Source organism: Lithobates pipiens, unplaced genomic scaffold, assembly GCF_037356315.1.
Source record: "Lithobates pipiens isolate NorthernLeopardFrog02 unplaced genomic scaffold, aLitPip1_a1.2 Scaffold_23, whole genome shotgun sequence".
Classification (NCBI taxonomy): domain Eukaryota; kingdom Metazoa; phylum Chordata; class Amphibia; order Anura; family Ranidae; genus Lithobates; species Lithobates pipiens.
This window is the reverse complement of record NW_027507785.1, coordinates 287,031,355-287,319,712: the sequence shown is the minus strand read 5'-3', so window position 1 is coordinate 287,319,712 and position 288,358 is coordinate 287,031,355. Positions and strand designations below refer to the sequence as shown.

Below are 288,358 nucleotides of genomic sequence, written 5' to 3'. Positions count from 1 at the left end.
AATCTGCTAGCCAACATTTGTCCGTGGAAAATCCGAAAATAATTGCCTGATGGAGCGTACAAACAGTCGGATATTCGGCCAACAGCCTGTCATCACACATTTGCCGTTGGAAAATCCGATTGCGTGTACGAGGCTTTACACTTTACAACCAAACATGTGTACTGTGCAGACCCCCAAATTTTTGAATTTATGTGTTTCCAGTAAAGACTAATGGTAATGCTACAGCATACAAAGACTATGTGCACATCCAACATTGTAGTAACAATTTGAGGACAATCATTTTCTGTTCCAGCATGACTGTGCTCCTGTGCACAAATCCGTGCCATGTCTATAAGGAGCTGGCTTTGTGCACTGGAGCACAGTCATGGAATTGTTGTTTAAATGTTTATATATATATATATATATATATATATATATATATATATATATATATATATTTATTTTTCTCGTCATAAAAAACAAACACACAGTATTTTCACATTTTTTTAGTGCTGCATTGCTTTAGTTTTATGTTGTTTATATTGGGTAACATAGTTTAAATGCTAAATAGTTGCATATTTACATATCTGGTAAATATTTGGAGGATGTGTAACTCCCTTCAACAAGCAGTGGTGTCAGCGGGGAGTGCCAATAGTTTAAAACAACTATTAGATGGGCATCTTAATGATCGCAACATACAGGGATATGTGAATTATCATTGACATAAACTCACACCTACACCCATTAACCGTTTGCCTACTGGACACTTCCATTAGTAAAACCACCTCCCCCACTACACTGAAACACCAGCTAGGCACACAAACCTTTCATCGCCACTAATGTTAACCCCTTTCACAGCCAATGTCATTATTACAGTGACAGTGCATAAGTGTCACTGGTTTCCAAAAAAGTGTCAAAAGTGTCCTATTTGTCCGCCGCAAAGTAGCAGTCCCGCTATAAGTCGTTACCTTACACTGCCATTACAAGTAAAAATAAATAAATAAATAAAAATTCCCGTGTCTATATATAACAGGTTGTTGACGCTATAACTTTTGTGCAAACCAATCAATACGCTTATTGGGGGTTTTTTGTTTTGTTTTTTTTATAAAAATATGTAGCAGAATACATGTTGGCCTAAATTGATGAAGACATTTTATGCATTTTTTTTATTGGATATGCCTTAGAGCAGAAAGTAAAAAAAAATGTTTTTGTTTTGTTTTTCAAAATTGTTAGTTGTTTTTTATGTTTATAGCACAAAAAATAAAAATGCAGAGCTGATCAAATACCATCAAAAGAAAGCTTTATTTGTAGGGGAAAAAAAATACATACATTTTATTTGGGTACAGCGCCGCATGACCACGCCATTGTCAGTTAAGTTACACAGTGCCGTAATGCAAAAAATGGCCTGGTCATGAAGAGGGGTAAATCTTCCAGAGCTGAAGTGGATAATCACATGATCACGCTCATTGAAATTATATGAAACATTGCACTTCCAATATACCTGTGGACATGCTGTAGTCTTTGCAAATATCTGAAAATTAAATCCCCAGTGCAGTAAACCTGGGGGCATTGCTGGGAATGCAATATTGGTTACAAGAAATCGTCTGTAATTTGACTTCAAGATTTTTGCAGACTGCAGACTTCTAACAGAAGAAATGATTCAAAACAGGAGCAGGAGGGAAATCATTCTGGATCTTCCTATCTGCAAGCCGAGTATATTTGCCACAGTTGTAATAAATATATAAATACAAATAGGTGGGCATAGAAAAAAAAAAACACTTTTTTTCTTCCTATTTGATGAGTTTTAGTTTTAAAAAAAGTGTTGCTGGAAATAAAAAATAAAAAGTTATACTATAATTTGTCTTGTTTAAAATGATGCTAAAATTGCTGACTAGTATAAAGCATTGCAAAGTTATTTTCAATTACAGGGGGTCCCCGACTTACGAACACCCAACCTACGAACATCTCCTACTTACGAACCGGGCGCTGCAGGGACCCTCTGCCATTTTGCAGGACATCGGGCGGATATATCGGCCGTTCTGCGCATGCACGGCCAGACGGAGCCTCGAAAAATGACGGAAAACATTGGAAATGTCCGTAATTTGCCGCGCATGCACAGAACGGCATTCGACGGGACATCAGAAATGTCCGTAATTGTAGTTCTGCGCATGCGTGGCCGACTTACGAACATTTCCGAATTACAAACAGGAGGACAGTCCCTAACAGGTTTGCAATTTTTCAATTTTGTGCTTCTTTTAATTCCACATTCAAGTGGTAATAGTTAGAAATATGGAAATAAAATAAATTATCAGGAAAATAATAGTTAAAGTGGATGTAAAACTCAGACATGAAATATGAAAAAAGAATATCCTTCTATGCTGTGTACTTGTCTCTCTCCAAAGCCAAGAGTGTAAGGGGTTAAGGTGTCCTTTCCCTCCAATCAGGGCTCAGAGCTCCCAGATGAGAGAATTTAGGAGAAATCCTTTTTTCTGTGTGTTTTCAGAATGATCTACAGAAGAAATGGCTGAAGATACACAGATAAAACGTATGTAGCAGGATTTGTATCATTTCTGTGTATCACTTAATTCTATACCTCCCAACTTTTTGAGATGGGAATGCGGGACACCTATCAGCAAAAGTATGCAGGATTAGGACACACCCCTTGCCACACCCCCTTAAAGGAGAATTGTAAAAAAAAAAAACAGATTGGTTAAACCCACAAATGCTTTTTTTTACCACTACTATTCCTTTATATTGGCATTTGGAATTTACAAATACAGCAATTTAGAAATCAGATGAAAGGTTTAGCGCTGGAAAACACTTTTTGATAGATAAAAAGTGCATTTTATATACATCTATATGGATCAGACCAAAATGAGGGACAAATGAGGGGGAATGAGGGACAGAGGGACATTGCTCAAAATCAGGGACAGTCCCTCGAAATCAGGGACAGTTGGGAGCTATGCTAATTCTAGTCACTTCATTGGGTATATGTAAGGCCCCTTTCACACGAGGCAGATTCTGTTCCAATCGGCAGGGGCTCAGTGAGCTGATCAGCACAGAGCGGGTGGATGACACATCCATGGCTGCTCAGTTTCTCCAGAGCAAGCATGTACAAGGCCAACTCTTCCGTATGGGCAGTCGGGAAAAACGATCAGCTCCGTCAAAATGGTAAAAGATGGAGACCTCTTCCTTTAACGGGCATTATTGGACCTAGAGGTAGGCAGGTGTAATGGGCACAAGTCAGTTTACACTCTCCTGTCCATAGGTGTCACGTACCTTGTGGCAGAGCCTGATGTGTAGAGGGAGGCCTCTTGTACAGCCCCAGCTCTCAGACCAGTGACCAGCAGAGTGTGGGAGGTATGAGTGCCTGTAAGATGTCCCGTCAGCCGCAGCAGCAGGAAGAGGTGCATCTCCAGGATCAGGTCAGATCCCTGGCAGCAGACCCCAGACTAGGCAAACAGCATGCAGCAGATGCTTGATGTGCAGCTAACAGGTGGCTGATGTGACAGGATTAGTAACACTCAGCAGGTGACAGTGTTGCCAACCTACCAGTTTGAAATGTACTGACACGGCACCCAAAATTCACTGGCACAGCCACGTTTTTACTGGCATTTCCAAAAGTTAGAAAATTATAGTTTTATGTTAAAATTTCAGTCTTTAGGCTACAAACAAGTATAATATGCATTTAGAAATGTGATTTAAAGTAGATATTAGGGCAAAAAACATATTTTATTATTTTATTTTCAATATAGTAAGTGAAGTAGCTCAGGGACAGGACTCAGGAGGGCAAGAAATTAGAATGGGTAGGCACACGCACATGAAAATGACTTTCGCAGTGAGCAGTTCGCAGTGAGCAGAAGAACAGATGATGATGATACCTCAGCGACACGACACGTCCCCTCCTGAGTCACAGTGACAGTTTTCAATGCCAGGTGGTCCCTTCAGTCCACTTCAGTTCAATCAGCACCCATCCCGCAGAGCCGCACACAAGGCTCTAACCACTTAGCTCGGCTCCCTTGCACCATAACATCACACGACATGCATAGGGCACTGCCTCTACCAGACCCACCCAAACACACTGTAGCAGGCACTTGGATGGTCTCTGCCAGCTCCAAACTGGAGCTGTGCATGTGCAGTTCCGTGCTGAGCGTGTCGGCCTTATTTTTTGCTTGCAACCTTTTCCTGTCACTGGCAGGAAAAAAGTGCCTGTTTTTTACTGGCTGCCAGTAAAAATACTGGCGGTTGGCAACACTGACAGGTGAAGAACCAACAGGGACCAGGTAGCATGCAGAGCAGAGCAGGAGAATAAATGGATGCAAGGTCAGACAAGCCAGGTCAGCAACAGACGGTCAGATACAGGCATAGATGGCAGGCAGAGAATGGTCAATGTAGAATCAGGAGACAGATGAAGAGGAGACAAAGCAAATTCAGGGACAGGCTAAGGTCAGGAAAGGAAGCGTTCAAGCAAGGTCAAGGCAAGCCAGGACAATAACAGGAATCAATACAGGAACGAATACAGGAACACAGGTAATAGCTGCAGATCAGACAGCGCTGGCTGATAGCATTGCTGCAGTTTAAAGTGCAATTGGCGCCAACATTAGTTAAGCCCCGTACACCCGATCCGAAAATTGTATGAAAAATGCCGCTTTCGAATCGATTGTACGATAATCGGATCGTTAGTACAGAGCTTTCGAGAGCCAATCAGGACAGTTCATCCGATATTATTCTATTGGACATGAACAGAATTTTTTTTCGTACGATGCCAGATCGTACGGTTTTCCTTTAATCAGTACAGCTGTCGTTCGAAAATGCAATACGAAAGCATTACAACACATGACACCACTTCCGATTTTTTATTCTGTCGTATGAGAATTTTCGTGACTTTAGTAAACTCATCAGATTCGACGTGAGATTAGCATGCAAAAAAAACAGACGATCATTCGTCCGATAATCGGATCGTGTGTACCAGGCATTATGCACAGAAAACGGGCACCTGCACATCTGCACACCTGTGGACCTCTAGAGTCTTCAGCTTTACTAGTGCTAGTGAATTCCTGAAAATAGAGATGCAAGGACCTTCCAACCAGGTCCACCTGAAAAACTGACAGGAGGACCTGATTGGAACACCTGTTTGAAGGAGGCCAAAGAGTTTACAACCACCTTAGGGGAAGAAGGAGAATAAGGAGTTAAATAAGGCTGATTAGAATAAACTAAGGTTTAATTTAGGGTTAATAATAAGATTTTTTTTTTATTTGTCAGGCTGCTTTAACCAATTGCCAACCACTCGCCGCAGTTGTATTGCGGCAAGGTGGCACGGCTGTGCGATCCGTGCAATAGCCACTGGGTGGCGTACATGCCCATGGTCACAAGGGGAGCCTGTTTTTCTCTTCTTTCCACAGGGGGAGCCAATCAATAGGTCCAGCGGACATGATATCTGCCGTAACCCGCTGATTGTTCCCCAGAGAGATAGAACGGCTGATGTAAACATGGCAGACCACCATTCTGTCAGGCATTTACACTGTGATCTTATGTTCCTGCTACTCGGGAACACAGATCACTGTATTAATGCAGTGAGCACCCCCCCCCCCCCCACGGTAAGAAAGCACAAACAGGGAACACATTTAACCCTTTGATTGCCCCTGATGTTAACCCCTTCCCTGTCAGTGTCATTTAAACAGTGTCGTACATACTTTTAGCACTGATCACTGTAATAATGTCACTGGTTCCCAAAAAAGTGTGAAAAGTGTCAGTTAGGCATCTGATCTGTCCGCCGCAATGTCCCAGTCCCACTAAAGATCGCTGACATTACTAGTAAAAATACAGTAAATAAAATAATAAAAATGCCATAAATCTATCCCCTATTTTGTAGACACTATAATTTTTGCACAAACCAATCAATATACGCTTATTGTGATTTTTTTACCAAAATTATGTAGCAGAATACATATTGGCCTAAACTGAGAAACAAAATTTAAATTGTTTTCATTGCATATGTTTTATAGCAGAAATTAAAAAATATTGTTTTTTGTCTTTTTTTGTTTCTAGGGCAAAAATAAAAATCACAGAGGTGTTCAAACACCAGAAAAATCTATTTGTGAGGGGAAAAAAAATGACATCAATTTTATTTAGGTACAGCGTTGCAATTGTCAGTTAAATTAACGCAGTGCCGTATCGCAAAAATGGCCTGGTCATTAAGGGGGTTAAACCAACCGGTCCTTAAGTAGTTAACTGATATCGTTTATGGGTGAAAGCTTATTTGATGTGAATATGAATGAACCTGAATACATATAAAAGTAATAACGTTACTTTGCGTATCTCTATCTCGCACCAGAACAGCGTATGAAAACATGGTGTCAAGTTGTGTTTTTTGACAGCAACAGCTACTACAGCTGCTGTATTTACACAGCCATTCCCGACTATCATTCTGGAAGCCAGGAATTGCCAGTAAGTGTGAGTGTTGCGCAGCAGCAGGGAAGAAGGGCTGGGCATACTACACCCAGTGTACTTCGATTAGGGTTTTTTTGGGGTGTGTTAAGACACTCAATGATAGAGGTGATTTATTCTTTTAAAGCAAATACCCTTTCCTGACTAGTAATCAATCATTTCTTCCTAATTTTTGGCTTCCACATGCAGCTAATGTGACCCCACTAATGAAAGACAGGGGCGGGGGGGTCAAATAAAGATTATGAGTAGGTGCCTTATGTTCTCCTTATTAACCACTTGCCGACCGCTGCACAGCAATCTACGTCGGCACAATGGCAGCGGTGGGCAAATGGGTGTACCTGTACTCAGGGCAGGACTTACCATTGGGCTTGACTGGGATCAAGCCCATGGGCCCGCCAAGATACATAGCCGAGTGTACTTGGCTTGGCTTGGCTCACAGTCACGCCCAGTCCCTCCCTATGATGGACATAACACAGGGACTGGGCGTTACTGTGAGCCAAGCCGAGTACACTTGGCTACTCTCAGCTCCGCTCGGGACTGCGAGAGGACCCAAGAGCCGCTGAGAGGACCCGAGAGCCGCCTAGAGAACCTGAGAGCCGACGAGAGGACCAGAAAGCTCCTGAAAGGACCTGAGAGCCGCTGAGATACAGAGGACTATGTATCTCGGCAGCGCCATTTTTAAACTTCAAGACTGCAATGACAAGGCTGCAAATGATAAGGCTGCAAATGACACTGGACAAGGCTGCAGATGGATGGGCAAGGCTGCAGATGGTCACTGATAAGGCTGCATTGATGGGCATTTAAATGTAAGTTTTTTTCCTTAAAACTCCCTCCTAAACTTGGGGTGCGTGTTATACGCCAGCACGTGTTATACGCTGATAAATACGATAATGTATAGAAGGTAGGGCCCAAAAGTGACTCAAGCCCAGGGGCCCCCACCACCCTAAGTCCTGCCCTGCATGTACGTCCCCTTTAATTGGCTGGGCTAGCGGGCGTGTAGGTCCGCCACATACAGCGTGATCGTGCCCGCGGCACCCAGAGATCGTATCACGGAGCGGAAGAACAGGGAGACGCCTATGTAAACAAGCCATTTCCTCATTCTACCTTTTGACATGACAGAGAACTACTGCTCCCTGTCATCGGGAGCAGTGATCACTGCATGTGAGTTGAAGACCATCCCCCCTACAGTTAGAATCACTCCCTAGGGCACACTTAACCCCTTGATCGCCCCCTAGTATTTAACCCCTTCCTTGCCAGTGTCATTTATACAGTAATCAGTGCATTTTTATAGCACCGATCACTGTATAAATGACAATGGTCCCAAAATAGTGCCAAAAGTGTCAACCATAATGTCGCAGTGACGATTAAAAATCTCAGATCGCCTCCATTTATAATAAACAAAAAAAAAGAATAATAAAAATACTATAAAACTATCCCCTACTTTGTATACGCTATAACTTTTGCGCAAACCAATCAATATACGCTTATTGCAAATTTTTTTTACCAAAAATACGTAGAAGAATACATAGTGGCCTTAGCTGAGGGAAAAATCGTTTTTTTTATATATTTTTGGGGGATATTTATTATAGCAAAAAGTTAAAAATATTGCTTTTATTTTCAAAATTGTTGCTCTTTTTTTTTGTTTATAGCTCAAAAAATAAAAACCGCAGAGGTGACCAAATACCACCAAAAGAAAGCTCCATTTGTGGGAAAAAAAAGGCCGACAATTTTGTTTGGGTGCAATGGCGTACGACTGCGCAATTGTCAGTTAAAGTGACGCAGTGCCGAATCGCAAAAAGTGCTCTGGTCAGGAAGGGGGTAAAATCTTCCGGGGCTCCAGCGGTTAATTAATGATGATTGCACAATGAAGACCTGTGGCATTGTGTAACAAAAAAGCAGGCTTGATTCACCTTATACACATTTTTTGGGCAATTTGGGGCAATTTTTAGGAAATTTGTCAAGGCACCCCTGAAGAACCCAGACGGCACCCTGGTTGATGAAAGCTGCCCTAGACATAGTACTCACCCATCTGCATCTCTTGCAGAAACAACAGTCTAATCCATGGATGTCTATCAAAGGTCTATTGTAAAACCAGTAGGATCAGGGTTGGGTGAAATATTCGAACAGCAGTACCTGTCCTCAAAGTGACAATACCGTGGATGGCGCTCAGACTTCTTTACTTTACAGCAGACATAAATAGCATCCAATACAACAGATGTTCCAGTGTTTTCTCTGTACCAAGTAGCGGTTGCAGCATCATACCAGTGGGGTTGTTCAAGTATTTTTCAAGTATGTTTCAAGTATTTTTTCAAGTATCATTTTAAGTATTTTTCAAGTATTTTTCAAATATTGTTCAAGTATGTTTCAAGTATTTTTTCAAGTATCATTTCAAGTATTTTTCAAGTATTGTTCCATTGTCCCCTGCGATATTTCTTCAGCATTTGGATCAAAATGGGTGAGGTCCCTAGACCACAAGAGTAGGGTTGTCATCTGTCCAGGATTCACCCGGACAGTCCGTGTTTCGATTCACATGTCTGGGTTTTAGTCCACCTGAAACCCGGACATTCCGACAGGAATGGGGCTTGGAACAGTGTCTGACAGCAGGCTGAGGAAGACAAGGAGAGGGGTGCCTCTGAAGTATGTATCAAAAATATTTTAATATAAAAACAATATCCACTCACTTGGAAGATAGTAGAGTTGAGTGCCTCTCTGGGCTGAGCAGATGGAACTACAAATCACAGAGAGTCGGCTTCTTGCTGGCAAAGTGCAGCCCATCAGGTCCCAGGAAGGAAAAGGTACAGGAGGGTGAGGGAGCACTATGTGTGCCGCACAACAATTCTCTTTGGAGTGCCCAAAGGTGTCCCAGATCTGTTATCCTAAAAAAAAAATGTTTTTGCTATGCGCCGTGTTCGGGTTTGGCTTGAAAAAAAAGTGGCAACCCTACACTGGAGGTCCCCAATGGTATCCTTTTAGTTTTCACGCCTGGGCTCCAGCCTAGAAGTCAGGCTCAGACAACATCCTTTAGGCAAAGACCCCTCCAGAAGACTGCTTATGATTTTTGTTAAAGCTACACCCAACCCACCAATGAAAAGCTCATCGGTGATTGGCTAGTCAACAAACATGCAAGACCAGTCCATGTTACATCACCCTTCTGGATCTCTCAAAAGAGTCTGACAGATGACAAATAATAGGAAGCCCTGTGAGCACGCCCTAGTGCAGAAATCCCTGCACTAAAAAAATAAGATTTAAGCAGGAAAACACTTTATACTATAAAAACTGACACTTAATGTGGCTTGTCAATCTCCAGGCTAAGTGATCAGGTGTATTACCACGAAGAGTCCTTACAAATCAGCTCCTTAGCAAATGCTAATTAAATGTGAATGCTGCAAACAGATCCACTCGGTGTACACCAAGAGAGGCGGCAGCGGCACATGATCTGTTGAGACAAGAATGTCCATCAATGGAATACATTGCATGTAATGCCCTTTACAGCTCAGACACAAGCGGCTGGGAAATGCCAGTACATCACTTTGTCCCATGCAGCTCTCCCCTCAAGACTGTACTTAGCATTAATCAGCAACCTGAACAACATTAGTCACTAAATCCTCCGCAGAAGGGATGGGGGGCACAAAACTAGGTCTGTCTCCAGAGCCAAGTAATCATGGCAATCACCCCCAATTATCTTATACCTAAGGTGCACATGGGGCAGTTCACAAAACAATGCAATACAAAACATGCCCCAGTATACATATACCAGCTAGTCAAGGCAAAAACAAAGTATAAACTTTGGGGTGATTTACTGAAGGCAAATATCATAGCTCCCAACTGTCCCCGATTTCGAGGGACTGTCCCCAATATGGAGCAATGCCCCATATGCCCCATCATTCCTCCTCATTTTCCCTCATTTTGGTCTGATCTATATAGATGTATATATAATGCACTTTTTATCTATCAAAAAGTGTTTTCCAGCGCTAAACCTTTCATTTCATTTCTAAATTTCTGCATTTGTAAATTTCAAAAGCCAATATAAAGGATTATTAGTGGTAAAAAAAAGCACTTGTGGGTTGAACCAATCTTTTATTTTTTGTACAATTCTCCTTTAATGCCCCATACACACGGCCAGACATTCCGACCACAAAATCCGTCAGATTTTTTCATACAGATTTTGGCCGAAACTTGTCTTGCATACACACGGTCGCACAAAGTTGTCGGAAAATCCGATCGTTCTGAACGAGGTGACGTCAAACACGTACGTCGGGAGTATAAACGGGCCTGTAGCCAATAGCTTTTGTCTCTTAGTTTATTCTGAGCATGTGTGGCACTTTGTCCTTCGGAATTTTATTAAATTGCAAGGGAATTTGCCCCAGAGCTTAGCGATTGTGTTGAAGTTTTACTTTGCAAAGAATACTCAATCAAGGAAAATAGACAACAGCATTTTTACTGGCACATTATTGGATGAAAGAGTCAACAGAACTTCACCTCATTCACTAATCTAAATTTCCTTTGTAAAGTGAACAGTCTATTTGCCTTTAGTAAAACAACCCCACTGCATTTAAACAGAGTCATATGTTGCATACATTTGCAAATATGGTTTGAAACATTGTGACAAAAATTGAGACATTGGCATACCTGGGAATTTAAGGCCCCTTTCACACATGCTGTCCGATCAGGTCTGCCTGTCCGTGTTCACCTCTATGGATCAACGGATATCAGTGGTGACATGTCCGCTGACACCCACTGCTATCCGATCCGGTCTGCCAAATCCAGACAGATGGAAGCCCTATTTTCCATACGCCTGGTGGATCGGATGGAATCGGATCAAAACGGGCGGATCCGTTTTCATCCGATCTCCCATAGAGGAGAGCGGGACTCTGACAGGTCTGTCTCAGCACAGTGAGAGGAGACAGACCTGTCATCCTACTGCTCAGCGGAGTTCAACGGATCGATCCCCCCCCCCACGCGCTGATCGTCACAACGAACAGCTCTCTGTGAAAGGGGCCTAAATGTAATCAATATGAAGGTTGCCGACTTCTACCTATATTTTATCACAATAAGTGATAAAGGGCTGCTGACCCTTGTATAGTGGGGAAAAAAAACACTACACAATAAACAAATTGAGGCAAAGTAAGGCACTGCCTTATTTACCCAACCAAAAATGTGTAAAATACCATATAGTGCACCGATTGAAATTATGAAATAAATATGCACTCACATATTCACAAAGCAAAACAAACATCCAACATCGGAAGAGATGAGGGGTGACTCTTGAAATGGCATATGGCTCGTACCTCAATGCATTTCACGCATGCGCACGTCCTCAGCAATTCAAAATCCATGGGAACATGCCTTCATTGGACTGGTAATACCGGAATTTAGATACAATTGCCAAAATTAATGAAATCTCCAGAAGAGTCGGAGGGTGTCAATTTTGTTCTAGACAACTGTCAAGTCAGCAGTCTTCCCCATGATTGTGGAACCTACTGAACCAGATTGAGAGACCATTTAAAGGCTCAGGAAACCATTACAGGCGTTTTGAATTAATTAGCAGATTAGAGTATGACACCGACACCATAGGGGGAGATTTACTAAAACTGGTTCACACAACATCTGGTTCAGCTCCACATAGCAACCAATCAGCTCCCAGGTTTTAGGGTCCTTTCACACGGGGCGGATCAGTGCTGATCCGCGTTGTGAATATCCGCTTGCTCGGCGATCCCCGCTGAGCAGGAAGATGACAGGTCTGTCTCTGCACAGTGCGCAGGGAAGGACCTGTCACAGCGCCGCTCTCCCCTATCCGATCCAATGACTGATGGAAAAATAGCTTTTTCCTCCATCACACTTTTTCGGATCGGAGCCGGTCGGATGTCAGTGGACATGTCACCGCTGACATCTGACGCTCCATAGACCTCTATGGAGCATCCATTCAGGTCCGCCTGAAAAACTGACAGGCGGACCTGAACGGATTGTCCGCGTGAAAGGGGCCTAAGTGTCAAAGCTTAATTGAACATGCTGAAGTTAGAAGCTGATTGGCCACCATACACAGCTGCACCAGATGTTGCACTCTCCAGATTTAGTAAATTAACCCCCATGAGTCTACAATATTGAATATTCTCATTTTCTGAGATACTGAATTATGGATTTTCACTAGCTGTAAACCATGATTATCAAAATTAAAATAAAGAAATGCTTGAAATATATCACTCTGTGTGTAATGAATCTAAATAATATAAGAGTTTGAATTGAATTACTGAAACAAATGAACTTTTTGATAATATCAAAATTTTTTGAGATGCATATATATATATATATATATATATATATATATATATATATATATATATATATATATATATATATATATATATATATATTATCAATCAACTGTGTTTACTTTTTTTAAATCATAATGACAACAGAAACTACCCAAATGACCCTGATCAAAAGTTTACACACCCTGGTGATTTTGGCCTGATAACATGCACACAAGTTTACACAAAGGGGTTTGAACGGCTATTAACCACTTCAGCCCCGGTAGATTTGGCTGCTCAATGACCAGGCCATTTTTTGAGATGCGGCATTGCGATGTTTTAACTGACAATTGTGCGTTCTTGCGACGCTGTACCCAAACAAAATTGACATCCTTTTTTTCCCACAAATAGAGCTTTCTTTTGATGCTATTTTTTTTGCACTATAAACAAAAGAAGCGCAACAATTTTGAAAAAAAAAAAAATACAATGGGTGTTATTCCACTTCCACTTTGTACTACAAGTGCAAAGTGCACTTGAAATTGCACTGAAAGTGCACTTGCACTTGGAAGTAAAGTTGCTGTAAATCGGAAGGAGACATGCAAGAAAAAGAAAAAACAGCATTTTAGCTTAACATGATTGGATGATAAAATCAGCAGAGCTTTCCCTCATTTCAGATCTACCCCTCAGATTTACAGCGACGGCACTTCTAAGTGCACTTTCAGTGCAATTTCAAGTGCACTTTGCACTTGTAGTTTGCACTTGTAGATTTGCCTTTACTAAATAACCCCCACTATCTTTTACTTTTTGTTATAATAAATACCCCACATTTAAAAAAAAAAAAAATTCCTCAGTTTAGGCCAATATGTATTCTCCTACATATTTTTGGTAAACAAAATATCGCAATAAGCCTATATTGATTGGTTTGCACAAAAGTTATAGCGTCTACAAAATAGGGGATAGAATTATGCCATTTTTTTTTTAACGGTTTTTATTGTAGTTTTACAGAATAACAATAAGTATTGAACGGTGTCATACATCAGTAGATTGAAAATCGGTTACCGATACATACTTGTTATCAGAATACAAACAGTTGCGAACTATTTCAACAGTGAAGCACAGTATAATTGCTGGGAGGAAGGCTGAGAACGGTGTCATGCCACTCCAGACACCCCATCTGGGAACTAACTGTGTCTGGAGGCGGCAGACAGCCCCTTCCCGAGTGTGCATTATAAGTCGATGCAGGAAAAACCTAGAACTTAACTGAAAGAAGGGGAGAAATAATAATAATAAAAAAAAAAAAGAAACAGTAACCAACATAGGTCCCTAGTTTATAGTGTCCACAGTACATCACAGTTGATTACATAAGAACTAGAACCCGATGTTGGGTGCTTCCGCACAGTTGTGTGCAGGTAATTTGAAATACAATTCTGCCAATACATGGGGGTGCAATGGGTTACAGTAGGAGGTGCAGGAATCCTACGTGTTATGTGACCGAGAAGTCATTCCAGCTCTATGCTTCTGGGATCCTTGACCCAGGACTCCCAGCTTTTGTAAAATTTTCCTGTAGTCATGTGAGCCTTGGCGAAGCTGTATTCCAATTTAAAATTATCATTTAGAATTGTGATCACTTCCTGAATGGAGGGGGGACATGGTTTCTTCCACTTTCTAGCAAGTGCCAATCTTGCGGCTATGAGTATATGGGTGGCTATGGTTTGGGTTTTTCTGGGCCATGTGGGGACCATCAGGCCCAGGAGGAGATCAAGAGCAGATAGGTTCCTTGTCGCGGGGAAGCTGACTTGGAGCAGTTTTGTTATCTGTTCCCAATAATGCGTGATGGAGGGGCATTCCCACCAAGTGTGAAGAAGAGTTCCTGGCAATCCGCAATTCCTCCAGCAAAGGTTAGATTCCGAGGGGTAAATTTTGGCAAGTCTGCTTGGAGTGAAGTACCAGTGCTGGAACAGTTTTTGTAGAGACTCCCAATGCGATGTGCAGCGAGAAAGTTTTGAAGGCAACGACAGTGCCTGATACCATTGAGATGTTGGTGAAGCGGTTGGGTAGAGTTTGTCCCACTGTAGAATTTGAGCTTGTGTGTGTTTCTCCGCTTCCCGTGATAGTAGGCCATAAAAGAATGAAATGGCCTTGGAGTTGTTGTTCTTGACAATGAAAAATTGCAATGTTTGTGATAACATCTTGTCCTTTTTAGTCCAAGTTACTTTGTTGAGAAGAGATCTGATCCTGAGGTACATGAAGAAAGTTCTTGGTGAGATACCAAATTTGGATTTCAGCTTTTCAATGACAAGAGGCTGGACATATTAAAGAGGTTTCCTATAGTTTGAATGCCTGCATCTGTCCATGCGCTCAACTGGAGATCCGGAATTACAATTGAGATAGCCTGTATTGGTATATGTTGTAGTATAGCGTGTGGGATCCCTTTTGAGATTTGTGGGAGGGCCGACCATACTCTTAAAGATGCCGTGATTGAGTCCAATTGGGAATGTTTGGGCAAGGGAGCAAGTAGTGAGGCACAGAGATAGAGTTTTAAATCTTTGTCCAATGCCGTTGCTTCTATTTGGGACCAGTTGTGGGGAGTTTCCGAATCCCACCATTGTTTCATTTGGGCCAGAGTGACTGCTTTATAATAAAGACTGATATTGGGTGTTCCCATTCCCCCCATTTTCGTAGGAGTCATTAGGTTTTGCTTGTTTATTCTGGGCCTTTTCTGTTGCCATATGAAGGAATTGAGCAAGGCTTGGAGTGACTTGAGCTGTGATGAGAGGAATGGTACTGATATTGTGCGAAATAAATATAAAATGTGTGGGAGTAGAAACATTTTTGTCAATGCAATTCTACCGGCCAGAATTATGCCATTTTTATTTTTTTATTTTTTTTTACTAGTATCAGGACTGCGATATTGCGGCGGAGAAATTGGACACTTTTGACACATTTTTGGGACCATTGAAAATTATACAATGACCAGTGCTATATATGTGTGAGCGAGCTGTCCTCCGCTCGATTCACATAGTGCCCGAGTGCCGCCGAGCTCCGTTCCCTGCGATGTTACGGCGCACAGGAGCAGAGATTGGCGCCAAATTCAAAAAAGTAAAAACACACAATACACATACAGAACTGTAATCTTACAGATTACAGTACTGTATAAAAAAATTACACACCCCTTTGTCCCTAGTGGTCTGTGCTGTGCCCTGCATGCACTTTTATATTATAAATACTGTTTTTTTCTGCCTGGAATTTGGAGATTGCCCATAGCAACCAAAAACTGTCCCTTTATGTCAAAAGTGATTTTAGACCAACTAGAAAACAGTGATAATAATTTAGAATCACTTGCAGAATTGAGCGATAGCGATTTGTGGGGAAATCCATCATCAAACACTGAAAGTAATGACAGTGACAATTCTGCAACTGAGCAAATTTCAGTGTTTTTGGATTTGATTACATTATTGAATAATTTTTATTATTATTTATTATCATTATTTATTATATTATAAATTTTATCATCACTCTGGTTTGAACAGATTTAAGAGAGTTATTCCTAAGAATTGCAGGCCTACAATATAAAACGCCAAATTTCCATGCAAAATAATTGTACCTAAAATCAGAACTAATCATACCGCCAGGGAGGTTAATAGTGTTTTAGTCTCATTATTTTGATGGAGCTCAGTTAATTTCTCTCAAGTCTTGAGAAAGATGGAATGAGCTCCATCAAAACATTGACAATAAAACCCAATTGTTTAGATTTACCTCCACTTCAAGACCCGGGAGTGCCTCTGTACCTGTTTTGGAATTGTATGGATGTTTTGTGGGTGAGCACCCGGGCATTTACCTCACACAGAGTATGGTGGCTACCCTTAGGACCCTATAAGGAAATATTCATGGTTTACATCAAAGTGATAAATTGCATGGAAACAGTAAAAGTTCTCTTTAAAGAGATAATGCTGAGCTTTGAGGACATGATGTTAATGGGAAAATATGCAAGGGTTACCTACAATTTCTCTACCTAGTAGGGGATTCGAAAATGTACAACATGGTGGTAGGTTAACTGGATCCTGTCTAAATTGGCCCAAGTTTGTGTATGTAGGCATGTGAGGTCCCAGCCTTAGATTGTAAGCTCATTGAGGGGTGGAACTGATATTAATGTACAGTATGTAAAGCACTGCATAGATTGTTGGCGCTATATAAATACCTGTAATAATAAACACAACATAAAAACCGTACGGAATAGCAGAAGATTCAAAGCTGTATCCGAATACAATATTGATAATGGCTATATTTATTCAGAATCCAGAGATAGGATATTATCAATAGCAGGTTTCCTTTGCCGGCACAGGGCCCAACATTTCTAGAACATTAAATGTTTTTTTAAACAGAAATACAAAAAAAAAACCTCAAGAAAACACTTTTTTTTTAGTTTCGCTTGATGTTCTCAAGGTTTTATAGCTCAGCGCAACAGGGTTAAACATTAAATTGGTGTAAAAGATGCATAGAAATAGGTAAAACAAGATGCTTCCTGCACTCTAACAATGATGTGTTTTAAGTGTTATGAGCATTATAACAATACAAAAAAAATAAAAAATCGTACATGACCAATTTTTAAATGAAGTCATCCATTCCACGGATATGCCAATACAGCCGAAGCTTCTTCCTTCATCTCCGGCACTTTATTCTATGTTCAAGGTTATACGGCGGCGGCGGCGGCGTGGCCATTAAGCGTTCACATTCTGATGACCACTCAATCAAGAAAATAATGTGAAATTCTTTATATTAAAACCCACTTAAGGAACCGTGAAAGAATACCACCCACAATGGGAGTCACACCCTCCCGAGTATTAGGGGTGACTCATTATCAAATTCTGCCGCTAATGTGCCATCCCCAATTCCATTAAAATTCCAGAAATGCATGTCTTTGTTGATGATGATGGCATCCACTCATTGGTGACCTGTGAAAATTCAGTTGAAGGTCTTCAAAAGTCACCCCATATATGGCTGTACAAAGTAAGTTACATATTTACTATACTTAGGTGTCTTAGGGACAAGCACTCTAGGCCCCAGTGAATTACTTGCACATTCATTAAGGTGGCTTTTAAAATTGAAACAAGTCAATAAACACCTGCGGAGATGGAGAAAAAAAAATAAAAATTCCTTTTTGGTTGGCATTCCTTTCTTTTTTTTTTTCTTAGGCTATAATCTTTTATTAAATTGGCTGACAATGGCCCGAATTGAATAAACTAAAAGTAAGAAGGAAACTATTTAAAGGCAAGGCTATTTGATTGGATTTATTTCTTGCTGTATCCAAGCTTTGCCCAAAGCAAGTTAACAAGCAATCCTAACCAAGGACATTTTACTATCAGTTGAGAATCCACCACAATATTCTGCATAAAGGAATATGAAACTTCTATTCACCATAGAATGTAACAAATTATTTCTAAAGGGCATGTAATAACGCGACTCGTGATAAAGCTGTCTGAACCGAATTTGAACGGTGTCTTACAAAAATGATTGTATTGTACTGCTGTGGTTGCGGGCTGAGCGCCTATACCCAGGACTCTCTCCAAGACCTTTCTAATTTTTCTAATTCTCCCCCCCAAGTGCTTATACAGTAATCGTGGCTTCGACTCAAGTTTTAAATGTTCTCTTTGGTCACACTAGATACTTAGACCTTTGTACAGAAGAGAACAAATCAGTTTTAGCAATAAAGATTATTTACATAGCTCACGGCATGGCCTTACAACGGCACCATTTGCTGAAGGATAAGGAAACATTGAAACATAAAAGAGTGAAGGCAGAAAAAAGGTCATGTGGTCCATCAAGTCAAACCCATTTTTTTATATTTATACATGTTTTTTTAAAATAAAATTTGGAGGTTATTTTTTGTTTTGTTTTTATTTAAAGTGATATTAAAGTCTTGTGTTTTTTTATATTTAAAAATAACAAACATGTTATATTTACTTTCTATGTGAAGTGCTTTTGCATAGAGCAGTCTAGATCCTCCTCTTCTAGGGCCCCTCACTGGCACTTCTGGCCACTTCCTCCTGCCGAGTACCCCCACAGCAAGCCAGGTTTCCATTCAGAGCCTCTTCTCTCTCCTCATTGGCTCACTGACTTTGATTTGCGCCCTGCTGCTGTCCCAGCCAATGAGGAGAGAGAGGCGGGACTCTCGTGCAATTTTGCTGGATCAAGATGAAGCCCAGGTAAGTATTAGGAGGGCTGAGGAAGCAGTTTTTTTATCTTAATACATAGAATGCATCAAGATAAAAAAAACTTCTGACTTTAGAGCCACTTTCTTATAACAACTTTGTCTGATTATAGATCTATGTATAACCCAAGTATGTTTGAATCCATTTACTGTTGATGGACTGTTGATGGACTCAATACCTCTGCTGGAAGTCTATTCCAAGTATTTTTCTTTTTCTCTCAATAAAATTTTTATTGAAATACAATGAAGCATTACAGTAGCATAAAAAGTCTTAATGATACATTGCATGTTGAATTACATAACAATTCGTGAGAGTTTAATATGTAATGCCCTACTAACAATCTAAAACATTTATGCATTAACACTTAGGCCGCGTACACACGCGGGGACTGTTCGCCCAACTTTGTCCGCTGAACAGTGTTTTGGCAAACAGTCCGCTCGTGTGTGGGCTTTCAGCGGACAGTTTCAGCGAACAGTCCGCTGAACAAGGTTTTTCGGAAATTCCGAAAAACTGTCCGCTGAAACTTTGTTTCAGCGAACAGTCCCCTCGTGTGTAGGCTTGTTCGTCAAACTAAGTTCCGCGCATGCTCAGAAAGGATTTACACGCCGAAAGTTATAATGCAGTGTATAGGACGTCGTATTTTTCGTCCCGTCGTACGTGCCGTTCACGTCATCGCGCACGGTTTCAGCAAACTGTTCGTTCGTCGTGTGTGGGCAAGTCCGTCCATGCTAATTTTGAGCGGACTGTTTGCCGAAACTGTTTGACGGACAAAGTTGGGCGAACAGTCCCCGCGTGTGTACGCGGCCTAGGTGATTAAAGATTGTGACCTTGTTGGTTTTCCCAGTCATGACCGGGAGCCCAGCACAGGCCTACTTCTATTCCAAACATTGACTACTTCTTCAGTATTTAAAGAATTTAATCATGTATCCCTTTTCCCTTATCTCCTCCAGACTATACATATTAAGTTCCTGAAATCTCTCCTGACATGTTTTATCCCCCAGACCTTTCACCATTTTTGTTGTCTGCCTCTATTTTAAAGACTTCAATATACAGTAATACCCTGGATTACGAGCATAATTTGTACCAGAAGAATGCTTGTAATCCAAAGCACTCGCAAGATTCCCCATAGGAAATATTGGAAACTTAGATAATCCATTCAACTGCTACTGCTTATCTATGCAGTACTGCATGTGGCCAGAGGTGTGGGGGGCACCGGAGACACTCAGAAACACTTGGAGACGCTCATGGCCCACTTGGAGATGCTCTGAGTCGCTCAGGAACGGAGTTTACGAGTGTCTCTGCTGTTGGCATCCTCTTTGGAGAGATGTTCTCTCTCCTCCTGATCTGGAGCTATTGAGGCATTTCTGGGAGCTGACCAACAACTTTAGTAAATCAGCCTCTAATTATTCAATGGGCCAAAACAAGTAAGAGACTCACCAAAAGGTGAGCAATATGCTCAACAAAAGATAAACAATGGGGTTGATTTACTAAATCAAAATAGACCGTGCACTGTGCAAATGTAGTTGCTACAGAGCTTATTAAATGAGGATAAGCTCCACTTTGCAAAGAAAACCCGATCACATGCCATGAACAAAAACAAAAAACAGTTGGCTAGTCAGCTGCCCCTGTCATACTCAACATGCCAAGTTAAAGGTGTTATGACCATGATGTAAAGCAATGTAGTCATGGTATATGCATGAAGACCTTTGGCTGCCATGTTAGGATTTAAGTGGGCAGTCGAATGGGCAGTAAAAACACAGGTCAACCAACAGTTTTTACTGGCCCGTTACCACTTGTGTGTAGTGGGCCTAACTGCTGGATATTCATTGTGGATACATTGTTAATCTTTTGGTGAGTGTATTTTTCATCTTTTATTGAGTGTAGGAGTGTCATACTTGTTGTGGTCTAAAGTTGGCCATGGATTGAAATTCATCTGGTTCAGGAGTGATCCATCTATGGGCAGGCTAATTGCACTCAAGTTGATCCATCGTTTTTTTAGATGCGATTATTGCCACCATCTATAACAGTAACCATTTTGTTCTGCCAGCTGGAAAGGTTCCTCGTGATCCCCCCCTCTGGCAGAACACAATAGCGCTGTGGGAGGCATTCCCCAATCAACTGTTGATGGAGGAATTGAGCAATTTTCTTCCCTGCAGTCCGCAGTTGCAGGAAAGAAACACCCTTCATCTATGGCCTGCCTAAAAGTGGAGATAATGTCTTTTAAAAGACCTACCCATAAGTGTGTTCCCACCACCACACCAGGCCTCAAGAGAGCACAGGTCACCTGTGAAAGTGCACACACAGAGGCATTTAGACTGGCAGGAATATTCTTAATGCTCGTACACACAATCAGATTGTTGGCCAACAAAACCGTGTAATTTTGTCCGCCTTTGTGTGTCTTGCCTACACACGGCCACACAATCGTTGATCAACAATTACGAACATAGTGATGTACTACGTGGTTTTTAAGCTCTTTAGCACCACCCTTCGGGCTCCTTCTGCTAATTTCGTGTTAGTACAAGTTTGGTGAGTGTTGATTCACGATTTTCATTTTGCGCTTTTCAGTTCGTGCTTCTCAGTTTGTTTCTGAACGGCCGTTCATCAACCAGCTATGTTGCGGAATCGGAGGAGATAATGTGTTATTTAACATTGGTCTTGGAGTTATTGCTTTGACCCAAGTCCAGTCCAGGAACAAGAGGAGGAGGATTTCTTGGGCCAAAAATTTGAGTTGCTCTATTAATCGTGACCAATTATGTCATATGCCTTTGCTGCGGGAGCTCCAGGAATTATCTCTGGATGACGGACCCCTGCTTTCACCAACTCTTGGCATTGTTGACCCCCTATATTAAGAAGCAGGACACATACATTAAGCTTTTAAATAAATTATTGGTTGAAGAATAATGATTTGATTTGGTATATTTTCTATATTTTTGGATGCATAGAATGCAATTTTTGGTTAAGCTCTATTGGCAGATAGCATGTCTATTTTTTATTTTATTTTATTTTTTAAATGCACAATAAATAAATTATTTAGAATAATACCTGGCTATGTGTTTTACTTCAAATGACAGTTTGGGAGTAGGCAGATACATTTAAAAAATACAATGTAAAATTAACAAGGGACACCAACATAGTTGTATCTTTGATCTTAAAAACTATGGGAATAGTAGTGTTGTGGTAACTTGCACCAAAAAAAATAAATAAATAACAAGCATAATAATATTATTCTTGATATCACTAGAAAATAAAAGCCTTTGAAAATTCTTTTGCAATAACTCCATCAGTATCACCAGAAAAGCAGCTTTATTATTATCCCATTAAAGAAGGAGAGAATTGTGCTCTGCATTTCGAGATTTAAAAATTTGCTGCGTGATGAATGTTAATTCTCCATTACGAACACTAGTTTACAAGACCGACCGCTTCTTGCTCACCCTTGCTTCCAAGCATGTGTGTTTGTACTTTGGACTTTTGTCCGACGGACTTGTGTACACACGCTCGGAAAATCACACATTTGTCCGCGGACAATTTGAAAACCTGCCATCCAACATTTGTTGGTGGAAAGTCTGGCAACAATTGTCCGATGGAGCATACACATGGTCAGATTTACCGCCAACAGCCTGACATCCAACATTTCCCATCGGAAATTCCGATCTTGTGTACGAGGTTTAAGACACAAGCACAAATGTGAAATTGAGGAAATTACCGGTGGTAGATAATTCCTTATACTTTATACTTAGTTCTGTCCTCTTCTAGTGGTGTAAAAAAGACAGGGAACAGCCAAAACAGACCAGTCACCACAACCCATCTATTATTGTCCTAGAGAGATAGTAATTAAAGTGATGCTAAAGTATGCATTCCTCACTAGAAAAAAAAAGTCTCTTCTATTGCTTTCAGCCTCCTCCACATTTTCAGATACCTTTTTTTCTGCTGTGATTGGGCTTTACATTAGAGGGTGGCTACATTTGTTCTCTGTGGTCCCTCTGTATGTAGGAAAGTAGCTTTCCTCTCTTGCTCACTCCAGAGATGGACTATGGGATTTGTAGTGTGCACAGAGCAGTGCACATAACCGTAACCAAATGTGTCCTGCTTGTTCCAAACAAATGGAAGTGATAGGAAAAGGAGAGGTTCAGGAGCTCACAGTGGAGGTTACAAAGAGGCAAAAAACACTGAAAGAAACAAATCATGAAAAATAGATTACAGGGCCATTAAGTAGTGGATGCGTATGGATTATTTGTGGAGAATAAGGATGTCATTCAGTATCACTTTAACAACTTGCCAACTGTGCATTGTAGTTTTATTGCTACAGTGCGGGAACTGCCTGCCCAGAATCATATATATATATATATATATATATATATATAATTCTGCATTTCTGGGTAGCTGTGCGTGCCCGCCCAGCTGTGCTGTCACTGGCTCTAGCACATGCCAATCAGAGTTCCTGGCCAATGATTTATGTTCAGGACCCACCGATCGTCGTGATGGGAGAGAGCTTTGTGCATGCAAATAACATCTCTTCTAACAGCGGCAATCTGACGGTTCATGTTTCTCTGCAAAGCAGGGAATAAAAACCTGCACATTGCTAAGTAAAATTAGCACACATTACACCAGGGGTTGTCAACCCCCAAGCTGCGGCCCACTACCAGATTGTGGCCTTTCTGCAGCCGGGCCACGGGTGCCTCTGTGCTAAATGGACCAGTGCTGCCACCAATGCAGTGGTGACAGGCAGTGTGGCAAGTTGCATTCCACATCAGGTGACAGGCAAGATGGCAGGTGGCGTGAGAAGTGATAATCCACATCTGGTGGCAGGCAGCATGGTAGGTAATGTGGCAAGTGACAATCCACATCTTGTAGCAGGCAGCATCACAGGTGGTGTGGCAAGTGACATTCCTCATCTGGTGGCAGGCGACAGTGGCAAGTGACACGTTCAGGGCTCCCACTGATTCTGCATTATGGTGAGTTGAACTATTTAATTTATCACTACAATGTGATAATAGAAATAATACGCTTCAATTACCCTGACACCATATCAAGTATGGTCCTGTGATGATTGAAGTGCTAACACCAGCCGTTGCCAGCGAAAAATCCTTTAACCCCGCGTGACAGGTGGACCCGATCGGAAAGTCAGTGTTAAAGGGGCCTAATAGTGTCACTGGAGATTTCAGTGGCAGTTGGCCAGTTCCCACAAAAATTCAGTTAGTATCAGATTGCCCGCCGTCCCACTAAAAGTCGCTGATCACCCCCATTACTAGTATAAAAAATAAATAAAAATTCTAGTATGTATAGTTTGTAAATGATATAACTTTCACACAAACCAATCAATATACACTAATGCTGGGGGGCGTGGCCTGGTGATGTGCTAGAGCAGACGTGTGCTCTGTGAGCTCCGAGGCCGACACCGAGAAATATACATAAAATCATCCAAAAACTCATATTTTTCCTACCTGAGTGATGGGCCGGCGGACGGGCAAGTCTCTGCCCAAGAAAGGAGCCTCGACGGGGTCGATTAAGCGATTCCTTTCCGTGGAACCGGACGAGGTGGAAGAGCAGGACGACCTAGGCCGCAAGCCGCGGAGTAGAGTGGATTCCGCATCCCGCGATGGGACGGACCGGAGGTCGCGCTCGCCCGAGTCCTCGGCGGGCTCGGAGGCCGAGGGTGAGTCACATCCTTCCGCCGGAGCGGCGCCGAGAGTGAGCGATCTCCCTACCACCTCCGATCTCGCCGCCATGCTTCTGAACCTCGAGCGGGTCATCAGGAAGGAGGTCGCCGCAGTTCGTTCGGATCTCTCGCAAGTATTGGTTCGTGTTGAAGAGTCGGAGCAACGTCTCGATCGCCACGCGAACGCTATTCGATCCCTCCAGGCGACTACACGTCAACTTGCCATTTCGCAGCGTACGATCGTTTACAAGATCGAAGATCAAGAGAATCGTAACAGACGTAATAACGTTCGGATTCGGGGACTTCCCGAAGCGACTGGAGACGACGATCTGTTACCATCCGTTCGGGGCATTTTTAATAGCCTTCTGGGACGAGCACCTGACGCCCCTTTGAAGATTGACCGGGTGCACAGGGCACTCCGCCCACGCAATCTTGCTACAGACGTCCCACGGGACATTATTTGCCGGGTCCACCATTATCCTGAAAAGGAACTGATTATGCAGAAAGCTAAGGGAGCTAATCCGTTTGATTTTCATGGGGCGATGCTATCCTTTTTCCCGGATCTCGCTAAAGAAACCTTGGATCGACGCAGGGCCTTAAGACCCCTCACGGAACTGCTCCGGGCGGCGTCCATTAAATATAGGTGGGGCTTCCCTGCGGCCTTGATCGCATCTAGAGATGGCAAAACTGCAATACTTCGATTTCCGGAGGAGCTGTCCAAATTCTGCACGGATATGTCCGTTCCTACCCCAGAACTACCTGGATGGCATGAAGGCATCCCGCCCCTGCCCGCTGGGACCGACCAGGGCTGGCAGAGAGTGAGCCGTGCCCGCCGTACTTCTGCACCTGATGGCCGCCCTTGAGAGGGCATCCTGCCCACCAACTTGTTCAGCTTGGTTACCTGTTCAGGACGTCTACTTGCATCTGTGGGGCATACCGCCTGAATGTTTCCTTTACTAAGTTTGTGCGGGGAAGCTGACCGCCTCTGGCGACAACGTGTTTTTGCAGGCCAGGGCTGAGCACCCCTAGGGGGCCCTCAGTCTGGATATGAACATCGCTGCACTTTTGCCCTTTGTCTTTTTATTGGCGTGACATTTCTTCATCTTCCTCGCTGGGCCTCTGGAGCGTATCTGACTCATGGTTCCCCTCTCCCCCCCCCCATTGGGTACCCTACCGCCTCAGTTTTATACTAATATTGTTCTGTACAGGCGCTTTAGGTTTTGGATGATGTTATTCATAGATTTTTCTGCCTGGGTGTCGGCACCGGACCGCGGGGCGCTGCCTTGGACCTCTATGGTGTGGTTTGCGCCCGGCTGCCTGCGTCCCGCCTCCCCCTTTTTGAGCGGGGGCTGCCCGGCGCGGGGCCTCGGCGTCCGTTCCCCCGTTGGGGTGGCGGGCGTGGGGGCCCTGTGGCGGTCATGCAGCCCGCTCTTGCACGGCATAGTAATGCGTGCACTAATAGCTGTTTCTCGACAGCACCTTTTTTGGTTCAATTTGTTTTTCCCACTAAGGTGGGGCCTTGTATTTTTTTGTTGCCTTTCTCTCTCCTGTCCTCTTCTCTTTCACCTTTTCTGTCTACTGCCTCCACCTCCTCTGTTCCCCTCCCCCCTCTCTGGCGGCAGACCGCCTTGGTATTGTATTGATAATGTTGTGGTGATCGCGGTTCCTCCTCCTGAGACCCCATGGCTACTGTGAAAATTGTATCTTTTAATGTACGGGGCCTATACGCCCCAGGGAAGAGACACAATTTATATAGGGAACTGGACCATTTGCGGGGGGACGTGGTCTTCCTCCAGGAGACCCACCTCACGCAGACGACTCGAGTTAGGTTACACTCACCACAGTACCCTACGTGGTACTACAGCCTCTCGGACATCTCTAAAGCCAAGGGTGTGGCCATTGGGCTTCGTAGGGGAACCGCGTTCACGTTTGAGGAAATGTTATGTGATCCTGCGGGACGTTTTCTGTTTCTGCGGGGCACCTTGGGCAGCATGCAGTGTACTTTGGCCACCTTATACTCCCCTAACAAAAACCAGGTGCGTTTCTTGGCTTCCACACTTAGCTCCCTGCGGAACTTTGCACGTGGATGCATTCTCCTAGCAGGCGATTTTAATGTTCCCTTGGAACCTACTCTGGACACCTCTAGAGGTGGTTCCTCGCTTTCCGGCAGAGGAATAAGGTATATACGTTCTCGACTCCATGACCTACAACTGATGGATGTCTGGAGAGTTGCTCACCCACGGGAAAGGGACTTTACCTACTTTTCCCCGGTGCACCAAACCTACTCTAGAATAGATTTATGCTTCATTGACCACCAACATCTTCCGCTCGTAGTGAAGTCAAGCATTGACTCCTCCCCCATTTCGGACCATGCTCCGATATCCTTAATCATTAGCGTGGCGTCCATACCCCTGAAGGCCACTAATTGGAAATTGAACGAGGACCTTATAGCCGAAGAAGCGGATAAAAAGGTGATGGGTGATAGTTTGGAGTTTTATTTTAAGACTAATGTCAGTCCTGAAGTTTCACCGGGAGTGCTTTGGGAGGCCCACAAGGTGTATATTAGGGGAAAGTTCATAGAATTGGGTTCTAGGAAAAAGAGGGAGCGCTTAACTCAACAGGCCAACTTGTTGCGGGACATTACTGACTTAGAACGCCGACATAAGTTGAACCAGACTCCAGCCCTTTTCCACGCCTTAACGGAAAAACGGGAGACCCTGAAGTCTCTCCTTCATTTAGACCACAAACGTCGCGCGCGGTTGGTAGCTCACCGTTTTTACGAGTGGGGCGATAGGCCCAGTAGACTGCTGGCTAATTCGGTGCGACAGCGGAAGAATGCAGCGTTTATTGCCAAAGTTAAGACCCCCTCGGGAGACTTGGTGTTCGAGACACCCCGTATAGCCAAGACATTCCGGGACTTTTACCAGCGCCTGTATCGGGTGCACCAGGGGGACCATGATAGAGAGGCTCGGAGACGCCTTATTGGGGACTATCTGGCCCGCGCCGCTCTCCCGAAACTCTCCGAGGAGGTTTTGGCTTCCTTGGAGGGGGAGTTGACGACTGCGGAGCTTCTGGGCGCCATGAAAGCTATGGCGCGCGGTAAGGCACCGGGTCCAGACGGCCTCACGGTATCGTATTATAGAGCGTACGCTGATATACTGATGCCGTACTTGACCAGATATGCTAACGTGACCTCGGACGGCGGGGACCTTCGCCCGGAGACCACCCATGCACATATCACGGTATTACCCAAGGAGGGCAAGGACCCTAGTGACTGCGCGAGCTACCGCCCTATCTCGCTCTTGAATATAGATGCGAAGATTTATGCTAAAGCTATAGCGAATAGGCTGCTCCCCCTGGTGCCACAATGGATTTCACGGGATCAGACAGGATTCATCCCCGGGAGGGAAGCGCGGGATAACTCTCTCCGCACACTCTCCTTGATGGCATATGTGCGGCGGACTGCCCAGCCCACCCTGTTACTCTCCACGGATGCTGAGAAGGCGTTTGACAGGGTGGACTGGGACTTCCTTATGGCTACGCTGGAGCACCTGGGCATAGGTCCCACTCTGCGCTCCCAAATAGCGGCGTTGTACCACTGCCCCACAGCTCAGATACGGATTAACGGAACCCTTAGTGACCCCTTTACCCTATACAACGGCACTCGTCAGGGGTGCCCGCTCTCGCCGATTTTATTCGCGATATCCCTAGAACCATTTTTATCCCTTGTTAGACAAAATCCGAATATACGTGGTGTTACCATTGGTACGACGGAACACAAATACGCGGCTTACGCGGACGATATTTTGTTCTACGTGCAACAGCCTCTGATCACCCTTCCAAATCTTATGTCCGAGTTCTCGGCCTACGGCGCGGTGTCAAACTTTAAAATCAATATGTCCAAATCGGAAATGTTAAACATCTCTGTACCCGCCAAACAAGTATCCCACCTGAAAAAGAACTATCCCTTTAACTGGCAGCTGAGCTCCATGAAATATTTGGGCATTTACCTAACGCCCTCATTATCGTCCCTTTTCCGCGCTAACTTTCTGCCTTTACTCAACACTCTTAGATCCGATATCCAAAAGTGGTCCCAGCTACGACATTCTTGGCTGGGAAGAATAGGCCTGGTTAAGATGAACTTGCTGCCCAGGGTGCTCTTTATGTTGCAGATGGTCCCGTTTGGAATACCGGTGGGGTTTTTTACAATTTTGACATCTATGGTATACCGGTACATATGGAATAGGAGAAGGCCCAGGCTGAATAGAACACTCCTCATCCGCCCTAAGTGTAGCGGGGGTTTAGCTGTACCAGATTTCAAACTCTACTATAGGGCCGTTGTGCTGACCAGACTCTCTGACTTAAAGTATTGCAAGGGCACGAAACTCTGGGTAAATGTGGAAACAGACCTTTGTGGAGCTGAACCTTCCACGCTGATGTGGATACCGAGGAAGTTCCGAACCCTTTTGCCTACCACGTCCCCACTTACACACTCCTCCTTGATGGTATGGGACTCTATCTGTAAGAGAAATGGCTGGCTGCATAACTCCACCCTGATGCCCTTGGTGGGTCACAACTTTTTCCCACCGGGTAACATGGACCCTCAGATTCACCCGTGGCGGCTGGGCACTAACACCTATCTCCATCAGTTCACCGGCCCATCCGGGGTGCTACCTCTTGCTTCCATCATGGGTGACTCCTCCATTTCCTACATGGACCGCTGGAAACATCATCAACTGTTGAACTTTGTCCGCATGCTCCCAAAACCCCTGCGCACCCTGGCGGAGCTTACACCTGTGGAAACCGCATTTGCTGAACCTGACCCGATTGAGCGGCCAGTTTCGTACTTCTATCAGGCCTTGCTGTCCCTCACCTCTACGGGTACCCCCTCCTTTCTACGGTACTGGGAAAGGGAACTACAAATGGAGCTGTCTCCGGCCCAGCAGTCACAAATTCTAACACTGGCTCATGCCTCCTCGGGATCCTCTAAGACGTCAGAAATGGCGTATAAACTTTTGACCAGATGGCACTACACACCGGTTGTCTTACATAGGTTCTCTCCCCAGTCCTCCCCACTCTGTTGGCGGGAGTGCGGGGAGGTAGCCACTCATGCCCATATATGGTGGTACTGCCCGAGGATCCGCCCATTCTGGCTGGCGATCATATACACAATTAAAGAAATCCAGGGATGGGAGGTACCTAATGACCCGTGGTATGTCCTGTTCCATTGCACGGGAAGGCCGACAGGCTCCTACAAGAGGTCGATTACACCACATCTCTTAAACGCTGCTAAAACCCTCATTCCTCAGTTTTGGAAGCTGAAGACGATCCCCACCCTCCGGCGTTGGTTACTCACTGTGGATACCACATATTACATGGAGGATATGACCCTTTCCCTCCGGGGTAAATCTGAGTTGTCAACAAAGATCTGGGCCTGTTGGGTTGCCTTCAAATATTCCTCGAGTTATGCAGCCATAATGTCTCAACCAGAGTGAAGTGAACATGACGCTTGTTTTTACTACATCTACTGTTATTTTGCAATAGGTTGTCTGACGGTGGTCTGCCCCCTCCCCGCCACCCCCCCCCCCCCCCCTTTCCCTTCTTTTTCTTTCTCTCTCTCTTTCTGTTTATTTTCCTTTTCCTTTACTCCCCTTCTAATTCTGTCTACTATATTTCCTCTTTTATGATAGAAGAGGTGGGTGTATATTTATGTGCCCATGTAACTAACGTTATAATGTTGTAGATCTTGCTATTGGTTTCTATACTGATTGTTATGCTCTGTACACGCCTCTCTTCTTTAATAAACATTAATTAAAAAAAAAAAAAAAATATACACTAATGCTGCGTACACACAATCAGACTTTGCGGCAGACTTGGTCCGGCGGCCCGGAATCCGGTGGACAATTCGATCGTGTGTGGGCTCCAGCAAACTTTTTTTTCCCAAAAGTCTGACGGACCTAGAAATAAAACATGTTTCAAATCTATCCGATTGACTAAAAATCAGGAAAAACCGTTTGTCTGTGTGATAGTTGGATAGACCAAATACGACGCAAGGGCAGCTATTGGCTACTGGCTATTGAACTTCCTTGTTTGGTCCCGTCTTACGTCATCACGTTCAAGATGAACGGAATTTCGAACGTACTTAGTCCAGTCGTGTGTGGCCAAGTTTGTTCATTCAGAATGTCTGTAGGACCTCCACCGATAGTCCGTTGGGAAGACCGTCGGACCTAGTCTGTCAAAAAGTCAGGTCGTGTGTACGCGGCATTATTGGGATTTTTTTTATACCAAAGACATGTAGCAGAATACACTTTGGCCTAAGACCCCTTTCACACTGCCACGCCCATAGCGTCAGTGGTAAAATGCCGCTATTTTTAGCGGCGTTTTACCATCGGATTTGCAGCGCATTTCAGCCACTAGCGGGGTGCTTTTACCCCTGCTAGCGGCTGAGAAAGGGTTAAAACTGCCCTCAATACACCACAATAGCGGCGTTTTGCCGGCGGTATTGCAGCGCTGCCCCATTGATTTCAATGGGGAGCAGCGGTGGAGAAGCGGTAAACACACCGCTCCTTCACTGCTCCAAAGAAGCTGCTGGCAGGACTTTTCCTGGCATCCTCGGGCTTTCACACTGGAGACTAGGGATGAGCTTCGTGTTCAAGTCGAACATATGTTCGACTTGAACATCGGCTGTTCGCCCGTTTGGCGAATTCCGAACGTTATGGGCCGTTCGCGCCAAATTCGTGTGGCGCTCACGGCCCACAATGCACTGCGTCATCGCAGTGCATTGCTGGCTCATGATTGGCCAAGCATGCACTGTGACCCCGCATGCTTGGCCAATCACAGCGCCAGCAGTGAGGAGAGCCATGATTGGCCACAGGCAGGATGCCTGTGGCCAATCATAGCTCAGGCTGTGTAGTACACGCCCCACACTATATAAGGCCGCCAGCGCGGCGGCCTAGTGTAGTGTGTTGGCGTCTGAAGCAGTTAGTGGGTGTTCTGTGTACCTTCAACACAGTACACACCGATCGTTTTCGGCCGATTTTCGATCTTGCTGTTGTGTAGTGGTTGTTGTCTGTGTGCCCTGACCGCAGTATACACCGCTATATTCACCTCACCTATATAGCTAGTGATCTATCTTTTATAATAGAGCTTGCAGTCAGTAGTGTTAGGACTAGGAGCTTGTGCGTGCTGTCTGCGTGCTCTGTACCCAGTACACACCGCTATATCCACCTACATAGCTCTTATCTATTTGAGCCCACTTGCCATCTGCAGGAGTTATTGGAAGTTGTGTGTGCCTCCAGCACAGCACAGTATACATCTGTATATACCCCTTTATCTCTGGTGTTCTATAAAAAAGGCATCTGCAGGAGTTAGTGGGTTTTTTGTGCCTCCAGCACAATATACACCTGTATCTACCCTTTATTGCTGTTCTCTAATAGAGCCATCTGCAGGGCTTAGTGGGTGTTGTGTGACTCAATTACAGTATACCCCTTTATCTCTGGTGTTCTATAATAAAGGCATCTGCAGGAGTTAGTGGGTGTTGTGTGACTCCAGCACAATATACACCTGTATCTACCGTTTATTGCTGTTCTCTAATAGAGCCATCTGCAGGGCTTAGTGGGTGTTGTGTGACTCCATTACACTGCTGTTTTACCCAACTCCCTTCAGGCCATTACCATGTCTGGAAGGCCAGCAAGGAGAGGCAGACAGGCGCGAGCCGATAAAAGAGGGCAAGCAGGCTCTGTGTCTAGAGACAACAGTGCTGGTCGTGGACGCGGTGCATTGTCATCAGCACGTGGCCATGGGACACGCTTGTCCTTCTTTTCGGCAGCTGGACATGTTGAACCGCAACATGCCAACGACTTGGTAGAGTGGATGACCAAGCCCTCTTTATCCTCCTCATCCTCTCTCACCCAGTCTCAGGGTACTAGCAAAGCAGCTGCCAACGCATCGTCTTCCCTCCTCTCAATGTCATCATCAGTGACTCCTTCCCTAGACCCACCACGTCCTCCTGAGGAGTCTCCTGAACTCTTTGAGCACAGTGTTGGGTACATGCTCCAGGAGGATGCCCAGTGTTTTGTGGGCTCTGATGATGACACTCAGCTAGAGGAAGGCAGTAGCGTGAGCGCAGAGAGAGGGGATGCTCAAGAAGGACAGCAATCTGACAGTCATGTTCCACAAGCTGCAGCATACTGCCAGGTTTGCTACAGCGATGAAGAGGGAGGGGATGATGAGGGCACTGACTCCACGTGGGTGCCTGGAAGGAGAGAGGAGGAGGAGTAGGCACATGTCCAACGAGGCAGGATGCCCTCCGGGGGCCAGCTTAGGGGCAGCACACCGACTGAATCACACCGCAGAGCTCCGCCTGTGCAGGGCGCTGCCTCTGCGCGTTATTCTAAAAGTTCTTTGGTGTGAGCCTTTTTTGAGACGAGTGCATCAGATCACACCGCTGCTATTTGCAACATATGTCTCAAGCGTATCTCACGTGGCCAAAACATCAGCCGCTTGGGCACCACATGCTTGACCAGACATATGTTGACCTGCCATGCAGCTCGTTGGCAAGCGTACCTCAAAGACCCACACCAAAGAACAAAGTGGACCTCTCCTTGCTCCTCATCAGCTGGCATCTCCAACCCCACTAGACCTTCAGTCCTCTCTGAAACCTGCTCTGAGAGGAATGAAGGTGTAGAATTAGGTGTGTCACAGCCAAGTGCTTCCGGGAACTCTGCTAGCGGTACACCCACGTCCGATTATAGCAGGCAAATGTCCCTGCCCCAGCTGCTGGACCGGCGAAAGAAGTTCACTCCCAGCCATCCACATGCCCAGCGGTTGAATGCTAGCTTGGCTAAATTGCTAGCACTTCAACTGCTGCCTTTTCAGTTGGTAGACTCGGCCCCCTTCCGTGAGTTTGTACAATGTGCGGTTCCTCAGTGGCAGGTCCCCAAACGCCACTTTTTCTCACGGAAGGCGATTCCGGCTCTCTACCGGCATGTGGAAGGCAATGTCCTTGCCTCGCTGGACAGGGCGGTCAGCGGTAAGGTGCATATTACCGCTGACTCATGGTCCAGCAGGCATGGACAGGGACGTTACCTGTCTTTCACGGCCCATTGGGTCACTCTTCTGGCAGCTGGGAAGGATGCAGGACAAGGTGCAGTAGTGTTGGAGGTTGTTCCGCCACCACGCCTCCAAAATGCTACTATTGGTTGTGACACACCTCTCTCCTCCACCCCCTCCTCTTCTTCTTCCTCCATGGCCTCTTCCAGTGCTCTGTCCTCAGAACCAGCGGTGCTTCGTAGGCGTTCCAGGGGCTACGCAAGTACGCAGGCAAAACGATGCCATGCCGTGCTTGCGCTGGTTTGTTTGGGGGACAGGAGCCACACTGGGGCGGATGTTTTGTCAGCTCTGCAGGGGCAGGCCGAGAGGTGGTTGACGCCACGCCAGCTTAAGCCAGGAATGGTGGTTTGTGACAATGGCACCAACCTCCTCTCCGCCCTCCGACAGGGACAACTGACCCATGTGCCCTGTGTAGCTCACGTCCTTAACCTGGTGGTGCAGCGGTTCTTGGGCAGGTACCCCGGCTTACAGGATGTCCTGAAGCAGGCCAGGAAAGTCTGTGTGCATTTCCGCCTATCATTTAATGCCTGTGCTCAGCTGGCTGAGCTCCAAAAGGAGTTGAACCTGCCCAAGAACCGCCTTATATGTGACATGCCCACCAGGTGGAACTCAACGTTGGCCATGCTGCAGCGGCTGCACACGCAGCAGAGGGCCATCAATGAGTACCTGTGCGACTACGGCACCAGGACAGGGTCAGGGGAGCTCGGTTTTTTCTCACCACGCCAGTGGGGCATGATCAGGGATGCATGCACTGTCCTGTCACCGTTTGAGGAGGCCACAAGGATGGTGAGCAGTGACAGTGCATGCATCAGTGACACTGTACCTCTTGTCCACCTCTTGGAGCATACGCTGCGTGGAATAATGGACAGGGCACTTGAGGCAGAACAGAGGCAGGAAGAGGAGGACTTCCTTGCCTCTCAAGGCCCCCTTTATCCAGACAGTGTTCCTGCTGTGCCACCCATCACACAGGAAGAGGATGAGGAGGAGGAAGAGGAGGAGGAGGAGGAAGATGATTGTGTCAGCATGGAGGTGGAGGCTGGCACTCAGCATCAGCAGCAGCAGCAGCAGTCTTGTAGGGATGATTTACAGTCCCAAGAAACACGTGGACTTGTACGTGGCTGGGAGGAGGTAGCTGCGGATCATGTTGTCCTTAGTGACCCAGAGGACTCCGGACCGAATGCCTCAGCTAACCTACGCTGCATGGCCTCCCTGATCCTGCAAAGCCTGCGGAAGGATCCTCGTATTCTTCGGATCAAGGAGAGGGACCATTACTGGCTGGCCACTCTCCTTGATCCACGGTACAAGGGTAAGGTTGCCGACCTTATCTTGCCATCGCAGAGGGAGCAGAGGATGAGACATCTCTGGGAGGCCTTGCAGAAAGGTCTGTGCAACGCGTTCCCAGAGACTGGGAGGTTACAAACTCCTGGTCCTGGACAACGTGTTGCTGAGGCATCAGTCAGAAGGAGCGGTGGAGAAGGTGGCCATCTGACTGATGCTTTCAGACAATTTTTTAGTCCGCAGCCCCAAGGTATTATCGGTTCCAGCACCCATCGCCAGCGTCTGATTTACATGGTGCAGGAATACCTAGGGGCAAGGTCAGACTTGGACACCTTTCCCACCGAAAATCCTCTGGCTTACTGGGTCTTGAGGATGGATCACTGGCCAGAGCTTGCACAGTATGCAATTGAGCTACTGGCCTGTCCTGCATCCAGCGTTCTTTCGGAACGCACCTTCAGTGCTGCTGGTGGCTTTGTTACCAATCACAGGGTGCGCCTGTCCACCGAATCAGTTGATCGACTGACCTTCATCAAGATGAATCAGTCTTGGATCACCCACAGCTACCAAGCACCTGAAGCTGATGTAACAGAATAATTTTTTTTGAAATATCACATCCCTTCAAGACTGCCTATGCTGATGCTGAGTGACTGTCCTGTTATGTTGATTGTCTATCCTCTTTCTCCTCCGCTGATATGTTGGAAGAACATTTCTGGTTCTGGGTGATGCCTAAGGCCCAATTTTTCTGCCCCTGTTTAACAGGGGCGTTTAAGTACAATTTTTGATGCAATGCTTTGCAGCAGGGCTAATTCCTGCAATCAAACAAGAGTATATGGGAGAGGTTGCAGTGTGGTGGCACCAGCACCAGTGCCTAAGGCCCAATTTTTCTGCCCCTGTTTAACAGGGGCGTTTAATTACAATTTTTGATGCAATGCTTTGCAGCAGGGCTTATTCCTGCAATAAAACAAGAGTATATGGCAGAGGTTGCAGTGTGGTAGCACCAGCACCAGTGCCTAAGGCCCAATTTTTCTGCCCCTGTTTGACAGGGGCGTTTAATTACAATTTTTGATGCAATGCTTTGCAGCAGGGCTAATTCCTGCAATAAAACTAGAGTATATGGAAGAGGTTGCAGTGTGGTGGCACCAACACCAGTGCCTAAGGCCCAATTTTTATGCCCCTGTTTAAAAGGGGCGTTTAATTACAATTTTTGATGCAATGCTTTGCAGCAGGGCTAATTCCTGCAATAAAACTAGAGTATATGGCAGAGGTTGCAGTGTGGTGGCACCAGCACCAGTGCCTAAGGCCCAATTTTTATGCCCCTGTTTAACAGGGCGTTTAATTACAATTTTTGATGCAATGCTTTGCAGCAGGGCTAATTCCTGCAATAAAACTAGAGTATATGGCAGAGGTTGCAGTGTGGTGGCACCAGCACCAGTGCCTAAGGCCCAATTTTTCTGCCCCTGTTTAACAGGGGCGTTTAAGTACAATTTTTGATGCAATGCTTTGCAGCAGGGCTAATTCCTGCAATAAAACTAGAGTATATGGCAGAGGTTGCAGTGTGGTGGCACCAGCAGCAGTGCCTAAGGCCAAATTTTTCTGCCCCTGTTTAACAGGGACATGTAATTACAATTCTTGATATAATATTTCACAGGAGGGCCCCTTCCTGTGCCCACCCAGAGTAACGGTGAGGACTTATAGTGTTGTGGCACCAGCACCACAACCACCAAAGGTCAATTTTTCTACCACTGTTCAACAATGGCATGTAATTACAATTCTTGATATAATCGTTCACAGCAGGGCGCTCCAGCGCCCACCAAGAGTCACTTTGAGGGCTTACAATGTTGTGGCAAAACCAACACCTTGTTCCGCCATTTCTGCAGAGCATATAGGGCACTTTCAAACATCCAATTTACAAACATCTCCTACTTGCAAACGGAAGGAGACAACAGCAAGTGAGATGAAAAAAGATGGACGACAAAACAAATTATACAGGGGTGATAACCCTTCCCTATGTTTTCCAAAAAGCTTAAAAATAGTTTTTTTGACTGGAGCTACACTTTAAAAATGTACCAGTTGAAAATTACAAACAGATTCAACTTAACACAACAAACCTACACAGTCCCTGTCTTGTTTGCACCGCCTGTATACTGCTGTTCTGAGTATATAGGGCCTGGGGGCCACACGCATTTCCTTTTTTTAATATGGGTACAGGGTTCCCCTTAATATGCGTACAAGACCCAAATAGGCTGGTAATGGGCAGGGAGGGCTACCCATGCCATTTTTCTCAATGATTTTCAACCATATTGCAGGAACCAGATATAACATTAAAACCGCAAGCAGTTTTAAATGGTGTTATTTCCGTTTAATGTCATTTTGTGCAGGGACTGTTCTAAACACGGGAAACACATGGCACTTCACAGGCATACTACAGACACCCCCCAGGCACCATATTTAAAGGAATATTTCACTTTTTTTTTCACTTTAATCGTCATTAAAATCAGTGCTCCCGCCAAAACGGCCATTTTTAAAAACATTTTATGCATTGACCCATGTCCCCTGGGGCAGGAGCCAGGTCCCCAAACCCTTTTTAGGACAGTATCTTGCATATTAGCCGTTAAAATTAGCACTTTTAATTTCGAACGTTCGAGTCCCATAGACTTCAATGGGGTTCTAAAGTTCATTCGAATTTGGGGTCCGTTCGAAAGTTCTGGTGCGAACCGAACCGGGGGGTGTTCGGCTCATCCCTACTGGAGACAATGGTGCAGCAGTTTGAGGGCGGATTGCAGGCGCTATTTCTAACGCTATAGCTCCTGAAAAACGCCCTCGGTGTTAAAGGGGTCTAAAAGTATGAAGAAATTCGATTTTACAATGTTTTCATTGGATATGTCTTATAACATAAAGTAAAAAAAAAATTTTAAAAAAATATTTTTTTCTTTTTTTCAAAATATATGCTTAATTAAGTTTATAGCACAAAAATAAAAATGATCAAATACCACCAAAAGAAAGCTCTATTTATGTGAAAAAAATATCTAAATTATGTTTGTGTACAGCATTGCATGACTGCACAATCGGTAGTTAAAGTAGTAAAGTGCCCAATAGCAAAAAATGGCTCGGTCATGAAGGGGTAAGATTTTCCAGACCTGAAGTGGTTAAACACAAGCTTGTCCTGGAGGAGGAGACAGGTTAAGATTTACCTTGGCATCATTCTCTAACTTTTCTGGAACCAAAACCTTCTACGGGTCCTACAGATACAAAGTACTACTAATAAATATACAGCATTGAGCTTAGCATTTCGCCGTATTCATGAATTCCTTAGGATAATGGTTCTCACTCATCTCTATAAACCACCAAGGAACTTGCCATAACAAACATTCATGTTGAGTATTTGCATATGAGCGTTGCCACTGAGTGACAATCTGTTCTCTTGGCAAGATTTAAGCTTAGCTGTGAGGTTAGTGTTAAATAAAGTCCAGTACAAGTTCTATATCAGGATGTTCTATTTTAGTTCAATGTCTGTCAGCTGGAAAAAAAACTCCCACGAATGCTGAAAGTTGAAAAATCCAAATTGGATAACAGTAACTTGTTAACACCAAATCTCTTAAGTGTGAGGATCCATTTCATCGTTTGTTTTGTAATTCTCCCTGCAAGAAGTCATGTTGAATAATGATTCATCCTGGGAACCTAATTTTCATTGTCTGAGGTTACATAAGTGGGGCTGTCATTGATCATCTGCTAAAAATGTTATCACCTGTCATGTTGATCCTCAGCTTCAATAGTTTTTGAGTCAATGATCCAGAAAAGATTATATCAAGTCCTATGCCATGTACACACGATCGGACTTTCCGCCAACAAAACCATGGATTTTTGTTCGAAAGGTGTTGGCTCAAACTTGTCTTGCATACACACGGTCACACAAATGTTGGCCAACAATTCCGAACCTGGGAACCTCAGTGACGTACAAGACGTACGACGAGCCGAGAAAAACGAAGTTCAATAGCCAGTGTGGCTCCTTCTGCTTGAATCCGAGCATGCGTGGACTTTTATGTGACGGACCTGTGTACACACGATCTGACTTTCCGACAATAAAGTTTTGTTGGCGGAACATTTGAGAACCTGATAGCCAACATTTGTTGGTGGAAAGTCAGACAGCAAATATTCGATGGAGCGTACACACAGTTGGACTTTCCGACAACAAGTACACGTCCAACATTTTCCGTCGGAAAATCCAACCGTGTATACAGGGCATAACTTCACAAGAGAGAGGAAGGGGACTGCTGAAGGAACCACAGAGCACAGCGCAGGGGGGGGGCATCTAAACGTGTGTTGGATTCTGAAGATGTTTCAGCAAGCATGGCTTTTGAAGGCAACATTGCCAACTTTTGGTGGGAGAGATAAGTATAAAACCCTTTTCCTTGCAGGGATATCTTTGATTATTCGATTAAAAATGTTCCTAAACTCAAAAATAAAAGCTGTATTATGTTGCATTTTAGAAGGGAGAGAAAAGGAAGCGCCAACTAAGTGTAGATGTTAAAAAATCATTTATTCCACAAGGATAAAAAAAAAACACAAGATGTAAGCTGGTATCAACCTCAACAAAGCAGAAGAAGAGGGGAATGCCCTGGTCCATCCTTTGGGTATCATGCCGTCCACGGGGTTGTAGAGACCAGGTGTAGGTCCTCTGGGCGTCCCAGGACACAAACCAGTGTGAAACACAGGCAGAAATGATGTCACCGGATGGACGAGAACGGCCGGTGAGACAGGCATAAATTATCTTTTAACCTCTACACTTAGGTGGGGCTTCTTTTTCTCTCCCTTCTTGCTTTTACTACAGAGCTGGCTATACTCTGAGGACAGCTGCTGCCTTTATTTTCATGAACTTTACTATAAACTGATGGACTGATGTATAGTTTGCACATGAACTATATACTATCATTGCTGTTGATTATGGGACTGTAATTATCATGCTTACTCAGAAATTGACCTTGCTCCAGGAAAACTGTCTTTTTTCTCATTTTATTGCAGTTTATCTGTCCCTAGATGTGCTGGCTGCATTTGCTTCCTTTTTACTTTAAAGCTGAATTGCAGATACAGTAATACTTTGGATTACGAGCATAATTAATTCCAGAAGAATGCTTGTAATCTAAAGCACTCATATATCAAAGTGAGTTTCCTCATAGGAAAAAATGGAAACTCAGATAATCCGTTCCACAGCCACTGCTTGTCTATGCAGTACCACATGTGGCCGGAGGTGAGGGGGTGCCAGAGACACTCGGAAACACTCAGAGATGCTCGGAGACACTCGGGAATACTGTGTTTATGAGTGTCTCCAGCATCTCCGAGTGTCACCGACGCCACCACACTTCTGGCCAAATACGCTACTGTACACCCCAGCAGTTTGAATCCTGCTCGTCTTGAGAGGCAACTCTCGCAAAGCGAGTCAGGATTTAAAAAAAAAAAATAGCTCGTATTGCAAAACGCTCGGAAACCACGTTACTCGCAATCTGAGGTTCCATTGTATAGCAATTTTTACATAATTATATTGCTCCAGCTTGGACCGCTGTAGGTACGAATAGGCCATACTTGTGGGACCCCCATGGAAGGTAGAAATTACTGCTATACAGTGATTCCCCCTTGCTTCTGGGTCTTGTGCCAAGAAGATGGCCTGCTGCATTATGAAAACAGGAGGTCACTTGCTTGGCATGGGCACCATTAAGGGAACGTTTAACATTCTCTCAATGTAGGTGGTGTCACTATGTCCATCTTGTTCAAGGGATGTCACATGGCCTAGGACTTGAAGAAGAACTACTGTATGTGTCTCTTTTCTTAAATTAGATGAGCACCACAGCAACCCCTCCTGTATAGCTTTGTGGCACTCTACAAAAAAAAGGAGACAGAACAGTTGCTCATGGAACTTACAATCTAAAAGGCAGGGGGGAGTAGTACAAAAAGTAATAGCTGTGAGGGATGAGCTGATGGAGAATGTCAAAGTACAGTTTTAGGTGGAAGAAGGATAGGCCTACAGGAAGAGATGAGCTTTCAGGGATCACCAAAAGATGGACAGAGGAGAAGATAACCAGATAGATTGGGGTAGAGATATTTAGAAAATGGGAGAAACTCTGGAGAAGTTCTGATGGATAGCATGCGAGGTGGGGACAAGGGAGCTAAAGAGCAAGAGATGTCAATGGAAGGGAACCCACAATGTACCACAAAGGGAAAGACAAGAATGTGCAAAGCTAAAAAAAATACGTGTCTGAAGTTTAAACCTGATAAAACTCAGAGCTAGTGGGGGTTGAGGAAAGTGATCATCCTACTGGTGGTGTGAGTATAGCATGTCATGCACCTGGTGACCTGGGCTCCCATGTTTCATGGGCCTCTGGCTTTTGGTTAGATTATGGAGCCCTAACCTACAACCACAGAAATTTGCAAGGTCTTTCTCAAGAGTGAGCTCAAGGCACCTAAGGAGTTGCACAGTTTAGAGGATGGAGAGAACATGGTTTATGGCAGGGGTCTCCAAACTTTCTAAACAAAGGGCCAATTTACTTCAAATTATAGGGGAGCTGAACTTTGACCAGTTGGAGAAGAAAGTGCCCTGGTGTAAGTGGGAATAAATAATGCCCCATCATTGGTAATAGGCATAGTAATAGTCTCCCATCATTGGATCATTGGTGTCAGTGGGAGGAATAGTGTCCCATTGTTGGTGTCGGGGGGGAGGGGGGAATTGAACCCCATCATTGTTGTCAGTGGGAGGAATAGTGCCCCACTGTTGATGTCAGTGGAAGGAATAGTGCCCCATTATTGGTGTCAGTAGGAGGAATAGTGCCCCAGCATTGGTATTAGTGAGAGAAATAGTGCATCATCGATGGTATTAGTGGGAGGCATAGTGCGCCATTGTTGGTGTCAGTGGAAGGGATAGTGCTCCATCATTGGTATCAATGGGAGGAATAGTGTACCATCATTGGTGTTAGAGAAAGAACTAGTGCCTCATTGTCGGTGTCAGTGGCAGGAACTATGCCCCACTGTTGCTGACAGTGGGGGGAATAATGTTCCAAGGGCCAGCTAAAAGCAAGCAAAGGGGCACAGTTTGGAGACCATTGTTCTATGGCACTCTATTGTACGCAGGGAGAGCAGCTTTTGGTGAACATCTGGGACAGAACAGTTATGTCTTTCTTTGGGTGTCTTGGTTAACTTTAAAGCCCCAGCTGTATGGTAGGGCCATGAACAGCAGCTAAAGGGAGCTTACAGATTTGTGAAATAAAAAAGTGAAAAAGAACGAATAGGAAACTATCTTTACTGAATACATTTGCTAGAATATAATAATTACTCTTAAACCGTAGAATACATTTCTGCTTTATAACTAACTTCTCCACAAAGCTACATGATGTCAAACTTGAGAAGGCCACTTTAACTTCATATTTTCATTCAGTTGTCAACTTAAATGAGTAATATTTGAAGTGTGAGCTCTGCAGCCCAGGAATTCCCTTGCTATATTTATTTAACTGTCTTCCATTACTAGTACTTGTAATGATATTGTATCCTAGTTTGAGCTGCATGGTATATTTACACTGCAGACAGAACCTGTTGTATATTTTGATTGTAATACTGAGCCTGGGCTACCTATGCCATATAACAATAAATAGGAGCCGCTTTGGAGTTCAGTCATTTCCTAGTGAAAAACCTTTTGTAACAGCTATAGGATCTTATTAGAAGCGTGTGTCGGATCAGGGCCCCCTCCTACTATATCCATCATAATAGCCATGTAAGGGGAGAAGCTGGACCTTTCTGTCTCAGAAAAATTCCCAAAATAAATGGTGTTCACAAAGGAAAAAGTACTTATCACTTTCCAGACAAATGTGTACAGATTTCACCATGTAGCCAACCTTAAAGGTCAAAGCACGTTTGCGTTGCGGGACATTAACACACTTTGCATGTGTTAGGACAATGCAGAGTCATTCTTTTTGAATGGCAAACCCAATGCAATGCCAGTGCACATGCCTTGTATTGCACCACAATGCATTATAACACCCAAACCTGTGTTGGGGTGTGTTGCATCAGGAAAAAATGCTGCATATATGATTTTTGTCGATTCCAATGCTTTGGAAGACCAAAATGAATGAGCTGCCCTAGGCAAAGTGTGAATGAATCCTAAAACATACATGTACATTGGCCATGGAGGGAAAAAGAACACATTTCCCTCCTCAACTCTCTAGCATCATAGTGTTCCCTCACTACATCACCGCTTTGTAGAGCTGTAGCAGGTTGTTCAGCCACTTTCCACACCAGGGCGAGATACAGGAGAAGTCTACTTGTATATTCCTAGATGGTGGGCCAGTGACCCAAATTGCCATCTCTGCTCACTTCCCCACCACTCTGTACAGCTGCCTGTGGGTGGTTGTTCAACCAGTTCCCACACCAGGGCCAAAGGAGAAGCCTAGTTGTTTATTCCAAGATGGCGGGCCAGTGACGCCAATTGGAATCTCTGCTCAGCGTAGGTTCTTGTTCAGTCTGGCTCAAGGCCATGCCAGGAGTCACATGAAATCACGCCTTGCTCTGATTTCAGCAGTTGCAGGCTAGATGTGTGGGGGTCCCAACAAAACCCAAGGGACATGCAACACAGGGGCCAAGGTCACCAGTTGTGTGACACCAAGGAACCAGTTATTTTACCACCAGGCTGGTGGACCTTTCCCCATCAAACCACCCCTCATTCCCGAGGTGAACCAGATCTCCTTTCACATCTCCTAAGTATAGTCTGTTTCATATTTAGTGGTCTTGTTTGTGTTTATTAGTCTGCCTCAGGCCTTCTAACATTGTATTATTTGTTGTCATGCTGATATTTTCCACAAGAGGCATATTTGGTTTAAAACATTTACTGCCTTCCTCAACCACCACTGTCTTCAACCACATAACATAGGACATACATAACAGTCTATTGTTCCAATACATGGTTCCATATATATGGTGTGTGTTTTCAAAATGATGGTACAGTTCAATTGGCTTTTTAGTTGCATAGGTCCCATTGGTGGGTGCCACTCAAAGGGTGTTGTGGTACTTGCAAGCAAAAAACATATATAGGTAACAAATGACACATATATTTATTAAAAAAATAATTCTTTTTAAAAACTACAACACAGGGAGCAAACCAGCAATAAAAAATTTTAGCGCCTAAACACATTGTTGATCTGTCAATGCATTTTGCAGTGATTGCTTCATCAGGACAAGGGTGCAAATTTTCAGAGTGTTGAAATAAAACTCTACAAATGGAACAACAATTATAAAAATCAAAAAAGCATATGTTCTAAAAATGCAACATAATATCCAATAAGAATAAAAACACATAATATACAAAAATCAACAATAATATAATATACTACAATTCCTCTGAGAAAAAAGGCTATCTATACTGAGCAGTATAGACATCCCTTTTTCTTTGATAAACTGTATTATATTATTGTTTTCTGTATATTATATGTTTTTTGTTATTTCATTATGTTATTATGCAGCATGTTTTGGGACATGATTTTTTTTATTTTTTATGATTGTTTGTTCCATTTGTACAGTTATATTTCAATACTCTGAAGATCAGCACCCTGTCCTGATGAAGTACGAAATGGGTTGACAGTTAAAAAATATGTTTAGGTGCTAAAAGAGTTGTGCTTTTATCAAAAAAACTTATTGTTATATTACTCCCTGTGTTGAGACTCCTAACAAATAGCCATGTTTTTATGACAATATGTGTAATTTGGTCTCCTGAAGGCTATATATATATATCGTTGTCATGGTAGCAGGTTCTCCGGTAGGTTCGGTGTTACGGCACCTCCCTAGGAGCCAATTTTCATTGGAGGGTTATGGCCTGATCACTAGGTATAGAGGAACAAGAGTTAAGTGAGCACGTATGAGGTCCACACTATGTGCTAGGCGGAACCCCATTCTGTTACTGGGATGGAGGTAGCAGAGGTACGCTGACTGGTGGAGTGTGCATAGGCTCTGCATATCCCTCCTAATGCAACACAAGCACCTGTTCAAGTGTGTAGGATACGGGACACTATTATTGGAGGAACTGCACGCATTGCACACAAGGGGCTCATCTCTGAACTAGGAGACTGCCTTAACCCCCCGGTGGTATTCCCGGGTCTGGCTCGGGGTGAAAATGTAGTACTATTAGCAGTAACCACGAGCCAGACTCGGGACCGCATCGCTGGATCCAGGAAGAGGTTTCTTACCTTGTCCCCTGGATCCATCGATGTCCCCCGCAGTGCGAGTGAGCTGTCCTCTGTTCGATCTATCACATCGCCGGGCTCCGATCCTTGTGAGCGTTGCGACGCACGGGGATGGAGAACGGCGCCAAATTCAAAAAGTAAAACATACACATTACATACAGTATAATGTAATCTTACAGATTACATTGTTGTATGTAATTATTTCACATCCCCTTTGTCCCTAGTGTTTTCTCCAGTGTCCTGCATGCAGTTTTATATTATAAAAACTGTTCTTTCTGCCTGGAAACTAGAGATTGTCCATAGCAACCAAAACTGTCCCTTTACATCAAAAGTGATTTTAGACCAGCTAGAAAACAGCGATAATAAATTGTAATCACTCGCAATATTGAGCGATAGTAATTTGTGCGGAGATCCGTCATCAAATACTGAAAAGTAATGACAGTGACAATTCTGCAACTGAGCAACTTTCACTGTTTTTGATTTGATTACATTATTGAATAATTTTTATTATTGTTATATTATTATTTGGTACAATTATTTATAGTTATTTATTATATTATAATTTATGATTTCATTTTTCAAATGTTATCATACCCGGGATGTTTACTAGACTCGGGTTTGGACAGATTTAAGTGAGTTATTCATAAGAATTACAGGACTACAATATAAACCACAAAATTTTCATGCAAAATAATTGTACCGCTTTTAGCACCTAAAATCTGAAATAATCATACCGCCAGGGAGGTTAATGACTAACTTTGGCATGACCACGTTATGGCATTGACGAGCAGGCTTTTGGGGCAAATTGTAACCCCTGTGCTAAAATGTATGGCCCTGCTTGCTGCCTGGCATAGCCCAGAAGAACTCACTCTGGGGTAGGCCTCCTGTGTGACCCAAACATGTTGCCCGACAAGTTAATTGGGAACATATGGAGACTATTTCACCTGGCTATCACAACATGCACCCTACCCTTACAATACCTTTAGGATACTTGCCGTAAATTTTGGTTTTAAATTCCACCCTGCACAGCAGTACTTTTTGAGATATTGAACTAAACTGAACTCACTGAACTAACGGAAACCCACCTGTCATTGTCTCCCATCTCTTTTGCTAGAGGTCCAATGCCTTCCACTTTTTCCCTGAAGGGGAAAAGACTGCGTGCACTACATGGCCACTACAAGGTGCAAGTGCTGCTCTTCCACTCTCAACATTCTCTTCTACAGCCTCACCTAACCTTATAATAGCAGGCACCATCCATCCAACAATTCAGGAGCCTATCACTAAATAGGGAAACCCTAACCTAGGGCAGCAGGAAACACCTGGTACTTCTAAGTATGGAGAGGCACTTACACCCTTTACTCTCAGAAATTGTGTTTGGTAATTAGCCCAACACTCTCAGATAGAGATGGGTAGAGTTCCCAGTCTTGTGTAAGCTCTCAATAGAGCAAATCTGAGCCTACACAAAGGTGTCTTTCATCACTCTCTGCAGCCAAATGAAAAGACAAGGAAGCAAACAAAAATAATTATCTGCTACAGAGGAATGCAGGAATAAAAGTAAATATGTGCTTGCCCATGCAGCCATCTTATGACTGAAAATAAAGAAGATTATTGCAGATAACATGCATTCCACCTTAGTGAATTGAGCCTAAGGCCTAAGAAAGAAAAAAAAAACTCAATCCCATGGCAACCTTGAACACTTCATAGTCTCCTTTCCCTGCTCAATCCAAATCTAAAAATGGTCCTGAGTTACACTTTAAATTAATTAAGAACATGAAATGTATGTATGAAGGAACAATATTACTGCAAGGGAACCAACCCCAACACTAAACACAGCCCTGCCACCTAGTGGACATTTAAAAAAATGCATCATCTGTTAAACCTGGACTGTTGCTGAAAACTGGTAATTTGCAGAACTTCAAAAGACTATGGGGGTTATTTACTAAAGGCAAATCCACTTTGCATTGCAAGTGCACTTGGAATTTCAGTTGCTCTAAATCTAAGGGGTAGATCTGAAATGAGGGGAAGCTGTGCTGATTTTATCATCCAAAATCCCCCTCGGATCTAGAGAAACTTTACTTCCAAGTGCACTTTCATTGCAAAGTGGATTTGCCTTTCGTAAAATTCCCGCTATATGTTTTATTAAATAACAGACATTTATAGCTTATCTGCCCCTTTTTATATGCCTGAAAATATCAATATTCTATGTTAGATCTGGTCTTGTAATTTTTGCACAAGCCTAGGTAGGTATATATAGAACATAATTAATTTGTAAGCAACTAATTTATTATTGAATCAATATCTTCCTAATATTTATATCTCCTGGGAAGATTAATACACTTCCTTCCAGAGAGATGCTTTTTATTATACAAATGTATAGGTTCTTTATGAGTGTTACCTGCTGTGAAGTTCATAATACCAGGGAGAGACCACTCATACTAGGCTATGCTAATTGTTTCATATTTCATTTTGTCACCTTTCCTTCCTTAGATATTTCTTCTGACATACATTTGAAACTCTGGAAGATTATGTTAAGTTATACATAAACCCAATCACTAAAATCACATATAGGATTTAACCTCATATTATTTTAAAAGTTAAATAAAAAGTAATGTGTGTGTCTTATGGACACACAGAGCTGTCTCAGGAGTGAGCCTGTGCAAGTGCCCCCATAGCGAGTGTTTAGCTATGGTGGGCACTCGGCAGAGGGAGGAGCCAAGAGTGCCCCATCGGGGGACCCAAGAAGAGGTGGATCCAGGCTGCTCTGTGCAAAACCAGGTGCACAGAGCAGGTAAGTATACCATGATCCAGCGGTGGGCTCACCCAACCATTCTCCCCTCCTGCGGTCCGTATCCATAGTGCTGGCATGTTCACTTTGGGCACCCAGCTGTGACAGCTAGTAGCTTCACAGCCGGGTGCCCACTGTGCATGTGCGAGTGGTGCTGAGCCTTGTGAATGGTCCCGTTTTCTTCTGGACCTGTGATGTGTCCCAGAAGACTGTGGGGAGGGTGGGGGGAGAAGAACAAAGTGGGAGCTGAGTACCTGTCAAAATCAGGTACCCACTCCCCCTTTGCTTCTCAAAAGTGCAATTTCTTTACCAGAAGAGGGGGAGGAGGCCTTAAAGCAGAACTTTCCCTTTTGAGTGGAGCTATGCTTTAAGTTGGTCCAAGCTGGACCAATGTAACTAAGTCTTAGATATCCATACCTGGAATTCTTCTTTAAAAAATACATCATGTTAAATTAAACCTACTGTATAGTCTAAAATCTAATTTAATCAAATGTATTTACTTGCTGCACTGCATCAATAAATAGTGACTAAACGTACTATATATTTATTTCTCTAAATCCCAGTCAAGTGGCCAATGCCAACGCATTGGTTATGGATTGTCTCCCTAAGCAGTATGAGGGCGTGTTACTTAGTCAACATCAGCCAATCAGTGTGAAAAAAAATACAATTTTATTTTTTTAAATCCACATTATCTTTCATCCAGCGAATTTGCATATATATTCATTCTGTGTAAATTGAGCAAAACATTTTTTTAGAAATGTCTTTCTTTTGAATGAATGTTGTTTTTTATGGACAGTAGTAAAATACTACATTTTGGCCACTAGGTGGCCCTGAGGAGCATAGGGAATGCATATAGCTTTCTAAAAAGAGATACAATGTAACAATTTTAGAGAGAGCCTAGAGAAAATCAGGAAATAATTTAAATGAATATACGTTCAGATTTGTTTAACAAGTGGCTGTTTATTTTATTTTTTTTAAAACAGACCCCTAAAAGTTTAGGAATATTTATTAATAAAAGTGCTATCCTTTTTGGACTCTAAGCAATCATATACCATGGGCCCATGGACTAGGGTCAGGAATCCCACGGAATCCTTTTACTAGTTTACTTTATACTATACCAAATGTGAATATCAGCCCAGTAAAGGAAGTATTCTCTAATATATTCTGGTTCCAGCAAATTTGCCAAAAATTACTCATCACATTATTTTCTCAATTATTATTTTTACCATTTATCTAATTTCTTACCTATATAAGTCTGCAAAGATAAAGTAGAAAGCAGTTAAGTTGTAAGACTAAAACATAGGTGCATAGCATTAGATAGACATTCATAAGCACTCCAGGAACCGCAAACCTTAGGGAACCCAAGTATGCATGTATATGCCAAGAACTGGACCATCCATTTTTGCCCCTGAAACCTGCTATTGGTCAACAGGTTGGTCCATAAGAGTAACACTTTGCATCTTAGTGCAGCCTAGGATTTAGGACTTCTGTAATCTATTCCCACAAACAAGTTAAAATGTTTGAAGGGCATCCCTAATCTTAGTGAAATTGTCCTTTAAATATTCTCCCATTCCCCTAAATGGCAACAATCTATTGAAATATGAAGCTTCAACACACTTTGAGGCTCTGGCTGGCACTGCACAGCTAGGCAAAAAGTCATGCTCACCTCTCAGGCTATTCATTAGTATGGCTGGTCTGTTCTTATGACAACCCCTAATTATCTAGAGGAGTAACGCTCCAGCCATACAAATTAATGGGGCATGTGGCCCATATGCAGTAGAAGCTAGACACAACCAGGGTTGCACAGTGAAGAACTCAGGAGCAGAGCTGATGGTAATTATTTAGGTAGGTGGCTGCCACTTAGGTGGTTGAATGGAATGTTTAAATGAGAACTTCACTAAAAGTGAGGCAAAGGGACCCCTGAAGGAGCTGCTGAGTGTTAATGAGCTCCATTCTTGCCCAAAAACATGTGTGGGAAGGTGCATGTTAGTGGGACGGCAGTAAACACCTAGAGTCCAGTTGCAGAAAACAGAACTTGTATTAAAGTTAGAATTCACAATTCCCAACAAAACCAGCGGGACACTCACAACGCTCACAGGATGTGTTGACAATCTGTCTTGAGGGGCGGAGTATGGCCTCGCCAGTCCATGCCCGAACGGGGAGGCTTCCAGGAAGGATGGAGTGTTCATATCCTTTCCCTACTTATCTGGAACTTCTCTCTACCACTGTTCACTGTCCCTGCAAGACGGGCAACCTGTCCCTTCACTACCCACATGCTAAATGCTCACCAAGCCTGGAAGCCAGGACCTTAAAAAGGTTCTGCCTCACCCAAGATGGCCACTTGGGTCACATGGGGCAGCAGCATCCAATCGGATAGCTCCCCCAGTTACCCAGGAAACCATATAGGAACCATGTTACTCTTGACTTCCCCTTCATCTGCAATGCCACTGCAGTCAAGTGCCACCTGCAGTGGAGAAAATAGACTGCACCTGCCTACACTCATACCGATAAATAGGCCTCCACTCCATCTGGGGGAGTGAGGGTTAGGGTGCATGGAATACTCAGTAGATTTAGAAGATTCCTTCCTCACCAGAGAATATAAGGAGGCAAAATAACAATACAATTAAAATACAACCTTGTAATACTAAATGTTGAGTAAAGGATCTCCTACATATGGCAAGGGTGCTACAGTGTAGCTGTCCTTTGAATGACTGACAAATGATTTTTTAACAATGTGACCCCAAAATATCTGTGGTCAAGGCAGTGGTAAAGTAAGAGTGCCTATTGTGGTCTGCCATTAGTCACTAGGAAGAACACTAGGAAGATCATATATCCTTTGACTTCTTTAAGATGGCTATAGATTGTGAATAATTTCAGAGTCAGGTTATATGGAAAGAACATAGCTATGTTTACATGAGGGGGGATTCCTCTAAGTTAGCATATGGAGGGTCACGAGCAAGGCCAACATTTTCCATTATCTGAGAAAACCCCTTTAAGCGAGCCCATTCCAATTTTCCAAAACACAGTTCAATTTGTCCATCCACGCCCCTTCTGAATTAGCTTCCCAAGTTCCTATTATGTAAAGAAATCAGCGTGAAGTGTAAAATATTCCCCTTGGCTGTAGCTTCATGTGTGTTACATTATCTGCAACATGACGAGGGGCGATTGATGTAATCTGATGTTCACTAGAAGGACTAAAAGTCTGGCAGGCAGCTTCGAGCTTTGTTTAGCCTGATGGTTTCTTCTCCGCTGACTGCTGTTTGCGTGTAATATTTTCCATCAGGAAGACATTATGTGAACTCCGGCAAAATCTATTTTTCTTTTTATGTTTTAATGTGAAACAACTTTATCCGCAACGGGGAATGAAACTCCTGTTCTGTGCCGTCTTTTGGCAGCTTGTATTTCATGGCACACTTATTTGGAGAGAATGTTAACCCTGAGGAGCCCTCTTCTCATTAGATGACAGCAACAAGAAGATTTAACAAACCATTACATTGAGCTCTGGATATTGCTGTCAGTGGGATGTGATTTCCATTCAAAGGAAAAATGCGTGCATAGCCAAAACATGTTTTTCTAGTTTTGAATTGAGGAGGGAAGGGTTAGAACCTCTATTATTGCTGTTTGTGCCCCCAATGGGCTGATTTACTCTCGCTATTTATCCTAGTACCCATTGTCGTCAAGACAGAAAAAAGGAAGTTATTTTACAGTTGTCACCACAAAGGATTAGGGGGATTTTGGGGTATCTTCCAATGGGGACATCTGTTCAGGTAACATCAGTCTAACAAAAAACAAAAAAAATCACTTAATGTAGTGTCCGCAGCAGCAGGACAGGAAATCAAATCTTTATAGTGGGATGCAGATAGCTAAAAATAAAGTGATAGAGGTTTAAATCTTCTCTACAATATCCAAAATGAAAAAGTAGCTATACATACATGTAACCTTTTGGCTCTGCTTGCTGGTGCCAAAATGTCCTTAGTATAGGTGGAGCTGGACTGGGATTTCTGGAGACCATAGGACAGCAGAACTGGGACGGGTTGCCTTCCTGAGGCTGGACTTTAGCTCACTGGTGCGGAGAAGAGCCCATGCTGGGGAAAAGTGAGCTCAGAGCAGGGCAGACTGTGCTGTGTAGTAGGCAGTGGTAGACTGTGAAAGTAGTAGATAGTAGACTACGTAGATAGTAGGTAGTAGACTGTGAAAGCTACAAGTGGCTTCTGTGAAGATGATTGCTGTCCATAAGAGAAAGCTACGAGTGGCTTCTGTGAAGATGATTGCTGTCCATGAGGGAAAGCTGCAATGTGCGGAGAGAATGCAATAAGTTTGCTGTGCACAGAGCCTGGAGAAACTGTGCTGCATCCTGCAGAGAGGAGAGAACTTCAAAAGACCTGCTCAAACATGAGCTGAGAACCTCCTAGGGGGAGAAAGAATAGGCTTGACGAGGGAGCCCCTTAGGGTAGTGAGACCTCTCATTCCTGACCATTATGGGAAGGCGTGTAGTCTGACTGTTGATCGGAGAACACTTATCCATCACCAGTGGCGATAGGGCTCTGGACTCACTTACAAACACCCCTCTTGTTGGCATTGTAAAGATTTTCTATAGTCACTCCATGTCGAAAACCATGAACCAGACCGAGACAGATGTACAATTAAATCAAACTTGTTTATTAATAAAAAATAAAAACGTAAATAGAGTAAGCATAGTCAAAGCACAGCCAGAGTCCAGTAACCGGACTGAGTAGTCAGTCAGGCCAGAGTTCAGTAACCAGATCAGGTAATCAGCCAGGCCAGAAGTCAGGGATCCAAGTAGAGGAACAGCAAGCAGGATAAGGAGCCAGAAGGGATATCAGCAAGCCAGTCTTTAAACAGGGATGCAGGAGATTGTTTCTTGAGATGTGACCAAGGCGAAGGCAGAGATGAAGTGAGCTGGACAGATTTAAGTAGGCATGTCAGACAAGCATGATCAGGAACAGCTGAGTAACTGTGGAGAGAGATGAGAGCTAGCAATTAGCCGACAGCTGAGCAGCCAGCCCAGAGAAGGAAAGGCTAAGCCAGCCCTGACACTCCATTATTGTCTGTTACATATATACTTTGCCACTTCGCTGATCCAAGGTACAGCAACAAAATGTCTTACTAGTCCACCCCTGGACCTACATACAATTGCATTCCCCATGTTTCCCCATTGCTCCATTCCTCCAGGAGTTGGAGCTCCATTTCAGAAATCTCCAAGCTTTTACAAGGTTGAGGACAAACAGAATGCTTCTGTGGGTAAAAAATTAAGTCTGTCTCTTTTTTCCAGGCAGTGGTTCTCTCTCTGTAGTATATTGTTTCTCATTTAGGGACAATCTTTAAGCACTTTAGTACAATGTCTTCCTCTGTTTCACTCCTGTCTAGTCTCCCTAGGGCCCTGCCTCTCTCCCAAGGGCAATGCTTCCCTTTGAACGAATGTGGAGAATGGGTTGGTCTATGATTTGTAAGATTTCTGGAGCAACAAGCTATTGCCACCAGTGGCAGTCCCTACCCAACTCATTCCCAAAGAGCCACATACATTGTCGGTAACACAGTCCCTATGATGAGTGTGTGAGCAGAGCCACAAAAAGTGAAAACAAGTGAAAACATTTGGAGATGCACAAACTTAGCAGGCCATAACTTGGGCAATAAGTATTTACTATATGAGCAAGTACTCCAATGTCCAATATGAGGAAGCCTGAGTCTCACAAAGGTGCGGTGTTTGAATGCTACTGGGCAAACTTTATAACCACAACATGAACAAAAATTGCCTGTTGATTTTTCAAAAAGTCTGCAATTCGTTGAGCAGTGATTGATTGTTAATGTGATTGATGGTAGAGAAATAATCTTTTGGGCAAAGTTACAAAATTTTGCAGTACAGACCCCACTGTGAACCTTATTGCATGCTCTCTGTACACTGCAGCTTTCCCTCATGGACAGCAATCACCTTCACAGAAGCCACTCGTAGCTTTCCCCCTGTGCTCTACACACTTCCTGGCTATGCCTAATACTGGAGTCTGAAGGATCTCCAGTTCACATATTTTCAAGATAAATTGCATTCATGAAAACCCAGTACAACCTGAAAATAAAACATAACACAACACTAGTGCACCCCACTATTGTACACATTTTACTTCGCCATAAGTTTGATGCAAATAATTCTAGAAAACAGTTTAGAGGCCACCCATGAAAAATGTAAACTGCAATGTACAGTGCTTGAGAGTGTTGAGCTGGCCATAAATGGCTCTCACTGAATTGGACAAAATTTGGGCCATGGGTGTCCCTGTTGGCAGTGCCCAGGTCGACAAAACTGAAAAATCGAAGGAGCCAGATGCAAAATTGATGGCAACCTATCAAATGCAGTCACGGTTTAAGTATTCAAACCGCCGCTAGTCTCTCGGAATACCATAGCCAGCAAAGGTGATTTCTTCCATCCACGCTGTTTAGTTTGATGGAAAAATGCATCTGATTTATTTTTTTCAGCCCAGGGGAGAAATCTATGTGTGTATGGCTAGCTTTACTCCTGAGCAGTTAAGCAAAATGTATGCTGGGAGTCATCATTTAAAAAAAAAAGGAGATAAAAGTGTTACCTTGTTGAAGTTCTGGTGAACAGAGATGAGTAGACTGCACAGAAAAGTTGAGCTGCTTATGAAATGCTTCCATACATACAGCACATACACAGCTGTGTAGAATTTACAAGCGTGGCATCTGGAATGTTCCAAAAAATGTATGTTTCCAGTATTACTAACTCTATCATAAAGATTCCGTATGTTCGATTTAATATTCATATATTTTTTTTAACATAGCAGTGGTTGAAATCCTTCAAAAGAGTAAATGTCCCAGTGTAATGTGTTGAGAATATAGATATTTGTGCACCTTTGCAGGGCCGATTTAAGAAACCCCATGACCTAAGACAAATATCTCATGGGTTCCCTCCCCAATCCGAAATTGACCACCAGACCCCACAGCAGTTCTAGATTTTGGCAACATAGCCTGCATAAGTGCCACTGGCCTTCACATTGAAATAAAGGATACCACTTCAATCACAGCAATGACAGGCAGCACGACTAAGCTGGCTGTGCTTCTGGAATCTGGCATCTGTTGGAGGATCTGATAGTGGGCCCCCCCAACTTAGTGGTTCCCGGGACAACTGCCCATTTATGGTTAAAGTGACTCTGTTCCTCTGAGATCTTATTGTGCAAGTTTTTAAATGCAGTTTCAGCAGAGGGGTGCCCTTAGAACAGGGGTGTCAAGCTCAATTTCTTTGTGGGCACATCAGCATTATAGTTGCACTCAAAGGGCCGGTTGTATCTCTGAGCCCTTGTACACACAGTCGGACATTCCAACAACAAAATCCGTCTGATTTTTTCAGATGGATTTTGTCCGAAACTGGTGTTGCATACACACGGTAGGACAAAGTTGTTGGAAAATCCAATCGTTCAGAACGTGATGACGTTCATTCGTTACGACGGGACTACATTCAGGCTAGTAGCCAATAGCTTTGGTCTCGTAATTTGATCTGGGCATGCGTGGCACTTTGTCCGATCGGAATTCTCTACAAATGATCTGACAAGGTCCGATCGAATCATATTGTCGGAAAATTTTATGGCCAAGCTCTCCAACTTTGTCCTTCGGATATTCCGACGGAAACAGTCCAATGGAGCCCACACACTGTCGGATTATCCGACAACACGGTCCGAACAGACATTTTCCATCGGATTTTCCAACCGTGTGTACAAGGGCTAAGACTAGATGTCCAGAACAACCCACCCCTCCTTACATCAGATGTCAAGAATCCCCCACCATCAGAAGTCTAGAGTCCCCCACACTCCCTTACATCACAGTGCACCCCCTTTACCATGTGCTGCTGGTGGGAAGCAGCTGGAGGTGGAGATGGGAAGTAGAAAGTGCAGGGTCTGGAGGAGGACCAGAGGAGTCAGCTGCTGAATGCTGTAAGCAGAAGTGCAGGATCTGGTCGAGGAGTTCTGTCCTCCCCTTTGCTGCCAACTGCTGAGACAAAGTGGGGTCAGAGATGAGGGGGGTGCCACAGCTGCAGGAGAGGTGTGAGGGCCACATGACATGGCCTGGAGGGCTGGATTCAGCCTGATGGCCTTATGTTTAATATTTGTGTCTTAAAAGATTTTTAATTAGCATACGTTACCAGTGATTCTATTACTTGTACCCTGGGATATATTGATTTCTGCATTCTTGACACCCTACTGTAGTTGTGGTGTCTACATATTTCATTTTTATTCATAACCAGGAAATTGATAGCCAGAAGGTGGAATTTCCACACCCACCAATGCATGCACACTGGTTAAAGAAAATGTTATTGACACTATCGTATAATATGAGCTGTGGATCTCCACACCAATTGTATGCCATCTATATGCTGGACAGATCATTTTTGGGAGTAGTTATATGCTTGCAACATTGCTACTTAGTCATGGGGTTTAGTTCCGAGGGTCACTTACTGAAAGAGTTGATTATGTGCCCGGACCCTCAATATAGCATATGTGTCAGGACTGGGGAAGGAGGACTTTGTTAGGGATAGTGGCTCTCGTCCTTATGGTTCACATTAGTTGTAGTAGACCTGACACAGATTGAGAAATATTAAAACAATAGTGGATATCTCTCCCTCAGCGCTCACGGCAAAGATACAATTATGGAAAGCTGCTACTACAAAAAAAGATAATATATCAAAAATATGTCTAAATAAATATTTAAACATTAATAGCGCTGATATGGTTAGAAAGTCTTTTGAATTGATACACAGTCCACGTTGACAGTGAAAGTAACAAAAATGTTGAATAAAAGATGGTCTGCTCAAGCAGAAAGGAATACAAATTCGTTGCAGTTTATTGATCCAGACAAATCCCCATCACCACAATGATTGCATAATAATCCCCCAAAGGAAATCCACTTACCAGATATTACTGGATTTGATGCATATCTGCAGCCCTCTTTCGAGAAAAGGGAGAGAGGTGCAAGAGTGTGTGATTCAACAATATACAGATGGAGGGATGCAGCGATTACTGATTACAGCCACCTAACACCCACACACTAACCTAACAATATTGGATGAAGACACACAGTGTTCTGCTGCCTAGAGATATGCCTCAAATCCAGTAATGTGGGGGAAAATCTGCAACAGGAAAACAGACAACAATAAAAAGTTGACAGGGGTTCTAGAATTCTGCTACTTAATGGAAAAAAAGTTCCTATTACGTCCGTCTGTGTTGCTGTTGGAGAGTTTAACACACTAACTGTTTGGTGAAAAGGTTTTCCCAAGACAGTAGGGAAATCTGTGAAGGGAAATCTCTCTCACCGAGAACTTGACAGTAAAACCCAAACAGGCATTATAATATTTCCCCACTCTGAATGAATGAATGAATGAATGAAATACTTATATAGCGCACAATGCGAACTGAATCGCCTCTAGGCGCTGTGGCGAGCTTTGAGCATCTGCTAAAAGAGGAAAATAAATAAAAACATTTTTATCTACTTCAATATGTAGCACCATCTAGTGTGTTCTAGAAATATTGTAGGTTGTGTTAAGCCGCGTCCACACAAGTGGAATGTCAGACAGAAAAAGTCAGACAGAAGCTTTTCATTGTATATTCCGATCATGTGTATGCCTCATCTGACTTTTTTTTTTTTATGTAAATTCTGACGGACCTAGAAATAGAACATGTTTTAAATATTTCCGGCGGAACCATTGCCTATGCGGGCTTTCTTGTGCATCATCTTTAGAAGAGGCTTTCTTCTAGAACGACAGCCATGCAGACCAATTTGATGCAGTGTGCGGCGTATGGTCTGAGAACTGACAGGCTGACCCCCCCCATCCCTTCAACCTCTGCAGCAATGCTGGCAGCACTCATACATCTATTTCCCAAAGACAACCTCTGGATATGACACTGAGCATGTGCACTCAACTTCTTTGGTCAACCATGGTGAGGCCTGTTCTGAGTGGAACCTGTCCTGTTAAACCGCTGTATGGTTTTGGCCACTGTGCTGCAGCTCAGTTTCAGGGTCTTGGCAACCTTCTTATAACCTAGGCCATCTTTATGTAGAGCAATAATTATTTTTTTTAGCTCCTCAGAGAGTTCTTTGCTATGAGGTGCCACATTGAACTTCCAGTGACCAGCATGAGAGAATGAGAGTGATCAAACCAAATTTAACACACCTGCTCCCCATTCACACCTGAGACCTTGTAACACCAATGAGTCACATGACACTGGGTAGGGAAAATGGCTAATTGGGCCTAATTTGTACATGTTCACTTGTTATTTTGAGGAGACAGCTGATTTACACTGTTATACAAGCTGTACACTCACTACTTTACATTGTAGCAAAGTTTAATTTCTTCAGTGTTGTCACATGAAAAGATATAATAAAATATTTACAAATATGTGAGGGGTGTACTCACTTTTGTGAGATACTGTAAAACATAAAAACAAAGCCATGGACTGTTCCCTTTCTCTGGGGTGCTTGTAAAGATTCGGTGTGCCTGGCTGTGCAGGTGTGGGGGATCACTTCTATCTGCAGCTCCTACATGGGGGTGTGCTACAAAATAAAAAAAAAACAAAAAAAACATTTTACTGTAGTTTGTGTTGCTGTTGGATAGTTTCTGTCTCAGAGCTAAAAAAAAATGTTTGAGCTATAAATACACTTTAACATGATTACTTACTGCTATGATATTTAAAGCTATAATCCAGGATATATTCTTGTAGTGCACCCTCTAGGGAGCCACTGGTGAATTTGGTCCTATTTCCCCCTTAGAGCACCCATAGCCAGGCACACAGCATTTTTGCCATTCTTTCTCTGGCTCATAAAATCAGTGTAAGTGTTTCTTTTTGTGTTTGTATTGGGGAACAATGCACTTAGATGGGGATAGGGAGCATGGGGACTGTAAAACTGTACAACTTGAGGAACGCTTAACCTCCAGCTGCTCTGCACATCTCCCAGCTAGCTGTGTTGCACAACTGCTGGCCGTACTGCACAAAGTAATGTCCTACAGGATCTCTAAGCTGTCTTTGACTTGTACTCCTCCCAGGGTCTCCAAGCACCACACTGGCACACTTGCAGCTCTGGGGTCTTTTACTAACTTAGCCACTGCATCATCGACTGTCTCCTGCCAATATCCACCAAGCTCTACCTAGTGAGGGAGATATAGACTCACATCGCCTATTGACAACTTGGGTTCCCTCCCACCGCTTCCTCCCGGCTCTCTCCTATGAGATCTCTTGTGACCCAGCTAGATCCTTGGGCTGGATTTGTGAATAGCCCTCCAGCTAAGCCTAGCTAGGGCTCCGTTGTCTTCAGGCTGGCTTCCTCCAATGTTTCTGCCCTAGAGGGCAACGCCCCTCAACAGGGATCACTTTCTGCAGAACTGGACCCAGGCACTCTCTCTCTCTCTCTCTCTCTGCTGCTCAGACCTCAGAGTATTTACTGTATGAGCTCTTCCCTACCTTCTGGGTATAACTTCCCAGGGATTGGCTGGAGTGGCAAAAATATTCAGGCTGCAGACTGTCAGGGCTGGACTGATGAGCAGCTCTTTTTTTAGTGCTCAGAAGCTTCTCAGCTGTCAATTACCAGTCACTCGTTGTTACCGCGGTGGCTTATTAGTCCAGCCTACAGCCAGCCTCTTTTTTTGCTATTTAAGCAGCCTAGCTCATTTCCTCCTTGCCCTTGCATGGTCTATGATCTGTAAGTGAATTCCTTCCTGTGCTTCTGTGTATGACTTGGCCTGGTTGACTTCCCTTCTGATTTCTGTTCTTGATTTTTGCTTCTGACTTCTTGTTTCCTGACTCTGGCTCGTCTGATTACCCACATCGAAACCCTGGCTTCTGTTTTTATACTACGTTTCTGAACTGTGTTATTATTATATAAATATTTAAATATTCTCAAGTCATGTATAGTGTTACTTAAATTTTGGTGTGCTTTGGGTATTTTTTCCAGATATGTGCATCCAATGTGAAATATTACCTCTGTGCAGGTAATTGCTTACTGTAATAAAGATCGGTCCCTACTGCTCTCTCTCCTTGTGTAGTGTATTTGGTCTTGTCTCTGCCCCCTCCTGCATTTTTCTGTGGTCAGCCTGTAGTGGGTGGGTCTGCCAGGTCCCTCCAACAGCTTTACTATATGCACAGGTTAAATAGAGCACAGTGACAATGTCACTGCTAATTTTACTAGGAAATACCTAGGTTTGCAAAGGAATATGGACAGTGGTGGCTTATGCTCAATAATTGGGGGGGGGGCAGACCAGTAGATGGACATGAAGGCAGGAGAACACCAGAAACAACCTTCCCTCCCGCGAACAGAGACAGTTAGACATCATTACCTTACGGGATAACACTCTGATCTCCCCTGTCCGAGCCGGGAGTGCTGGAAGCAGTGGTGGCTGGTGGGTTGTTCTTCCCCTCATGAAGTGATGTCCCATGTTTCGGACTCTACGCTGCCCCAGGAGGCTCGAAGGGGCGAGGATCGCTCAGTGGCTCCAGGATCTCCAAGAAGGACCCGGACGGCAGGACCATGGATGAGAGGTTGCCCACCTGTATCCGGGAGCAGCGGTGGCTGGTGGGTCACGCTTCTCCTGTGTCTCCTCTGGCCATGCGCCTCCTCCCTCCTCCTCACTCTAGGCTAATAGAATCGCTTCTCCTTTCGGCCAATCAGGAAAGGGTCACACAACTCGCTTCCTGATCGGCCGAGAGGAGAATCAGTGTGAGAATAGTAAATATTCATTTACTATTCTCACACAACTGGGAGGGCTGGAGCCCGCCTTTTTTGAAGCCTATTAGAGCTTCTGCCTCTAATCACATGCATAAAAAGGACACATGGATGGGGGCACCCGTGCAACCCCTAATGGACGAATATGCCACTGAATATGCACCACACAAAGTGGATTTATAGCCTTTGGAGCTATTGAGGAAACAGTGTAAATAAAAGTTTGTGTGCCCAGAGTTCAACTTTAAGTGTATAAAAGATGTTTTTACAAAACAATAGTATAAGTCACCAATATGAATACAAAAGTGCAAAAGTATGTCCTAGAGCATTTAATAGCAGAAATCAATGTCTTTATGTGATCATAACTCTCAGGGTTCAAATTTTTCTCTTTCTTTTGACCATGACATCTGATGTATGGTAACAGCAGTTAGAGTCTTATTTTTTTCTTTGTTATGTATCTTTTTCTTTGTTATATAATGTACAATTTATTTTTATTTAAAACCTGCAAAAAAATCTGAAAACGAAAAGAAAAAAAAAAAAGGTAAGCAACTAGTGTTGAGCGTTGAGGTCAAGTGCCTATTCATGAATGCAGCTTTGGTATCTGCAGTAGTATCTCCTTGTACTGTGTTAGCCACCAGTAAAGGCGGAAAGCTTGGAAGTTTAACCATTTATGTTCCCAGTGCCATTTTTGTTGTAAAATAGCACCAGGTAATAGCAGCTCCTGAAGTCCTGGCAGGGTTTCAGACTGGAATTGCCAGCTTTCTATGACCAGTGGTGGCCCGTCCATTAGGGGCGCAGGCGCTGCCCCCCTACCCATGCGTCCAGCCCCCTAATCTACATTTTGGGCACAGGATCCATGGATATCAATGATGGGGGGGGGGGGGGGGGGGCGGGTTGAAGCACATGATTAAAGCCAGAGGCTTCAATAGTCTTCAAAAAACAGTGGGCTCGGGGTACAAATAGCAAATAACAATAGCAAATAGCAAATGAATATTTTAGGATATATATATATATATATATATATATATATATATATAGATAGAGCGATAGAAAGAGCGATAGAAAGAGCGATAGATAGAGCGATAGATAGAGCGATAGATAGAGCAATAGATAGATAGAGCGATAGAAAGAGCGATAGATAGAGCGATAGATAGATAGATAGATAGATAGATAGATAGATAGATAGATAGATAGATAGATAGATAGATAGAGCGATAGATAGAGCGATAGATAGATAGATAGAGCGATAGATAGATAGATAGAGCGATAGATAGAGCGATAGATAGAGCGATAGATAGATAGATAGATAGATAGATAGATAGATAGATAGATAGATAGATAGATAGATAGATAGATAGATAGATAGAGCGATAGATAGATAGATAGATAGATAGATAGATAGATAGATAGATAGATAGATAGATAGATAGATAGATAGATAGATAGATAGATAGAGCGATAGATAGATAGATAGATAGAGCGATAGATAGAGCGATAGATAGAGCGATAGATAGATAGATAGATAGATAGATAGATAGATAGATAGATAGATAGATAGATAGATAGATAGATAGATAGATAGATAGATAGATAGAGCGATAGATAGAGCGATAGATAGAGCGATAGATAGATAGATAGATAGATAGATAGATAGATAGATAGATAGATAGATAGATAGATAGATAGATAGATAGATAGAGTCCCAAAAATAATCGCAACATCGCACAATGATGTTGGATAACATGGATGACATTTGCGTTCACCATTCACTGCTTAAGTATGACATTCCCATGTAAGTGATTGCAATGCCATTCAAATTTGTAGTGATCATAAACCTGGAAAAAAAGTCATGCTAATTTGTGCTCTCGTTAACCCGATTTCATCTTATCTTAATTATATGCTAACCATTTACACATACCTTTTTTTCCCCCCTGCATGTGTGGAAATGTAGTATCTAAAGGGGAATAAAGCGCTCCTAAAATTAAAATTCATATGTTCATTTTGAGCTTTACAATATGCTACAAAAAAGATAGAATTTTAATCAGCTGATTTTTTTTGTATTATATTCTACAATAAATATATGGGAGTGCACAAATTACATTTGAAAAAAAAAAAAAAAAAAAAAACACTACAGGGGAAGACATTTGTTCTAAAATGTTACTATTTATTCCCAATAAAAAAAAAAGCAATGTATATAATGTTAGGGTAGACTACAAAAGCTAAAAAGGTACTGTGTAATGTGTTGATCCCAGACACTGACGAAATAAGAAAAAAAAATGCCCTGAAGGTTTTTTTAGGGTGAAAAAAAACTGAGAACTGGTTAAAGTAGTATGAAAGCCTTTTTTCATAAAAATCAATGCACAATAGCTTAGTATTGTATATTAAACTATTCATTCCCACACAGTTAGTAAGGACTTTGTTATTGTTGTACACTCCCATTGTTCTGTTTACTGTGTGCCATTTTCCCCAACTCTCTGTTGAGGAGAGCATACACAATACGTCACTACTATACTTCTGATTCATTCAAGGGGCTACAGGTCCGTCCCGCCATGCCTTGCACCAGCTCTCATGCACGATCATTGTTTTTTTTGTAATTATCCCAGATCTGTCTGTGCATGTTGGCGTGGGCAGTATTGGCACGTACCTCCTGTAGCTCCATTCACAGGAGCGCACATGAAAGGGTAGCTCAATAGACCCCTGAAAGGGAAAGGAACCACTCTAAGTCTGATAGAGGGGTCTTAACCATTTCAGCTCTGGAGGATTCACCCCCCTTCATGACTAGGCCATTTTTTGCAATATGGCACAGCGCTACTTTAACCACTTAAGGACCGAGCTTCTTTTTGAGATTTGTTATTTACAAGTTAAAAAGATTTTTTTGCTAGAAAATTACTTAGAACCCCCAAACATTATACCATTTTTTCCCTCTAACACCCTAGAGAATAAAATGGCGGTCGTTGCAATACTTTCTGTCACACCATATTTGCACAGCGGTTTTACAGGCACACTTTTTTTTTTAAAAATACACTTTTTTTAATTAAAAAATAAGACAACAGTAAAGTTGGCCCAATTTTATTTTGTGAAAGATAATATTACACCGAGTAAATTGATACCCAACATTTCATGCTTCAAAATTGTGCCCGCTCGTGGAATGGCGACAAACTTTTACCCTTAAAAATCTAAATTGGTGACATTTAAACAATTCTACAGGTTGCATGATTTCAGTTAAAGAGGAGCTCTAAGGCTAGCATTATTGCTCTCAATCTACCCATCACGGCTATACCTCACATGTGTGGTTTCATATGCGGAAACTACTCACGTATGCGTTTGCTTCTGCACCTGAGCTTGGCGTTTTTTTTTCTTATTTATTTTACATTTTGTTTTCTATTTTTTACACTGTTCTTTAAAAAAAAAAAAAGTGTCACTTTGACAGGACCTCTTAAATATGAGATCTGGGGTCAAAAAGACCTCAGATCTCATATTTACACTAAAATGTCGATGGCATCGGAGCGAGGCAGAGGGCACCAGAGCACGGCGGGAAGGGGGTGCCCCTCTCCCGCTGCTGATAAAAGTGATCTTGCGGTCAATCCGCCACAGAGACCACTATTATAGGAAACCAGACCGCCGGCTGAAGAAGAAGATACCGGGCTTATGGCAATTAGCTGCTGCCATAAAAGCGATATTCCTCTTCAAAGTTTGGATGTATATCGGCACCTGGAAGTGGTTTTTAACTGCCAAGTGTGCGTTCATGGGACGCTGTTCCCAAATAACCTTTATGTCCCTTTTTTCCCGCAAACATAGTTTTCTTTTGGTGGTATTTGATCACCTCTGCATTTTTATCTTTTTTTTGCGCTATAAGCAAAAAAAGACTGACAATTTTGAAAAAAAAAAAAACAACAATATTTTTTACTTTCTGCTATAAAACATATCCAATTAATAAAAAGGAAAAAAATTGAATTTCTTCATCAACGTAGGCCAATATGTATTCTGCTACATTTTTTTGCAAAAGACGTATATTGATTTGTTTGCGCAAAAGTTATGCCATCTACAAACTTTGAGATATATTTATGGAATTTTTATTTATTTAATTTTTTTTTTACTAGTAAAGGTGGCGATCAGCGACTTATAGCAGGACTTCAACATTGCGGCAGACAAATCGGACACTAACTGACACTTTTTGGGACCAGTGACAGTACAGTGATCAGTACTAACAAATATGCACTGCCACTATACTAATGAAACAGGCTGGAAAAGCGTTGACATTATAGGCAATCAAAGGGTTAACTGTTTGCCTAGCCAGTGCTTGTGTACTGTGTGGGAGGTGCTTTTACAAGGGGAAGGCATTGATCCATGGAACACAGGAACACAGGATCCATGTCTTCCTTACTGACAGAACAGTTATCTGCCTTGTTTACATATACCATTCTGGCCCTCTGTCTAATAATTGGCGAGTGTCGGTGGACATTGAGTCCACGGTATCCACAGATTGGCTTCCACTGAGTATAATAGGGTGCAAAATCAGGTCGCCAGCGGCGTGCATGCGATCCCAAGACCTAGACGTGCAGGACCATGTACTAGGCAGAGTTGCCTTGCCAACCTATACTGTATGTAAGTTATACGGTCGTGGTAAGAGCCTAACTTACATATATTAGCCATAGCAACCCATCACCCTCTAACTAATTGTTGGTAAGAAAAAAAACATATCTATTTGCCCATTTTACTTGTATGAAGCCAAAGTCACATGATGATCCTTCACTCTTTCTCCTGGAGCCCCTCTTCAGGTGTCCATTTCAGTGGTGGAGGCAACACTTTCAGTGGCCGGGTCCTCTCTCGTGGTCTCCAGAAGCAGGAGAACTCACAGGGCCAATGAGAAGACCAATGCCCAGGGGGATAATGAGCATGCACACATGCCTGGTCCCCCAGGCAAGAAACTAGCTTGGCTCATAGATAAAACTGCGACTTTGATCGAATAAAAACAAGGAAAGGGGCACATCTGAGTATATATCAACAATAATTTATTAGGAAAAGCAATATCTGCTCACATGTAGAACTGTAATGTAGAGTTCAGCTACATCTCTGGGCTGAAGAGAGGGTGAAGGACTACAGGTCACAGCGAGTCCTTGAAGTGCTGGCACCACATCAGATACGGGTGAGGATAGGGTGGGATAGTTGAGCATAGCAAGCTCTCCTTCAGATATCCAGATAGCACACCGGGACAGGATGGAATCAAAGATGAAGCCGTCAGGACCAAGTGTGGGTTCCAGGAGTAAATATGAGAGGATGCCAGAGCCAATCGCTGGCCGTGCTGGGGTGTCCACCGGGCTCGTATGCCATCCGTATGATGGAAATAACACAGCCATGTGGTCGGAGCCAGAACGATGATTGGGAAGCAAACACAGTGTGGTGAATGGCTAGAACGTCACAAAAATGAGACGCGTTTCCGAGTATGCTCGCCATTGGTGGTAGGAATAGCTGCACTCCTTTCTCAAGCAGGAGTAAGTAGTTCCTACCACCAATAGAGAGCATACTCAGAGGCGCCCCTTTCCTTGTTTTTCTTCTTGCGTATTGGACCTTGCTTCTGGTCTTTTCGGTGGCAGGCCTGACAGACTCCTCTACATAAATATTATATATATATTTCTAGCTCTGCCTTTGGACTATTATGGAACAGTTTATCGAGGTATTCATGCACTACGCCTTCTGTACTTGTTAAAGACTTTGATCGAATATACTGCAGGATGTTTTAGGAAGAGGTGTTTGGAGTCAAGACTGAGGAGTCAGGTCATTGATGCCTAATGCACTATTTAAACGTAACTGTTTCCAGGAGTTGGGCTTTAAATATGATCCTCTATTATATTATATATAATAAAGATTATCACCTAAACTCAAAATTGTTTTCTTTGATATTTGCAGAAGCCATTCAATCAAAACGCTTAATTATTATTATTTTTTTAGCAAGTGATAGAGCAGAGTAAAATTAAAAATTCAATTTCGCTTAAAAAATTCAAGTTGTGGTTAATGTATCCAAAAAGCTTACAGTATGCTGTATCTTTAGCTAAAAAAAAAATTACACTGAAGGCCTTCACATTGGGAGGTAAGCAAATGACATTTTTGTGGCTCTGGTATCAGACCCTAAGTACCCCTCTCACTTCCACTGTATAATTTCACTGACCAAAAACCAACTTGGCTAAGCAGCTTGTGGATTTGAAAGAAACACATAATATAGAGCTTGATGACAAAATATGACCAGAAATTCTGTCTCTTCTCAGCTATTCCTAAATAGAATCTGTCACCAGCTTACATATTAATCTCTCTACTTCCTTAGGCCGTTTTGTACACTCCATGTCAAGGAAGCTGGAGTAGAAGAGATGGAACATGACCTGATATGACTAGTGTTGGCCTGTCTAATTTTTCAAAGATCTTGTGTGCATACCTCCCAACTTTCTGAGATGGGAATGAGGGACACCCATTAGCAAAAGTATGCAGGCATAAGGCACACCCCTTGACACGCCTCCTTAAAGGAGAATTGTACAAAAAACAATTATTGGTTTAATAAAAAAAGGAGAAGAAGTTGGGACTTTATATGAGGCCATAACCATCCGGTACACGGGTCTCCATCCCTATTGATATGGAAACATTAAAGGGAAAAGGGGGGAAATATAAGGGACATTGGGACTTTATATGAAGCACACCACTCAGGGGGGATGAGACATACGATAAATATTATATATATTATTAAATAAGTGGCAATAATGGGTGTATTACAGTAATTGGTAAACAATTTTAATTGGATCAATAATTTGATATAATGCACATAAAGCATGATTATTCCATCATAACATAATGTACAATTCATAACATAGTAAGCAATGTAACATAGTAAAATAAGTATCAATAATATACCCAAAATAGGCACAAATATATAGTAATAAAAACTTATCTAAGAACAACAATTGAATGACTCAGCCAAATAAAACCCATAGTGTACACATGGATACCGTGCTTACTATGTTATGAATTGTACATTATGTTATGATGGAATAATCATGCTTTATGTGCATTGTATCAAATTATTTATCCAATTAAAAATGTTTACCAATTACTGTAATGCGCCCATTATTGCCACTTATTTAATAATATATATATAATATTTATCTTATGTCTCATCCCCCCTGAGTGGTGTGCTTCATATAAAGTCCCAATGTCCCTTATATTTCCCCCCTTTTCCCTTTAATGTTTCCATATCAATAGGGATGGAGACCTGTGTACCGTATGGTCATGGCCTCATATAAAGTCCCAACTTCTTCTCCTTTTTTTATTAAACCAATAATTGTTTTTTGTACAATTCTCCTTTAAGGAGGCGTGGCAAGGGGTGTGTCCTACGGTTCAGGGGGGGGCTGCTCTCTCGTCCCCCCTCTTTCCTGCGGCCTGCCAGGTTAGGTGCTCGGATAAAGGGTCTGGTATTGATTTTTAGGGGGACCCTCATGTCAATTTTTTTTTTAATTTCATGCGGGGTTCCCCTTAATATTAATACCAGACCTGAAGGGCCTGGTAAATGAGTTTAGGAGAACCCAAAGCTTTTTTTTTTTTTTTTTTTAATCAATGAATGAATTGTCGGCTCCCGTAATACAGAGAACACTCATTGAGTGTTCTCTGTAATACACCGCAAGTGATTTTAAAAGACTTTTTTTCCTGCAGAAATTACACTTTGTGCAGGGACAGTTCTAAGCACGGGAAACATGCGCCCCTTCACAGGCATACTATAGACACCCCCCAGGTACGAAATTTAAAGGAATATTACACTTTTATTGTTTCACTTTAATCATTATTAAAATCACTGCTCCTGAAAAAACGGATGTTTTTTAAAACTTTTTTTTGCATTGATCCATGTCCCCTGGGGCAGGATTCAGGTCCCCAAACACTTTTTAGGACAGTAACTTGCATATTAGCCCTTAAAATTAGCACTTTAGATTTTGAACGTTCGAGTCCCATAGACTTTAATAGGGTTCTAAAGTTCACACAAAGTTTAGGTCTGTTTGCAGGTTCTGGTGCGAACCGAACAGGGGGGGTGTTCGGCTCATCCTTATTGTACAATACGAGCTGTTATTTTTTGAAAAATCCTGACTCGGTTTGCAAGTGTTGTTTCGCAAGACAAGCAGGATTTAAGCCAATGGGGTGTGCGGTACCACATTTGGCCAGAGGTGCAGGGGTGCCTGCGACACTCGGAGCCGCTCACTCAGAGACACTGGTAAAACACTTGGAAACAGCCTCTCCAACTGTCTCCAAGTCATTTGAGTGGCACCGAGTGGCACTGAGTGGTCTCCGAGTGTTTCCGGCCTCCCCCCACCTCTGGCCACATGTGGTACTGCATACAATAGCAGTGGCTGTGGAACGGATTATCTGAATTTCCATTATTTCCTGTGGGAAAACTCACTTTGATATACAGGTGCTTTGGATTACAAGCATTCTTCTGGAACAAATTATGCTTAAAAAGCTTAAAAATTAAGGTGCCACTGTATTTCTTTCAGATAAAAAACTGCTTCAAAATGAATCTGTTATGGCAGAAGTTTAGGAGCCACCTTTGGTGACATTTTCCAGAGCTGTCATCCTCAGCCTATCACACTACGAAATAGGATCCTCACTGCCTACATATATATGAACTGTATCAATGGCTGGGTAATAAAGCAAAAATGAAGATAAAAAACCCTAAGTTTGAACCTGCAAAAACAAGTTAGAAGTGTCAGCACTCATTTTTTTCTGACCGGTTCGCTTTAACATATCTCAGGAATGATATGCCCTCCTTATAATAGCCACCTCCTTGGCTCCTTCCATTCCCTCCCTAATAATATATTTCAGCACACTTTGCCAGTTCATTGTGTTCCAGGCTTTTGAAGGCTGTCCTGATTTTCATTTCATATCTGCGATTTCCGCCTGCAGTATCTAAGACGGAAAATGGCAGCTTCGCTAGTTGCTGTCCATAATCAGCCCTTGAGCCTTAGAACAGACTCGGGGCACCTTTCCAAGACACATGGAAGCAATCAATAAAGCGTACAATGATCACGGAAAGTGCGGAAAGTAAAAGTAGCAGGTTTGATATAACCATCGCTTTTAAATCAAACATTTTAATCATCATGTTTGTTGTTTTAGCTGTTGGAATGGAAGTCGAGTGACAAGTGAGTTCAGAATGCTGAGATAGGGGGAACGTGGTAAGAAGATATGGTATCAATTCTTTGGGGGCTTTGTTTGCATATTCTTTTATGTGTAACTTGTGATATCCTGATGCTTGAAATCATACACCATGCTTAAGGCTCTCTTAAATGCTAAGTCTACCCAACAATAATATTTCCACACTGGGTGGATTCTGGAGTATTACAACCCATATCAGACTTGTATCTTTCTAGGGCTCTGCAACAGTGCTTATAGATTCTTGATACATTGCCATGATCCCAGTCATTCCTGTTTACTTGACTTTTAAAGAATATAAATGTACTTTAGTACAGCTATCCTTTAACTGACCCCCTCTTCCCAACATTCCATAAGACTTACCTTTTCCTTCTACTTCCAGATACTTGAATATGTCTTCAAAGTATGTCCTACATGGTAACTTGAACACTTTCCATTGGTTCCGTTGACAGGGTCCTCACATGGTTCTAAAGACTCCAGTGGCAGTGTTGTGATGCCATGAGAAGAGATGGCAACAAGTTCAGTTGGCAGCAAGCCCTGAACTTAAGCAGTGGATCACCAGTCTCTACTGATGGAAGAGTCAGATTTATGTTGATAAAACGGGCTCAAGCTAATATGGCGGAAGAACATACGCCTGTTTTCCATGTGTTGTTGTCTCACTGAATGAAGCACCACGCCCTGAAAAAGCTGAAAGATGCCATTAAGATGGCAATGCTTAGCTCATCCTGCTGCTTGAAGTTTAAAAATTTTGGGGGGCCAAAAGTCTGTGCAGCTTTATAGGGGACATTAAAAAATGAGCCATCATCAGAAAAGGCATTGCTGTGAAGATGGGACTGCCATAGAAACACCATCCAACCATTAGGGGACCTAACTGTTCAGATGAAGCATGAGCAGATCAATTGGTGGTGATGTGGTCACAGGAATGGGCTTAGAGTCGCATGCAGGAAAATGGGTAAATACACTGATGGCTGAAATACATATACGTTTACTGTTTTGCCCACCAAAGCACTTGTCATTTTGCCCATCCATTCGTTGAAAACTCACACTATCTTCATTCGGCTCCATCTACAATTAGAGTCAAGGTAAGCCAACGGGGTGACAAAGCCCAAACATTTCATGTATGTTCAGGAAAAAGAGTGTGGAATATGCATGTTATTTCCTAAAAGATAGAAAGGATGCACAAGGGTAGTTAAGGTAGTTTTTGTTAATATTACATATTTCGTATTTTAAATGCTCCTTTTACTGCAGAGTGAATATTTTTTAAAATTGGAATGCCAGAGGTTGTACCTTTCTTACCCACTTTATGATTTACGGTCTTTGGAAGGCATCAGAAATATCAGAAAGTGCTTAATTTTGCATTCTGTAGACTCCATTTCCAGTCCCATTCTCCCCTCTATCCCCCTACCGTACTTCCCCTTCACCCCAACATGCTATTTTTAAGTTCAATGCAAAACTGGACAGGTTTGTCTTCAGGACCAGGGATCCTTAGAAATTTGCGGTGGATGCTCTGGTGACAACCGTGGGATGCGGTCTCCCCTATTTTTGCCTTCCCTCCTCTACAGCTCCTTCTGCATCTACTCCACAGGATTCAAGTAGAGGGAATACCACTGATTTTGATTGCCCGGTTTGGTTCAGGAGAACGTGGGATTCTTTTTTTTCTGCATTCTTGTATTTAAGAAATTAAAGTATTACAATGTAAAGTAAACATTTGAAAATCACTCACTACAAACATCACTAATATATAAACGAATATGGAATACCGTATATACTCGAGTATAAGCCGAGATTTTCAGCCTCTTTTTTGAGGCTGAAAGTGCCCCCCTCGGCTTATACTCGAGTCATCGCCGTCTGTCTGCCCGAACAGCGTGTCGAGCAGACAGACAGCGGCCATTCTAACTTTCAAAAGCCGCGCCTCCCTGTCTGTGATAGGCGGAACACAATTTCCCAGCAGTCTGTGTTCCGCCTATCACGGACATCCGCTCATCATCATACTACGGACGAGGATAAGAGGATGTCCGTGATAGGCGGAACACAGACTGCTGGGAAATTGTGTTCCGCCTATCACAGACAGGGAGGCGCGGCATTTGAACAGGGGAATGGGCGCCGACGAAGAGCGGTGATCCTGGGACGGGACCGGACGGAGGCTCGGCTCGGGACGGGACGGGACCGGACGGAGTCTCGGGACGGGACGGGACCGGACGGAGTCTCGGGACGGGACGGGACCGGACGGAGGCTCGGGACCGGACGGAGGCTCGGGACACAGGTAGGCTGGACACACAAGGCCACACACACACATTATGTGCCATCTGCATACTTTGATCACTACCACACCTGTTTGGCAAGTGCTGCTGACATTCCTACTTCCTCCAGTTCCACAGTCCACTGCCTTAATGTCCCAGGAACTCTCAACTTCATGCATCCTCCCCCTATGCAATGCTTTATTTGCATGTTCTCTCTTTTAGGGAATGTAGAAAATGTACACACACACACACACACACACACACACACACACACACACACACACACACACATGGATGGACACACACACACACAGGGATGGATGGATGGACACACACACAGGGATGGATGGATGGATGGACACACACACACACAGGGATGGATGGATGGATGGACACACACACACACAGGGATGGATGGACACACACACACACAGGGATGGATGGATGGATGGACACACACACACAGGGATGGACAGGCATATCTCACCCTCGGCTTATACACGAGTCAATAGGTTTCCCAGTTTTTTGGGGGTAAATTGGGGGCCTCGGCTTATACTCGGGTCGGCCTATACTCGAGTATATACGGTACTAAAAAATGTATATGCACAACAAAATATGAGTAAATGCAATGCTAAAAATATATATTATATGACATGAGATAACACAATGAATGATGAGCTAATAGACTGTATTTGAGGAGAATAATAAATAATAAAAAAAAATGTAAAAGTTAAATAAATAAAATTTATATACAATATAAAATAAAATATCAAGTAAGATAGTGATGAGGTGGAGGGTGGAGAGGGGGCAGTATTAGGTATCACCCCAACTGGGAAGAATATTTATATATAAAATCGAACCCTTGCTGGCTCCCATAGAAAAGGGGGAAGAGTTGGACAGGATATGGATGTACTCTTCAGAACGGGAGAAGTCTTTCCATGGGGACCATATATTGCTAAATTTAATTGTTGTACCTTTAAGAAAACTGGTAAGATTTTCCATATGTTCTATATCATGAATTTTACAGAACCATTGCAGAACAGGGTATTCTGACATCTTATGGCCATTTATATGATATCCCAGGGTTCTCAATTTTGTTCTTTAGGAACACTGGGGAAATGGAAGGGCACTGTTCCAAGGAAACTTATCTTAATGGGATGGAAATCCGCATGGCGACCCACTAGCGCCTCCTGGATAACTGACATGGGAAATACCCTTATTATGGAAAAATACATTTACCAACACAAGGGATGTCCGAGCAGGTTCAAACGTATATGGTCATGCTGGTTAGGTACGCTAGGTCTAAGCCCTAATGAACTTGTGATGTATTGGCTTTTCCAGGGTCCCTAGGGGGAAAGATATATCTTAAATAAACCATGCAGGCTATGGGCTGTGTCAGTAGAGGGATGGAGTGGTGGAAGACGAGTGCTAGGAGTACTTTGATGTGTAGTAATGATATGCTTGTGTATAAGTTACTACTCACAGATTTCATTATGTACATGTACATTGGATGATGATGTATCTTGACAAGTTCAATAACAAACCTTTCTGATTTAAAAAAAACATTGGGGAAAGGGGGACCTCAATGTTGAAGAGAGTGGGGCTGACATAACTACTGCAGCAGTTCTCTTCAGCATTGAACTGAGCCTGGTGAAACCTTATTTTGCAAACCCCCCGAAGGAGGAAGAGGGGGAGTCTGTTATACCTTAGGCTCACTGAAAGTCGCTTGACTGATACTGGGCATCATTTGACCAGAAAGAGGAAAGGTGTTGGAGAATCGCTGGTGAATTTTATTTTAAAATATGCTAGGCAACCATTGAAAATTACCTTTATGCTCTGGGATACAATAGAAAGAATACTGTTATTAAAGGTTTATTTTATTTATTACTAAAATCATAGTGTATATATGGGCATATCTTTTCTGCAGTGGTTACTGGGTTGCTTTCAAATTGATCCGCAGGTGCAGAGCAATTTACCTGCGGGTTACCATAGACTTCTATTTTTACCTGCGAGTTTGGTGAGCTTTCTGAAAGTGCACCAAACCTGCAGAATATAATAGAAGTCTATTGCAAACTGCAGGAAAGCCAAAGGTACACTGCTTTGCACACGTGGTGTGGGTAAACCACAGCGCAGCCGTGTGAAAGCAGCGCTGGACCACTTTCACACAGTCAGTCTCAGAGTACCACCAATTGGACCCTCCATTCACCTCTAAGTAGTGGCAGACATAAACCGACTTGTGTTCTACCTCCAATACGAACCGCTAAAAAGTATCGTGGGCTGTGTCCGTGTCCACTCTCCACGGACATGCCAACCACCCACTCCGCTCATTGTGGCCCATGACCGGTTACCAAGTCGCTTAAGTGGTCCTCGCCCTTGAAAAGGTTGGGCACCCCTGCCTTAGACAGTGCAAAAAATGAACCTGATGACTGCACATTGCCTCATCATAAGACTGCATGCCTGCTACTGATCGAGGTAAACATTCGGTTGAATGAAGTATTGCTGTGAAATCAGGTAGACTGCCCTCTAAGAACACAGGTCTATTTTCAGAAATCCTTGCCATTACCTGCTGTGAATCTTCATGTTGATGTAGTGTGAAGGCAGCCTGGGGAATAGAAGCCACGTTTACTTTACCCCTTCTATCCAACCTGGTTTTAAATGTGAGATATACCACTGCCAGCTCCCCTTCACTACAGCTGTCATCAATACCTCGCTTCTCTCCTTTCTCTGCACTTTGTCAAGGCCTGCAAGAACAATCCGGCTTTCATGAAATCCCTGTCTGCTTTTGTTAATGCAGTACGGATCCATGCGCCATTTGGCTTAGGGTTATTGGATACCACTCTGTAAGCTAAAGTGGAATAAGTACCTGCGGTTTGGAGGAGAAGCTTGGAAAAAAAGCAAAAAAAAAAAAAAAAGAAGAAAGTTGCTACTCCAGCTTCATGTTCTGTATAATTGTGATTTCCCAAATTGAACACAAAAATGATTCATAACTTTAAAATAATATTTGCAGGACCACCAGTATGTTTGTGGTCAGAACAGCAATGATGCATACATTGGCTATCTCTAAAGAGATATTATCCAGACAATAGGACTGATTGGAGTTCTTAAAGTGGTTGTAAACCCTTACAGACCACTTTGTGCTACAGGTAAGCCTATAATAAGGCTTACCTGTAGCTACCCAGGATATATGTTAAAAAAGCATGGTTTAGGAGATATCCCCTGTATTTGCATGTGCCTGGAAGTAACCCCCGGGAGTGATGTCGGCCATCAGAGTGGTGTATGGGCACCGGATCAAGGGCTTCAAGGTGAGTATTACATAATGAGCTTATTTTTTTTTTTTTTTTTAAGTGGGTTTACCTACTTTAAAGGGATAATGTGAGAAGCTTGTCTCAGGTGGACACCTCTAGAAACAGCAGGAAATAAGATTCTCCTCTAATATTGGCCTCTTGGATGCCTCCTACTGATATTTATTTACATTGAGAAAGGGCACATAATTACACAGATTTCATCACCACACTACTTCTTGAGAGTTTCTTATGTTGGTCATTCACAAGGCACCCTACCACCAGTAAATAAAAGTCCCAATCCTCCTCTTCTCAAGTCCCCAGATGGCCCTCTGGGCTCCGACCCTGTCTTCCCCCCATCGAGTGCCCCCATAGCAAGCTGTCCGCAATAGGGGCACTCGTGCATGCTTGCTCCCACTTGGCTAGGCCCCGCTCCTGCTTCCTCCTCATTGGCTGTGATTGTCAGCAGTGGGAGGCAATAGAATACATGAAGGTAAAAAAAAAACTTCAGACTTTAGAACCACTTTAAAGCCTTTTCTAAGAACATACTTTAGCATCATCCTCCATCCCAACCCCCTTCCACTCAATCACACATTTCAACAGCCTTATTAACTTATCTTATGCTTAGTCATATGCCTCTCATGAGTGATCATAAGTGATCCAGTGCTTGAGCCCTGACTCCCCATCAATTGGCCTTGTTACTGACCCATTTTGACAGCCAATGGGAAGGGTCCACATTACCCAGTAACATGGGCAATCAAAGAAGAATCCTTTCCCTCCACAGTGAAGAAGGCAGATGTCTCATATTCTAGTATAATCACACGGATTTAGCTATGAGGGGCTTTTCTAGGGCGTGAGGGTAAAGGTGAGAGTTTAGAAAACGTATGTCAAGGGAGCTCAGAATGTCAGGACCAGGCAGATAGTGTCTTTATTGGACGGATGAAGTGGTCTTCAAACACTTAGGGCTACACTCAAAGAGGGGAGCAATCTCTAATAGAAAACAGGTGAAAGAGAAAAAAAAAAGGCGCCTCTAAGTGCAGAATTAAAACTTTTAATATCCCCAAAGAAGATTAAAAACACTTACAGAATCAAGGATAAGAAGAGGCATAACATGGATGTATGAAGCATCACCTGCTTCATATATCCATGTCCTGCCTCTTCTTATCCTTGATTCTGTAAGTGTTTTTAATCTTCTTTGGGGATATTAAAAGTTTTAATTCTGCACTTAGAGGCGCCTTTTTTTCTTTCATCTAAAGGTGAGAGGTTAGCATTCATAAAGCAAACTTAAGAGCTTTTGCATTTTTCAAAGTTAAAGTTATGCCTAAACTTCAGTTTGGTTTGGGTACAATTGTTTAAATTCAGACTTCAGCATCAGTCTGACTGGACTGTGAGATGTTCAGCCTGGCCACAGGGGGCACTGTCTCTTCTGGCAGGCATGGAACTATGGTCTGGTTAGGTGCTTAAGTTACTCTCTCTCGGAGCTCGCCCAGTGGGAGTGGCGCTCTTGCTGTGCTTTCTGGGAGAGGGTACTTAAGATGCGGATGTCACGTGGTTCGGGGTTCCGGTCCAGAATGATGTACTAACTTCATGGTCCTGGTCCTCCTGACCAGCCCTAAGGAAGGCTATGGCCTGGGGTGCGGATCCACCCGATTTTGATGTCTCTGGGCTGGCTAGCCTGAGGCAAGGAAACTAGAGAAGGATTCTGAGGTGGTTGGGTGCCGTCTTTGGTTTGGGAGAGACCCAGTGACTTTAAGTATTCCAGGGAGCACTCTTCAGAAGAACAACACGTACAGGTTGGCTTATTAGTAAGAGCCTGGAAGGCCTGAAGTACCCAAGAGAATCCGGTCTTGTGGATTTCGCCAAGCTGGCTAAAAGATCCAGGTATCCTACAAGTGTTTTCAAGCTTAGTTTCCTTACATGTTCCACAACAACGTCTGTGGCAGAGAAATTATCTTGTACATTCTACAACAACGTCTGTGGCAGAGACTTGTTCCTGAGTAAGCACCTTGTTGGCTGCTAGGCCTTGTGAGAGAGGGACTGTCCAACCTGAGTGATTATCCAGTTGCGAATGGCTATTCTCTGGATGCAGTCAAAGTAAGCAAGTTCTTCAACATTTTGACTTTGACCCTAATGCCGTGTACACACGATCGGACTATTCGGCGGACAAACCGCCGGACTTTGCAGCGGAGGTCTGCCGGACTTTCCGAACGAGCAGACCTGCCCACACACGACCGGACTATGGCGGGAGTCCGCTAGACTTTTGAAATTAACAGACTTGCCCACACACAGAGAAAAGTCCGTTCATTTTGAACGCGGCTCCAGGTAGACGGGACTAGCGAAGGAAGTCAATGTCGCTGCCTCCATCAGCAAGATTGACACCTCGCTGGCCCCGTAACCTGGTATGGACTTAAAGGGGAAGCCCTACACCAAAAAAAGCTGCGGGGTCCCCCCACAGTCCATATCAGACCCTAATCCGAGCACGCAGCCAGGCCGGTCAGGAAAGGGGATGGGGATGAGCGAGCACCCCCCTCCTGAGCCGTACCAGGAAGCGTGCCCTCAACATAGGGGGGGTGCTTTGGGCAAGGGGGGAGCTGCGGCCCCCCCACCCCAAAGCATCTTGTCCCCATGTTGATGAGGACAAGGGCCTCTTCCCGACAACCCTGGCTGTTGGTTGTCGGGGTCTGCGGGCAGGGGGCTTATCGGAAACCCGGGAGCCCCCTTTAATAAGGGGGCCCCCAGATATCGGCCCCCACCCTATGTGAATGAGTATTGGGGTACCATGTACCCCTACCCATTCACCTGGTGAAAAAAGGGTAAAGAAAAAACACAACACATGTTTTTAAAATAATTTATTGCACAGCTCTGGTGATCTTCCGTCTTGGGGGGTCTTCTCGCCAGACTCCTCCGCTATCTTCTGCTAGCTCTTTTACTTCTTTTACTTCAGGGGTCTTTTCCCCCTGTTTGGTTCTTCTTGCCGGGCCTCCGCTTTCTTCTTCCAGCTCTTTTACTAGCAGTGGCATGGTCTTCTGTAGCCCCCGCCTCTTCTTCCGACTTTGGGGGTCTTGTCCCCCTCTTCGGTTTTTCTTGCCGGGCCTCCGCTTTCTTCTTCTAGCTCTTTTACTAGCGGTGGTCCGGTCTTCTGTCGCTGCTGTCCCCGCCTTCTCTTCTCTTCTTCTCTTCTTTTTCCTTGAGATGTTCACTCGACGCTCTCTCTGGCCGCAATGACAGGGACGCGCTGTGCGTCAACTTATTTAGGGACAAGGGGCGGGGCCACCGGGTGATGTCACCCCCCTAGACGTGCCAAGAGGAAAACAGAAGGTAACGCTAAGTCCAAATCTAACCAGCAGCTTCTTCTGGGGTTAGTGCTACATATGCTTTGTCTATTCAAAGGTTTGCTTTAATCCCCCAATGACCAGCAGCATATAAAGATCCTTCAATCACTACACTACAACTTTATCCATCACTGTTATCCAAAAGATATATTCAGTAGTTCTGTATATAGAGGAGCATGTGACTTACTCCAAGTGACAGCGCTGTCACATAGGAAGCCCATAGTCCTATGTAAGCTCTGGCTCCAGTTATTCATAGCTTACACATTTTAGGCAGCTAGATAAAGTAAATTCCGCTGTGGAGGACTGCATTAAACCATATCTAAATCTAAAAAGAAAGTGTGATATATTGTAACTTACCAGGCCTTAGATGTGGTGGCTGCATTTGTTTTCTTTATAAGCTTTTTTTTCTGGTAATTCTGCTATTAACACTCTTCGGTCCTAGTATACCAATGCTATTTCACATTTCAGGTCAAAAGAAACAGGATCGGGCTACAGGACTCCATCCCTCTCCTGCATAGTCAACAAGTACACCCATTAAACAGATATAACAAAACACTTTCAATGGTATATTTAACAAAAGGGAAATATGAGAACTTTATAATTAAGGTTTACAAACATGTTTAAGTTGATTCTACTGTAGTAGGCAATGGGAATATACTGATCGACTACTAGAGGAAGTCTAATCTTTCCCCATACCATAAAAAATGGTGTATGGATCTGCTGCCCTCTACTGTTAGCTGCTAATATTAAAGTGGTATGTATGATTACTGTATGTATTAGCACTTCCTGTCTCTTTTGGGATGGCTTAAAAACCCCAAAAGGAGGAAGTGGAGAGTGTGAGAGGAGCTGCCACCACATGTCCACATACAGCACAGGAGCTGAATTACTACACTACTGTATTTATTTCCAGACCAGAAGCAGAGTCTATTCGGTAATTGTTGATATGTTCTAGCGGTTTAACTGTAGTTTTTAATAATTTCTTGATCTGAATCCTAGTGACAGACAGGTTTTTGTTCTATTCTTATTATATTACATGCAAAGTGCCAGATAGCTAGGTCTATGTCCTGTATATATTTAGTAGTCGTCTTCCAATATATTAGTAGGTGAACCTGTTTATTGCAATAGAGTTGATATGCAGCTGTTACTATAATTATATGCAGCTCCTGTTATTTCAGTTAGCCCTGTCCCTTCTGATCTAGGATTTTATAGCTATTTTTAGCTCGATAATCAGCATAGGCTAGGACCATTTTAGGTATCCGATGGCCGCTTCTGGTAGTTAGAGATCTGATTGCATGTCAGATTACAACCTACTAGGAAGGGGCTAAAGCACAGAGTAGATAGGCTGACTCTGAATTCCAGTGCCACACCATAGTTTTTGAAAAGTAGTGTTCCAGGCTAGTGGGATAACAGTTGGAGGACCTCTCTATCACTGCTGATCTTGCCTTCTGGTCTTCAAGACAAAGGCAGATGTTGCATCTTGATCATCTTCAGGAGTACCTACAACTGAACTTTGATGCAACATTCATCTGGAGGTATCTCTATTAATATATATATATATATATATATATATATATATATATACGCAGTACCTTGGTATATGTGCACAATTTAACTGGGACACCCATTTGGCTCTTTGCCGATAGAATATGTTTGTACTTCTTCTCTCTTCTTCTACTACTCTTCATATAAAAAAGCTTGTATTATTTCCATTCTGGTGTGCATCTACAGTATATACTTGTGGTTAATGTTACATTCTAGTTGTAGTAGTTCCCCTGCTCCCAATTACTTTGATTAGATTAATGGTCAATTTCTCAGGAGTGAAATCCCCTCTGTTCACCGAGGCCCTGCCCAGGGTGAAGATACTGCCAACTTTATGATCATAGCCACTCTTCCACTTAGCTAAGGTTCAGGTTCTCCTATTTACCTACAGGTAGACATGTGCTCTGCCGAAAATTGTTTGGTCTTTTTTTTTTTTTTCATTTTTGGGTCATTCATTAAAAATGGGAAGAGGTTAAGAGATAGCTGCTTTAATAAAGCCACATCCTTCATGTATAAGTGGAAAGAAAACTTCCCCCCAAAAATTGGGCGGGACTTTATAGGCTCGAAGAGTGTACAAACACATGTAAAATAGCAATTCAATTATAAGTATTTTATTAGTATCAAAATGTAAAAATAGAAAATATGAAAAATATGAAAAAGTACAATAAATACAATATATTTGCATAAAACCAGAGAGAAAAAGGCCACAAGGAGCAAATGCAATAGGTCACTATGCAATGATGAGACACCAACATGTGCATAGGATGCAATAAGGTGAAAAAAACACGAGGGTTTACAACCCTTTAATTTGTTATGTTCCATTCCTTCAAATGTGGCATTCGTTTGTAGCACTGACCCCTGAAGGAGCTGCTGGTGTTGATTGGGCCTGCACTCTACCTAGAAACCCCACTGACTTGAATCAATCCCCTTGGAACAGCTGTGGTGCAATGTAACACAATACAATATACAACAATGCAAAGTACCTGTATTGTACCGTTAGGATCCACTGGCTCCACCTGGTGGGGAAAAGCAATACACCACACAACTGGATACTTAACCAGAAATATTGTTTACTGTAAAATAATTCAGTATGTGGTTACAGTAATTGTGCTGTCATCTCAACATAGGACGACAGCACAATATATTTCAATATAACAGTATATAACAGATGTATACAAATGTATTTATATGAACCTGGGAGCTCCCCTTGCTTTAAAGGCTATATGTGAGGCCTCACTTAAAAGTACTTTAATCTGGGGTTTTCTTTTCTTCGCTAGCTCAAGTCAACTCCTTGGTGTTTGTAATCCAAAGTAAGGTGGACGATTAAAGCGGGATTCCGCTGCTTTTTTTTCCTTACCTGTGTCACTGGTGGGCGATTGCTACCGTCGGTTAGCATTCACGATCGGCGTGTTTTTGACCCCCGGCGTGACGTTTCTTTTGCTTCGGATAACTTTTAAAAAAGTAGTCAGGCGTTTTCCATTTTAAGTGTGGGCGTCTGAAGCCCACAGGCATTTACTTCCTCTATTCTATGACGCTCGGCTCCCAGCATGCTCCGGTGGTAATGGCAGATACAGCTGCCTGCCCACTTTAAAAATGGCAATTTCGGACACGCCCTCATCACGTGACCGGCGTCCTCCCGAAATCTCACGAGATTTCGCAATTTCATTGTCCCCCATGGATTCTTGGGAAATAGCTTAGAAATTTCCCAGGGACCATTGCGAGGATGATAACCATGCCTACTCCCACGGGAGGACAGCCCGGAAGTCAGCACAAACATCTGAAATATAAGGTAAGTACTGAATATTTTTTTTTTCAGGGTTCATTTAGGTAAGTATGCTATCATGTGCTTTTAATAACAAGAAGTTACATTTTTAGGTACAAAACCGCTTTAAGTTGAAATGCTCTTGATGTAATTCCAGCAACTTATTTACATGTGCTGAGGTGCCAGAGTAAATAGGCCTCAATCCTGCTCAATGTCAGTGGCTCTACTACGCCTCCATGGAACTGCAGATTCCAGGGAGGCCTGAAAGGGAGTCTAACTGCATGCAAAAGTTAACAAACGATGGGCCACAGCCTGCTCACCAACTGGATCAGAGTTCCGCGTGATCACTTTGGTCTGGTGCCTGTAGCTTGTCCTTCCGTCAGCTAGGCCAGATGCTCTGTACCGCTCTGCTGAATCGATCCAATTCTCAGATTCTCCGCCGAGTGTCTTTGGACTTTTTCAATCCGGCTACCGTCTTTCAGGCTCCGTCAGGTCACCTCACAAACACGAACAGTCTGGCGCTCCACAATAACTGTTAGCTGCTGCCTCTTGGGACACCCCTCCAAGCAGGCAGGTAACGTGGTCCCAAGAGGCCCAAGATGACCGCTCCGGTCCCTTTTATTCCCTACCCAGCATGCATTGCATAAGAGTGTTCATGGGTAGGTCACACACAGGCTCCTGGGTAACAAGGTCAACCTTCAGAATCCAAACAGTCACTTCCTGTACAAGCCTTTAGGTTGTTCTTAGGTGTGATAAACAGGTGTGTTACCCATATTTGGACACTAGATGGCTCTAGTACGAAACCACAGTAATGTCCATATACCTCATACTAAAGTATGCAAAATCACATCAGTAAGCAAGGATGTCAGCGCTACACATTATTTTTGATAAATTCATATTCTTTACATTCACTAACAGCCAAATTTGAAAGGAAATTCCAATACCTATAATTAAATAGTTAGTAATAGTTATTATTATTAGTTAGTTAGTATTTTGGATTTTCAAATTTCCCAATTTTAGAATTTCCCAATTTTTGAATATTCTTTGTCGAAAAAAAATAGTTAAATAAGTATTTGTTAATTCGAATATTTCCGAATTAACAAATTTTTACAAATTTTGTTGAAAAACGAATTTGGAGCGAAACGAATTGCACATGATGTCTACCTACAGGTTTACCGCACCTTCCTGTTGGTGGGGGGGGTTGTCATTTCTCATAACCCCCCAAAATAGGGCTAAACTAGTAAAAAAACAAAGGGTTGCATGGGGTTACACTTTACCCCCTTGACCGCTGGAAGATTTAACTCTCTTCCTGACTAGGCCATTTTTTGCCATACGACACTGCATTATTTTAACTGACAATTGCATGGTCATGCGGCACTGTACGTGGTCGGCAAATGGTAAGGAGGTGTACTTCTAAAATGTTTGAAGAGACATTTGTCTTGTAAAACTGCAAGTACATTTGCTCTATGTGAATGGGGCAAAATTGAATGTTATTAGGCTATTATCACTCCAGATTGAATGTTCTTCATAAAGCGACTTAAGAAAATACTACATTATGATCACTAGATGAAGCTGACAATCATAGTATATACTGTAAGTATTTTCTATGATCACCATCACCAGCACCATCTAGTGGCCCCTAAAGTAGTAATTTACTGATTCAATCTATTCTATGACTGAAGAACATTCAACCTGGAGAGGAAATAGCCTAATAACATTTGAATTTGCCCCATCTGCAAGACTTACTGTACATGCAGTTTCACGCGACGAATAGCTCTACATTTTTTTATATATATATATATATATATATATATAAATATATATATATATATATATATATATATATATATATATATACATATATATAAATACTCCCCTCGGTGTAAAATTTCACGTTAAGTGTGAATGATACAAACTACAAACCATGGCATTTAGTCTGTTCAGCCAAGTAAAATCCCTGGATACAGGAAAAAATATTTGTATTTTTGCAGCAAAGTACAAAGCCACAATGGTCTGGGTGAGCAATATAAAATATATGTATAAAAAAACACAGTGCTATAAAAATGTCTATGTTGATGTTAAAGCTTTTGAACTAAGTCCCGTGACTCGGGAAATCAGCAAGTCACCACAGCCTGAAACGTTTTCATACAGAAAAAAAAATGTCTGTTATTATAAGTATTAACAGAGCGCTGGACCTATCAGACTGGATCTGGCATGGCAGAATAGTCAAAGACTTGTCATCATTGCCAGTAAGGCAGACAGAGATTCTTTGGGCAAAGAGTGCTTCATTCCACGTCAACTTTAGGAATGCAAACAGTACATTTTAGGCTCAGAAAGGTGCCACAAAATATTTACTCATCAGTAAAATAAGAAACCAGCAACCACAAAGTAAAATAAAACTCAAACAAACATGCCAGATTATACTTGAGGAGAAGTTTTAGTTAACAGATCTTCAGAAACATAACTCGTTATGTTTTTAGGTCTGTGTGTTTATGGAAAAGGGAAGCCGAGCCAGACCTGAAGGTAAAACAACTTTACCAGCGTGGGTTGAATTTAAAGATAATTTTAAACAATACGTAATAACAAACATAAAACTTAATAAATGACTTCACCAAAAAAAAATATAAATGTACCCAAATTAATTTTTTGTCCTTTTTTCATACAAATAGAGCTTTCTTTTGGTGGTATTTGATCACCTCTAGGTTTTTTATTTTTTGGGCTATAAATGAAAAAAGATCGAAAATTTTGAAAAAAAATAAATTTTTCTTTGTTTCTGTGATACAATTTTGCAAATTAATAATTTTTCTTCATAAATTTTGGCCACAATTTATACTGCTACATCTTTGGTAAAAAAAATAACCCAAATTAGTGGATATTATTTGGTCTTTGTGAAAGTTATAGATTCTAAAAGCTGTGGTGCAAATCATAAAAAAATGATCACACCTGATGTACTGGTGGCCTATCTCATTTCAAGTACAAATAACCCCCAAATTACCCCTTTTTTGAAAGTATATATCCAAAGGTATTTAGTAAGATGCATGGTGAGGTTTTTGATGTTGTCATTTTTTTCCCACAATTCTTTGCAAAATGAAGATTTTTTTCTTTTCCACAAAATTGTCATTGTAATATGTTATTTCTCTCACATGGCATGTGTATACCACAAATGACACCCCAAAATACATTCTGCTACTCGTGTGTGATTTGGCTTGTTGAGCATTTTAGAGCTACAAGCTGAAAATCGCTCAAGTGTGAAAGGGGCCTTAAGCTGACCCGGCAGCACTGTAAGCACATTCCCAAATTTCAATGTGTCCTCCATGCCCTTCTGAAAGACCAGCCTTCTTCCTGGCTGTCTCCAGGAGGGGCCTCCCCTGAGTCTCTTCCTTGGTACACCTCCCTCCAGACCAGGCAGTTTAGCTTCAGGACCACTTCAGCACACATTAGACCCAGAAACAGGCAATAGGGCCTAACAGCAGAGCTACATCCAGGAGCACCTTCCTAGGCCTCAGCCCAGGGGAATAGAGAAAGCACATGGCCTGTTGCAAATATTTATATGCTTCCTCAACATGCACCAGTGGCCTAAACCTCCTACTGGATTGGCTGAAAAAATATATAAATATTCATAACATAGTTTTGTTTGTGAAATCTCATATTCTGACCAGTGACACCTACTGGCAACAGTGAGAAATCACAAAACAACTTAATCTAAAAGTGGTAGTAAACCCTCTATGTCTATTTTTGCCAACAGGTAAACCTATAATAAAGCTTACCTGTAGGTAAAATGAGTATCTCCTAAACTTGCACCATTTAGGAGATAGTCTAGTGAGCAGCAGTGGTTGATGTCACCAGATCATGCGCTCTGAAGTAACGGCATACCCATTCCAATCCCTGAGAGCTCAATGCCAGAGTTGGGCCTTCTGTGTGCATGCATGGGAGTGACGTCATCACATCTCAGCCAATCAAGCATTCCCCACTTATGAGCCTTGAAGGAATACCTTGTAAAGATGGAAGCTTCTGCAGCGGTGACATGGTGCCGCTGAAGAGCTCTGTTTCAAGGTAAGTTTTTCATAATGTGCTAGTATGCGATGCCTTTACCTTGCAGAGAGTTTTTTTTTTTGTGCACGTTTACTACCACTTTAAGATTTTAAGGAAAAAGCAGGTGAAAAACCATACAATCAGTCTGAGCTAACTACAGCCCAGCCAAAAACAAAATTGACCTGTTTAAGACACTAGGGCTACACTCAGGATCTGGTTGACAGAAAGATCCTGCTGATAACACGTTTCGCTAAATTGTAAAATCCCTCCATAATTTCCTTGAGACTTACATGCAACTACCTAGTGTAATGTCACGTACACACAATAGGAATTCTCATCGGAAAAAGCTGTGATGGTTTTCCCGAGGGAATTCCGACGGAATTCGGCTCAAGCTTTCTTGCCTACACACGGTCACATCAAATGCCGTTCATTTATAATGCGGTGACGTACAACACGTACAACGGGACTAGAAAAAGGAAGTTCAATAGCCAGTAGCCAATAGCTTCCGTCTCGTAGTTGAATCTGAACATGCGTGATTTTTGGTGTGTTGGAATTGCATACACACGATCGGAATTACCCATAGAAAGTTTTTCCGTCGGGAAAATTGAGAACATGCTATCAATTTTTGGCTGGCGGAAATTCGGACAGCTAAATTCCGATGGAGCATACACGCAGTCGCATTTTCCGATGAAAAGCTCTCATCGGTCTTTTTCTGGCCGGAATTCTGATTGCGTGTACGCGGCTACCTAAATTGTATACATTGTAATGTGTACGATCAACTTAAGACCCATCTAGGGTTTCCAGCTATCTGATATTGAGAGTCGTTTTCTATAACTGTTGTCTGGTTCTTTAATTGCTATACAAAATGCCTCCCCCACCAACCTTTGAGTTTTTTCCATGAAAAGATGGCAACTCCAGACCCATGGCAATATCAGGTATGTGTTAAATGGCAGAACTGTTATGGGTAGTAGAAGTTCAGCCTAGGCCCAGGATCCAAGGGGATCCTAGCAGACAGAGGAATTGATTGAAAGACTTAAGGCTCATATAGGAGGGCTTTGCCTTCCTGCGTTTGATGTGCATTTGGAATGCACCTCAATTGCAAGTCAGCTAAATTCTATTGACTTTAAACTACATGGTAGTTCAGAGGCTGCATTTGACCTTCTTTGTGTTGCGTTTCATTGAGTGCAGCACATTCGATCAAGGTGCATTTGGCCTGCGGGTAAAGCAGGTCATATGCGGCTTTGTCTTATCAAACACTTCCATTCTAATGCAGATACATGTAATTAAATGGAAAATGCAACTTTTGACTAGAAAGCTTGTCAACATGAACACAAATATAGTTAGTAGTATTGTTGTGCTCTTCAAAACGCTTGTTATTACTGCATGCATGAAATAATCTGACCACCATCCTATGCCTATGGCTATTTTTATTTTATACATTTGGGTGGTAATGCCAGGGGGCTGTGAAGTGTGTGTGTCCACTGACAGTTGTAGCTCTAGAAGAGGTCCCTCTTTCCTATAACAGAAAATTAAAGTGGACATAAACGAATCAATGGTATGCCGTGAATGATAACTGTAAGCCCTTGTACACACACGGTCGGACATCCTGACAACGAAATCCGTTGGATTTTGTCCGATGGATTTTGTCCGATGGATTTTGTCCGAAACTGTTGCATACACACGGTTGGACAAAGTTGTTGGAAAATCCGATTGTACATAACGTGATGACGTTATTTTGTTACGACGGGACTACGTTCAGGCTAGTAGCCAATAGCTTTGGTCTAGGAATTTGATCTGAGCATGCGTGGCACTTTGTCCGTCGGAGTAGGCTACACATGATCGGAGTATGTCCGATCGGAGCATTTTGTCAGAAAATTTTACAGACAAGTTGGAAAACTTGGTCTGTCAGATACTCAGACGGAAACAGTCCGATGGAGACCACACACAGTCGGATTATCTGACAAAGCGGTCCGATAGGACACATTCCGTTGGAATCTCCCACCGTGTGTACAAGGGCTCACAGCTGGTTGTGCTTTCAACCGAAATGCAGCATCATGGCAACTTCAGATCAGAGGCAACAATGGAAGCTTCCTTGGCTGTAAGGAATAGGAGGGATTATTTCCACTTTCAGAAGTATGGGTATCATCTCACTTATAACTAAATTATATGTTTTGCCAGTAACTCTCTTATGAAATGTGCTAAAAAACAGATTTCCTTCTTGGAAAGTTCTTGTTGGACAGATTTGTTTTTCCAGCCAACCATAAATCACAGCCTCCATGAAAGAAATGGCCTGAAATGAATATGCCCTTATCAGCTTGACAGTGTTTAGTTTATTAACTTTTAATATCAGCACCTGAAGTTTATTTTACACAGCAACAAAGCGCATGTTGGACTGAAAATCTTTCTCATTTCATCTCTTTCCTTGCAGGATCTGTGGGGTGAAGTTCAGCCCAAGAGTAATCACGGGACACAGGCCAGTTCTTGGGAAAGAGTAAACATAGAAGAAGCCATGAAAGACTCATCGAAGGCAATAACCCTTCGCCTGCCCCCTTATGAACAAAAGAATTGTCTCTTATTTTCTTGGTTCATTCACACATACAGAACCACAGAATGGAAATATCTTGTCCAGCTGGAGCCACAATGACATACATAAAGTTAAAAGCCTATTTTCATTTGGCATTCAAAGTTAATCACAATCTCTAAATGTTTCTATGTTTATTGTCCCATATTTCCATTATTACAATATATTTTTGTTGTCACAATGCCTTAACATACCTCCCAACTTTATAATTTATTTTTATTCATTTTTAAAACACAATCAGAGACCCAAGCAACCTTTACAAAATAAGCAAAACAAAAAACAATAGAAAACCATTTGGGTTTCAAAGATGCCATGAATAAATTGTAGTTACAAACATATATGAAAAGGTGTATCCCCAAGAAGCTCATCCTTACATCCATAAATATCAGATTTCTTCCCCAACAAAGGAGGCAGGAGACATAAAATATCACACAAAAGTGAGTACACCCCTCATATTTTTGTAGATATTTTATTACCGTATATCTTTTTATGTGACAACACTGAAGAAATTACTACAATGTAAATTAGTGAGTATACAGCTTGTATAACAGTGTCAATTTGCTGTCCCCTCAAAATAACTCAACACACAGCCATTAATGTCTAAACCGCTGGCAACAAAAGTGAGTACACGCCTAAGGGAAAATCTCCAAATTTGGCCCAAAGTGCAAATATTTTGTGTGGCCCCCATTATTTTCCAGCACTGCCTTAACCCTCTTGGGCATGGGGTTCACCAGAGCTTCACAGGTTGTCACTGGATTCCTCTTCCACTCCTCCATGACGATCACAGAGTTGGTGGATGTTAGAGACCTTGCGCACCTCCACCTTCTGTTTTAGGATGCCCTGCAGATGCTCAATAGGGTTTAGGTCTGGAGACATGCTTGGCTAGTCCATCACCTTTACCCTCAGCTTCTTTAGCAAGGCAGTGATCATCTAGGAGGTGTGTTTGGGGTCGTTATGTTGGAATACTGCCCTGCGGCCCAGTCTCCGAAGGGAGGGGATCATGCTCTGCTTCAGTATGTCACAGTACATGTTGGCATTCATGGTTCCCTCAATGAACTGTAGCTCCCCAGTGCTGGAAACACTCATGCAGCCTCAGACAATGACACTCCCACCACCATGCTTGACTGTAGGCAAGACACACTTGTCTTTGTACTCCTCACCTGGTTGCCGCCACACACGCTTGACACCATCTGAACCAAATAAGTTTATCTTGGTCTCATCAGACCACAGGACATGGTTCCAGTAATCCATGTCCTTAGTCTGCTTGTCTTCAGCAAACTGTTTGCAGGCTTTCTTGTGCATCATCTTCAGAAGAGGCTTCCTTCTGGGATGACAGCCATGCAAACCAATTTGATGCAGTGTGCGGCGTATGGTCTGAGCACTGACAGGCTGACCCCCCCACCCCTACAACCTCTGCAGCAATGCTGGTAGCACTCATACCTCTATTTCCCAAAGACAACCTCTGGATATGATGTTGAGCACGTGCACGCAACCTCCATGGTTGACCATGGTGAGGCCTGTTCTGAGTGGAACCTGTCCTGTTAAACCTCTGTATGGTCTTTGCCACTGTTCTGCAGCTCAGTTTCAAGGTCTTGGCAATCTTCTTATAGCCTAGGCCATCTTTATTTAGAGCAACAATAATTTTTTTTCAGATCCTCGGAGAGTTCTTTGCCATGAGGTGCCATGTTGAATTTCCAGTGACCAGTATGAGAGATTGAGAGCGATAACACCAAATTTAACACACCTGCTCCCCATACACACCTGATACCTTGTAAAAATAATGAGTCACATGACACTGGGGAGGGAAAATGGCTAATTGGACCCAATTTGAGGGGCAGATTCACTTTTGTTGCCAGTAATTTAGACATTAATGGCTGTGTTTTGAGTTATTTTTAGGGGACAGCAAATTTACACTGTTATACAAGCTGTATCCTTGCTACTTTACATTGTAGGAAAGTGTCATATCTTCAGTGTTGTCACATGAAAAGATATAATAAAATATTTACAAAAATGTGAGGGGTGTACTCACTTTTGTGAGATACCGTATCTATTGAGGTGGAGTGTACATAATCTATGACTTTACAAGTTACAATTCCTAGTTGCAATCTCAGAACACCCAATAAGAGGATAGTATGCGACTGATCTAAACTACGTGGCATGTTCACCAATGCCAGGAGCCTGGCGGACAAGATGGGTAAACTAGAGATACTGTTGTACAAGGAGGATTTTGATTTTGTGGTAATTTCAGAGACCTGGTTCAACAGCTCTCATGATTGGCTGGAAACCATTCAAGAGTATACACTTTATCGCAGGGATAGAGAGGGTGAAAAAGGGGGAGAGGTATGCCTATATATCAAGAATAATGTACAAGTTAATGTGAGAGATGACATCACTAAGGGAGCTAGGGTGGAGGTGGAATCCTTATGGGTAGAGCTTCAAAGGGATGAAGCTAAGGTGAAAATATTACTGGGAGTATGCTATAGGCCCCCTAACCTATGGGAAGAGGGGGAGACAGATTTCCTATCACAAGTTGGATTAGCAGCAAGGATGCAAAGTGTTATCATAATGGGGGATTTTAATTATCCAGACATAGACTGGGCGGAGGAAACCACAAATTCGTCTAAGGCTCGCCAGTTCATAAATGTCTTGCAGGACAATTTCATGGTTCAGATGGTGGTTACACCAACTAGAAATAAAACTTTACTGGATCTACTGAACACCAACAATACAGACCTAAACACAGATTTGGAAATACGGGGCAATTTAGGAAACAGCGATCACAGGTCAATTGGCTTCAATATAAATCACACAAATATGAAACATAAGGGGAATACAGAGACATTGAATTTGAAAAGAGCCAAATTCCCTAAACTATGAACCTTGTTAGAAGGCATGAATTGGGATAAAATCTTAGGAACAAAGAACACGGAGGAGAGATGGGTTTGCTTTAAGAGCATATTAAATAAGGGCATTAGCCAATGCATCTCAATGGGTAATGCATTTAAAAGAGCAAACAAAAGTCCTAGATGGTTTAACGCCAATGTAAAAATGCATATAAAAGCAAAGAAGAAGGCCTTCAAAAAATACAAGGTTGAGGGATCATCATCAGCATTCAGACTTTATAAAGAATGCAACAAGAAATTTAAGGATGCAATTAGGGCAGCTAAGATAGAACACGAAAGACACATAGCGGAGCAGAGCAAAAAAAAAATCCCAAGAAATTCTATAAGTATGTAAACAGTAAAAAAGGGAGGACAGACCATATTTGCCCCATAAAGAATGAGGAAGGACATCTGGTTACAAAGGATGGGGAGATGGCGAAGGTATTGAATTTATTCTTCTCCTCAGTCTTCACAAGGGAATCGGGGGGGCTTCAGTAACCAAAACTGCAGTATTTATCCTTATGAGACATCACAGGAAGCACCTCCATGGTTAAGAGAGGACAAAATTAAAATTAGACTAGGAAAACCTAACATTATTCAATCACTAGGTGCAGATGGCTTGCGCCAGAGGGTACTTAGGGAACTCAGTCAAGCAATTGCCAGACCATTGTTCCTAATTTTCACTGACAGTCTACTGACTGGAATGGTACCAGCTGATTGGAGAAAAGCCAATGTAGCACTAATATTTAAAAAGGGCCCAAAATACATCCCTGGGAATTACAGACCAGTTAGTCTAACATCAATAGTATGCAAGCTCTTGGAGGGACTATATATAAGATTTTAGTAACGAGAATTTATTTTGTTCATAAACGATCTGGAGGATGGGGTAAACAGTTAAATCTCTGTATTTGCAGATGATACTAAGCTAAGAAGGGCAATAGCTTCTCCGCAGAATGTGGAAACCTTGCAAAAAGATCTGAACAAATTAATGGGGTGGGCAACTACATGGCAAATGAGGTTTAATGTAGAAAAATGTAAAATAATGGTGGCAAAACCATGAATGCAATCTATACACTGCGGGAGAACCTCTGGTGGAATCTAGGATGGAAAAAGACCTGGGGGTCCTAGTGGAGGATAGGCTCAGCAATGGCATGCAATGCCAAGCTGCTACTAACAAAGCAAACAGAATATTGGCATGCATTAAAAAGAGGGATCAACTCCAGAGATAAATCGATAATTCTTCCACTCTACAAGACTCTGGTTTGGCCACACCTAGAGTATGCTGTTCAGTTCTGGGCACCAATCCTCAGGAAGGATGTACTGGAAATGTAGCGAGTACAAAGAAGGGAAACTAAACTAATAAAGGGTCTGGAGGACTTTAGTTATGAGGAAAAGTTGCGAGCACTGAACTTATTCTCTCTGGAGAAGAGACGCTTGAGAGGGGATATGATTTCAATTTATAAATACCGTACTGGTGGCCCCACAATAGGGATGAACCTCTTTCGCTGAAGGGAGTTAAACAGGACATGTGGCCACTCATTTCCGTCTGAAAAATCTTGGATGGTTTCTCCAACAGAATTCCGCTCAAGCTTGGCTTGCATACACATGGTCACACAAAAGTTTTTTGAACTTTCGATCATCAAGAACGCAGTGACATACAACACTACGATGAGCCGAGAAAATAAATGCTTCTAAACATGCGTCAAATTGTTTCTGAGCATACATAGTAATTTTGCGTGTCGGAATTGCTACAGACGGAACCTTTTACAACCAAAAAATGGAGAACCTGCTCTCAATCTTTTGCTGGCGGGAATTCCGCCAGCAAAAGTCCGATGGAGCATGCACACGGTCGCATTTTCCGTCCAAAAGCTCTCATCGGACTTTTGCTGGTGGAATTTCCGATTGTGTGTACGTGGCATAAGAGTGGCAAGGATGTGGAATTCCCTTCCACAGTCGGTGGTCTCAGTGGGGAGCATCGATAGTTTAAAAAAACTATTAGATAAGCACCTGAACAATCGCAACATACAGGGATACACAAGTTAATACTGACATGTAATCGCACACATAGGTTGGACTTGATGGTCTTTTTTCAAACCTCACTACTATGTAACTATGCTTCACCAAGGGGCCACAGAGTGGGACACATGGATAGTAATAAATGCCCATCTGGTAGGGACAAGCAGGCTCTGTAGTTAAAGAATATGTAAACCCAAGATTTCATATTCCTGATATGTGCCTGCTGTACAATGTATTTGAATGAGAAAGTATCCTCTTCTATTTATATTACTTCCTTTGTGTGAAATTCCTGGTGATCCTGCTAGTCCCCCTGCTTTCCTATTACAAACTGACCACACTAAGCAGAACACAGTGTGTTCAGTTTTGGGACTGTGCTGGGAACTCAGCCTGCTCTCCTCCAATAATCAGACTTATCCTAACACCCCCTACCCCCATGCACAGCCTTTCACTGGAAAAATCAGTGTGCTGCTGTTTCTTCTCCCCCAGCTCTTATGCAGCTGAGAACAGCAGGAATGTTATCATATACAGTATAAATTGGGGAAAAAAAGTATTAATATTTTTTTATATATATCTATACAAAAATGTTTTGCTTTTAATTTATATTTTAAACGGACTGTGTTGTTTTACAGATTGAGGGTTCACAGTCACTTTAAGGACAGGAACCTGTTTAAAAGGGACAGGCAGGCTTTGGAATTGGATAGCCCTGACAACTGGGATCAAGTGAAAGTCCAGGAGATTCTGAAAGCCTAGAACTTGCATACCATATGGGAACTTTGTTTTTAAGGTTGAACTGGATGGACTTGTGTCTTTTTTCAACCTGACTAACTATGTAACTATGTAACTATGTAACTTCTTTCTCAGACACTCACCTGTTGTGGTGACACTTTTGCCCACTTCATAAATGTCTCCCTCCTCATCCTCTGCTTGTGGTTTTGGGATTTGCCCTTCTTTAGGAGGTGGGGGGTCCCTGGTGTCCTCAGATGTCCCGAGTCTTTTCTCCCCTATTTGACTAAAAAAATTCAGTATACTTAGCACACAGATATTTGAGGGCAGAAGTAGGAATATGAAACATTGCTTGGAAATGTCGTACAATTGTCTGTTTTGGCAGAGTTCCAAGCTGAAGAACATTTTATTTCCTTTCTAAACCTGGAACACTTCCATTTTTGTTAAAGTATCACACATGGAGACACCCCTAGTATCCACTGGAGAACCTGTGTGGGACACCCTAAAAAGTTTGTTCTGGTGTCCCACACTAGTGCTCCTGTGTCCAGATGTGTAAACAGCTGTTCAGTGTCTTCTCCTTACACTGAATCAAGTTTGCATTTCATTCAAGTTGCAAACCCATCTAGACAACAAACTTCTTTTAATACAAATAGGCCTGAACAAATGTAGTTAACCTGGATCTGCCAAAATGATCTTATAAGTGGGTGAACGAACAATGTTTCCTACGACCAATTACTGTGCCCATGAACATGAAAGTTGCCATTTTAAACTGTATCACAGTAAAGAAAAGCACATGGAGCAGCATGCAAGTAATAATAATAATAGGAACACGCGACAAGTACTTACTTTTTAGAAGCAGTTTCCTGATCTTTCTGTACCGATCGTGCTCCCTCAATTTGAGGTCTGACCATTGTTTCCTCAATTGCTCCTTGGATCAACATACCCCAAAATTCCTGTGCAGACTCTTCACAACTTTAGTCATGATCTTGGCCTTTCTCACATTTGCGTTTAGGTAAGGTCCATGCTTCCTGCCATAGTTGGCCCTCTTCAAGATGTCCACCATCTCTATAAAGGACATATTTGAGGCCTTAAATCTCCTCCGGGATCGTGACGTTCGTGGCTCCAGACTTTTGTCATTGCTGCTCTCCTCTGTATGCACCTGTTGTCTCTCCGCCATGTGCTCTCCCACTGCGCCCAAAGAGAAGGGGCGGGGAATATACTATAAAGAATGTCAGGGGTGGGCGGAGTTTTATGCATGCACAGTGTTTATAAAGTGTAACATGCGTGCGTTGTACGTATGGTCTGGGGGTAACAGAAGCGACGATCATTATAACAAAGGTACAGTTTAAACTTGGTGCATGAGTGTCCTGTACTGCTTATAGATTGAGGCCTATATTGGGTCAAGATTAGGAGAGTTTCACCTGACATCAGGGTTTGTCTTATGTTGTGTCTTGCAGAGAAAATGGATCCCTTCAATGATAGGGAATTTTTAGGAATATTCATTGATATGTTCAGGGAGCTGCCCTGTCTGTGGCAGCTGAACCACACGTTTTTTAATAATCAAAGAGGCAGTCAGTGCTGCAGAATGTGCTTGAATTGGTGGCATGAGGAGCACTTATAATAGGGAGCTGAAGAAGGTCCAGGATTCCCTGAGATTAGGAGCTGCAGCAGATGACGTTTATGTACCCAGGCTGTGGTACTATGACAGACTTCATTTTCTGTCAGACCAGAGGGAACCCAGGCCAACACTCTCCAGTCTTCCTTCTAGGCTTCCGACGACCAACCTAGGCCTTCAAGGCAGCAACATGTGGAGGAACCCAGCTTGAGTCAGGTATAGCATTCTTCAAAATATTTCTGGTTGTCAATTAATTAATGATGTTAAATACAGTGGTGTGAAAAAGTGTTTGCCCCCTTCCTCATTTCCTGTTCCTTTGCATGTTTGTCACACTTAAGTGTTTCGGAACATCAAACCAATTTAAACAATAGTCAAGGACAACACAAGTAAACACAAAATGCAATTTGTAAATGAAGGTGTTTATTATTAAAGGTGAAAAAAATCCAAACCATCATGGCCCTGTGTGAAAAAGTGATTGCCCCCCCCCTTGTTAAAACATACTATAACTGTGGTTGTCCACACCCGAGTTCAATTTCTCTAGCCACACCCAGGCCTGATTATTGCCACACCTGTTCACAATCAAGGCATCACTTAAATAGGAGCTGCTTGACACAGTAAGGTCCACCAGAAGATCCTTAAAAGCTACACATCATGCCGAGACCCAAAGAAATTCAGGAACAATTGAGAAAGAAAGTAATTGAGATCTATCAGTCTGGAAAGGGTTATAAAGCCATTTCCAAAGCTTTGGGAATCCAGCAAACCACAGTGAGAGCCATTATCCACAAATGGCGAAGACATGGAACAGTGGTGAACCTTCCCAGGAGTGGCCGGCCGCCCAAAATTACCCCAAGAGCGCAGCGACGACTCATCCAAGAGGTCACAAAAGACCCCACAACAACGTCCAAGGAACTGCAGGCCTCACTTGCCTCAGTTAAGGTCAGCGTTCATGCCTCCACCATCAGGAAAAGACTGGGCAAAAATGGCCTGCATGGCAGAGTTCCAAGGAGAAAACCACTGCTGAGCAAAAAGAACATCAAAGCTCGTCTCAATTTCTCCACAACACATCTTGATGATCCCCAAGACTTTTGGGACAACATTCTGTGGACCGATGAGACAAAAGTGGAACTCTTTGGAAGGTGTGTGTCCAAGTATATCTGGCGTAGAAGGAACACTGCATTTCATAAAAAGAACATTATACCAACAGTAAAATATGGTGGTGGTAGTGTGATGGTCTGGGGCTGTTTTGCTGCTTCAGGACCTGGAAGACTTGCCGTGATAAAAGGAACTATGAATTCTGCTGTCTACCAAGAGATCCTGAAGGAGAATGTCCGACCATCTGTTCGTGTACTCAAGCTGAAACGAACTTGGGTTCTGCAGCAGGACAATGATCCTAAACACACCAGCAAGTCCACCACCGAATGGCTGAAGAAAAACAAAATGAAGACTTTGGAGTGGCCTAGCCAAAGTCCTGACCTGAATCCTATTGAGATGTTGTGGTATGACCTTAAAAAGGCCGTTCATGCTCGAAAACCCTCTAATGTAACTGAATTAGGACAATTCTGCAAAGATGAGTGGGCCAAAATTCCTCCAGGACGCTGTAAAAGCCTCATTGCACGTTAACGCAAACGCTTGGTTGCAGTTGTTGCTGCTAAGGGTGGCCCAACCAGTTATTAGGTTTAGGGGGCAATCACTTTTTCACACAGGGCCATGATGGTTTGGATTTTTTTTCACCTTTAATAATAAACACCTTCATTTACAAATTGCATTTTGTGTTTACTTGTGTTGTCCTTGACTATTGTTTAAATTGGTTTGATGTTCAGAAACACTTAAGTGTGACAAACATGCAAAGGAACAGGAAATGAGGAAGGGGGCAAACACTTTTTCACACCACTGTAGATGTTAGTTTTGATCACTAATTTCTGATTTCACAAGGTGTATTACATATCAATAGACAGTAGTGGCCACAAATGATTGGGATAAGAATGAAAAATGGGGGTCAGAATGATAGTCTTTTCTATTTATTAACATTCAATTTGCAACAGTCATGAGCTTAAAATTGTTAAAATTGTGAGTGATTGATGAACCAAAAACTAAAACTATGTACCTTTTCCATACACAGGAAAGCCTCAGCCAGGCCGTGGAAAGTGGCAGCCAGGAGGGGGCCGGGCCCAGTAGCGTGCCCAAATCCCAGGTACCTTCCCTCGGCCTTCCACAAAAAAGTGCCAGGAAGAGGAGTAACCTGGAGGAGGCTGTAGTTGGTCTATTTATGAAGGCTACTGCAGCCCTCAGAAACCCTCCCAGTCTTCAAGAGAACTATGCCTGCATGACAGCCTGCAAAATGCTGGAAATGGAGGATGGCCAATGCCTCTTATGTGAGGAAGTGATCTTACAAGCCCTAAATAAGGGGTTGAGGGGCGAACTCACACGCCAAAGCCATGTTTGTGAGTTGAACCATGGTCCTCCTCCTCCTCCTCCACCTCCTGCCACAACTCCAACACTAGAGCCACAGCCTGGAAGGAAGCGTATAAGGAAGACCAGAGAGTGATGGCCTGGGTTCAGTCTGGTCTGACAAAAGATGCAGGCTGTTGTATGACCACAGCCTGGGGACAGATATGTCATCTGCTGCTGTTCCTGATCTCTTGTAGTCCTGGACGGGATTGTGCTCACTATTATAAGGACTCCTCAGGCCACCAATTTTGACTGTAAAATAACTGATGTGTGCCTTGGAGTACAAAGGCTTTGCAAATTTCACCAATTTCTCCAGCGTTGCCTTCCTCTTAATTTTTTTATGAGCCAGAATAAATGCCTATTTGTTTTTCACAAATACTTGCCTATGTGTTTTACTTCAAAAAGGACAGTTTGTTTGTGAGTAGGCAGGTACATTTGTGCAGTGCACTATAAAAAACAAAAAAAATGTAGATCTTGATAAAAAAACAAAAAACTAAAAAGAAACAAAAATTTGAAAAATTAGTTCATGTGCTGACAAGAATCATGTTAATAGAAGAAGAGAGCAGAGTGTCAGAGAGATTAGCTCATCACTACTATACTACTTCTTTCAATTTCCAGTCACAGTATGGGGCAGTGACGGCTGCTCATTAGGGGCGCAAGGGTGCCTCCCCCCTAATCCATGTGCCCAGCCCCTTATCTACATGCAGGGAGCCAGACGCACGAATTTCAATAGGGTTTTTTTTTTTTGAAGCATATGATTAGAGCCTGAGGCTCTAATTGGCTTAAAAAGGGTGGGCTCGGGGCACAAAACACTGTGCTCTGAGCCCCCCCTGTTGAGTGACATTAGCAAATTATTATTCACTAATGTCTTCCTGTTTCTCGTCCCAGCCAATGGGGTCTCAAGACCCGCTTCCTGATTGGCCGGGACGAGAAACAGGAAGACATTAGTGAATAATAATTTTTAAGACTCCATTGACCGGGAGTCTGAAGGCCCCCCAGGATGGGACAAGGAGGAGACAGAGGGGGGAAGCTGCCGCCATAGCCGTGACTTTAATAGGGTAAGTGCAGGGCTGACAGGGGCCTGGTGGGCCAGAGGACAAGAGAGCAAACCGGCGACTGGGGTGGTGGGAGTTGCGGGTATGATGTGCGGTGGCAGGCTCGAGCAACGGGGGGGAGGGTTAGTGTAAGGTGTCGGGCTGGAGCGAGGGAGGAGGGGGTTTTCTGTGGTCAGATCTGTCTGCCGCCTGGTATGGGGTGGGTCCAAGACAATCTGGGCTCAGAGGAATTGAATGAATTGAATGATTCTGGCCATAAAACTGAGATCATCTAGCTGGCAAAAAAGCCCTGTGGGGGATTTTTGGATTGAAGGTGACTATCACAGCAAAAGAAGGTTTTGTTATTTTATCTTTTAAAAACCTGTTAACATGTTTTTTGTTACTTTTAGCAGGAGCCCAGCTTTAAAGCTGAAGTTTAGGTATGGAAATTTGTATAAAGTTACATTGATCCAGCTTGGACTAATGTAAATATGCATGTGTCATACCTGTGGGATCCCCATGGATTCATCCAATCATCAAACGCTTTAAGAATGAATCATAAATTCTTTGAGAAAATGCAATGGAGTTGATTTACTGGAGAGTGCAAAATCTGGTGCAGTTGTGCACGGAGGCCAATCAGCTTTTAACTTCTTCAATTAAGTTTTGACAAAAAAAACCTGGAAGCTGTTCTGGAAGGTTTCTATACACAGTTGCACCAGATTTTGCACTCACCAATTTTAGTAAATTAATCCCAATGTGTTTCCAAAATGGCGCCTGTGCCAAGTAAGCAACCTCCTGTGTTCACAATGCAGCAGGGCACCTGCTTGGTATGCGATGCATACTAGCACATTATGCTTTTACCATGCAGGGTGTACATTTTTTTTAAAAAGTCCAGTGGTTTACCGTTTTAAGGGCGTATGGCAGAGGGGGGGGGGGGTCCTTAGCCTACATACTGTACTTTTGTTAATAGGTGTCCCTCATTCCCATCTCAAAGATGTTAGGTATGCCAAACTGGTAAGAATGGCCATACCTAACCTTCAGATTTTAAGAAATATAAAAAGCTAGGAGGATGTGGCTCATTTGGTAAAGGCTCCACTTATTCATGACGCATCACCGACTCTTAAAACTGTTCAGCGGTTGATTGTATGTGTTGCTTAGTTTTTCCTTTTAACTTTAAAAAAATAAAAAAATGTAAAACAATTTATTTCTGTTTCAGACGGGCAAATGAGTTCACCTCTACAACTGCTCATTGCCACCTTGTAGCTTCCGCGGCTGCTGGCTTGTTATCCATGTGTGAACAGTGAACAGTTGCCTTCTATCATTTCTGGCATCAAACAGACTCTCCAGATTGTAAGTCAGTCCCTCCTAGCACATCATCACTTTTCATAGACTCCAAAGCTGGCAGATGGAAACCTCATAACTATACCGGAGTTTAGAGAGCTTCTGTATGTTCCAGATAATTGAATGGAACACAGTATATTTTTTGAGTCAATCTTGTCCAAAAAAAGTGGTAGCCAAGTATTTTTAGGGGCCTCTAAAGAAGCTACTGGGAAACATTAAAACCACTGGCAATGGAACTTTAAAGTGAATTAGTGAGGATGGAAATTTAGGAGCTGTCTTTGTTGACTTGTCTCTAAAACGAAACTTTAGTTTTTGTTTTTTTAAGCAGTACTCACTCTGTCCACAATCCCCAACAATCCAGCACCGTCCTGCTCTATCACTGGTCCTATTCTAGGCAAAATGATGCCCAGGGTCATTCAAACCATTTGCTATGAGACCAGGGTGTCAAGGGTCATCCCAAACAAAGGCAGTTATTTCACAGCTTTGTCATGTGAATACTGCTTGTTGCATGGTTCCCTACATGACTGGGGACTAGGGATGGGCTTTATGAACGGGTCGTGGTGTTCGTGGCAAATTTGAAAGCCGCGGAACACCCTTTAAAAGTCTATGGGAGAAATCAAAAATGCAAATTTTAAAGGTTAATATCCAAGTTATTGTCATAAAAAGTGTTTGGTGACCCGGGTCCTCTCCCAGGGGACATGTATCAATGCACAATTTTTTTTTTTTTAAACTGCAGTTTTTTCGGGAGCAGTGATTTTAATAATGCTTAACCACTTGCTTACTGGGCACTTAAACCCCCCTCAGTCCCAGACCAATTTTCAGCTTTCAGCGCTGATGCACTTTGAATGACAATTGCGCGGGCATACAACACTGTACCCAAATGAAATTTTTATCATTTTTTTCCCACAAATAGAGCTTTCTTTTGGTGGTATTTAGTTACAGCTCGGAGTTTTATTTTTTGCTAAACAAACAAAAAAAGATGCAAAAAAAAAAAAAAAAATCATGTTTTAATAGTTTGTTATAAAATTTTGCAAACGGGTCATTTTTCTCCTTCATTGAAGTGCGCTGATAAGGCGGCACTGATAGGCTGCATTGGTGGGCACTGATAGGCTGCACTGGTGGGCACTGATAGGCATAGTTAAGGCGGCACTAATAGGCACAGATAAGGCGGCACCGATGGGCACAGATAAGGCGGCACTGATGGGCAAAGATGGGCACAGATAAGATGGCACGGATGGGTGGCACGGATAAGTGGCACGGATGGGTGGCACGGATGGGCACTGATAGGTACCACAGATAGATGGGACTGATGGGCACTGATAGGTGGCACTGATAGGTGGCTCTGATAGGTGGCACTGCTGGGCACTGATGGGCGGCACTGCTGGGCACTGATGGGCGGCACTGCTGGGCACTGATGGGCGCACCTTTGAGGCAGATTGGGTGGCACTGTGGGTGGCACTGTGGGTGGCACTGTGGGGTGGCACTGTGGGTGGCACTGTGGGTGGCACTGTGGGTGGCACTGTGGGCACTATGGGCACAGACGGGGGGCACTTACTTTTACTTTTAGTTATACTTCAGGATGGCACTGCGGGAGGCAGGTGGGCACTGGCAGGTGGCATGTGGTGCCTTGCATTGCTGGCCGTGATCGGGACTGATGTCCCGATCACGGCCGCCGGTGATCGGCTTTTTTTTTTTCTCCTCGCGCTATCAGCGCGAGGAGGAATAATAGCCGATTACCGGCTCCGTTCTATCACATGATCAGCTGTCATTGGCTGACAGCTGATCACGTGATAAGGGGTCGGGATCGACCCCTTGCACGGATCAGTGATCAGGCGAGTCTCATAGACTCGCCGATCACAGAGCGCGCCGCGCGCGCCCCTCAGGGGGCGCGCAGGCCGCTCGTAACCGGGACGACGTCAATAGACGTAGTCCCGGAAATCTAGGTCCGCGCTAATGCCGTCATTCGGCAATAGCGCGGTACCCAAGTGGTTAAAGTGGTTGTATGGTCAATTTTTTTACTTTTACCTACAGGAAAGCCTATAATAAGGCTTACCTGTAGGTAAAAAAAATATCTCCTAAACCGTACAGGTTTAGGAGATATTTTTTTTACCTACAGGTAAGCCTTATTATAGGCTTTCCTGTAGGTAAAAGTTAAAAAATTGACCATACAACCACTTTAAGCATTATATTCCCCTCGGTATGCGCCGCTGACTGCAGCGGCGCATGTGCACAAGGGGGTTCTCGCCGTGAAAATCCGGCAGCGCTCGTCCGGCCGGACTGAAATCTCCCGCGCGCATGCGCGGGAGTGACGATATCGCGGCTCCGGCCACTCACAGCGCCGGAGCCGCGATACCCGGAAGAGACGCCGAGGGAGCATGTCAGCTCCCTCGGCGTGGATCGGGCCAGATGTCGGGGCCTCGTTCTAAGGTAAGTATTTCATAATGAGCTAGTATGCGGTGCATACTAGCTCATTATGCCTTTTGCTTTGCAGGTTTAAAAAAAAAAAATTGCGGGTTTACTACCGCTTTAAGGGTCTGGTATGGATTTTGAGGGGGACCGCCACTCCATTTTTTTTTTAAATGTGGGGTGGGGTTCCCCTTAATATCCATACCAGACCTGAAGGGCCCCATATGGAATTTGGGGGGATCCCAACTCTTTTTTTTTTGGTTCGGGGTTGCCCTGTGGGGGAATCCCATGCCGTTTTTTTCAATGACTTTTATGTGTATTGATGGGACCGACAATTCATTATAGCCATAAGTAGTTTTAAATGACTTTTTTTCCTTTAGAAATGTCATTTTGCTCTTAGACTGTTCTAAACACGGGAAACATGCTCCACTTTACAGGCATATTATAGACACCCCCCAGGTACGAAATTTAAAGGAATATTACACTTTTATTGTTTCACTTTGATCATTATTAAAATCACTGCTCCCTGAGCTACAGGCCTTGGCATTGTTCCCACAAGAACCGGCCCCCATCAAAACCTAGGAAGGACATGCGTCACTGCAGGAGTAAGCTGGAGACCAAGTGCACAGCCTAAGGAAGAGAACCAAGGTGGAAGTAACCACTGCAGTCCCAGAGGGTGGTGTGGCTCCTCCTAGACTTGATGTGCATAAAATGCTCCCAGAAAGGTTATTGGAAAATAGGTGGGGACTGGTCTATGCATTTTTAAAAAGGAGCTACTCAGAGTCTCACATCCAGTGTTACTTAAATAAATATGTTGCACTAGAGTAAGTCCCTTATTTGACGAGATTTCATGCAATGTGCCGGGATTTTTATTCTGGGAGACACATATCCATGGACATGGTGTGGATCAGACCTAATATGCCCCCCCCCCCCAATATTGGGATTTACAAGTGGTGATGCGATCCCAAATGAATAGAAAGCATAGTCAATGAAAATAGAGTAAAATTACCAAGGCAATAATAGTATGTCATCAAAGTCTGGAGGTAAACAATATTTACCCAAGGAAGCCAGAGTTTGTCAAACTGATTCGATCTCTTTGATTGCTTCCATCTTAGCATGAATAAGAGCTTTATTAGTTCTGTGTATGGTTTCAGCTCAAATTAAATATTTAGTTTTCCATGCCTTAGCAATGGTTTGTTTTGCGGCTGTTAGGAGCTATAAAAGAAGGCGAAATTGATTCTGTGTGATCCCATCAGGTTTCAGGTTTAATAGAGCTGCAGCAGGATTGGGCTGTATAGGTGTACAGGGCCGGACTGGCCTTTTCGGGATAGCGGGAGATTTCCCGGTAGGCCACCTGCCCTGGGGCGCTTTGAGTTGTGGCTGCAATGCTCCTCTCTCTCCTGCTCCTGTGTGTCACGGATCTGGCTGGGTTTGTGTTTGGTGGCGGTGCTGTAACACGGTCCCGCCCCCCTAGACCGGTTTGTGTGATAGTAGATAGAATCAGTGTTCCGCCTATCACACAAGCCAGTCTAGGGGGGGCGGGACTACATTACAGCGCCCACCGCAGAACACAGACCCAGCCAGCTCTGTAATCTACAGGAGGAGATGCCCTTAAAGTCCATCATGTGTGCCTGAATAGAAGGATTGGCAGGGGAGCCGCATATAGAGGAAATTAGCTTTCTATATTCCTCCATGCAGCTGCTGAATGCTTGCAGGGAGAAGAGGAGAATCAAGCATTCAGTGGCTGCATGGAGGAATATAAAAAGCTAATTTCCTCTATATGCGGCCCCCCTGCCGATTCTCCTATCCAACTTCTTTTACTGCCCCCCCAGTTCTCCTTGTGCTCCCTGGCTCCCCCCCTGCTCTCCTCCCTCCACCACACTCTCCAGCTCCCCCCTCACAGTTCTCTCCACCCCTGTTCTTTCTGCCCCCCAGCTCTCCAGTTCTCCCCATCCTTCTCTAGCCACCATCCCAGTGCTCTCCACTCCCCCCAGTGCTCCCTACCCCTGTTCTTTCTCCCTCTCAGTGCTCTCCAGCTCTCCCCATTATTCTCCAGCCCCCACCCCAGTGCTCTCCAGCCCCCCATTCTCCCCACCCCTGTTCTTTCTGGCCCTCCCGGTGCTCTCAAGCTCCACCCATTGCTCTTCAGCCCCCCAGTGCTCTCTTCCTCCCCGTGCTTTTTGGCACCCCCTCAGCACTCTCGGCTCCCCGCCCCTGTATTCTCCACTCTCCCCTGTATTTTGCCCCTCTCAAGCTCCCACCATTGCTCTCCACTCCCCCATGCTCTTTGTACCCCCACAGTGCTCTCCAGCCCCCGTGCTCTCCACCTCTGTTTTTTTGCCTCCCCAGTGCTCTTCGCCACCCCATACTCTTAGTCCCCCTCCCCCCAGTGCTCTCAGCCTCCTGTGCTCTCCACCCCTGTTCTTTTTGCCCCCCCCCCAGTGCTCTCAAGTTCCCCCCCAGTGCTCTCTGCTCCCCACCCCTATGATCTCCACTCCCCCTTCTCTTTGCCCCACCCATGTGCTCTCCAACCCTGCCAGTACTCTCTGCTCCCCCTTCTCTTCAGCTCCCACCCAGTGCTCTCCACTTCCCCAGGACCAGAGGACAGGCTGATTGGGGCCAGAAAATGAGGATGGCTGAAGGTGCAGGTGGCCAGGGACCACTCCATCTCACAGGAAATAGATCCTCTGGAAGGAGCACTGTCCCCATCCAAAATGAGAACAGACCCTGCCTGCTGCTGGCCATCATGGATATCCTGCTGGCATGCAAGGTACCGTACCGAGCATCAACAACACAACTTCCCACAGACAGGGACTGCAGACTGGGACATGGGGCACAGGAGGGGCTGCAATGATGGGCACACTGAGGCTGCATTCATGGGCACAGTGAGGGCACATTTATGGGCACAGTGAGGGCACATTCATGGGCACAGTGAGGGCACATTCATGGGCACAGTGAGGCCGTAGTCATGGGCACAGTGAGGCCACATTTATGGGCACAGTGAGGGCACATTCATGGGCACAGTGAGGCCGTATTCATGGGCACAGTGAGGCCACATTTATGGGCACAGTGTGACTGCATTCATGGGCGGATTAAAGCTGCATTTGATGAGCACAATGAGGCTGCTTTGGTGGGCACAGTGAGGCTGCATTTATGGGCACATTGACTCCTCCTTAAAGGAGAATTAACCAACAAAAAAGGTTAATTAAATCGACAAGTGCTTTTTTTTTACCACTACTATTCCTTTATATTGGCTCTTAAACTTTACAAATGCAGCAATCTAGAATTTGGCTGAAAGTTTTAGCACTGGGAAAAAAATTTTGAAAGATAAAAAGTGCATTTTATGTACAACTATATAGATTATACCAAAATTAGGGACAAATGAGGGACAGAGGGACATTGCTCCAAATCAGGGACAGTCCCTCAAAATCAGGGACAGTTGGGAGCTATGCATATGCTAGACAATTCAGTAGCATTAAATTAGCAATTGAGGTCTAGTTCCCATTTGGAGACATATCAGGGGGGACCAGTGTTAATACTAGCTAAAATTTGCTTATAGAGAAATGAAACAAGTCCTCTAGCATGAGGGTTACAAATCCAAAGCCTGCAGACTGGGATAACTAAATCATAGGAGCTTGTCTGCCATCTGCTGGTCCCTGGAAAGTACAGCAGAAGACAAATGTACTCAATATGCAGCATTATTCACTTGCCGACCTCAATATGCATGTATACACTATATTGCCAGCAGTATTGGGACGCCTGCCTTAATACGCACATGAACTTTATCCCAGTCTTAGTCTGTAGGGTTCAATATTGAGTTGGCCCACTCTTTGCAGCTATAACAGCTTTAACTCTTCTGGGAAGGCTGTTCGCAAGGTTTAGGAGTGTGTCTATGGGAATGTTTGAACATTTTTCCATGAAGCACATTTGTGAGGTCAGGCACTGATGTTGGATGAGAAGGCCTGGCTTGCAGTCTCCCCTCTAATTCATCCCTAATTGTGTTCTATTGGGTTGAATTCAGGACTCTGTGCAGGCCAGTCAAGTTCCTCCACCCCAAACTCGATCATCCATGTCTTTATGGACCTTGCTTTGTGCACTGGTCCAAATCATTTGGTGGAGAGGGGGTTATGGTGTCAGGTTGTATTTCAGGGATTGGGCTTGGCCCATTAGTTCCAGTGAAGGGAACTCTTAAGGCGCCAGCATACCAAGACATTTTGGACAATTTCATGCCCCGAACTTTGTGGGAACAGTTTGAGGATGGCCCCTTCCTGTTCCAACATTACTGCGCACCAGTGCAAAGCAAGGTCTATAGAGACATGGATGAGCGAGTTTGGGGTGGAGGAACTTGACTGGCCTGCACAGTCATGAGTCTTGACCTCAATCCGATAGAACACCTTTGGGATGAATTAGAGCTGAGACTGCGACTCAGGCCTAATTGTCCACATCAGTGCCTGACCTAACAAATGTACTTCTGGAAAATGGTCAAACATCCCCATAGACACACTCCTAAACCTTGTGGACAGCCTTCCCAGAAGAGTTGAAGCAGTTATAACTGCGCAGGGTTGGGACAACTCAATATTGAACCCTATTGGTTAAGATTGGGATGCAATTAAGGTTCATGTGCGTGTAAAGGCATGCATCCCAATACTTTTGGCAATATAGTGTATGTTGCGGTCGGCAAGTGGTTTACCTGGGTTATAGCTGAAGCTGTCAGCCATAACCCCGGTATTTTATTTTTCACTTCCCGCCTCCTTCTGCTGCTCACTTACTGTTTTTACCAGTGTGTCTGAGAAACAATCTAATGGTGCGGCCAGCTGGTCACAGAGGCTACTAGAGACCAGATCATCTTTGATCATGTCTACGGCCTTGGAAGACCAGAGTGACATCACTTCCAGTCTAGGGCGGAAGTAAACATTTTTTTTTTTAAAGCAAAAAATCTTTAAAATTGATCTTTTGCTTTTAAAAGGAAGAGCTCTCCATGAAGAGATTTGAGAAATATTATTTGTATTACAAGGGATGTTTACATTCTGTCAGGAGACTAGCCAAAGGAGAGTTGCCCGTAGGCCTGGCACATTGGCCAATTTCCAATATGGCCACGCACACATATTGGAGGTGAACGTGCATGCCAGCGCACAATTCTTGCACCCTCTGGCTTTTAAAAGTGTGATTGGACATTGCTGACTGGTCTTCAGCTTCCTGCTTCTTGTTCTCTTGTTTTGCTTATGCTCCTTTATTACCCATTACCAATCCAGGTTGCCCTTAGATACCACTTGTCTCTTTCCTGGCCCCAACCTCAGCTTGTTCACAGATCAGAAAGCTCGGAGACGGACCACGCAGGGGGGTAGGCGGAGAGCGAGCATGAACATAGTTAAATGGGGGTAGCAGGGATAGGTAGATAGAAAAAGGGGGCGGAGTTTAGCGCCACGAGGAGAGAGCGCTGCCCGCCCCAGCGTCAGTCAGAGGAAGAAGATTCCCACCCTCCCTCCCTGGTTGAATAAAGAGAGGGGACAGGGTACTGTGGGAAGGGTGTAGCGATCCTTTCGTTATCGGGAGGTGTTAACATGTTTTTGTTTTCAGATGTTGGTGTTGGATGTCGTAGCGTCTGGCGGATGTTGGTCGGTGCAGGTAATGGAAGATAACCCCTCCCCACAGAGAAGTTGATGCGGGACCCATTGGAGATATGGGCTCGTTGCTGATGCCATATAACAATGGTTATATGGAAGATGGTGAATGGGGGGCACTGCGGTCAAAGAGTTGGTGGCCTCTGAGCTAGCATATCAGCTTGAGGCCTGGTACAGTTAATACGATCGCAGTGCCGGTTGATTGGTATGTTAATGGGATGGGGAGAGGGAAGGCCCTGCAGAAGACCAACGCGTTTTCAGTTTATTCAGTTAAATGATAAGTTCCTTGTTTGTTTTGATATGTTTATTATATGTTTAATTAATAAAGAGGCTGCTACGGCCACTTATTACTCCAAGTAAAGGTGTAGTCTCTTTAATGGGAAAGTTGACAGATGGAGTTGGGTGGCTGGGTAGCAACAAATAAGGGGGCAACATCAGTTATACTATATTCATGCTTTTGTCTCCTGTCCTGTGTATGACCTCGGCTTGTTTGACCACACCTCTGATTTCCTGTCCTGTCTGCTGACACCCAGCTCACTGACCTTTTCTACCATCCCTGGTTATGCCTCCTGCTTTGCCCTGTCTGCTGTGATCCGCCTAGGTGACTAACTGCTGCACCCAGCTTGCTGTACCTGCCCACGGTACTTACCTGTTGCTCCAGCTTACTGTACTTACCTGCTGCATCCAGCCTGCTGCACTTTCCACTGCAATCTGCTTCCTGCTGTGTGCAGTCCACACAACTATCAGCTCTTCTGGGGCCTGCTGCTTTCCTCATCCGGTATCCACCTACAGAGAGATCTCCATACCTACATCTCTCATCTGTGGAACAGCCAGAAATCCCTGCTTGTTTGAGCTTCGTGTTCCCTGTATCCACCTTCAGGGAGACCAAGCACTCAGTCGCAAGGAGAGCCCTCTCAGCATGTTGGCTTCAGGACCGAGCATGTGACAGCATTCCTTGTAAGAGGCATGAAATAAAAAAAATATATATATATATATATATATATATATATATATATATATATACACACACTGTGCCTCCCCAATGGGACAAAGAATTTAAATAGACTTGTGGTGCTGACATCCTCGCTTATTAATGTGTGTTTGCAGGCTATAAACATAAGCCTATGGACATTTCTTTGGTTTAGTATTTGGCGCCATCTAGCGACCAAATACTGGTACTGAACTTGAATGTTTATTGTTTTGAAGACAGCACAAAAGACATATACAGGAAGTGACTGTTGTTTTGATCAGAAGGTTGACCCTTTTACCCAGGAGGCTTGAAGACCTACCCATGAACACTTTCTACAGCAGTGCATGCTGGGTAGGACATAAAAGGACCCGGAGAGGCCATTTTAGGTCTATTGGGATCGCATGGCCGGCCTGTGAGGATCTGTGGGGAGGGTCTCCCGGAGACAGGGGCCCACAGCCTTTGCAGAGCGCAAACCTCGCTTGTTTGTGTGAGTCAGAGAGACAGTGACCGGATTGAAAAGATCCAGAGACACTAGTTTGGGCTTCGGAGGACCGGGCTCACCCATCAGAGCGGAACGGAGCGACAGGGCCAGCTGACGGAGAAGCAAGCTGCAGTCATAAACGAAAATAGACTCTGGACTGCCGCACTTCAGGAAAAAAATCACCTTCCTTTATTTAAAAAATCACATCAAAAAGCAAAGAACACAGCAGACAAAAGAACTGGCGTTTCGCACTAGCAGTAGTGCTTACTCACTATGTGGCCTCCGGGCCGAGAGAGGAGTCCATTATCCACGTGTGTGTTCCTGGAGCGGTGAGATTCTCTTTTCCTCGTACTTAAATTTCTGGACTAAGCAAGCTGCAGTCAACGGACCAAAGTTACTACACGGAGCTCCAATCCAGTTGGTGAGCGGGTTACGGCCCACAGTTTGTTAACTTTCACACGCAGTTAGACTCATACACAGTTCTTACTGGGATGTATAGTTCCACGAAGGAGGAGCAAAGCAACTGACACTGAGCAGGCTTGAGGCCTACCTACTCTGACATCCAAGGATTGTAGTATAAGTACTGAAGTTATACCAGGAGCACCTTTACCTCAACTTAACTTACTTTAACCTGTGGATTACAAATCACAAGGAATTATTTTAGCTAGCAAAGACAAGAAGACCAAAGACCAAGTAATTTAATTGAGATCTCACGCATAGCTTAAAAAGTAAGGTATTTGTCTATATTTATATTGTTTATATTGAATTCCATTGTACTATGTTGGGATGACAGCACAATTATTGTAATCACCTCTTTGAATATTTTCACAGTAAAATACACTGCTGTTTAAGCATCCAGTTGTGTGGTGTACTGTTTTCTCCCAGCAGGTGGAGCCAGTGTATCCTGAGGTTATAATACAGGTACCTTGCATTGCATTATATTGTACTGTATTGTATTGCACCACAGCTGTGTCAAGGGGATAGAGAGCCAAGTTAGTGGGGTGTTGTTACTAGAGTGCAGGCCCAAATCAAATCAGCAGCTCCTTCGGGAGTCAGTGCTACACATGGGGGCATTGTCTGGGATCCTGTCACTCTGAAAACAAGCCCACCTCAGCAGTGCCAGTATGGATCCCCTCACAGTGGTCCAGTGGTGTGGAGCAGAAGGCACATGCTCAGAAGCAAGTGTGGCCATTGGACTCCGAGGAGAAGACTGGAGGGAGAATCAAGTTAAAGAAATTGTGCAAGCATTGTCCCCAGACAGAAAAGCTTATGTGGTCGCAGTGAGACCAGACTATGGGACCAATTGCACTTACGCATTACTAGAGTGGAGGCAGGGTGTCCCTGAAAACTTTCAAGGTGCCAGTGTAAAATTGTCAGAGAAGACAAAGTTCTACCTGACACATCCCACCAGGCCAAAAAAGGACTGTTAGGGGAGGAAGCAGATAGAACCCTTTGACAAGGAAGTAGGGACCGCTGCCAAATTGCGGTCAGAGCAACAGTTGGCTGACCTGAAAAGGCAATATAGTGACATACAGGAGAAGTTTCAGGAGACTTCCAGTATTATAGCTGAGCACATTAATGGATTACGTGTCTCATGCAGAGGTCAGAAAAACTGCCAGACTATGCCAAATCCTGGGTCGGTAATGCAGAAGCGTACCCATGGCTGCATGCAGGAAGTGACTATGCGGAAAGATTTCAGCATTGATGGCCAGATAGGAGAGTGAGGGCAGAAAGACAAACTGTCCTACACAAACCTCCTGCATCAAAGTTGGGGCTATAAAAAGGATATTCATAGTCCAAAATCAGAGAGGTTGTAATCCATGCCATTAGCCCAGGTTTAAGTGTCAGGAGCATGCTGGAGAGGAAAAGTGGATTGACTCTGACTCAGCTCAAGACAATATTAAAGAGTTATTACGAGGAGGAAGATGCCACTGAACTATTCCACCAGGTAATAAACATGGCACAGAGCAGTCAAGAAACTCCCCAGAACTTTTTATTCCGAGCCATTGAACTTAAGACCGCCTGTTGTCTGTATCACAGGGGGAAGGCACTGGAGAACACTTTGGAGCAGAACTGGTTCAGAAAAAATTCCGGAGCTCCGTGACTACAGGACTGAGAAGTGACTACATCAAGTTACAGCTGAAGCAGTACCTGGAAGATCCCCCACTCCAGATGAGATACTCATTGAGAAAGTTTATGAGGCAGACAAGATGGAGACTGAGAGATCAGAAACAGAGAAAGCTTCAACCTCCCAGCACCACAAGTGGCAAAGTCCATCAGTTAGAAGTTCCCAAAAGCACTCGAGAACTCAGTGTAGTGGCTTCACAACAATCTGAGTCAGAATACATTTTTATATATATATATATATATATATATATATATATATATATATATATATATATATATATATAGCCCCCAGCCACATCACTAGCCTAGTCTCAATATACCAACCTAATCGTCCTCTTTGTTCCTCCTCTCTAGATCCCTCATCACCTCCTCCCATATTCACCCCCAGGACTTCTCCCAAGCTTCTACCATCCTTGGGAATACCCTATCCCAATCTGTCAGACTAATCTATCTACTTTTAGGCAATCCCTGAAAACTTTTCTCTTCGGAGAAGCCTACCCTCCCTACACCTAACATCTGTTCTTTTATTTTCTTCATCAGCTCTTCCCCCACAGTTATTACCCTTTCATATCACTTGACCGTCCCTCCTAGATTGTAAGCTCTAACAAGCAGGGACCTCTGATTTCTCCTGTATTGAATTGTATTGCAATTGTACTGTCTGCCCTAATGTTGTAAAGCACTGCACAAACTGCCGGCGCTATATAAATCTTGTATAATAATAATAATATTATTATATATATATGTATATATGGCTGTGGCCCTATGACCGAGGAGAGAGCTCTGTATCACATAAACATGCGATAAGACTTACAACATAAATAGACCTGAAGTGTGCCTTGGTGGTCTGGTCGGTATGCAAAGAAAAGGGGGCATACCTAAGATATGTAAAGGGTAGTTTATGGAGAAGAATGTGCTGAGAAGTGCCCTGAAAAGGGGAAGGGCAGGAGGGTATTGCGCACAGGAACCGACAAAGAGCATGGGCAAGTGGGCTGCTTAAATACCCTCCGGGTTCCTCCCAAAAATTCAGGCCACCATACTGGTCTTCTTATTTATGGTTGTGGCCCTATGACCGAGAGAGATGTGGATCACATAAGCACGCAACAAGGCTTACAACATAAATAGACCTAAAGTATGGTGGTCTGGTCGGTATGCCAAGAAAAGGGGGCAAAAGACTCAGATAATTTATTTTATATCTAACCCACTTTTTCTAATTTTACTCCGTTCTGTCCCTATAAATTGGATTGGTGCAAAGGACTGGGCATGCAGGATCATGATCATTATTTGGTATCGAATGGGAGGTCTCCCTGGCATGGTTGGTGGTGGAGTTGATGTGGTAGACACCCGGGGGATCCCTTCCTTCCCCTATATTCATTTGAGTGATTTTAGGGCTTTTGGAGTTTTTGACATGCACAGGTAAATCAAGGACCAATTTATATTATATTAAGTCAGTCTGGTACCAATGGGAATTGTGATTCTTGTATCCGGTCAGTTGTCGGTGGGAGTGTTTAGATCCGTTTGCGCATATGCGTGGTTTCGTTTTCGTTTTGGGTTTGAGGATGGAGTGGGTGCATGTGCGGTGGTGTCTGCACGCACGTGTCTGCATACGTTTTTGTACTACCATCCTCTATTGGACATTACCGCAGCTCACACATCTGCTAGTAATTAAGTGGAATGCAGATTTTTGGTGCCAAACTGACTATATAGTCAGGATTGTTTGTCAGATCTAACAAGCTGTGTGTATGTTCTGTTGGGATTGCTAGATGGTAAGTGTTTTTATGGATGCTCCTCACAGACATTTCTCTGATGTATTGGACTCTTTTTTTGACAATAGTTCTCCTTCAGTGTGGGAACATTATGCATTCCCCCCTTTTAGCCATGGCATACCTGAGGCTTGAGACCTTGATTGTCTTCTCTGGACGTATGACTTTTTATCTTTTGAATAATAGTGATTTTTTAATACCGGCTCACTTTCCTTGAGAGTTCCGGGAGCCTTATACAGGTATACTATCATACAGTTGCAATAAAAAGTATGTGAACCCTTTTGGAATGATATGGATTTCTGCACAAATTGGTCATCAAATGTGATCTGATCTTCGTCTAAGTCACAACAATAGACAATCACAGTCTGCTTAAACTAATAACACACAAAGAATTAAATGTTACTATGTTTTTATTGAACACGCCATGTAAACATTCACAGTCCAGGTGGAAAAAGTATATGAACTCTAGACTAATGAGATTTCCAAGAGCTAATTGGAGTGAGGTGTCAGCCAACTGGAGTCCAATCATTGAGATGAGATTGGAGGTGTTGGTTACAATTGCCATGCCCTATAAAAACACACACCAGTTCTGGGTTTGCTTTTCACAAGAAGCATAGCCTGATGTGAATGATGCCTCACACAAAAGATCTCTCAGAAGACCTACGATTAAGAATTGTTGACTTGCATAAAGCTGGAAAGGGTTATAAAATTATTTACAAAAGCCTTGCTGTTCATCAGTCCACGGTAAGACAAATTGTCTATAAATGGAGAAAGTTCAGCACTGCTGCTACTCTCCTAGGAGTGGGCGTCCTGTAAAGATGACGGCAAGAGCACAGCACAGACTGCTCAATGAGGTGAAGAAGAATCCTAGAGTGTCAGTTAAAGACTTACAAAAGTCTCTGGCATATGCTAACATCCCTGTTAGCGAATCTACAATATGTAAAACACTAAACAAGAATGAACTTCATGGGAGGATACCACAGAGGAAGCCACTGCTGTCCAAAAAAAACATTGCTGTACGTTTACAGTTTGCACAAGAGCCCTGGATGTTCCAAAGCAGTACTAGCAAAATATTCTGTGGACAGATGAAACCAAAGTTGAGTTGTTTGGAAGAAATGCACAACACTATGTGTGGAGAAAAAGAGCCACAGCACACCAACATAAAAACCTCATCCCAACTGTGAAGATGGTGGTGGGGGCATCATGGTTTGGGGCTGCTTTGCTGCGTCAGGGCCTGGACGGATTGCTATCATTGAAGGAAAAATGAATTCCCAAGTTTATCAAGACATTTTGTTGGAGAATTTAAGGCCATCTGTCCACCAGCTGAAGCTCAACAGAAGATGGGTGTTGCAACAGGACAACGACCCAAAGCATAGAAGTAAATCAACAACAGAATGGCTTAAACAGAAGAAAATACGCATTCTGGAGTGGCCCAGTCAGAGTCCTGACCTCAACCTGATTGAGATGCTGTGGCATGACCTCAAGAAAGCGATTCACACCAGACATCCCAAGAATATTTCTGAACTGAAACAGTTCTGTAAAGAGGAATGGTCAAGAATTACTCCTGACCGTTGTGCACGTATGATCTGCAACTACAGGAAACGTTTTGTTGAAGTTATTGCTTCCAAAGGAGGTTCAACCAGGTATTAAATCCAATGGTTCACATACTTTTTCCACCTGCACTGTAACTTTTTACATGGTGTGTTCAATAAAAACATGGTAACATTTAATTCTCTGTGTGTTATTAGTTTAAGCAGACTGTGATTGTCTATTGTTGTGTTGTGACTTAGATGATCAGGTCACATTTTATGACCAATTTGTGCAGAAATCCATATCATTCCAAAAGGGTTCACATACTTTTTAATTATATATATATATATATATATATATATATATATATATATATATATATATATATATATATATATATATATATATATATATAGTGGATATATATATATATATATATAGTGGCCCTATGACCGAGAGAAATCTGTATCACATAAACATGTGACAAGAATTGCAACAGAAATAGACCTGAAGTGTGCCTTGGTGGTCTGGTCGGTATGCAAGTGGCTACGAATTGACATGACAAAACATGGCAACGAATCCTACCTGCGACAGTGGCCATGTGACTGGGTCCGCATCTATCTGTAGTGTGTATGCAACATATCCGAAGAATGTGGTGTGGCGCTGTGCATGACGCACACAAGATAACTTGTTTCGGCAAGTAATGGGGGGAAGAACCGTGTATGAACAATTCGTAAGTTCCATTGCAGGATGTATGGGTGACACTGCGAGTGACTACGAATTGATATGACAAAAGATGGTAATGAAACCGACCTGCAACAATGACGGTGCGACTGGGTCTACATCAGCCTGTAGCGGGTATGGTACGAATCCGAAGAGTGTGGTTTGGCGCCGTGCATGAAGCACACAAAATAACTTGATTTGGCAAGTTCCGCTTATTTCGATCGTTTTCTGCGGTTCAGTTTGTGCTTGTGGGTTTGCATCTGTTTTTCAGTGCGTGTTGGTCAGTTCGTACCTGTATATCAGGCCGTTCTGGTCTGCTCGTTCCTCTTCTTCGGGTCGCTCTTCCCAGGCCTTGCTGTTCTTCAGTGTGTTCATTTAAGTTTGTTTGTTTGACCAGCCGACCGTTTTGAAGCCATTGTGTGTGGACGTACTCCTTCTCGAGTTCGTGCTGTGTGGGGGCTTGGTGTTGGGGTTAATACTTTGACCCGCAGGTGGAGATTGACACATGAGCAGTGTATTTAAAGCTAGTACGCTGTTGTCCGAACTTAATTAGCGAGCGTCCTAAACGAAGGTAGGATTTAAACTTGGCCCATCACAGTGGCCTATACTGCTTCAAAATTGAGGCTTATATTGGGATAAGATACTGAGAGTTTGGACTGACATTGGTGTTTTTGTTTCTTATCTGTGTGTGTTGTGTGTGTGTGTGCCCTATATTGGGATAAAGATAATACTGTGAGTTTGTATTGGCATTATTGTTTTTGTCTTGTGTATTGTCTTTCAGAAAAAATGAATCCCTTTAAGGAGCAGGAGATTTATTGACCTATATCAAGCTAACCGAAAACTGTGGGAGGTCAAGCACCCCTTGCATTACAATAAGCAAGCAAGGAAGGCAACACTGGGGACACTTCTGGAGTTTGTAAAGACTCGAGTCCCCCAGGTAGACATTACGTTTGTGGACAATAAAATTGTGATCTTGCGGAATATGTACAGGCGGGAGCACAATAAGATACAGAAGTTCCTCAAATCTGGAGCAGCAGCAGATGAGGTTTATGTCCCCAAGCTGTGGTACTTCTACAAACTCTGTTTTCTCAATGACCAGACTGAAGAGAGGGAATAGCTCTCGACCTTTCTCTCCACCCCAGCTGAGGCGCCCCAGGAAGTCCTTGAGGAAGTGGATGCACCCAGCTGGAGCTAGGTATAATTTTTGGGGGAAATATTGATTGTCCTAATATTAATGATGTAAACTAAAATGTTTGAATTGCTTACAAATCAATGATTTAATCACACAAATTATTATGTATACATATCACTAGACAGTAGTGGCCAAAAATGTTGTTAAAATGTTGATGAACAGCTAGAAAAATGTTGGGGTCAAAATGATAGGCTTTTCTATTTGTTTAAAAATCAATTTGCAAGTCATGAGCTGAAAATTGTGTGTGATTGATGAAACTATAAATACAACTATGTCCCTTTTTTTTATACACAGGATGAGCTCAACCAGGAGGAGGCCATGACCAGTGGCAGCCAGGAGGAGGCTGTGCCCAGTGGCAACCAGGAGGTGGATGGGCCCAGTAGGAACACATCAAAAACAGAACGCCAGGTGCCCCTTCAAACCAAAAGGCCCAGGAAGATGACCAGAACAGAGGAGGAATCACTTGCCCTCATTCAGAAAGCCAGTTCCTTAGTACCCCCCCCCCCCCCCCCCAATGCTGAAGAGGCCTATGGTACATATTTGGCCACCAGGTTGATGGAACTGGAGAAGGGACAACACCTCCTCTGTGAGGGGCTTTTTTCTGAGGCCGCAGGGGTTGAGGGGCCAGCTTACTGAAACCAGTCATATTTATGATGAAGCCCCTACTCCTCCTCCTCCTCCTGCCACAAGTCCACCACCAGAGGCACAGCCTCCATGGAAGGATGCAGAGAAGTGTGGAGAGAAGGCTGCAGGGCAGCGTGGAGGGAAGGCTGCACGGAAGAGTCGAAAGTGATTGCCTAGCTTCAGTCTGGTCTGACAGAAGACACAGGCTGTTGTAGTACCACAGGCTGGGGACATAGATGTCATCTGCTGCTGTTCCTGATCCCTGGGAGTCCTGGACCAGATTGTGCTCCTTATTATATGTACTCTGCAAGATCACAATTTTGTTTTACACTGACTTGATGTGTGCCCTGGGGACAAAAGGCTTCACAAATTCCAAGTGTCTCCAGTGTTGCCTTCCTCTTTATTTTGTTAACCATAATAAATGGCTATTTTATTTTCAAAAAATTATTTACTACGTGTTTTTATTAAAAAAGGACAGTTTGTGAGTAGGCAGGTACATGTCAAAAAGACTATGGGGGTTATTTACAAAACTCTAATTCATTTAGCTCTACAAGTGCAAAGTGCACTTGAAATTGCACTTGGAAGTGCAGTCGCTGTAAATCTGAGGGGAAGATTTGAAATGAGGGGAAGCTCTGCTGATTTTATCATCCAATCATGTGCAAGATAAAATGCTGTTTTTTTTGTTTCCTTGCATGTGCCCCTCGGATCCACAGCGACTGCACTTCCAAGTGCACTTTGCACTTGTAGTGCTAAATGAATTTGCCTTTTATAAATAGCCCCCCTATGTCAAATTAACAAGGGACACCAACCTCATTAAGGTTCAGAAAAAATACAAGATAATAATATTATTGTGATAACTTGAAACTCCAAAAAAATATTTAAATGGAAATCACTAGAATTTGTTTTTTAAATTGTAAAATATATATTGTTGAAATATAAAATTATTAAATATCAGTAAATATTCAGTAAATAATCACTAAAAAAGAATTGTAAACATTGGGCAAAAAAACATATGGAGATCTGGCTTTTAACCACTTGACCACTGGGCACTTAAACACCCCTTAACCACTTTCAGACCGGACCAATTTGCTGGTCAAAGAACAGACCACTTTTTGCGATTCGGCACTGTGTCGCTTTAACTGACAATTGCGCGGTCGTGCGACGTGGCTCCCAAACAAAATTGACGTCCTTTTTTTTCCCACAAATAGAGCTTTCTTTTGGTGGTATTTGATCACCCCTGCAGTTTTTATTTTTTGCGCTATAAACAAAAATAGAGCGACAATTTTGAAAAAAACGCATTATTTTTTACTTTTTGTTATAATAAATATCCCCCAAAAATATATAAAAAAACATTTTTTTCCCTCAGTTTAGGCCGATACGTATTCTTCTATATATTTTTGGTAAAAAAAATCGCAATAAGCGATTATTGATTGGTTTGCGCAAAAGTTATAGCGTTTACAAAATAGGGATAGTTTTATAGCATTTTTATTAATAATTTTTTTTTTTTTTTTACTAGTAATGGCGGCGATCAGCGATTTTTATTGTGACTGCGACATTGTGGGGGACCCATCGGACATTTCTGACACATTTTTGGGACCATTGTCATTTATACAGTAATCACTGCTATATAAATGCAGTGATTCCTGTGTAAATGACACTGGCAGGGAAAAGGGTTAACCAGTGGGTGGCAGTGTAGGGGTTAAGTGTTCCTGGGGGAGTGTTACTAACTGTGGGGGGGTTGGGCTTTCATTTAGTGTACACTGATCTCTGCTCCAATCACATGGAGCAGAGATCAGCGTCACTAGTTGCTAGGCAGAATATACAAATGTTGTTTACACAGCATTTGCTCTATTCGGCCGCTCCGTGAGACGATCGCGGGGATGCCTGCGGCGATCGAGTCCGCGGGTCCCGCGACCGGACTCACGGGGGTCCCGACCAGCGCGGGAGCGCGCCGCCGCCGGCGCGCTCCGGAAGGCAGGGCGGCATCGAATATTGGACGTACCTGTATGCCAATATGCCTGCCCGTGCCATTCTGTCGACGTACATCGTCGTGCGCTGGTCGGGAAGTGGTTAATAACCAGACCAATTTTCAGCTTTTGGTGCTCTCACATTTTGAATGACAATTACTCAGTCATGCAACACTGTACCGATATGAGATTTTTGTCCTTTTTTTCCACACAAATAGAGCTTTCTTTTGGTGGTATTTAATCACCTCTCGGTTTTTGTGCTATAAAAGAAAAAAGACAGAAAATTCTGTAAAAAAATGAATTTTTCTTTGTTTCTGTTATAAAATTTAGCAGATTAGTAATTTTTCTTCATAAATTTTGGCTAAAATTTATACCACTACATATCTTTGGTAAAAATACAGTGGTGTGAAAAAGTGTTTGCCCCCTTCCTCATTTCCTGTTCCTTTGCATGTTTGTCACACTTAAGTGTTTCGGAACATCAAACCAATTTAAACAATAGTCAAGGACAACACAAGTAAACACAAAATGCAATTTGTAAATGAAGGTGTTTATTATTAAAGGTGAAAAAAAATCCAAACCATCATGGCCCTGTGTGAAAAAGTGATTGCCCCCCTTGTTAAAACATACTATAACTGTGGTTGTCCACACCTGAGTTCAATTTCTCTAGCCACACCCAGGCCTGATTATTGCCACACCTGTTCACAATCAAGGCATCACTTAAATAGGAGCTGCTTGACACAGTAAGGTCCACCAGAAGATCCTTAAAAGCTACACATCATGCCGAGAGCCAAAGAAATTCAGGAACAATTGAGAAAGAAAGTAATTGAGATCTATCAGTCTGGAAAGGGTTATAAAGCCATTTCCAAAGCTTTGGGAATCCAGCGAACCACAGTGAGAGCCATTATCCACAAATGGCGAAGACATGGAACAGTGGTGAACCTTCCCAGGAGTGGCCGGCCGCCCAAAATTACCCCAAGAGCGCAGTGACGACTCATCCAAGAGGTCACAAAAGACCCCACAACAACGTCCAAGGAACTGCAGGCCTCACTTGCCTCAGTTAAGGTCAGCGTTCATGCCTCCACCATCAGGAAAAGACTGGGCAAAAATGGCCTGCATGGCAGAGTTCCAAGGAGAAAACCACTGCTGAGCAAAAAGAACATCAAAGCTCGTCTCAATTTCTCCACAACACATCTTGATGATCCCCAAGACTTTTGGGACAACATTCTGTGGACCGATGAGACAAAAGTGGAACTCTTTGTAAGGTGTGTGTCCAAGTATATCTGGCGTAGAAGGAACACTGCATTTCATAAAAAGAACATTATACCAACAGTAAAATATGGTGGTGGTAGTGTGATGGTCTGGGGCTGTTTTGCTGCTTCAGGACCTGGAAGACTTGCCGTGATAAAAGGAACTATGAATTCTGCTGTCTACCAAGAGATCCTGAAGGAGAATGTCCGACCATCTGTTCGTGTACTCAAGCTGAAACAAACTTGGGTTCTGCAGCAGGACAATGATCCTAAACACACCAGCAAGTCCACCACCGAATGACTGAAGAAAAACAAAATGAAGACTTTGGAGTGGCCTAGCCAAAGTCCTGACCTGAATCCTATTGAGATGTTGTGGTATGACCTTAAAAAGGCCATTCATGCTCGAAAACCCTCTAATGTAACTGAATTAGGACAATTCTGCAAAGATGAGTGGGCCAAAATTCCTCCAGGACGCTGTAAAAGCCTCATTGCACGTTATCGCAAACGCTTGGTTGCAGTTGTTGCTGCTAAGGGTGGCCCAACCAGTTATTAGGTTTAGGGGGCAATCACTTTTTCACACAGGGCCATGATGGTTTTGATTTTTTTTTCACCTTTAATAATAAACACCTTCATTTACAAATTGCATTTTATGTTTACTTGTGTTGTCCTTGACTATTGTTTAAATTGGTTTGATGTTCTGAAACACTTAAGTGTGACAAACATGCAAAGGAACAGGAAATGAGGAAGGGGGCAAACACTTTTTCACACCACTGTAAGTACAAATTGGTGGATATTATTTGGTCTTTGTGAAAATTATAGAGTCCACAAGCTATGGTGCCAATATCTGAAAATTGATCACACCTGAAGTACTGACGGCCTATTTCAATTCTTGAGACCCTAACATGCCAGAAAAGTACAAATACCCCCCAAATGACCCCTTTTTGGAAAGAAGACATTCCAAGGTATTTAATAAGAGGCATAATGAGTTTTTTGAAGTTGTCATTTTTTCCCACAATTCTTTGCAAAATCAAGATTTTTTTTCCTTTTTTTTTTTCCACAAAATTGTTATATTATCAGTTTATTTCTCATACACAGCATACGCATACCACAAATTACACTCCAAAACACATTCTGCTATTACTCCCGAGTACGGCGATACCATGTGTGAGACTTTTACACAGTGTGGTCACATACATAGGCCCAAAATGCAGGGAGCGCCATCAGGCGTTCTGGAGCACCCAGGACAATTCTGACATTTCTCTCCTACATGTAAAAATCATCATTTATTTGCTAGAAACTTACATAGAACCCCAAAACATTATATATATTTTTTAGCAAAGACCCTAGCGAGTACAATGGTGGTCATTTCAAATTTTTATCTCACACGGTATTTGCGCAGCAATTTTTCGAACGCGTTTTTTTGGGAAAAAAAAAACAGTTTTGTGCTTAAAAAAAAACAGTAAAGTTATCCCAATTTTTGCATAACGTGAAAGATGAAGTTATGCTGAGTAAATAGATACCTAACATGTCACTCTTCAAAATTGCACATGCCTGTGGAATGGCGCCAAACGTCGCTACTTAAAAATCCCCATAGGCGACGCTTTACATTTTTTTACTGGTTACATGTTTTGAGTTACAGAGGAGGTCTAGGGCTAGAATTATTGCTCTCGCTCTAACGTTCACGGTGATACCTCACATGTGTGGTTTGAACACCGTTTTCATATGTGGGCGGGGCTTAGGTATGCGTTCGCTTCTGCATGCGAGCACATGGGGACAGAGGCGCTTAAATTTTTTTTTTTATTGTTCATTTTACTTTATTTATTTTAGTTTGACATTTTTTTCCCCAAAAATAATGTTTTGATCACTTTTATTCCTATTACAAGGAATGTAAACATCCCTTGTAATAGGAATATGGGATGACAGATCCTCTTTACAGTGAGATATGGGGTCAATAAGACCCCGCATGTCACCTCTAGGCTGGGAAGCCTGAAATAAAAATAAAAAATAAAATAAAAGGATTCTGGCTTTGATTATATTGGCGAGTTGGTAGAAGCACTGGAGGGCGGCGAGGGGGGGGGGTCTATGGCTGGGTATTGCAGGGTATCACCAAGTATGGCTGGGTATCTCCGTGTATGGCTGGGTATTGCAGGGTATCTCCAAGTATGGCTGGGTATGGCAATTTATGGCAGGGTATTGCAGAGTATTGGCGGGGTATTGCAGAGTATTGGCGGGTATTGGCTGGTATTGCAGAGTATTGGCGGGTAGTATTGCAGAGTATTGGTGGGTATTGCAGAGTATTGGCGGGTATTGCAGAGTATTGGCTAGTATTGCAGAGTATTGGCTGGTATTGCAGAGTATTGGCTGGTATTGCAGAGTATTGGCGGGTATTGCAGAGTATTGGCTGGTATTGCAGAGTATTGGCTGGTATTGCAGAGTATTGGTGGGTATTGCAGTGTATTGGCGGGTATTGCAGAGTATTGGCGGGGTATTACAGAGTATTGGCGGGGTATTACAGAGTATTGGCGGGGTATTACAGAGTATTGGCGGGGTATTGGAGAGTATTGGTGGGGTATTGGAGAGTATTGGCTGGTATTGGAAAGTATTGGCAGGGTATTGCAGAGTATTGCCAGGGTATTGAGGGGTTAAATTTGGTGAGCAGAGATGTGGGCACTGCAGATGCAGCCCACAGCGCTGCTGACACCGATCTCTTCCCCCTCCGCTGTACCGATCGGTACAGAGAGGGGGAGGGAGGAACCGGCGTCATAACATGACGCCGGTTTGTTTACAAGTGATCACTCCGTCATTTGATGGAGCGATCACGTGGTAAACGGCCGCGATGAGCGGCCGTTTACCATGATCCGTGATGCGCCGGGTCCACTTGACCCGGCGGTCACAGATGCTCTCGTGTGCGCGCCCCAGGGGGTGCACAAGAGCAGAATTCTGGGAGAACGTTAATTAACGCCTCTCAGAGTTAAACAACCGCCTGGAGCCGTTAATCGGCTATGGGCAGTTGTTAAGTGGTTAAAAACGTTATATTAGTCATGAGCTGAGGATAAATAATGAAGAAAGAAGTTTGTGAGAACTCTGTGTGAATAGAAGCAGAAAAACAACGTCATTCTTCTAGCATTATAAAGAAGAAACGAATGCGCTGTATTAAACGATCACAGAATTAGCAGCGTGAGGAATGTGCTAGCTTCAATACGAATGCTAGTTTTACTAGACTGAGCGCTTCAGTCTTGTACTTGCTTCAGAGCATGCGTCGTTTTTGGTCTGTCTGACTAGCACACAGACGAGCGGTTTGCGCGCTAGAAAGCCGAGTCCGTCGGACAGATTTGAAACATGTTTTATTTCTAGGTCCGTCTGACTTTTGGGGAAAAAAAGTCCGCTGGAGCCCACACACGATCTATTTGTCCAATGGATTTTCATAAACTGTTTCTTTTTTATAAGGTGTCTTTTCCTTTTTCTTTACCACATAAATTGTAGATGTGAGTACAATCTCTTGGTCTTATCATATATTATATGGCTTTTTGCTTATATTTCATTTATATTTTTTTCACTTATGTCCGATGCAGTAATATGCCTTAGATAGAACATTATTGCTTAAAGAGGAAGTAAAGGCAAAAAAAAAAAAAAAAACACACCCTGTAAGGCAAAGGCATAATGAGCTAGTATGCATAGCATGAGAACGAAGCCCCCGAAGCGGTCCTCCCTCTTCCTTTTCGCCACTGCCATGTATCCCGGAGTGACTTCCGGGTCTCGCTGCTCCGGCACTGTGATTCGCCAGAGCTGCGATGACGTCACTCCCGCGCGTGACGACACTCGCGGCATATTGCCTTGATCTGCGGCCTGCCCAGTGCGCCTGTGCGCCGCTGTCTACGGCGCATGCGCTGTAGACAGCGGTGGCTGTCTTCGGGTAAATATCTCCTAAACCGTATAGGTTTAGGAGATATTTCTTGGACCTACAGGTAAGCCTTAATCTAGGTTTACCTGTAGGTCAAAGTGGTTTGTAAGGGTTTACAACCACTTTAATGTTTTGTAACCGTGCCTTACATTAGTCAACTTCGGTTCTCTGGCAGTGATCTTCTCTGGCAGATATATTTAATGCATTGTTCAGTGCTTCATCATGTTTTTATACTGTATATTGTATCTATACGGTAAAACCTTGGTTTGGGAGTAACTTGGTTTCAGAGGGTTTTGCAAGACAAGCAACATTTCTTATTAAATTTTGACTTGATAACCAAGCGATGTCTTGATATACAAGTAGCGTCATGTTACATAATAGAGAAGAGATGCGCCTCTAAGTGTAGCAATATGGTTATATTTAATGAGGGTACAACATTTAGCAACTCACATGGTTGATGATTAAAGCAGGCACATCTAAGTATGCAGGCATTCGGTTAAAGCTGTCCACATAGACTATCCTCCGCACTGCCATCGACTTCATCCCTTCCACTCTGTGCTCCACAAGCGTTTCAAGCCTCGCTTTCAGATCGCAGGGTAGTCTTCCCGGTCACAATTGCAGACTGACAGCAGTGAGAGCTGGCGCAGGACAGTCTATGTGGACAGCTTTACCCAGGATGCCTGCATACTTAGATGTGCCTGTTTTAATCATCAACCATGTGAGTTGCTAAATGTTGTACCGTCATTAAATGTAACCATATTGCTACACTTAGCCCTTGTACACACGGTTTACGGACAAGTTGGAAAACTTGGTCCGTCGGATACTCCGAAGGAGACCACACACAGTCGGATTATCCGACAAAACGGTCCGATAGGACACATTCCGTCGGAATCTCCGACCGTGTGTACAAGAGGTGCCTCTCTTCTCTTTTATACTCTAGTTCCTGCTGAATTTTGCTTCTAATCCCCTTGTGGAGGCTTCCATTTGTGGATGGATATTTTATGTTTACTCAACCTATCACATTGCTATAATCTTTTTATATGGACTATAAACTGAAGGACTTATGTATAAATGGTTGTGGAACAAATCATTTGAGTTTCCATTATTTCTTATGGGAAAATTTGCTTTGATATACAAGTGCTTTGGATTACAAGCATCTTTCTGGCATGAATTATGCTTGCAATCCAAGGTTTTACTGTACTAGAACTCTGTTAGCAATATTATCTGCTAGGGGACAGCACGCCAACACAGTGAACCAGTTTTATTTTGACTTTACTAAGTATATATTAATGCTGTGTTATTCTTTCAGAGGTCTTAATTCTTTTGGCTCTTTGTTTTTTCGTGCTGCCCATTTTCCTGTGCACATTTGGTTTCCACTTTATGCCCCATACACACGGTCGGATTTTCCGACGGAAAATGTGAGACCGGATTATGTTGTCGGAAAATCGTGTGTGGGCTCCATCGGACTTTTTCCGTCGGATTTTCCACCGCACAAAGTTTAAGAGTAGGATTTAAAATTTTCCGACAACAAAATCCAATCACATAAATTCCGATCATGTGTAGACAATTCCGACGGAAAAAGTGCCACACATGTTCAGAATAAACAAAGAGACAAAAGCTATTGGCTACTGGCCCATTTATAGTCCCGACGTACGTTTTTGACATCACCTCGTTCAGAACGATCGGATTCTCCGATAACTTTGTGTGAATGTGTGTATGCAACACAAGGTGCGGCCAAAATCCATCGAAAAAAATCAGACGGATTTTGTGGTCGGAATGTCCGACCGTGTGTATGGGGCATTAGTCTGATTAGATAGGGGGGGAGTTTCTGGGGGTTATCTCTCCCCTAATTGGTTTTATTTCACTATAAATATTTTCAGTCTGTTTATGGTCGCCAGCTATGATTAAGTATCTATATTGTTGTGAAACGCGTTACCCTGTCTGTACCTTTCATCACCATGATGTAAGAGATTTTGGATTTTCTACACTGTTTTGCCACAAATAAAATGTGTTATTTGGAGTGCAGCCGTTCAGCTGTTTTCTTCAATTTTCTACACGATTGCAGAGCCTGCACCTGAAGCCGTGAGCGGGGATGGCGGTTATTAGAGATACCAATATGCTTGGAGTGGCATCGCTACCTCACACCATACGGGCCTTCTATATATATATATATATATATATATATATACCGTATATACTCGAGTATAAGCCGAGATTTTCAGCCTCTTTTTTGAGGCTGAAAGTGCCCCCCTCGGCTTATACTCGAGTCATCGCTGTCTGCCCGCTCGATCAGCGTGTCGAGCAGACAGACAGCGGCCATTCTATTCAAAAGCCGCGCCTCCGGCTCCGCCTTCGCCTGTGATAGGCGGAACACTGAATTTCCCAGCAGCCTGTGTTCCGCCTATCACGGACGTCGTATCATCCTCGTACTACGGACGAGGATGATACGACGTCTGTGATAGGCGGAACACAGGCTGCTGGGAAATTCAGTGTTCCGCCTATCACAGGCGAAGGCGGCGGCGCAGCTTTTGAACTTTACAATGGCCGCCGACGAAGAGGGCACGGGACGGCACGGCACGGGACGGGACGGGGGCAAGGCAAGGCACGACACGGGACGGATGCAAGGAGGCAAGGCACGGGACGGAGGCAAGGAGGCAAGGCACGGGACGGAGGCTCGGGACAAAGGTAGGCTGGACACACACACACACACACACACACACACACACACACACACACACACGGATGGAGACACACACAGGGATGGATGGATGGATGGATGGAGACACACACACACAGGGATGGGTGGATGGATGGATGGATGGAGACACACACACACAGGGATGGATGGATGGATGGATGGAGACACACACACACAGGGATGGATGGATGGATGGACACACACACACACAGGGATGGATGGACGGACACACAGGGATGGACGGACACACAGGGATGGACGGACACACAGGGATGGACGGACACACAGGGATGGACGGACACACACACAGGGATGGACAGGCATGTCTCACCCTCGGCTTATACACGAGTCAATAAGTTTGCCAGTTTTTTTGGGGGTAAATTGGGGGCCTCGGCTTATATTCGGGTCGGCCTATACTCGAGTATATACGGTATATATATATATATATATATATATATATATATATATATATGTGGACAGTGTAGACAGTGTAAAAATTAAATATAAATATAATAGGTAGTCCTGCGAGAAACTAAAATACAATCTGAGTACGGTAATATATGCAAGCGGCAAATAACACACTAAACTCTTTTTATTAGTTTTCAGTACAGTACAAAACAATGGATGTAAACGAAACACTACATTCCAGTCTCAGGCACTTAGCCCACACAAGGCCGCACAGAGTCTTAAGATAAGAACATTAGACCTGTTATAATGCAGGCTCAAGGACTGTACAACATACAACAAAAAAATGCAGGGGAATCGGGGTATCACAGACCATTCTGGTTAACATTTGCAGGAATATAAAGGAGCCCTATGCACCTGCTAAGCAATAAGCATCAATCATTAGATAATATGTGTAGGGATTTAACTATCAACCTGCCGTAGAAGGCTCCGCTAGCCATTTGGCCCAGACTTTGTTGTATTTTTTGGGACAACCTCTATGATGGTACATATCTTAATAGTATGGTAAGGCATTATTAACTTGCAGTTTCCAGAAGGAAATTAAATGAAGGGATCGTTTTTTCCAGCAGGGCGCTAAAGCTTTCCTGGCATAAAATAGAAGGAGACCAGTCATACTTCTCTCTGCTACTCTAGGAATTATATCCTCGATCAGACCTGTCAGGCACACCATTGGAGAGAGAGCAATAGGGGTTTCGAGCGTGCGCAATTTTAAAGCGTGACATGTTAGGTATTTATTTAGTCAGCATAACATCATCTTTCATATTTTACAAAAAAAATGGGGTATATATTGTGTTTGTTTTTTGTTTTTTTAATTCATTAAAGTATATTTAAAAAAAACGAATGCGTCTGAAAGCCACTGCGCAAAAACCATGTGACATAAAAAAATGCAACAATGGTCATTTTATTGCCTAGGATCTCTGCTAAAAAATACTGATTTCAACTTCAAGTGGATATAATAGGACACAGCAAAGCTAACTTAACCTGTTTTACACATTGCAAAAGGAGCTTGGGGAAATTTGACCTTAGGTCTTTTTCTCTGCCATGTTGTGCCTATAAGCTGTACATAAATTAAGGAACTTGTGTATTTACTTACTGTATGGACCAGTAAGGCAACATTTACAAACAAATTGCAACTGCTCAATTCCAAGCTCAACTTAACATACTGGTTTTAATGTGAACTGTTGGACAGGACAATACAATCTCCCTTACAAAAGGTTTAATGCCCTGTACACACGATCGGCCTTTCCGACAACAAAATCCATCAGATTTTTTCCGACGGATGTTGGCTCAAACTTGTCTTGCATACACACGGTCACACAAAGTTGTCGGAAATTCCGATCGTCAAGAACGCGATGACGTACAACACGCACAATGGGACTAAAAAGAGGAAGTTCAATAGCTTCTGTCTCGTAATTTATTCTGAGCATGCATGGCACTTTGTGCGTCAAAATTGTCTACACACGATCGGAATTTACATTTTTGATTTTGTTGTCAGAAAATTTTAGATCCAGATCTCAAACTTTGCGTATCGGAAATTCCGATGGAAAAAGTCCGATGGAGCCTATACACGGTCGGAATTTCCAACAACACGCTCCGATCGCACATTTTCCATCAGAAAGTCAGACCGTGTGTACAGGGCATTAGAGGTTTGAGGCATAAGAATAAATAATTTTTTTTTAAAAATGGGAAATAATAGATAACAAAGGAATGTGTGTATATATATATATATATATATATATATATATGTGTGTGTGTGTGTATTCTTCTTATATGTGCATTTTTATATACAGTATCTCACAAAAGTGAGTACACCCCTCACATTTTTGTAAATATTTGACGTTCAAGTCCCATAGACTTTAATGGGGTTCTAAAGTTCGTATGAATTTTAGGTCAGTTCGAAGGTTCTGGTGCGAACCGAACCAGGGGGTGTTCGGCTCATCCCTAATCAAGATGAAGGTAGAGATCATCTGGGCTGGACAGCTTAAGTATGCAGGACTGACGAGCAGGAAATCATCAACAGGTGAGTCACTGTGGAGAGATAGGAGCTGGCAATTAGCCAACAGCTGAGCGGCGAGTTTGGAGAAGGAAGGGCTGGGCCAAGCCCTGACAGTACCCCCTCCTCAATGACTCCTCCCCCTCGGAGGACCACCAGCCTTGAGGGGAAACCACAAAAGAGGACAGGGGCATGTACGTTTGAGGATGAGACCCAAAAGCGTTCCTCCAGTCCGTACCCTTTCCAATGCAGCAGGTAGTGTATGTGCCCATGGAACCTACGGGAGTCAACAATGGACTGTACTTCATACTCCTCATGGTTCTCAATCTGTACAGGGTGAGGACAAGGCACCGAGGTGGTAAAGCGGTTGCAGACCAAAGGTTTTAATAAGGAGACATGAAATACATTTGAGATACGCCTATTAGAAGGAAGGTCTAATGCGTAAGCCACTGGGTTAATCCTGCAAAGAATACAGAAAGGCCCAATAAACCAAGGTGTGAATTTCAGAGAGGAAACATGAAGTCAGAGGTTGGGAGATGACAGCCAGACCCTGTCCCCAACCTGGTTGGTTGGAAGGCGCAGGCGTCTGCGGTCAGCATGGAGTCTGTACATATCATTAGCATGTCGCAAAGTCTCCTGGACTTGTGCCCAAGTGGAACGAAGACCACTGAGATACTGCTCTTACGCAGGAATACTCTGCAGAACAAATGAGTCAGGCAGCATGAAAGGTTGGAAACCATAGTTCGCCATAAACGGGAACAATCAGGAAGCAGAATTAAAGGCACTATTGTGAGCAAACTCCGCCCACGATAAGAAGTCTGACCAGTTGTTATGATGGTCAGAAATAGAGCAATGTAGGAATTGCTCCAAGCACTGATTGGCTCCTTCTGCAGCCCCATTAGACTGCGGGTGAGATGCAGAGGAGAAAGAAAGCCGAATTCCCAACTGTGCACAAAAGGCTCACCAGAACAGGGATACAAACTTACTACCCCTGTCCGAGACAATCAACTTGGGTAACCCATGTAAGCGAAATATCTCCAGAGCAAAAACGGAAGCCAGTTCCTTAGAAGTGGGCAACTTCTTAAGTGGAATAAAATTAGACATTTTCGAGAACCGGTCAACCACCATAAGGATAGCTGTGTTGTCCTGGGAGATGGGTAACTGCACAATGAAATCCATAGACAGGTGGGTCCAGGGCCTCTCTCCATTGGGTATGGATTGTAGGAGGCCCACTGGAAGGTGTCGTAGAGTCTTACACACAGAACAGGCAGCTACGAAGGAAGTTACATCAGCTCGTAGACTAGGCCACCAGAATTGTTGGGAAATGGCTCAAAAGAGTTGATTCTACTCAGGGTGGCCAGGACCTTTGGGAGAATGGTAAGTCAGGAGCACGGCAGTACAAAGACTCTCTGGGACAAAGCAGTGGTCACAAGGTTTCTCTAGAGGAGAAGATTAGTTGAAGGCTACCTATTTAGATTGAGTTCTGGAACCCAAGCCACATCCCAAATCAGGAGAAAAGACAAGAGGAGGTGCCCCAGGGATATTTTAAGGGCAAGGGTTGAAACCAGATATAGAAGTAGAGATATATATATAAAAGTACAACGTTTATTGATTAACGTACAATTTACATGTAGGAGTATTAAAATAAAATAAAAATGTGGTTATAACACAGTATTCTATAGCAAGATTCTGAGTCATGACTTAGGTGTCATGGTAAGAGGCCAATCAATATGCATGGGTTCAGAATTTCCAACATGTTTCGGACAGTTTTTGAGTTAAATTCCTTCTTCAGGGTATATTTTGAGCCAAGATGTATTATCTAGTGATATAATGGCAAAGAGAGATAGGGGTCAGCTATAATCGGTATTATATGCACAAAGAGAATTTGTATGGAAACCAGGGGCGGACTGACAACTCATGGGGCCCCCGGGCAACAGGAGAAGATTATGGGGCCCCCGGGCAATAGGAGATATTGGGTCCCAAGGTAATAGGAGATTATGGGGCCCCCAGGCAATAGATTATGGGGCCACACAGTCTACACACACACACACACACACATATATATACACACACAGACACACAATACACATACACACACTGAAAAGGTACTGGAGAGGCGGGGCAGCTATAATCTTGAGATTTAAAAAAAAACACAGATTTTTACAAACTGTCCCTGGTTTTATTGAGGTTGGCAACCCTGATGGGGCCCCTTAGTGGAATGGGGCCTTTGGGCAGTGCGCCCCTGATGGAAACATATATTTGGGAGAAAAGCATGAGGGAATCAAAGATAGGACAAACATTTGTTTTAGAACAGGTTGGTGGTACTTACAGGATAACCAACTGTAATATGACAGAATGCACATCTAGGACCTGCTGCATCAAGGCTTGCGTCTCAAGGTGGCCCCATAGCGTGGAACAATTGAGAGAGAAGAAGTCTCAGTGGTTGGTTTAAACATGGGTGTGGTAACTCTTAAGCAAGAGATAGACTATAGATAAATCTTGGCAGGGCTGGACTGCAACAAAAATTTGGTCCTGGACTTCATCCAGACCAGCCCACTTTAATTTTGCAAACAAGCACAAAAACAGTATCTAAAACTATATGCAATTGTGCAAAAAAATCTAAGTAGCATAACATAAGGAGTCCTCACTAACCTCTTTTATTATTTCACTTATTCTCCTCTGTATTTTTCTCGTCATTTCTCACATCACTGCGTGAAGTTGAGGGCGAGCTGCGCAGCCATTACTTTGTCACTGAAACCGGCCCACTGAGCCATCGGCCCACCGGGAAACTCCCTGTAGTCCCAATGGCCAGTACATGCCTGAATCTTGGTGGTATTTCTTAGGCCACGTACACACGGGCGGACTGTTCGCCCAACTTTGTTCGTCAAACAGTACGACAAACAGTCCGCTCAAAATTAGCATGAGCGGACTTGACCACACACGATGAACGAACAGTCCGCTGAAACCGTGCGCGATGACATGAACGGCACGTACGACGGGACGAAAAATACGACGTCCAATAAAATGCAATGCAACCTTCGCCGTGTAAATCCTTTCTGAGCATGCGAGACACTTAGTTTGTCGAACAAGCCTACACACGAGCGGACTGTCCACTCAAACCAAGTTTCAGCGGACTGTCTTACGGGAATTCCGAAAAACTTTGTTCGTCAGACTGTCCGCTGAAACTGTCCGCTGAAGCCCACACACGAGCGGACTGTCCGCTGAAACACTGTTCAGCGGACAAAGTTGGGCGAACAGTCCGCCCGTGTGTACGCGGCCTTAGAGATTTAAAGAAATACAGAAAATCTGCCAAAGGAAGGGGGTGTGCTGTCAGGCCACAGGGTCCTCAAGGATCAATAAAGGAGTACAGGAAACCCCTAAAAAGAAATTGAAGATAAAAGTATAGTATGAATATTCTATAATGAGCTAAATTGGGAGATTATTTACGAAGGACAGAAGAAGGTTGTGCACGCTTAATGTCAATCAGATATACGCATGCACAATTATTATTTCATTGATCTCAAGATTGTATATATGTTTGTTGGGTTATGGTGTTAAAAGTAAATGTATATTTGTATGATGTATGATACATGATACAATCACACAAAGCCCCTGTACACACGGTCGGAGATTTTCACAACCAAATCCGTCGGATTTTGTCCGTCAGATTTAGTCTGACGGATTGTGTCCGAAACTGTTGCATACACACGGTCGGACTAAGTTGTCGAAAAATCCGATCTTTCAGAACACGATGACGTAATTTCGTTACGATGGGACTACATTCAGGCTAGTAGCCAATAGCTTTGATGTAGGAATTTGATCTGAGCAGGCGTGGCACTTGGTCCGATCAAAATTCTCTACACATGATCGGATTACGTCCGACCGGCCCAGTTGGTCGGGAAATATTTCCAACATGTTGGAAAATTGGGTCCGACGGAGATTCGGACGGAATCAGTCCGATGCATACCACACACAGTCGGATTATCTGACGACACGGTCCGATAAGACGCATTCCGACGGATTCTCCGACCGTGTGTACGCGGCAAAAGACTGTTGCTCAAATATAAAATAAGCAAAATAGAAAAATCTGATAGATTATACAAAATAAAAATAAATATAAAAGGTAAAAGGGGATTGAAATCGTGTCAAGTAACCCTACATCTATTTACTTGCAACCGTTTAGCAATGTTAATTTTGCACAATGGCAGCAAGGTCCTGGCTGTGTGGCGACTGCTGAATATTGAATCGAGGTAGTTGAGGAAGTTGAGTGAGGGCATGATGGCCCCCACTCAACTCTATCCCCTTGGAGGAACCGGAGCAATGTCAAACGTTACTTCCGGCCTTAAAGGGACACTTTTTTTTTTATTAATTGGAAAAAAATACTTTGTTTTTTGTTTTTTTAATTGCTTTTAAGTGTAAATGTGAGATCTGAGGTCTTTTTGATCCCAGATCTCACATTAATGAGGCCCTGTCATACTTTTGTAGCACCCTGGTGTTTAGGCAGGGTGTCTATTAAATGTATCTGCCAAGTGATAGTTGCCTTGGCTAATTGTCAGGAGAACAATTGATTTCACCCTAACTCTGAAATTGCTGCACTTCTCTCTTATGTCACTAGGTGGCCTGGCTACCTGGTGACATTAGACAAGACAAGGGCTTTGCAAGGAGAGACTAGGAATGAATGGGGTGTCTCAGCCAATGGGCAGGGATTTTCCTGGATCCCTTGGCCTGCTGGGAGAACCTATTTATTTGGGTGGAGTTAGGGAACCTCGGATCACAGACTTCATTAGTAATGGCATGCTGATGAGAGTGGAGATCTCCCCTCAAACATTCAGGATACCAGGTACAGAGAACTGTTCCCACTTCCCAGCTACCTGACAGAGGCAGGGGCACGCTGCTGCAACAGGAGGTATACCCCCTTTCCTCTCTCATGACGGAAAGGTATCTCAACTAAAGGCTGCCAGTATTAGTATGAGAAATCCTCTTTGAACTTCTATGGCAGCTCCACAGGATGAAGGAGAAGGATGAAGGACAGCTCATCCCCCCTGCTTTGAAACTCTTCGGATATCAGTGCTGTGGCTGGGTGAGAAACGTCCAGTTATTTATCTGTTGGAGAGGGGGAATGGAGGCTGTGTAGAGATATTACAAGGATTTTTCTTTTTTTCTTTCCTCCTGCCTCCCCCGCCTTTCTTTATACTCTGGCGTGAAGCCAGAAAGTTGGACTGAGAGGAGTATTTTTTTTTCAGTGAAGTGGATTGCCTCCTCCTCCCTCTCCTTTTCGTTTCATTGTTGTCTCAGCTGGGCTGGTCTGCACTGAGCTCATTACACTGGTGATCAGGGGCGTAACTATAGGGGGTGCAGCAGTCGCAACCGCAACTGGGCCCTGTGATGCAGGGGGCCCATGCAGCCCCCTCTACATATGGCCGGCAGCAGCATAGGCAGCTAGGGGTACCAGTGCACCATGCACACGGGTGGCTGGAGGTGGAGGGTGACTAGCAGAGCTCCATGCTCGACTATCGCACTGGCTGCTCTTTAGTTGTGCATTCTCCGAATGACCCGTGTCCTCGGCCGGCTCCTCAGAGTACCCCTCTCCTGCTCCATGCATTGCCGCTCAGTCCAATGTCTGTTCTCCCCAGCCAGAGTCCCGCCCCCCCTGAGTCCGGCCCACACTGCACTGCATACTTCTCCCGGGTAAACAAAATTTAAGCACACAGATGCAGTGCAGCCCTATGAGAGCTCCCCGGAGGACACTGCAGGCTTGTCTGCCAGCCCCCCTCCTCCCCCGTCATACACAGATGATGAAAGGCCTTTCTGGGAGATATGCTGATCGCTTGTCCAGCACACTGGATGGAGCCCAGGCCAACATGGATGAGTGCGCGGCCTACAGCTTGGTCATGGTGAGTGAGAGGACCCCATCCCCCACACACCATTACATACCCCCTCCATCTCCCCCTGGGGAAGGGACCCCTTCTCATGTGGGGACAGGGACCCCCACCTTCCCTGGGGACAGGGACCCCTTCTCATCTGGGGGCAGTAACTTCATCTGCCCTGGAGAAAAGGACCTGATCTCTTCTGGGGACGGGGACCCCATCCTGCCTAGGGACAGTCCCCCAATGGGGCACCTAAAAATAAAAAAATAGAAAAAAATAAAAAAAATAACTACTCATACCTGTGACCACGCCCTGGAGTTCCACCGCCGGACTCGGAGGGAAGGGCCCGGGCTGGGGTTCAGGGGGGCCCTTCATGGTTTCTTGCATCAGGGCCCTGAAGGTCCTAGTTACACCATAGCTGGTGATGCTGTAAACTTAAAGCGGTTGTATACCCTCTAATGTTTTTTTTTGCCACCTGCAAAGGAAAAGGCATAATGAGCTAGTATGCACCGCATACTAGCTCATTATGAAATACTTACCTTAGAACGAGGCCCCGACATCTGGCCCGATCCACGCCGAGGGAGCTGACATGCTCCCTCTGCGTTTCTTCTGTGTATCGCGGCTCCGGCGCTGTGAGTGGCCGGAGCCGCGATATCGTCACTCCCGCGCATGGGCGTGGGAGATTTCATCCCGGCCGGGTCCGGCCACTGCCGGGCTTTCAGCCGAGAATCCCCTTGTGCGGATGCGCTGCTGCAGTCAGCGGCGCATACCGAGGGGAATATCTCCTAAACCGTACAGGTTTAGGAGATATTTTTTGTACCTACAGGTAAGCCTTATTGTAGGCTTTCCTGTAGGTAAAAGTAAAAAAAAAAAAATGAGTATACACCCACTTTAATGTGCTGAAGGTGAAACACTTACTTTGTTTCTTTTTATATCAACTATCAGACACTGAACTATCCCCATAAAACTATGTGAGAGACTGCTAAGGGGTTGTTTATTGAGACAATCATATTATAATATAAACATCACAGTGAGCCAAGACTCTGATTAACCCTTGCAATATTGGCTGATACCTGGATAATCTTTCTCTCCCTAGTTGCCTGTTATTTCTGGCATATCACCAACTGGTGGTTATAAAAAACTTTATTGCTAAAATACAGAACCAGCTCTATAATAGGTGTGGGAGACTGAAAGAGAGCTGGGCTATGGGACAGTTTCACATCAGAACAGCGAGGATTAACCTAAGTATTTTTTGCAGTTTTATCTGTGTTTTGGTACCATCCTAATGAATTACATAAGCGTATAGCTGTATAATCTGAGGAAACCCTCTGAGGGACTTTTTTTACATTTAAATACATGTGTGTGTACACCAATCGCACCCAGAGACCCCTGAATTGCTTCCACTGGCAGAATTTATCTTCGATTGAAGTGGGATACTTTCAGACCCTGTGTTTTTCTCCCCGCAGCTCTGTGTACTAACCCCGAAGGCATTGCTTACGCTTATCTTGCATATCCCTAGCGGGGAAAACTATCTACAGTGTGTTGTGTGCTGATATCCTAAGTGAATTCTTGCTTAAATTGTTGCTATACTATCCGGACCTTTAGATCTATAGGGTGCCTGGTGGTCTCATAGGCTGAATACAGGGGATATGAGAGAGGTACAAACTGGGCTCAATCGGACTGGTGAGTGACTTTTGTATTTAACCAGTTGCCGACCGCCGCACGACGATGTACGTCGACAGAATGGCACGGGCAGGCATATGGGCGCACCTGTACGTCCCTGCCTTCCCGATCGGGCCCCCCCCGTGCCAGCGGCGGTCGGAATCTGTTCAGGAGCGATCCGGGATGAGGGGACAGCCATTCGTTCATGGCCACCCCCTCGCGATCGCTCCTGACGAATGGAAGTGCAGCGTGACATCACTTCCTCTCCTGTAATGTAAACACAGGCAGAGGAAGTGATGTAATCTCTCCTCTGTGTCGGTATATTTCGTTCCGGCACCGAGGAGAGAGGATCGGTGAGTTGCACCAACACTACACAATACAGTAGAACATGCCAGGCACACTCTCACCCCCCCCTTCACCCCCGATCACCCCCCCAATCACCCCTGCACCCCCAGTCACAGTGACACCAATTGCATTTTTTTTTTTGTTGCATTGGTGTCATTTGTGACTGTAATAACTGTTAGGGCAGTTAGGGTTAGCCCCCTTTAGTTCTAGGGTACCCCCCTAACCCCCCCAATAAAGGTTTAACCCCATGATCACCCCCCGTCGCCAGTGTCACTAAGGCTGGGTTCACATTGCAGCGGTTTATGAGAACGGATGTGATTCGCACCGCACTGCAGTGCAAATCACATCCGATCTCTGTGCGATTTGAGTTCAGCCATACAGATAGTATGGCTGAATTCGCATCGCACCCGCCGCACCCACCGCACCCACCGCACCCGCCGCAAACTCGCACGGGACCCTTTTTTTGGTCCGCAGCAGAATCGGATCGCATGGGTGTTCACACCATGCGATCTGATTCCTGTCCGAGTTTGCAGATCGCACTGCGATATGCGAACTGATCTGGGGGTGTCATTAACATTTCACTGACACTCCCAGCAGTTCGCATAGGGCAGTGTGATGCGGGAACCCGCCACGGATTTGTGGCGTTCCCGCATCGCTCCAGTGTGAACCCAGCCTAATAAGCAATAGTTTTTCTGATCGCTGTATTAGTGTCACAGGTGACGCTAGTTAGGCAGATAGGTATTTAGGTTCGCCGCAGCTTTTTATAGCGCCAGGGACCCCCATATACTACCGCATAAATCCCCCTGATTGCCCCCTAGTTAACCCTTTCACCAGTGATCACCATATAACTGTTACAGGTGACGCTGGTTGGTTAGTTATTTTTTTATAGTTTCAGGGCACCCGCCATTTATTACCTAATAAAGGTTTAACCCCCTGATCACCCGGCGGGTGATATAAGTTTGAGGGTCAGATAAGGTCTGCGTTGCCCCAGGCAGCGTCAGGTTAGTGCCAGTACCGCTAACACCCACGCGCAAAGCATACACCTCCCTTAGTAATATAGTATCTGATCAGATCTATATTAGCGTCGCCAGCAGTTTAGGTTTCCCAAAACGCATTGTTAGCGGGATCAGCCCAGATACCTGCTAGCACCTGCGTTTAGCCCCATCCGCCAAGCCCAGCCCAGCCCACCCAAGTGCAGTATCGATCGATCACTGTTACTTACAAAACACAACACACATAACTGCAGCGTTCGCAGAGTCAGGCCTGATCCCTGCGATCGCTAACAGTTTTTTTTTGTAGCGTTTTGATACAGTCGCTGACAGCCTAGGTGCTTTTTTACCTGTGAGTCTCACTAGTGTACCCCTAAATTTAGGGGTGTCTACTTTCCAAAATGGGGTTTGTGCCATCTTGGCATTTTATGGCCTTCAAAACTGCGATAGGTAGTGAGGAGTAAAATCAAAAATTTACACCCTTAGAAATCCTGAAGGCAGTGCTTGGTTTTCGGGGCCCGTACGCGGCTAGGCTCCCAAAAAATCCCACACATGTGGTATCCCCGTACTCAGGAGAAGCAGCAGAATTTATTTTGGGGTGTCATTTCACATATGCCCATAGCATGTGTGAGCAATATATCATTTAGTGACAACTTTGTAAAAAAAAATAAAAAATAAATAAAAGTTTGTAATTTTCCCGCAACTTGTGGCAAAATATAAAATATTCCATGGACTCAACATGCCTCTCAGCAAATAGCTTGGGGTGTCTACTTTCTAAAATTGGGTCATTTGTGGGGGTTTTGTGCCATCTTGGCATTTTATGGCCTTCAAAACTGTAATAGGTAGTGAGGAGTGAAGTCAAAAATTTACGCCCTTAGAAAGCCTGAAGGCGGTGCTTGGTTTTCAGGGCCCCGTACGCAGCTAGACTTCCAAAAAGTCGACCACATGTGGTATCCCCGTACTCAGGAGAAGCAGCAGAATGTATTTTGGGGTACAATTCCACATATAACCATGGCATGTGTGAGCAATATATCATATAGTGACAACTTTGTGTAAAAAAAAAAAAAAAAAAAAACATGCCTCTTATCAATTTCCTTAGGGTGTCTACTTTCCAAAATGGGGTCATTTGGGGGGGTTTTGTACTGCCCTGCCATTTTAGCACCTCAAGAAATGAGATAGGCAGTCATAAACTAAAAGCTGCATAAATTCCAGAAAACGTACCTTAGTTTGTAGATGTGACAACTTTTGCGCAAACCAATAAATATACAGTTATTGACTTTTTTTTTTACCAAAGACATGTGGCTGAATACATTTTGGCCTAAATGTATGACTAAAATTGAGTTTATTGGATTTTTCTAATAACAAAAAGTAGAAAATATCATTTTTTTTCAAAATTTGCGGTCTTTTTACGTTTATATCGCAAAAAATAAAAATCGCAGCGTCAGTCAAATACCTTTAAAAGAAAGCTCTATTTGTGGGAACAAAAGGACGCAAATTTTGTTTGGGTACAACATTGCATGACCGCGCAATTACCAGTTAAAGCAGCGCAGTGCCAAATTGTAAAAAGACCTCTGGTCATTGACCAGCAAAATGGTCCGGTCTGAAAGTGGTTAAGAAAGAAAAATATCAAGCTGCAGACTAAGTGATGAGCAGGAGCTGTGGGAAAAGTTTGATCTAAGCTGAAGGAAATATTAGGGGAAGGTGGTGTAAATACACCTGGTTTGGAAAACCTTGCCCACTTCAGGACTATAACAAAATAGATATAACTGCAAGTGGATACTCATTGGGCTATTTGAAGCTCCTGAAAATCTGGCAGGATTAGTGTAAGCAGTAAATCGCAGAGGGGGAAAAAAAAAAAAAAAACAATATTGAACTATTTTTTGCGTAACTGTCGCATTTTTGTACTGGGTAAAAGAGAGAAAAAAAAGTCACAGGGAGTGCAGCCGGTTGCATAATACCCCTCCCCCCATCTGTTTTTTTTTTTTTGCTCTGCCCCTCACTGGAGAAGTGGTGCTGGTTCAGCACCCATTTACTAAGTGTAAGCAATATGATCAGAAAGAGGGGAGAAGAGCAGTCACATCAGGAAAATGCCGGGGGGCACAAACAGCACTTCCGGTAAAAGAGAAGGAAAGGGGAGGCCAGACGGCAGCGGCCGCAGCAGCTAAACTTGAAAGGTTTGCCCATACCCTGGAAAATTCCCCTAATAAAGGGCCTCAGCAACAGCCAACAGTAAAAGCTCAATTAGCTCAAGACAGAAAGAGTCAAGGCAAAGTGCAGGGCCAGAAAAGTTTGTCACTAAAGGGGAAAAAAATGGCAGACAATAATAAGACAGTAGATGGGAGCTCAGAGCCTATGGTTGAACCTAACTCTCATACCCCTGTAGTAGAACAAGAGGAACCATCACTAAAGGATACATTTACCGCGATTAATGAATACAAGAGCTCATTGAGCGGTTTATGTGAACAAATTGGGGGAATTGAGGAGGAATTACTTTCGCTTGGTCAAAAATTGCAGAAAACCACAGAAAGGACTACGGCCCTAGAGGAAAGATTGAGTTCAATGGAAGAGGACTTTTTTCCTCTCAAACAGGAAATTAGACTAATTCGAGAACAAATGTCTCTCCAGACTTTAAAATTGGATGAAATGGAAAATGGGGCACGTAGGAGCAATGTTCGGGTGGTGGGACTACCTGAGGGGAAGTGAAGGACCTTACCCTGTGGAGTTTCTGGAGAAATGGATTAAAGAGGAGTTTGGGGAGACAAGTTTTTTGCCTCTGTTCGCTATAGAGAGAGCTCATAGAGTTCCAGCTAGAGCTCCGTTAACTGATGGACACCCCCGGTCAATGCTCTTAAAGTTTTTTAATTATAAGGATAAAGAAATCCTACTGAGAAAAGGGAGAAGGAGAATTTTTTTTCAAAAGTGTCAGGATCTCATTTTATTCAGACTACTCCCCAATGCTACAAAAACGCAGAGTAGAGTTTACAGGGATCAAACGCTCTCTGCAGAAGCAGAAAAGCATGTATGCCCTACTGTACCCAGCCCATCTGAGGATAAGGGCATTGGGAGGGACACAAATTTTTGATACAGTAGCTGAGGCGAAAAGATGGCTTGAGGAGAATAAGAAGAATCTACATGATGAAGAACTCCAGAAATGATATTATTGGACTTTAGGTTTAATGGGGAGGGGGGCGGGGGGAAACATATATGTGTGGATATTATAATGTATGGGGCAGGCAATGTGCCAGCCAAGTTGTTGTTTTGGTTGTATTTGTGGGGGGGGGGGGGGGGGAAAGGCAAGAACAAGTATAATTTAAGAATGGTATGTAATACACTGGGGGGGTTTAAGGAGTTGGATGAGGGGTTAGTTTGGAGAAAGGTCACGCATGAAACCTTTGGGGGGAGCCAAGGTAGGCAATGGGATGGGGGGGATAGGGGTGGGCGGGAGTGGGTAATGGGGGTAGGGGGTGGGGAGCAGGGAAGGTACTTTAACCATATTAAAATCAGTACACAGGATTGTCACGTGAATAGGGTAAAAAGAGTTTTTTCTTATGCATTACGAAATGGGATTGGTATAATAATTCAATTGGTTGGTTATTTATGGGTGCAAGATGTCCAGTTTTTTGGAGAAAGGGTCTTAAGCGAACATAATTTGTTATTAATGGAAATGGGTTGCCTCCCAAGTTCTGGTGGCTATAGTCTGGTAGGCCAGGAACATAATAGAACCTCTGTCGACACAATTTAGTAGTTTGAATATAGCCTCCTGGAATATCAGGGGGCTTGGGAACCCAGTTAAGAAACTGGCTGTCTTCTTAATTATGGAGAAAAACCGAGCTGATTTATTATGTCTACAGGAGACACATTTGACAAAAGACACTATGGGGGGACTCTACAGCAAGCAACTCCGGTTCCAATACCATTCGCTTTACTCCTCATATGCAAGGGGGGTGAGCATAATGGTTAGAACCGGGATGCGCTTTGATCCTCAGAAAGTTATAATAGACGCGGAGGGACGCTATGTTTTTCTACACTGTCAAATAGAAAATAAGCCCTATATTCTGGTAAACATTTATATCCCACCACCCTTAGAAATGGAGGTATTATTTAGGTTGGCAGAATTTCTGGAAGATAAAGAGGGTATACCAGTCTTTGCGATGGGGGATTTTAATGAGGTTCTCAATAGGGGAAAAGAAAGGTTTCCGCCTGGGGCTCAATCAGACAAGGATCTGGAGAGCCGATTGGCCCAATTTATGGAAGAATTAGATATGTGTGATATTTGGAGAACCCGGAATCCAACTTCGCAGCAGTATTCGTGCTTCTCCAGCTCATATAAAACACTATCAAGAATAGACATGGTGTTTGGAAATAGGGAGGCACTAGGGCTAGTAGAAGACATAGTGTATTCCCCAAGGGGAGTGTCGGACCACTCACCTTTAATTTTAACGGTTCAAGCTGAGGACAAAAATTTGCAAAGAGAATGGAAAATAAGTCCATTCTGGTTAGAGTTGATGGGGGGACCAACTGAGGTAAATGAAAAATTAAAAGAGTTTGTAACTTTAAATGAGGGGACAGCACCAATAGGGGTGGTATGGGACACCCTAAAGGCATTCCTTAGAGGGTTAATAATACAACAGGTGGCAGGGATTAAGAGAAATTCTAGGAAATGGGAAAAGAGGATCAGAGAGGAAGTGGTGGAGGCTGAAAAACAATATGTGGAAGACCCAACCCCTGAAAAACAGGAGAGATGGCTTAGAAGCCAGCAGAGATATAGAAATGTTGTTATGAGAAAGGTGGAGAATAAGCGCCTGTTTCAGAGACAAGCGGCGTTCGCTGATGGGGAGAGTGTAGGCCGTATGCTTGCTAGGCTGGTTAAAACCAACAACTCCCCATCAGGGATTGTGGCGATTAGGCTGCCGGGGGGGGGAGATCTCCTCTTGGACCTCTGAAATTCTGGACTCATTTAGGCAGTATTATTCAAAGCTATATAAATCTAGACAGAAAGAGGAGAGGGGGGAATGGGATCGATTTTTTTGAAGGGATAGAAATGCCAACACTGTCAAAACAAGCGAAAGAAGAACTAGAGAGCCCCATAACCCTGGAGGATGTACAGTGCGCTGTGGCCGGGATGGCCAATCAGAAGTCTCCAGGACCAGTTGGTCTTCCAGTAGAAATTTATAGACGGTATGGGGAGGTGCTTATCCCAGAACTATTGAAGGTACTGGAGGATGTGGCATCAGGAGGGGGCTGCCTATTTCAATGTCAGATGCCACCATAATAGTGCTGCCAAAAAAAGACCCTAAGGACACTGCATCGTATAGGCCAATATCATTGTTGTGCTCTGATGTGAAAATACTTGAAAAAGTATTGGCAGCAAGGGTGAATAGGCATATAAAAAAACTTATACACCCAGATCAATCTGTGTTTATAGCGAATAGGGCCACCAGTGTTAACATCAGGAGGGTGTATTTAAACTTACAGATTCCGACGCTAAACATGGGGTTGCGGGCCATAGTATCTCTAAATGCCGCTAAAGCTTTTGATAGCTTGGAGTGGGGGTATCAATGGCGGGCTCTGGAGATGTTTGGGTTCGGACCCACCTTTATAGGTTGGGTAAAAGCACTTTATAAGACCCCTAGAGCAAAAATAAAAATTAACAACATGTACTCTGATCCGATAGAACTTGAGAGGGATACACGACAGGGATGTCCCCTGTCGCCCCTGTTGTTCGCTTTGGCAATTGAACCATTGGCAATTGCCATTAGAGCAGCAGGGGTGATACAGGGATTTAAAAGAAAAGCGGGTGAAGACAGGATTGCATTATACGCAGATAATATCCTGTTTTTTCTTGGGGATATAGATGTATCCTTAGTGACGGCCATGAATATAGTGGAAAACTTTGGATGGATATCAGGGTTGGTAATTAATTCGGAGAAGTCTGCATTGCTGCCGGTAGACCCAATAAGCTCTCTGCCGCATGCAGTTGCTCAACTGCGGGTGGTAGACAGAATGAAATACTTAGGCCGCGTACACACGGGCGGATTGTCTGCCCAACTAAGTTCGTCAGACAATCCGACAGACAGTCAGTTCAACTTTTGAATGAACAGACTTGACCACACACGATGAACAGACAGTCCGCTGAAAGCTTGCGCGATGACGTATACAGCACGTACGACGGGACTAGAAATACGACGTCCAATACACTGCAATGCAACCTTCGGCCGTGTAAATCCTTTCTGAGCATGCGCCATACTTAGTCCGTCCAACTTGCCTACACACGAGCGGACTGTCCGCTGAAACCAAGTTTGGACGGACAAAACCAAGTTTGGACGGACAAAATTACGGAAATTCCGAAAGACTTAGTCCGTCAGACTGTCCGCTGAAAAAGTCCGCTGAAACCCACACACGAGCGGATTGTCCGCTGAAACACGGTTCAGCGGACTAAGTTGGGCAGACAATCCGCCCGTGTGTACGCGGCCTTGGGAATATGGCTAACAAGGGACCCAAACCAATATATAAAAGATAATCTTGCTCCCCTCCTGTTTAGATTTAATCAGAAGCGGGACATTTGGAAACATCTACCTTTGTCAGTAGCTGGCAGAATTAATTTAATTAAAATGGTCTGGATGCCCCAGTTGTTGTATTATTTACACAACGCCCCAGTTTGGATAAGAATGGAATGGTTCGAAAAGATTGAAACTTTATTTAGGGAACTAATATGGAAGAAGAGACAACCTTGTATAGGCCAACAGACACTGCAGTTACCAATAAAAGAGGGGGGAGCAGCAGTCCCACACCCCCACTGCTATTTTCTGGCCGCTCAGCTACAGCATTTGAGGGGCTGGGACAGGGTGGAGGATAGGAATAAAAAGGAGCCGATTCTGTTGCAGGGAGCTAAGCATGTTAAACTGGTGGAAGCTCTGGAAGCTGACTCATTCCTTTCTGAATGCCCTACACTAAGATTAATTACAAAGGTCTGGCAGGCAGTAAAAAAAGGAATGGGATACGTAGGACCAACAGAATATACCCCACTTTGGGATAATAAGCACTTTCCAGACCTGACACCTATAGGTAAAGTAGGTGTATGGGAAAAGTGCGGTGTGGTAAGATTGGCTCAACTATATGAGGGAAGCAGGTTGAAGTCTTTTGAGGAGTTGAGGAGGGAGTATGGTGTTCCTAACCACTCATTTTTCCGATACCTTCAGATAAGATATGCCCTACAAACACATTTTAGAAATCAAATGGTAGTTTGGTGTAAAACCCCTCTTATTCAAAAAGTGGAGAATAGGGAGTCATCTAAGGGATTGATATCTGAGATATATGCACAGCTCTGCAGTAAATTTATTACTAGGGATGGATTGGTTAGAAATAAAAAAAGGTGGGAAGAGGATCTTGGAGTAAAGATAACAGAAGCACCATGGAGAAAGATATTAGAAGGTAGTGCCCTGGTTTCAGCGTCCCCTGCACAAAAAATGTCCCAGCTATTTTTTTTACATAGGGCTTATTATAACCCGAAAAAACTTTTTGGATTTGGTTATAGAGTGGACGCTAAATGTCCAAGGTGTCAAGAAACTGGGGATTTGATACATATGATGTGGAAGTGCCCAAAATTATTTAGGTACTGGACAGGAATAGTGGAAGCTATTAACAATACTTTTGGGACCATGCTTAAACCGTGGGAGGAGATATGCTTACTGGGAAAAATAGAAGACAGGAAGATATCGGAAAAAGTTAAAATAGCAGTGATAAGGGGCCTATTTCAGGCACGAAAGTTAATAGCCCAGAACTGGCAATCGGTAAGATCCCCCACGTGTGAAGAATGGATAAAGGTGATGAATGATACTGTATAGAGGGAAAAAGTGGTATACACTAGAAGAAGGAACTTTGGTGTTTTTTTAAAGTTGTGGACACCATGGTTGGATAAAATGGGTTGTCCACCATAAAGGGTATCAATGGGCACATGGTAAGAGAGAATTAAACACTGAGGGGATGATATAAGGAAGGGAGAATAGATTAGAAGAGTGACAAAGTAATCTAGGTGTGGGAAAGTAGGATAATGGTAATATATTTATTGTTTACTAATTTCACAAAAAATAAGGCACAGTAAAAAGGTGGTTGAAAGATATGGCACTAGGAGGGAATGGGGGGGGGGATGGGGGGATGAAAGGGGTTTAAAGGGTTATAGAAAGAATAATGTATGTAGGGAGCTACTAATCATGACACTGATGGAATTGTGTAAGATTATCTCTTGGTAGTTTCTTTATTCTTAACGGTATGTACATTTTATATGTTTATAAAATAAAAAGATTTAATAAAAAAAAAAAGGAGTTAGGTGACTGGGGTTCTGTGCCACCTGGACCGCTGTCTAGGTGGACATGAGTATTAATGCCCCGGGCTGCTAGGCCATAAGCCTTGGGCCTATCCAGGGGACACTTTGCTGCTAGGCTGTCTGAGGACATATCCAGAAGCAAGAGAGCAGCATAGGGTTGGGACTGCAGCTTGCAGTCCAACCAGAAGCAACGGTTCTGTCTGTCGGAGAACCAGCTGTGGTCGCAGGTAGAGGGGAAGCTGTGACCACTAAGGGACCATCCACCTTGCTACGGGAGACCACTGTGAGTAGCTGAAGCAAGTACCTGAGCAGTATTCTCACAAGTCAGGGACGGTGAAGAATTGGGAAAACTTCAGCAGGTGCCAAGCCAGGGACCCAGCCATTGGAGGTGATGCTTGTGTAGCATTATTGAGTGCCAAGCCAGGGACCGAGTAGGCCAGTGGGGTGACGCTGGAGGAGTATCTGTGAGTGCCTCACCAGCTGGGGACAGTAAAGTAGATGAAGCAAGTACCTGAGCAGTATTCTCACCAGTCGAGGACGGTGAAGTATTGGGACTTCAGCAGGTGCCAAGCCAGGGATCCAGCCAGTGGAGGTGACGCTTGCAGAGCATTATTGTGTGCCAAGCTAGGGACCCAGCAAGGATGCGGGGGTGATGCTTGAAGAAGATACTGAGCGAGGAGATTGGAAGAACTGAAGAGATCTGGTGGCTAGTGGATCTGTTAGATCTGGGAGCTCAGCTGAGTGAAGTTCTACAATAGGAGATTGTAGAAAAAGTGGAGGCGTTCATTGTAACTGTTGTTAGAAACTGTTCAAAGATTGTTTCCATAGGAGACAGTGGTCCTACTCATGCAGACGTGGAGTCTAACTGGATGCCTTTCCCTGCATGGCTGTCTGCCTATAGAAGTCTCAGAGTTTGCCAATTACCATTGCATCTACTAAAGGGTGTCCTGGCTTTAACCCTCTCTCCCACAGTTCTGTTTAAGAGACAATAAATCACTTTGTATTCAAGAAGTGTCTGGCGCCGATCACTCTACCCATCAATCTCCCACTATGCCTTGTAACCCACTCTACACAGAAGGATGTCAGCTGTCCTTAAAGCGGGGTTCCACCCTAAAGTGGAACTTCCGCTGATCGGAACCCCCCCCCCCTCCGGTGTCACAATTGGCACCTTTCAGTGGGGAGGGGGGGTGAGATACCAGTCAAAGACAGGTATTTACACCCACTTCTGGGCATAGACTACCGTGGGAGTCTATGTAATTTCCTGTCCTGCCGCGCTGTCTGCTGGGACACACACGGGTCCCAGTGACAGCGTGGACAACTCATGCGCAGTAGGGAACCGGGAAGTGAAGTTGATTTGCTTCACTTCCTGATTCCCTCACCTAGAATGGTGGCGGCAGCAGCCGAGAGCCGAACGATCGATCGGCCTCGGCTGCCGGCATCGCTGGACCCCGGGACAGGTGAGTGTCCATTTATTAAAAGTCAGCAGCTGTAGTATTTATAGCTGCTGGCTTTTAATATTTTTTTCCCCAGTACAGTCCTGCTTTAACTCTGGAGGTCACTATTAGGCCTCAAGGGGACCGGGACTTGGCTACACTTTTTGTTTCTATTACAAGGGATGTTTATATTCCTTTTAATAGGATTAAAAGTGATCCAAAATGTATTTTTATTTTTTTACAGGGACAGTGTAAAAATAAAAAGTAAATTAAATAAGGAAAAAAAATTACAGTGTCCCATCTCTCAGTGCTCACGCACAGAAGAGAACACATGCGCAAGTCGCACCAATATTAGTAAACAGTGTTCAAACCACACATGTGAGAAAAAAGTTGGGCTAACGTCTTTTTTTTCTTATTTTTTTAATTCAGAAAAGTGTATTTTTTTTCCCCAAAAATTTTGTTTGTGACAAAGTATTTCCATTCTATTCTCTATGGTGTCTGCTAAAAAAAAAAAAAAAAAAAAAATATATATATATATATATATATATATATATATATATATATATATATATATAATGTTTGGGGAATCGAAGTAATTTTCTAGCAAAAAAAAAAAAAAGATTTTAACTTAACTTGTAAACAAGTGTCAGAAATAGGTTTGATCTTTAAGTGATTAAAGTATGTGGCTCTAGATCCTTTCACAGTCTGTGCCCTCTCACAGCGGTGTATCTATCTCCTGTGGATGGCTAATTTCTGTAATTTGATCTTTGCTTACCCTCAGGTCTCAGGCTCATATGAAGCAAAAGATTTTACAGGGCCTTTGGGAGCCACATAGAGAACTACTTTGTTGCTGTATCGGTGCATCCTGTGAGCTTCTGTTTGCCCAAATTAAGGTATGTGGTTCTTGATCCTCTCACGTGCAGTGCCAGCAGTCTGTGACACTCTCACGTGCAATACCATTAGTCCCTGACCCTCTTATGTGTAATGCCAGCAGTCCCTTACCCTCTCATGTGTAATGCCAGCAGTCTCTGGCCCTCTCATGTACAATGCCAGCAGTCTCTGACCAGTGACAGTGCATCCATAAGGGTGCATGGTTGCCACCCCCCTCTCTCCTGCCACCCCCTCTAGCACCAATAGATAGATTCATACATTGCATGAATCTATCTATGGCCGCCGCTGCCACCCCCTATTCAGATGCCCAGCCTCTTTTCGGGGCATAGGGCACCTGAATTATAGTGGCAGGCAGTGGTTTTGAAGCACCTGATTAGAACCATAGGCTCTAATAGGCATCAAAAAAGGTGAGGTCACTCAGCTGTGTTAGAAAAGGGAATGAATATTCGCTTTGCTAATACTAAACTGCCTCTCCGCCAATCAGCTGCTCAGATCTGTAACCCGTCTCCTGATTGGCTGAAACAACAGGCACTGTAATTGGACGCCAGGCATCCAATCATAGCAGAGGATGGGAAGAGAGGACGGGAGAAGTCATCGGGGCGCTGTCCCACCAAGACAGGTAAGTGCAGACAGCGGGGTGGCGGGGGGAACACTGGCTGCATTTGATATGGCATAGTGGCTGCGTTTGATGTTGCACAGTGGAAGCAATTGATGGGCACAGTGGCAGCAATTGATGGGCACAAGTGGCTGCATATGATGGGTACAAGTGGCTGCATTTGATGGGCACATGTAGCTGAATATGATGGGCACACTGGCTGCAAATGATAGGCACAAGTGGCTGCATTTCATGGGAACAATGACTGCATATGATGGGCACAAGTGGCTGCATTTGACGAGCACAAGTGGCTGCATATGATGGGCACAGTGGCTGAATATGATGGGCACAGTGGCTGCGTTTGATGGGCACAGTGACTGCGTTTGATGGGCACAATGGCTGCAATTGATGGGCACAATGGCTGCAATTGATGGGCACAGTGGCTGCATTTGATGGGCACAGTGAGGCTGTAATTGATGGGCACAGTGAGGCTGCAATTAATGGGGGGGGGGGGTTCAGTATTTTTCAGTTTGTTTGCACCCCCTCAAAAATTTGGAGCACCAGCCGCCACTGTCTCTGACCCTCTCATGTACAATGCCAGCAGTCTCTGATCCTTTCATGTACAATGCCAGCAGTCTCTGACCCTCTCATGTACAATGCCAGTAGCCTCTGACCCTCCTATCTGTAATGCCAGCAGTCTCTGACCCTCTCACGTGCAATACCATTGGTCTCTGACCCATTCATGTGTAATGCCAGCAGTCTCTGACCATCTCATGTGCAATACCATTGGTCTCTGACCCTCTCATGTGTAATGCCAGCAGTCTCTGACCATCTCATTTAAAATACCATCAGTCGCTGACCCTCTCATGTACAATGCCATTAGTCTCTTACCCTCTCATGTACAATTCCAGCAGTCTCTGACCCTCTCATGTGTAATGCCAGCAGTCTCTGACCGTCTAATGTACAATGCCAGCAGTCCCTGAACGTCTCATGCATACATGCCAACAGTCCCAATTTTCATGAAAAATCATGGAGCCGAGGGTAAGAAACAAGAGGCGGAGCCCAGGTCTCTGTCAATAGAAATGGAGCCTCCGCCAACCCACCACCGCGTGGCCTGCTGCCGGTCTGTGACCTGTTGTGGGAAAGGCTGGGGTTGGCAGGTGCTCCATTTGTATTGGCATCCACCTGTGCTCTGCCTCCTGTTCCCATCGGCAAGTCGGTCTCAGCCTCCACGAGAGCTGGTCTTCTATAATGGCAGCAAAATCATGTAGGAAGGACTCTACTGGGGGCACCGGATGTAAGGAGAAACTCTGCTGGGGGCACCTGATGTAAGGAGGGACTCTACTGGGTTCACCTGGTGTAAGGAGGGACTCCGCCGGGGGCACCTGATGTAAGGAGGGACACTGCTGGGGGCACCTGATGTAAGGGGGAAACTCTGCTGGGGGCACCTGATGTAAGGGGGAAATTCTGCTGGGGGCACCTGATGTAAGGGGGGACTCTATTGGGGGCACCTGATGTAAGAGAGTCTCTGCTGGGGGTACCTGATATAAGGAGGGATACCGGGGCACCTGATGTAAGGAGGGACTCCGCCTGGAGCACCTGATGTAAGGAGGGACTCCGCCGGGGGCACCTGATATAAGGGGGAAACTCTGCTGGGGGCACCTGATGTAAGGAGGGACTCTACTGGGGCACCTGATGTAAGGGGGGACTCTACTGGGGGCACCTGATGTAAGCGAATCTCTGCTGGGGGTACCTGATATAAGGAGGGACTTTACTGGGGCACCTGAGGTAAGGAGGGACTCCGCTGGGGACACCTGATGTAGAGAGGGACTCTACTGGGGCACCTGATGTAAGGAGGGACTCTACTGGGTTCACCTGGTGTAAGGAAGGACTCTACTGGGGAACCGAATGTAAGGAGGGACTCTACTGGGGCATCTGATGTAAGGAGGGACTCTACTGGGAATGCCTGGTGTAAGGAGGGATTCTGCTGGGGACACCTGATGGCATCTGGTGGCAGGTGGCATGCTCAGGGCTCCCACTGATTCTGCATTATGGTGAGTTGAACTATTTCATTTTATATTACAATGTAATAATATAAATAATGCACTTCAATCATCCTGACACCATACCAACCATGGTGCTGTGATGATTGAAGCGCTAACACCAGGTGTTTGGAGTACCTTTATCTGCTGATAAACTTTCTGGAATACACATATTTCTATTGTGGTGTAGGATCTGGGCCTGCTGTCCCTCCATCCCTCTTTCTTTCCTTCCTTCTCTCTCCTTCCCTCCCTATCTCTTTCTTTCTCCCTCCATCCCTTGTTCATCTCAGACTCTAACCACACCCTTTGAGCCACACCCCCTTTAAGCCACACCCAGTATTTTGTGTAAACCACGCCAATTTAAACCACACTTCACGTGCCACATTTTTCTTTCCCTGCTATGCCACGCCTAGTTAATAATTTGTTTTCAAAAATTGTTATCAGAATAAACAGTAAAATGTAGACAATGTTAATGTTGCATAGAATGGTGTAAAACAGATGGTAAAATGTGGTGATATCAGATGCCGTTTTGTAATTGAGAAATAAGTAAACACATATAATAGGAAGCATTTAGAGAACGCAGCAACCAGAAACAGCAATATTAAATGAAATTTGGCTATTGTAGTCACGATCACGGGATAAGTACAGCCCCAATATATAGAGGGTATAGTAGGAGGAGGGGAGTAACTAGTATGGGTGTAGTAGGAGGAGTTAAGAGTATAAGAAATGAACCGTATCCCAGGATCCACAACCCCTGATGACACTACAGGGGAGAAGCGAAATGCATTAGGTGGGTGGATACTTCTGGTGACGTCATATCTGCCACTTGGAACACAAACTGCGGCTCTTTGAATTCTAGGATGGCGTTAGTATATGCTCAGATACAAGAGGAGTGTTGTGTAAGTTTTAAATTGGCTGATAAAACTATTTTAACCTAATAAACAGTATTACACTATAGATATTTCCTGGTTATATTTAGTATAACATACATGAGGATCTATTCCTACCTGCTGGAGAACTACAAGGATAAGTGGACCATCTATTGAAAACACCATCTGATCAACAATAGCTCCTTTTCAGGCGTAATATCCACCAATATCTGGTGAGTGATGGCACGGCACGACGCGGCATATGAATAAGCATGTGCACAATAATATATAAAGAAAAATTATTTTAGTTTTGACACTGAAGATTAATGTGCACTTATATTTGTAAAAAGTCAAAATAAACTGCGCTCAGGAAAAAGGTGCAGATAATTAAAATGGAATACAAAAAAGATTAAAATATAAAAAAATATATATAAGAAAAATAAAGGCTGCAGCTCTAAGTGGGATACACTAGAATGAATATGAGAAAATTTGGAAAGCTGCGCCAATGGTCTTATTCGTATTACAAAACTACACAGAGAGATATAAATAGGGAATTGATAACCCACACAGAAGATTAATCTGTATTAACTAAAAAATATATGTTACCTAAAAAAATATATATTTTACATTAGCATTGCACAAATATAGCTGCAAGAAATAGTGAAAGATGTAAAAATAATATATAGCAGTTTGTAGAGAGCTGGGACTGGAAAATAAAGTCCAGGTTATCCGTGCTTATCAAATCACCGCGGTGAATCCAAACACAACTGTCAACGAGTGCCCGTCACCAAAATCTTGATGCGCTTACCAGATGTAGGTTAAATAATAGCCTCAGTATAATTTAGCCAAGATAGATTATGATCTCATCTCGATTCCACTATCCCCGGTGTATGGCAGCATCACAGCACAAAAAAACTCTGACAGTCAGCAATCGGGTTTACCTCGACAGCCCCCTCTCCTTGCAAGTTACAGCACTCTCCTCTTCTCCTAATCACTCTCTGTGCTGGCCCCCATTTGTGTTAATTCATTGTGATTTTTGTAAAACATTGTTGATGTGGAGACAGCGCTGGGTACATATGACATGTTGGGTATTTATTTACTCAGCGTAACATCATCTTTCATGTTTTACAAGAAAATGTAGGTAGATGTTTTTTTTTTTATTTATTCATTAAAACGTAGCACCCTCTACATAAGTATGTGCTAGAGGTTAGGATTTTATTTTTTTTTTAATGCAGGCCTGTTTGTTTTGGTTTGTGTGGGCTGGGAGTGGCTCACAGTAGCAACTATGACTCACAGACAGCATCACCTTACTGTTACCTTCCCTTTTTCTTCTAGAGGATCCTAGAAGAAGAGGAGGGGAAGAGAGGTGGAGCTGTCTGGTGTGTCTCAGGGAGCCCTGACCAATCCCCAACTAGGATTTGCAGGGGGCAGGCCTCCTTGAAATACCCAGAGTCAGCTCAGCTGGGGATGAGTTGTTGGGTGGAAGAACTGAGGTTGGAGTACTAGGCTGTCGGGGCCTTTAATGGTGCTCCCCAGTCTGGGGGGGGGGGGGGTGACCTTGGGCCTGGGGCTTGGGTGCAGGATAGAGCCCTCCAGGAAATCGAGGAGGCTCTGAACAGGAGGCAAAGGAGGAGCAAGAGAGGACAGCAGGAGTACTACCAGGCAAGTCTTCAGGAGAGAACCACCGGCTGCAGCCAGGGGGGCTGGTGAGTGACATGTGCCATCAGAAAGACTGGAGAGGCATGCCAGAGAAGACTGAGAGGAAACAGTTAGAGCTGTGTGTGGAGCCAGTAGGGAGGATTGCAATATCATGGACAGAGAAGTCGGGCAGGCGCAGTCAGGATGGGTGGCAGGGCCTGAGGAGGACTGACTGAGAGCAGTAGTCCACCTTTAGGACAGCTAGCACAAAAGACTTTCTGTTTTCTGCTACACCATAGGGGCCGCCATAGTCTCTGCCTGCAAAGGGCAAGTTACCTAAACCTTGCTGAGCCAGTGTCACCCCTAATCATGTGCTAGCTGCTCCTGGAAGCAAGAGTTGTGCTGAAGGAGTATAAAGAAGTGTTCAAAGAGTATACATAGTTGTCCCTAGCAATTTCCCTATTATTCTACTGGGCATCCCATATTTTCCTTACCCTATCCAAGTTTAATTCCCTAATAAAAATAACAAAAACAAGCACATGACTGTTTTTCTGTCTGAGAGTGATTGAGGAGTGAACACCATGCTGGGCAAGGTGACAGGTGGGCCACATCACTTAGCAGCCCCTACGGGGGTACCTCTACATGTACAGTATCTCACAAAAGTGAGTACACCCCTCACATTTAATATGTAAATATTTTATATATTTTCATGTGACAACACTGAAGAAATTACACTTTGCTACAATGTAAGTAGTGAGTGTGCAGCTTGTATAACAGTATAAATTTGCTGTCCACTCAAAACACAGCCATTATTATCTAAACCGCTGGCAACAAAAGTGAATACAACCCTAAGTGAAAATGTCCAACTTGGGCCCAATTAGCCATTTTTCCTCCAGGTATCAAGTGACTTGTTTGTTTTACAAGGTCTAAGGTGTAAATGGGGAACAGGTGTGTTAAAATTGGTTTTATCACTTTCACTCTCTCATAGTTGTCACTGGAAGTTCAACATGGCACCTCAGGGCAAAGAACTCTCTGAGGATCTGAAAAAAAAGAATTGTTGCTCTACATAAAGATGGCCTAGACTATAAAGATATTGCCTAGTCCCTGAAACTGAGCTGCAGCACGGTGGCCAAGACCATACAACGGTTTAATAGGATAGGTTCCATTTAGAACAGGCCTCACCATGGTTGCCCAAAGAAGTTGAGTGCACGTGCTCAGCGTCATATCCAAAGATTGTCTTTGGGAAATGGGCGTATGAGTGCTGCCAACATTGCTGCAGAGGTTGAAGAGCACACTGCATCAAACTGGATTGCATGGCTGTCATCCCAGAAGGAAGCCTCTTCTAAAGATGATGCACAAGAAAGCCTACAAACAGTTTTCTGAAGACAAGCAGTCTAAGGACATGGATTAGTGGAGCCATGTCTTGTGGTCTGTTGAGACCAAGATAAACTTATTTGGTTCATATGGTGTCAATCGTGTGTGGTGGCATCCAGGTGAGGAGTACAAATACAAGTGTGTCTTGCCTACAGTCAAGCATGGTGGTGCAAGTGTCATGGTCTGGGCTACAGTTCATTGAGGGAACCAGGAATGCCAACATGTACTGTGACATACTGAAGTAAAGCATGATCCCCTCTCTTTGGAGACTGGGCTGCAGCGCAGTATTCCAACATAACGACCCCAAACACGCCTCCAAGATGACCACTGCCTTGCTTAAGAAGCTGAGGTTAAAGGTGATGGACTGGCCAAGCATGTCTCCAGATCTAAACCCTATTGAGCCTCTGTGGGGCATCCTCAAATGGAAGGTGAAGGAGTGCAAGGTCTCTAACATCCGCCAGCTTGTTAATATCGTCATGGAGGAGTGGAAGAGGACTCAAGTGGCAACCTGTGAAGCTCTGGTGAACTCCGCGCTCAAGAGGGTTTAGGCCAGGGATATGCAATTAGCGGACCTCCAGCTGTTGCAAAACTACAAGTCCCATCATGCCTCTGCCTCTGGGTGTCATGATTGTGGCTGTCAGAGTCTTGCTATGCCTCATGGGAGTTGTAGTTCTGCAACAGCTGGAGGTCCGCTAATTGCATATCCCTGGTTTAGGCAGTGCTGTAAAATAATGGTGGCCACACAAAATATTGACACTTTGTACCCAACTTGGACATATTCACTTAGGGGTGTACTCACTTTTGTTGCCAGCGGTTTAGACATGAATGGCTGTGCGTCAAGTTATTTTGAGTGGACAGCAAATTTACACTGTTATACAAGCTGTACACTCACTACTTTACATTGCAGCAAAGTGTCATTTCTTCAGTGTTAACACATGAAAAGATATAATAAAATATTTAGAAAAATGTGAGGGGTGTACTGACTTTTGTGAGATACTGTATATATGGAATGTTTGGGGGCTATAAGTAATTTTCTAGCAAAAAATATTGATTTCAACTTGTAAAAAAAGTGGCAGAAAAGGCCTGGGGGTCAAGTGGATATCATAAGGCACAGCACTGCTAACCTAACCTGTTTCACATATTTAAAAAGGAGCTCAGGGAAATTTGACCTTAGGTCTTTTTCTCTGCCATGTTGTACCTGTAAGCTGTACATAAATTAAGGAAATTGTGTATTCACTTATGAACCAGTAAGGCAACATTTACAAACAAATGGCAACTGCTCAATTCCAAGCTCAACTTAAAGATGAGTTCCACCCAAAAGTGGAACTTCCGCTCATTGTACTCCTTCCCCCCTCCGATGCCTCATTTGGCACCTTTCGGAAGGGACAGGGGGCAGGATACCTGTCTTTCACAGGTATGCTGTCCCCACTTTCGGGATCCTCAACCGCGGGTATTGATGTATCACCGTCCGGGCTCCCTCCTCCTTCCCCAGCCACTGGTTCAGTAGGAGAGAGGAGCTGCGCCTAGCGCATGTGCAGTAGAGTTGCACCAAAACAAAGCAAAAACACTTTATGGCTGGCCATGCATTATGTCATTTTCTTGTACAATTTTCCTTTAGATTTATCAAAACCATGTAATATGAGATCAAACCTAAACACTTTCAATTTGCATGCAATTAGGCAGGTCCTTGTACTAAATAATTGGAGGTAAGTCTAAAGGAAATTGAACAAGAAAGTTGTATGGTGTATGGCCAGCTTAAGGCTCGATTCACATCTATGTATGTTGCTTTTGAACATTTCTACAGTGCTTTCTGCATTTTTTTAACCACAATTTTGCAATGATCTGCATTTCTTTTTTATTTGTTGTTGGGCAGATTAAGGCTTGATTCACATCTATGCATGTTGCTTTTGAGCGTTTCTGTAGTGCTTTTTGAGGTGCTTACCGCGTTTTTGGACACGCATTTTTACCGCGTTTGTGTCGCGATTTGCAGGTTTTTTTTGTGTTTTTTTATACCGTATATAGCTGGTTGCTAAGGTGGGGGCCAGGAAGCCGGCCGTCGCATCCTTAACAAACGATCATCAGTTCTCAGTGGGCTTCCCACTGAATGTAAAAAAAAAAAAAAATTGATGGCTAAAAAAAAAAAATCCAAAACAATAATATGCTCAAAAAATGCACCCTATTGAACACAGCTCAGCACCTATGGATCAATTTATACAGATAAAAAGTTTAATTTAAGATGATTAAAATCAATGTCTAAATCCAGTGAAAATATAATACACCTGTAAAAGAAACAATATAAAATTGATACTTAAAAAAGTCCACTTTGTATATTGTAGCAGCGCTTATCACTTTTCTCGAAGTGAAAAAGTCTCTATCTAAATTCCAATCCATTAATGATATAAGCGTGGTAGGAGTAATTGATAGGTCCTTATTGTGGTTAAGAGAGAAATTTCACCACTTGTGGCTTGGGATTCCAAAATTTCACCACATGTGGCTTGGGATTCCCCTTAGGGGATGCACTCACCAAAAAAACAGAAATAATAGACCTTCAGAAAATCATCAATTCCTTGCTGATTCCTCCTAATCCACTAGATGTCACTATTAGCGGGTTGGGGCTCTGGTGTACCATGCGGAAGGAATAAAACATAGAACCATAGTGTAATCCTGTTTCGCCCTTTTATTAATACAATGGCCCCCCAATAATCATTAAGCGTACCAGAAATGATCAGTTAAACAGCAGTTAAAGTGGTTGTAAACCCTTACAACACACGTTGACCTACATGTAAACCTAGATTAAGGCTTACCTGTAGGTCCAAGAAATATCTTTGCCGAAAGACATGCACTGCAGTGCAGGTGCACTGAGCGCAGCACCGTCAACGACGAAGATGCCGCGCGTGTTGGCTCCCGTGCGCATGCGCGCGAGTGACGTCATCGCGGCTTCGCCGAATGACAGCGGCGAAGCAGCGAGACCCCACAGAGAAGATGGATGCGCCGGACTACAGGGGAAAGCGGTGACATCGCTGGCTCCTGTGTCAGGTAAGTGACACATAATGGACTACTATGCGATGCATAGTAATCCATTATGCTTTGCCTTTGCAGGGAATGAAAGAGGAAGGAAACTCATCAGGGTTTAATTCCTCTTTAAAAATAAAGTGCACTGTGCCTTTATTCCGATCCTGATTGCCGGAGGATTGTAAAGCGTTCGCTGTGTACATCAGCGAGTCAATTCCTGCTACTCGGGTTTGTGGAACGCAGGGATGAGGCGCATGTGTCACTTCCGGTTGGTTACGTCCCTCCGGAAGGGACGTAACCAACTGGAAGTGAGGCATGCATCCCCAAAGGGGAATCCCAAGCCACAAGTGGTGAAATTTTGGTGGAAGCTTTCTCTCTTAACCACAATAAGGACCTATCAATTACTCCTACCACGCTTATATCATTAATGGATTTGAATTTAGATAGAGACTTTTTCTCTTAGAGAAAAGTGATAAGCGCTGCTACAATATACAAAGTGTACTTTTTTTTAAGTATCAATTTAATATTGTTTCTTTTAAAGGTAAAATAAAAAAATCGAGAGAAAAAAACAGCTTGGGGTCCACCCCAAGTCCATACCAGGCCCTTGAGTCTAGTATGGATGAAATCCATACCAGACCTTTATCCGAGCATGCAGCCTGGCAGGTCAGGAAAGGGAGGGGAAAAGAGAGTGTCCCCCCCGTACCATACCAGGCCGCATGCCCTCAACATGGGGGGATGGGTGCTTTGGGGCGGTGGGGGCTCTTCACTCCCCACCTCAATGCACCTTGCCCCCATGTTGATGGGGACAAGGGCTCTTCCCGACAACCCTTGCCCGGTGGTTGTTGGGGGTTTGCAGGCGGAGGGCTTATCGGAATCTGGAAGCCCCCCTTTAACAAAAGGCCCCCAGATCCCGACCCCCCTATTTGAATGAGTATGGGGTACATTGTACCCCTACCCATTCACTAAAAAAAAGTAGTGTAGTGTTAAAAAATACAGTAGAGAGTTTTAGACAAGTCTTTTATTAAAAATCTTCTCCTCTTCTTCCTCCAGTCTTCCTCCATCTTCTCCTGCATTTTCATCCTCTAGTTTTCTCCTTCTTCTTCCACTCTTCTTCTGTCTTCTTTGTCCAGTGTTCTTCTTCTGCCACCGCTCCAGCTGATAACCCTCCTCCGATGCTGCGTCCCACTGATCTGTCGGTGCCATCCTGCATTTCTTAAATAACGATGGGGCCATGGCAATCGGATTATGACATCCGAAGGCCATGCCCCCTTGTGACGTCTTGGACCCATCATGCCCCGGGCGGTGAAGCTGTTTTTTTTTCACGATTTTTTTTTTTAGCCGGCATTTTTTTTTTTTTACATTGAGCGGGAAGCCAGCTAACAGCTGATAACTCAATGGTTGTTAAGAATGCGGCGGCTGGTGTCCTTTGCGAACACTGTCCCCCGTCGGATAGTGCCTGCCCCCTTACTAAGTGCTGTTTAACATCATCTACCGTATGTCCACTTGCATGGTGGGGCTTGAACCTGGATTCAGGGCACAAGGTACTATTAAGTGCGCAGGCGCCATTCATCTTCGGAGACCTTTGGCGTCTCCTTGTCCTATGTACTGTGCAAGCGATGCGCCTGCGCAGTATGGGGCAGACACTATCCGATGGGGGGACAGTTCTCAGCAGAACACCAGCTTCCTTGCCCCCTTCTTAGCAACCAGCTATATACAGTGTAGAAAAATAAAAAAAAATGCAAATTGTGGCAAAATCGCTGTAAAAACGCAGTACTTGCGTTTTTGATTCGAGTCCATTGAATTCTATTACATGCAAAATTCTGCATTTTGTGGGAAAATAGTCCCAGACCCTTTCCAAAAACGCAGAGGCACAAAAATGTCTTGATGTGAACATGTTCCATAACAACCCATGTTAACAAATTTCCCTGCATTTCTGCAAAATGCTCAATGCATCAAAAACGCATTAGTGTGAGTCAAGTCTTAAAAACACAAATTGCGGTAAAAACGTACTACATGCTTTTCTGCAGCTTCTCCATTGATCTCGACTGAACCAAAAAATGCAAAAAAGCACCATTTTGCATTTAAAAAAAAGTCCCCAACCCTTTCTAAAAATGCAGAGGCACAAAAATGCATTGATGGGAACGTGTTCCGTAGAGACCCATGCTAAAAAGTATGAAAAAAAGCATTGGTGTGAATGGAGCTTTAAAACGGGCATGCAGAAAAACATTCAAAACGGATCTGGATTGCGTTTTTGTGGTGTGAACCAGCCCTACGTCTCCATTTACACCTATACATGTTGCTTTTGAGTGTTTCTGCCGTGCTTTGTGCTGTGCTTTCCTGCATTTTTGGACACACGTCTTTGATGTGTTTTCTCTTTTTTTATGCTTTTTTTCTTTTTATTTGGCCAATTTGTTGTTGTGCAAATTCAAAAACGCAAAATGCGTAAAAAACAAGCTAAAAGCGTACTACATGCTTTTCATTACATTGCATTAGTACTACATGCGCCTTCATTGAAATCTATTGAACCAAAAAAGCAAAAAAGCACTGTTCTGCATTTAAAAAAGTCCCAGACTCTTTTGCAAAAACGCATTGGCACAGAGGCACAAAAAACATTGTGCATTTCTGCAAAAAGCATGAAAAAATGCATTAGTGTGAACTGAGCCTAAAATCTGACACGCGAAGCTCCAAAACACTCAACATCCAAAATTCACATTCAGAATTCAGTTGCCTGTTTGCATGTGAGTGTATTGTCATTGGAAACGTGTGGTTAGAAAAAATACATGAGGTTTTTTTAGGCCCTTTTCACACTTGTGCGACCTGAAAGTTGCGTGACTTTGCCACGGGTTTTGACGCGACTTGAAACAATGCCTGAGGTCTCTGGACCACAAGTCGCATCAAAGTCGGACTAAAGTAGTGCACGGACTACTTTGACGTCGCACAGATATGAACGGTACTCATTGGAAATCATGGGTTACGACTTGTCATGCGACTTTGCAGTCCTAAGTCGCAGGACAAGTCGCTTAAGTGTGAAAGGGGCCTCCGAGTTACAAGTTGTAAGTGTTTTTAGCCCCAAAAGACTTCAGTGGGAACACCTAAAAAATGTTGTATACATGTGCATATTGCAGTCTTTTTCCCCCTGGTAGTTGGCTTTCCATTGGCTACAAATATTTAAAAAAACGCTCAAGCCGGGGTGCCCCTAAAAAAACGCTCAAAAATGCCTGTACAAACACAAAATCAAAGCCTGCAAAACAACTAAAACACTCAAGTTAGAGAAGTGTTTCCTTTTGGATTTCTTCCTCTATTTGATCAGCTAGTTATTCCTTCTACTTCACACAGAATCTGCCCTCAACAGAATGCCCAAAGTTGCAGGGACCTTCACAGGTGGAGGGTTCCTTTACTGACTAATAGGCAGGGCTTTTTTTTCAGCACGAACGTGGGGGAACGCAGTTCCAGCACCTTCACCACTGAATGTATGTAATGGCAAGGGGGTCTATTGATGCAACTTGCTGGGAGGATCTATTGTTGCTGAAGGGGATCTATTTTTGCTAAGGAGGTCTATTGTTGCTGGCGTGGGATCTACTGTTGCTGGGGGTCAGTTGTTACTGGGAGGGATCTAGTGATGCTGGCTGCAGGGAAATTTGTTGCTGCTGGGGGTCTTTTGTTTCTAAGGGAAGCTGGGGGGGGGGGGGGGGTCTAATGTTTTTTTAATTCTATTCTATACTTTTATTGTACATTCTATACTATTCAAAATACATTTGAATGTATTCTATTTAAAATTCAAATTTCAGAATATTCTTTCTATTATTATTATTTTTTTTATTATTCTATTCTATTCTAATCCTCCAGGTCAAACCGCGAGCGCCGCATTGTACGAGGACGTTTTAAAAGAAAAAACGTTGCTTCAATGCACCCGCCGTGTTGCAGAGGACAGGACAGTGAATGCTGCTGCACGATAATGCGCCTGCACACTGTGCGTTCCGTGTGCGCCAATTCTTGGCTCAGTGCGCCGTACCTGTTCTAGATCACTCCCCTGATCTGGCACCTCCTGGCTTCTTCCTTCTTCCTGAAGAGCGTCATGAAAAGGCGCACGTTTTTGCAGACATGGCAATCCGAGAATGTGTGACAGCGGCTCTGCGTTGGATTCCTATAGGCTCTGCAATTCCGAATCGCTGCAAAACACAGGAGGCGATTGAGATCACAGTTGCTTTCAATGGCACCCAAAATCTCGGCATGATTTTGCCACAATTTTCACGTGACGAATCGCAGTAAAATTGCGTAAACAAAATTGTGGGACGCCTGTCTTCCTAAAAAAAGTTCCAGAACTTCTTTTGGGTGACTGGCGTCCTGCAATTTTGTTTTGGGCCTATTTGGAATCGCGGGCAAAATCGTGGCAGTTACGGAACGCCATGGTGTGAGAGAGGCCTTTGCTGACACTTTCCAGAAGCTTTATGAAGGTTTATGAAAGTTGCCAAAAGTGTGTTGTGAAGGGTAGCAATTATTTTGTTTTATTGGTCTTCTGATACCTTTCAGCAAATTTTTCCCACATTTCCTCAGCTTCATTAAGAAAATCTGATTAGAAGGAATGCAGAATACCCAGAATAGGTGTGTGTGATACTCTTCCAACACATTCTATATGTTCTATATGTTCTATGTGTCCCCGGGGGAGACACCGCCCCATTTCTAACAACATGTATTGTATGTTGTACAAGACTTCGAACTAATCCCTGTGTGTACATGTACATCGCTCTAAGGCACTTCCTCTTACCCTGCTCCTTTACCCCAGGAGTTCTGTATACAGATACTTCAAAGAAAAGAAGGCTGAACGGCCGCACTCCTATGCAATTTCTTTCTTCAAGTGCCGGATACAAAGGTGAACTAGAGGTATCAGCTTACAAATTTCACACCGAGGTCAGGCGCTTACTCATAGCTCAAATCATATTACTTCATTTGGATTAACTGATTTTAAATGCTTATTTAAATGTATCGTTAGTAATTCTTTCATTCACACCAAGAAAACGCACTCCAGATCTGTTCCAGATGTTTTCTGCAGGCACACTTTTAATGCGTTTTTGGTGCATTCCAGTGCACTTTTGATGCGTTTCCTTATGCATTCCAGATTTTTTTTTTCTTTCTTCTTTTTCACGTTTTTTTCCTCACTGTACTGGGTCCAGTGCGTTTTTAATGCATTTTTTATGTATTCCATTGCATTACAGTGTGCTTTTTATGCGTTTTACTGCGTTCTAATACAGTCCAGTGCAGGAAAAACGCAGCATTTTCTATTTTTTTTTTTCCTGGAACTGGAATTTCCTTGAACTGACTGCACTGGTGTGAACTATGAAATTGGAAGCCATATAACCTACTTTCCATGCGTTTTTTTTTTCTCACTGTACTGGGGTGCGGTGCATTTTCTATGCATTTTTGTGTTTTTGATGTGTTCTGGTGCATTCCAGTGTATCTCTGATGCGTTTTACAGAGTTCCAATACAGTCCAATGCAGGAAAAATACAGCATGTTCTACTTTTTTTTGCCTTTTTTTATGCATTTTTTTATGTGTTTTTGATGTGTCCCAGTGCCTTCCAGTGTGCTTTTGATGTGTTTTATTGCATTCCAATACAGTCCAGTGCAGGAAAAATGCAGCATGTTCTACTTTTTGTTTCCTTTCTGAAACTGGAAAGCCCTGGAACTGACTGCACTGGTGTGAACTATGCAATTGGAAACAATATAACCTACTTTCCATGCATTTTTGATGCAGACAAAATCCCACACTATGCTGCATGTGGTATGAACTGGCCCTTCCTGTTTTTTTTGTTTTTTTTTCTCTGTACTGGGGTTTTTAATGCATTTTTTATGTGTTTTTGATGTGTTCTGGTGCATTCCAGTGCACTTTTGATGCGTTTTACTGTGTTCCAATACAATCCAGTGCAGGAAAAATGCAGCATGTTTTACTTTTCTTTTTTTCTGGAACTGGAAAGCCCTGGAACTGACCACACTGGTGTGAACTATGCAATTGGAAGCCATATAATCTACTTTCCATGCGTTTTTGATGCAGAGAAAAACACACTGGACTGCAGGTGGTGTGAACTGGCCCTAAACGTATATGAGCGGAGACAAATCTGTTTGTTGCAGTTACATGTTGTGATTCTTAATATTTTGGCACAATGATTGTACTTCACACGGGTGGTCCGCATGGCGGACTCTGCTTTGCTCAGTAGGGGATCGATCCGCTGATCCCCACTGAGCAGCCGGATGAGAGGTCCATCTCTGTTCACTGTGCAGAGCAGAGACAGACCGAGTCCTGCTCTCCCCTATGGGAACATCTGGAGAAAACGGACCACCTCTCGATCTTATCCGATCCGATCTTCCAGAAGGAGGGAAAATAGGGTCACCATCCTTCTGGATTTGGCGGACAGGATCAGATCGGATAGCAATGGATGTCAGCGGACATGTCACAGATGACATCCGCTGCTCCATAGGGGTTGATGGATGTTCCTATAGATCGGACCGCCCGTCTGAAAGGGCCTTACTCTTCCTTTCACTATTATTGCAAGCTTGAGTGATTGCCTAGGCCAGTAGTTCTCAACCCATAAGGAATTAGGGGCCTCAACTAAACCCCCTGAAAGCACCAAATATACAAGCTTAACAACTTGACCTCTGGGAGATTTACCCCCCCCCCCCATGGCCAGGCCATTTTTTGCTATACGGCACTGCGCTACTTTAACTGACAATTGCGCAGTCATGTAATGCTGTACCCCCAAAAATTGATGTAATTTCTATTGGTGGTATTTGTTCACCACTGGGTTTGTTTTTTTGCACTACAAACAAAAAAAATGCAACAATTTTGGGATTTTACTTTCTGCTATAAAACATATACAATAAAAAACTGTTTTTTTTTAATGTTTTTTTTTAATAAATTTAGGCCATTATCTATTCTTCAAAAGTTATAGCGTCTACAATCTATGGGATAGATTTATGGACTTTTAGTTTTTATACTAGTAATGATGGCAGTCAGTGACTTAGTGGGGCTGCAATATTGTGGCGAACAATCTGACACTTTTGAGACTTTGTGGGAGCCAGTGATCAGTGCTACAAATATGCACTGTCACTGTACTAATGACACTGTCTGGGAAGGAGTTAAACATCTAGGGTTATCAAAGGGTTAAAAGTGTGCCTAACCAGTGTTTTGGTGTTTACTGCGTACTGCTTTTACTAAGGGATGTGCTGGATTTTATTCCCTGCTGACAGGAAAGAGCTCCGCCATGTTTACATAGGCAGAGCTCTGTTCTGTCTTTCTCCTTGCCAATCGGTGGTTACCGAAGCTCATCCATTGGCCAGAACTTGCTGATTGGCTTGAGTTGTGACCAAACACAGCACAAGCAGCATGCCCCAGGGCTCAAGTCCTGCGGGAACTTACGGGAACAGAGTCCCTGTACTTTTCCACAACAGGAACTCAGTTCCCGTTAGCAGCCGTGTCCTGCAAGACTTTGAAGTATGCAAGCTGTGTGGCAGGTGTTACACCAGCAGCCGCCGACACAGCTTGCAAATAGTAATTAGTATAATAAAATAGTAAGTGCCGCACACCTGACCATTCAGGCATTGCCAGTAGGGGGCCCCATGACAGCTTATGCTTCGATCTACCTGTCAATCACAGCTAGCTGATGGGTAGATCAGGTCTAGGTCTAGCGGACGGGTAGATCAGGTCTAGGTCTAGCTGATGGGTAGATCAGGTCTAGCTGATGGGTAGATCAGCTATTCTGCTCACAGGACATGCAGGGAGAGAGGTGAGCTGAGGGTGGAACATCAGTTTGGGGTGGTACGCTGAGCACAATACCTGGCAAAGTTTAATGCCAGGAGGGAAGTTTATGTGGAAATATGTGAAGGGTTGGAATAGCAGCGAGTGTGTGTTGGAGCCCTGCAGAGTTTGCAGCCCCCCAAGCTAACATACATCTCCTAAGCAGGAACACATCACTATCTCCCCAAGCATTCTGTCCAGATAATGTGCAGTTCATTTATGACCTTTCCGTTTAACCCTGTGTTATCCAAACTCTGTTCAATGAAAAGTGTAAACTCACCACATAAACACTGTATATACAAAATAAAATTCCCCAATAAAGATCAGAACATGATGTTCACATTTGCATGGAAGCACAATTGAATGAATGCTGATTATTCAGAGAATTACCATATTTATGTTTATTGAGGATTGTGGATGAAAAATACCACTTTTGAAGCGTTCGCGCATATGAGTGTATCATTTTTTTTTTTTTAGTGGGGGGGGGGGGGGGTGGATTTTGTGTATAACAGTATTGTGTTTCAAATGTCACTTTATGCATTGACATAGCTCCTCAGACCTGGTCTGACAGTATAATCATCTGCTGACTTGGCACCATCTACTGGCAGCTTAACTCGGCTATAATAGGACACAGAAGTTGAATCTAATGCAATTTTACTTCAGCTAATTGCATTCTGAATGGCACCCTCATGCATCTCAGCCCTGCGGCCGCGTCTTACAAAAAAGGTGCATGCACCTTTTTTTGTGCGGTTCACGTGGCACAGCAGCCCATTCAATGAATGTGATGCCATGCCCGGGCAAACACAGGACGAATGGCCCACACTAGTGTGAAACAATCCTTAGTCCTGATTCACATCAGTGCGACTTTGAAATCGCCTTACTTCATTTAACAGAAGCCAATGCAAGTCGCAATGAAATTGCAGAAAAGTCGTGCAGGAACCTTTTTCAAAGTCTTGAGTTGCAGTGATTTGAATGGTTCCATTGCTGCAAATGGAGTGCGTCTTGTCATGCGATTTTGAATTGTCAAACCTCATAACAAATTGCATTGGTGTGACTGTGAGCCAGGGCTTAGTTTTTCCTGTGCGACTTCCCCTTGCCTTGCTGTTCTGCCCATGTGTCCCTGATTGGCAAACCATGTACCTGTACTCAGAGAAGGACAACACTCCTTCGCACTCTCAGCATTTTCATATTCTACCATCATTTTCTTTTCCACATCCCTCACATTCCTCCTTTTCACTTTTTCTTCCCCTTTCCATTATCAGGTTTTTTTTTTTTTATCCCCTGTCTTCTCCCCGAGCCGTCATCTGCCGATGTCGTCTTCTTCCTTGCTGCTGCCATCTTCATCATCTCCAGTTACCCGCAAAAACCCCCCCAAAAAAAGCTGGTCTTGTCGTGAAGCTGTCTTTCTCCGTTGTGATGTTCCCACTGTCCATTACCTCTTATATAGGCATGGGGCGTGGTCATCCATTGATGTCGCCCGCCTCTAGTGACATCATGTGATGTCACGTAAATGGGTCGGGGTACGATGTATCCGATACCCATTCACCCATTCTTAAAGGGGGGCTTCCAGATTCCAATAAGCACCCTGCCTGCAGACCCCGACAACCACCAGCCAGGGTTGTCAGGAAGAGGCTCTTGTCCTTATCAACATGGGGGCAAGGTGTTTTGGGGTGGGAGGCACAGAGCACCCACCCCCCCCCCCATATTGAGGGCATGAGGCCTGGTATGGTTAAGGGGGGGGCTTGCTCATCCCCTCCCTTTCCTGACCTGCCGGGTGGCATGCTCTGATAAGGGTCTGGTCCGGCATTAAAAAAAAAAAAAAAAAAAGAATTGGCATAGGGGGGTCCCCTCCAAATCCATACTAGACCCAAAGGATTTGGTTTGGACCAAGGGGAACCAAGGCCAAATTTTTCTGCCGGCAATTTTTATTTATTTTTTACATTCAGCTGCCAGCGGGGATGCCGGCTGACAGCTGATGACTCATTGGTTGGTAAGGACACGGCAGCCGGCTTACCGGCCCACTCCTTAGCAACCAGCTATATACAGTGTGTTTACAGTGCATTTAACCGGTTCCCGACCAGCGAATGCCGATGTACATTGGCAGAATGGCACGGCAGGCAAATGGGCATACCTGTACATACCTTTAAATTTGCTGCCCTGCCATCGCGAGCTGGTCGGGACCCCCGTGAGTCCAGTCGCGGGTCCCGCGGACTCGATCACCGCAGGCATACCCGCGATCATCTCACGGGGCGGCTGAGCGAGGAAATGCAGTTGTAAACGGCATCTCCCCGTTCTGCCTAGCAACTAGTGACGCTAATCTCTGCTCCGTGATTGGAGCAGAGATCAGTGTTCACTAAATTAAAGCCCAGCCGCCAACAGTTAGTAACACACCCCTAGGAACACTTAACCCCTACACTGCCACCCACTGGTTAACCCCTTCACTGCCAGTGCCATTTACACAGGAATCACTGCATTTATATAGCAGTGATTGCTGTATAAATGACAATGGTCCCAAAAATGTGTCAAAAATGTCTGATGTGTCCGCCATAATGTCGCAGTCACAATAAAAATCTCTGATCGCCGCCATTACTAGTAAAAAAAAAAATTATTAATAAAAATGCCATAAAACTATCCCCTATTTTGTTAACGCTATAAATTTTGCGCAAACCAATCAATGATCGCTTATTGCGATTTTTTTTTACCAAAAATATGTAGAAGAATACGTACCGGCCTAAACTTAGGGAAATTTTTATTTTTTATTTATATATTTTTAGGGGATATTTATTATAACAAAAAGTAAAAAAGACCAAGTTAGACTTACCGGTAACTTGTTTTCCAGAAGTCTTTCAGGACAGCACCTGAGAGATAGCGACTCCTCCCTCCTCGTTAGGAAACACCTTCTTCCTCCAGACTTTAAAGGGAGGCGCCTCCCTACTACACCTCAGTTGTAGAAGAGAACCTCCGGCCCCGGCTGGAACACATAAACACATACGTTAGTCACAGCGTAGCATAATACAATACCATAGGGCGGGATGTTTGCTGTCCTGAAAGACTTCTGGAAAACAAGTTACCGGTAAGTCTAACTTGGTCTTTCCCAAGGCGTCTTTCAGGACAGCACCTGAGAGGATAACAGATTTACCCCTTAGGGCGGGACAACAGCTTGCAGGACCTTTCTGCCAAATGCCTGATCGCTGGCCGAAGTGAGGTCCAGTCTATAATGTTTCACAAATGTGTGAAAACTCGACCATGTCGCCGCCTTGCAGATCTGCTCAGGGGTGGCACCAGCTCTCTCTGCCCACGTAGACGCCAGAGCCCTGGTTGAGTGTGCACAAATTCCTGCTGGAGGGGATAATCCTGCCTGGGAATATGTCTCCGAGATAGATAATTTCAGCCATCTAGCTAAAGTAACTTTAGAAGCTTGAAAACCCTTTTTTCTTCCTGAGAAGAGTACAAACAGTGAATCTGAACGTCTGAAGGACTCCGTCCTCTTTAGATAACTCAGCAGAGTCCTCCTGACGTCCAAAGTATGGAAAAGAGTCTCCTTATTTCCTTTGGGGTTAACACAAAAGGTTGGCAGTACTATGTCCTGTATACGGTTCTGAACTGAAGCTACCTTCGGTAAGAATTTTGCATCTGTTCTAAGAATAACTGTCAGGAAAAATGGATAGATACGGTTCTTTAACTGACAGAGCATTTAGCTCACTGATCCTGCGTGCAGAGACAATGGCAATCAGAAAAACGGTTTTTAATGTGAGAAACCTAAGGGAAGCCTCCACAAGAGGCTCAAAAGGCCCCTTTGTTAGAGACTGTAGGACTAACGACAAATCCCATCTAGGAAAAACCTTAATAGGAGCTGGCCTAGATCTTTTAAGGGCTCTAAAGAATCTGATCACCAGCGGATCTGAGGCCACAGATTTCTCTAAGAACACTGTCAGAGCTGCTACCTGCACCCTCAGGGTACTAACTGCCAGTCCCTTGTCTGCTCTATCTTGTAAAAAACTCCAAGATGGAGACAAGGCTCCCTGGCACCTGGGCGGCTGAAAAACACCAAGTTTTATAACGCTTCCAAACCTTAGAATAGATGGCCCGCGTAACCCTTTTCCTACTTGCCAAAAGGGTAGAGATCAAACGGTTGGAAAACCCCTTGCTCCTAAGGAGCTGCCTTTCAGAAACCAGGCCGTGAGGGCCAGGCTGGCCACTCCTGGATGGTTTACTGGGCCCTGCAACAACAGATCGTGCCTGAGGGGCAGATGCCAACAAGGCTTGATTGCCAGACCTAGAACTGTCGAAAACCAGGCCCTTTTTGGCCAAAAGGGCGTGATTAGAATAACTGGCACCTTCTCCCTCTGAATTTTCCTTAAAATTAACGGGATTAACTGAAATGGGGGGAAAGCGTAGCAAAGACGAAATTCCCATGGATAAGCTAGCGCATCTGTGCCCAGCGAGCCATCGCGACTGTCCAGGGAAAAGAACTGGGGAACCTGGGCGTTCACCCTTGAGGTGAACAGGTCCACCTCTGGTAAACCCCATTTTCCGGCAATCATTGCGAATACCTCCGGGTTTAGAGACCATTCCGCTTCCTGAATAGCGTTTCTGCTTAGGAAGTCCGTTAACCTGTTTAGATCCCCTTTTAGGTGGACTGCTGATAGGGATAACAAATGTCTTTCCGCCCACCGAAGAATCTCCATGGCCAGTACCTGAAGCGACCTGCTTCTTGTACCCCCCTGTCTGTTTAAATAAGCCACCGCCGCGGCATTGTCTGTTAGGACCTGGACGTGATGGGACTGGAGTTCCTGAACAAACAACTCCAGAGCCAAGGCAATCGCCTTGAGCTCCCTCCAGTTTGAGGACCTTATTGCCTCCTCTTTGGCCCAGGACCCCTGAGTGAAACGTGTTCCTAGATGGGCTCCCCACCCCCAGGAACTGGCGTCGGTTGTTAGTCTTTTCTCGACTGGAAAAGCCCAGACTAACCCCTCCGATAAGACATCCTGTCTTTTCCACCACCATAGGGACCTTTTTACCTGGGTTGACACTCTTACCTCTGCCTCTAGGGATGCCACTGTGTGATCCCAAGATTTGAGAAGGAAAGCCTGCAGACACCTGAAATGCATTCTTGCCCACTGGACTGCTGGCATTGTTGAAGTTAGAACCCCCAAAGCTGACAAAAGCTCACAAAGCTGTCTTACTGTCAGATTTTGGCTGGTCTGCAATAAAGACACTGCACCGGAAATCCTGTCCTTTTTGTCTAAGGGAAGGAAGAGTTTTTGATCCACCGAATTTATTAGATACCCTAAAAACCGAATCTCCTGAGATGGGTTTAGGGACGACTTTTGGAGGTTCAAAATCCACCCCAACGTCTCCAGATGGCTGCGAGCCTTGCCTAAATTGATCTGCAATTCCTCGCTGGATGGGGCGAAAAACAGCAGATCGTCTAAATAAGGAATAGGGATGAGCTTCGAGTTCGAGTCGAACTCATGTTCTACTCGAACATTGCCTGTTCGCCTGTTCAGCGAACAGTGAACAATTTGGGCTGTTCGCAGCAAATTCGAAAAGCCGGAACACCCTATACAAGTCTATGGGAGAAATCTAAAGTGCTCATTTTAAAGGGTAATATGCAGGTTACTGTCCTAAAAAGTGTTTGGGGACCTGGGTCCTGCCCCAGGGGACATGGATCAATGCAAAAAAAAGTTTTAAAAACGGCCGTTTTTTCAGGAGCAGTGATTTTAATAATGATTAAAGTGAAACAATAAAAGTGTAATATTCCTTTAAATTTCGTAGCTGGGGGGTATCTATAGTATGCCTGTGAAGGGGCGCATGTTTCTGGTGCTTAGAACTGTCGCTGTACAAAGTGTCATTTGTGCAGGAAAAAAAGTCTTTTAAAATCACTTGCGGCTAAATTGTCGGGTCTCCGTAATACAGAGAACACTCAATGAGTGTTCTCTGTATTAGCCGACAATTCATTCATTCATTGATTTAAAGAAAAAAAAAAAAAAAAAAAGCGTGGGGGTTCCCCTAAATTCAATCAAAAGGCCCTTCAGGTCTGACATGGATATTAAGGGGAACCCCGTGTCAAATTAAAAAAAAAAATTGACGTGGGGGTCCCCCCAAATATCCATACCAGACCCTTCAGGTCTGATATGGATATTAAGGGGAACCCCGCATCAAATTTAAAAAAAAAATTGACGTGGGGGTCCCCCTAAATATCCATACCAGACCCTTTATCCGAGCACGCAACCTGGCAGGCCGCAGGAAAAGAGGGGGGGACGAGAGAGCGGCCCCCCCTCCCTCCTGAACCGTACCAGGCCACATACCCTCAACATTGGGAGGATGCTTTGGGGGTCTGTGACCCCTCAAAGCACCTTGTCCCCATGTTGATAAGGACAAGGGCCTCATCCTCACAACCCTGGCCGTTGGTTGTGAGGGTCTGCGGGCGGGGGGCTTATCAGAATCTGGAAGCCCCCTTTAACAAGGGGACCCCCAGATCCCGGCCCCCCCCTGTTTGAAATGGTAAGGGGGTACAAAAGTACCCCTACCATTTCACAAAGAAAGTGTCAAAATGGTTAAATAAGACAAACACACTTTTGAAAAATTCCTTTATTAAAAATAAAAAAAATAAAAAAAAAATTCCAGCGGTGCTAATCCACTCTTGCTATCCAGCGACGGGTCTCCGGGGTCCAGCGATGGATGATCATATCCAGCGACGGGGGATCTCTCAGTCCAGCGCTGTCCATACCTCCTTCTTCTGTCTCCACTGCGGAGACACTGCAGAGAGCCGAGCGCTGACATTTCTTATATTGGGAGGGCGGGGCCACCCGTCACCTGACCCCGCCCCTCTGACGCAGGAGAGGGAAGCCAGGGGTTCCCCAGTGACGTGTGGGTGACCCCGCCCCCTCTGATGTAACGCAGGTTTCCGTTACATCAGAGGGGGCGGGGTCACCCACACGTCACTGGGGAACCCCTGGCTTCCCTCTCCTGCGTCAGAGGGGCGGGGTCAGGTGACGGGTGGCCCCGCCCTCCCAATATAAGAAATGTCAGCGCTCGGCTCTCTGCAGTGTCTCCGCAGTGGAGACAGAAGAAGGAGGTATGGACAGCGCTGGACTGAGAGATCCCCCGTCGCTGGATATGATCATCCATCGCTGGACCCCGGAGACCCGTCGCTGGATAGCAAGAGTGGATTAGCACCGCTGGAATTTTTTTTTTATTTTTTTTATTTTTAATAAAGGAATTTTTCAAAAGTGTGTTTGTCTTATTTAACCATTTTGACACTTTCTTTGTGAAATGGTAGGGGTACTTTTGTACCCCCTTACCATTTCAAACAGGGGGGGGGGGCGGGATCTGGGGGTCCCCTTGTTAAAGGGGGCTTCCAGATTCTGATAAGCCCCCCGCCCGCAGACCCTCACAACCAACGGCCAGGGTTGTGAGGATGAGGCCCTTGTCCTTATCAACATGGGGACAAGGTGCTTTGAGGGGTCACAGACCCCCAAAGCATCCTCCCAATGTTGAGGGTATGTGGCCTGGTACGGTTCAGGAGGGAGGGGGGGCCGCTCTCTCGTCCCCCCCTCTTTTCCTGAGGCCTGCCAGGTTGCGTGCTCGGATAAAGGGTCTGGTATGGATATTTAGGGGGACCCCCACGTCAATTTTTTTTAAAAATTTGATGCGGGGTTCCCCTTAATATCCATATCAGACCTGAAGGGTCTGGTATGGATATTTGGGGGGACCCCCACGTCAATTTTTTTTTTAAATTTGACACGGGGTTCCCCTTAATATCCATGTCAGACCTGAAGGGCCTTTTGATTAAATTTAGGGGAACTCCCACGCTTTTTTTTTTTTTTTTTTTTTTTTTAATCAATGAATGAATGAATTGTCGGCTAATACAGAGAACACTCATTGAGTGTTCTCTGTATTACGGAGACCCGACAATTTAGCCGCAAGTGATTTTAAAAGACTTTTTTTCCTGCACAAATGACACTTTGTGCAGCGACAGTTCTAAGCACGGGAAACATGCGCCCCTTCACAGGCATACTATAGATACCCCCCAGCTACGAAATTTAAAGGAATATTACACTTTTATTGTTTCACTTTAATCATTATTAAAATCACTGCTCCTGAAAAAACGGCCGTTTTTGAAAACTTTTTTTTGCATTGATCCATGTCCCCTGGGGCAGGACCCAGGTCCCCAAACACTTTTTAGGACAGTAACTTTCATATTACCCTTTAAAATGAGCACTTTAGATTGTGAACGTTCGAGTCCCATAGACTTTAATAGGGTTCTAAAGTTCACACGAAGTTTAGGTCTGTTCGCAGGTTCTGGTGCGAACCGAACAGGGGGGTGTTCGGCTCATCCCTAATAAGGAATAACTGCGATTCCCTGAAGTCGCAGCGGTGCTAAAGCTTCTGCCATTACTCTGGTAAAAATTCGGGGAGATGATGACAGGCCGAAGGGTAGGGCCCTGAACTGGAGATGATGAACCACACCCCCCAACCTCACCGCCAGCCTGAGGAACTTCTGAGACTGGGGAGAGATCGGAACATGTAGGTATGCATCTTTTAAATCTACCGACGCCATAAAACATCCTGGCATCAACAGATTTCTGACTGAAAAAATTTAGTCCATTTTGAACTTCCTGTACCTTATGGACTCGTTTAACGGTTTCAGGTTGAGAATCAACCGAAATTTTCCTGTCGGTTACTTTACTAGGAAAACATGGGAATAAAACCCCCTCCTGCTGTTCTTGCAGGGGTACCTGTACTACTACACCCTGTTGCATCAGTTCCTCTAGAGAGGACTTCATGGCCAGGGCCCTTACCGGGTCCCGCGGGGTGTTGGTAATCAGGAACCTCTTTGGGGGGTTGTTGACAAACTCGAGTGAGTAACCCTGCGCGAGAGTGGTCAGGATAAACTGATTTGAAGTTATCCCTGACCACTGCGGAAGAAATTCTTGTAGTCTTCCGCCCACCCGCAGAGACAAGTCATTGCGATTTTTCGGCCTGTGTAGGAGGACGGAAGAGAATTCCGCCTCTACCCTTCAGCTTCGGGGCGGACCAACTTTTCCTTCTCCCCTGCAACTTGCTGTCCTGATCCTGAGTTTTTTGAGGTCGAAAAAGACGTTTTGGTACCTGCTTTTTCTTTTTGACCGGAAAAGATCTTTTCTTATCGGCTGTCCTGTCAAGAATATTATCGAGGTCAGGGCCGAAGAGCAAGTCCCCTGAAAAGGGTAACCCACACAGCTTATTCTTTGAAGCCGAGTCACCAGGCCAGGTTTTAAGCCATAAGGCTCTTCTTGCAGCATTAGTTAGAGCTGCTGACCTGGCTGATATCTTAATTGCCTCAGCTGAGGCATCTGCAACATAAGCCACTGCCGTAATCAGGGTAGGAAAATAATCTAAGATTTCCTGTTTGGGGGAATCTGCAGCTATATGTGACTTTAACTGGTTAATCCAGTATTCTAAATTTCTGGCTACACACGTTGTGGCCATTGCTGGTTTTAAATTGCTCATAACTGATTGTCATGATCTCTTGAGCAAAAGATCCATGCGTTTGTCCATCGGATCTTTCAAAACTCCCATGTCCTCAAAGGACAGATCCGTGGACCTTGAAACCTGGGAAAAGGCGGCATCCAGTCTGGGCACCTTGTTCCACACTGCTGCAGGGTCCTCCTCAAAAGGAAAACGCCTTTTGTGGGCTTTGGAGAAAAAGGGCTTTTTCTCTGGATCCTGCCATTCTTTCCTAATGGCCTCAGAGATGACCGGATGAACTGGGAACGTTCGGCCCTTAGGCACACCCAACCCAGCATACATGCGGTCATGGAGTGATAATTCCTTTTTCTCCTCACTTAAACCAAGCGTAGCATGAATGGCTTTAAGGAGCCCATCGACCTCTTCAAGGGACAGTTTGAATTTAGAGGGGGCTACCTCAGAATCCTCCAACTCCTCTTCCGAATCTTTAACGGAAGAGCAGTGGACTGCTTTTCCCTATCTGAAGGGTCTTCAGGCAGAGATTCCAACACCGGGATTGAGAGAGACCCCTGGGAAGACTCTGAAGTGGAAGGCTGACTAGCAGCCGGGTTTGCTAGTGAGTCACGAAAATTCTGAATCGTGGCGTATAGCTCCTTCTTTACAGAGGCCACCAGATCCTCACATACAGAGGCAGATTCCTCCTTAACTAAAGAAGTAATGCAGGGACTGCATAGGGTTTTCTTCCAATTTTCTCCCAGCTTGGCCCTGCAAGAAGGACATCTTTTCTTTGGGTCAGAGCTCTTAGCCTATGAAGAAAAAGACAAAAAAGGGAAAAAAACAGGGAACCCTTAGTGAGACCCAGTCTCAGCCTTGATAGGGATCACCACACAGGTGCACTGAGAAGAAACCAGTCAGCTTCTAGTGCCCAGAAAGACCCCTTGCCACCAGGGGGGAAAGAAAAAAGAGAGCGAGACCAAACGCCAGTAAATAAAAGAAGGCAGACTTTAACCGCTGCCTCTTACCTGGGCTTTGCTGGTGCCTGTGCCTGTCCCCACCGCTGCAGACGCTGAATCTTCCATTACAGGTGTGCAGAGATCCACTTGTGGCTACACGCCACCTCCGGACTCCAATAATGCAGCTGCACCGGACCAGAAGCGGAAAAAAGGCACCAGCACCTGTCCTCCCTCCTCCCCCCTGCGTCCACGCCGGAAACGACGTTTCAGCCGACCCGATGACCCGCTCTGTCACTTCCGGCGCGACCGCCGGAAAAAATATGGCGGCGGCACACGCGCGCCGCCGCGCCTACGAACGTGCGGGCCACCGAGTCTTCGGCTCTCTCCGAGCACAAGAGGGGAAGAGGAGCCCGCTTGCTACCGCTGCCGAGGCCTGGGTAGGTCGGGAGGACAGCGGGTCTCTAAAGGAGGAAAAAAAGGGAAAGAAGCCTAGTCCCTCAGGAACACCTGAGAGAAACTGACTCCCTCCCAGAAGATGCTCCCTCCGGGCCGGAGGAAACACAATAACTGAGGTGTGGTAGGGAGGCGCCTCCCTTTAAAGTCTGAAGGAAGAAGGTGTTTCCTAACGAGGAGGGAGGAGTCGCTATCTCTCAGGTGCTGTCCTGAAAGACGCCTTGGGAAAATATGCGTTTTTTTTCAAAATTGTCGCTCTATTTTTGTTTATAGCGCAAAAAATAAAAACCGCAGGGGTGATCAAATACCACCAAAAGAAAGCTCTATTTGTGGGAAAAAGGATTTTGTTTGGGAGCCACGTCGCAGGATCGCGCAATTGTCAGTTAAAGGGACGCAGTGCCGAAAAAGTGGTCTGGTCTTTGACCAGCAAAATGGTCCGGGGCTGAAGTTGTTAAAGAGGAGAGCCAGTTTTAAAAAAAAAAAAATTGTAAAAGTCAGTAGCTGCAAACACTGTAGCTGCTGACTTTTAATAAGCAGACTTACCTGTCCAGGGCGTCCGCGATGCCGGCCGCCCGAGGCTGACCCGTCCCTCGGCTCTCGGGTCCCGGCACCACCATTTTAGCTAAGGGAAACAGGCAGTGGAGCCTTGCGGCTTCACTGCCCGTTTCCTACTACGCATGCACGAATCGTGCAGCGCTTTGTGAATGGGGCGCGCTGTGTTCTGGGACACACAGTTCCCAGAACACAGAGCGACCCATTACCCAGAAGACGCCGCACGGAGGGGAGAAGACAGAAGATCACCGCAGAGTAGGAAGAGACAGATTAGGACGATGTGCCTAGCAACAGGCATTTCTGGTAAGTTAAAAAAAAAACAATTCATTTTTTTTTTCAGATTTTTTTCAAAATTTTAATGTATTTTTGTTTTTCAGGGGGGGCCTCCACTTTAAAGAAAAAAATGTAAATGGAAAACTGCATGCAAAAACGCTGGTTTAATAACACAAAATGCACTGCAAAATGTGCCTGAAAAACGCATCAAGTGCCACAGCATAGATGTGAATCTAGACTCTAAATGCATAGGTGTGAACCAGGCCCAAGGGGTGAACAGGTGTGAGAGCCGAAGTGGTTATACTGGTTTTTTAAATTTGCAAATCGTATGAAAGGTTTAGCCTTAGGAAACAGTCTCTGAAAGCTAAATAGTGCATTTTATATAAAACTATACAGATCAGACCAAAATGAGAGACAAATGAGGAGGAAGGAGGGACGTTGCTCCAAATCAGGGACAGTCTCTCAAAATCAGGGACAGTTGGGAGCTATGACTTGGTTATAAGGCTTTAGCATGCTAATTTGGAGACTGAGTGGGGAAAATAATTATTTGATCCCCTGCAGATTTTATAAGTTTGCCCACTTACAAAGAAATGAAAGGTCTATAATTTTTATCATAGGTGTATTTTAACTTATCGAGACAGAATTTCAACCGAAAATTCAGAAAAAAAACGCATAAAACAACTTCTATAATTTAAGTTGCAGTTCAGTGAGTAAAATAAGTATTTGATCGCCAAGCAAAAGTTAGGTTTGCACACATCGGCCTCATGCACACTGGACGTTATAAAAAAGCCAGTAGTATTAGCTGTAGAAATCTGTAAAATGAGTTTATCAGCGTTTTTGCAGTAGCGTTTTTCAGCATTTTTTTCGCGTTTTTTTTTATTTTTTAGCTTATACTCCCACAAAAGCTTATGGCTCAAACAGTGATAAATGCTGAGTAGCTGCATTTTCCAGTGTTTTTTGGCATCAAACCTGCTAATGTATAGCATGAATCTTTTCATGGCTGCCGCCTATTCGTATGTCCGGCCCCTTTTGGGTCACCGGGCATATGAATTACAGCGGCGGGGGTGTATTTTTGAAGCACCTTATTAGACTCATAGGCTCTAATAGGCTTCAAAATCGGGTGGGCAATCCTACAAGGACATTCCTGCGACAATACAGGCTTTCATTAAAGATCTACTCCCTGACGTCCCACAACACCATCTAGAGCTTGATAGGGCTCACAGGGCCCTCAGGCCCCCCAGGGATGATGGCCTGCCTCGAGATATTGTAGTAAAGCCTCACCACTATACAGTGAAAGAAGCAGTCATGAAAAAATCCAGATCCATGTCCAAAATCGTCTTTCAGGGTCACTAAATACAAGTCTTTGCTGATATATCTCCCTCCACCATTCAAAAGAGACGCACCTTGAAACCGCTACTTCAAATCCTTATGAATAAGGACATCAAATATTGGTGGCTCTTTCCATTTCAATTGAAGATGTTATTCAATGGCAAACCCTACACCTTTAGTTCTCTTCCAGAAGGGGAACAGCTTTTCCTACGACTCGGCCTCATCTCTCACGACCCAGTCGCTATGCAACAGGAGCCCTCTCCTCACTCGGCTAAAAGGCAACTTCCCTCCAGTCCATCCAGTCCACTGAACTCGATGTGGAAACCCGCAAGACACAAGAAATCGAAGGACAACGTCCCTCCTTGACTCACTATGATCTACCTACAGTACAAGTTTTGGGACTTTGGGGGGATACTAGTCCCCTCTCGGGGACCTTGAGCAGGGACTTTGCCTAGATTATACCTCACCATGTAGGTGGGAACAACACTCAAGGTCTCCATCTGTGTTGGGGGGAACTAGCTAACCCTTTTTTTTACCAATTTTATGTTGCCACACTCAAATATTTTTCTTCTCCTGATTTGTATTTCTTTATTCTCTCCTGGTCCTTGGGGAGATTTAAACGATTTCTAATGTTAACGTTGGTTCTGGGGCCCCTTTTTTGACAGTTATGTATTGTTTAAATGTTTAGATGGTCCTTCTTGCTAGGGAGGTGCTCATGCACCCCTTCCTGCCTAGTGAACTCGGTATTGACCCTTCACTGGTCAGGATTACTCCCTATCTTCATCCCCTTTGGGATTGAGATTGGGGAGGTGTCTGAATTTTTATTTGCAGGTGGTATTTTTTTCCGCCCGCATCGGGGGTCATGTTTGTCCCCCTTCTTACCTTCTCTGCTCCTCTCTATCCCCTTTTCTTGCTCATTCTCTGCTCTTTCTTTCCCCTAGAGGTCATCTGGAGAAGGAGGACACGGTCTTCATCCATGCTAGTTGAGTCACTCACCGGTCTGCTTTTATCCTGGTCTATAAATCTTCTACGGGTAAGTGCCTTTGTGTATCGGGGTATTCCCACTCCTCTGCTCGATGGCGGTAACTGATCCAGACAAAATTCCCCTTAAGCTTATTACTCACAATGCCCAAGGCCTAAACTCCCCGGCCAAACGTCGGAAAATGTTTCAACATTTTCACTCCCAAAAAGTTGATGTAGCACTCCTACAAGAAACCCATTTCCCTAAACGCTTTCATCCTACTTTTATCCATTCCAAATTCTCTAATTTTTCACTGGCCAATGCAGACGATAAAACAAAGGGGGTGGGTATTTTTATTTCTAACAGATGTACATTCTCTCTCAAGTCAGAACTTAAAGATCCAGAAGGCAGATTTATCCTAGTGATTGGAGAGCTGGATGGTCATCTCTACTCATTCATCTCATACTACGCCCCCAATAGAGGCCAATATGCCTTCTTTAAGAATCTTCTAGACACCGTGTCACCTTTATTGGAGGGGACTGTAGTTTTTGGGGGTGACTCGAATACGGCCTTTGATGCGGGCATGGACAAGGCACGTCCTCCGGGTAAACGCCTTGTTCGACCCACTAAACAAAGTCTGCGTATAGCCAAACTAATCTCCCAACATGGGCTGATTGATATCTGGAGGGAAATGAATCCATCCCTGAGGGATTTTACCCATTTCTCTAATCCCCACCAATCTTTCTCGAGAATAGATCACATATGGGTTACCTCCCATACCATACCCTTAACAAACAGAGCTTTCATTAAAGACGTAGTCTGGTCGGACCACTCGATGGTGGTGATAGTCTTCCGCCGCCCTGGAGTGGCTCGACCCGGTAGGAGATGGCGCCTCAATGAATCTATTTTGAGCGACCCGGGCAGGAAGACGGAGATTGAAACCAAAATTAAAGCTTATTTTCAAGTCAACGACACCCCGGAGGTTGGACCCTCGTGCCTTTGGGCTGCTCATAAGGCGGTTCTCAGAGGACACCTTATCCAAATTGCTTCTCAAATTAACAAAGCACAAAAATCTGATATTGTCAGATTGGAGCAGGACTTTGCGGCCCTATCTAAAAGGCACAAGGCTCGCCCCTCCGAGGTTCCCATCTCGGACCTGGATGCAGCTCGTACTTCTTTGAACCTAGCACTCACTACTAGAGCTGAAAAATGGATCCGCTGGAATCAATCCCGTTTTTACTGCCAGGGAGATCGGATAGGCACACTTTTAGCTCGTCGACTTTCTCCAAAAATCAAACACACTGCTCTCCCTAAAATCAAAATAAATGGTAGTACCCTCTCCCAAAATCCGCAACGCATAATGGAACAATTCCATTCTTTCTACCAATCCCTCTATAGTAATAAAGACTGCCCAACGCAAGCGCAGGTCGATAGGTTCCTCGATACGGTACAAAACCCAATTTTGAAATCTTCCCATCGCCAAATCTTAGATGCCCCTATCTCACAGGAGGAAGTCTGTGCTGTGATCAAAAAATTAAAACCCCACTCTGCTCCTGGCCCAGATGGTTTCTCTATACCTTACTACAAATCCTTTTCCACCACTCTAGCCCCATACCTTGCTCGTTTTTTCAATGAGCTCCTGAGAGGGGGTACCTTAGAAGCTTCTTCTAATATGGCATATGTAACGGTTATTCCTAAACCTGACAAGGACCCGAGTGCTGTCTCCAACTACAGACCAATTTCCCTCATCAACAATGATCTAAAGATTCTGACTAAGATCCTTGCAGACCGCCTGGCCTCTTTCATTAGTCTGTATATCCATAAGGACCAGGTAGGCTTTATCCCAGGCCGAGAGGGCTCTGACCAGACGCGTAGAGCCATTGACCTGATTTCTATCCTAAACTCCAACTGGGACAAAGGAGCGCCTCGACAAGGCTGTTTGCTTTCCTTGGACCTACAAAAAGCATTTGATTCTATTAACTGGTCGTTCATCTTTTCCACTTTACAACGTTGGGGCTTTGGTGAGCATTTTCTCAATGTTCTGAGGGCCCTCTACTCAACCCCTTCGGCCCAGGTACGTCTGCGGGGATTTTACTCTGAGTCTTTCCCTATCTTACGGGGGACGAGACAAGGCTGTCCTCTATCCCCTCTTATCTTCGCTATAGCGATTGAATCTCTGGCGATTTCTATTAGGAACAACCCCAATATCAAAGGTATATCTTGTGGCTCCCAAACTCACAAATGCGCACTGTTTGCGGATGACATCCTACTTTTTGTATCCTCTCCCCTCACAACGCTCCCTAACTTATGCCGCCTATTAGATGACTTTGGCTTGGTATCTGGCCTCAAGGTTAACTACAGCAAATCTCAAGCACTTAACATTAATCTTGCAGACTCACTCATCTCTAGGCTTCGAGATAGCTTTAAACTCTCATGGACCAACTCATTTATTACATATTTGGGAATAAAACTAACACCAAGGATAGACCTCCTCTACCAAGCTAATTACCCGCCGCTGTACAAAACATTAGAGAAAGATCTCCTAAAGTGGTCGGGTCTTCCCATGACTTGGCTAGGAAGGATCAATGCCATCAAAATGACCTTACTCCCGCGTATCCTTTACTATTTTAGAACCCTTCCGATACCAATAAATAAAAACCACCTTGGGCTCTTCCAAGCCAAAGTCATCAAATTTATTTGGGGGAAGGGTGGACGCAGACTGGCTAAGTCGGTCATTTATTGATCAAGGACAGAGGGGGGACTGGGCCTGCCAAACTTGCTTTGGTATTTCCAAGCAGCTCAACTTTCACAGCTCTCCAGAATCTACTCCCGATGGGAACACCCTGACTGGATACACATTGAGAGATTGGCAGTCCCGCTTCATACCCTCGATTTCCTTCTATGGAGCCCCAAAAAATCTAGACCCCCGATCATGTCGCCGACGCTATCCCATTCATTCACTTTGTGGGACTCCATCAAAGGCAATGCACACCTAATTTCTTCTTTAGAACCCCTGAAACACTTATTTCACAACCCAGACTTCCACCCGGGCCTAGACATCAAAGCGTTCCAGTGGTGGCTAGACAAAGGGCTCTACAGAATAGGTCACTTTCTCAGACCTTTAGGCCCCCTAACGAAGGCCTATTGTGTCAGCAAACTGGACATGCCCAGATCTGAATTCTTCAGATTTACACAGATATCCGCATTTCTTCACAAAAAAAATAGATCCTTCCCAGACGGTCCACAAATTACCCCTTATGAACAATGGTGTGGGCAAGGCATCGAGCAGAGGGGTGGGATCTCACTGGTTTACAGGGCACTCTTGGGTAAACAGTCCAAAACCTCTTACATGTTGGCCTGGGAAGATGACTTAGCCCAATCTTGGGACCTGGAGACTTGGCAAAGGAATTTTTCCTACTCATACAAGGGCATCATGAATACTGGTCTCATAGAAGCGAGCATTAAAGTACTTACCAGGTGGTACTTAGTACCCACGAAACTTGCTCACATCTTCCCGTCCACATCTCCTCTATGTTTCAGGGGCTGTAACCTTAGAGGTGATATGCTTCATGTTTGGTGGTCCTGCCCCAGAGTGCGACATTTCTGGCGTAAAATGTTTTCCTGGATAAGCACTATTACCTCACAGACTATCGTACCATCCCCCCTCATTGCACTTCTCAACTTCCCAGTCTCGGGAACACCCAGGATTACACAACGCCTCATCCACTTTATTTTACTGGGTGCCAAACTCACCCTGGCAAAAGCCTGGAAAACGCCTAATGTTTCACCCAGAGCAGCAAAGAAAAAAATTTCCTGGATCATGAATCAAGAAAAAATGTCCGGTGTAATCCTGGATCGTTCTGAGAAATTCTATCACACTTGGGAACCTTGGGCATCTTTTGTTGGGATCACCCTTCCACATTGAAATAGCTGTACTACTGGCTGTCGCTCACTTCTACAGATGACCTTCTACACCGCCCTCTACCTCCTTTTATACTCTTCTACGCTACTTGTCCTTTTCCTCTACTCTTCCTCTACCTTTCCTGCTCTTATTTTCTTTGTCTATTCCTTTTTCCTCCTATACTCCCTTTTCCCCTTCCTGTAGGGGATGCTCCCTTTGATTGCAAATATTCTTTGTGATTAGTTAACAACTCACTTATTGGATTTCCTAGTCTATACACTGCAAGGAAATTTTCTTTTGTTCTACTATGTTCTTTTGCTCTCCCTCCCAGAAATTGAGTATATATCGCGTGTGCCTTATTCAGTTACATAATTCAAAGTTCTCACTTGTGCTATTTCGTTTACAGAACCAATGTAGTTTGTTGGCCAGTCCCTTTCGCTGGGGGATGGGGGGGGGGGCCCTGGGGAGGTGCCCGGTCGCAGTGTGATCCCATTTGGGGCGGCAGGGCGATCTTCCCTGGGCCCGCCTCGGCCTCTGGTGGAAGGTGCTATGGAGGGATCTCCGGGTCCCGTGACTTAAGGTGGGGCCTCGTTGACCCTTTGTTCTCGAACGTATCTTTGCTATCACGCGCTCTCATTCTCGGGCTGGTCAAGGTTTATTTTCTTATCTCCTATATTGCAACCTTGGTCTGGGGGGCGATATGTTTTTCTTACTTGTTTTCTCCTTATAGGCTTTATCAGTATGATGCATATGTCTTTTAAGGGGCGTCTTGCCCTACTATCACTTATTATTGACATGTTTTGTAAACTGTTACTATACTTAATAACAATAAAAATCTATTGAAACAAAATCGGGTGGGCTCAGGTCGCAGAGCATGCGCACCCGGACACAGTAACAAAACCTGAACTGTCCGGGTCAAAACCGCACGGGTGGCAACCCTAAGTGAGTTTGTTTTTGGGTTTGAGATTCTAATTTATCAGATAAATTGTGCCCGATCATTGTGCTGACAGTTTAAACATAGTTAAGATTTATTAGTTAATTATCTCATTGGCATGATTCCCGGGGCCTCCACCCTTCCCACCTCTGCTTGTCTTGTATGTAACTTATTACACATCCAGAATTTCTTCTAATACTTGTTATAATGAGGAGAGCTAGACATGGAAGAATGCCATACAAGCAGCAGAACAAGTATAAAAAGGAAAAGTGACAATGTTTAAAGTCCATCTGTCACAATGAAGACTGCCAGGTTCCTGTAAAGTATATCTACTTGAGCCCCGAAAGATTTACCCCCTTAATGACCAGGCCATTTTTTGCTATACGACACTGCGTTACTTTAACTGACAATTGCGCGGTTATGCAATGCTGTACATAATGAAATTTATATAATTTTTTTCCCACAAATAGAGCTTTCGTTTGGTGGTATTTGATCACCTCTGCGTTTTTTTTGTGTGCTATAATTAAAAAAAGACTGACAATTTTGCAAAAAAAAAAAAATATATATATATACAGTGGTGCGAAAAAGTGTTTGCCCCCTTCCTCATTTCCTGTTCCTTTGCATGTTTGTCACACTTAAGTGTTTCGGAACATCAAACCAATTTAAACAATAGTCAAGGACAACACAAGTAAACACAAAATGCAATTTGTAAATGAAGGTGTTTATTATTAAAGGTGAAAAAAAATCCAAACCATCATGGCCCTGTGTGAAAAAGTGATTGCCCCCCTTGTTAAAACATACTATAACTGTGGTTGTCCACACCTGAGTTCAATTTCTCTAGCCACACCCAGGCCTGATTATTGCCACACCTGTTCACAATCAAGGCATCACCTAAATAGGAGCTGCTTGACACAGTAAGGTCCACCAGAAGATCCTTAAAAGCTACACATCATGCCAAGACCCAAAGAAATTCAGGAACAATTGAGAAAGAAAGTAATTGAGATCTATCAGTCTGGAAAGGGTTATAAAGCCATTTCCAAAGCTTTGGGAATCCAGCGAACCACAGTGAGAGCCATTATCCACAAATGGCGAAGACATGGAACAGTGGTGAACCTTCCCAGGAGTGGCCGACCGCCCAAAATTACCCCAAGAGCGCAGCGACGACTCATCCAAGAGGTCACAAAAGACCCCACAACAACGTCCAAGGAACTGCAGGCCTCACTTGCCTCAGTTAAGGTCAGCGTTCATGCCTCCACCATCAGGAAAAGACTGGGCAAAAATGGCCTGCATGGCAGAGTTCCAAGGAGAAAACCACTGCTGAGCAAAAAGAACATCAAAGCTCGTCTCAATTTCTCCACAACACATCTTGATGATCCCCAAGACTTTTGGGACAACATTCTGTGGACCGATGAGACAAAAGTGGAACTCTTTGGAAGGTGTGTGTCCAAGTATATCTGGCGTAGAAGGAACACTGCATTTCATAAAAAGAACATTATACCAACAATAAAATATGGTGGTGGTAGTGTGATGGTCTGGGGCTGTTTTGCTGCTTCAGGACCTGGAAGATTTGCCGTGATAAAAGGAACTATGAATTCTGCTGTCTACCAAGAGATCCTGAAGGAGAATGTCCGACCATCTGTTCGTGTACTCAAGCTGAAACGAACTTGGGTTCTGCAGCAGGACAATGATCCTAAACACACCAGCAAGTCCACCACCAAATGGCTGAAGAAAAACAAAATGAAGACTTTGGAGTGGCCTAGCCAAAGTCCTGACCTGAATCCTATTGAGATGTTGTGGTATGACCTTAAAAAGGCCGTTCATGCTCGAAAACCCTCTAATGTAACAGAATTAGGACAATTCTGCAAAGATGAGTGGGCCAAAATTCCTCCAGGATGCTGTAAAAGCCTCATTGCACGTTATCGCAAACGCTTGGTTGCAGTTGTTGCTGCTAAGGGTGGCCCAACCAGTTATTAGGTTTAGGGGGCAATCACTTTTTCACACAGGGCCATGATGGTTTGGATTTTTTTTCACCTTTAATAATAAACACCTTCATTTACAAATTGCATTTTGTGTTTACTTGTGTTGTCCTTGACTATTGTTTAAATTGTTTTGATGTTCCGAAACACTTAAGTGTGACAAACATGCAAAGGAACAGGAAATTAGGAAGGGGGCAAACACTTTTTCACACCACTGTATATATATATATATATATATATATTTATTTTTTTTTTATTTATTTTTTTTACTTTGTGCTATAAAACATATCCAATAAAATAAAAAATAAAAAAATCGCATTTCTTCATAAATTTAGGCCAATATGTATTTTACTACATATGTGTGGTGAAAAAAAATAAACAAAACAAAAAAAAACAGTAATCGTATATTGACTGATTTGCGTAAATGTTATAGCGTCTATAAACTATGGTGTGTATATATGCGGGATTTTATTTTTTATTTTTATATTAGTAATGGCGTCAATCACTGACTTATAGCAGGACTGTGACATTGCGGCCGACAATCTGACACTATATGACACTTTTGACACTGTGGGAACCAGTTACACTAACACAGTGATCAGTGCTAAAAAAATGTGCACCTGTCACTGTACTAATGACACTGGCTGGGAAGGGGTTAAACATCTAGGGTGAGCAAAGGGTTAAATGTGTGCCTAGCCAGTGTTTTTGTGTACTGTGTGTGATGCTTTTGCTAAATGATGTGCTTGATTATATTCCCTGCTCTGCTTTTTGGTGATTAAATACCACCAAAAGAAAGCTGTATTTGTGTGAACAAAATGAAAACAATTTCATATCGGTGCAGTGTTGCATGCCCGCGCAATTGTCACTCAAAGTGCAACAGGACTGAAAGCTAAAAATTGGCCTGGGCAGGAAGGGGGTGAAAGTGTCCAGTAGGCAAGTGGTTAAAAGGAGCACATTCAAGATTCAGGCCAGATTTGAATTAGTAGCCACCAGGACCTTCCTACCAATGACACTTTACGCTTCTGGTTTGTGAGAAATGGGCAGTATGTTAGCTTAGTGGTTAGTACTCATTTCTTGCAGCTAACTTTCTTCATAGAGTTTGGATGTTGTCCCTTTGCGTGCTTGGGTTTCCTCCAAGTACTCCAGTTTTCCTCCACACTCCAAAGTTGTACTCTAATGTCGCATACACACAACTGGACTTTCCGGCAGAAAAGGTCCGACGGTATTCCCAACAGACTTCCAAACGAATGTTTTGAACGTGATATCATACGACGGGACTAAAAAAGGAAGTTCAATAGCCAGTAGCCAATAGCTGCCCTTGCGTAGTATTTGGTCCGTCAGGCCAGCATACAGGGGAACGGTTTTCCCGATAGGAATTGAGTCCATCGGACAGATTTGAAACATGTTCTATTTCTAGGTCTGTCTGATTTTTTTAAAATAAAAATGACCGGATTATCCCACATACGATCGAATTGTCCGACGGACTGATCCCGTCGGACCTAGTCTGCCGGAAAGTCCAATAGTGTGTACGCAGCATTAAGTTAATCGGCTCCTGTCCTATTGGCTATGCACATCACATTCGCCACGCCTGCCCCCAAGTCCAAGTGGTTTGGGGAAGGTTGAGGAAAGGCCTGGTGACCATGTAAAGAACTTCTCCAAAAAATTCAATGGAAATGGCCATAAAGCATATCAGACACAGTGCTAAGAGGGTTGACCCATAGAATTGCCTATAGTTGGATAAGACTCAGCGGATATACAGTATGCATACATGTGAGAAATAGCAAGGATCCTACTGTGCAGTAAAAAAAAAGGACAGCAAATGGGGTTCACAGATCACCAGATGAATGACAAAAGGGAATTAGGCGAGTTGCTGCATTGCTGAATCTTCAGGGTAAAAACTGGAGCAGGTAGGCAATGTTTCTAAAGCAGAACTCCAGGAATATTTTAACCTTTGCCTTGCAGCGCGAATCCCTCAGCACTACATAAAAGGCTTGCTTATGTCTAGGGCAGTGGTCTCCAAACTGCGGGAACATAAAGAGCCAGAAGGCACATAGGCCTAGCGCATTGGCCCCAATGAAGGCTTTATTAGAAATAGGTATCATACTCACAAAAAAGACTGAATAAAAGCATATCATAACACTCCTCTATATGAGTCCATGTGACCTGTCTAGCAGAGGCATGGGCTAATGCGTTTTAAGAAGTTCCTCTTCCTGAGAGCCTACCCAGGAACTTCTCGAAATGCGTTTGTTTCTTTATGTTCCAGTACTTTGGATTCCCCAGTCTGAGGAAGGCAGCAACATGTGCATTATCCACTTAGAAGTGTTAAGCCGCGTACACACGGGCGGATTGTATGGCCTACTTAGTCCGTCATACAATCCGATGGACAGTCCGTCATACTTTCGAATGAACGGACTTGACCACACACGGATGCACAAACAGTCCGTCGAAAGCTTGCGCGATGACGTGTACAGCACGTACGACGGGACTAGAAATAGGAAGTCCAATACACAACAATGCAACCTTTCGCCGTGTAAATCCTTTCTGAGCATGCGCCATTCTTAGTCCGTCGAACTAGCCTACTGACGAGCGGATTGTCCGCTGAAACCAAAGTATGACGGACAGTATTACGGAAATTCCAAAATACTTAGTACGCCAGACTGCACGCTGAAAAAGTCCGCTGAAGCCCACACACGAGCGGACTGTCCGCTGAAATGTGTTTCGACGGACTAAGTTGGCCATACAGTCCGTCCGTGTGTACGCGGCTTTAGAATAAAAGCTCACAATTGCATCAAGCAATCCAAACTGCTTGCCTTTACCTGATCCTTAGGGCACTATTCCTCCCACTGTTATGAGACATAATTCCACCCACTGACACCAACGGTGGGGCATCATTTCTACCAGTGGCACAAAAAATGGGGAACTATTCTTCCCTCTGTAGCAAGGTCTTCAGCCTTCTTCAGTCTAATGAGAACCTCCAGGGCCAGAGGTAGCTGACATCCTTCTGAATGTGGTGGGTTTTGAGGCATAATGGGTGCACGGTAGAAGTTATTGGGCGCCAGACACTTCTTAAATGCAAAAGAGATGTGTTAATTGACACACAGACACACAGGAGCACATGTGCTTGGGAGCCGCCACAGCAAGCTGCTTGTTGTTAAAAAGAGGAGGTGATTGATCTACTGAATTTCCGGCATAGCGCCAACTCAGCAAAAGAATTCCCCTGAAATACACAAGACAATATTTCAGCAACAACAATACTATATACATATGTGTACACTTCCTTTTAGATATAAAGTTATCCCCTAGTGGATTTTCACTTAACTGCTTATATGACCAGACTAGATGGAACCTGGCCAACCTACACGCTATCCTAGGGAGGGAGAACAGGTCTAGAGAAGATGCCTTTCTGTAAGTAATGCCCCCGTTGCAGATAAGATGTTCTTCACTGGCTAGTCGGAGCTTGTTAATTGTAATCCGTTTGGGTGTATTGGGGACAGTAGATTCCTTGGAGTAAAGAAAGCTAAAAGGTGTCTGAGCACAGTGTTCAAGTAATGCAGTAAAGTGTTCCTGGGATAAAGATGTCTGTGCAAAGTGTCTCAATGTAGTGGTAGCAAAGGCTAATTAAAGATCGAGCTACGTGTTCTCTTATCAACGACCAGATCTCTCCGATGTCTCCAGGAACTTGTATTGAGACACTTGTGCAGCGGATCTGCTGTCCCAATCTTCAGACGTGAAGCTTGCAACTTGCACCAACAGGCAGGCGACTGGATTGGTGCTGGAAAGGATTTCCGACAGCAACAGAGCTAGGCCCCTTCATGCCATGGGTTGTAAGGAAGGCTCCGCGTGGTAGGCCGTGACCTCTCTCTCTCTGCTGTACAGAGAGGTCCATCTTGCATCAGGCCCAGGAGGAAGAGAGCGTCTGCGTGGGCTTTGGTTGCTTTTATAGCTACTCCCAGCAATCTTCAGGTGGCAGCAAGGATCCCTGGGATATGTAGTCCTGCCCACAATCGTGCAAAGCAATTATCTGATGGGTGAACTGTTCATTCCACAAACCTTTTATTTGGCACACAAATGTGATGTTACTGGATACGTTGGTCACTAAAGGGACAAGCGACACTCAGAAATGTCAGAAGCTACGGTGCTTTACATTTGTAGTTCATTTTGCTACATCAGGCTAAATACTTTTTCCATGTAGTCGGATATCGCAGTCACGTGATTACTTCTGCTCCCTCTCCCAAGCTCCAGGACTGATTTGGGAGGGGTTGCTATTCCTTTGCGGACTCTATAAACTTTGACTTTGTGCCTGGTGGTATGCTGATATAACAAGAGATCCCGCATCCCAAGCTCCAGCCTGCATAGAATGTGAAAGCAGGTAACCCCAAAAATGCAGAGCAACATTTGAGGGGATGCAGAATTTTATAGGCAGGAGGGAGCCGGGTACCTGTCAGAAATCATTACAGAGTGGGACTCTGTATGAGAGGTCTATGTTCACTCCACTTATGCAGAGCGTAAATGGACACAGCCCGCACTCCTCTATGGGTGGTCAGATGGAAACGGACCAAGGGGAGAGGTAAGAAAGAGGGGGCCAAAGGGGTGAGATGGGGGGGGGGATTCCCCCCTCCCCATCTCTCCTCCCTCCCCTCTTTTTTTTGATCTTTTCTTTCTCACCATTTCAAGCTCCTCTTTCCCTTCACCCCTCTACATCCAGTTCACAAGGTTCATTAGATCCCTTCATTTACATATAGGGGTTCTCCCTCTGACAATTTTCCTCTGTTGTGATGCGTTGGAGTGTCCCCACGGGCACCAAGGCCGAACCTGTGTCCCTCTGAGCTGGTGTCTTCCGTTCTCAGTCTCTGGGTAAGTCGAAATACATGTATTTGAGATTAAAACTGTCTATATTGACATGTAGAGAGAATGAAATTCTTGCATGTAGACATTCTTTATATGCTTTTCGACCTGCATTTATATGAGTATTCAAACTAAAACATTCCATTCATGCGAAAATGCCGCTGTTCATAAATATCTAGGTAATGTAACTTTATATACATATTGTTGGATGTTGTATAATATCAAGTATAGTTTGTATTAACAAATTCTGTATACGATATAATATTTATACACACGTATGTGGAACAAATGTATTATCATATCCTTTTTTTCTCTTTTTTTTTTAATCTGAAACTTTTTTATTCATTTCAATCATGTCACTTATACATTGTTTATTAATATTTTTAGAACTTATGTGATATCCACTGTGCTACTCTCAAGGCCCCGACGAAGCGGAACTGTCCGCGAAACGCGTAGGCCATAACTTTTCTATTTTGTCTGGGACTTGCACATCCTGATGTCAAAATTCCAAGACTGTAACTCATTTTAACTTCTTTATTCTGAGAAGGTACTGCCGTATGGCAGATTAATAAAGTTTATATAATTTTCTATAATTAAATTATGTGTATTTTATTTTTATTTTATTTTTCATTATACTCTGAGGCACAATTAAAGTCCCACCTGGTTCTACCTTTTTTTAAAACATAGTCGCATATTCTTAGGGGATGGTGCCTCTGCAGGAGTATCTGTGATTCAATGTCTACCCCAACCCCTAAACATTCCCTTCACTTCCTGTCCCATAGCCAAACAGGAAGTGAGAGGAAATCCTTGTAAAATGAAGGAATCCATGGGGAACCCTCAGATTATTTTATTGGTTTTCATCTGTATACCAGAGCTGTTTATCCATGCACTTGGGACAAGTGCTTTATTTGTAAGTGCTTTTATCATTTTTTTAAATAAATTGAGTCAAACAGAGAGCATTGGATCTTGCTCCATTTTATTTTATTCATATACGTATTTCATGGTGAGATCATCTTTTGTGCCATTGACTGACATTGGAGAACGGATATCCCCGCTGTGTGGGAAGGCTTATCCAGACCTTTTGCTCATTATTATGAGGTGAGCAGGTGCTGATATCTTTGGTGGATGGGCTGGACTCCCTCTGATACCTGCATGCTTGATTTAGATGCACACCATCACTGTGGCATTGATTCTATAACCATGAATTGTTCATTCGTGGACTTTTTTAGCTGTTTATGTTTTATTATAATTTATTATAATTTATGATTTTTGATACATACATACATACATACAAACATTCATAGATACACAGATATACGCATACATGCATGCACAAATGATTGTATATGTACCTGCATGCACATGCATTCATAGATACGCACATAGATACACACACGCATGCACACATAAATGCACGTATATATACACACACATGCACATACATACATTTTTCCCCTTTTATTGGTTGAAATAGATGGACTTGTGTCTTTTTTCTACCTATGTAACATACATGCACATACACACATACAAACATACAAACATCCATACATAAATGCACGTACACATAGATACGCACGCATGCAAACATAAATACACATATAAATGCATGCATTAATAGATGTGTGTGTGTGTGTGTGTGTGTGTGTGTGTGTGTGTGTGTGTAGGGGAGGGGCAAAACTACTCAGCCATTCAAGCTGGGAGGGGAGTAGAGGGGGAGGGGCTTTCTCCAGAGCAGGGAAGAAGATACATTACAGACAGACATGCCAAAGATAGAGATGTAATGAGATCATGCTGTCATGGATGGGCACACATGATCAGTGTGGTCAGTTTATAGACAGGGACACAGGATCAGCCAGGTATGTGAACACTCCATAACATCGCAGATCACTATGTAGCTTATCCTGCCTTAAAGAGACAAGGATGTGATTTTTTTTTTTTTAGGATTACTAACACAGAAAACTTTATAACCTAAAAACCGGGGTATCTGGCGCTACCTATGATTAAGTAAAAATTAGATAAAGTATAGAGTAGAGATACAAAGTGAGTATTTTTATAGTCCCTAAAAATACCAGCAATCTCATAAAATGCGCTCTATATCTCAAAGGCCTATATCAGATATCCTATTCCCACACTAATGGGAATATTAGCCTCTATCAGGGACAAGGTTCAATAATCCCAAAGACTGCTGGGCGCCAGGAGCTCTATGTGATTTAACCAATGTGAACCCCTATGCGACTTCAACAATAAAATCACATAGATAATCTTGGGTGTGGCCTGGTCCGGAAATAATACGCACTTGTATCAGAAGGACCTAGACCTCAGCTTCCAAAAGGTGCTTATGTGCAAAAATATATAGAAATATGTAATATGGTGCTCACATGCAACTTATGCCAGAAATAGCATAGATGTTGGTGCATGTGAACTCATCCAGCAACATCTCACCCTCACGTATAAGCAAATCTACTCCTAAAGTGCAAATGTGTAACAGATTAAATCAAACATACAAAGTGCGTGTGCCTATATCCGAAGTGAATCAGAATTATAAAGTGCAAATTATTGTAAACATAAGCTCCAAATCTTCCTAGTGAAATACCCAACCACAAAAAATATATTGAGTAAGACTGAAAAATAAATAAAAATGATTAAAAAAATAGAAAATAGTCAGAATCTAGATAAAAAAATCAGAGTCTGAAAACAAGAAGAAAAAAGCACAAAACAAACAGGCACCACGCCCTAGATTGAGGTGTATATAGAAAAGAACTAGAAATCATAGGCCAAAAACCCTATCACAAAGTGTAAATGTATATTACAGATCAAACGTCTATATATAAAAGGAAAAAAGAAAAAAAATCCAAAATATAAAAATGTATGGATATGTGTACCACACCACCCTTAAATATATATAACCAAAAACCAAGAACCACAAAAATTAAAATAATATATTAAGGGGCGGTTCACACAGCGAGGCGATGCGAGGCGACACGGCTCGCCTCGCCTCGCTCCCGCAAGTCGCCCCCGTTCTGTACAATGGAACCGTTCTGAGAGGAGCGACTCGAGTCGCTCCGACTCAGAAAAAAGGTTCCTGTACTACTTCTGGGCGACTTCGGGGGCGACTTGCATTGACTTCTATACAGAAGTCCTCTGCAAGTCGCCGCTGAGGTCCCCGCAGGTCCCGGCGAGGCAAGTCGGAGACGCCTCGCCGCGCCTCGCTGTGTGAACCGGCCCTAAATGTCCATTGTTGAACAATCTTCTATTGTGCAAGTCCAAAAATTATATTTAGAAGGTGACTTTCGTGCTTGCTGTATATCCTTCAAAGTGACTTCCGTGCTCCCCCACAAGGTTCCCCACTAACCAGAAAGATGCACCCCAGCTGGGGTAATTCGCCTTTACTCAGCCTTTTGAAATTCCGGCTCCTTGCCCATGTAATCCTTCACATCCAGACGGGGGTTCCGTTTATCCCTCATAGGAAAAATATAAAGTCTCCATATTGTAGTATGTATATACTTGAGAGAAGCACTAATGGTTTATTTAGGCAAAAAACTGTTTATTTCCACAAAAATGTATAAAAATATAAAAAAAAAATATCAAAACAAGCTACGTATAGCGTATATAAGAAAATATAGTCCAGGACTCCCACTTTCTATAACATCCGTGGGGCAGTGCCCATCAGAAAAATTTGAGAGCCCACAAGCAGATCAAGATATGAGTTGGGAAATATAGAAAGACATTTTTTTAACCATAAAAATGAAAAAATAAATAAAGATAAAAAAAATATAAAAATCAAAATCAAAAATGTAAAAAAAAAAAAAAGCTGCACAAATGGCTATCCAACCCAAAGGGATCAGGATCAGTTCTTACTTATGGTCAACACCACTTCACTATAGGAAAACTCAAATAGTTAATTTTGGTTAGTGAGCCTTCTTAGTTGTAGGTGACCTTTAAATTCCAGGACTATCCCATGTGCAAACCGCAATTGTAGATTCCCCTAGGGTAGGGCCATATATTTCACCTTCATAGCATATGTTAAAATACTCCAGGGTTCGCTCAGTGGATGCGCTGCGTGCGTGTCATCTGCGCTCCACCATTCAAACCGACCCGGAAGTGACGTAGTGTGCGTGGTTCCGTCGAACGCGTTTCGTCATAGACGTCTTTAGCGGCGGTCCCGGTCTATGCGATTTCTGGCATAAGTTGCATGTGAGCACCATATCACATATTTCTATATATTTTTGCACATAAGCACCTTTTGGAAGCTGAGGTCTAGGTCCTTCTGATACAAGTGCGTATTCTTTCCGGACCAGGCCACACCCAAGATTATCTATGTGATTTTATTGTTAAAGTCGCATAGGGGTTCACATTGGTTAAATCACATAGAGCTCCTGGCGCCCAGCAGTCTTTGGGATTATTGAACCTTGTCCCTGATAGAGGCTAATAGGGATGAGCCGAACACCCCCCCGGTTCGGTTCGCACCAGAACTTTCGAACGGACCCCAAATTCGTACGAACTTTAGAACCCCATTGAAGTCTATGGGACTCGAACGTTCGAAATTAAAAGTGCTAATTTTAATGGCTAATATGCAAGATACTGTCCTAAAAAGGGTTTGGGGACCTGGCTCCTGCCCCAGGGGACATGGGTCAATGCCTAAAATGTTTTTAAAAATGGCCGTTTTGGCGGGAGCACTGATTTTAATGACGATTAAAGTGAAAAAAAAAAAGGTGAAATATTCCTTTAAATATGGTGCCTGGGGGGTGTCTGTAGTATGCCTGTGAAGTGCCACGTGTTTCCCGTGTTTAGAACAGTCCCTGCACAAAATGACATTAACCACTTAATAACCGCCCTATAGCCGAATGACGGCTTCAGGGCGGTTTCTTAACTCTGGGAGGCCGTCACATGACGTCCTCCCAGAATTCCGCTCTGGGGCGCGCACTCGAGAGCATCCGTGACCGCCGGGTCCACAGGACCCGGCGCATCACGGATCACGGTAAACGGCCGCTCATAGCGGCCATTTACCACGTGATCGCTCCGTCAAATGACGTGTTCCTCCCTCCCCCTCTCTGTACCGATCGGAACAGCGGAGGGGGAAGAGATCGGTGTCAGCAGCGATGTGGGCTGCATCTGCAGTGCCCACATCGCTGCTCCCCGAAAATTAACCCCTCAATTCCCTGCAAATACCCTGCCATTACTCTGCATTACTCCGCAATACTCTGCAATACCCTGCAATACCCTGCAATACCCTGCAATACCCTGCAATCTGCATTACTCTGCAATACCCTGCAATACCCTGCAATACCCTGCAATACTCTGCAATACTCTGCAATACCCTGTAATACTCTGCATTACCCTGCAATACCCTGCAATACTCTGCAATACCCTGCAATACCCTGCAACACTCTGCAACACTCTGCAACACTCTGCAATATCCTGCAATGCCCGCCAATACCCTGCAACACTCTGCAATGCTCTGCAACGCTCTGCAACACTCTGCAATGCTCTGCAACACCCAACAAATCCCTGCAACACTCTGCAATGCTCTGCAACACCCGCCAATACCGTGCAACACTCTGCAATGCTCTGCAACACCCTCCAATATCCTGCAATGCTCTGCAACGCCATACTCTGAGATACCCAGCCATACTCTGATATACCCAGCCATAGTCGGTGATACCCTGCAATACCCAGCCATAGACACCCCCCCCCCCCCTCCCGCCGCCCTCCGGTGCTTCTACCGACTCGCCAATACGATCAAATCCAGAATCTTTTTTTTTTTTTCAGGCTTCCCAGCTTAGAGGTGAGATGTGGGTCTTATTGACCCCATATCTCACTGTAAAGAGGACCTGTCATGCCATATTCCTATTACAAGGGATGTTTACATTCCTTGTAATAGGAATAAAAGTGATCAAAAAAAATTATTTTTGGGGAAAAAAATGTCAAACTAAAATAAAGTAAAATGAACAATACATTTTTTTTTTTTTAAAGCGCCCCTGTCCCCATGTGCTCGCATGCAGAAGCGAACGCATACGTAAGTCCCGCCCACATATGAAAACGGTGTTCAAACCACACATGTGAGGTATCGCTGCGAACGTTAGAGCGAGAGCAATAATTCTAGCCCTAGACCTCCTCTGTAACTCAAAACATATAACCAGTAAAAAAAAATTAAATCGTCGCCTATGGGGATTTTTAAGTAGCGACGTTTGGCGCCATTCCGCGAGCCTGTGCAATTTTGAAGAGTGACATGTTAGGTATCGATTTACTCGGTGTAACTTCATCTTTCACATTATGCAAAAATTGGGCTAACTTTACTGTGTTTTTTTTTTTTTAAGCACAAAACAGTTTTTTTTCCAAAAAAAAGCATTCGAAAAATTGCTGCGCAAATACCGTGCGAGATAAAAAGTTGCAACGACCACCATTGTATTCTCCAGGGTGTTTGCTAAAAAACATATATAATGTTTTGGGATTCGATGTAATTTTCTAGCAAATAAATGATGATTTTTACATGTAGGAGAGAAATGTCAGAATTGTCCTGGGTGCTCCAGAACGCCTGATGGCGCTCCCTGCGTGTTGGGCCTCTGTATGTGGCCGCACTGTGTAAAAGTCTCACACATGTGGTATCGCCGTACTCGGGAGTAATAGCAGAATGTGTTTTGGGGTGTAATTTGTGGTATGCATATGCTGTGTGAGAAATAAACTGATAATATGACAATTTTGTAAAAAAAAAAAAAAAAAAAAGTAAAAAAAATCTTGATTTTGCAAAGAATTGTGGGAAAAAATTACAACTTCAAAAAACTCATCATGCCTCTTACTAAATATCTTGGAATGTCTTCTTTCCAAAAAGGGGTCATTTGGGGGGTATTTGTACTTTTCTGGCATGTTAGGGTCTCAAGAATTGAAATATGCCGTCAGTACTTCAGGTGTGATCAATTTTCAGATATTGGCACCATAGCTTGTGGACTCTATAACTTTCACAAAGACCAAATAATATCCAAAATTTTAGGACAAAAATTTCATATAGGTCCAGTGTCCATTATTCCATGCAGCGTATGCTCCAAGAGGTGGACAAGAGGTACAGTGTCACTGATGCATGCACTGTCACTGCTCACCATCCTTGTGGCCTCCTCAAACGGTGACAGGACAGTGCATGCATCCCTGATCATGCCCCACTGGCGTGGTGAGAAAAAACCGAGCTCCCCTGACCCTATCCTGGTGCCTTAGTCGCACAGGTACTCATTGATTGCCCTCTACTGCGTGTGCAGCCGCTGCAGCATGGCCAACGTTGAGTTCCACCTGGTGGGCATGTCACATATAAGGCGGTTCTTGGGCAGGTTCAACTCCTTTTGGAGCTCAGCCAGCCGAGCACAGGCATTAAATGATCGGCGGAAATGCACACAGACTTTCCTGGCCTGCTTCAGGACATCCTGTAAGCCGGGGTACCTGCCCAAGAACCGCTGCACCACCAGGTTAAGGACGTGAGCTACACAGGGCACATGGGTCAGTTGTCCCTGTCGGAGGGCGGAGAGGAGGTTGGTGCCATTGTCGCAAACCACCATTCCTGGCTTAAGCTGGTGTGGCGTCAACCACCTCTCGGCCTGCCCCTGCAGAGCTGACAAAACATCCGCCCCAGTGTGGCTCCTGTCCCCCAAACAAACCAGCGCAAGCACGGCATGGCATCGTTTTGCCTGCGTACTTGCGTAGCCCCTGGAACGCCTACGGAGCACCGCTGGTTCTGAGGACAGAGCACTGGAAGAGGCCATGGAGGAAGAAGAAGAGGAGGGGGTGGAGGAGAGAGGTGTGTCACAACCAATAGTAGCATTTTGGAGGCGTGGTGGCGGAACAACCTCCAACACTACTGCACCTTGTCCTGCATCCTTCCCAGCTGCCAGAAGAGTGACCCAATGGGCCGTGAAAGACAGGTAACGTCCCTGTCCATGCCTGCTGGACCATGAGTCAGCGGTAATATGCACCTTACCGCTGACCGCCCTGTCCAGCGAGGCAAGGACATTGCCTTCCACATGCTGGTAGAGAGCCGGAATCGCCTTCCGTGAGAAAAAAGTGGCGTTTGGGGACCTGCCACTGAGGAACCGCACATTGTACAAACTCACGGAAGGGGGCCGAGTCTACCAACTGAAAAGGCAGCAGTTAAAGTGCTAGCAATTTAGCCAAGCCAGCATTCAACCGCTGTGCATGTGGATGGCTGGGAGTGAACTTCTTTCCCCGGTCCAGCAGCTGGGGCAGGGACATTTGCCTGCTATAATCGGACGTGGGTGTACTGCTAGCAGAGTGCCCGGAAGCACTTGGCTATGACACACCTAATTCTACACCTTCATTCCTCTCAGAGCAGAGAGGACTGAAGGTCTAGTGGGGTTGGAGATGCCAGCTGATGAGGAGCAAGGAGAGGCCCGCTTTGTTCTTTGGTGTGGGTCTTTGAGGTACGCTTGCCAACGAGCTGCATGGCAGGTCAACATATGTCTGGTCAAGCATGTGGTGCCCAAGCGGCTGATGTTTTGGCCACGCGAGATACGCTTGAGACATATGTTGCAAATAGCAGCGGTGCGATCTGATGCACTCATCTCAAAAAAAGGCCCACACCAAAGAACTTTTAGAATAACGCGCAGAGGCAGCGCCCTGCACAGGCGGAGCTCTGCGGTGTGATTCAGTCGGTGTGCTGCCCCTAAGCTGGCCCCCGGAGGGCATCCTGCCTCGTTGGACATGTGCCTCCTCCTCCTCCTCTCTTCTACCAGGCACCCACGTGGAGTCAGTGCCCTCATCATCCCCTCCCTCTTCATCGCTGTAGCAAACCTGGCAATATGCTGCAGCTTGTGGAACATGACTGCCAGATTTCTGTCCTTCTTGAGCATCCCCTCTCTCTGCATTCACGCTACTGCCTTCCTCTAGCTGAGTGTCATCATCAGTGCCTACAAAACACTGGGCATCCTCCTGGAGCATGTACCCAACACTGTGCTCAAAGAGTTCAGGAGACTCCTCAGGAAGACGTGGTGGGTCTAGGGAAGGAGTCACTGATGATGACATTGAGACGAGGGAAGACGATGCGTTGGCAGCTGCTTTGCTAGTACCCTGAGACTGGGTGAGAGAGGATGAGGAGGATGAAGAGGGCTTGGTCATCCACTCTACCAAGTCGTTGGCATGTTGCGGTTCAACATATCCAGCTGCCGAAAAGAAGGACAAGCGTGTCCCATGGCCACGTGCTGATGACAATGCACCGCGTCCACGACCAGCACTGTTGTCTCTAGACACAGAGCCTGCTTGCCCTCTTTTATCGGCTGGCGCCTGTCTGCCTCTCCTTGCTGGCCTTCCAGACATGGTAATGGCCTGAAGGGAGTTGGGTAAAACAGCAGTTGGGTAAGTGTATATTGTGCTGGAGGCACACAACACCCACTAACTCCTGCAGATGCCTTTATTATAGAACACCAGAGATAAAGGGGTATACTGTAATGGAGTCACACAACACCCACTAAGCCCTGCAGATGGCTCTATTAGATAACAGCAATAAAGGGTAGATACAGGTGTATATTGTGCTGGAGGCACACAACACCCACTAACTCCTGCAGATGCCTTTATTATAGAACACCAGAGATAAAGGGGTATACTGTAATGGAGTCACACAACACCCACTAAGCCCTGCAGATGGCTCTATTAGAGAACAGCAATAAAGGGTAGATACAGGTGTATATTGTGCTGGAGGCACAAAACACCCACTAACTCCTGCAGATGCCTTTACTATAGAACACCAGAGATAAAGGGGTATATACAGATGTATACTGTGCTGTGCTGGAGGCACACACAACTTCCAATAACTCCTGCAGATGGCAAGTGGGCTCAAATAGAGAAGCGCTATGTAGGTGGATATAGCGGTGTGTACTGGGTACAGAGCACGCAGACAGCACGCACAAGCTCCTAACACTACTGACTGCAAGCTCTATTATAAAAGATAGATCACTAGCTATATAGGTGAGGTGAATATAGCGGTGTATACTGCGGTCAGGGCACGCAGACAACAACCACTACAGAAGAGCAAGATCGAAAATCGGCCGATAACGATCAGTGTGTACTGTGTTGAAGGTACACAGAATACCCACTAACTGCTTCAGACGCCAACACACTACACAAGGCCGCCGCGCTGGCGGCCTTATATAGTGTGGGGCATGTACTACATAGCCTGAGCTATGATTGGCCACAGGCATCCTGCCTGTGGCCAATCATGGCTCTCCTCGCTGCTGGCGCTGTGATTGGCCAAGCATGTGGGGTCACAGTGCATGCTTGGCCAATCATGAGCCAGCAATGCACTGCGATGACGCAGTGCATTGTGGGCCGTGAGCGCCACACGAATTTGGCGCGAACGGCCCATAATGTTGGGAATTCGCCGAACGGGCGAACAGCCGATCGACTCGAACACGAAGCTCATCCCTAGAGGCTAATATTCCCATTAGTGTGGGAATAGGATATCTGATATAGGCCTTTGAGATATAGAGATTGCTGGTATTTTTAGGGACTATAAAAATACTCACTTTGTATCTCTACTCTATACTTTATCTAATTTTTACTTAATCATAGGTAGCGCCAGATACCCCGGTTTTTAGGTTATAATATTGTGAAAACCCTGTTTGGGGGTTTTCTTTGGTGGGGGGCTGCAACCTGTCTAGTCCTTTCTATCCGTAAAAAAATAAATAAAAAATTTCCACTCATTTTCCCCTCTACCTGTGAATAAGGTTTCCCTCAGAATTTATAACACAGAAAACTGGCCCCTTGTATGGAGACCCCTGATCTAGGGGATCAGTATAAAGCGGGGTTCCCCATCTCATTCCAGGGCAGTTGGCGCTCTCCTCTCCGGAGCTCGGTGTGGTGGATGGGCTTTCAGATTTTGTGCATCTACATGGCTCTTCCAATTCTACTGCCATTTTACTTTAGAGTAGAAGGAACGGCAAAAGCCCTCTTTTTTTTTTTTTGGAAAGAGTCGGGTTTTTATTGTTGTTTGTGTCCCTGTTCAGGAGATTCCCCCTCTCTATTTGTCCTGTTTACCATTATCAATGAAAGTAAAAGAAAATCTTACATTTTAGATTGTCCCCAAAAAATTTAATAGAGGAGAAATCTTCCAATGGGGACACTAGTTCTGGTGAGCTGAGGGTTCCCAAGGGATTCCCTTATTTTGCAGGGATTTCCTCTCCCTTCCTGTTTGGCTATGGGACAGGAAGTGAAGGCAAATCTCTTCAATAGGACATAGCTTGTTAAAAAAAAAAAAAAGTTTTGCCTATAGTTCTACTTTAATGACACACATGCCCTTTCAAGCATTCAATATGTCACCATCAGACGGCACAACTACAAAATATGCTTGCTTTCATACATGACGTTTACAGGTCATACATTAGTAACATTTAGTTCAGATTTGTTTTGGTTTTCCAGTAGACACGGGGGGAGGTGGGGGGTTATTTATCTTGGAAGTGCACTTGGAAGTATAGTCGCTGTAGATCCGAAGGGGACATATAAAAAAAGCATTTTAGCTTGCCCATGATTGGATTTAACTGGTTGAAATTCTAAGGCCCCTTTCAGGCGGAGTGGAATCTGTCAAGTGGATCCACCTGCTCAGCAGGTGATCTCTCCACTGATCTCCACTGTGCAGGCAGATGACAGGTCCACGTCCACGGGACATGGCCACAGCCCACTGGTTCTCTATGGGGCAGTCAGATGGAAATAGACTGCATTTCCATCCGCCTGTCATCCGATCCACCAGACGGTAGGGGAACAGATCCCCATCCGTCTGTTTTAAGCGGATGGGAAACCAGTGGGGGTCAGGGAATCCACCGCTCCATAAGCCGCGTACACACGTAGCCGTCTGTCTGACGTACTTAGTCTGGCGGACTTCCCGCCAGACTGTCCGTCGGACTTTCCGAACGGGCTACTTGCCCACACACGGCACTTTTTCAGCGGCCTAATACGGCGTACTGAGTCCGCCATACTATCCGCCCTACTTTTGAAATGAACGGACTCGCCCACACACGCGGAGGAAACATCTCCAGGAGAAGAAGAAGAAGAAGAAGATTGGAAGGCGGCGGCGACAGAAGACCGGGCCATCGCCTGTAAAAGAGCTACAAGAAGGCGCGGTGGCCCGGCAGAAGAACCGTAGAGGGGGACAAGACCCCCGAAGTCGGAAGAAGAGGCTGCGGCGACGAAGAAGAATGCCGGGCTCCTCCGCTAGTAAAAGAGCTACAAGAATATAGCGGAGGAGTCCGGCGAGAAGACCCCCGAAGACAGAAGACCCCCGGAGCTGTGCAATAAATTATTTTATCTTGTGTGTTGTGTTTTTTTTTGTACTTTATTTTACAGGTGAATGGGTAGGGGTACATTGTACCCCATACTCATTCACATAGGGTGGGGGGGCGGTATCCGGGGGCCCCCTTATTAAAGGGGGCTCCCGGAATCCGATAAGCCCCCCGCCCGCAGACCCCGACAACCAACGGCCAGGGTTGTCGGGAAAAGGCCCTTGTCCTCATCAACATGGGGACAAGGTGCTTTGGGGTGGCACCCCCCATGTTGAGGGCACGCTGCCTGGTACGGCTCAGGAGGGGGGGGCGCTCGCTCGCCCCTCCTTTCCTGGCCGGCCAGGTAGCGTGCTCGGACAAGGGTCTGTTGTGGACTTTGGGGGGACCCCCACGCCGTTCTTTTTTGGCGTTGGGGTTCCCCTTTAAGTCCATACCAGGCGGCGGGGCCAGCGACGTCTCCCTCGCGGGCCCCGCCTACCTGGAGACCCGCTCGAAATGAGCAGACTTTTCTCCGGGCGGGAAAAGTCAGTTCATTTCAAAAGTACAGCGGACTGGCACACACACGGCCGGATTGTCTGCCGAAATGCGAGTCCGGCGGGAAGATTGGAGTGTAAAACTACATTCTAAGTCCGCCGTACTTTCGGGTCAAAAAAGTATGCCGGAGGCTACACACGGGGGGATTGTTTGGCGGACTTGAGTTTGCCGGACTTTTCCACCCGCTTGTTTGATCGTGTGTACGCGGCAATAGAGAACAATGGATTGGCCGATCCGGTCCGCCTGAAAAAAAAAACGGACTGGCAGACCAGATCAGTCTGCTTGTGTGACAGGGGCCTCACAGTAAATGTGGGTTTTATTTGGGGAAATCCCAACCATTCCAAAATCAAATTATAAAAGCAAACAACAATTTGAAGACATTATTGAATGTACTGAGATTCATACTGACGTTCATTCCAAAATCTGTCCAGCTTTACACATAGTAGCATGGAGTTGTTAAAGTAATTGTAAGGCTTTGTTTTTTTTTAAATAAACAAACATGTTATACTTACCTCCACTGTGCATTTCTTTTTGCACAGAGTGGCCCCGATCCTTGACTTCTGGGGTCCCCCGGTGGTGCTGGTAGCATCTCCCCACATCGTATATCCCCCAGAGAAGTGCTCTCCTGGGGAGGCTACCTTGCGGGTGCACTCCCAAGTCCAGCATTCACGTGCCATAGACACCAAATGTATGACTCGGACCCGCCCCAGCGTCATTGGATTTGATTGACAGCAACAGGAGCCAATGGCTGCTCTTCTATCAATCTATCCAATCAAGAGCCACGACAACGGGGAGAGGGGAAGAGCGCGTCTCCGGTGGGGGAATACAGGACTTGGGTGAGTAAAATGGGGGGGGGGGGGCTGGTCAGTGACAGAAGTTTTTTCACCCCATGCATAGGATGAAGGTTTACAGCCCCTTTAGGTGTGTGACCTGCACAATGACTTACCATAATAATAGTTTTTTATTCCTCCTGATAACCCCAGCTGGTTAGTAAACAAAGAGTAGATAAAGAAAATCTATTAACAGATTTAATCTTCATTTCTTCAGGCATCATGGAGAACAGCACTGCAGCTCCAGACATCGGCCCTCAATATGCCAATTTTGAGACTCCAGATATTATTGTGGTTGTGCTTTATTTCATTTTTGTCCTTGTCGTTGGGATATGGGTAAGTCCATGAACTTGTATTTCTTCTCCACTAATGTGCTCTTTAGGCCCCATTCACACTTGTGCGACTTCAAAATGATGCATATTGCATTGCAACTTTACAGTGTGACTTGATGCAACTTTGGACGAGTGCGACTTTGGCTTTGACCATGTGATTGTGGGGTTGATTTACTAAAACTGGAGCATACAAAATCTGGTGCAGCTCTGCATAGAAACCAATCAGCTTCCAGGCATTTTTAGTCAAAGTTTGATTGAACAAGCTGAAGTTGGAAGCTGATTGGCTACCATGCACAGCTGCACCAGATTTTGCACTCTCCAGTTTTAGGTTTGATTCACACCTATGCATTTTTAGTTCTTTTTGCATTTTGCACTATAGAACGTTTTCTATTGGAAACTATGGTAAATGGACTGTAGTGCAAATCTGCAAAATGAAAAAAGCACAAAAAAATGCATAGGTGTGAATCCAGCCTTATTGATTGACTTTGCAATAGGCCAAAAAAATGGTTTGAAGTATATGAACCTGGTTGGTATCCTGTAAAATTCTGGACCTCTGAATTTTGCCCATGAGCATTTCCATTGACTTCCTTACTGCACAAAGTACATATTTGCCAGCACACCAGGAATCTTCCGTTGTTGTCCCAAGGTTTTGTTGCAGACAGATCACATCACAAAGACAAGTACTGCACAGGCTCCACTGATCCTGAACCTCCGGCCCAAAATTGCATTCATTTCTGCAATATAACCCCTATTGGGCACATTTGAGTGAAAATTAACTTTGCTACTCCTCGAGAGGAACAGACTTTGGCACTCAAAGATGATTATGGATCTTCCAATCTTTGCATGTACCCGCAATAGAAGATGATAGTATCCAAAAAACTGAATACACACGCAGTCAACGTTTTGCCGTATTTAACATAAGAGGAACACCTTGCAAGAGAAAAACATTAAAATGTAATTGTCCGGAAACATGTGCTGCTGATCTTTACTCTCCTGAGAGCATTATAAGTGCCAGCAGAATCTTCAGCATTTTGAAACCACCTGAGTGTATCGGAATGTCTGCAGTCCTTTGCTGTGCTCAGTCTCAGCTCTAATTTTTCTCAAAGGTGTTCTATCAAGTTGATGTCAGGACTATGTGCAGGCCAGTCAAATTCACTCATCCATGTCTTTATGGACCTTGCTTGGTGCACTGGTGTGCCATCAGGTTGGAACAGGAAGAGGCCATTCCCAAACTGTTCCCACAAACTTGGGAGCATAAAATTGTCTAAATGTCTTGCTATGCTGACGCCTTAAGAGTTCCCTTCACTGGAACTAAGGGGCCAGGCCCAACCCCTGAAAAAGAACCCCTCGTGCACAATCCACGGCTGGGCACTTAAAGAGCAACATACCTGTACGTGCTTGTGCCCAGCTGTTCCATTCTGCTGATGTAAATGTGCAGGGGGCGGTCCTTAAGTGGTTAACTGTTCGAATCTCAGCCGGGTCAGCACAAACTGTCTATGGCCGACTCTAATATCGCTCACATACAGAAAGTCCAATGTGTCAAAATGCCATAATAGTTTCTTGAAGCCACCAATCATTTATAAATCTGCTTTGGAAGTTTCAATCTGGTGTTCCCTAAAAGCAGTCCAGGCAGATAAGGTGCTGCAATGTTAATGTATGAATAGGACTATATCATCAGTGCCAAGTCCATTCTTTATCAAAAAACCTTTAATGACCGTCAACACATAAAGAACATAAATAAATCGATCACATGTGCGAAATGTCTTCTTTTATAAAGTGGTAAATAATTAAATAGTGATGGTCAAACTCAATTTTTTCTTTTGTAGTCTTCGGTCCGAGCAAGCAGGGGGACAGTCGGTGGTTATTTCTTAGCTGGAAGAACCATGACGTGGTGGCCAGTAAGTATATATATATATATATATTGGGGCTTTCTTGGTTGGTGTAGATGGGCAGTTGTTCACATCAGAGCTACTTCTCATCTCATACATGCACTTTGTGTACAAATCTTGATTCACATGGATTTACCACTTCAAGTCTCATCCCTTATACAGGTGCATCTCATAAAATTAGAATATCATCAAAAAGTTAACTTCTTTCAGTAATTCAATTCAAAAAGTGAAACTTGCATATTTTATATGGATGTGTTACACACAGTGATATATTTCAAGCATTTTTCTTTTAATTTTGATTATGGCTTACAGCTAGTGAAAACCCAAAATTCAGTATCTCAGTAAATTAGACTATTACATAAGACCAATTAAAAAAAAAAAAAAAAAAAAGATTTTTAATACAGAAATGTTGGCTTACTGAAAGGTATGTCCATGTACAGTATAGTATGTACTCAATACTTGGTCAGGGCTCCTTTTTCATGAATTAGTGCATCAATGTGGCGTGGCATGGAGGCGATCAGCCTGTGGCACTGCTGAGGTGTTATGGAAGCCCAGGTTGGTTTGATAGTGGCCTTCAGCTCATCTGCATTGTTGGGTCTGGTGTCTCTCATCTTCCTCTTGAAAATACTCTGCAGATTCTCTATGGGGTTTAGATCAGGTGAGTTTTCTGGCCAATCAAGCACAGTAATACCATGATCATTAAACCAGGTATTGGTACGTTTGGCAGTGTGGGCAGATGCCAAGTCCTGCTGGAAAAGGAAATCAGCATCTCCATAAAGCTGATCATCAGAGGGAAGCCTGAAGTGCTCTAGAATTTCCTGGTAGAGGGCTGCACTGACTTTGAACTTGATAAAACACAGTGGACCTACACCAGCAGATGACATGGCTCCCCAAATCATCACGGACTGTGGAAAATGTTGAATTTCATTTGGAAATCAAGGTCCCAGAGTCTGGAGGAAGAGTGGGGAGGCACAGAATCCAAGTTGCATGAGGTCCAGTGTGAAGTTTCCACAGTCAGTGATGAGTAAAAGGGAATAAAGGGAAATCCAAGAGTGGACCTTCTCATGCAGACTAGAGTTATAGAAGGAAAGACATATTTGTATAGTCCAGTGATCAAAGTGTTCCAGGGGTTTGGAAGGTCCCCCCTTCATCAGAGAATTCCTAATTCCCCGAATGCTTTTGGATTTTTAGTCAACAACCTCCAGAAGATTTACCCCCCCTTCATAAACAAACCACTATCTACGATACTGCAATGCGTTACTTTAAATGAGAATTGCGCGCCCGTGCAACACTGTGCTCAAATTTGTTAATTTGGTACCCCCCAATATCACTTTCTTTTGGTCACCTTTGCAGGGGGGGGGGGCTATAGACCAACCATTTAAAAAAAAAAAAGTGTTTTTTTAATTTCTGCTATAAAACCTATCCAATAAAAAAATAGCAAAAAAATCGAATTTCTTCAGAAGTGTATGCCTATATGTATTCTGCTACCAAAATTCCCAATAAGTGTATATTGATTGGTTTATGCAAACCTTATAGTGTTTACAACCTATGGGATATTTACTGGAATATTTATTTATTTAATGGTGATCAGCGACAGAGGGACTGCGACAGAAAAGCTGACTTTTTTTTTTTTTACACTTTTTGGGAACCAGTGCTAAGAATATGCACTGTCGCTGTACGAATGACACCGGCTGGGAAAGGGGTTAAACATCTAGGGCTATCAAAGGGTTAAATGTGTGCTAGCTAGGGTTTTGGTGTCCACGGGCTTCTGTTTTTACTAGGGGAAGAAATGGATCCTAGTCCCTGCTTTTCAGGAACACAGAATCCATCCCTTCCCGCCCCCCTGTCAGAATGGCGATCTGCTTTGTTAATGTAGCACCCTCTACCAATAGTCAGGTGCTAGTAATAGATTTTTACTAGGAACTGTCAGGCAAATTTAAGCAGGCCTATGCTGCAAGCTAGGCCTGTCTGTTTTGATCCGGGGGCTGGGAGTGGTCAGAGTAGCAGTGGGTTATGAACACTTGTGCTCTAGTTTTGAGGTGCCTCCCCTGCTTCCAGGGCGAATATTCTGGAAGAGGGGCTGGGCCTAGAATTGGAGTGGCAGGCAGCTCATTGTTGGAGCCCTGACCAATCCCCATCTGATATTGGCAGGGGGCAGGCCTCAGCTGAGTTAACATGCCACTAGGGGGAGTTGTCGGCTAAGTGAAGTGGAGGGTGAAATACTAGGCAGCAGCGGCAGGAGGGCACCACCATCTGGGGGGGGGGGGGGTGCCGATCGCAGGAGGAGGCTGTCAGAACTTTGCCTTTACACGGTCATTGGAAATGTCTTTATCATCACACAGTTGTTGATAAAGAACTCCTGGAGCAGAGGGGCAGCTGAAGCTGTCGGAATGTATGGTCTGGTCAAGTTCCTCATCAAGGACTCGGGGCAGTGGAGGGCTGGATGTGCCAGGAAGTTTGTGAGGGAACTTTGCTTCTACACGGTCATTAGCAAAGTCTTCATCATTTTACACAGTGAATGATGGGAAGTCCTGGATCAGAGGAGAGACTGTGGGGATATGTGTCAAATCAATGTGGCCTGAGGGCACAGGATTTGCAAGCTGGGCTGGCTGGGAATAGTAGTCCACCATCCAAAAGAATGCTTTTAAGCTACTAGGCCTCTGGGGAGAGGCGTTGAAGGCCTCTGGTCTAGTAGCATTGAGCAACCAGAGCCTGCTTCAGGGCTTATTCAGAGTGGGTCCTTCTTGCTCACAGAAAATGATGTGACATTACTTCAGGATAAGTTTGTGCAGGAGGAGAAGAGTTCTGGGAACATCACCCTTACATGGTCAAGAGTGATGTCCTCATCCTTACACTGTAATGGATGGGGAATTCTTGGAAGCAATAGTCTGCAGGAGTTAAGCAGAGGAGGAGCAACATGGTGATGCAGGAGGAAGATCATAGCAATTATAAATGCACATCACCTCTTCGGGCTCTAACTATGTGCTAATGTATGTAATCTTTGAAATATGATGGCAATTGAACTTTCCTATGGGCATATCATATACCCTTTTCCCCAACCAAGTTGTACCCGCCCCAATAAACAAAAATCATAAGCAGTAAAAGACTGTTTATTGTCTCTGCAAGTGATGTTGTCTGTTGCTACATTTACATAGGCAGATTGTTGATCTGTGTTCTTTACCGATGATGGTCGTGTGCCAGAGGACATTGGCACTCACAGAACGGCTTTTGCTGTAAATATTTACAGCAGAAGCGGTGTGCCCCCTGCAGGCGTAAAATGTGTGTGTGTGTGTGTGTGTGTGTGTGTGTGTGTGTACATATATATATATATATACACATCTGATCCGGCGCACAGCTGCCGCCCTGTAGCAGTAAAACTGTTAAAGAGCGGCCAGCAAGTGGGTAAATGATATGTAAAGGTTCGCTTTAAAAAAACAAACATCATATCAAGGTAACTCAATACCGCAAATCGCCGTTGGTGTACGACGGCCTGCATGTGCCCATTGGCCAGCAGGGGAGCCAATCAGCTGGTCCGGCGGATTCTATTTTAAAAACGTATGAAAAGACACTCGAGCAGACCGATAATTAACTGATGCACAGGGTTTTGTAACAGAAACAACGTTTTTTTTTTTTTTCAAACTTTTTTTTTTTTTTCTTGTTTAGCAGAAAATAAAAATCTCAGAGGTGATCAAATACCACCAAAAGAAAGCTCTATTTGTGGGAACAAAATGAAATTTTTTTAGTATGGGTACAGTGTAGCATGACCACGCAATTGTCATTCAAAGTGCGTCAGCATTGAAAGCTGAAAATTGGCCTGGGCAGGAAGGTGTATAAGTGCCCAGTATTGAAGTGGTTAAAGGTGGCCTATGCATTAAGGTGAAAAAACACCTGGCAGCCACCGCCCCCCCCCCCCCCTATTTTTACTTGCCTGAGCCCCTTCATCTCCTCGGTGCGGACGCACTTTCCCTTTCTCCACGGGGTCATGGCTCTTGATTGGATAGTTTGATAGCAGCGCAGCCATTGGCTCCTGCTGCTGTCAATCAAATCCAATGATGCAGGCACTTTGGGGGGAGGGCCAAGTCTGGCATTTGTGTCATGGATGCAAATGCTGGACACGGGAACGCGCCTGCAAGATAACCCCCCTGGAGACTGCTTCTCCTAGGGGGTTATATCTGATGCGGGGAGGAGCCACGAGAGCCCCAAAAGAGGCTGTTTGGTGCCCCACTGTGCAAAACGAGCTGCTCAGTGGAGGCAAGTATGACGTGTGTGTGTGTGTTGTTGTTGTGTGCTTTTGTGTGTGGTTTTTTTTTATTTATTTATTTTTTAATGACGATCCTTTACAATCACTTTAAAGCGGTAGTAAACCCGCAGATGTTTTTTTTTTTTTACTACCTGCAAAACAAAGGCATAATGAGCTAGTATGCACCGCATACTAGCTCATTATGAAATACTTACCTTAGAACGAGGCCCCGCCATCTGGCCCGATCCATGCCGAGGGAGCTGACATGCGGCGCTGTGAGTGGCCGGAGCCGCGATATCGTCACTCCCGCGCATGCGCGTGGGAGATTTTATCCCGGCCGGTCGGCCACTGCCGGATTTTCAGCTGAGAATCCCCTTGTGCGGATGCGCCGCTGCAGTCAGCGGCGCATACCGAGGGGAATATCTCCTAAACCGTACAGGTTTAGGAGATATTTTTTTTACCTACAGGTAAGCCTTATTATAGGCTTTCCTGTAGGTAAAAGTAAAAAAAAAAAAAAGAGTATACAACCACTTTAAATAGTCCACTGTGACCTGACATATTCATTTACAGCCACCGGGTGTCCTCGGTGTACACTTCCCTCACTGACGCTCACCACCATTCACATTACATACAAAGTGCATTTAAAGAGAGATCCACACAATCTCATTTAATTATAAAGGCACATGAATACAAAAATTAGATGGAAGACTTTTACCAGTCTAATTAGACTATCTAGGCAACCTTAATAAAGTTACAATTTAAATATCACTCAATAAAGGAAATAATGGGAGCAGACCCAAGGAAAGGAAACGGGACTTACGAAAGAGCAAACAATTGAAAAATGACACAAACTGAAAAGGAATTTACTTCTGCGCTACTAATAAAATAATAAAAAAAATCCTGTATATTTTAAAGATAAGAGGTTGTTGCTTAACACCAACTGTTATTAGCAGACCAGAGCAAAAAAAGAGAAAGGTGAAGCGCTACCTCCCTATAGAGATTGCTAAATAATATAAACGTCTAATCCAAAATTCACGCCCCTAGTGGTAGTGTTGAATATAGCACCTAATAATATTACAAACAACACAGAATAAGGTGTGTGTGTACCAGTGATCTCTAGTGGATACAAGAAATAAACACATAATATATATAAAAAAAGTCCATAAATTCAGTGTATCTTCTGTAAACAAATTGCTGTCGACAAACAATCCAGCGGTGAAGAAATGGCAAATGAGTGACTTGACACCAAGTGGACCCTCCACCAGTCACCCTATGCGCTCACCTCCCAAAACGGCCCCCAATCAGACCAAGTAGGACCTTCCCCCTTTGGGATCTCAATCCAGTATCTCTTAAGCTCCCAACAGTGGACTCCTGCAAGTGTGATCTCTCATAGGTCATGGCAACATAAGGGTAAAGAAGGAACTAGCAGCATAGTGTAATACTGTAAAACTAAATTTATTTAAAGCACAACCATCTGTTCTACTTGCATTTTAAGAATGCCCTGGTGCATACAGGTGATGAAACCAATACAGATCTGTCCCTGGGGTCACAAAATCGTTCGCAAGTCCTCGGCCTTGCTGCCCTCATGGGTGATCCTTTACTTCCTAAAACGGGGTGATGATGTCATAAGCCCCACCCCTGGCCTAATTGGGGGCCGCTTTGGGAGGTGAGAGCATAGTGTGACTGGTGGAGGGTCCACTTGGTGTCAAGTCACTGTTTGTAATATGGGGTGCTATATTCAACACTCCCACTAGGGGCATGAATTTTTGATTATATGTTTATATTTAGTGTAGCGCTGGGCTCCTGAAGAGCACGTGCTATGTTTTGTAAATCTAGTTTTTCCCTAAGACCATAGTTGGGTTTTAGGGTTAATTTCAGTCAATTATGGTTTTGATATCAGCTTGGCTGGATTGTACTATGTTCTGCCTAGTCATAGGTGTAGGTGACACATTTGACAGGCATTGGAACGCAGTCTGGTTGAACGCATTGGGTACCAATCTCTCTCTCTGAGCCAATCAGCGGGTGCGTTGTCTTGCTGTGTGTTCCGGGAGAGGGTACCTAAGGTGCTGAGATCACGTGGTTCTGGGTTCCGGTCAAGAAGTATGTGCTGACTCCTTGGTCCCGGTCCTCCTGACCAGCCCCCAAAGGCCCTCATGGCCTGGGGTGCAGATCCATCCATTTCCGAGTCTCTGGGCTGGCTAGCCCATGGCACAGTAACTAGAAGGAGGGTTCCGAGGTGGTCCGATGCCGTCTCAGGTTTGGAGAGGCCCAGTAACTGAAAACGCAACCAGGGGAGGACTCTTCAGAAGAGGGCCATGCACAAGGCTGGCTGCTCGGTAAGAGCCTGGAAGCTAAGCTGAAAGGACACCAAGTAAATCCATATTCTTACGGTATCGCCGGACCAGCTGCAAGATACTGGTACTGTAAGAGAGTTCCTAATTTCATCCTAGTTCTATGAGAGACTTTCTGATTTGTTTTAAAGTTCTACAACCAAGTCTGTGGCAGAGACTTTGCTAAACTTAAATCACCTGTCGGCTGCTAAATTCAAAGGGGATTTATCCTATAGTTGAAATATCCAGTTGCGAATGGCTATTCCCTGGATCGCTTAAAGAGACATTTCAAGTGTCAGCAGTTCCAAGAGTACATGAGCTTTCCTACCCATACCCTCTATTCCTGACTGAGAGACTGAGTTCTGTTCAATGTTCTTTGCAAATAAAAATTCTTAAAGGGATTCGTGTCAGTCTCTACAGTTTATTGGGCCATCAACCTCGGGGAAACCTCTAGACGAGCAACGAGGTGGAGAAGGTAACGGTAAGCCCAAACAAAACCAGCCGCTCCTTTGGGGTCAGTGCTACATTAGTCACTTTTATCATCTCTATAGTGAGGTAGCGCTTCACATAAAAATTACACAGATGAAAGAAAATAGCAGAAAAAGCACATAAATGTCAAGAGGTTCAAACAAGATAACAAAGCAACAAGGATTGACCCTTTTTTATCCTTTCTGGTTGTTGTTTTTGACAGATCTGGGTCATTCTGTATAGTGTGGGCATGTCTGCCCGATGTCCACCTGCAGTGACAGAACTGGGATCTGCCTGTGTAAAGAAGGCAAATATCAATTCTGGCAGGGGTGATCACACAGTAGTTGCATAGTTAGTAAGGTTGAATAAAGACACCAGTCCATCCAGTTCAACCTGAGTGAGTGTCTACAATTATCCCTATCCCTGTACATTGCACACTCACATCGGTCCCTACCCTCAAGGAGCCCACAATCCAAGGTTGCCATTCTTATACTAGGGCCAAATTTGGACAGAAGCCAATTAACCTACCTGCATGTCTTCGGAGTGTGGGAGGAAACCCATGCAAGCACAGGGAGAACATGCAAACTCCAAGCAGGTAGTGTCATGGTTGGGATTTGAACCAGCGACCCTTTTTACTGTTAGGTGAGAGTGCTAACCACTACACCACTGTGCCACCCATCTTGTAGTACTGCTATGCAGGAAGACGGATCTGTGTTTCCCTGGTCAGACAGTCCCCTATACAGTTAGAAAACACAAACTGGGCACACTTAACCCCTTGATCACCCCTTCCCTGCCAGTGTCATTAGTACAATAACTGTGCATATTTTTAGCACTGATTACTTTGATAATGTCACTGGTTCCCAAAAAAGTGTCAAATGTCCATTAGGTGTCCAATCTGTCCACCGCAATGTCGCAATCCCGCTAAAAAACTCTGATCACCGCTATTATTAGTGTGAAAAAATGAACTAAATAAAAATGCCGTAAATCTATCCCCTATTTTGTAGACGTGATAACTTTTGCACAAACCAATCAATATACGCTTATTGCGTTTTTGTTTTTACCAAAAATGTGTAGCAGAATACATATCGGCCTAAACTGATGAATACTTTATTTTATAAAAATTTTTTTGGGGGGGGGGGGGATGTTTTATAGCAGAAAGTAAAAAACTTCGTGTTTTTTTTGTTTATTGCGCAAAAAATAAAAACTGCACATGTGATCAAATAGCAACAAAAGAAAGCTCTATTTGTGGGAAAAAAGGACATAAATTTTGTTGGGATACAGTGTCACACGACCGCACAATTGTCAGTTAAAGCGACGCAGTGCCCTATAGCAAATAATGGTTTGGTCAGGAAGTGGGTAAATCCTTCTGGGGCTGAATTGGTTAAACATCTCCAGCTATATCCCTAACCTGTCTGGTGTGTGTTCCTTGGCCTTCATGGTGCTGTTTGTTCACTAAGGTTCTCTAACAAACCTCGGAGAGCTCTACAGGTCAGCTGCATTTATACTGAGATTAAATTACACACAGGTGGACTCCATTTTAGGGATCGACCGGTTATCTGTATGGCCGATTATTGCGGGCCAATATCCACATTTTCCAAAGAAATGGTATCGGTCGCAAACTAGACTGAGGTTACCGATATTGGTCTCTGCAGGCCACAGCCATCTTTTTGGGGCCAAGAAGCCTGCAGACCCAGTGCGAAGGGGCGCGCGGCAGATGCACACGTTCGGAGTCTGACTGGCCTCCCTCGTCTTGACACTCGGCTGACCAGCCAACACCCAGCCACCCACCCACAGTAAGGTGCCAGGCCACTGAGGCCAACCAGCAGCCACCCACCCACAGCAATGTGGCAGCCAGCAGCTACCCACCAAGTCCACCCACAGCAGGTTACCAGCCAGCAAGCCCACCCACAGCAGGGTGCCAGCCAGCAGCTACACACCCTATCCACCCACAGCAGGCTACCAGCCGGCAAGCCCACCCACAGCAGGGTGCCAGACAATTTTAACCTTACTCTTTCAAATTTCAATGCAGATTGATGCAGAGAGAAAGCGTGGTCTGGGACTATTTATCATCTCAACCATCTCCAGGAAAAGCAGCAGTGTGCAACACATGCACAAACAATGTAAGCATGGGATCAACAACTGCAAAAAAATATATAAAAAATACATAAAATCTTTGGGCCCAACTAAGAGTTTATCATGTTGAATTTATATAATGAAGCAAAACAAACTGATTCACAAAGTGAAATACCACAATCCCAGCAAACAACAATAAAAGATATGTTTCAGAAAAAAGCTAAGTGGCTGAATTCGTATAGAAGATCCCAACAGCTGGACAAAGTGATCAGAGATGATGGTTACGGATAACCAGCCATTTACAATGGTGTCTGACTCTGGATTTCATCAGTTGATGTCCATAGCTGAGCCAAGGTACCCACTGAAAAGTATTCCCGAACCGAGATGCTGGGAAAGATTCACCAAAAGGTAGTTGAGGAAGTAAAGGCTATGCTGCAACCAGAGCATGCTGGGTACTCCTCTATCATTCATGACTGACTGCTGGTCAGGACCAACAGAGTCACTGAGTCTTGCATGGCACTTCATTGACAGCGGATGGACAAAAAGGCAATTGGTGTTTTAATACAACGATGATGCAAGGATCGCACACTGGGGAGTACATTAGAGAAATGTTTCTAGGAATGCTTGAAGACTGGGGAATGAACAAAGACTGAGTGATGTTTGTGCTTCCTGACGGTGGCACAACGTCAGGAAGAAAGAAATGAGGACCGCTGAAGTGTCAGACCTCAGTTGCATGGCACACACTCTACAACTTGTGGTAAATGATGGTCTGCCAAGCCAGAGAGCTTTGATAGATATAATTGGCATGCTGAAGAGGTGTGCAGGCCATTTCCACCATTCAGTCCTTGCCAAGCAGCAACTGAGGTAAATTCAGGCAGGCCTTGGCCTACCCCAAAAACACTTCAAAATTCAACACTTCACATGCTGCAAAGAATGCCAGAACAGAAGCGAGCTCTGAGCATCTATTCAGGCAAATATGGAGGATATAGTTGTCCTACTGCTGATCAGTGGGACATCATAGCCAATGTCATTGAGACCCTCCTCCCCATAGAGGAAGTGCCCCTAGATGTGAGTCATTACGACTCATCTGTGTCATCTGTCATCCCATGTGTGAGAGTGCTGTAGATGTTTCTAGAGAATGAAGGCCCAACACACATGGAAACATTCAGGCAGGTCATGAGGGACAGTTTTGAGAAGCATGAAGAGAATAAAAATGTTGTGCTGGCATGCCTTTTGTATCCTCGACACAAGAATCATGCTTTCTCTTCTGATGTACTGGCCAAGGCAAAACAATGACTGACAGAAGATCAACATGAGCTGCTGGAGGTTCCTGCAGAAAGGTCAAGTCAGGAAGAGTATGTTGCTAATCTGGAAGAGGATTTTGCTGCAAAGACAACGAGCAGAAGAGATTCTTCATTGTGGTCGAATTGATGCCATGTTCAGCTTGTTAAACAGGTTCACAAATTGGGCAACTTATCAGGCAACTTAGCCGTCTGACAAGTCACGTCCCGTTCTGTACAATGGAAACGTTGTATTAGGAGCGACACAAGTCGCTCTGACTTAGAAAAAGGTTCCTGTACTACTTTTGGGGCGACTTCAAACAACTTGCATTGACTTCTACACAGAAGTAATTTTGCAAGCCGCCACTAAAGTCGGATTCAGGTCGCCTGAGGCAGTCACCATTGATCTCTGCTCCCTGTAATCGGGAGCTATGATCAGTGATGTGTCCCAGCTAACCCATCCCCCCTACAGTTAGAATCGCTCCCCAGGACACACTTAACCCCTACAGCGCCACCTAGTGTTAACCCCTTCACTGCCAGTCACATTTACACAGTAATCAATGCAATTTTAATCGCACTGATCGCTGTATAAATGTGAATGGTCCTGAAATTGCACCAAAATTGTCTGACGTGTCCGCCATAATGTTTCAGTCATGATAAAAATTGCTGACTGCCGCTATTACTAATAAAAAATAAAAAATAATAAAAATGCCATAAAACTATCCTCTAATTTGTAGACGCTATAACGTTTGCGAAAACCAATCAATAAACGATTTATTGCAATATTTTTGGTAAAAAAAAAATGTAGAAGAATACGTATCGGCTTAAACTGAGGGAAAAAAATGTTTTTTATATATTTTTGGGGGATATTTATTATAGAAAAAGCAAAAAATAATGCGTTTTTTGCAAAATTGATGCTCATTATTTTTTTTGGGTTTATAGCACAAAAAATAAAAACCGCAGAGGTGATCAAATACCACCAAAAGAAAGCTCTATTTGTGGGGAAAAAATATGTCAATTTTGTTTAGGAGCCACATTGCACGACCTCTCAATTGTCAGTTAAAGTGACGCAGTGCCGAATCGCAAAAAGTGCTCTGGTCTTTGGCCTGAAAAATGGTCCGGGGCTTAAGTGGTTAATAAAAATCAACATGTTCAGTTTATACCAGATTTGTGTAGCATATTGTTGTTTTTCAAAAGTTTAAATGTACAAAATATCGGTACATAATAATCAGCCAGAGAGGTCACTGAAATATCGGTATCGCATCGGCACCGGAAAAAAAACGATATCGGTCGATCCCTACTCCATTTACTAATTAGCTGACTTCTTAAGGGAATTGGTTCCACTAGATTTTACTTAGGGGTATCAGAGTATAGGGGGCTGAATACAAATGCACGCCACACTTTTCACATATTCATTTGTAAAAAAAAAAAAAAATTGAAAACCATTTATCATTTTCCTTCCACTTCACAATTATTGGCACTTTGTGTTGGTCTATCACATAAAATGCCAATAAAATACATTTACATTTTTGGTTGTAACATGACAAAATGTGGAAGATTTCAAGGGGTGTGAATACTTTTTTAACGCACTGTAGCTCAAAGATTTAAAGGAGCTCAGTCTGTCTGTTAGGCCTTTAGGAAGAAGGACCGAGCTTCATCAAAATGTGTATATCAATTAATATCTCCTTTAACAAGGCAAGGCTTAGCCATAGGCCAAACAGAATCTAAAGTTGAACATTTGAACATTTGTCTGTTAAATGTGTTTTTTATACTAACCCTTTGTCAAAATACTAAAATTGATATTTTTTTTTTTTTTTGCAGATTGGAGCTTCACTTTTGTCCAGCAATATTGGAAGTGGTCTCTTTGTTGGGATGGCTGGGTCAGGGGCTGCAGGAGGATTGGCAGTTAGTGGTTTTGAATGGAACGTAAGTCTGTGTTCTGTAACTTGCAAGAATTACCATTTTCAGTGCATTTTCCAATTTAAAAAAAAGATACTAGAGCTAGCATAAAGGGCTGGTTCACACCACAAAAACGCACTCCGGATGCGTTTCTGAATTTTTTAACATATCCTGATGCGTGTGTTTGTTTTTGTTTTGTTTTTTTTGTTTTTTTGGAGAGTCACAAATTCTCGTAAACAGAATAAAAATTCAGAAGTGATATCATGTGTTGTAATGCATTTGTATTGCATTTTCAAACGACAGCTGTACTGATTAAATTAAAATCATACGATTTGGCATCGTACAATTTTTTTATTTTTTTATTTTTTCTGTGCATGTCCGATCAAATATTGGATGAACAGTCCTGATCAGCTCTCGAAAAGCTCTGTACGAATGATCCGATTATTGTTACGATCGCTTCAAAAGCGGTATTTTTCGTACTATTTTCTGATTGTGTGTACCGGGCATTACACAAGCCATGTGGCTGTCATTTTCAAACCTCAATGGTCTCAGCTTAAAATAACTGTCACCATTTTTTAAAATGCATCAGAATGGATGTGTCCATTGTACTAATTCCATGGGATTTCTGTGTAGAACGTAGAATTTCGGTGGATGGGGTATTCACAAATGTATGCATGTATTTTCAAATATGTTAATTCAACTAGGGTTTCTCTGGTGCTCGAGTTTAAACATTACAAAATGTAAGAAGCTATTTACAAAGTTGTGAACATAATCACTGTGCAGATTCTTCAAAAGTAGAATAGCCGCTTCAGCTCCGGAAGGTTTTTTTACCTTCTTCATGACTAGGCCATTTTATGCTGTGTGGCAATGCACTACTTTAACTGACAATTGCACGGTCATGCGGTTTATTATATAAACAAAAAAAGGTCAACAATTTTGAGAACTGTATTTTATACTTTTGGCTTTAAAACATATCCCGCAGTAAAAAAACAAAATCTGATACCTTAATAAACTTTGGCCAAAATATATTCTGCTACGTGTCTTTGGTAAAAAATAAAAAAAATCCCAATAAGTGTGTTTTGATTAGTGATGGCCGAACGGTTCGCCCGGCGGTCGTTTCGCGGCGAATTTCCGACATTCGCGGTCCGCACGTTCGAACGCCTTTTTCCGTCGTTCGCCGCGGCGGACTTACGTGTTTAATGTATACAAGAACTTTAACCTTTGGTGACACGTTTATCATGTGATACAGGACAGCCAATTGAGACATGACAGCACATGGACACTTGTACATTCCCCCTAACCTATAAATACACCCGATCCGGTGGCCATTTTACATTCTTTCTTCTGTTACGATAGGGACAGGTTCCTGTGTGGAGTAGGGAGAGATAAACCACTAGCTATTTGGTACACAAAAGTTCTTTTCAGGACTGGTATAGGTGTTAGGTGTTGATAGGTTTGCTGTGCTGCTGATTCTTGCAGCAGCCTGAGTGTCTTTTGTTAGTTTAGAGAAAGGGAAAGGACGGTGTATGCTACAGGGACAGCCAGATTAGTCTTTCATCATCATCATCATCATCATCATCATTAGCTGTTACTATCAAGGTCCACAAAAGAGCTGTTCCAGTAACCACTAATCGTTCTCTTTTTTTGCCAATTTGTATAGGGACAGGAAGGAAGCAGTGTTGTCAGGCAGTGAGGGTAATTTTAAAGACTTGCTGTTATTATTAGTTCCACAAAGGTTCTTTTCAGGACTGGTATCAGTGGTACAGTAATAGGCTTGTACATGTATAATATTCTTTCTTCCAAATATAGAAAGGATATTATACTTGACTGCTGCCCTTCTGCTGCAGTCTGCTAAACATTCACAACTCACTTGTTCCACAAAAGTTCTTATAAGGACTGGTAACTTGGTATAGGGTGCTACGGTACATAGGCTTGAGTGCGGTACAGTCTGCTGTTCTGTAAGGACCGCTATCGGTCCACAATAGATAGGGTTGACGTGCACCACTGCTGACCGCTGCCCTATACTGCAGCAGTCCTTCAGCGGTATAGGGACTGACGTACAGTCTGCTAATCACTAACACACAACCTGCTTGTTCCACAAAAGTTCTTATAAGGACTGGTAACTTGGTATAGGGTGCTACGGTACATAGGCTTGAGTGCGGTACAGTCTGCTGTTCTGTAAGGACCGCTATCGGTCCACAATAGATAGGGTTGACGTGCACCACTGCTGACCGCTGCCCTATACTGCAGCAGTCCTTCAGCGGTATAGGGACTGAGGTACAGTCTGCTAAACACTAATACACAACCTGCTTGGTCCACAAAAGTTCTTATAAGGACTGGTAACTTGGTATAGGGTGCTACGGTACATAGGCTTGAGTGCGGTACAGTCTGCTGTTCTGTAAGGACCGCTATCGGTCCACAATAGATAGGGTTGACGTGCACCACTGCTGACCGCTGCCCTATACTGCAGCAGTCCTTCAGCGGTATAGGGACTGACGTACAGTCTGCTAAACACTAATACACAACCTGCTTGGTCCACAAAAGTTCTTATAAGGACTGGTAACTTGGTATAGGGTGCTACGGTACATAGGCTTGAGTGCGGTACAGTCTGCTGTTCTGTAAGGACCGCTATCGGTCCACAATAGATAGGGTTGACGTGCACCACTGCTGACCGCTGCCCTATACTGCAGCAGTCCTTCAGCGGTATAGGGACTGAGGTACAGTCTGCTAAACACTAATACACAACCTGCTTGGTCCACAAAAGTTCTTATAAGGACTGGTAACTTGGTATAGGGTGCTACGGTACATAGGCTTGAGTGCGGTACAGTCTGCTGTTCTGTAAGGACCGCTATCGGTCCACAATAGATAGGGTTGACGTGCACCACTGCTGACCGCTGCCCTATACTGCAGCAGTCCTTCAGCGGTATAGGGACTGACGTACAGTCTGCTAAACACTAATACACAACCTGCTTGGTCCACAAAAGTTCTTATAAGGACTGGTAACTTGGTATAGGGTGCTACGGTACATAGGCTTGAGTGCGGTACAGTCTGCTGTTCTGTAAGGACCGCTATCGGTCCACAATAGATAGGGTTGACGTGCACCACTGCTGACCGCTGCCCTATACTGCAGCAGTCCTTCAGCGGTATAGGGACTGAGGTACAGTCTGCTAAACACTAATACACAACCTGCTTGGTCCACAAAAGTTCTTATAAGGACTGGTAACTTGGTATAGGGTGCTACGGTACATAGGCTTGAGTGCGGTACAGTCTGCTGTTCTGTAAGGACCGCTATCGGTCCACAATAGATAGGGTTGACGTGCACCACTGCTGACCGCTGCCCTATACTGCAGCAGTCCTTCAGCGGTATAGGGACTGACGTACAGTCTGCTAAACACTAATACACAACCTGCTTGGTCCACAAAAGTTCTTATAAGGACTGGTAACTTGGTATAGGGTGCTACGGTACATAGGCTTGAGTGCGGTACAGTCTGCTGTTCTGTAAGGACCGCTATAGGTCCACAATAGATAGGGTTGACGTGCACCACTGCTGACCGCTCACCTATACTGCAGCAGTCCTTCAGCGGTATAGGGACTAAGAGTTTTGTCACAGGGTCATTTAAAAAATGACATGCAGAGGAAGAGGCAGGCCCTTCCGCAGGGGTGGTAGGGGTAGGGCAGGAGCAACAGGCTTGAGCCAAAGTGGGAAGTTGCAGAAGGTGCGTTCAATTACTTTAAAGGATGCACCAGACTTGGTTGAGTGGCTCGCTCAGCCTTACTCTTCTGCACCCTCCTCATCCTCTCGATCTGCACCCTCTTCTTCACTCTCTGCTATGTGCACCCCCAAAGACACTACCACCAACAACACGACCACCACCACCACCACCACATACCTTCCGCTTGAGTCACTGGAATTATTTTCCGATCCATATCAAGAGGACATTTCTGATGCGCAGCCACTCTTGGTATTGGATCAGGAAGAGGAGGTAGCAACAAGCGCTACTCAGCAGTCTGACGCCAGTACCCAGATCAGCCCAAGGAGGAGGTTGGTCCCCGGTGTTGCTGCCTACTCCGAGATCTCTACTTATAGCGGTGGGGAAGGTGACGTTGATGATGACGTGTCTAGTGATGTCACGTGGGTGCCCACAAGAGAGGAAGAGGAGGGGAGTTCAGAGGGAGATATGGACCAGCAGATAGGGAGGAGAAGCAGCAATGACTTACATTGCACAGCAGGGACAAAGCAGACTGCAAATGTATCAGGAGCGAGTCATCGACCATGTACGGTCACATCTGGCGCTCCCAGGACACCGGCACATGGCTCCGCAGTGTGGGCTTTTTTTAACGTGTCCGCTGCTGACAATAGCGTTGCCATCTGCAATCTTTGCAGTCAACGCGTTAGTCGCGGTAAGCCCAATACTCACCTAGGGACGACCGCCTTAAGAAGGCACATGAGCAGCCATCACCGAGCCCAGTGGGAGCAACGGAACACACAAAGCCACACTGCAGGGTCTCACCGTCCAGCCTCGTCTTCTACTTCTCCTTCTCCTCTCTCCTCACAATTGTCCTCCACTCCACCTTCCATCACGCCAAGCTCACATTTTTCTGCAAAAAGGCAGGCTTCCGTGGGCCTAATGTTTGAGCGTAAAAAAATGATGATGCCGGATAACCCTCTTGCCCAACGGTTGGCGGCTGGCTTGTCAGAACTCATAGCCCGCCAACTACTGCCATATAAACTGGTGGACTCGGAGGCCTTTCGCAAATTTGTGGCCATTGGAACACCACAATGGAAGGTCCCAGGAAGGAAGTATTTCTCAGAGAAGGGCATCCCAGAGCTATATGGCCATGTTCAGCGGCAAGTGAATGTATCTCTGGCACACAGTGTCGGTGCCAAGATACATCTGACCACAGACACGTGGTCTAGCAAACACGGGCAGGGAAGGTATATCAGTTTTACTGCCCACTGGGTGAACCTTCTGACGGCCGTCAAGCATGTAACCCGTGGCACCCGTGTAGATTTGGTTTTACCGCCACGGATTGCATGCAGGCCTGACTCTTCTTCTCCTCCTCCTACTCCATCCTCCTCCCTCTCCTCCTCAGCTGCCTCCTCCTTTTCCGCTGCTAGCGTCTCTTCCACTGCACCGCCCAAGCTCCCCAGAACCTATTCCACATGCCAGGTGAGACGTTGCCATGCCGTGCTGCGTCTGTTGTGCCTGGAAGCAAAGAGCCACACTGGCCCGGCACTCCTTTCAGCTTTGCGTTCACAGGCAGATGAGTGGCTAACACCGCTCAATTTGACAGTTGGTAAAGTGGTGTGTGACAACGGTGCCAATCTGCTTAGCGCATTGAAACAGGGCAAAATCACGCACGTGCCGTGCATGGCACACGTCTTAAACTTGGTCGTGCAGCGATTCCTTGTCAAATACCCTGGGGTCCAGGACATCTTGCGGCAGGCAAGGAAAATCTCGGCCCATTTCAGAAGATCTTACACGGCCATGGCTCGCCTTGCTGACATTCAGCGGCGACACCATCTGCCGGTCAGACGTCTTATTTGCGATTGCCCGACGCGATGGAACTCAACCTTCTATATGCTTGATAGGCTGCTCCAGCAGAAACGTGCAGTTAACGTCTACCTGTATGAACTCTGCGAAAGAAACGGTTCTGGGGAGCTGGGTTTTTTTTCACCGCGCCAGTGGCTGCTCATGCGCGACACATGCAGACTTCTGCGGCCATTTGAGGAGATCACCAAACTGGTCAGTCGCAGCCATGGCGCCATCAGTGACATGGTACCTTATGCCTTCTTTCTGGAGCGTGCATTGCGTCGTGTCATTGATCAGGCTGTGGAGGAGCAGGAGCGGGAAGATGAGGAAGTCGCAATGCTGGATGAATTCCCAGGGGGGGCTACTCTATCTGAGACAAGTCAACAACAGGAGTCTGATGAGGAGTCAGAGGAGGATGGTGCCGGGGCGGATGAGCAGGAGCAAGAAGAGCATGCTTTAAACCTTTCTGGGATCCCTGTTGTGCGTGGATGGGGAGAGGAGAATGAAGAGGACGACATTATCCTGGATGATGAGCAGGAGCCAGGCCACCACACCGCTTCCACTTTAGTGCAAATGGGGGCCTTCATGCTCCAGTGTTTTAATAGGGACCCCCGTATAAAAAGCATGAGGGTCAAGGACCAGTACTGGGTGGCAACGTACTTAGACCCCCGGTACAAACACAAAATGGCGGAAATGTTACCGCCGTCGCAGAGGGCTGTCAGAATGCAGCACTTCCAGGCCTTGCTTCGAGAAATGCTGCATTCTGCTTTTGCGTGCGCTGGCAGAGGAGCAATTCCCACTCCCAGAGAAGGATTTGCGGGTACCAATCCAACAGCGCCTGCAAGAAGAGGCCGGTTTGAAGATGTGTTGGTGACTTCGGATATGAGGTCATTCTTTCAGCCGACCCATCGACAGGTGTCATCCGGATCCAGCATCAGGGAACGCCTAGACCGTCAGGTGTCCGACTACATTGGGTTAACGGCCGATGTGGACGCTCTGAGGAGTGATGAACCCCTAGACTACTGGGTGGGCAGGCTTGACCTCTGGCCAGAGCTTGCCCAATTTGCAATCGAACTGTTGGCTTGCCCCTCATCCAGTGTCCTGTCCGAAAGGACGTTCAGCGCAGCAGGGGGGATTGTGACCGATAAGCGTACTCGCCTAGCTCACCACAGTGTTAACTACCTCACATTTCTAAAAATGAATGAGGCATGGATCTCGGAGGAATTCAACACATGTGACCAGTAGACCATGTATATGTCTATAAACTATTTTTTTAATCAAGCACACAGACCTTCTTAATTCATTTGGCTCACTTCCTTGACCCAAAAAAGCACACCGTACTATATGCCCCTACCCTCCTCTTTGAAGAGGTTGAGCGGTGTCATATTTCTACTGGGGCTGCTTATGATATCCCTGTGCTGTGCTGACTTCCTCCTGGGGGTTCTTATTATGAAGGGATCACACTATCCCTGTGCTGTGCTGACTTCCTCCTGGGGGTTCTTATTATGAGGGGATCACACCATCCCTGTGCTGTGCTGACTTCCTCCTGGGGCTGCTTACGGTGCTGCTGTCAGTGCTGTATGTCACGGTGCTGCTGTCAGCGCTGTATGTCACGGTGCTGCTGTCAGCGCTGTATGTCACGGTGCTGCTGTCAGCGCTGTATGTCACGGTGCTGCTGTCAGCGCTGTATGTCACGGTGCTGCTGTCAGCGCTGTATGTCACGGTGCTGCTGTCAGCGCTGTATGTCACGGTGCTGCTGTCAGCGCTGTATGTCACGGTGCTGCTGTCAGCGCTGTATGTCACGGTGCTGCTGTCAGCGCTGTATGTCACGGTGCTGCTGTCAGCGCTGTATGTCACGGTGCTGCTGTCAGCGCTGTATGTCACGGTGCTGCTGTCAGTGCTCTGTATTACGGTGCTGCTGTCAGATGCCTCTATCACGGTGCATGTGTCATTCCGGTATGTCACGCTGCTGGTGATCATCTCCTGCACCCTCTTCTTTGCCTACCCTGGTCCCTGACCTTCCCTCTCCTCCATTGCCTTCATTAGCTCCATAGTCCTGAATTGTTAGAACAATTTCCCAAATAAAATAAAAATGCTTGTAGTTATCGATCCCAAATTCACCTCATACATGTATTATGTCATTGTCCAGATGGTGGGACTACGTTTTACCCCCTAATAATTACCACGTGGCCGCAAATTCGACATGAAGGTTTGCAAAGTTCGCCTCCCATTGAAGTCAATGGGGCCCGCGGCGAACGTTCTGTTTCGCGAACGTTTGGGTCCGTTCGCATTTCGCGTTCGCGAAACGTCCCGTCGGAAGTTCGTCCATCACTAGTTTTGATCACTTTGCGTAAAAGTTATAGCGTCTTCAAATTATATATAGGGACTTTTATGCTTTTTTTTTTTTTTTTTTTTTTTAATACTAGTGATGCCAGTGATCAGCATGCACTCTGACACTAACTGACATTTTGTGGGAACTAACTGCCACTGACATCACCAGGGGCATTATTACAGTGATCAGTGCTAATATTATATACTGTCACTATACTAATGACACTGGGCAGGAAGGGGTTAACCTCCACAGCGATCAATGGGATAGATATGTGCCTAACATGTGTTTGTGTGCTGCTTTTAATAGGGATCCAGTTGTTTTTATTCCCTGCTTAGCAGGGAATAAAATAACAACTAGATCCCCAGTCAATGAACACAGCTCTGTGTTTACGCTCACAGAGCTGTGTTCCGTGAGACTCAGAGTTGATCTCTGGATGCCAGCGATCAATCACTGGCCAGGACCCGGTGACTGGCATGTGCTGTGACTAATCGCAGTACAGCTAGGCGCATGTGCCTGCCCCCTACCCTGAAATGCAGAATCAGGTGTATATATGCGTGATTCTGCACAGCCGGCCCACACTGTCACAGTCTATGTACAGTTCTCTGTCAGCAAGTGGATAGTATACTCAAGAGCAGGCATTGCGGTTGATTTGGGAAAAAGACTGAACACTTTGCAAAGTGCACTTGTACTCTGCAAGAGCAGTTGCTCCAGAGCTTAGTAAATGAGCAGAAGCTCTGCTGACTTCTATCATCCAATCATGTGCAATCAAAAATGCATTTTTTTTCATTTCCCTTGCGTGTGATTTGGGGTATTCTTTGCAAAGCGAAGCTTTGTGTCATTTACAAAGATCTGGAGCAACTGTATTTGCAGAAGGCAACTGCACTTTCCAAAGTGTACAGTCTTTCTCCGCAGGAGTGTGCAGCGTGGCGGCTACACCGTGTTGCCGGGACAGGGTGCGACCCCAATCTCTGTAAAGAGACCTGCGGCTCTTTAACCATGCAATTGGCTGTGTCCAATCACATGTATACATGGAGATTCCGGTAATTGCCACACCTCACACTGACAGAGTGTGCAGCAGCATCTCCTCACTGGAGATGGAGACATCTATACATCTAATCCATGCCCTGATTACAATAGCAACACCAGTGCCACAAATCGTGCCAGCGATGAGTGTCCACCACTGCCAATAAGTGTCACCAAGCAGTGCCCATTAGTGATGCTGGTCCGTGCTGGCCATGAGTGCTGCCCATCAGTGCGGCATATTGGTGCCTTCTCATCAATGCCCATAAGTGCCGTCTCATCAATACCCACCAGTTCAGCCTAACAGTGCCCATCGGTGTCGCCTCATCAGCGCACATCAGTGAAGAAAAATTAGTTGATTACAAAATTTACTGACAGAAACGAAGTAAATATATTTTCACTTTTTTTTTTGGTCCTTTCTATTTATTTTATTTATTATTATACCAACAAAAGAAAGCTCTATTTGTGTGAAGAAAATGATAAAAAAATGTGTTTTAGGTACAGTGTAGCACGACCGCGCAATTGTCATTCAAAGTGCGACAAGTGCTGAAAGCTGAAAAATGGCTTGGGCAGGAAAGGGGTGTAGGCAAGTGGTTAAACCTCATTGGGGGCACATAGTGGGGGATCCTAATGGAGAATAAGTCTTTAAAACTGGGTTAGGCGAGCATGGAAGGAGGTGATGAGGGAGCTGGAGAGCAAGAGGTATTGGGAGGAATGTAGGGAATTTAGTAAGTATAGGGGAACTTACCTAAAGGTGTACACCAACGTGTGTGTGTGGTTGTTTTTTTTTTGTTTGTTTGGGTTTTTTTTTTATACCGAATGCCTGACAAGGACATCTTGTAGCTTTTGAGTATTGGGTTTAATTCAAGAACAACTGCATTGTTTTTTTTTTCTTTATTTACTCCTACGGTCAAATATTGTACGAGACTAACTGGCCACCATCCAATTGAACCCTTTACGTGGGTCTGACTCATGTAATTTGTTCGAAGCTCTCTGTAGAAGTGCTGGAGAAAAAGGGTTTGTGTTCTACCAATTTGTTTAGTTAATAAATAAATCTCTGCATTGGTAGGATTGCTTCAGGCCACAATCTAATACCTTCAGCCATGACAAATAAGCGTAAGGCTGTTCCTCTAACACCAATTTCTCTTTCTAATTTAAGGCTTCCTGGGTGCTGGTAGCCCTCGGATGGATCTTTGTTCCCGTTTACATTGCTTCTGGAGTGGTCACTATGCCTGAGTACTTGAAAAAGCGATTTGGTGGTAAACGGATTCGGATCTACATCTCTCTTTATTCACTCCTCCTCTACATCGTCACAAAAATTTCGGTGCGTTAACCCTAGAATCACAGGAAAGGTGAACTCCAAAACTAGGGGTTGATTCACTAAGAGTTAATGGCTAATATGCGGTAAAATTCACAAAGAATTTGGAGTTAAATAACAAATGTGGTAATTGTTCGTCTTAGCGGTAATTGCCACATTAGTTAATGCGGTAAATTCTCGCATTGAGCTGGATGCTAAGTAGCAGGCCGGGAACTGATGACTACTCGGCTGTCAGCAGGCTTCCTCGCTCACAGCTGATTGTAAAAAAAAAAAAGAAAGACAAATAAAAAGTGTGAACAAACGGAGTGGGTCCCCCCCCACATTTTAAGGGGAACCCCACGACAAAATAAAAAAAGCGTGTGGTCCCCCACATAATCAATACCAGACCATTATCTGAGCATGCAACCCAGCAGGTCAGGAAAGGGGGGGGGGGGGCGTGAGTCCCTCCCCCCAAAACCATACCAGGCCACATTCCCTGAACACCCCAAAGCACCTTGTCCCCATGTTGATGGGGGCAATGGCTCCATCCCCACAACCGTGACCGGTGGTTGTCGGGGTCTGTGGGTGAGGGGCCCCCAGATCCCATCCCCCATGTAAATGAGTTTTGGTTATATCGTACCCCTACCCATTCACCAAAAAAGTGTCACAAGTTAATAATAAAAGTTTTTGACAATTCTTTTATTAAAAAATTCAAAAATAGTGTCCCACAATGTAAATTGCTAGACCAGAGAAAGGAGAAAAAATGTTCCCGCCATCGGTAAAGACTGGGGGCTTACTGCAGGCTCTGCCGTCTGACATTTCTTATATTGTTAAGGGGCGGGGCCAACTGGCTACGTCACCTAGTGGACTCACTCCCCTTGTGGCGCCACAGACCGATGCATGCTGGGTTGGTGATGTAACAAAGGGTGGAGCCAGGTGGCCTCTGCCCTTTACCTAATATAAGAAATGTCAGATGGCAGAATCTGCAATAGGCAGCCAGCCTTCACTTCATGCGAGAGTGGTGGGTTTTTTCGGGGCGGTGTACGTGGAGTTACATCGTGGGACAATCTTTTAATACAAGAATTGTCAAACTCTGTTATTACCTTGTGACACTTTTTTGGTTTATACTCATTCATAGGTGGGGCGTGGAATCTTGGGGGCCCCCTTTCTTAAAGGAGGATTCCAGATTCCAATTAGCCCCCTGCCCGCAGACCCTCACAACTACCGGCCATGGTTGTGGGGATGAGGCCCTTGTCCCCATCAACATGGAGCCAATGTGCAAGGTATGGACTGGGGGGGGGGGTGGGGGGAACCCCACACTGTGTTTTTATTTTATTTTTTTTCCCCCATACTTTTGTAAAAAAAAAAAAAAAAATCAGCTGTGAGTGGTGTCATGGATGGTTAGACCAATTTCACACTGAAGGTGCTTTACAGGTGTTTCAGCGCTAAAAATAGCTGGCTGTAAACAACCTCCCATGTCTCCCCAGTGTGAAAGCCAGAGTGCTTTCACATTGGGGCGGTGCGCTTGCGGCATGGGCAAAAGTCCTGCAAGCAGCGTCTTTGGGGCAGTGCGGGAGCTGTATATACAACGCTCCTCCACTGCCCCTACCCATTGAAATCAATGGGCAGCGCTGATGAAGCGCCGGCAAAGTGCTTCGGCAGCGGTGCTTTTCGGGTGCTTTTAACCCCATGTTAACACCTCCTTTTGGGTTCAAAGCACCCCACTCCCGCCCGCACAGCGCCAGTAAAGCACCGCTAAAATGGCAGGGCGGTCTTCAGTGTGATAGGGGTCTAAAGGATGCAGAGGCCGGCTTCCCGGGTAATTGTCAAAAGACAGCCTGGGAGTCCCCCGACCCCAGGCTATTTTTTGACAATCACCTCATGTGATGCTGCCAGCTAAACCCTGGTGGTAATTATCGCATGCTTTTTTAAGGCTCTGGTCCATTTGTGAATTGGACTTAGAAGCTTTTTATGCGGTATTTACCACCACTTTTCCATTAAATACCGCATAATTGGTGTTGGTGTTTTTTTTTGTTTTTTTTTGTGAATTGGACTTTGTTTACTGCATGCAATAATTTATGCAAATGAGTAACATAATACCCTTATCACATGTAGTAAGTAAACGTTAATGAATCGACCCCAGAGTCAGTTGGTGCTGGAGCCAGTATTTTTCAGTTTGTTTGCACCCCCCAAAAAATTTGGAGCACCAGCCGCCACTGGAAAGAAGAGTGATGGAATAAGCTCAATAAGCTCTTTTCAGCTTGGGGTGGGGAAGAGACCTGTAAGTGAAAGTAAGTCTGCTGCAGAGGAAGATCAAGTCTCCTTCCCCACCAAACATGGTTGTGTTGTGTGGCAGAGCTGTGAAAATCCCAGGACTGAATGAACAGGGATACAAATCATTTGGCAGGTTAAGCAGCATGCAATGAGCTGTTTGCTTGGAGATCAACTTTAGTTGAATTTATTTATTTTGTATTGTTTTTCAGACAGACCTTTTCTCTGGAGCCCTCTTCATCCAGGTCTCCCTGGGATGGAACATCTACCTGTCCACTGTCTTACTGCTGGTTGTGACTGCAATTTACACTGTTGCTGGTAACTGTCATAGTCTTTATCTTCTAAAGATTTCAGCATATTGTTCTGGACTGAACTTTTGGTAAAAGGATTAATCAGGAATAGGAATCTGAACAAGTATATAATGGTCATTTGGTTAACATCTTCGTGCCTAATGGTAAAACAAATCTTAATGCCTAAGCCCAATTTTGCAATTTTGACATGTGTTAGTAAAACCGTACATATCATCACAACTACTTGGTGCATTCAAAGAGAACAGAAATGTCACCGCTCCAGGTTGATCCACTGACAGGCTGCTAGCTCTCCAGATAGGTAGGGGTTCCAGGTGCAGGCTGATTGCATAAGCCAAGTGTGCAAAATCTGAACAAAACTCTGGATAGCCGCAGTCCGGATTGAGTAAAAAGTAAAGTGCCTTTATTTCTTCAAATACAAGTGCAAAAATTCCATTGAACAGCACATCACAGCAAAGGGGAACAAAAAAATAGAACAAGGTACTGACGCGTTTCACGCTACAAACAGCGCTTACTCATAGCTGACACTTGTTCTGAATAAAAAACAAATATATACCATTCAAGTGTAGACACATAATGGTGAAATCAAAAGTAAAACCATGACAGCTGGTGAGCTATCATCGTAGATTCTCCACACATGCATTCCACACCCAATTGTTAATTGATGAGAATGACTGAGAAAAAAAGGTGAAAATATCTGTGTGGTAAAAAGTGATTAAATGAGTTAGGCTCCATGCACACTGAAGCTGATAAACTGCAGTTTATTGGTGTTTGGGCGTTTTTTGTAAAAGCCCATAAACTCCACTCTATGTTAGCCTATGTGTCCATGCACACATGGACGTTTTTCAGCTTTAATGAGCAGTGGAGTTTATGGGCTTTTTTCTGAACGCCAGAAATTCGCGTTCAAAGTGCCGTTTTTCAGCGGCAAAAAACGACAAACGCTCATTAACGCTCATTAACGCTCATTAACGCTCGTTCATTAGTGTTCGGCATTCTATTTTTCAATGCATTGTGGGATTTTTGGAGTGTCCTCTGTGTATTTTTATAAAAAACGCCCATTAACGCTAACGCTGTAAAACGCTCATTAACGCTCATTAACGCTAGTATAAAACGCTGTTAAAAGCAGGTTTTCCAACCAGCGTTTTCTGCCAGCAATCTGGCGTCCAGAAATAGCTTTTTTGAGCTTCAGTGTGCATGGAGCCTTAAAATGAAATGTGAATATACAAAAATGTGTGGGTAAAAGTGACAGTGTGTGAAATAAAAGAAAAAAAAAAAAAAATATATATATATATATATATATATAAATGTATATGTATAAATACATTAATACAAGTATAATTCAATATAATGGTAATTGTGCAGAGTGAACTATAAGGCTCCATGCACACTGAAGCTCAAAAAAGCTTTTTCTGGACGCCAGATTGCTGGCAGAAAACGCTGGTTGAAAAACCTGCTTTTAACAGCGTTTTATACTAGCGTTTATGAGCGTTTATGAGCGTTTTACAGCGTTAGCGTTAATGGGCGTTTTTAATAAAAATACACAGAGGACATTCCAAAAATCCCACAATGCATTGAAAAATAGAATGCCGAACACTAATTAACGCATGTTTATGAGCGTTTAATAGCGTTTATCACGGTTTGCCATTTTTTGGCGGTGAAAAGCGGCACTTTGAACGCGAATTTCTGGCGTTCAGAAAAAAGCCCATAAACTCCACTGCTCATTAAAGCTAAAAAATGTCCATGTGTGCATGGACACATAGGCTAACATAGAGTGGAGTTTATGGGCTTTTAAAAAAAAAACGCCCAAACTCCAATAAACTGCAGTTTATGAGCTCCAGTGTGCATGGAGCCTTAGTGCATAAGAAAGAAGAAGGTGAATGAATGTTACACAATTTAGAATCAAAAAGAACAGTGTTAATTATTTATATATTGATTCAAATGTTTAGAGGAAACTGTGGTCTAAGAGTGACAGGAATAAACATGCACTGAAGAAAACCGCATCGATTTAATAGCAATATTTGTGTGGACTGTCAAAAAATAAATGTAAAAAACCAGTGTAAAGCCATATAATTGATAGCATTGTTCAGATGACAAGTAGTCCGCATGCGTGGAGAACCCAGGACTCAGAACAAACCATAGCTGCCAAACATTTATAAGATTGTACATACACCAACCGATCTCATGCTTTTGTCGGTGTATAGATAAATACTGATATTTAAATAATACATCCATCAATACATGGTCATAAAATTATGTTCACAACTATCATCATGTTTTCAAAAAATAAGAAACACATATTGCATATAAAATTGTTGATATAAAATAAAACAAAACAAAAAAACAAAAACAAAAAAAGAAAAGAAAACAAAAAGCTTTAAGAACCCTCACGGACAATAAAGTGAGTCTTAAAGCCTCAATCAAATACATAAAACAATAAATGCACATAAATGAGGCATGTACTCTTGATGGCCGACCATAACTTAAGTGTTCCATTAACATTATGATTAATGAGTTAAAAATGAAGGGGAAAATAGAAAGGGAAGATGACCCACCCCTAAATGATGATGACCCCGCACCATCCACGCAGATCGCCCATATAAAGACCGATGACCTGCATGGACGATGCAAAGGCATCTGTAATGCAATGACTGTGACAGGTGTATGGACACCGTCCATTCCGCATAGGATAGTGATATATAATCGCAGTGTGTGTGGATTCACTCGAGCATCATTTATAGATTATATGTATACAGAAGGTGTCACCCTGCAATGCTATAAGCTATCTCATTTTTTCCAAGTTTAATAGGCACCTCACTAGATTGTGTACAATATAATATATATGGGCTTACCTATATCTAAGCTGTGTTAAAAGCTGTATTCACAGAAGAGATGTTTCTAAATCTGTGCAATTGTCGGATGTAAGATGTACTGTGTGTGGACTACGTCCATGAACTGTGCACACCATCAAGTATGCAGTGCGGTGTGTATAAATTCACCAACATCTAGACCATGTCAGTAGACTGTATATACACAGGAAATATCCCATATCTGTGAAACTATCCAATGTGGAGTGTGCTATGTCCAAAAATACCTATGTGTGAATTGTATTCATAAACTAGGGAGAATCCTCCCTCTATGGTATTGTTGGATATGGGGAAATATGTCCCATTGCCACACGCTTTGTGCATCTGAATAGCTCACACATATATAGAGCTTCATGCATCCGCATGAATATTTTGAAAACTTGGATATAAAGCGAATCTATGACTATTTTAATCTTATGTGTCATCCTGGATGAGCACATCCTGTGCTGTTCAATGGAATTTTTGCACTTGCATTCGAAGAAATAAAGGCACTTTACTTTTTACTCCACCCGGAGTGCGGCTATCCAGAGTTTTGTTCAGATTTTGCATACTTGGTGCATTCAGGTGGCTTAAAAAAGTGTTTTTTATTTTAATTTTTTTCAAAACAAATTGGGCTTTCATTTGGTGGTAAATGGTAATGGGTATCTCCTGATTTTTCTTATTATTTTTTTTTAAACCTACCTAAAACATACCGACACTGATGCTAATATAAAAAAAAATCCTCTCCAAAAAAAAATACTGACTCTGACCTTTGACCTTGACCCAAACACTAACCCTGGCACTGATCTAGATCACACCTTAATCTAGGTATTTTTTTAATAATTTTTATTTTATTTTATTCTACACACTTTTTTCTTCTCTCCAAGGACAGAGAGAGAGATACAATGTATTTTCTTTCATTTATTCAGAGACCGAATTCACAGTGACTTGATCCTGATTGCTGTGATAGCCTCTGACTGGCTATCTCAGTGATCAGGTGACCCAGATTCAAGAGTTCCAGGTGCGATCGTTAGAATGGGGCCCAGAGGTCTCGGTGAGACCCCGGTGTCTGTGCTGGGAGTGTGCATTTACGGCTGTGCTAAAAGGAAAAAAAAAAAACACTGTCAAGGTACTAATCACACTGGCAGGGAAGGGGGGTAACATCGGGGCGATGAAAGGGTTAAGTGTGTACCTAGGGGGTGCTTTCTAACTGTAGGGGGTGCTTTGACTGAGGGAAAACAGAGATCCGTGTTTTTGCTTAGCAGAAACCTAAGATCTCCATTTTCCCCTCTGGCAGAAGGGCGATCTGCCTCTCCTCAGAACGATTGGCGGGTCCTGGCTGACATCACATCCGCCGGACCTGCTGATTGGCTCCCGCTGTGTCCAATTACAGTGGGAATTGGTCGCTGACGACGCATACCCCAGAAACTGTGCACTAAGCTACGTAGAGGTAAGTGATTTTGCGTGGGAGGACCGTCCTGCCACAGTATATCTGCGTGGATAGTGGTTAATTAAGAAAACTAGGATATGCCTGCTCTGATTGGATTATGTCAGTTAATGTTAACCAACTGTAGCACTCATATAATACAATTGTGTCTTGTGTAACTTAAGGATGAGTTGGAATCCCTTATGTGATGTTACAATCGGTGGAATTTCAGTAGCCTATTTGCGCTAACATTTCAAATTTTAAAGTGTAGCTCCACCCAAAAGGGGAAGCTCCCCTCCCCTCTTCTGGCACATTTGGCACTTCTTGTGGGGGAGCGGGTACCCGGTTTTGACAGGTACCCGCTCCCGCTTCCAGCTCAGATCGCCATGGCGATCGACAAGCATGTTTGACCCCCCCTCCTCCTTTTCCCCGCAGCCTCCTGGGACACACATCAGTCCCAAAATACTGCAGGACCATTCAAAAAGTGCAGCGCAACTCGTGCATGCACAGTAGGAAACCGGCTGTGAAGCCGTAAAGGCTTCTCTGCCAGTTTCCCTTAACCACTTTCAGACCGGACCAATTTGCTGGTCAAAGACCAGACCCCTTTTTGCGATTCGGCACTGCGTCGCTTTAACTGACAATTGCGTGGTCGTGCGACGTGGCTCCCAAACAAAATTGACGTCCTTTTTTTCCCACAAATAGTGCTTTCTTTTGGTGGTATTTGATCACCCCTGCGGTTTTTATTTTTTGCGCTATAAACAAAAATAGAGCGACAATTTTGAAAAAAGCGCATTATTTTTTACTTTTTGTTATAATAAATATCCCCCAAAAATATATAAAAAAACATTTTTTTCCCTCAGTTTAGGCCGATACGTATTCTTCTACATATTTTTGGTAAAAAAAATCGCAATTAGCGATTATTGATTGGTTTGCGCAAAAGTTATAGCGTTTACAAAATAGGGATAGTTTTATAGCATTTTTATTAATAATTTTTTATTATTTTTTTTTTTTACTAGTAATGGCGGCGATCAGCGATTTTTATTGTGACTGCGGCATTATGGCAGACACATCGGACATTTTTGACACATTTTTGGGACCATTGTCATTTATACAGTAATCACTGCTATATAAATGCAGTGATTCCTGTGTAAATGACACTGGCAGTGAAAGGGTTAACCAGTGGGTGGCAGTGTAGGGGTTAAGTGTTCCTAGGGGAGTGTTACTGACTGTGGGGGGGTTGGGCTTTCATTTAGTGTACACTGATCTCTGCTCCAATCACATGGAGCAGAGATCAGCGTCACTAGTTGCTAGGCAGAATGGAAAAATGTTGTTTACACAGCATTTCCTCCATTCGGCTGCTCTGTGAGACGATCGCGGGGATGCCCGCGGCGATCGAGTCCGCGGGTCCCGCGACCGGACTCACGGGGGTCCCGACCAGCGCGGGAGCGCGCCGCCGGCGGCGCGCTCCCGATGGCAGGGCGGCATCGAATATTGGACGTACCTGTACGCCAATATGCCTGCCCGTGCCATTCTGTCGACGTACATCGTCGTGCGCTGGTCGGGAAGTGGTTAAAATGTCTTAGCCTGCACCCAAAGCTGATTGAAGAATCAGCTCTGCTGCTGACATTGCGGGATCCCAGGACAGGTAAGTATCCTTATATTAAAAGTCAGCAGCTACAGTATTTGAACGTATTTCAGCTACACCATCTGTTTTTCAATTGTCTTTTGTCAACGAGCCAATTGGAAGATTCTCAGCTGAACAACACCCGCATTTAATTAGCTGTAGGTACTGTTCAGGTATTCTGATAGCTGCGGGTTCTGGTTGTCAGAATATAATACCAGCGCTCCAGATTCATCCATCCATCCATCACTGTTTAACATGTATAGGGGAATCAAGTGATTTCTCTCGTTAAGCCATACAGCAGAAATCTTATTCTATGGGCAGGTTTATAGGCATGCATGCTATCAAACTTGAGTGTTTTCTTTGGTTAGGAAGACATATTTGTATATTTACATCCTCCAGCAACACATATTGAATGCATTACCTAAATTGATGTCCATTAATGTCCATTCATCTCTCTATAACAGGTGGGCTAACTGCAGTTATCTACACTGACACCCTACAGACCGTCATTATGGTGGTGGGGTCTTTTATTCTTATGTTTATATGTAAGTATACTGCTGTTTATTGTATTACTGTTCCATAATATTACCCATAACCCAATTACTAGCATTTCTATAATAAATAAATAAACTTATAACATCTTTTATATGCAAGTCTGTTTATCCCTCCAGCATTTAATGAGATTGGCTGGTACACAGGACTGGAGCAGAAGTACATGGAGGCTATCCCAAAAATAATCGTCCCGAACACAACCTGCCATCTGCCCCGCAGTGATGCATTCCATTTACTACGTGACCCCATCACTGGGGACCTACCCTGGCCTGGCCTTATATTTGGTCTGACAGTGGTGGCCACCTGGGTTTGGTGCACTGATCAGGTAAGGTGATCCCGCTGCGGTATCATAGCTCGTAAGAATCTCTCAGCTCTAATATGCACTATATTACCAAAAGTATTGGTATGCTTGCTTTTACACGCACATGAACTTTAATGTCATCTCAGTCTTAGTCCGTAGGGTTCAATATTGAGTTGGCCAACCCTTTGCTATAACAGCTTCAACTCTTCTGGGAAGGCTGTCCACAAGGTTTAGGAGTGTGTCTGGGAATGTTTGACCATTCTTCCAGAAGCACATTTGTGAGGTCAGGTACTGATGTTACATGAGAAGGCCTGGCTCGCAGTCTCCGCTCTAATTCATCTCAAAGATGCTCTATCAGGTTGAGATCAGGACTCTGTGCAGGCCAGTCAAGTTCCTCCACCCCAAACTTCCTCATCCATGTGTTTATGGACCTTGCTTTGTGCACTGGTGTGCAGTCATGTTGGAACAGGAAGGGGCCATCCCCAAACTGTTCCCACAAAGTTGGGAACATGAAATTGTCCAAAATGTCTTGGTATGCTGACACCTTAAGAGTTTCCTTCACTGGAACTAAGGGGGAACTAAGTATTGTATAATGTAAATCAGTCATCTCTTAACCGCTTCAGCCTCGGAAGATTTTACCCCCTTCCTGACCAGAGCACTTTTTGCGATTTGGCACTGGGTCACTTTAACTGACAATTCCGCTGTCATGCAACATTCCACCCAAACAAAAAATAAACAAAAAAAGAGCAACAATTTTTGAAACGCAATATTTTTTACTTTTTGCAATAATACCCCCAAAAATATATATAAAAAATTTTTTTTTTCTCAGTTTAGGCCAATCTGTATTCTATATATTTTTGGTAAAAAAAATCGCAATAAGCGTATATTGTTTGGTTTGCGCAAAGTTATAGCGTCTACAAAATAGGGGATAGTTTTATGGCTTTTTTTTTTTTTTTTTTTTTTTACTAGTAATGGCGGCGATCTGCGTTTTTTTTTTTTTAACGGGACTGCGACATTGATTACTGTAAAATGTCACTGGCAGTGAATGGGTTAACCACTAAGGGGCAATCAGGGGTTAATGTGTTCCCTAGTGTGTGTTCTAACTGAAGGGGGGATGGGACTGTGCAGGGGAGATGACAGATCGCTGTTCATACTCTGTATGAAAAGACGATCTGTCTGTTCTCCCTTCAGAGAACCGAGAACTGTGTGTTTACACACAGAACCCGGTTCTCCGTGTGCCCCGAGCGATTGTGGGAGATCACCGCCGGGCACTTGCATTGGCTCCGTGGGCAAGCAGGAGGCGCGCACTCACCTCTGACAGCGCGCACGTGGCCACAGGGCGAAGCGACGTTGCATAACGCAGTTTCACCCAGCCGTGCCATTCTGCCACAGTACAACTACGGTGGGTGGTCGTCAAGTGGTTAAGTCATGCGAAATGGGTGATAGATGATCCCTAATTATCGTCAGTACAGTTTTATGGCAAGGTGTAAATTGGTTTTAGGGGTTCCTATTTGGGGCAAAGCAACAGGTTCACTTTGGAGGGAAGAGGGTAAAAGGCCACACTTGTGTGTATATCTATCTATCACAAAAGTGAGTACACCTCTCACGTTTTTGTAAATATTTTATTCTATCTTTTCATGTGACAACACAGAAGAAATTACACTTTGCTACAATGTAAAGTAGTGAGTGTACAGCTTGTATAACAGTGTCAATTTACTGTTCCATCAAAATAACTCAACACACAGCCATTAATGTCTGAACCGCTGGAAACAAAAGTGAGTACACCCCTAAGTGAGAATGGGAAGCAGGTGTGTTAAATTTGGTGTTATGGCTCTCACTCTCTCATACTGGTCACTGGAAGTTCAACATGGCACCTCATTATTATTATTAATATTATTATTATTATATTATACAGGTTTTATATAGCACCAACAGTTTCCGCAGCCATTTCCAAATGAGGGCGGACATTACAGTTACATTACAATTTGGTAAAAGAGGAATCGGAGGGCCCTGCTCGTTAAAGCTTACAATCTAAAAAGGAAGGGTCAATTGATACAAAGGGTAGTAGCTGTGGGGGGGATGAGCAGATGGAGGAAGTAAAACCTCATGGCAAAGAACTCTTTGATGATCTGAAAAAAAGAATTGTTGCTCTACATAAAGATGGCCTAGGCTATAAGAAGATTGCCAAGACCCTGAAACTGAGCTTCCTGCACGGTGGCCAAGACCATACAGCAATTTAACAGGGCATAATCCACTCAGAACAGGCCTCGCCATGGTCGACCAAAGGAGTTGAGTGCACATGCTCAGTGTCATATTCAGAAGTTTTCTTTGGGAAATAGATATATGAGTGCTGCCAGCATTGCTGCAGAGGTTGAAGGATTGGGGGGGGGTCAACCTGTCAGTGCTCAGATCATACGCCGCACACTGCATCAAATTGGTCTGCATGGCTGTCATCCCAGAAGGAAGCCTCTTCTAAAGTTGATGTATAAGAAAGCCTACAAGCAGTTTACTGAAGACAAGCAGATTAAGAACATGGATTACTGGAACCATGTCCTGTGGTCTGATGAGTCCAAGATAAACTTATTTGGTTCAGATAGTGTCAAGCGTGTGGCAGCAACCAGGTGAGGAGTACAAAGACAAGTGTGTCTTGCCTACAGTCAAGCATGGTGGTGGGAGTGTCATGATCTGGGGCTACATGAGTGCTGCCGTTAAAGTTCATTGAGGAAACCATGAATGCCAACATGTATTGAGACCTACTGAAGCAGAGCATGATCCTCTCCCTTTGAAGACTAGGCCACAGGGCAGTATTCCAACATAACGACCCCAAACACACCTCCAAGACGACCAACTACCTTTCTAAAGAAGCTGAGGGTAAAGGTGATGGACTTGTCTCCAGTAGGGATGAGCCGAACCCCCCCGGGTCAGTTCGCATCCAGAACATGCGAACAGGCAAAAAATTTGTTTGAATGCGCAAACACTGGTGGTAAAGTCTATGGGACACAAACATGAATAATCAAAAGTGCTAATTTTAAAGGCTTATATGCATGGTATTGTCATAAAGTGTTTGGGGACCGGGTCCTGTATCAATACAATTTTTTTTTTTAAAACTGACGTTTTCGGGAGCACTGATTTTAATAATGCTTAAAGCGGTAGTAAACCCGCAAATTATTATTATTTTTTTTTAAACCTGCAAAGCAAAAGGCATAATGAGCTAGTATGCACCGCATACTAGCTCATTATGAAATACTTACCTTAGAATGAGGCCCCGACATCTGGCCCGATCCACGCCGAGGGAGCTGACATGCTCCCTCGGCGTTTCTTCCGGGTATCGCGGCTCCAGCGCTGTGAGTGGCCGGAGCCGCAATATCGTCACTTCCGCGCATGCGCGCGGGAGATTTCATTCCGGCCGGCCGGCCACTGCCGGATTTTCAGGCCGAGAATCCCCTTGTGTGCATGCGCCGCTGCAGTCAGCGGCGCATACCGAGGGGAATATCTCCTAAACCGTACAGGTTTAGGAGATATTTTTTTAACCTACAGGTAAGCCTTATTATAGGCTTTCCTGTAGGTAAAAGTTAAAAATTTGAGTATACAACCACTTTAAAGTGAAACAATAAAAATGTGATATTCCTTTAAATTTCGTACCTGGGGGGTGCCTATAGTATGCCTGTAAATGGGCGCACATTTCCCGTGTTTAGAACAGTCTGACAGCAAAATTACATTTGTAAAGGAAAAAAAAGTAATTTTAAAAATACTCCCGGCTACAATGAATTGTCGGTCCGCAATACACGTAAAAGTTCATTGATAAAAACGGTATGGGGATTTCCCCACAGGGGAACTCCGAACCAAAATAAAAAAATAAAAAAAATGGCGTGGGGGTCCCCCTCAAAATCCATACCAGACCTTTCAGGTCTGATATGGATTTTTAGGGGAACCCCGCAACAAAAAAAAAAAATGGCGTGGGGTCCCCCCAAAAATCCATACCAGACCCTTATCTGAGCATGCAACCCCTAGCAGGCCACAGGAAAAGAGGGGGGGGGCGAGAGAGCACCCCCCTCCTGAACCATACCAGGCCACATGCCCTCAACATTGGGAGGGTGCTTTGGGGTAGACCCCAAAGCACCTTGTTGATGGGGAGAAGGGCCTCATCCCCACAACCCTTGCCCGGTGGTTGTGGGGGTCTGCGGGTGGGGGGGCTTATCGGAATCTGGAAGCCCCCTTTAACAAGGTGACCCCGCCCCTCCCTGTGTGAATTGATAATGGGGAACAAATGTACCCCTACCATTTCACAAAAAAAGTGACAAAAAGAAGTAGCTCTTCTCGTCCCGCATCTTGCTCCAGCTTCTTCTCTGCTCCGTCCACACGATCCGCCTCAGTGGGAGTCTTCAGCCGCGTGACTCTTCGATTCTTCTGACACTTCTTAAATAACTGAGGGCGGGGCCACCCGGTGGCACCGCCCTCCTCTGATGCACGGGGACTTTCCTATGGCTTTCCCCGTGGTGTCAGAGGGGAGCGGGGTCAGAAGCCGGAGCAAGATGCGGAACGAGAAGAGCGAAGGAAGAAGAAGATGGAGAAGAAGAAGTTTGAGGAACAAGAACACTGAAGGAAGACCAGAAGAAAGAAGATGAAAGAAGAAGAAATTAATAAAGGATTTGTCAAAAACCATCTCTTGTGTTTTTTAACCTTTTTGGCACTTTTTTTGTGAAATGGTAGGGTTACATTTGTACCCCATTACCAATTCACACAAGGGGGGGCCGGGATCTGGGGGTCCCCTTGTTAAAGGGGGCTTCCAGATTCCGATAAGCCCCCCACCCACAGACCCCCCACAACCACCGGGCAAGGGTTGTGATGAGGCCGTTCGCCCCATCAACATGGGGACAAGGTGCTTTGGGGGGCTACCCCAAAGCACTCTCCAAATATTGAGGGCATGTGGCCTGGTACGGTTCAGAAGGGGGGACACTCTCTCCCCCCCTCTTTTCCTGCGGCCTGCCAGTTTGCATGCTCAGATAAGGGTCTGGTATGGATGTTTGGGGGGACCCCACGCCATTTTCTTTTTATTTTGGTGCGGGGTTCCCCTTAAAATCCATACCAGACCTGAAGGGACCCCCGCGCCATTTTTTTTTTCTTTGGTTCGAAGTTCCCCTTAATATCATACCAGACCCTTGGTATGGATTTTGAGGGGGACCCCTACGCCATTTTTAAAAAAAAATTTGGTTCGGGGTTCCGAATGCCGTTTTTATCAATGAACTTTTATGTGTATTGCGGACCGACAATTCATTATAGTCGCGACTAGTTTTAAATTACTTTTTTTCCTTTAGAAATGTCGCTTTGCTGTCAGACTGTTCTAAACACGGGAAACATACGCCACTTTACAGGCATGCTATAGACACCCCCCCCCCCCCCCCCAGGTCAGAAATGTAAAGGAATATTATACTTTTATTGTTTCACTTTAAGCATTATTAAAATTGCTGCTCCCGAAAAAACAGACATTTTTAAAACTTTTTTTTGCATTGATACATGTCCCCTGGGGCAGGACCCAGGTCCTCAAACACTTTTTATGACAATACCATGCATATAAGCCTTTAAAATTAGCACTTTTGATTCCCATAGACTTTTAAAGGGTGTTCCGTGGCTCTCGAATTTGCCACGAACACCCAAAATTGTTTGGCGAACAGCCAATGTTCAAGTCAAAGTCATGTTCAACTCGAACATAAAGCCCATCCCTAGTCTTCAGCCCTAAACCCTATTGAGCATCTGTAGGGCATCCTCAAACGAAAGGTGGAGGAGCGCAAGGTCTCTAACATCCACCAGCTCCGTGATGTCCTCATGGAGGAGTGGAAGAGGACTCCAGTGGCAACCTGTGAAGCTCTGGTGAACTCTTTGCCCAAGAGGGTTAAGGCAATGCGGAAACATAATGGTGGCCACACAAAATATTGACACTTTGGGCCCAATTTGAAAATTTTCACTCAGGGGTAGGGATGAGCCAGAACTTGCGAACGACCCCCGCGTTCGAAACGAACGTTAGAACCCCATTGAAGTCTATGGGACTCGAACGTTCGAAATGGAAAGTGCTAATTTTAACGGCTAATATGCAAGATAGTGTCCTAAAAAGGGTTTGGGGACCTGCCTCCTGCCTCAGGGGACATGGGTCACTGCAAAAAAAAGTTTTAAAAACTGCCGTTTTGGCGGGAGCACTGATTTTAATGACGATTAAAGTGAAAAAAAAAGGTGAAATATTCCTTTAAATATGGTGCCTGGGGGGTGTCTGTAGTATGCCTGTGAAGTGCCACGTGTTTCCCGTGTTTGGAACAGTCCCTGCACAAAATGACATTAAACGGAAATAACACCATTTAAAACTGCTTGCGGTTTTAATGTTATATCTGGTTCCTGCAATATGGTTGAAAATCATTGAGAAAAATGGCATGGGTAGCCCTCCCTGCCCATTACCAGCCTATTTGGGTCTTGTATGCATATTAAGGGGAACCCCGTACCCATATTAAAAAAAGGAAATGCGTGTGGCCCCCAGGCCCTATATACTCAGAACAGCAGTATACAGGCGGTGCAAACAAGACAGGGACTGTGTAGATTTGTTGTGTTAAGTTGAATCTGTTTGTAATTTTCAACCGGTACATTTTTAAAGTGTAGCTCCAGTCAAACAAACTATTTTTAAGCTTTTTGGAAAACATAGGGAAGGGTTATCACCCCTGTATAATTTGTTTTGTCGTCCATCTTTTTTCATCTCACTTGCTGCTGTCTCCTTGCGTTTGCAAGTAGGAGATGTTTGTAAGTTGGATGTTTGAAAGTAGGGGCCTGCCCTATATTATAGCGGTATGTACTGGGTACAGAGCACGCAGACAGCACGCACTATCTCCTAACACTACTGACTGCAAGCTCTATTATTAACCACTTGACCACTGGGCACTTAAACACCCTTAATAACCAGACCAATTTTCAGCTTTCGGTGCCCTCACATTTTGAATGACAATTACTCAGTCATGCAACACTGGACCTATAGGAAATGTTTGTCCTTTTTTTCACACAAATAGAGCTTTCTTTTGGTGGTATTTAATCACCTCTCAGTTTTTTATTTTTTGTGCTATAAAAGAAAAAAGACCGAAAATTCTGCGAAAAAATGAATTTTTCTTTGTTTCTGTTATAAAATTTAGCAGATTAGTAATTTTTTCTTCATAAATTTTGGCCAAAATTCATACTACTACATATCTTTGGTAAAAATAAGTACAAATTGGTGGATATTATTTGGTCTTTGTGAAAGTTATAGAGTCCACAAGCTATGGTGCCAATATCTGAAAATTGATCACACCTGAAGTACTGACGGCCTATTTCCTTTTTTTTTTTTTCCACAAAATTGTCATATTATCAGGTTATTTCACACACACAGCATATGCATACCAAAAGACCCTGGAGAATACAATAGTGGTCGTTGCAAATTTTTATCTCACACGGTATTTGCACAGCAATTTTTCAAACGCGTTTTTTGGGGGGAAAAAACAGTTTTGTGCTTAAAAAACAAACAAAAAAAACAGTAAAGTTAGCCCAATGTTTGCATAAAGTGAAAGATGAAGTTATGCTGAGTAAATAGATATCAAACATGCCACTCTTCAAAATTGCACATGCCCGTGGAATGGCGCCAAACGTCGCTACTTAAAAAATCCCCATAGGCGACGCTTAAAATTTTTTTTACTGGTTACATGTTTTGAGTTGCAGAGGAGGTCTAGGACTAGAATTATTGCTCTCGCTCTAACGTTCTCGGCGATACCTCACATGTGTGGTTTGAACACCGTTTTCATATGTGGGCGGGGCTTACGCATGCGTTCGCTTCTGCATGCGAGCACATGGGGACATGGGCGCTTTAAAAAAAAAATTTTTTTTTTTATTGTTCATTTTACTTTATTTATTTTAGTTTGACATTTTTTTCCCCAAAAATATATTTTTGATCACTTTTATTCCTATTACAAGGAATGTAAACATCCCTTGTAATAGGAATATGGGGTGACAGGTCCTCTTTACAGTGAAATCTGGGGGTCAATATGACCCCACATCTCACCTCTAGGCTGGGAAGCCTGAAATAAAAAATAAAAAAAAGATTCTGACTTTGATCGTACTGGCGAGTTGGTAGAAGCACCGGAGGGCGGTGAGGGGTGGGGGGCGTCTATGGCTGGGTATTTCAGGGTATCACCGAGTATGGCTGGGTATCTCCGAGTATGGCTGGGTATGGCAATTTATGGCAGGGTATTGCAGAGTATTGGCGGGGTATTGGCGGGGTACTACAGAGTAATAGCAGGGTACTGCAGAGTATTGGGGGGTACTCCAGAGTAATGGTAGGGTACTGCAGAGTAATGGGGGTTACTGCAGAGTAATGGGGGGTACTGCAGAGTAATGGCAGGGTACTCCAGAGTAATGGCAGGGTACTGCACTGCAGAGTAATGGCGGGGTACTGCAGAGTAATGGCGGGGTACTGCAGAGTAATGGTGGGGTACTGCAGAGTAATGGCGGGGTACTGCAGAGTAATGGCGGGGTACTGCAGAGTAATGGCGGGGTACTGCAGAGTAATGGCGGGTACTGCAGAGTAATGGCAGGGTACTGCAGAGTAATGGCAGGGTACTGCACTGCAGAGTAATGGCGGGGTACTGCAGAGTAATGGCGGGGTACTGCAGAGTAATGGCGGGGTACTGCAGAGTAATGGCAGGGTACTGCAGAGTATGCACTGGTATTGCAGAGTATTGGCAGGGAATTGAGGGGTTAAATTCGGTGAGCAGCGATGTGGGCACTGCAGATGCAGCCCACATCGCTGCTGACACCGATCTCTTTCCCCTCCGCTGTACCGATCGGTACAGAGAGGGGAGGGAGGAACCGGCGTCATAACATGACGCCGGTTTGTTTACAAGTGATCACTCCGTCATTTGACGGAGCGATCACGTAGTAAACGGACACGGATGCTCTCGAGTGCGCGCCCCAGGGGGCGCGCGAGAGCAGAATTCTGGGAGGCCGTTAATTAACGGCCTCTCAGAGTTAAACAACCGCCCTGAAGTCGTTAATCGGCAATGGGCAGTTGTTAAGTGGTTAAAGCTAGATCACTAGCTATATAGGTGAGGTGAATATAGTGGTGTATACTGCGGTCAGGGCACAGACAACAACCACTACACAGCAGCAAGATAGGAAATCAGCCAAAAACGATTGGTGTGTACTGTGTTGAAGGTACACAGAACACCCACTGCTTCAGATGCTAACACACTACACGAGGCCGCCTCAAAGGCGGCCTTATATAGTGTGGGGCGTGCACTACACAGCCTGAGCTATGATTGGCCACAGGCAGGATGCCTGTGGCCAATCATGGCTCTCCTCGCTGCTGGCGCTACGATTGGCCAAGCATGCGGGGTCACAGTGCATGCTTGGCCAATCATGAGCCAGCAATGCACTGCGCCACCGCAGTGCATTGTGGTCCGCGCGCGCCACTCGAATTTTGACGCGAACGGCCCAAATGTTCAGAATTCGCCGAAAGGCCGAACAGCCAATGTTCGAGTCGAACGTACGTTCGACTCGAACACGAAGCTCATCCCTACTCAGGGGTGTCCTTTTGTTGTGCCAAAGTGTCAATTCTTTAGTGTTGGCACATGAAAGGATATAAAATATTTACAATGTGAGGGGTGTTCTCACTTTTGTGAGATAGTGTAAATGTGTGTGTGTGTGTATATATATATATATATATATATATATATATATATATATATATATATATATTTTATAGACAATATACAAAAAATTCTTAATTTAATAGTAAAAGTAACTTATTAAATATCTTCCAGGTTATCGTTCAGCGATCCCTATCAGCCAAGAACCTCTCCCACGCTAAGGGAGGCTCCATAGTTGGGGGTTACCTGAAAATTCTTCCAGCATTCTTTGTAGTATTTCCAGGAATGATTAGCAGAGCCTTGTTTCCAGGTGAGATCCCTCTTTATTCTCAATGTTGGCTCTGTTCATTTATAGCCAAAACTCCTGACCTGTATGTGTTCCATAGTGAACTTGGAGAATGGAAATGACCACCAGGAACTAGCGTCACCTGAAAGGGTTTCCCATTTTTGTACCATGTCAGAAAAAAAAACCTCAGCCAAAATGTGAAATAGATGAATGTGGTGGCTACCACTTTCTGAAAATTCTGTCATGCTGATCTAATAGCTTTAATGTTTTCTGAGGCACTGCAACTAATATGTCACTTGTTCTGGGTTAGTAACTCAAAGAATTGATACCAAGAAACTAGTATTCTCAGACAGATGACAACAGGGACATATCCGATATTTCCCTCAGTATGTTTCCTTTACCATTCATCCCATTTTTCCAGATGAGATTGGTTGTGTTCATCCTGACGAATGCCGGAAATATTGTCAGATTGAAACAAGCTGCTCCAACATTGCCTATCCCAAGCTGGTAATTACACTCATGCCTATCGGTAAGATGTTACTTTATCTTCTCTGTTAGTGTATGTCTACACAACCATACAAGTTCTTCTCGTGCAAATGGTTTGGAAACGTGTTTGCATTCACATGTGATTTTAGGTATTATTGTTTTTTTGGGCGGTTTTTTCGCCAAGATGTGTTTTTAATACGTATCACCTCCCTTGGATTGAGACCTTACCCAGGGAACTCATCATATAAGCTGGAGGTGCCTAATATATTCTCAATGGAAGTGTTGGTAAGTGGTTGTAAACCTGAGACATGATACATGAACAAGGTTTATCCCTCTATAGCGGGGGTAAGCAACCTGTAGATTGCAGTGAGGTGACTGGTAAATCGCGGTCTGGGCTTGCTGACCCACCATTCAAGAACATGAAGCAGAGTGCAACGCAGAGAGACTACTGGTAAAGTTGGAGCTGTAGTACAAAGCAAGAGCCGCATAAGCCGATGCCTCCTCTTTTTAGTGCTGGCTCCTATCCCATGTGGAGTGATGCCATCTGCACTCCACCTTCTTATCCTCATCCTGGCTAGCGGTCTCCAGAATGGTGCTAGCAGCAGGAAAGATCTTAAGGTAAATGCAAACCAATACAATCGCATAATAGTAACGTTGTGTTGCTTTCTCACCACCTGCTTTAACCCCTTGGACCCCTCAGAAGCTTGTGGGGCGTTTGCAGAGTGGCCCCATTTACTTGAAAGGGCCGTGTTTGGCAGGCATTTGCACCCCACCAAAAGATACAGGGGGCTTAACTCCTGCTGCGGCATGTGTACATCAAATGGGGGTAAGTATTGGGAACGGTAAAACTGGGACTCGACCACACATCCCCGCCACACAACTCTCTAGACTGAAAGAATCTTATCCCTATAGATGGTGCAGTGACTCACTCAAATACCTGGGGGTTTTTCTGACTCCTTCTTACTCCCACCTGTTCTGTGCGAATTTTCCTGCTCTGTTTCAGGATATAAATAATTCACTACTGACCTGGTCTAAATACCCTTTATCCCTGCTGGGCAGGATCAACGTCCTTAAAATGTCAGTCTTGCCCAGACTGCTCTACTACTTTGAGACACTGCCAGTTGCCATCCCAACCCCACAGCTTAAACTGCTCCGACAACGTTTCCTAAAATTTATATGGGCTGACAGGTCCCATCACTTTGCCAGCTCAGTGGTGTTTGCGCCTAAGGGGCGGGGGGGATTGGGAGCTCCGGATATTGTGATATATTTTCATGCTACCCATTTACGAATCATTGCTACCTGGTCCTCTCTTAATGCCACGAGTTGTGGGCTGCTATTGAGAAGGGGGTCCTGTATCCAGTTCACCCATGCTCCCTGATCTGGGGCGCCCTGTCCCCACTACATCCTAACCTTAGACGTCAATGTACGGCCCCAATGTCCTTCACTTTAGACTTGTGGCAAAAGTGTAACAAAAAGTACTCCCTCTCCTCGGCCTGCCCCCCCCCCCCCCTCACGAATGTCCTATTTAACCCTACTATCCCTGATGGATTGTCTATGGGTAGGATTTCCCCGTGGCTAGATCCCCCCTCTTTTCCAACTCAGAAACCTGGTACACCCTGTTTCACGTAGACTCCATGCTTTTGAGACCTTGCGAGAAAAATATGACATCCCCAAACACTCGTTTTAATTCTACCTACAGGTCAGACACTTCTTTAGCTCTAAATCTCCGACTTTAATCCTTGACAGTCCCACAGCCTTTGAGCACCTCTGTATAGTTTGTTTGATTTACATAAACTGTTTGTTATTCATTGTACGAGACATGGTTATGCAGTTCACCCTTGTGTCTGCATTTGTGGACATTTTCCTCTGTTGTAACTAATGTTTTTCGCTATGATCTATATTTATCTCTGCTTACTGTATTTTCCTATGCACAAGTGTATTGTTTTTGCTTTGAAAATTAATAAAAATTACAATTATAAAAAAAAAAAACTGGGACTCGACCACCCCCTCAACTTTACCTGTGAATGAGCCGTAAGTGTTCTGCCGCTGAATGCAACAAAGGACTCATTCAAGTGCAGCAAGCAATATGAGTGTGTGACAGGTGGTGAGGCGGAAATATGTTGCCTCCTCACCAGCTGATTTAAACCTATGATTGCCGTCCAATGCACGCAATTGCGACACTGTAGTATGGCAATTGGAGATTTCAATCGGGTGTGAGGTGACACTGTGCCCAGTGATCTTTGACTTACACCATGTTGTTCAAATAGATCCCCACCACTGTAAGGTTGCCTATCCCAGCTCTATAGTTTATACTTGCCTCTGTGTGACTCTGTTCTCCATTTCAGTGATGGGTCAGGCCAAATCTTTCCCTAAACCCCGAAATGCAGCCAACGACGCACAGCCGCCCTGGAGATATGTGAACTGGCTCTATAGAAAGCCAGTCACATTATCCTGTCATGCAAATTGGAAGCGGAGAAACCCACATAGGTGTGAACCCGGAGTAACTATTTACCTTTTTACTGAGCGCTTTTGTAGTACAGCTATCGCTATACTTCCTGTACTCTGACAGGAGATATGTGCTCTGCTACACAAAAGCCATGCTGCTTGCCCCCCCACTTTCATTTCATAGAATACTTTGTTCTGTGAACCCATTCACAAAATACAATCTCTTCTGTGAAAAGGGCAGGAGAGGCAGGCACAACAGCTACAAATTACTCTATAGTTGCTGTTTCGGAGGCACAAAGGTCCAGGGCCAGTGCACTTGGGAGCGTTGCGATAGCTGTACTTCTAGTGCTCAGTAAAAATATTAATGTTGCACCCTCTGTTACACTGTAAGAAAATTTCGTTGGGCTCCTCTCTAGGTAAAGGAGTCGGGGGTTTATTTGCTAGTTAGATGGCAGAGCTCCAAGGGCTGAGTCGGTTACCTCCCCCTGGCTTCTGGAACTGCTGGAGGGTTCTAGAACTTAAAGGGTAGAGGAGCAGAGATGATGTCTGAATATTTGTCGAGTTCCCTCCATTCCCTGCCTGGAGATGGCCCAGAAGGTTTTAGAGATGGACCATAAATATTTGTGAGCCTTGCATTAGGGGAGCAGAGTTAAGGTTCCAGTTGACTGGAAGGGACGCCTGTGCTGGGGGGGCTCTGCTCCTGTGCAGAAGGAAGGAGCCAAAGTGAGAGAGAAGCTGAAGCCTCACACCCTTCCAGCCTCAGCTAAGCTTAGCTAAAGCCCATGTGAAATCCAAGGTCAGGACCTGTTCAGTAGGAGGTCTGTGCAGAAGTCACTGGAGCCTTAGGATCAAAGGGACTGAGTGAGTAGCTTTAACCAATACACTCCAGAGCCTGACAGAGGAGAAGCAGCCAGGTTCAAGACCCAACTTGCTTACTACCAAGTGGCAGCATGGAGCCAGTACAGCCACCCTATACCTCTTTCTTCGGGAACCTAAGGAGCAGCCAAGTGCATCTGCATTTCTACCAAGAAAGACCATCTGCATTCAGTGCTTGGAATTTTTTATCAGTTCAGCTGACCCATTTATCCCACAGAAGGGCAGCATGGTGACTTCCATCAGCCAGAAAGTTAGTAAGTCCTCAATTTGTATTCAAGTTGCAGTTCTGGGCAACCCATATCCCTTACCTATCCAACTTCACCCCCTAAGAAAGCAAAAACAAAAACAACCACCCTGGACTGGTTCTTGTCTAATGTGTGGATGGTGGAAAATTCTTGTTGTCTAGTTGGGCATGAGAGGAGACCCAAAAATCCAATGGCCCTTTACAGGAGTAGCACTACATTTAAAAGAAAAAAAAAAAAAAAACAGTTGGGGTGGCATATACCTTGTTGGATGAAACGCACTATAAAGCAAATTGAGTCATTTTTGCATGTCCTGCAGTTGTATTTCCTTTATCAAATGTTTTCTATTTATTCAGTGATGACTGTAATGTTTTTTCTTTTTATATTCTAGGACTAAAAGGGTTAATGATAGCTGTAATCATGGCTGCTCTGATGAGCTCTCTCACATCCATCTTCAATAGTGCCAGCACTATCTTCACATTGGATGTCTGGTCCCGTCTTCGAAGAAATGCCACAGAACAAGAGCTTATGATTGTTGGAAGGTGCAGTATTCATTGAGTAATATGTGTAAAATAAAACGTAACTACTAAACTATTTATAGTACCCGATGAGCTTTCAAAGTCACTTCTTTACTCAGGGGTGCAAAGATGGAGATATGCATATTTATACTATAGATGAAAAATACAGTAAATTTAATTTGAGATTCGCTGACAATCTTATCTTGCTAACAGCAAAATAATCTCAATACAACATATATATCGACGAATGATCATATTCAATCATTGTTTATGATGAAGCATATAATGAAAACATCATATAGCAACAATCGATACTGACCTAGATGTGCAAGAAAATATAAACTGCAGCTGCAGAGTAAAAATGTTAAAAGCAGTTCAGTGCCGCTATGCCAGTCCAGTGAGAGGGAGGGCACAGAGGGCCCACAGTAGACCCCGTACTCCTAGTACTTGGGGCAACAAAAGGGGACACCCTTTTGACTGGCATGATATGAGCTATTAGTGCAATCTATGCATACTAGCTCATTATGCCTTTGTCTTGCAGGTGTTATTAGTTTTTTTTTTTTTTTTCAAAGTTGGTTTACAACCACTTTAACTGTTCAATAAGAAACGGAAGTGAAATCCAAATCGATTTTATTTAAAATAGTTTCAGTACAGAGGATGTTTTGTTTGTTGTTTTGTTTGTTTTGTTTTGATGTTTTGTAGGACCGGGCTTAGAAAAGTAATTCATGAGGGAACCCACAAGAAGTGGGGCGGGTAAAGCTAGGGCTAATAAAAACAAGAAAATACTGAGCTCAAACCAAAAATAATCAACACATAAAAAATAGAAAAATACCATAAATATTTAAAAGCCGCAATTATTAACCACTTGCTTACTGGGCACTTAAACACCCTTCCTGACCAGACCAATTTTCAGCTTTTGGTGCTCTCACACTTTGAATGACAATTACTCAGTCATGCAACACTGTACCCAAATGAATTTTGTGCCCTTTTTTTCCCACAAATAGAGCTTTCTTTTGGTGGTATTTGATCACCTCTGGGGTTTTTATTTTTTGCGCTATAAATGAAAAAAGATTGAAAAAAAAACGCATATTTCTTTGTTTCTGTGATAAAATTTTGCAAATTATAAGTTTTTTTTTCATAAATTTTGGCCACAATTTATACTGCTGCATATCTTTGGTAAAAATAACCCAAATTAGTGGATATTATTTGGTCTTTGTGAAAGTTAGAGAGTCTACAAGCTGTGGTGCGAATCATAAAAAATTGATCACACCTGATGTACTGGTGGCCTATCTCGCTTCTTGCGACCTGGACAAGCCAGGAAAGTACAAATACCCCCCAAATGACCCCTTTTTTGAAAGTAGACATTCCAAGGTATTTACTAAGATGCATGGTGAGGTTTTTGATGTTGTCATCTTTTTCCCACAATTCTTTGCAAAATGAAGATTTTTTTTTTTTTTTTTTTCTCACAAAATTTTCAATGTAATAGGTTATTTCTCTCACATGGCATGTGTATACCACAAATGACACCCCAAAATACGTTCTGCTACTCCTTCTGAGTATTACGATACCAAATGTGTGAGACTTTTACACAGCCTGGCAACATACAGAGGCCCAATATTGAAATAGCACCATCAGGCGTTCTAGGAGCATAAATTACACATTTCATTTCTCAACCACCTATTACATTTTTGAAGGCCCTGGAGCACCAGGACAATGGAAATGCCCACAAAGTGACCCCATTTTGGAAAGCTAACACCCCAACGTATAATCTATGAGGCATATTGAGTCGTTTGAATGATTCATTTTTTTTCCAGAAGTTTTGGGAAAATGTGGGAAAAAAATGAAAACACATTTTTTTTACGCAAAGTTGTCCATTTATAAGATATTTCCAACACATAGCAGGTACATAGCAAAAATGACACCCCAAAATACGTTCTACTACTCCTCCTGAGTATAACGATACCAAATGTGTGAGACTTTTACACAGCCTGGCCACATACAGAGGCCCAATATTGAAATGGCACCATCAGGCGTTCTAGGAGCATAAATTACACATCTTATTTCTCAACCACCTATTATAGTTTTGAAGGCCCTGGAGCACCAGGACAATGGAAATGCCCACAAAGTGACCCCACGTGGCACTGACAACACGTGGCACTGACAACACGTGGCACTGACAACACGTGGCACTGACGACACGTGGCACTGACAAATGGCACTGGAGGCAGATGGCACTGGAGGCAGATGGCACTGGAGGCAGATGGCACTGGAGGCAGATGGGGCTGACAGATGGGGCTGGCAGATGTCGCTGGCAGATGTCGCTGGCAGATGTCGCTGGCAGATGGGGTTGGCAGATGTCGCTGGCAGATGTCGCTGACAGATGGCACTGGGGCTGGCACTGGCAGATGGCACTGGCAGATGGTGCTGGCTATTTGCTCTGGCTAATTGCTCTGGCAAATGGAGCTGGCAGATGGCACTGCGGCTGGCAGATGGCGCTGGCAGGTGGCACTGGCGCTGGCAGGTGGCACTGGCAGGTGGCACTGGGGCTGACGGCACTGGGGCTGACGGATGGCACTGGCAGGTGGCGCTGGCAGGTGGCACTGGCACTGGCAGGTGGCACTGGCACTGGCAGGTGGCACTGGCACGTGGCACTGGGGCTGACGGATGGCACTGGCGCTGGCAGGTGGCACTGGTGCTGGCAGGTGGCACTGGCACTGGCAGGTGGCACTGGCGGCACTGGGACTGACGGCACTGGGGCTGACGGCACTCTGGCTGACGGATGGCACTGGCACTTGCAGGTGGCACTGGTGCTGGCAGGTGGCACTGGCACTGGCGGCACTGGGGCTGACGGCACTGGGGCTGACGGATGGCGCTGGCAGGTGGCACTGACGCTGGAACTGGCAGGTGGCACTGGCGGCACTGGCACTACTGACAGATGGCACTGGGGCTGACAGATGGCACTGGGGCTGACTCACAGATCCTCTCTCTCCTCACACGCTGTCTCTGTGTGAGGAGGGAGAGACACGGCAATGGGAGATGATCTCATATGTTTACATTTGAGATCATCTCCCATTGGCAGCTGCGATCGCGCTGTGAACGGCCGCTTTAATTGGCCGTTCACGGCGATCTATGTTTGCCTGTCTCCGGGAGACACGGCGAATACAAAACTTCCGCGATGCGCGCCCCCGGCGGCGCGCATTGCGGAAGTAAACACAAGGACGTCCAGGGACGACCAGTCGAAGGAACCCGCCTGCTCTACGGCCGTCATTCGGCTATAGGGCGGGCGGGAGGTGGTTAAGATGTGATGCACATCAAAAATCGATAAACAAAAAGTAACTGTGCTGCCTTGCTAATCTACACCCCACTAGTATTCCAACACCGTATTGGGTATCAATATATTGCCATATAATCTCCTGCAATATTTGATAAGCAAATATATAATGATCTTTAAGCAATCATAAGTGAGCAAATGTATACTGGTCACTCAATAGTATAAATAAATACATGCACAACTCATAATTAATATTAAAATTGTTATATGTGACAATAAATAAAAATTATGGATATAACATTCAATACCGTGACTTCCTAAAAAAAATTCTTTAAATAAATCAATATTGTTAAATTAATTAAGATCGTGATAGTAGTGAAAAATAAAAAATCTATAAAATAATAAGTTAAATAGTAATCTTAAAGTACAAACGTGATTAAATAAATAAATTAATGTGACCGAGCTAGTGCTCCAGGCCAAAAAAGTGCAACAGTCCGTTTAAGTTAATAAAGAAAGTGACTCCTTCAATAGACTTCTCCCAAAGGCCTTCAACTATGAAGATCGCTCATAGGGTATAGACATAAAAGATCCTCATAGCGTAAAACTGATAGGCAACACTTTATTCAAAAAATAAATAAGGTACTTACAAGCAAACAATAAAATCAGCGTTAAATGCTGGCCGGCAAACGAGCACACATTCGCTCAGGTCACATGATAGCGTCAACACGTCTAAGCCACCCGACGCACGTTTCGTCATGGGTGACGTTGTCTGGGGTGCTAGGGCTAAACCAACTAGTACTAAGGAGGGGAGAACAGAGGGCAATACTAAAATCACATTAGTAAACAATCTGCAGTGGCCAAAAACCATCATTAGATGTCAGCATGCTACAGAAAAATGGTAACTTAATGCAGTTCAATACAAGACATGAAAAATGCATGATGGGCAGAACACCTAGTTTGTATACTTATCAGATGTTTTCCTGTAATGTTTTGTTTACATAATGTTTTATGTTCTCTCTGGCAGAGTTTTCATAGTCATACTGGTGGTTATAAGTATCCTTTGGATCCCCATCATCCAGGCAGCAAACAGCGGTCTACTGTTTGATTATATGCAGTCTGTCACTAGTTACCTCTCCCCACCGGTCACCGCCATATTTATTTTGGCAATTTTTGTCAAGAGAGTGAATGAACCAGTAAGTACATCACCTGGATATTTAAAACTATTGTACAATGGCAAATTAAATGGGATTTAAGACTTCATAGGTCCTGATCATGGTTTGTAACCAATTTATAACCAATAATCTTTATAACCAATTTTGTTTTTGGAAGTATTTTTCTATTTCCTAAAATGGCTTTCAGGTATCTTTGTGTTTCCCAAACCTTGGTCAATCATGTGCTACAGCTTTTGCAGGATCTAACTAACAGTTATACTATCCAAGAGGGTCAGTCAACTCAAAATTTTATTTTGATAGATCCTGTAGTGTTAAAGTACCATTTGATTTTGTTCACCTTTTTAGATGTTGACATAGGCAGTGCATCCGGAAAGTATTTTCACTGTTTAACTTTTTCCACATTTTATAATATTACAGCCCTTTACCAAAATAAATTAATTTTTTTATTTTTTTTCCTCAAAATTCTACAAACCATACCACATAATTGCAAAGTAAAAGAAGTTTGTTTGAAATCTTTTAGAAATGTATTAACCACTTGCCGCCTGCCATATAGCAGAATGATGGCGGCAAAGTGGTTTCAATATCCTGACCTGACGTCATATGTCGTGATCAGGATATTAAGCCGCTGCGCGCCCCCGGGGGAGTCTGACACACCGCAACTATGATCTCGATAAAGAGTCTCTGATGGAGACTCTTTACCATGTGATCAGCCGTGTCTAATCACGGCTGATCAGTGTAAATAGGAAGAGCCGTTGATCTGCTTTTCCTCACTCGCGTCTGTCAGACGCGAGTAGAGGAGAGACTATTGGCTTCTCCTCTGACAGGGGGGGTCTGTGCTGATCAATTATCAGCACAACCCCCCCCCCCCCAGGATGCCCACACTGGACCACCAGGTATACCACCCTAGACCAGCAGGGATGCCAGTCAGTGCCCACAATGGATGCCAATCAGTGCCCACAATGGGCATCACTGATTGGCATGAATTTTTTGGCACTGATTGGCATCCATCCGTACAATACTGTACACTACAATGCTGCATATCAGTGCCCATCCATGCCACCTATCAGTGCCGCCTATCAGTGACACTTCATTGGTGACACATCATCGGTGCCCATCAATGTCGCCTTATCAGTGCCAGTCAATGCAGCCCCATCAGTGCCCATCAGTGAAGGAGAAAACGTACTTATTTACAAAGCTTTGTAACTGAAACAAAAAAAACATTTTTATTCAAAATGTTCAGTCTTTTTTTTTTTTTTTTTGTTTAGCAGAAAATAAAAATCCCAGAGGCGATCAAATGCCACCAAAAAAAAGCTCTATTTGTGGGAACAAAATTATACAAATTTAGTTTGGGTACAGTGTAGCATGACCGTGCAATTGTCATTCAAAGTGCGACAGCGCTGAAAGCTCAAAATTCGTCTGGGCAGGAAGGAGTATAAGTGCCCGGTATTGCAGTGGTTAAAAAAATAAAAATAAAATAACATATACAGAAGTAGTCAGAGCCTTTGCTCAGTACTTTGTTAAAATTGGCACCAATTACAGCCTCAAGTCTTTTTGAGTATGAGTCTACAAGCTTGAAGAGTTCAATCTTTGTTTTATAAAACCAGAGAATTTTGTTTCTCATGGTCTGAGTACTTCATGTGCCTTTTGACAAACTCCAGGTGGGCTGTCATGTGCCTTTTACTGAGGAATAACTTCCATCTTGCCACTCTGCCAAACAGGCCTGATTGGTGGAGTGCTGCAGAGATAATTGTTCTTCTGAAGGTTCTCCTCTCTCTACAGAGAAATGCTGAAGTTCTGTCACAATGACCATCAGGTTCTTGGTCACCTCCCTGAATAAGGCCCTTCTCCACCGATCACTCAGTTTGGCTGGGCGGCCCACTCTAGGAAGAGTCCTGGTGGTTCCAAACATCTTCCATTTACGGATGATGGAGGCCACTGTGCACATTGGGACCTTCAATACTGCAGACATTTTTCTGTACACTTTCCCAGATCTATGCCTCAATACAATCCTGTCTGAGGTCTACAAACAATTCCTTGGACTTCATGGCTTGGTTTATGCTCTGACATGCACTGTTAACTGTGGGACCATACATAGACAGATGGGCACCTTTCCAAAAAATGTCCAATCAACTGAATTTACAGGTGGACTTCAAGTTGTAGAAACAATTTAAGGATGTTCAGTGGAAACGGGATGCATTTGTGCTAAATTTTGATGTCCTAGCAAAGGCTGTGAATACTTGCATGTGATTGATATATATATATATATATTTTTTATTATTTTTAATAAATGTGCAAACATTTCAAACTAACTTTTCATGTTGTCATTATGGGGTACTGTTTGTAGAATTTTGAGGAAAACCATGAATTGAATCCATTTTGGAATAAGGCTGAGACATAACAAAGTGTGGCAAGTGGAGCAAATTGTCACTACACGCATGTAAGGGGTAGGTGGGTAGGTAGGTGGCACCTCCTACATGTTCCCCTCCTCGTTGGGTGCCAAGTGTGGCTCACATAGAAGGCCTACCCAGGGGTGGGCTCTTCTGGGCTACTCTAAGCACCTAGAACTTGGGGTACCTTTACATGACCAGACAACTGTGGGCACTTTACTTAACTCTTATGCCGTGTTCACACACACGACCGGAACTTTTCAACGGACTTGGTCCGGCGGACAATCTGACGTACTTTGCAGCTGAGGTCCGCTGGACTTTCAAACGAACAGACTTGGCCACACACGATCACTCCAATGGATTTGAAAGTGATGACGTAGAATAAGGAAGTTCATAGCCAGTAGCCAATAGCTGCCCTAGCGTCTGTTTTAGTCTGTCGGACTAGCACACAGACGACCGGACTTGAAGCAAATTTTATTTCTAGGTCAGCCAGACTTTTGGGAAGCTGAAAAATGTCCGCTGGAGCCCACACATGATCGAATTGTCTGACGGATTCCAGTCCGCTGGACCAAGTCTGTCAAAGTCCAGTCGTGTGTACGCGGCATTACTATTTTTTACCTGTGTACAGGCTGAGAACCTCTGTGGTGCTGATCCATTCCCATTGCTATGGGAGACAGAGAGCTCACAGAGAGAGTGCCGACAACAACTCCTCCTGCAAGAGGCTTACCCACCTGTCATATGTGCACACTAAGGCAGGCTGCTTGAAAAACCTTCATCACCCTTGGTAACCATTGGGGCCTCATACTCTACTCTATTAACTCGTACTAAACTGTCTTCATACCCCAATGTGTTTAACTGACTCAAGCTGTAGACTAGTTGCAATCTACTTGCCTGTGTGAATTATTGCTGCTGCACCCCACCTACATATGCACGTCAGTTACTTGCATTCAGACCAGACAACGTTTCAAAATCTTTACTTAAATAATTCAGCATGGCCGGCAAACACCGGTAACTGTCTTTCCCTGAACTTTTCCCCAGCTCAGGCTTTGTAGCTGCCCCAGCATACTTTCACATGAGAGTCCATTACGGCAGATCTACAGAGATGGTATCTTTAGTGATCCCATACTCTGTAGATGGCTCTTTGTCCTCAGGTGCTCCAGTTTCAGCAGTAAACTGGATGGACAGGCTCTGGCAACGGCGTTGTCTTACATTATGCGCACCCCATCATCCCCCTGGACTGGATGCCTGTCCTTTTTTATAAAGCATGAGATCAGTGGGTTGGACCCAAGAAAGGCTGCCAGGAAAGACCAAGGAAGCATATTAACACTTTAGACAAAAATGAAGGAAAGAATGTGACTTTATATGGGGCATGTCACTGAATAAATACCTAGTTTATATTAATCATTAAATTGTTTATTCCAAATCTAGTTGAAAAGTATCAATAATCTTTGGTAAAAGACTTCCATGAATGCGGGTCAGCCAGTCAGAGGATGAACATTCAATATGGGAAATCAGTAGTAACTTGCATCCGATATTTAGATCCACATGTGAAAATAAGCCTCAGATAGTGCCACTTTTTATCTAATAAAATAGGTTGTATGTTTGGTAATGCACTAGGCTTATTTATTTTCACATGTGGATCTAAATATCGGATGCAAGTTACTACTGATTTCCCATATTGAATGTTCATCCTCTGACTGGCTGACCCACATTCATGGAAGCAAAGGCATGATCCAATAGATGGAATAAGGCATTTTATTCATGAGGTAAGAGCACTGAGAGCACATTATTGGAGCTACAGTCAACATTTTACTGTTGGGAATTTGTCGCAAAGACTATATGCATTTTTGATTTTACATATTGAATGATTAGCACTGAATTGTTTTTGCACTTTTTTGCACTTTATTTATTGGACTGCACTTTATTGACTGGATTGCACTTTATTGACTGGATTGCACTTTACTACTGGACTGCATTGGATGCACTTAATTTACTATGGTATAGATCATTGTATGGTCATTTTTGATTATTCTCTTGCACGTGGATAATATCACTGTGATTATATGATATTATACCCACTACTCATACCAACTTAATTAGGTTGTTTTTTTAAATCACTTTGAGTAACTTCACATTCTGTCATTGATTATTCATTATTTTGTCCCTGCAGGGGGCCTTCTGGGGTCTGATCCTTGGGTTGATGGTGGGCTTGGTTCGAATGATAATGGATTTTGTATATCGAGCCCCAAACTGCGGCGAGAAGGACACCCGTCCGGCTTTGCTGAAGGATGTTCACTATTTGTATTTTGCAATCCTCCTTTTTGGGTTCACGGCAATTGTCTGCATTGTGATCAGCCTGCTTACCCCAGCTATACCCGATGAGAAGGTAAGACTGTCTTCTACTTAGTAACATGATGGGAAAAGGGGAGGGGGAAATTTTGGGACTTTAAATGAGGTCATAGCCTCCATCCCTATCAGATATAAGATATAGAGTTAAAAACAAGAGCTAAACGGGACTTTAAATGAAGTACGGGGTCTTTTATTGAAAAAAAAGGAGAAATATTGTTATGCGATTATATGATGCGACAAAATTACATGTATATTAAAGAGGTGCATAGACAGACACATTATTAACATTGACATTTTGTTTTATATAATCTTACTGACCAATACAGAGTAGGTTATAAAAGCGCACCTCCATTATATACATAAGACAACCAAATATGGAAATAAATTAAACAAATAATACAATGTAGGCAACAACTTTGAATCTATGACTTCTTGGTTGTTGCAGTGGATTAGTAAAGAAAAAAAACAACAACATAGTTGATGCGATTTTACAAGGATTGATGCTAGTTGAAATTGGGGTACCAAAATACACAGCGATTATTGGCTCTACGCGTTTCGCGGCTTACTACCGCTCGTCAGGAGCAAGCTCGTGATTGGTCTGAAAATACAGAGTAGTGGTAAATTAATATTTGCAATGATGGAGCATGGGGAGATTGAAATACCCCTACCTAGTGGTCACTTACACATAGCCATGCAGTCAAAAGTGCAGCGCCGAAAGCCTAGGCACCCAAAGCGATGATACGGGAGTTGAGGAGGCCCATCCAAGGGCGAGGAGGCCCACAGAATGCACACACAGGCAACCACCGGGACAACAAGGGCGTTTGGTAAGTGAAAACGAATATGGAAATATAAAACTAAGCCTAATGGGTGAAAAAATGCATAGTAAGAAGTACAGATAATCTGAGAATTGTGAAAGAAAAATGCGTTGAAAAAAGAAAATGTTGGGGTGGATGTGTGATGAGTGTAGGAGAGGGTTAGCGTGGGAAAAGGGGGGAGGGGGAAGAGGGCGGAAGAAAAAAGGGAAGGAGGGGGAAAGTGGCTGTGTGTGACATGACCCAGTATGAATACCAGGTGACAGAGTGAGTAGTAACAGAAAAAAGTAAAGAAAGAGGGACATATGGATTGATTGTGCAAAAATACCTTTTGTGTGGAAAAAACGCGAAAAGAGGTGACAGTGTATGGTAGGTGAATGGCCCCAGTTGTTCCGGTCCCGCCTGCCGCCAACCATGGACACAGCCAAACCGCCGTATGGGGGCCCCCAGCGTCACACACTCAAGGACACCAAATGGAAGAGTGAGCAACGCCAGACCCGGGATATATACACACTCCGAGTCAGCGTCCACACCCACACTCCAGGTGAAATGAGGATGTAAATCAACCTAGCCTGAAAGGCGGCACCCATAATAGTGATGCCGTACAAACGGTGGTGAAAATGTGACGCCGATACGCAGTGGGTGAACGCGCCCCGCCTCCCAGCCAAGAAAAAAAAAAAAAAAAATGTTTTTCTTGGATGAGGAGGACGGAGGGCGTCCCCCAGTGCGCATCGCAACTCCCGATCATGACAAAAAGGAATGCAGCAGTGCAGACGACACCAACACCACCCAACTGCATAGGTGCGTCAAGGACCCAATAGTGCAAAAAAAAATTTTTTTTTAAAAAAGATTTTGGAAAAAAACAATAAAAGCTGCTAAATCTAAAACAATGATGAATAATAAGATACTTTAAACAATATGGTCCAAAAAGGAAAACAAATAAACATTGGCTTAAGTATACAAGACACCCGTCTTCCATCCCTTATATCAAATAGTAACATGATGGGAAAAGGGGAGGGGGAAATTTTGGGACTTTAAATGAGGTCATAGCCTCCATCCCTATCAGATATAAGATATAGAATTAAAAACAAGAGCTAAACGGGACTTTAAATGAAGTACGGGGTCTTTTATTGAAAAAAAAGGAGAAATATTGTTATGCGATTATATGATGCGACAAAATTACATGTATATTAAAGAGGTGCATAGACAGACACATTATTAACATTGACATTTTGTTTTATATAATCTTACTGACCAATACAGAGTAGGTTATAAAAGCGCACCTCCATTATATACATAAGACAACCAAATATGGAAATAAATTAAACAAATAATACAATGTAGGCAACAACTTTGAATCTATGACTTCTTGGTTGTTGCAGTGGATTAGTAAAGAAAAAAAACAACAACATAGTTGATGCGATTTTACAAGGATTGATGCTAGTTGAAATTGGGGTACCAAAATACACAGCGATTATTGGCTCTACGCGTTTCGCGGCTTACTACCGCTCGTCAGGAGCAAGCTCGTGATTGGTCTGAAAATACAGAGTAGTGGTAAATTAATATTTGCAATGATGGAGCATGGGGAGATTGAAATACCCCTACCTAGTGGTCACTTACACATAGCCATGCAGTCAAAAGTGCAGCGCCGAAAGCCTAGGCACCCAAAGCGATGATACGGGAGTTGAGGAGGCCCATCCAAGGGCGAGGAGGCCCACAGAATGCACACACAGGCAACCACCGGGACAACAAGGGCGTTTGGTAAGTGAAAACGAATATGGAAATATAAAACTAAGCCTAATGGGTGAAAAAATGCATAGTAAGAAGTACAGATAATCTGAGAATTGTGAAAGAAAAATGCGTTGAAAAAAGAAAATGTTGGGGTGGATGTGTGATGAGTGTAGGAGAGGGTTAGCGTGGGAAAAGGGGGGAGGGGGAAGAGGGCGGAAGAAAAAAGGGAAGGAGGGGGAAAGTGGCTGTGTGTGACATGACCCAGTATGAATACCAGGTGACAGAGTGAGTAGTAACAGAAAAAAGTAAAGAAAGAGGGACATATGGATTGATTGTGCAAAAATACCTTTTGTGTGGAAAAAACGCGAAAAGAGGTGACAGTGTATGGTAGGTGAATGGCCCCAGTTGTTCCGGTCCCGCCTGCCGCCAACCATGGACACAGCCAAACCGCCGTATGGGGGCCCCCAGCGTCACACACTCAAGGACACCAAATGGAAGAGTGAGCAACGCCAGACCCGGGATATATACACACTCCGAGTCAGCGTCCACACCCACACTCCAGGTGAAATGAGGATGTAAATCAACCTAGCCTGAAAGGCGGCACCCATAATAGTGATGCCGTACAAACGGTGGTGAAAATGTGACGCCGATACGCAGTGGGTGAACGCGCCCGCCTCCCAGCCAAGAAAAAAAAAAAAAAATTCTTGGATGAGGAGGACGGAGGGCGTCCCCCAGTGCGCATCGCAACTCCCGATCATGACAAAAAGGAATGCAGCAGTGCAGACGACACCAACACCACCCAACTGCATAGGTGCGTCAAGGACCTAATAGTGCAAAAAAAAATTTTTTTAAAAAAGATTTTGGAAAAAAACAATAAAAGCTGCTAAATCTAAAACAATGATGAATAATAAGATACTTTAAACAATATGGTCCAAAAAGGAAAACAAATAAACATTGGCTTAAGTATACAAGACACCCGTCTTCCATCCCTTATATCAAATAGTAACATGATGGGAAAAGGGGAGGGGGAAATTTTGGGACTTTAAATGAGGTCATAGCCTCCATCCCTATCAGATATAAGATATAGAATTAAAAACAAGAGCTAAACGGGACTTTAAATGAAGTACGGGGTCTTTTATTGAAAAAAAAGGAGAAATATTGTTATGCGATTATATGATGCGACAAAATTACATGTATATTAAAGAGGTGCATAGACAGACACATTATTAACATTGACATTTTGTTTTATATAATCTTACTGACCAATACAGAGTAGGTTATAAAAGCGCACCTCCATTATATACATAAGACAACCAAATATGGAAATAAATTAAACAAATAATACAATGTAGGCAACAACTTTGAATCTATGACTTCTTGGTTGTTGCAGTGGATTAGTAAAGAAAAAAAACAACAACATAGTTGATGCGATTTTACAAGGATTGATGCTAGTTGAAATCTCCCCATGCTCCATCATTGCAAATATTAATTTACCACTACTCTGTATTTTCAGACCAATCACGAGCTTGCTCCTGACGAGCGGTAGTAAGCCGCGAAACGCGTAGAGCCAATAATCGCTGTGTATTTTGGTACCCCAATTTCAACTAGCATCAATCCTTGTAAAATCGCATCAACTATGTTGTTGTTTTTTTTCTTTACTAATCCACTGCAACAACCAAGAAGTCATAGATTCAAAGTTGTTGCCTACATTGTATTATTTGTTTAATTTATTTCCATATTTGGTTGTCTTATGTATATAATGGAGGTGCGCTTTTATAACCTACTCTGTATTGGTCAGTAAGATTATATAAAACAAAATGTCAATGTTAATAATGTGTCTGTCTATGCACCTCTTTAATATACATGTAATTTTGTCGCATCATATAATCGCATAACAATATTTCTCCTTTTTTTTCAATAAAAGGCCCCGTACTTCATTTAAAGTCCCGTTTAACTTCTGTCTTCTACTTAGTTGCACCAAATAGGGGAATATAAGTTTTCTGAAACAGTTGGTTTGGTTGTTTTGAGTTGAATTGCCCACTGTCTTGTTATATTACTCTGAGACACTGGTAAGATCTTTGCATCTGTCAGCAGACTTGCCTGCTTTCTGAAGTCTTTAAGAAGGAGTCTGTCTCTATGATGGTTTTTATTTTATTTTTTACTTCTAACAATTCAGAAAGCATGAATAGTGATGGAGAAAATGCGTTTCATTTTTAATACTGCTTTGTGTTACTGATTGTAATGCTTTCACCTCTTGCACAGCATCAGTAGCGGCTGGTGCTTTAATATTTTGGAGGGGTTTGGAAGGTGGTGATCAGAGGTCTCCTAACCTTAGAAGGCAGATGACAAGGATCCGGGGTAGAGGTTCTCGCTCCAGCTATTCCTCGCTCCAAAACTGATGCTTCTCCTCCCAGCCAAATAGGAAGTGGGTCCTCAGACCCGATTGGCCAAGAGTCCTAAGACTCCCTGGCCAATCGGGACTCTCGGGACCTGCTTCCTGATTGGCTGGGAGGAAAATTGGGAAGACCATAGCGAATATTAAGTAATTTGTGTTATCTAGTCACTGTAGCAAGTGGTGCTTGCATTTTAAGGTCCTAAGCATTCAGGGATGTATGCTCACAACACATATGTCTCTGAATGCATGGGGCCCCAAACATGAGTATCACTGGCCTTCAATCGCATCCAGCCACAGTGCATTGCAGTTTGTCATAGACTTTCACAGGCTGCAGGCAGCGGAGCTGGACGCTGCACTAATGCCTCCTGGGTACCCAAAAGTGCTGGGATTGGATGCACAGGGGCCAAATACTCAGTACATGTGGCCTTGTCATAAACTCAGTGTCAGCATTTGCATGTCAATGAAAGGGGAAATTAGTGGAGGAATGGAGAGTGATGGAGGATATCAGTTTGGAGCAATAGCAATCGGTATAGGTTTTCTAAAACACCTGATAACGTGTTCACTCTTCCAGCAGCCGGCCCCATCTTCATGCACCTACAAACATGAAATAGTCACTTGATCTGGTGTTGTCATCTTTAAAATAGGTACCTTGAAGGAAAGCAAAGAGATGGCTACCAAGAGTTTAATGTAGCTGTAGATCCATACTCTTGGTCTTGCACAAGATTTAACAACCACATTTCATAAAGGCAAAACAAAGGTAGGTTACCACCAGTCTGGGATTCGCGCAAACAGTGCAGGTAGTGAATCGTGTCCAAGTTTCAGACTTCCTGGAACCCAGACATATATTTTTAGACCCGTAGGCTTGCACACAAGGGGGGGAGGGGGTTGGTGTGCCTGTGCACATCCTAATCTCCCCATACGGCGCAGATTGCCCCTTCTGCCCTGTGCACACATATGCTTAGACTGGACTGTAGCTCAGCAAGTATTTGAGTACCACAACCACCGAGTGCATAGGTGTGCACATGGGCACTGTGCCTGGGCACACCCTAACCAGCTTTGCCAGCAGTCCGGAGGAATGGCTGCAGTTGCTGGCTGCAGTGTCTGTGATACGGTCTTTCGCCCTGCCCAGAGCCAGGACAGCCCCCCCCCATCCCCAGCATGGATGGGAGAGGAGAGAAGGCTCGATCTGCTCCTCCTTCTCCTGCCCCTAACCCTTTGTGTGTTCTCAACCACAATCCAATCCCCAGCATGCTGTGCATCAGAAAAGGTGGAATGTGTGTGGGTGGGAAATTCAAAGGCCAGCCAATGCCTGAGCCTACATCCACAGGTGAATGAGCTCACCATCCACTGTCTTTGACTCAAGTCCCCTCCCCTCCAGTTTTTTCCCCTCTCGTTTCCCAGCAAGTGAGTACACTATATGGTAAGGGGCGCTTTGCAGGCTCTGATGTAAGGGGGGGCTTTGGAAACCCTGATATAAGGGGGAATGCTGGGAACTCTGATGTAAGTGGGGGATTTGGTGAGCAGAAACCTTATATCAGAGTTCTCCTTTATACCAGAGTCAACAGTGTTCCCCCTGTGACAAGTTGGGGAATTTGTAGCTCAATGGTAGTGCCAAACAGTGAATTTTACTCCATGCCAGAAGTACGTTTCAGGACTTTCTACCCACTTTTATTTAAAACAAAGCAAAAAGTTCCCATGCAGGTGGTTCTCACCATCAATGCAACAACACCATAGAGTTCAGCTTCATGGCTCTTTGCAGCTTCACTGCTCAGGCTTTCTGCCTTGGTCTCCTGCCTTGGTCCTCCAGACCATTAAATGCACAGTTCCAGTGCTCGTGCACAAAACTCGAGCCTTTGTCTCATCTGTCCTGACCTGGACAATACAATGTGATGTACACCTCATAGCTCCCTTGACAGACTGATCCCCTCGGGAGAGTGGTGTCGCTTACCTCTAACTCTGTCCCCAACATAAAACCAGCACACAGCTGCTCCATTAGTGTGCCCGTTTCCAAGAAAAACCACCATTTTAACCAGTGGCAAAGGCTCGACCTGCCACAGCCTTTAAATGTATTTTGCAGTGCGCCGCCAAAGTGTTGGAGTTTAGCTTGAAGCAAAGGTGACCACACTAGACCGAGGACTGGTTGAACAGTAAAAAACTAATTTTAGGAAGGTAAAAGTCCTTGGGACTGCTTTATGTTTTCCTTTCTTGTTACACTTCTTAGTCATCAGTGTATTTTCCTTTGATTTGCTTAGATTGGTCGTTTCACTTGGTGGACACGAAACAGACTAGTGAAAAATACCAACCTGGAGGAATATGAAAAGACATCAGATAATGTTGCAGTACCTTGCAACATCATGCTAATTGAGAATGACCCAGGTAATTTATGTTCATCTATTCTGCAGATATACTGAATTTGTGCAGGAGCATTCACCAGCCAGTCTCATGAAAATTATGTCTCCCATGACATTCCTTCCTTTTATAATTGGAATAATTTGGCTCTAAAGGTTTCAAATGAGAAAATATATATATATAATTTTTTTTCTTCTTTTTTTAATATGTAAACTCAATTTTTTTTATGTTTTAGGGTAGAATGTGAAAAAGTTAAAACCTCTGTCAGATTATTTTGCTACAGAAGGTGTGAGGTGTTGAGCACTAGATCTTGTTTCAGATGTCTGTTTAGGACCCAATCTTGGAGGAAACGAGGAGCGCATTTCTCCATGTCTTATCTAACTGAACAGGACACGATGGATAGAAATAAAATATTCTAAATAAAGCACTACTCAACAACTAACAAAAATAGCCCAATAGAGCTGCCTTAAATACTTTGGAACTACTTGATAAATACCCAGCTTAACACAAGGGGATATCCTTATTTTATGAATTCTCTACCCCCCTGTATATGCAACCTAATATACCCAACATGGCAAAATGGGAACACACATTACAAAAAGAATTCTCCTTACATCAATGGAATTTAGCTATAAAACACAATGGCAGATACTCAGCATGTGTGGATCACTGGGAAAAAGCACAAACGATACTGCATAGATGGTACCTCACACCTCTACGCCTAAATAAAATGAACCCAAATAGCTCATTAATATTTTGGCGAGATTCATTCTACTGGTAGTCTACTACACATACTTTGGAGTTGTAATGTAATATGTTCTTTCTGAACGGATTCCCCGTCCCCTATCCAAGTAACTACAAGAATCAAATATGCCTTAACTCCTGCATTCGCTCTCCTAATGCCGCGTACACACGAGCGGACTGTATGGCGTACTTAGTCTGGCGTACTTTCCACCAGACTGTCCGTCAGACTTTCCGAACGGGCTACTTGTCCACACACGGCACTTTTTGAGCGGACTAATGCGGCGTACTAAGTCCGCCGTACTATCCGCCCTACTTTTGAAATGAACGGACTCGCCCACACACGCGGAGGAAAGTCCGCTCATTTCGAGCGCGTCTCCAGGTAGGCGGGGCTCGCGAAGGAGACGTCGCTGGCCCCGCCGCCTGGTATGGACTTAAAGGGGAACCCCAACGCCGAAAAAAATCGGCGTGGGGGTCCCCCCCCAAGTCCACAACAGACCCTTGTCGGAGCACGCTACCCGGCCGGCCAGGAAAGGGGGGCGAGCGAGCACCCCCCCTCCTGAGCCGTACCAGGCCGCGTGCCCTCAGCATGGGGGGTGCCTTGGGGAAGGGGGGGCGCACGGCCCCCCCACCCCAAAGCACCTTCTCCCCATGTTGATGAGGACAAGGGCCTCTTCCCGACAACCCTGGCCGTTGGTTGTCGGGGTCTGCGGGTGGGGGGCTTATCGGAATCCGGGAGCCCCCTTTAATAAGGGGGCACCCGGATACCGGCCCCCCACCCTATGTGAATGAGTATGGGGTACAATGTACCCCTACCCATTCACCTGTAAAAAAAAAGTAAAAAAAAAAACACAACACACGAGATAAAATACTTTATTGCACAGCTCCGGGGGTCTTCCGTCTTCGGGGGTCTTCTCGCCGGACTCCTCCGCTATCTTCTTGTAGCTCTTTTGCTAGCGGAGGAGTCCGGCTTTCTTCCTCGCCGCCGGCCTCTTCTCCCGACTTCGGGGGTCTTGTCCCCCCCATCGGTTCTTCTGCCACTTCGCCTTCTTATAGCTCTTTTACAGGCGGTGGCCCGGTCTTCTGTCGCTGCCGCCGCCGCCGCCGCCTTCCGTTCTTCTTCTTCTTCTTCTCCTTCTTCTCCAGGAGATGTTGACTCGACGTTCTCTCCGGCCACAATGCCAGGGATGCGCTGCGTGGCCACTTATATAGGGACAAGGGGCGGTGTCACATGGCTTTATGTCACATGGATTGGTCACATGGGTTGATGTCACATGGGGACTGTGACATCGTAAGGGGCGGGGTCACCATGTGACATAAAGCCACGTGACACCGTCCCTTGTCCCTATATAAGTGGCCGCGCAGTGCGTCCCTGGCATTGTGGCCGGAGAGAGCGTCGAGTCAACATCTCCTGGAGAAGAAGAAGAAGAAGAAGAAGAACGGAAGGCGGCGGCGGCGGCGGCAGAAGACCGGGCCACCGCCTGTAAAAGAGCTATAAGAAGGCGCGGTGGCCCGGCAGAAGAACCGAAGAGGGGGACAAGACCCCCGAAGTCGGGAGAAGAGGCCTGCGGCGAGGAAGAAAGCCGGACTCCTCCGCTAGCAAAAGAGCTACAAGAAGATAGCGGAGGAGTCCAGCGAGAAGACCCCCGAAGTCGGGAGAAGAGGCCGGCGGCGAGGAAGAAAGCCGGACTCCTCCGCTAGCAAAAGAGCTACAAGAAGATAGCGGAGGAGTCCGGCGAGAAGACCCCCGAAGTCGGGAGAAGAGGCCGGCGGCGAGGAAGAAAGCCGGACTCCTCCGCTAGCAAAAGAGCTACAAGAAGATAGCGGAGGAGTCCGGCGAGAAGACCCCCGAAGACGGAAGACCCCCGGAGCTGTGCAATAAAGTATTTTATCTCGTGTGTTGTGTTTTTTTTTTGTACTTTTTTTTTTTTTTACAGGTGAATGGGTAGGGGTACATTGTACCCCAAACTCATTCACATAGGGTGGGGGGCCGGTATCCGGGGGCCCCCTTATTAAAGGGGGCTCCCGGATTCCGATAAGCCCCCCACCCGCAGACCCCGACAACCAACGGCCAGGGTTGTCGGGAAGAGGCCCTTGTCCTCATCAACATGGGGACAAGGTGCTTTGGGGTGGGGGGGCCGCGCGGCCCCCCCCTTCCCCAAGGCACCCCCCCATGTTGAGGGCACGCAGCCTGATACGACTCAGGAGGGGGGGCGCTCGCTCGCCCCCCTTTCCTGGCCGGCCGGGTAGCGTGCTCGGACAAGGGTCTGTTGTGGACTTGGGGGGGGGGGACCCCCACGCCCATTTTTTTCGGCATTGGGGTTCCTCTTTAAGTCCATACCAGGCGGCGGGCCCAGCGACGTCTCCTTCGCGGGCCCCGCCTACCTGGAGACCCGCTCGAAATGAGCGGACTTTTCTCCGAGCGGGAAAAGTCCGCTCATTTCAAAAGTACGGCGGACTGGCATACACACGGCCGGATTGTCCGTCGAAATGCGAGTACGACGGACAGAATTTCGAAAAAAACAAAATTCTTAGTACGCCGGACTGCACGCTGAAAAAGTCAGCTGAAGCCCACACACGAGCGGATTGTCCGCTGAAATGTGTTTCAACGGACTAAGTACGCCATACAGTCCGCTCGTGTGTACGCGGCATAAGCCTTGGTATTGAACACTTCCCCCCTGCTGACAAGGAAAGTAGTTATCCATATCGTATTTGTAGCACGCATTACAATAGCAAAGGATTGGGACTCCAAAGCACCTCCAAAAATTGAAAAAAACAAAATTATAGCGTTAGAAATAGCGCCTGCAATCTGCCCTAAAAAAGCTGCAGCATTGTCTGTAGTGTGAAAGCCTGAGGGCTTTCACACTACAGCGGTGTGCTGGCAGGATGTCAGGGAAAAGTCCTGCCAGCAGCTTCTTTGGAGCAGTGAAGGAGCGGTGTGTTTACCGCTGCTCCCCATTGAAATCAATGGGGCAGCGCTGTAATACCGCCGGAAAAACACCACTATTGCAGCGTATTGCCGGCGGTTTTAACCCTTTCTCGCCCACTAGCGGGGGGTAAAAGTGCTCTGCTAGTGGGCAAAATGCGCCGCAAATCTGGCAGTAAAACGCCGCTAAAAATAGCAGCGTTTTACCGCCCACGCTATGGGCATTGTGGTGTGAAAGGGGTCTTATAAGAGAGCCTGCTCACAGTGTGTACCCAGTTGGGGTGACAGGTCATACCTCCTGTTGAGGTCATATTCTGCATCTTTTTAAGAAGGTTTTATATATATCTCTATTCTCTAATCTCTATCCCTCTCCATCTCCAAGTTGTTATCCCTCCTGGACTTCCCAAATCTGTGTTTACCTGCTTGGGGGATTCACCCTTGTTGTTGGTCCTGGGGACCATTGACTCTGGTATGTGTTTCAGGGACTTGAAGTCAAGGGAAGTTTCACAGATTGGACCAACATGACGACAAGAAAGGAGAGGGCTTTTAACCATTTCTTACTCTATACAAAAAAAAATCAACAGAGGTTATTACCCTTTCCCACTCTGTCCAAAACAAAACGTTGGGTTTTAAAGCGATTGTAAAGGCAGAAGTTTTTTTTTTTTTTAATCTTAATGCATTCTATGCACTAAGATAAAAAAAAACCTGAGTGCATCAGCCCCCCTAATACTTATCTGAGCCCATCTCTATCCAGCGATGTTGCAGCATTTTCTGGACTGCCTGGGACTCCCCTCCTCATTGCTGTCAAGCAAAGTCAGTCAGCCAATGAGAAGAGAGAGGGGTTGGGGCGTGCTCAGTGTCTGAATGGATGCATGGAGCTGTGACTCGGCTCGGGTGCCCCCATAACAAGCTGCTTGCAGTGGGGACACTTAACAGGAAGGAGGGGCCAAGAGCACTGCAGAGGAACCAGAGAAGAGGAGGATATGGGCTGCTCTGTGCAAGTATAACAGGCTTGTTATTTTAAAAACAAAATATAGTAACCAATAGATTCCAAACCAGTGCAAATCAGTGACCAAAAAACAAATGAACTACAATAAAGAGCTGAGTGTTGTAAAGTGCAAAAAAAAAAAAAAAACTATAACGTGAAAAGAAACAAAGGAACAGTACTCTTATATTGTAAATTACATATCACCATAGTGAATAAACAAATAAATACATATTCATTTAAAGAGGAACTGCAGTCTGCTCACATCATTTTTAATACAAACATCTTTGCCATTCCGAAGCTGTCCTTCAACCACTTTGCATAATATTTTATATATACTTTGATTCTGTACTTGCCGAATATGCTGCAGAAATCTCCCTCCACTGAGGCTGCCGGCATCCATTTTAACTGTGGGCAGCTGAAGCACCTCCAGCTCTGCAGCTCTCATTGGCGCTCTAATGTGTATATATATATATATATATATATATATATATATATATATATATATTATAAAAAAAAAAATCTGTCCCCTGCACCCCACCCCACAAACACAGGTGCACAGCAAGCAGAGCAGCAGAGCTCTGCATCACAGGGCTGGATGGGGGCAGGAACTGTTGAAGTTAAAGTTTTTTTGAAGAGGGTTTACTTCCTCTTTGATTCCCTGACACAGGAGCCAGCGAAGTCACCACTGTCCCCTGTAGTCCGGAGCCTCCATCTTCTTGGTGGGACCTCGCTGCTCCGGCGCTGTCATTCGTCAGAGCCGTGATGACGTCACTTCCGCACATGCGCACGGGAGCCGCCACTCACGGCATATCGCCGTTAACTGCGGCGCGCTCAGTGCGCCTGCGCACCACTGTCTACAGCGCATGTGCCGTAGACAGCGGTGCCTGTCTTTCGGCAAATATCTCCTAAACCGTGTAGGTTTAGGAGATATTTCTTGGACCTACAGGTAAGCCTTAATCTAGGCTTACCTGTAGGTCAAAGTGGTTTGTAAGGGTTTACAACCACTTTCACATTAACAGGCTGGTGATTGGTTGCTAAGATCGCCTGGCAAAAGGGTGTACAACCACTTTCACTCCAGCAGTTCCCGTCCCCATCCAGCCCTGTGATAACTGTCAGATGAGGAGGACAGCGGCGAAAATATACGCGGCCTGGGTGCCCGTGAATTAATCACGGGCAGTGACTGGCCGGGCATTCAGCTGTGGCGGGCTGTGTGCGGGCTGCAGGTTGCTGGCCCCATCTCTAATGTATACACAGAACAGACATTCTAGGAAGGGGGGGTAAGGTGAGCTCAACTGCTGAGACAAAACTTTAGCAACTTAACTGACTCTGCTGTGATCTCTGAGGATAAATTGTAATTTGCTCCACAATATATGCAGCTACAGAGGTTAGTGGGGGTTTGTTTTAAAGCTCATTTAGATATATGTATATATTCTGGTAACAGGCATTACCAGTGTACAAATTAAACATCAGTTTCTGTTTACACTTCCAGCTCGGGGATCAGTTGTACCACAAGTTGAAGTGATAAGCAAACGTTCATCCATTAAAGAGCAGAAATCAGCGAGCAATGGTGAGTAAGAAGAGTATTATTCCTAAGAAAGCTGTTCATCTTTAAAAAAAGACATTGAAGATATAGTTTGGCGATTTAGTCTAAAACAAATATTCAAAATAAGGGTTCCTTGAGCTTTGGTTGATTGACCACCCACCTGATGGTGCCTTCCTATATCTTGGTCCAACGCCACTTTATAGAGCCAACAGCAGAACTCCAATGATCTTTTTAACTGTCAGTGGTAGTCAGGATTCCACCCTTACAATGAATGGAGGAGCGAATTAATGAAATGTCCATTCATAAATCATGTTTAAGTCAGTTTCTATTATGGTTGCACCAATGTTGGTATCAGTGCTGATACCGAGTATTTTCACGTGTATTCGTGAAAATGTCCCTGATACCCAAAAGCAATACTTTGTGCTGTGATTTACACCGTACAAATTGCACTGCAAAGAATTGCATGGGATTTTGAACAGGAATGTGGTGCGATTCCTGTCCGATTTCCCATGTGGTTTCCCCACTGCTCCTGTGTGGCTTGTCTTAGTGATTCTGAGCCTAAACTCGCACAGGAGCGGTGCAGGAAACCATACTTCATGACGGCTTCCTCCGACTCCTGATCTGAATGGGGACACCTGTGGCTTGAGCTCCTCTTGCCTCTCCCATGGCTTTGTTCCTCACATCTCCCAGTGGTTTGAGCCATCCATTGGACCCCCTCCCCATTCCACCCAGTATCACTGCACCATATTACTGGGCTAGATGGCTTCTGATTGGTCAGTGCTGTCCATGTGACGGTGCTGACCAATTAGATTCCATGCAGTCCATGCCGTCAGCACTGCAAGGAGAGGAGAGAAAGTCACAGGGATTTCAAATCCCTGGACCGGTAAAGCGGCTTTACCGCGTCTGCCAGCAGGGATTGTGGCAATCTGGTACAGTGGGACCAGGGGGTTTGGGGAGAGGGTCTAGTGGATGGCTCAAAGCACTGGAGGCTGGGGGGACAGAGCCGCTGGAGGTCATGCAATGAGTTTTCCCCGCACTGCTCCAAAATCACTATAACAAGATTGGGTTCACACAGGAGCGGTGCAGGAAACCACATGTGATTCGAACAGGAGAAGCCACAAATTCCTTTTTTCAATTGCATGAAATTCTTTGCGGTGTGTTTTGCATCTATATAAAATGGATGGGCGCAGAGTACTTTATTGGTACGCCTACTCGCCAAGTAAACAAAGGTGTATCAGTGCATACATAGTTTCTATAAATGGGGGAGGGCTGGCAAAGTCATCAGTCTGGATTAACTCAGGGCTGGTGCTGGACTACTAGGCAAGACCAGCTACTTGCACCCCCCCCAAAAAAAACTAACTTACACATTCCCCCCCCCACTTCCTGCACATAATAATCCACCCCCCCCTTTAACCCTACACTCTGTCCTTCCTGTATACACTGCCCCCTTTAGCCCTACACCCCCATTCCTGCACACACTGCCCCCCCTCTAATCCTACACTGACCCCCCTTTAACCCTACACCCCCTTCCTGCAACAAACTGCCCCTCATTGAACTGACCTAACAGCGAGTAGCGCATTGTCGGAGTACCAGATCTGCCAGTCCCTGCTCAGTCCTGCCACCCAGGTCAGTGGTTCCACCTGACAACAGAGTTGGTCCACCTGCTCCCGCAGCCTCTGGTTCTCACACTGCAAGTCAGTGATGGGAGAGGGGCGTCCTCTAGCTGCCTCTCCTCCCTGCACCTGAACACCTTCATCTCAACTTGCAGCCCATGCATGGCCCCCTGTAGCGGACATTCTCTCTCCTCCGGTGCACTCCTGCAGACCAGCCACACCAACACCTCCACCCCAAGCTCCATGCTGGCTGACGATGACAGGCAGCGATCGGGCTTTGGGCTGACTTTCAGCTGCGGCGATCCTCATCATCCAGGGAATGACCTTGTCCGGTGCCAGGATCTCAGCTCACTTCCGCTGTGTGCAGGTGTATTGGTGTGTGCAGGGGAGGGATGGCAGGGAGAGGTGACAGCCACTGGGGATTAAGGAGGTGACAGGAAAGGAATGTGGCACTGGATGCGCCCTAGGTGACAGTGTGCCCTAGGCAGCTGCCTAGTTTGCTTAGTGGTAGTACCAGCCATGGATGAACAAACACACATGACCGATCCTTTGGCTTGTATTAACCCTGTAACATTGCAAGATTATTTTTGAAGGGTTGTAAGTAGCAGTGAGAAGAGGGGTTGCAGAATGTCTGCTCCAACTCCAAGATCCAAAGCTTAGCACAATTCTGAGTTCATCTCTGCAGATTAGAAAAGTCAGATCACTGCTCTCTAGCAGATCTGTGTTAATTTGTGCATTGTATAGATTTAAAAGCAAGTTTTTTTTATTTTTATTTATTTATATAACCTGTAATATTTTACCTGCTCTGTGCAGTGGTTTTGTAGAGAGCAGCCCTGATCCTACTCTTATTGGGTCATCAGCTGGTGCTCCTGGCTCCATTCTCCTGCCAAGTGCCCCCAGCAAACAGTTTGCTGAGGTGGCACCCAAGCAGGTGCGCTCCGGAGCTGCTGCCCTGTGTCCATTCAGACACCGAACCGTTGCTTGGCCCCACCCCATCTCTCTTCTAATTGTCTCAATGGCTGTTATTGACAACAGTGGGAGCCAATATCTCTTGCTGCTGTCTCTGCCAATGAGAGGAGGGAGAGTTAAGACTCTTTTGCATATTGCTGGATCATGATGGGTCTCGGCTAAGTATTTGGTGGGGAGGGGGGGGAGAGGAGGAAGCGCCGCACACAAGTTTCTACCTTCATACATAGAATGCATGCTGGTTAAAAAAATATATATATTGAGCCTTTAGAACCACTTTAAATACAAATCCTTTGACAATTAAAATAGCTCACTTACATGCATTTTGGTTATATATTTGGCTGTTTGCAGTTCAGCTTTAACCATTTTATAGACCTAAGAAAATTGCCTACCTTAGATCTGACCTGACCATGTCTTGTCTTCCCATCTCTTAAGGTCCAGCTCCCCCCCCAATAATAATCCATTAGATGTTAGTGGACCCCCTGGTGCTCCTCAGGGAAGGGAATTTTCCCCCATATTGTGTTCTTGTAATAATAGCCACATTTTCATTGCAGCTGCTTCATTCCCTTGGTGGAAGAAGGTTGGTTTCTGGTTCTGTGGATTGTCTATGCAGCCTGAAGTCAAGCTATCTAAAGAGGAAGAGGAGAAATTACAGAGGAAGCTGACTAGTATTGATGAAGAGCCATTATGGAGAAATGTGTGCAATGTTAATGCTGTCATCCTCCTCGCCATCAATGTTTTCCTATGGGCATATTTTGCTTAAAATAACTGTTGACAGTGACTAGTTTAAAGGAATGGTCCATATCCACTGTGCATAGTTCTGGAAGGATTTTCTTTTCCAACTAGAAAAGGAAGGGACATGTGCAATGTATGAACTTAATACAATATGACAAACGGCAATGAACTTATACTATAAAATATAAGCAGTGATTGAATGTTTTAACTAGAGCGGAGGCAATTGTTCCTAGGATGATGAGGTTTGAAGATTCAGCCGTGACTACTACTGTCGTTTACCAGCTGCACAGTAGCGAAAAGCTATTTCTTTTCCTTCATACCCCTTATGTTCTTTTATATACTATCCAAGCCTCTCGTACAACAGTTTAACACTTTTTAATCTAAAGCGGTACCAAACCCAAAAATTTAACATTCATTGCAGCTTACCAACCCTTAGATATGGTATATGCATTTGTTTTCTTTGCTTAGGCTTTAAACCCCCCTCAGTTTTTTACCTGGTGATCTGGCTAGTAACACGCCTACGGTCGCACTGAGACGCCCTGCCGTTAGCACTAAAGCGCCTGAAAACTGCCTTGGTGTGACCCCACTCTGGATGAAAGGCCACGGGGACACCTTTTTGATAGCAGCATTGTCAGTCTTGGGGAGAATGTGTTACACATACTAGCAGATTTAGGCTGGCCATACATTAGACAAGTTTCTTGAACAATTTTCCTTTAGATTTACCAAAACCATATAGTATAAAGGCAAACCTAAACACTTTCACTATGCAGTCAGGCAGGCACTTGTACTAAATAGTTGAAGGTAAATCTAAAAGTAATTGAATAAGAATAATTGAATAAGGAAATGGTATACTGTATGGCCAACTTTAAATGCACTAACAAATTGAAGTCAAAATCCAACTCACATTGCAGCAACAGTTTTTCCTTCCAGGATAAAGGTGCTACATGAATAAATAAAAGCTGACCACTACAGGTTCCCTTGTTTTGCCTCGTACACACGATCGGAATTTCTGCCAGCAAAAGACCGATGAGAACTTTTCATCAGAAAATGCGATCGTGTGTATGCTCCATCGGAATTTAGCTGGCCGAATTCCCGCCAGCAAATATTTGATAGCATGTTCTCAATTTTCCCGATGGAAAAACTTTCTTTTGGAAATTACGATCATGTGTATGCAATTCCGACGTGCAAAAACTCACGCATGCTCAGATTCAACCACAAGATGGAAGCTATTGGCTACTAGGTATTGAACTTCCTTTTTCTAGTCCTGTCGTACGTGTTGTACGTCACTACGTTCTTGGCGGTTGGAATTTGGTGTGACCGTGTGTAGGCAAGACAGTTTGAGCGGAATTCCGACGGGAAAATCATCAGAGCTTTTTCCGAAGAGCATTCTGATCGTGTGTACGCGGCATTAGAGTGCTGCAGGACAGCATGTTCTGTTGAAGAACAACAGACCTACTTGCCGAATCACCAGGTGAAAAAGCCTAAAAACGAAAATGAATGCAGCCATCATATTTAAGAAATGGTAAGATACAATAAATATTTTCTTTTAGGTTTAATACCTCTTTAAATAAAAACCCACAATCAATTGCCCAATATGAACCTACCCCTCTTCACTAGACAAAAATGATCATCACCACCAGTCCTATTCAACAGATGTAAATTGGCTATATATATATATATATATATATATAGAACAGCTGAAGGAAAGACTATAAGATTTTTATATTTATGTATCAAATCGTAAACCAACTTGCTGTTTTTTTGTGTTCAATCAAACCCTGACCACACCACCATATTGGCTGCCAATACCGGGAAGTGAGACAACACTCATGCTTAAGCCCCCGTTCACACGGAAGACCGGTTTGAAGTCCTGTGAGTTTATCCCGACTTTGGGGGCGATTTGACAGACATCTGTGCGGGTTTCCCCTGAAGTTGTCAAAAGTAGTGCAGAACTACTTTTGGGAATCAGTGCAGCTCTAAAAAGTTGGTGTCACACTGATTTGGACGGTGCCATTGGCGGAAATAGGCGGCGATTTGACTTGTCAAATCGGCCTGATGTGAATGTGGGCTCAATTTATATTGATATTGTTGATAGTTAAAAACGTAATCCAGTGGTCTCCAAACTGTGGCCCGCAGGCTGGAGTCAGACTGTTGCATTTATCTGGCCCCTGGGACATTGTTCTTCCCACTGCTATGAGGCACTAATTCTCCCACTCCCACCATTCCTTTTCACTGCTGCCAACAGTGGGGCAGCAGTATTCCTCCTTCTGCCACCAACAGTGGAGTACTAATCTTTCGGGTCACTGTTCCTCCTACTAATACCAATGGTGGGGTGGTATTCCTCCTATTAATGCCAATGATGGAATATTGTTCCTCCTCTTAATACTAATAATGGGCCACTATTGCTCCTACTAATACCAATGATGGGATGTTCTTCCTCCTACTAATACTAATGATGGGACACTATTCCTCCTACTAACACTAAGGTTGGGGCACTATTTCTCCAATTATACCAATGATGAGGCACTATTCCTCCTACTGACTACAGTCGCTGTGTAATTTTTATTTTTTTTACTTCCAATGAATTAATCTGAATATCTCAAGGCATTAACTACTCCCACTGATGCTGACCCAGTTTGTACTCCCATTGACCGCCGTCCAGCCATCCTAAATTCTGAAGGACCAAAAACTGCCCTTCTTTTAGAAAGTTTAAAGGCCCCTGTGCTAACATAACATAATGTTTTAATAATTCAGAGGTCTGTTCCCATACTCCGCATCATGTGGCTCCCATATAACTGAAGGGTGTGGATAATCTTAGTTATAATCGCTGATCTACCAATTTACATATACGAGTTGAAAAATGTGAAGCATTGAATTTGCACTTGGCAGACAAAACCTGGGCGTGTTTTGCATTAGGCATGGGAGGACCTCAACTTGAAAATGTTAAATCTGGTTAAATTGCACCCCCCTTTTATCATGTACAATGTGCAGACACCAAAGAGGAAGTATATATGTTTACAGGGTGGGATTAATATCAGCTCAACTGTAATATAATCAGGTTATCCTTATTTATCCATTTCATGTTTATAAAGTAGACATCTATAAAGAAAGTGGTAATCATCAATAAACAGGACTTTTTCACGTTGTAGTTTTAGTGTGGTTGTTTGCGAAATACCCCCCCCCCCCCCGCACTGCTGCACTTGCCACTTTTTTGGGGGGAGAGGGGAGCTCGTAACTGGTTTGGACAGGTACCTGCTCCCACTTCCAGTCAGATCACAGCGGCGATCTGAGCAGTAAAACCTAGTGTAAAACCATATAAAATGCTTTAATCGATAAACAAACCACACTTACATCGATATACAAAACATGCACAATAATCAGCAACAAACTGGCATTGACATCAACGTCCTGGTACATGATGACATCAGTAAAGGCTCTGCCCAATATGTTTTGTCACCAATAGACATCTTCGGGGGCAACTGATGCCTTACCACGTTTTTGCACATACACCGTGTAAAATAAGTATTAAACACATCCTCATTTTTCTAGGTATATATATTTCTAAAGGTGCTATTAGCATGAAATTTTCACCTCCAGTGACAACCTATGCAATCTATACATACAAAGAAACCAAAACGAATAAGTCCAGAAATTGAGTTATGTGTAAAAAAAAAATGGAATGACACAGGGAAAACGTATTGAACGTATACAGAATGGGAGATGCAAAAAAGGCATGGAAAGCCAAGATACCACCTGAAATTTATCAGTAATTAGAAATCCTGCCCCTTGTCAGTGCTAATAAATATCAGCTGGTTCAGTCTCAATTGATGGCTTATAAAAAGGTGTCTCGTTACAAAGGTGTCACACAAGAAACATCTCATGCTGGGTAAAAGCAAAGAGCTCTCTCAAGACCTTCGCAACGTTATTTTTGCAAAACATACAGATGGCAATAGTTACAGAAAGATTTCTAAACTTCTGAATGTTCCAGTGAGCACTGTTGGGTCCATAATCTGGAAGTGGTAGAACATTTCACCATAAACCAGCCATGACCAGGTGCTCTTTGCAAGATTTCTGACAGAGAAGTAAAAAGAATTATCAGAAGTGTTGTCCAAGAGCCAAGAAGCACTTGTGGAGAGCTTCAGCAAGAGCTGGAATTAGCACTCAACCGCCATGCCCTGTATGCACGCTCGCCACGTAAGACACGTAAGACATTACTGAAGAAAAAGCATCTTGAAGCTTGTTTAAAGTTTGCTATGCAAAACTTTGGACAAGCCTGTGAAATACTTGAAGAATAGTCTAGTCAGATTAGACCAAAATTTAACTCTTTGGATGCCATAATACACACCATGTTTGGAGGTCAAATTGCACTATATATCACCCTAAAAACACCCCCATAACAACAGTGAAGTTTGGAGGTGGGAACATCATGGTGTGTGGCTATTTTTCAGTATACAATACTGGCAAACTTCATATCATTGAAAGAAAGATGAATGGAAAAATGTACCAAGAAATTCTTTATAAAAAAAATCTGCTGCCATCTACCAGGATGCTGAAGATGAAATGAAGGTGGACATTTCAGCAAGACAATGATCCCAAACACAAAGCCAAGGAAACTCTGAATTGCTTTCAAAGAAAGAAAATAAAGCTGGTAGAATGGCCCAGCCAATCACCTGACTTGAATGCAAGAGAAAATCTATGGAAAGAACTAAAGATCAGAGTTCATAAAAGAGCCCACTGAACCTTCAAGAGTTAAAGACTGTGTGGAAGAATGGGCCGAAATCACACCTATTTTTCTTATATATTTTATTTTTATACTTTCCCTTTAACCACTTGCCTACTGGGCACTTAAACACCCCTCCTGCCCAGACCAATTTTCAGCTTTCGGTGCTCTCACACTTGGAATGACAATTACTCACTCATACAACACTGTACCCAAATAATTTTTTTGTCCTTTTTCCCCACAAATAGAGCTTTCTTTTGTTGGTATTTGATCACCTCTGGGGTTTTTATTTTTTGCGCTACAAATGAAAAAACAAAAATTTTGAAAAGAAAATGCATTTTCTTTTGTTTCTGTGATAAAATTTAGCAAATGATTAATTTTTCTTCATAAAATTTGGCCACGATTTATACTGCTACATATCTTTGGTACAAATAACCCAAATTAGTGGATATTATTTGGTCTTTGTGAAAGTTAGAGAGTCTACAAGCTGTGGTGCGAATCATCAAAAATTGATCACATCTGATGTACTGATGGCCGATCTCATTTCTTGCGACCTGAACAAGCCAGGAAAGTACAAATACCCCCCAAATGACCCCTTTTTTGAAAGTAGACATTCCAAGGTATTTAGTAAGAGGAATGGTGAGCTTTTTGATGTTGTAATTTTTCCCCACAATTCTTTGCAATATGAAGATTTTTTTATTTTATTTTAATTTAAATTCTGCTACTCCTACGGAGTATTACGATACCACATGTGTGGGACTTTTCCACAGTCTGGCCACATAGAGAGGCCCAACATGCAGGGAGCACCATCACGTGTTCTAGGAGCATAAATTACACATCTAAATTGTGGACTACCTATTACACTTTTGAAGGCCCTGGAGCACTAGGACAATGACACCTGACACCGACGTGGCACTGATGACAGATGGCAATGATACATGGCACTGATGACACGTGACACTGACAGATGGCACTAATATGTGGCAATGATGACAGATGGCACTTATACGTGGCACTGATGACAGATGGCACTAATACGTGGCACTGTTGACACTGATGACAGATGGCACTGATACCCGGCATTGATGGCACGTGAAACTGATAACAGAAGGCACATGACACTGACAGGTGGCACTGATGACAGATGGCACTGATACGTGGCACTGATGACAGATGGCACTTATATGTGGCACTGATGACACGTGACACTAATATGGCACTGATGACAGATGGCACTATGTGGCACTGATGACACGTGGCACTGATGTGGCACTGATGACAGATGGCCCTTATACGTGGCACTGAGGGCAGATGGTACTGAGGACAGATGGCACTGATGACAGGTGGCACTGGGGACAGATGGCACTGGGGACAGATGGCACTGACAGGTGGCAGTGGGGGCAGATGGCAGTGGGGGCAGTGGGGACAGATTGGCACTTTATTTTCATTTTTTTTTTTTACACTAATCGCTGCATCTCTGCAACGGTTCATCTCTCCCTCCTCACACACTGTCTGTGTGAGGAGGGAAAGCCGGCGATGAGAGATGATCTCATATGTTTACATATGAGATCATCTCTCATTGGGCACGCCGATCACGCTGTAAAGGCCGCTGTGATTGGCCGTTTACAGCGATCTGTGACTGGCTGTGTCCGGGGGACACGGCCAGCACAGAACTTCCCTGATGCGTGCACGCGGCGGCGTGCAGAGGGGAGGTTAAAGGGAGGAGGTCCAGGGACGGCCTCTCAGCAGACAGTGTCCGCGCTGCAGCCATCTTTTGGCTATAGCGCGGTGCGAAGTGGTTAATTATTATTATTTTGTTTTTATCACCCTTATTCCTATTACAAGGAACATCCCTTGTAATAGAAATAAGGGATGACAGGTCCTCTTAATGGAGAGATTTGGGGTCAATAAGACTCCAAATATTTCCTCTACCATTAAAAGCAAAAGATCAAAAACAAATGTTTTTGATCTTTTGCGTTAGACCCCTTTCACACTGAGGGCGTTTTGCAGGCGCTATAGCATTAGAAATAGCACCTGCAATCTGCCCTCAAACTGCTGCTCCATTGTCTCCAGTGTGAAAGCCCGAGGGCTTTCACACCGGAGCGGTGCGCTGGCAGGATGTCAGGAAAAGTCCTGCCAGCAGCTTCTTTGGAGCTGTGAAGGAGCGGTGTGTTTACCGCCCCTCCACCGCTGCGCCCCGTTGAAATCAATGGGGCAGCGCTGTAATACTGCCGGCAAAACGCTGCTATTGTGACGTATTGCTGGCGGTTTTAACCCTTTCTCAGCCGCTAGCGGGGGGATAAAAGCGCCCCGCCAGCGCCCAAAATGCGCTGCAAATCCGATGGTAAAACGCCGCTAAAAATAGCAGTGTTTTACAGCCGACGCTATGGGTGGCACAGTGTTAAAGCCCTCTTAAAAAAAATAAAAAGTTGGGGCGTGGCTTGGCAGCTAAGGAAGATAGTCGCTTAAGTCTCCCGCTCCCGCATACAGAGACAATTTTCAATCTTATCGGAGGTAATCTTTATCACTTTCCTAAAGGAAATCTATGGGAACATCCCCTGAAACCGTCTCCATCTCAAGTTTCCAATCTACCCACGATTTGTTTCCATAATTGATTAATTTTCTGCCTTTTTTGTCCCGATCTCAATCGGCCGACATGGCTTCTTCCCGAAGTAGAAATTTACAGCCG

General features: G+C 44.1%; 1 protein-coding gene and 2 long non-coding RNA genes across 3 annotated transcripts; 1 reads left to right on the top strand and 2 right to left on the bottom strand.

Moving 5' to 3' along the window:
* The first annotated feature begins 149,767 nt into the window (after nt 1-149,767).
* LOC143926496 (sodium/glucose cotransporter 4-like) lies at nt 149,768-281,137 on the top strand. The gene is made up of 16 exons (XM_077450286.1): nt 149,768-149,873; nt 206,670-206,788; nt 208,611-208,682; nt 220,886-220,990; nt 231,009-231,173; nt 233,630-233,735; nt 240,083-240,163; nt 240,290-240,495; nt 250,293-250,428; nt 250,826-250,933; nt 254,845-254,995; nt 259,267-259,435; nt 263,972-264,187; nt 271,341-271,464; nt 277,582-277,659; nt 280,769-281,137. Exons 2-16 carry the CDS (start codon nt 206,675-206,677, stop codon nt 280,975-280,977), a joined length of 2,040 nt encoding a protein of 679 aa, XP_077306412.1. The 5' UTR covers nt 149,768-149,873; nt 206,670-206,674; the 3' UTR covers nt 280,978-281,137.
* LOC143926498 (uncharacterized) lies at nt 264,325-265,004 on the bottom strand. Its single transcript, XR_013262093.1, has 2 exons — nt 264,834-265,004; nt 264,325-264,748 (listed from the first exon to the last, which is right to left on the bottom strand). It is a non-coding gene; the product is annotated as an uncharacterized LOC143926498 (long non-coding RNA).
* Nucleotides 266,074-266,753, bottom strand: LOC143926497 (uncharacterized). The gene is made up of 2 exons (XR_013262092.1): nt 266,583-266,753; nt 266,074-266,497 (listed from the first exon to the last, which is right to left on the bottom strand). It is a non-coding gene; the product is annotated as an uncharacterized LOC143926497 (long non-coding RNA).
* Nucleotides 281,138-288,358: the final 7,221 nt, after the last annotated feature.

Bases quoted from the DNA above. Each gene is read 5' to 3' on its own strand.
- LOC143926496 (XM_077450286.1), top strand. From the start codon at position 206,675: ATGGAGAACAGCACTGCAGCTCCAGACATCGGCCCTCAATATGCCAAT. The intron at 264,188-271,340 runs GTAAGACTGTCT...TGATTTGCTTAG, and splicing joins CAGCTATACCCGATGAGAAG to ATTGGTCGTTTCACTTGGTG. The intron at 277,660-280,768 runs GTGAGTAAGAAG...TTTTCATTGCAG, and splicing joins GCAGAAATCAGCGAGCAATG to CTGCTTCATTCCCTTGGTGG.